Source organism: Electrophorus electricus, chromosome 2, assembly GCF_013358815.1.
Source record: "Electrophorus electricus isolate fEleEle1 chromosome 2, fEleEle1.pri, whole genome shotgun sequence".
Lineage (NCBI taxonomy): Eukaryota > Metazoa > Chordata > Actinopteri > Gymnotiformes > Gymnotidae > Electrophorus > Electrophorus electricus.
This window is the reverse complement of record NC_049536.1, coordinates 3,114,949-3,354,948: the sequence shown is the minus strand read 5'-3', so window position 1 is coordinate 3,354,948 and position 240,000 is coordinate 3,114,949. Positions and strand designations below refer to the sequence as shown.

General features: G+C 42.8%; 15 protein-coding genes, 2 long non-coding RNA genes and 1 other non-coding gene across 42 annotated transcripts in view; 12 read left to right on the top strand and 6 right to left on the bottom strand.

The window, feature by feature from the left end:
• Positions 1 to 32,468: 32,468 nt before the first annotated feature.
• Positions 32,469 to 68,524, bottom strand: banp (BTG3 associated nuclear protein). Of its 2 annotated transcripts, none has more exons than XM_027015209.2 (13): positions 68,382 to 68,521; positions 63,418 to 63,499; positions 63,060 to 63,145; positions 62,714 to 62,913; positions 62,441 to 62,545; positions 61,894 to 62,060; positions 59,977 to 60,216; positions 58,475 to 58,636; positions 56,295 to 56,422; positions 55,331 to 55,402; positions 52,060 to 52,104; positions 37,815 to 37,955; positions 32,469 to 34,236 (listed from the first exon to the last, which is right to left on the bottom strand). In XM_027015209.2, exons 2-13 carry the CDS (start codon positions 63,491 to 63,493, stop codon positions 34,114 to 34,116), a joined length of 1,545 nt encoding a protein of 514 aa, XP_026871010.1. In that variant the 5' UTR covers positions 63,494 to 63,499; positions 68,382 to 68,521; the 3' UTR covers positions 32,469 to 34,113. The 2 variants fall into 2 exon arrangements, with proteins under 2 accessions (XP_026871010.1, XP_026871011.1); XM_027015210.2 differs by lacking the exon at positions 32,469 to 34,236 and adding an exon at positions 34,243 to 36,078 and having other exon boundaries at positions 68,382 to 68,524.
• Positions 68,525 to 70,706: 2,182 nt separating this feature from the next.
• On the bottom strand, positions 70,707 to 74,023 carry pdcd2l (programmed cell death 2-like). 3 transcript variants are annotated; one of them, XM_027015163.2, is made up of 6 exons: positions 73,785 to 74,023; positions 72,832 to 72,995; positions 72,307 to 72,747; positions 71,821 to 71,934; positions 71,131 to 71,288; positions 70,707 to 70,872 (listed from the first exon to the last, which is right to left on the bottom strand). In XM_027015163.2, the coding sequence occupies exons 1-6, from the start codon at positions 73,890 to 73,892 to the stop codon at positions 70,742 to 70,744; spliced, it is 1,116 nt and encodes a 371-aa protein (XP_026870964.2). In that variant the 5' UTR covers positions 73,893 to 74,023; the 3' UTR covers positions 70,707 to 70,741. The 3 variants fall into 3 exon arrangements, with proteins under 3 accessions (XP_026870964.2, XP_026870966.2, XP_026870967.2); XM_027015165.2 differs by lacking the exon at positions 73,785 to 74,023 and adding an exon at positions 73,259 to 73,770; XM_027015166.2 differs by lacking the exon at positions 73,785 to 74,023 and adding an exon at positions 73,127 to 73,252.
• trnar-acg lies at positions 73,238 to 73,310 on the bottom strand. Its single transcript has one exon. It is a non-coding gene; the product is annotated as a tRNA-Arg (tRNA).
• Positions 74,024 to 76,391: 2,368 nt separating the features above from the next.
• On the top strand, positions 76,392 to 81,432 carry syt8 (synaptotagmin VIII). Its single transcript, XM_027015217.2, has 8 exons — positions 76,392 to 76,623; positions 76,924 to 77,093; positions 77,170 to 77,265; positions 77,533 to 77,700; positions 79,725 to 79,892; positions 80,303 to 80,420; positions 80,551 to 80,684; positions 80,842 to 81,432. Exons 1-8 carry the CDS (start codon positions 76,407 to 76,409, stop codon positions 81,079 to 81,081), a joined length of 1,311 nt encoding a protein of 436 aa, XP_026871018.2. The 5' UTR covers positions 76,392 to 76,406; the 3' UTR covers positions 81,082 to 81,432.
• Positions 81,433 to 82,868: 1,436 nt separating this feature from the next.
• On the top strand, positions 82,869 to 90,035 carry LOC113580573. 4 transcript variants are annotated; one of them, XM_027015223.2, is made up of 5 exons: positions 82,869 to 83,228; positions 84,116 to 84,204; positions 84,328 to 84,405; positions 85,928 to 86,112; positions 87,456 to 90,035. In XM_027015223.2, exons 1-5 carry the CDS (start codon positions 83,086 to 83,088, stop codon positions 88,314 to 88,316), a joined length of 1,356 nt encoding a protein of 451 aa, XP_026871024.2. In that variant the 5' UTR covers positions 82,869 to 83,085; the 3' UTR covers positions 88,317 to 90,035. The 4 variants fall into 4 exon arrangements, with proteins under 4 accessions (XP_026871024.2, XP_026871025.2, XP_026871026.2 ...); XM_027015224.2 differs by having other exon boundaries at positions 83,149 to 83,774; XM_027015225.2 differs by having other exon boundaries at positions 83,149 to 83,780.
• LOC113580574 lies at positions 85,768 to 90,905 on the bottom strand. Its single transcript, XR_003410980.2, has 2 exons — positions 90,452 to 90,905; positions 85,768 to 86,072 (listed from the first exon to the last, which is right to left on the bottom strand). It is a non-coding gene; the product is annotated as an uncharacterized LOC113580574 (long non-coding RNA).
• Positions 90,906 to 91,068: 163 nt separating this feature from the next.
• Positions 91,069 to 94,555, top strand: LOC113580555 (troponin I, fast skeletal muscle-like). 3 transcript variants are annotated; one of them, XM_027015183.2, is made up of 7 exons: positions 91,118 to 91,184; positions 92,846 to 92,878; positions 93,169 to 93,205; positions 93,308 to 93,436; positions 93,654 to 93,743; positions 93,843 to 94,019; positions 94,191 to 94,555. In XM_027015183.2, exons 2-7 carry the CDS (start codon positions 92,871 to 92,873, stop codon positions 94,284 to 94,286), a joined length of 537 nt encoding a protein of 178 aa, XP_026870984.2. In that variant the 5' UTR covers positions 91,118 to 91,184; positions 92,846 to 92,870; the 3' UTR covers positions 94,287 to 94,555. The 3 variants fall into 3 exon arrangements, with proteins under 3 accessions (XP_026870985.2, XP_026870983.2, XP_026870984.2); XM_027015182.2 differs by lacking the exon at positions 93,169 to 93,205 and having other exon boundaries at positions 91,071 to 91,184; XM_027015184.2 differs by lacking the exons at positions 93,169 to 93,205; positions 93,654 to 93,743 and having other exon boundaries at positions 91,069 to 91,184.
• A 101-nt stretch (positions 94,556 to 94,656) lies between these two features.
• On the top strand, positions 94,657 to 99,757 carry tnni2a.2 (troponin I type 2a (skeletal, fast), tandem duplicate 2). Of its 3 annotated transcripts, none has more exons than XM_027015187.2 (7): positions 94,657 to 95,487; positions 96,915 to 96,939; positions 97,365 to 97,401; positions 97,569 to 97,697; positions 98,702 to 98,791; positions 98,886 to 99,062; positions 99,433 to 99,757. In XM_027015187.2, the coding sequence occupies exons 2-7, from the start codon at positions 96,932 to 96,934 to the stop codon at positions 99,526 to 99,528; spliced, it is 537 nt and encodes a 178-aa protein (XP_026870988.2). In that variant the 5' UTR covers positions 94,657 to 95,487; positions 96,915 to 96,931; the 3' UTR covers positions 99,529 to 99,757. The 3 variants fall into 3 exon arrangements, with proteins under 3 accessions (XP_026870988.2, XP_026870987.2, XP_026870986.2); XM_027015186.2 differs by having other exon boundaries at positions 96,912 to 96,939; XM_027015185.2 differs by having other exon boundaries at positions 96,912 to 96,939; positions 97,297 to 97,401.
• Positions 99,758 to 100,598: 841 nt separating this feature from the next.
• LOC113580558 (troponin I, fast skeletal muscle-like) lies at positions 100,599 to 104,250 on the top strand. Of its 2 annotated transcripts, none has more exons than XM_027015190.2 (7): positions 100,599 to 100,669; positions 102,464 to 102,496; positions 102,905 to 102,941; positions 103,051 to 103,179; positions 103,362 to 103,451; positions 103,549 to 103,725; positions 103,975 to 104,250. In XM_027015190.2, the coding sequence occupies exons 2-7, from the start codon at positions 102,489 to 102,491 to the stop codon at positions 104,059 to 104,061; spliced, it is 528 nt and encodes a 175-aa protein (XP_026870991.1). In that variant the 5' UTR covers positions 100,599 to 100,669; positions 102,464 to 102,488; the 3' UTR covers positions 104,062 to 104,250. The 2 variants fall into 2 exon arrangements, with proteins under 2 accessions (XP_026870991.1, XP_026870992.1); XM_027015191.2 differs by having other exon boundaries at positions 100,629 to 100,958.
• A 3,940-nt stretch (positions 104,251 to 108,190) lies between these two features.
• On the top strand, positions 108,191 to 111,578 carry LOC113580559 (troponin I, fast skeletal muscle-like). The gene is made up of 6 exons (XM_035521519.1): positions 108,191 to 108,239; positions 108,410 to 108,447; positions 108,557 to 108,739; positions 110,868 to 110,957; positions 111,052 to 111,228; positions 111,445 to 111,578. The coding sequence occupies exons 3-6, from the start codon at positions 108,617 to 108,619 to the stop codon at positions 111,529 to 111,531; spliced, it is 477 nt and encodes a 158-aa protein (XP_035377412.1). The 5' UTR covers positions 108,191 to 108,239; positions 108,410 to 108,447; positions 108,557 to 108,616; the 3' UTR covers positions 111,532 to 111,578.
• Positions 111,579 to 112,470: 892 nt separating this feature from the next.
• LOC113580557 (troponin I, fast skeletal muscle-like) lies at positions 112,471 to 115,539 on the top strand. The gene is made up of 7 exons (XM_027015189.2): positions 112,471 to 112,547; positions 113,554 to 113,586; positions 113,930 to 113,966; positions 114,090 to 114,218; positions 114,830 to 114,919; positions 115,005 to 115,181; positions 115,299 to 115,539. The coding sequence occupies exons 2-7, from the start codon at positions 113,579 to 113,581 to the stop codon at positions 115,386 to 115,388; spliced, it is 531 nt and encodes a 176-aa protein (XP_026870990.1). The 5' UTR covers positions 112,471 to 112,547; positions 113,554 to 113,578; the 3' UTR covers positions 115,389 to 115,539.
• Positions 115,540 to 127,339: 11,800 nt separating this feature from the next.
• lsp1a (lymphocyte specific protein 1 a) lies at positions 127,340 to 148,632 on the top strand. 3 transcript variants are annotated; one of them, XM_027015169.2, is made up of 14 exons: positions 127,340 to 127,410; positions 133,242 to 133,388; positions 135,488 to 135,878; positions 135,961 to 136,103; positions 136,721 to 136,973; positions 137,148 to 137,288; positions 138,130 to 138,171; positions 138,690 to 138,733; positions 140,016 to 140,097; positions 140,501 to 140,641; positions 141,321 to 141,419; positions 141,951 to 142,043; positions 142,198 to 142,306; positions 147,643 to 148,632. In XM_027015169.2, exons 1-14 carry the CDS (start codon positions 127,352 to 127,354, stop codon positions 147,666 to 147,668), a joined length of 1,770 nt encoding a protein of 589 aa, XP_026870970.2. In that variant the 5' UTR covers positions 127,340 to 127,351; the 3' UTR covers positions 147,669 to 148,632. The 3 variants fall into 3 exon arrangements, with proteins under 3 accessions (XP_026870970.2, XP_026870969.2, XP_026870971.2); XM_027015168.2 differs by having other exon boundaries at positions 136,718 to 136,973; XM_027015170.2 differs by lacking the exons at positions 142,198 to 142,306; positions 147,643 to 148,632 and adding an exon at positions 141,631 to 141,679 and having other exon boundaries at positions 136,718 to 136,973.
• On the bottom strand, positions 142,892 to 150,216 carry prr33 (proline rich 33). The gene is made up of 3 exons (XM_027015167.2): positions 150,045 to 150,216; positions 149,602 to 149,651; positions 142,892 to 147,284 (listed from the first exon to the last, which is right to left on the bottom strand). The coding sequence occupies exon 3, from the start codon at positions 147,267 to 147,269 to the stop codon at positions 144,060 to 144,062; it is 3,210 nt and encodes a 1,069-aa protein (XP_026870968.2). The 5' UTR covers positions 147,270 to 147,284; positions 149,602 to 149,651; positions 150,045 to 150,216; the 3' UTR covers positions 142,892 to 144,059.
• Positions 150,217 to 151,077: 861 nt separating this feature from the next.
• On the top strand, positions 151,078 to 160,347 carry tnnt3a (troponin T type 3a (skeletal, fast)). 6 transcript variants are annotated; one of them, XM_027015194.2, is made up of 15 exons: positions 151,078 to 151,177; positions 153,246 to 153,285; positions 153,449 to 153,459; positions 154,152 to 154,163; positions 154,858 to 155,034; positions 156,511 to 156,528; positions 157,407 to 157,425; positions 157,582 to 157,627; positions 157,736 to 157,852; positions 157,951 to 158,028; positions 158,126 to 158,239; positions 158,362 to 158,474; positions 158,582 to 158,672; positions 159,431 to 159,471; positions 159,989 to 160,347. In XM_027015194.2, the coding sequence occupies exons 2-15, from the start codon at positions 153,266 to 153,268 to the stop codon at positions 160,023 to 160,025; spliced, it is 894 nt and encodes a 297-aa protein (XP_026870995.2). In that variant the 5' UTR covers positions 151,078 to 151,177; positions 153,246 to 153,265; the 3' UTR covers positions 160,026 to 160,347. The 6 variants fall into 6 exon arrangements, with proteins under 6 accessions (XP_026870995.2, XP_026870996.2, XP_026870997.2 ...); XM_027015195.2 differs by lacking the exon at positions 159,431 to 159,471 and adding an exon at positions 158,864 to 158,904; XM_027015196.2 differs by lacking the exon at positions 154,152 to 154,163.
• Positions 160,348 to 162,390: 2,043 nt separating this feature from the next.
• Positions 162,391 to 164,344, bottom strand: myod1 (myogenic differentiation 1). The gene is made up of 3 exons (XM_027015227.2): positions 163,654 to 164,344; positions 163,393 to 163,471; positions 162,391 to 163,235 (listed from the first exon to the last, which is right to left on the bottom strand). Exons 1-3 carry the CDS (start codon positions 164,161 to 164,163, stop codon positions 163,000 to 163,002), a joined length of 825 nt encoding a protein of 274 aa, XP_026871028.2. The 5' UTR covers positions 164,164 to 164,344; the 3' UTR covers positions 162,391 to 162,999.
• A 25,752-nt stretch (positions 164,345 to 190,096) lies between these two features.
• On the top strand, positions 190,097 to 191,844 carry LOC113580569. Its single transcript, XR_003410976.2, has 2 exons — positions 190,097 to 190,586; positions 191,159 to 191,844. It is a non-coding gene; the product is annotated as an uncharacterized LOC113580569 (long non-coding RNA).
• Positions 191,845 to 209,072: 17,228 nt separating this feature from the next.
• ush1c (Usher syndrome 1C) lies at positions 209,073 to 229,440 on the top strand. Of its 4 annotated transcripts, XM_027015219.2 has the most exons (21): positions 209,073 to 209,204; positions 212,076 to 212,143; positions 213,567 to 213,710; positions 214,479 to 214,617; positions 216,753 to 216,861; positions 216,994 to 217,018; positions 217,548 to 217,605; positions 217,696 to 217,799; positions 218,177 to 218,261; positions 218,387 to 218,446; positions 218,608 to 218,664; positions 219,229 to 219,371; positions 219,650 to 219,715; positions 219,803 to 219,924; positions 220,226 to 220,275; positions 225,848 to 225,889; positions 226,522 to 226,575; positions 227,078 to 227,177; positions 227,322 to 227,431; positions 227,955 to 228,010; positions 229,243 to 229,440. In XM_027015219.2, the coding sequence occupies exons 1-21, from the start codon at positions 209,169 to 209,171 to the stop codon at positions 229,253 to 229,255; spliced, it is 1,641 nt and encodes a 546-aa protein (XP_026871020.2). In that variant the 5' UTR covers positions 209,073 to 209,168; the 3' UTR covers positions 229,256 to 229,440. The 4 variants fall into 4 exon arrangements, 3 of the variants coding, with proteins under 3 accessions (XP_026871020.2, XP_026871022.2, XP_026871021.2); XR_003410979.2 differs by lacking the exons at positions 225,848 to 225,889; positions 226,522 to 226,575; positions 227,078 to 227,177; ... (1 more) ...; positions 227,955 to 228,010; positions 229,243 to 229,440 and adding exons at positions 220,552 to 220,601; positions 220,870 to 221,037; positions 221,276 to 221,763; XM_027015221.2 differs by lacking the exons at positions 225,848 to 225,889; positions 226,522 to 226,575; positions 227,078 to 227,177; ... (1 more) ...; positions 227,955 to 228,010; positions 229,243 to 229,440 and adding exons at positions 220,552 to 220,601; positions 220,870 to 221,763.
• A 600-nt stretch (positions 229,441 to 230,040) lies between these two features.
• The window catches only part of abcc8 (ATP-binding cassette, sub-family C (CFTR/MRP), member 8), a 38,671-nt gene continuing 28,711 nt past the window's right edge, over positions 230,041 to 240,000 (top strand). For 3 of the 4 annotated variants that reach the window (XM_027015180.2, XM_027015179.2, XM_027015177.2), the window contains exons 1-5: positions 230,041 to 230,375; positions 235,261 to 235,423; positions 236,632 to 236,773; positions 237,377 to 237,498; positions 238,377 to 238,543. In XM_027015180.2, coding sequence (XP_026870981.1) covers positions 230,355 to 230,375; positions 235,261 to 235,423; positions 236,632 to 236,773; positions 237,377 to 237,498; positions 238,377 to 238,543 — 615 coding nt within the window. In that variant the 5' untranslated portion in view covers positions 230,041 to 230,354. Of the gene's footprint in view, positions 230,376 to 235,260; positions 235,424 to 236,631; positions 236,774 to 237,376; positions 237,499 to 238,376; positions 238,544 to 240,000 lie in introns of those variants that run through there. The other variant, XM_027015181.2, reaches the window with a different exon arrangement.

The window sequence follows — 240,000 nt, the reverse complement described above, 5'->3', positions numbered from 1 at the left end:
CTGACTTTCAGATTTTCTTGCTTCTATCGTTTTGGCAGCACTGAACCAAACACAAATTTACCACTAAAAAAGACATGAAAACGGTGACGTTTGTAATCAGCGCCTGCTCTCACGTTGGTGTCTGGAGCGGCAGACTCGGCGCGTCAGTGGTGTTTGTCATGAGAGCAGGCGAGGCTGGGCTGTGGATGGCACACAGCAGAGCACAGCAGACATCTCTGTGATTAATGCCAAACGGGCTCAGTCACGGCACACGCGATCACGCCATCCCTCGGCACTGCCAGCGTCTGCTGCTGCTGGTACTGGCTGCGTTTTTCTCTCCCTACCCATCTTCCCTCTGAACACCACGTGGAAAACCACCTCGTGGCCTCTGGGCATTGAGCTTATCTCTTTTTTGTGTGTGTGTGTGTGTGTGTGTGCCATGTCATTGTAAGTTGGCATGTGTTCCTACATCAAAACAGCGTTCTGCGTTCTCTGGAACGTCGCAAGCGAGTTTAATTAACAGCCACAGTGGAAACCTGTCATAGGTCCAGCACCATCGACTCCTCCCGTGGGATGTCGCTTCCATAAAAAAGGGGATCTGTTGTCTAGAGCCCCAGCCATCCAGAAGATGCTGAGTTTAATCTCGGGGGCCTTATCCACAGGAAAGCACCACTGCCTCAAACCAAGTTTCCTCAAAATAACAACCATGGAAGCACACTGACAGCATTCAAAAGACGTATCCAGTATAAACACAAAGCGTGACTCAGCCCCAGCCAGCTACATATCAATCACACTGACAGAACTAGAATCCCCACCAAAAAGCCAAATTTCGTATGCTCCTCTGGTAAATCCAGAACACATCTCCTCCAGGATGCTGCCGCGCTGTGCATAAATCCAGATGGAAATGACACCACACTTTCCACACCTGAGAGTGGAACATATGCACATGTAAAATCAATCATAAATAATCCAAACAAACGGGTCTAGACAATGAAATCCCCTGCCCTGCTACTTTAAACGCAGACGTAAAAGGAAAATACAACCAAAAGTGCTTGTAGGCTACTGCTTACAGACAAAGGTCAATTTTGGGGGGGAAAGGGAGAAGAAACTCTATACTTGTGGTCCAAAATAAGCGGGTCTGTTCATTTGTGAAAGAGTGGGCGAATGCTTTGGGTTCCCGCTGGCACGCGTTTGTCCTGCGTCCTGCCTGGCCACGGGACGTTACTGAGCCTGTTCCGCCTGCTACGTTGGAAGACATGGTGGGGGGGGAGTCACCGAGGGGCTCTTTTTTTCATAAGAACTTAATCTGCCAAAGAAAGTGAAATTTATGAGGGAGTACGTCTACAATAACACATAAAATGCGGCTGTGCGGAGCAGGGCCAGCTCCTCGGCAGTCGATGTCGAAGGCCTCCCGGGAGAGGCGTGAGTGAAAACAGCAAAGTGTCCCACAATGCAGGAAGCACTGCCAGCCAGAGCTGTCCCACCTGTCCCAGACGTCCCCAACCGTCCCAGCATCCCACCTGTCCCAGACGTGCCCAACCGTCCCAGCATCCCACCTGTCCCAGACGTCCCCAACCGTCCCAGCATCCCACCTGTCCCAGACGTGCCCAACCGTCGCAGCATCCCACCTGTCCCAGACGTGCCCAACCGTCCCAGCATCCCACCTGTCCCAGACGTGCCCAACCGTCGCAGCATCCCACCTGTCCCAGACGTGCCCAACCGTCGCAGCATCCCACCTGTCCCAGACGTGCCCAACCGTCACAGCATCCCACCTGTCCCAGACGTGCCCAACCGTCGCAGCATCCCACCTGTCCCAGACGTGCCCAACGGTCCCAGCATCCCACCTGTCCCAGACGTGCCCAACCGTCACAGCATCCCACCTGTCCCAGACGTGCCCAACGGTCCCAGCATCCCACCTGTCCCAGACGTGCCCAATGGTCCCAGCATCCCACCTGTCCCAGACGTGCCCAACGGTCCCAGCATCCCACCTGTCCCAGACGTGCCCAACCATCGCAGCATCCCACCTGTCCCAGACGTGCCCAACCATCGCAGCATCCCACCTGTCCCAGACGTGCCCATCCATCCCAGCCGGCCCCAGCCATGACCTCACATAGAGTGCTCCAAACCCAAGCCACACAGAGAGTCTTTTCCATTTCTGTTTTCCAGTCATTCCAAATTTAACTAATTTTATGCACTTTAGCCAACAATAACAATTTCTTTTTTTTGACAAGGCCTATGACAGTGGTTTGTCCCACAGACACTGGATTTTGTAGTAGCTCTAAATGCAGTATCATGACTGAACTGAATTCGCTGAATGAACAGTTCGTTGTTTTGGAGTAGCACAGTCTTATATATCAGTGCTGCAGTGGAAATCTATACTACCACAATGACTGCCGTTATGAAAACGACTGAAATAGAACTGCTGGATTTGTCCACTGCCCCTTTGCCAGTGGATACTTGGGGAGAATTCCCTGTAATTTGCATGAAACTCTTTGGAGAACTGACAAGTGGGGAGTGGGGACCTGGTAGTGGGAGGAAGAAAACAGGTTTGAATTCCATGTTTATTTTTTAGCAAAAGCACCCAATAAATCTGTTTGAGACTGAGGTGAGTATACAGTGCTGCAACAACAAAGTTAAGTAGCAAGGAACACAGCCATGCAGAGCCAAAGCCTGAACACAGAGTTGCCCTCTCAATATCATGCCATTAGGCCCAAACCACAGAGGCCTTCTCGCTTCCAGCATTCCCTGGAACATCAGTACCACAGCAGGGAGATTCAGTGACACATCCTTCCAAAGTCCAAGAGAGAGATATTGTGACCACCGGAATTAAATAAAGTAAGTGTAAGTTTTTCACTTTGAGTGCATATTTACCTCGGAAGACCACAAAAGCTACAGACCCCAAACTGAGGGTGGATCAAAATATCATGCCAATACACTTCAGCTGCAACCTTCCATGACAGACCAACAGATACCAGATGGTATACGTCCTCTATTGATTCTGGAGTCAGAAGCATATAGTCACAGGCTTGTCCGGTATATCGTTTGCTCCATAACGGAGGTCTCCTCCTCTCTGCATTGGTGTGCTGTGACATCAGAGGGGTATCTAGAGGTTATGGGTCACCGACGCTGAGGACCTTTAGGTCTGGGCCCTTAGGAGCCCAGCCTGTCGGGCTGCTGTCACCCTGTGGGGTGTGAATGAGCTGAAGGGACAAAGAGGAGCCTGTCTTAGCCGAGGCAGGGACGGGCAGGCCGAGGCGCGACTGATAGGGTGGTGTTGAGAGATGGGGACGTCAGCCGAACAGACAGGCTTTCAGAGGCAGGGCAGAGCTGAGGTCCCACCGGGGGTCCGGAGGTGTGGGCCAGAGCCCCCCTTCATCACCACCCGGCGTTGGTGTGGCCGGCGGGAGTCCCCGAGTCGGCCCTGCCGTGGCTTTAAAATACAGGAGTGAGAGCTGATCCCTCCAAAAACACTTCAGCAGAGACCAACGTGTCCCATCGGTAGGATCTCCGCCGTATATTAGAGAAGTCCATGACAGGCACAACATTTCTGAGAGACACGGAAAACGAATTGGTTTTGCCTGAAGGAGAAAAGTCACGCAGATATAATTTAATGTTAGCGGTTGATGTCTTGTTCCTAATGAGACTTGCTTGTGGTGCCTGCTGTGGCCCCATAACACAGTGCAGAGGGATTTGATGTCATTATGACACACTGGGATTGAGAGGCGTACTGCAGAGGCCTGAAACATGACACGGCAGCCAATGCCGTCACTCAAAAAAAACAATAAAAGAACAAACATAAAACCCTGCTTCACTGAACACGTTGACTTGCTTTTGACACCTTCATCTTAAATGTACCAGATCTACTATAATATAGCTGCCATGTTACACGTAGGAACAGAGGTTCCATGGTCCTGGTCCTGGTTAAGGCTTCTGTGTGAGCTATTCTTCAGTCCCCACTCATCTATCCACCTGACCAATAGTGTGGACACATGGCATGACAGATGAATCAGCCTTTGTTTAGAACACACATGGCAAATACGTAGGGGACTCGGTAAGGGGAGACACCATCCTGACAATTCCCTCTGGGCATCTTAGGGGAAGAAATTTGAATCATGTTCAGATGAATTCTTTCCTGCCCACAATTTATCCTTATATACTTTTAAAAAAATATTAATTTTAGAAAGTTGAAAAGAAAGTCACTATATTGATTTCAGACTGTATGAAATGACAAACTTCACATGGTGGGCAGACAAACTGACATGAACTTCCCACAGAGATCAAACGGACAACAGCAGCGTAACAGCCCAGTTCGGTGGGCTTACGACGAGTTGGTCTGACCTCACTGTCGAGCTTGAAATGTTTGTACAGATCCTTAGCCAATACTAAATGATCGGTCCTGGTTGTGATAAGCCTACTTCAAGATAAACAGAACCCAAAACCTACTGTTACATCTGCTCCTGATAACAGAAAATAATCAACCGTATCAGATACAGCAGTACATGTGGAGTGGATCATAACACATTAGGCGTGTTCTGCCCCCCACAGGCCAGGAGGATAATAACACACCTCCGAATAATAACGCTACCAGACGGACACAGTTCACTTTCAAACAGGTCCCGCTGTATGCCAGAGCCTTTATTATACACATGATGGATCTAATAAAGTTTCTTTACATAGGCTGCAAAGTCACATGGTTTGATCAAAGACACGACGCTCACTCGCTCAGGAAAAGTAAGGAAAATCCTGTGCGGCTGCACAAAGTTACACACACTGACAGTACTGTTCCCTTTTCATGTACTCCCAATTTAAATTGTCAGCACCCGTTTCCGAGTACCTGGCTTAATGCAAAAACCTGCGTTGCGTTTGGGATGAGAACATGTAGATCTGGAATACAGCTCTCGTTTGAAACGACGCTTGTCTCCCTGTAAAACGTTGGTGATCGGGCAAGGGAACGCGTGCATCGGTCATGATTCACGGGGACAGCACATCCCGAATTTGTTTTATCTGGCTGCTCACGTCAGCCCAGAGCAGGAGCTTGTATCTCTCAGTCCCTGAAGTATAGACTGTAGGGAATGTCAAACATTTCGGAAAATGTTATGGACATCTCCATAAATTTAAAAAAAAACAAAACAAAACACAGGGAGCCTGTGTTATAGGAGACAGTTAAGTGAGAGTCTGATGATAAACATACCACCCACAATCCATTTTATTTTACTGACATCTCATCCATATTTGTAAAAGAAATTAGTATAAATACTGTTGTACATTTCCTTGTGTAACTGGCCCAGTTGTGACTGTCCGACTCGTAAATAAATCTCCCGACCAAAATTGCACAAAAAGCAGTCAGTTTTCCCACTTTTCTTTCCAAAAGGCAAAAGTAAAACTCAGACTTTACAAATATGAATACTGCACCTAAATTCAATTGCTTTATGGCTGATTGGATATGAAAGCATCGACGGGCATAACGGCTCAGAGAGTCCGTGGACCACTGCGGAGTGCGTGCTCGGGGGAGCGGTGTTGCACTGTGCTGGAGTGGAGAGGCTGGAGCAAGGCCATGAACTGAATTAAGCTGAGATATTGAAGCAGGCAGGGCAGACCTTACACACCACTGCTGGCGAAGCCAACGTGTTCTGAGACTCCAGTGTTTTTGGACAGAACCGGCCGGTTTGGAGGCATGTGTGAACTTGCACGAGAGGTGAAAGCTGCTCCGAGCCTCTCGCAGGGCCGCGTCTCCTGTGGTCCACTGCGAGAGTGACGGATGTGGGCAGTGAGGTCAGTTCGCGGGGCACGCAGAACCGAAGTCTGCAGGGGGAAATTCTGAGGCCAGATGTCATCCGCTGTTTCAAAGCTTTTTTAAAAAAAACCTAATATATGACAGCAGAGCAAATACCTGCCATGTAGTTACTACAGAGTCTAAATATGTGCACTTTCTTAAGAGACAAAGAGGATAGCAAACCTTCTGAGAATCAAGTATCATTGAAGGATGAAAATCGCTATAATGTGAAAGTGTATGTGCAGTGAATAGAAACATACACAAACTCTCAGTCAGTCTGCAGTATATAAGTGATAGAAGCAGGATACTGTATATAGTGGCTTAACAATCCAAGTAGAAGTTCCTCATGTATCACACATCAGTGTTCTTGAATCTCCCGCACGCATTCAACAGAACCTTGCGACATTTATGGAAACTGGAGCTTAGAACACAGTGACATCCTATTTCACATACGGAGCAAGTTAATACTAATGCGCATCATTTCTGGAGTCTTTTGTACCTCGAGACGCTGCACACTTGTGATCAGCACACGTGGCCAAGCGTTGGCATCTGTCTCGCACCGAACAGCCTGGCCATGTTTGCATGAGCGCTGATGGAGGCCAGACGCTTCCCCTCCCACCTACCTTTCCCACAACGGCTCAGCCTGTCTAATTGGATTGTGCTCAACGCTCCGTTCGGAAGACTGGCGTTCACACGGTAAGCGCACAAGAGCAGGGGGAAAGCAAACCAAGAGCTGAAGGACTTATTAGCTAAGTTATTAGACAGACTCCGTGGCAAGTTCCCGTAATTAAATATACCAATCAACTGGCGAACGGGCGGAAAATACGTTCCAAATCATCTGCTCAAGTTTCGGCTCGCTGACCCTTTGACCACCGCCTCCACCATAGCGGTAGGATCCTGCTCTTCTGGGCGCTGTGAGGGCCCCCCTGTGTCTGCTGGGGCAAGAGCTAATGGTGCTGGGTTAACGTATCCTCCTCCCGTAGGGGAGAGCACGGTGTTTGGGAAAACGAGGCACTTGGGCAAGGGGGTCTGATTCTGGAAAACACACCTCCCTCTGGGTGTAATCACTTCCATGTGTGCAACCCAGACTGAAAATCACAATAGTAAGGGAAAAAAGATACACGTGATTATATTACACATCTTCAAAGCCTTGATTTTTTTTTTTTTTTTTTTTTTTTGCGAGAGTGCTGTAAAACAGTTCCGTAGGATGGCCACTGAGTCATCTACTCTCAATGAGCCACATCTGCAATGAAAATAGCATCAGTGCTCAGGAACCCATCAATAACGATGACCGGCACACACGCCGGTCACATGGCACGCTGCGTGCCGGGTCACTGCACTCTAAGGTCAGCCTCTGTGCCTTTATTAGAATGAATCATAGCCTTATTACGACTGATGAGAACATTCAACCAGATGTATCAGGAACTGCAAAAATAGAATCAGTATATGCTATCCCTACCTTGCACTTTGGGCTATTTCTAATACGAGAGGTCTCCTCCCTGCTACTCAATAAAATCGCATTCAGCAGCAAAGACTCTAGCACATGCGTTTAGTGCCATATCTTTTCCAAATGCAGGCCTTACATACTCCTAACCTCCACACTGCTGATCTGGGCTAAGTCACTGAGGAGCCCTGTGGCCAGAAATTCAGTGATTTTGGAAATTCAGTTTACTGAAATCTATTTACAAAGGTTGAAGCTCAAGGAAATCTAATTTGCAATCAGACTTGCACGATAACACAGATAGAGCACACATTCACGCAAACGCTTAGAGCCTACAACAATTACTGACACTCTGGGGATGGTCTACTTGCCATATGACTCAGGCCTTGAAACCTGACTGTGCTGGATGCCGCCCCAGCACTGTCTACACGGAGGGAGAATTCAGAGGGAACAGCACGGACAGTATTGAGTGCCTAGTTATCTGGACCGTTAGGGTTTTTCTGTATTGTGTTTTTATGCAGCACTGGTGGAATTGTAAAGAGTTTGGCATGTGTGCCCCTGCAATAAACAGCATCCCATTTCTAACAGTCCATCCAATTACCTCTCAAATAATTAGGCACTCTGGCTGTTTTCAGAATACCTTTGAGCTATTGTAGAAAGCATAACAGCCAGACATTTTCAAAATCAGTATGAGGGGTAAAGTGCGGAACAGACCAAACGGAACGACGTCTCTTCAAACTCTTATCAGTGATTTACTTAGGAGACACACAGTAAATTGTTCTGTAAATCTTTCCTAGCTTTCTAATAGCTATGTTGAGTCGATGCACAGGGGAAAGCTCATCACTGCTGGGAAAAGTCTTTCAAAAGTCCTTCTAGAGCATGCCCTTCAAAGAGATAAGGACAAAGTCACGCTGTCTGATCTAGCTCTGATCTATTTGGTTGTGATACAGCTCCGGCTCTGCGTCTGACCCGCCAGAGACTGCAGCCAACCCGTTTTTCTTCAAACAATATGCCAGCTGAATACTGCTGAGTAAAAGGGAAATAATTATGTTCATATGGTGGTGGGTTCACACTGCTCCAAAACCCCCATGTGATGTGGCCACTGGACCAGAAACTTTATTTTTGTTTTGTCCTACTTTTATATGAATCTAATGTGGCATTAAAACCGTCAAATTTGTAGCAGCGAGTTGTGATCCAAGCGATTCGTTAGAGGAGAATTGCGCATCAAGAGCCGGCCGCGAAACGGCGACGGTGACACGCACTCCAAAACAGCCCACGACAACCCCGTTGCATATCTCCCACGATAAAGGCACAGTGCTACCCTTGATTCTGAATGCATCACGCAGGAACAGGCAACACGCAGAGGGGCATTTCATGTGGTTGAAGGCACAGACAGAAGCGCAGTGCGGAGGTGCAAAAGAACAAGGTGTGTATGTCATGACGAGACCCCAGTGCACACATCACATGAGATGACACAGAGCCCCGAGAACAATCCCACGTGAGGAGTTCTGCACAGCTGCGCATATGAGGAGAAGATGTCATGCTAATGAAGTGAGTCATTCAGAATAGCATGACTCCGAGGCAGACTGAGCGTGGTCTCTAACAGGCAGGACGTGGACCACGAGTATGGTTTCTAATAGGCAGGACGTGAAGAGATCTTTACAAAAGAGAGTTCTGAGCTAATTCCTACACCATCCCTTGGGCCATCTTCTTGGAGATTGAGGAACAGGAAAGAAAGCAGTCTTGCGCAGTCTTCACTGACTCTGGAAGCATTCAGAGGATCTGAAAAGCTGGCGAGTTTGGTTTTACAGCTGTATACTGTGTCAGTCAGGTTGTGCTGTTCTGGAGGGTTGTTTATCACCCGATCTGTAGGTTCATGTCTGAAGCAGATTCCTGCACTGAGCCATGTGGTGTTACAGTAAGTTCTCCCACCCAGCCCATGAGTTCTGCTTCAAGTACTTTATACACACAGCCTCTAATGATGTCACATGATGGGGGACCACTGACACTTGTTCTGTCCTAACATGCAGCCAATGGCAGGTAGCTTGCACACACACACAGACTCTGACAGCACTGTAAAATCAACATGACAGGATAAAGGCAAACCCCGTCCAGGACCAGAGCAGGGAAACAGAACTAATAACCCTGCAGATCACACAGGCTGGATTTAAGGAAACAAACGAACCATTGTGGAAGGCTGCTTTCGCGGGCAGCTGGATCCCTGCGTGCAGGAGTGTTGTGCTAACGCAACACTCTCCATGACAGGAGAGTTTGCAAATGTTTGCACCACCGAATCTCACGCCCTCCTATTCATCACCAAGAGTTCAGGCTGATGTCCCGCTAATCGATTGGCTGAAAAACTCCATTCTTTAGATCTCTCTTCCAATCTTGTCCTATTATTAAATGGCTAACGAGGGGTTAACCATTGAGCGAGTGCGAGTCCTGAGTTGCAGAGGATAGCGTAGCATTTGTACATGTAGTCATCTGTAGAGCAAGTGCGTGTAGGGACACTGTACTTTTGCCTTATCTGGAGATAAACGGCCTTGATGTGACGCAGTTTCCAAGGAATGAAAATGAGGTGGAAGTGTCCAGGTGTGAGGTGACCCAGTTAGCTTTCTGAGGAAACCCACATTGCTGTCGTTGTCTAGCACAGCCATGCAGTGCTCAATCTCACTTCAAGTTGTGCTTTGAGAAGAAAAAAGGAAGGGGGACACAGAAAGAGTGTTGTTCTTGCTTTCTCATTTCTCCGCTCTCTCATCCGCGTCCACCATGTCTGAAACAAAACAACTGGGAGTGGTTTAATTCTCACCAGTCGAGGCCAAACAACGCCCACCACGTTTCCCTGACCCTTCCGCCTGATGCAGACCAGAGCGGTTTAACACACAACAAGGCCTAAGTCAACCTCCACTGACCACTCCACCCAAGAGCCCCATCACACACACAGAGTCAGGGTCATCTGTACTGCTTCAGCTGGGATGGGTCTGCATAAAAAAAGGAGCCCAAGGAAAGATAACTTTGACCCTCCTTCCAAAAGCACACACAGCACCCTGTGTGTTTTCCTGACAGGTCGTAGGGCCCACTACATCAGGGTGCAGACGGTAACAGCAACGTTTCTGTATCTATCCGTGATAACTCTAAACTAGCGGCTTTATACGGGGGAGGGGTCGTAAGGAATGGAAAAGCTGAGTACACTGGCCCCTGGCCCCTGGCCCCTGGCCCAACACCTCTGACGTGAGGATCTGCAAGTCCTGAACCTCCTCAGTTGGGAAGCGGGAGTTCAGCAAGTTCGGCCAAAAGTGAAGACAGATTCCCTGCCTGACCTTATTAGAGAAAGCTCTGCAGCTAACTGCTGCAAACACAAACACACAAAACCAAATCCAAGTTTAAATATACTACGACACGTCTCGCAACAGCTAGAATAACATTCTTCCACAGCAGACAGAAGCATATCTTATAAACCAGGTTATCATTGTAGGGAACAAAGAGTGATTTAATATAAAGGAATTGTATATTAGTGCACTATATTAATTTTAAGACACTGTAACTCACTACCAGCTCTATGAAGCACCTTGAGTAAGCAAACTCTGACCTGTCACAGTGGTGCCACAGTTTCCATTGGGCTTTTCATTTCTCTCACTTGTCCTCATGCCCAGCTGTCTAGCACCTGAGCCTCACGCAAGCAGAGACGTTGAACGGTAACAGCACTGTTACCGTGGTCAGACGCACACTGGAGTCGCACCACCACTCTCCAACACACACTGGAGTTACAGCGCATCCCTCCAAAGCACAGTGGATTTACACCCAAACTCTGCGGAGCATGCAGGAACTACAGAGCATTGCTCCCAAGCATGCTGGAATTTGGTGCACCTGTCCAAAGCACAATGGAGTTACAACAAATCCCTCCAAATCCTGCAGGATGCGGATAATTCTATTTGCTCCGCCTTATTCTAAGGGACAGCGAGGCAGGAGTCATGAGGAAATTTACAGTGCGCAGCATCTGTGCTATGTTCAGCTCTTCTGTCTTCGTGGCAGGTCGTACATCACAAGAGCGCAGAGAGGGTCCTGATATAATGTTTTTTAATATATAAGGAGAGTCATAATCTCTAAGAGAGCATGAGGAGTCTGTCATCCAGTATTACTTTCAGGGGTTCCTTAGATAGAGAGCTTTACTTGGACAGCTCTCTTCAACGGTCCTACTGAAGCTGTGACAGCTACCCCATTTTCAAATGATAACTTCCAGATTAAAATACAGATCAACATCTGAATATGGGGAGATTTGGCAAAGGTTTTTTATTTAAAAAAAGGTGTGAGAGATTAAATTAAATATTTACTTTGGCTTCAGTTTACAATCTCATTAAATATTCACTCTGGCTGTGGTTTGCACATGTTGTATAAAAACTGTCATATTTACAGTAAGACAGTGGTGATGGAAAACTGATGATGACAGTAGATGGCTGGTTGGGCTGCAGACATAGCAGTCAGGTGTCTGATACTGAACTAGATTTGGACATAAAGCGATATCTGTTTTCTTTCATGTAGATGAAATACTGCATATGAACCTACAGTTCTCCCTCTTTTGCTATAAACACACACACACACAAACTTCCCGCACCCTCCCCATTCTTAGTAAAGGGAGCGGACCAGCTCTTTCTATACTGCAAAATCCATTCTCATATTGAGGGAGAAGAGTTCGAGCTGTCAATGCTCCCACAGACACAACACTCTTACACTGAAGAACCTTCATACGCTGCACCCATTTTAATGATGCACACGCTTTAGGTTGCCAGGTTCCATTGACAGCGACAAATAAAGTATGCTCTGCCAGTCAGGATCTCGGAGAATTAGAGCAGAGACGTTTACTGAAGGATTCATTCATTGCACATGACTACATTTATATGGGATTCAAAATGACTAACACCAATTCAGAATAAGGCTAAACGCTGATAGCTTGAATAAATAATTCACTCTAAAAAATGCATCCAACCAGCTAAATAGCCTTTCATACATTTCACCCTTCCAAACATGCTTATGGCCTCCCCCCTAGTGGCAGAAAATTATATTACTGGCCAAAAAACCTCCAGTCCTCTGAAGATGAATGTCGGGCAGAGATAAATGTAGCAACACTCAGGTTCTGAAGATAAGGCAATGATCTGTTGCAATCAAACCTCACACACCCGGCATGCTCCTTTCAACTTTTTAATATTCTCACACCTTGGGGCACATCATTCAAAACCTGCAAAAGTGAAATGTTTTGACTCTTCCTCCCCCTCGAAGCTAAATTAGGTAAGGGTTTGGAGCTCGATCAGGACATGCAGGTCCCTTCCAAACGAAACATCAGTATCAGACAGCTCACCTCAGCAAGATTAGTTTTCCTCTCTCTGTCGGGGCTGGTGTGTGGGTGTGTGTGTGTGTGTGCGTGTGTGCGAGTGTGTGTGTGTGTGTGTGCGCATGTGCGGGTGCGCATGTGTGTCTGCGTGACTGTTTACTATAAGTAAGTAATAGCTTTATCGTTTCTTAGACTTGGGTACCTACCATGATTTCACACGACAAAGATTGCATTGACAGGCAGATATTTATGGGATGCTCTTAACCTCCTTAGGTTGGGGTCAGGGGTTATAGTTGGAAACTGATGCTGAATCCTCACCGCTGTGCTCAAAGTGACTGCACAAGTTCTGAGGGGATTAGTAACTGAATGCAAAGAAGTGGTGAAAGGTGGGCTATTGGACATGAGGACAGGGTTAGTTGCTGATGGGGTTCCTTGCTAATGGGGCTATCTCTCGACTGATATCCAAAAGGACTGGCTGACATGGAGAAAACACTTACTACTCCCACTCTGAGAGAGTGATTTACTCTCCAGTACCACACTATGTTAACCCAAGCCTCCTTCTTGGCCTTCACTCTGAGACATCTACCTAACAGTGCCCAAGACACGCGCTAAGGGTTGAGTGTTAAATGCTATAAGATGTGTTACGTAAGACCCATGTCAGTCTGGAAACATGTGTGATGGTGGCTCAACTCACCACAACTCTGTACAGGACAAAAAGCACTTGATTTAAGCCATGGCCTGATTCTGAAGAGGACATTCTCTGCATAAAGACAAAAGATTTGGTACAAGAAAACAAGGAAGCATTTGCCAGGATCTACAGATTTGCATTAGAACTCACAGCAAGGATTATAGAACAGAACAACCTGTCAAAGCTGGAAGCAAGGCATAACTCTGCCAGTCTCGTCTGTATAACGAGAAAGGCCATTTTTCTGGAAGATTTACCAGAACTATGTGGGAAGAGAAGAAATGAAGGCAAACAATGGAAAATCCATGCTTCATCCAACCGTACCCAAACTATTGAACATTTATGAAAGTGACAAACTATGCAGAGTTCACGTCTAAGACCCAGCAAAAGAAACTGTGTGTGCGAGCGTGTGCGTTTAAGCAAAACAGTGTTTGATGGGGTTATTCACCCCACGTGTCTGGACCTTGTCTAAGTACAGACAAGCGAACAGCTTATGAACTATAAAACAGATCCATTACAGTAATGATGAATATTATGCTTGTATACTAATCATCAATTAGTCTTGCTGATGTCACACACACACACACAGATGTACACAAACAAACAAGCACACACGGGACCTTGGAATGCACTGATTTCAATCTGGATGCATTTTAGAGAAATTCAAAACAGAGTGGGGATCTTTGGGAGGGCTTTTCTTGTATGATTCATCATCATTCCATTGTGTTTTCACAGAGAAAAGTGAAAGCAGGACATTAGTTTCCAACCAGAAGCACCACGCTGACAAAAGCTTGTCTGAATGATCCAGAAATGAATCCCATCCCCATCTCACAGATACTGTTTTTGCTGTGACAGATGACACAGGCACCTCCTGACACTTCCGCATGATGTGTTGCCGTAGCCTAATTAGCTTAGGTTAGCTCACGCTTAGCACAATAGAACGACCGTGGCATTCTCATCAAAGCAGCCTACTGTAAATCACATCGCATTCATCTGCTCGAAGAATGAAAGTTTCTAGGCAAGATTAGCCAACACAACAAATGCATAGAGAAGTAAATAATTAAATCATGGAGCTAAGATAAATAATCTATCTGATGTTTGCTCCAATTTCTGAACATTTAGAAGGCGTCAAGGGTGGTTATGTATCAGAAACTAAATACAGATCTTGAACTCATACCAGATATCAGTATGGACATTATAAATAAGCGAGGGATTAAAATGTGGCTATGTTGTAATAAAAACCTTCAGCATGTCTGCTGCGTTTCCATGGGCACCCCAGCACAAAGATGCCTTCACAGCTCTATCTTACGCATGCCGTGATGAAGTCACGAGTGTTTGAATTGGCTTCATTAAAGTCACTTTTTAACCCTTCCCTGGGGATACTGGATGGTCTGTCACATCCACTTCTCCTCCCTCTCCCTCCAGAGAGAAATCGCTGATCCCAGGATAACTTGGAGAAATCAGAACCTGCAACATTGCTGTGATATTCAGTCATACCAAATTACTGCCCCGACCTCATCTAGCATTAGTTTCTTCAATCTAAACCCATTTCTTAGACATGACCACACTGATGTTATGTTAGTAACAGTAGTAACGAGCTGAGTGGGTACGATGGACGATACTTCTTCAAATGTCTCCAAACAATTATTGCTTGGTGTGATGGAACTGAACCTCGGAGGTACTCTGAGACTGATTCTGTTACCCTTACTGCCATCCGCGTTACTGCTGTTTGTAACAACTGTACTTACACCTTCTGGAAAACAGCTACTTCCTTTAAAGTGAGGACCACAAGATCTAATCAGAATTAATGACCCAATCGTTGTTGACCCACAGCACCACAAAATAACACAACCAATCGAGACTTTATACTTTTACATGCTACAGTGTGTGCCACTCACCACATACACCACTTAATTACCCACCGTGTAAAACAAAGAACCATCTCTCTCTGGTTAACCACATACGAACACAGAACTACCATTTAGGGTCATAAATAATTCACAAACGCCGCCCTAGCAAAAGTGATAGATTTAATGCCGCCCATGGCCAGATACCTTTAGTCAATCATTTAGAAGCCTTAGAACAGTAGGGGAATTTTCCGTGCACTATTAACGTTCCATCGTTTTCCCTTGGCCGTGATCCATTTTTAGACACATGCCTCCTAAAACATCTAGATTGCAACACTTATGTCTCTTTCAGCACTTCAGGACAAACTCTTGCATGGTTATCATTATACTGAAATAATGTATACATCTCGGATGGGAATAACTCTTAGGGGAAAAAAAAAGCTTGAAATAGCAAAAAATTGCAGCGCATGTATGTTTACTTTTACATATCAGCTGGTTGATGCTCGCTTGGGACTTGATTAACAAGAAGGTTAAATCGTACCTTTGGTATTTACATGGAAAGAAGCAGGAGGTATACTGTGGTCTTCTAGTGGGATTAAAATGTAGCTTTGTGTGGAAGGGAGGAAGTGTCAGAGAGTAAGTCCCAAACAGACATGCTACTTCTCTGCCACGGACTGACGGGGTCTGGCCTCACCGCCATCCTTCAGCCGTGGACCAGGGAGTGGAACAACTCAAGTCTCTGAGTGGTCAATGCATTTAGAAAGCAAACACAAACACACACACACCCCCCCACACACACACACAAAGACACATCCAGTACACAAATTCTGACACACAAAAGTGTTCATATGTACAATAAACATACTTTTATGTCAAGACAGGAGCGCCAATAACCATCTTCAAACTATATAAAAAAGCACAAAAGTTGACACCCACCACATTTACAAGAGGTGTAAACTTAAAGAAATACGTAAACATACAAACATTCTCCTATGAAGAATTTGCAGGAAACCCAGATGTTCATGAATGAACAAAACACAAATACAAACAAGCCTATAAATCCTAAATGCTTCCAGTGCTTCAAATAACAGCACTTTAGGTTTAGTGGTCCCAATTACACAGGGCAAAAGAAATCCACTCTCACACACTGGGAATATAGGCTGAGTGGCCACTTTATTACAGACACCAATCTGGTAGCCCATTGGACCTCTTTTGGCCTTCAGAACTAAAGCAATTCATCACGGCATAGATTCCACCAGGTGTTGAAATTGTAGTGCAGGAATCTTGGCCCATGGAGACAGGGGAGCTTCTCACAGTTGCTGCAAATTAGATGGAGGTACTGACATGCTCTGAGCAGCCTGTTCTACTTCGTCCCAGAGATGATCTACAGGAAGATGATCTGGGCACTGTGAAGGTGGAGGAGGCAAACAAAACTCGCTGTCATGTTCAAGCCTCGTGGCCTGGTGCACATGGAGCATCGCCCTGCTGAAAGTGGCCATGTGGGGTAAACAGCTGCCACAAAGGGATGAACGTGGTCGGCCACAGTGCTTAGGTAATCCCTACTGTCCAAACGTCCATCCACAGGCGTGCCAAAAAACATTCCCCAAACCATTATTCCAGCTCCATCATTTCCATACGGTGAAGCTCCAGTCATGAAAGGGCAAGTTTCTCTAATAAAGTGGCCATTTAGTGTATAGTAAAACAGTGAAATATCTGTATATATTTGTAAATATGTGTGTGTGTGTGTGTGTGTGTGTGTGTGTGTGCACGCATGCGTGCATGTGTGTGTGTGCCTTGATCCTGATGCTGGCACAGGTCCACATGGCTCCAGTAGAAAGCAGACCTGTCCAAGCTTCAGGAATGCAGAGCTCCACCCAAGATAAGCAGCCAAGAGCTGGGTGAGAGAGAGAGAAAGAGAGACAGAGAGAGAGAGAGAGAGAGAGAAAGAGAGAGAGAGAGAGAGAGAGAGAGAGAGACAGAGAGAGAGAGAGAGAGAGAGAGAGAGAGAGAGAGAGAGAGAGAGAGAGAGAGAGAGAGAGAGAGAGAGAGAAAGAGAGAGAGAGAGAGAGAGAGAGAGAGAGAGAAAGAGAGAGAGAGAGAGAGAGAGAGAGAGAGAGACAGAGAGAGAGAGAGAGAGAGAGAGACAGAGAGAGAGAGAGAGAGAGAGAGAGAGAGAAAGAGAGAGAGAGAGAGAGAGAGAGAGAGAGAGAGAGGGGATGCAGGCTCACTGGGTTCACGCTCAGTTCAGCTGCAATTCACAGCCATTCATAACCCCAGCAAATTAGATGCCAGCCAGTCGCGCAGCAGCAGCGGACACGCTGCCCGCCCAGAACGTTGACGCCCGGCTGCGCTTCAGCTGTTTTCTAACGCCATCTGTTCCGGCATCATCACGCAGATCCCAGATCAGTGCCACTAACTTCTTACTCCCTCATAGGCCGAGAGGAGTGGCCATAACCGTGGACAGGAATCGGTGAAACGTATCCGCCGAGATGATCCACACAGCAATAGCAACAATTCACAAACTAGCCCAAACAGTGTCCTGACCAATGGCACGAGAGGACGTGTGTCTGTGTGCGTGCACCGGGGGAAACTGTTTTTGCTCCCTTCCCCAGTAATGCACCTCATTAATCACTGTGTGTTTTAGGTAATGATGCATTGAGGAGAACACATGAAGCAGCACTTAGTGCAGAGGAGGCTTCCCGTGACCCACCTGACAGTAGAGATCCAGCTACGATCGCTCCAGCTGCCTGGTGGAGCATTCCGTCCCTGAAAGAATTTCCTCAGCTCTCAATTACTGCAACCGGCAAAGCTCTTGATGTGGGACACGCTAAATGAGGTGACTCTAAGTGGCTGGAGTTAGAAGGCGTTTTTTAGAGGGGGCCTTCAAGCAGTGTTATTACTCGGCATTAGTTGGAGTGCTGTCTTCGGGGTGGACGATCGTATCAAACAGCACGAGCGCATCATCACTTGGTGGAGAAATAGATGCAGCTCAACTAAAGTCCTTGATGTGAGATGAGCCGAAACAGGATGAGCAGCTGCTGGTGACATGAGAAAACGATGCAGAGTTGTAAGATGGGGTTTTGATCCAGAATCACTGGATATTATACTCTCATATTCCCATATTAAGTGCCTAATAAGGAGTAAGGTCCTTTGCCTTAAGGGGAGATTCAGACTTCTTGGAATGTTTCTCCGAATACAAGTCCTTAAGTGTGCAAAGTGGATGAGTTTCAAGAAAAGCCATCGACCTTTTAAGCGATGAATGAGGTGTAAATCCACCTCCCATAAAAGCTCAGCAGTGTTTATGTTTTGTGGCTTTGAGCAAAAGATCTCAGACAGATCAGACACCATCAATCCACTCTTGAATTCATGCAGCAGTGCGTGGGAGGGGATTCTATGAACATCATCAGGGAACGGTGAGCACCACCAGGTCCTCATGCTGCAGCAATATTCCTTAATTAATGTATGCCACAAAGAGCAATTACTGGTTCTAAACAGTCCCATATGTTGCCTGCCCATATAATTATGTATCTACTACCTGTCATGGTATGCCAGGAATCCCACCTAAGGGACATGCCCAATCACACTCACTCACTCACTCACACTCACTCACTCACTCACTCACTCACTCACTCACTCACTCACTCACTCACTCACACACACACACACACACACACACACACACTGCACCATCCTCATTCCCAGTGCCCTAATTTTGAATGCCTGTACCGGTCCCTCACAGGAGCGGTTGTCCAGTGCTGTATGTAGCTCCTGGCTGCTGTGTGTCCGGAACGTCCCGAGTGTTACTGCTACTCTGCTGCGTCTCTGTGCCTGCATCTTTACTGCCAGTACTGTTGCTTCTTATGTTGCATTTTGAAGCCAGCTCACTGCTGCGCTTCCTTGTTTATAGTACAATGGAGAATAAAGACACTCCAAACCTGCATTATGTATTTTTCCCTCCCTGCCGGAGTCACACTACTGTGTGTAATGGCTGGCTCTGGGCAGAGCCAATCTCCCTGGGGCCCTGCGCAAAGTTCTGCTAAGTTGTGAGTTCCACTTCACACACATGCATATGAACGAGTGCTCATGCGTGATGCAATTATCTTCTCTGAGCTACAGTAGATAAATACCTTTGCTTACTGGTATTTGTCAAACGTAATAAATAGCTGTGTTTCACTCTCACACTGTCACGCAACACTGGAAAGCATGCAAGACACAGACAGACCAAGAGATGCACTGGGCAGCCCTAATGCAAAGGAGGTTAGTGAGACAGAGAGATTAGAGAGATGTACAGCAAGTTAGCACATCAACTGTTATTATTTGCTGACATCAGTCTTGGAGATGAGAGAAGACCAGGTTTTCTGATTGTTGTTCCTGCAATTCCAACATTAGCTTTCTCCAACCATGAACACATTTGGTAATAGAAAGCGTGAATAATATGGTCATCAATTAATTTTTTTCTTCCCATTGCTTTGTGTTGTGCTCCTCACATCACAAAAGCATCTTCATGTATTTGTTTTGGTCTTGGCAGGCCATCTAGCACCCCTGCCATAAGGTAACAACATACAGCTTTTCCTGAAGGTGGACAGCATGTGTTGATTCCAGTATCTGCTGAGTTCTTCGCAATTCTGTCGGTAAACTTCCTGTGTCCACCTATTCATATTGTAAGCTTTGACTTGCCACTGTTGGGCCCCTGAGCAAGGCCCTTAACCCTCAATTGCTCAAGTTGTACACAGTCATAATTGTAAGTTGCTTTGGATAAAAGTGTCAGCTAAATGCCGTAAATTTGTTCCTCTTGATACATTAAACAATCTTGCCATTTTGGAGACTTATGCGCGTGTTACTACTACAGGCTTCTTTGGAAGTCTGTTGCTTTTTGAAATGCTGATTGTCAGACCTTCAGAATAGTCTTACACCCATCGGAATGAAGCAGCTTGGGCCCCACATGTGCCGCAATCTCTCTGTGTGCTGCTTTAATCAGCGTGCCTGAAGATATTGCACCATTCCCATAATCACGCTGTGCGTGCTAGGGAGTGAGCATCATTGCCGTCTGAAAGGGCAGAGGTCACTGCAAGGCTCTTCATGGCTTGCAGCTCACCGCTAAAGCTCCCTGAATCCAGTTCTTGGTACAAACTCAACGAATGCTCCGTGGAAGTAGCAGGCATGTCCCCCTGGCGGGAGCACAAAGCAGAGTATTGTTCCTCTCACTACTGATGCTAGGGCAACTGACCCTTTGTGTCCCAATCACTTCTCCCAATCACTTCTCCCAATCACTTATTGTGTTTTTCTCCTTTTTTGCTCCAGAACCCGAGTTTGCCAATGTTTGGTTGACTTCGGGTTACAGGATTACTTGGATACTACCTCACAAAGTGGATTATTAATCTATTTGGATTATTAGACCATTTTATTAATCCATCCTCTAACCGCTGTAAATGTAATAACATTTATTTAGTAGGCGAGGGAAAAGGGAGATCATTTCTAGCTGTTCCATTTAATGAATGGAACAAATCCTCCAGAGAGGCATTGACTCACCCGATGATTCAGCACTCAACTATTATCTGTATATCAGTAATGAAGTCTGTTATTTTGCCAGTGCTCCTCTGTGATTTGCCCTGACAGACGATGGAGTCCATTCACTCTCGTCATTTTCCTGCCAACGGTTACTCAAGAAGTGGATTCATTAGTACCTTACGTAACTGGGTTTTCGCTCCATGGCATGACTGCATTTCAAAACTCTATTAGAACTGATATTCCTCAGACATCAAGTTCAAAAGAGAACCTGTTCATCCTAATTGAGCTGCTAACAGCATATCTGCAAAATGGAACATTAAGCAACTCACAATACATTAGCAATGTAAAAACACAGGAAACAATCCAAAAATGTAGGCCAGCTCTAGGACTGGTACCCACACACATACTGAAATCTGATACAGAGATTATGCCACTGCCACATTAAAACAGAAAAAAAACCAATAGAAGACTAATTTAAGAATACCAGCAAAAGACTAGTTTGAATTTATGAAAATATGGATAAACCTTCGTGTCCTAGAATGTATGTACCTCTGAAATGCTTTCATAAAAACCTCCACAACATTTTCCAGGCATGGAACAGAAGGATGTGGCCCCTGGAGACCCCACACATACCTGTGTGTGAGAGTGGCTCGGCCCGGTCCGGGACCCTCCCTGCCGCTGCAGTCAGGCACGGCCCCTGCCAAACAAACACACATCAATCACCCAAACACATCAATGGACTTAGCGCCTCATTACTCTGCTCCAGTGCTGGGGGGGGGCTCGTTCTCATGCCGAACAGCTGGGCCCCACACCCGGGAGCTGGACCGGGCCCAGATACACAACTTTAGGGAAACTTACAGGAAATGCCCAATAAATACTTAGAAAGCCAATCAAGCACTGTTTGAAATGTCAAAAAAAACAAAAAAAAAACATGTAAGGATCTGTGTATGAGCGTCTGTCTATGAGCATGCCATCTGATGAGGTACTAACATACACAGAGTGAAAGTAGCATCAAGGCACCAATGAAGCACCTTTAAAGCAATTTAGTGGCCAAACAGAACCAAACACAAAGTTCTACTACCAGTCCACTTCACAATTAAAAAAAAAAAAAAACACAGCAAAACTAGGAATTAGCTGAATTAGATTTTGATTTGTGTTGAGACCAACAAATTTCCTTAACTTAAAAATTAGAACTTAAATGAGTGAGTGTTTTTTTTTCTGTAGTTTATCTACTTATTTGCTTAACAACCATGAGCCGGTAGGGCCATAAAGAGACATACAATATTAGATGCCAACATTTTACTGCCCTCTATAAATAGCAACATATTTGCAGAAAACAATTAGTCTAAATGAAGACACAGACATCTGAGAATTAAGCTAGACTTTCTCTCCCCAGTTGACGGACATCGGGAAATAGAGAAAACAAAAGGATGGAGACAGAGAAAGAATCTCTCTCTCAGTGCCGTGTGATGAAACGCGCTAATGGTCACTGGCAGCCATTTCAGGCAAAGTGGAAGCTGGACTTCCCTCTGAAAGCACGTCTACTGCTTCATTTCACTATGGCGCCAGACCAGCCCGGCTTGGCCGTTCTCGGCATGCAACACTGAGCTTGTGATCTGAGAATGGATAGGTGTAACATTCTACTGCACAAACAGGCTTGGGAGCATCGACCAGTGCATATGAAAGAAGAGTACGGAGAGAGAGAGAGAGAGAGAGAGAGAGAGAGAGAAGGACAGGGAGGATATGTCCAATCCACGTTTATCATGATGATAGATTGAGATGGAACTTCTCTCTATCTATTCTCAAATAGACCAGAGAGAAGCAAACTGTTAACAACCCCACTACACGCACAAGGCAGTTTAGAACACAGACAAAAGCTCCTCTTCTCTGTTGCTGCTGCTTCCCTTGTGAAACGTGCTCACAATACGAGACCCGTAACATATATCGGGTGGAGCCGTAATGCCAGCACTCGGACCGAGAACCAGAGGCAGAGGGAGGAGGTCTGGAGGCCCTGTGCTGCCGGTGCAACCAGGGCCGAGATGCAGCTTGCAGCGGAGGTCGAGAGCGCCAAAGCTGCATGCGGGAAACATTGCACTTGACTGCAGTGCAGTCGTTGGGCCCCGTACTCCGTCAGCGTGGCAGCAGCAGAGGAGAGCAGCTGCCAGTGTGGAGGTGTGGGTGGACGGGTGTTGTCTGCGCACACATGGAGCTGAATGTATGTCAGCATTTGGGAGACATTTGGCTCTGATTATACACAAACCGGCAGGCACACAAACCAGTGTGAGTGCACAGGCACACACACAAACAGACAAAGTGTCATGTGCAAAACAATGTGTAGAAGACAAGGACCATTCGGTAAGTAGTTAAACACTGGTCAAAAACAGGCAGTATTGACACTAAAGGTACTTGCAAACTGCATTCACTGCGTTTTCCTCTTGCTTCAAATCAGCATCCAGCAAGAGTGAAAAGATGCAACACTGGCAAACATGTTCTTTGTGCATGCAATTTTTGTGTTTACTGACAAGCCAGTATTATTGCCATAGCGTGCCTAAGACGGGCTTTGGTTTAACCATTGCTGGGAGAGTATAAACCATCTGTTGTGGCTACGTTCTGGGTCATATCAACTCTTAGGTCTAATGGGGAACGGTCTGTGTTCTGGTCATCTTAAAGGGGATGTGGTGGTTTGGTTCTGGCAAGATGAAATGGCACACATTTCACCGTTTAGATTTGAAGCTTTGCGATGACTCATTTAAGCATGGGAAAACAATTGCTAAAATGCTGACAAGGCTATTTAAAGTTTTATGTCATGTGTTTGACTACGTGTCTAAGCACATTGCTAATTCCATGATTTACTCTTCTGCACATAGTTTTATTTGTTTAGTTTAGGTTTTTTATTACAGCCAAACTGATCTTAAAACTGTCTATGATACGTGACTGCACGCAGGCTGCTAGAGCAGTTGGATTGTCTGGTCATCTTGTATTATTCATACTGGGAACTTCACTGGCCATCCCCATCTGCACATATTCATATCATCTGTGACTTAGGCTGCTTTTTCCCACAACCTGGGTGTGCTTATGTGTGCTTGTGTGTGTGTGTGTGTGTGTGTTTACCAGGCATCAAACAGTATGCTCCTAGCTAAGGCATCTGTCAGATGCACCTGTTTTGCATCAGTATAATTTGGCTGGGACTGCCAGTCCCAGGCCAGTGTGCTTATACTGCAGCAGGAAGCACAGTGCTGATGTGTTTCCTGTTTCCACTATTCAGCAGGAATTACTGCTCTGATGCATTTCCTGTTTCCACTATTCAGCAGGAAGCACAGCCCTGATGCGTTTCCTGTTTCCATGCCTATAGCAGGAAGCACAGTGCTGATGTGTTTTTGCCGGACCCTCTAGTCTCAATGACTGTTCACTAAACCAGTGAATTTTGATTATCTCTCAGGCAATCGGTGAGAAGGTGAAATCAATACAATGGCTGCCCCACTGGAACGACTACAGGAGAAGACTGGCAGACCATAGAACTGTTACTGATACACATATGTACAAAATTTTACCTTAAACACCATAATCATTTAATGACTATTTAATGGCTTTAGGTATGCCATTTATTCATGGCCTGAATGCTCTGAAAATCTTTTTTCTCTCATTCCTAATCAAATCTTCAGAATTTAGGCAAACTAAAGTCAAGGAATGTTGAAACCATATCAACTGCTGAAACCATATCAGCTGGATAATGCTTACATATTTTCCACTTAGTCAAGATTGAAAACAATAATAAGAAGAATGCATTTCTTCTAATTATTTAAAATTAGGTCAAATGTTTAATGTTTCACCCCAACACATGACGTAACCCCGTACACAGAGTGCACCCAGAGACACTGGCTAACCAGTGGGTACGTTTCAGGCGCAGCAGAAGTAGCCCACAGCCTGTCTGTGTCTTTGTGACACAAACGAAGACTCACTGTGAACCTCTCTGAGAAAAAGCCACCCTGCAGAGAGAAACGCTGGGGTAAATATTTTGATTTTTTGAAAACATCCCATCTGTGAGGGGAAAAAAAAGCCAGATATCAGACAACTATCCTACAATTCCTGCAGATCTGTTAAGTCTGTAGGCCACACAGAGAGAAACACAGGGATAGGAACACACACACACACACACACACACACACACACACACACACACACTCACACACATATCTGTTTGGGAAACAGTACCACCATACCAATAACAGTGCGTTCCTGTCTGCACCAGGCCCATGATAATGCCACAGGAAGTGATCTACGCTTGCATTTCTTTTCCCTCTCCATGACAGATGGATTTCCATGACTTTTGTGGAATAACATTGCTCAGCAGGGTCACTGTGGGGCAATTCAGGGAAGTGATCAAGGTGTGGAATATCTGTCAGGTTAAAGAGCATACATGGAATTTCAGTGAGCGTGTGTAGAACATCTGTGAAGCTGACCGTGAAAACAGTCTGTGAGGCTGGAATATCAAAGATCTACTGACTGTAAAGTTGAGCTTGTTAGCATGTATCTAACAACTCTCAGCCACACTGTGAGTGAAATGACATTTTTGAGGAAACAGCTGAAAACATGTTGGGTTGAGTTTTATGACAAGTGAATGGAAGCCAAAAACTTGATATAATGACTGCAGATGGAAAGACTGCAGCTTTGGAGTTTGTTTGTTTGTTTGTTTGTTTGTTTGTGTGTGTGTGTGTGTGTGTGTGTGTGTGTGTGTGTGTGTGTGTGTGTGTGTGTGCGCGCATATTCTATTCCCTGTTAGTTCACCCTCACTAATAATACAACAACTAAAACAGTAACACCAGATGTGTCTCATAAACACCTTTTTTTTAATCTCATTCACTCTTTTCTCTCTCTCTCTCTCTCTCTCTCTCTTTCTCTCTCTCTCTCTCAGAAGCATACATACACAAAAAATTTGCAAATTAGAAATTAGAAAATTAGGGGGAAAATGCAATGATTCAATTAATTAATTAATTAATTAGAACAAAAGAGATCTGGTGAAAACCTCAATCTTGTTTATATGTACATCAGAACTTTCAAAAGCTCATCAGGCCATTTCAGCTGACCTGGGTGTGATATGAAACTAAAACACAGATTAGCCCCGATAGTTGTGCACTGATTTCTGGGCAGATTGTGAGAACCGCAGAACAAGGCTAATCAGCTGTCTTTACCCCATCACACTGGAACCTTGGCTCACACCTGATCTGCTGTCTTATTTAAAATCAAGCATGCTGATTGGACCAGATTGGGCTTACAGCTGATCTAGCCAAGAGCCACATGGAAAAAAGTGCATACTGTGTATTTAAAGTGCTGAATGTGATTTACTTTAGTGCGCAAGACTTAATAGACCTTCTGCTTTCCATTGTCCTCGCTCACGTTTGGTTTTTTTCTTCCTCGCCACACACTCTGGAGAGCATTATGGGGAGATGAGCAGAACGCAGAGGCACTAGTGAGCTCGTCCACTCACTCACAACCAGCACGGAGTGAAGCAAGGGTTTATGAGCCCGATTCAAAGGACTAAACTACGGTTTCCTCATTCCACACTGACTGGAGGCACAAGCTCTCTTTGAAAGCGCTCCCTATTGACAGAACTCCTTCTCAAACGTTTATGAGTTGCATTCCTTACAGTCTATTTCAACAGCAAATCTAAGTCACAGTTGCTGCACAAGTCTTGGGTAAAAAAAAAAAAAAAAAAGGTTTTATAAATCTGCAAATTTGAAAAAGGACTTTCAGGGTCTGTTTTCTGCGAGGCCTTTTAAGGTAATCTATAGTCTTCTGGTGCTGAGAAGTTTCCGATGCTCAATAGTAATTGTAGCGATTAGGAGTATGGTTCAGAAAGAAGCCTGCACACATGTCAGGAGACATTGGGACCGGTCTGGAAGGAGCAATGTGTGCAGGCCTGAAGGGGAATAAGGTGAGGAAAGTGCAGAGGGCTAGCCTCCATGCCCCGCCTCCATGCCCCGCCCCCATGCCCCGCCCCCATGCCCCGCCTCCATGTTCATCCAGCACTTCTCTTCCACCAGCACTGATCAATAATGGCAAAATCGGAAGCCAACTGAAATCATCCTTACCTTCCTCACCTCATTACTAGAGGTACAGCTTGACAAGTCTTGGCTGATAACAGCACACATCACTGCCTTTAAGCTACTATGCCTAATCATGTTTTACTTCCTTACTTTGCCTAAACAGAACTGTAACTTTTCAGTGGCAGCTCAGTGGTTAAGGTTTTTGTCTTGTAATCAGAAGGCTGCTGGTTCAAGCCCCATCACTGCCAAGTTGCCACTGTTGGGCCCCTGATCAAGACCCTTAACCCTCAATTGCTCAAGTTGTATTCAGTCATAACTGTATCATTATTTATCATAACAGATAAATGTAAATGTAATTTTTCTATACACATAAAGAGGCTTCTCCAGTCCTGTTTTTTTTCCAACTTCGAAATATTAGTAAAGTTAGAAATGTTCTGCCTTTTACAGACATTGATAATTAACATGATGCATGCCCACCCATTGGACTACTGTAATGCGTGGACTACTGTAATTTACGTGTCTGAGTCTGCAGCAGCCTGTCGAGTCCATCACACCAGTACTGGCCTCTCTGCTGGTTACCTGGAAGCTACAGAAGCGAGATTAAAGTTTTTGTGCTTATATATCAAGCTTTTCATAATGATGCTCAAGCATACGTCTTCTTCTGAATATAAGAAATCTACGGCCTTCTGATAAGGGTTATTATCTGTCCCCCAAACTAAATTAAAATCAGAGGGGGTCCAGGCCTTACCCCAAAATATACTGATATCAGACACTCTGACTCCCTACTGATATCAGACACTCTGATTCCCTACTGATATCAGACACTCTGACTCCTTGCTGATATCAGACACTCTGAGTCGATTCATGTTCTTTAAAAAAGCATTTAAAGACATTTTTATTCTCTTGATTTTAATAGTTCTTAGTCTATGTGTATTCTCTGTCGGTGTGTACTTTAGTATTTTCTGCGTGTATTGTTTGTTGAATCTAGTATTTTATAGTCTTCTATAGTATAGTGTTTGTAGGCATTTTTGTAAAGCACTTTGACACTTGCTCTAGAAAAGTGCTACATAAATAAAGATTTACTTGCTTTCCTTACATTGCCAGTCGTGGTCTGGACAACCCGAATGCCTTTATTACCGAATGCTTCCCAATGACCTTCCTAGCAATGTAGCCAACCCCACGGCCCCTAACTGCTGTTTAATCTCCTGTACTGAGATGCATCAGATGCGAGGCTATACAAGAGGACGGCTAGGAAGAGGAGCCCTCTGCACTTTGGCACCGGACCCTGCACTTCCTTACACAGAGCGATCCATAGCGTCGGACGGGAACATGGAGGGAACGTGGCGTGCCAGTGATGCTCCTCGGCCTCTGCTTCCCGCACGCACCCCAGCCAGCCCAGCGTGGACAAAAATCCCAACAATGTGACCTAAAAACCTTTTGGGGAATAATGACTAAATCCTTGCCAGTTAATGAATACGGAAAGAATGGGGGCCACTGAACACCAACCTTTATAAGAAAGGTTTCTCAATCACTCGCACTGCTGAGACGACCTTTCAGCTCTTAAGTCTCTGGCAAAAGAGTCAAAAATTATCAAATGTTTTGGCTGAAACTTAAGTATTACAATTGCTACATCTGGCATAACCGTGTTTGCAACTATACCAAAAATATGTAGCGGGAACTCAAAGGCAGCCTTCCTAGGCTAGTCAAACAGCATCGCCAGGGGGGAAAATGGATTTATTTTCATCACGTGAAGGTTTTCTTGCATTAATAAACAAGAGCTCTTTCTCCCATGAAATAAGAACATGTTATTCCAAACAGACATCCAGAGTCTAGTCCTACTCACAAAACAAAAGACTATTGTCACATCTAATCTAAGTATTCACTCTAGTGCCACACTGAAATCAGATACAGTGAAGATTGGTTTAAGAGTAATTTGCATCTTTAAGCAATGTTATTCCTCAGTCTAGATATGTCAGATGTCTCGATCTATCCATCTGTGATAGCGCTTGGCTAATGTTTCATAAACATGAATTTTAAAGGGTTTTCCCATGACCAAAATCATTTAGGTCCATAAATTATTTCAGTAATCGTACCTTTCACCAAATGAACCAGTTCATATTTGGTTTCAGCGGCCCTGTCTTTTCACAAAGTGCCAGTTTTTCAAAGGTCAACAAACACATTTTGGACTTTCCTCAAATGATGTGGAATAGATAAATAAAAGCCAGTACTCACACATTTGACTGGGATAGCATGCTTTTGAGTAACGACCGTGACTGTTTAGAGGGCACTGTGTGGCCAACATCGCAAGTTCAATTCAAACATAATCAAAGAAGCAACCCTAAAATTAACCTAACATCATAAAATAATGTGAGCTGTTTGAAAACTGCATTCAGAAAATCTGTTTTGTTTTTAAAATCTAATGATTTGATTTGATGCACGTCCAGTCAAAATGAATGAGTATGAGAAATGACCGTGTTGAAATGCCAGTGACATCTTTGCCAGAGCTGTTATTGGGAGCCTTGGCTTGATGTCACAGTGCCAGTTTTGGAAGTTTTGGAAAAGTATTAATTTTGTCAAAGAGGCATGATCCCACATGCAGCATTTATAAGGCCCTCAAATTAGGCATATCTGGTCAAAACCACAGATTTGCAGTTATTTATTTCGATTTTCGGGAACATTCTGGGGGGGGGGGGGGGGGGGGGGGGGGGGGGGAAACAGCCGTGTGTAAGATTATAGTTGTTCGTAACTAAGATATTATTTATTTGATGACAACTTCGCAAAGTCATTAAGAGTGAGGTGAAAGTGAAGCAAACCAGTGAGTGGTTTGTCAGTGGAGCTTTGATTTGCAAACGAAATCTGGAATGGGCTGTTAAGGGGAAACTCTAAACACAAACCAGTGAAATAGCAGTATGACAAATGCACTAGTTGTTGGGTGGTGATCAGCCAAAAATGCAAAATACATGTATTTGGCAGTAGTCTGTAATCGGACTATTTTATTAATGCTTCTGGCAAGGTCTGTTTCTACAATAACTCTAATATAACCTCCTTTAAAGACGCTGATTAGACACGTTTGTGTAGACACTGATTAGATGGGCTGATCAGATACGTTTGTGTCTCAATATATTTCTTCTGGTGTGAAAAAAACACTAAAAACCAAGAGGCAAAATATGAGTAATAGAAAGGAGAATTCAAGTCAAATACTGCTTGGCACAGAAACAACTGTTTATAAGTTACACAAATACAGACATAAGTGAGATATGTTGAGGGGTCGTAACCTTTAAATGCGGCCAGCAACATCGTCTCAATTGTGTCTCAAACTCGGGGAGAGCTCTCGGCATCTCTCCTCCTCACTCTCATCACTTCCCACATCATCTCCTCCAGCTGGAAACATCAAAGCAAGTTATGCCGAGAAGCGCTGCTACCGCTCTATACGAGATTACTGTCGAGAAATGCACCATAGGCATGTTCAAGTTGATCCTAGAAAAGCATTAAAGTTAAACAAACTGAACATCGTATTCGCGCAGACAACTTGGTTATACAACATCCCAGATGAAGTGGTCCGTCGAAAATGGAATAGTAAAAATAGAGTGATTGCTTAAATTCATCAGAAGCCGCTAATGCTCCTAATGTCCCGTCAACTGTAAGCTATTTCCTAAACGTATGTTTATGGGCGAGAAAACCGTTATTAAAGCAACTTTCATTAGGTCGCTTAATGATACTAAACGAACACCATCCGACTGAACCTGTCAAAGTGGTTAAACTCTCATGCTGTCGCCTCCCAAGTTCACTCTAAGGACACGGCTTTCGTTGGCGTGGTCCGCTTCCCCTGCCGGTTACTCCGTCTAAGTATTGAGTATAGCAGCAGAGGAGAACTCACCCTCGGTGTGCACCTTAGGAACACGGGCTCAGGCAACCGTGCAGCTGTGGCGGACGAACGGCTCGGAAAAGCTCCTGCACAGACGCCGTGCGCTGCAGCCGCTGCGCATCCCGCTCCGGTCGCGCATGTGGGGGCTCCGCGCCTCCCCTCCGCCCGGCGCGGAGTTAACCTTTGCGCTACCGGCGCCGGGAGCACGGCCACTATCATATGTTCTCAGTCAAGTGTGCAGAATAGCTGTTCTAAAAAAGGAAAGGGCGAAATACATAGTGAAAAGACACACGCAACTCTGAAAAGGTCTGGCTCAGAACTTGGATATTCAAACTTATCCAAATTTGGATATGAACGGGGCTGTTAGGGATATGCATTTCGTCTGGTGTTAAACTTCTAGAAAGTAGGCGAACAATGCAGTTTTAACACGGACCTTTCGGAATGACGGAGAGGAAAGCGATGAACTAGAGCTCAGAGATGGACAGAGGAGTCAGCTTTGTGGAAAATACGTCCTCATTGCTACTGAGCTCTTTATCTCGTTAGCCTACACTGCCTCATCCATCCTTTCCTACCAATAACCACTAGAGACCTGTTTCCTATGTTTATGAATTATTCAATGATAAAAGATCTATTAGGCAATGTTGTGTGTGTGTGTGTGTGTGTGGGAGAGTGTGTAGCAGAGTGAGACTTAGTTACAAGAAACAAATGGTGTAATTTGCTGGATGTACTATAAATTCAAAGTCTGTCATCCTTATGTAAAGTGCTGAATTTATCACTTCTGCAAGGCACAGGAGTGATAAATTCAGTGATGAATTCAGTGCTTTACATAATATTTCTAGCATTTATTCTGGAAGGATAAACAGGTTTTGAATGTAGTACCGGTAGGTTGCTGGTTTTGTGTGCGTTTGCCTCTGTGGTTCTCGCTGTGTGGCGCTCAGAACTGGGCTGGACTGTACACTCCCTTAAGTCTGACAGCTGCACCTACCACATCAGAGGACATCACCGTAAGCCACGCCACAGCGCTGCATCATAAACGCTCCATGTTCCAGACTGGGGCTACTTTTTTTTGTTTTGTTTTCATCAGATTAATAAGTGTTGATTTATCATCCTTGAAACAAGCCACTGCAATATTTTCTAAATGTTTTTTATTTGGACTTTTCATGGTTTTTCTAAATAAAACAAAACGTTCACTAGTACTTAATGCATCCCTAGATCCCTAGCATCCAAAGCTCATAACTGCAGTGGCGGGTGAGGGACAGACAGACCAGCTGAGCCCAAAGGAGCGGGGCGGCGATCCAGTGCGAGACGGGTTGTGCTGCATCCTGACTCGGGACTTTGTAGTCCAGTCCTCAGGCCCTGATTATTAGTTAAGGTGTGTTTAAAAAATCAAAATGTGGACTTTCTCAGGGCTCCCCAGGGCTGCTTTGAAAATCCCTGACCTAGCTTCAGCTGAGCTGTGAGGAGTGAGAGTAGGTGGAGAAACGATACAACATTCTCCTCCCTTTTCCTATTTCTGTCTGTCCGTACTACAAACCTTTCATTCTTTTTCATTATCCCTATTATTTTGTTAAAAACCTTTTTCTAACAGGTTTCCAGCCCCCCACGAATCAATTTGTTGTCTTGACGACAGGGTCCCGCAAGACTGGATGTGAGATTGGGTGGTAAAAGTGAAAGGTACTAAGCCACTCCATAACCAATCCCCTCCACAAGGTCGAGAGGACACCCGGATCCCATCAGAGATAGGGGAGTGAGGCGAAGAACGGAGGGGCGTGGGGGTAAATGTGGAGTGGCCGACAGACTGGCGGGGAGAGAAAGGGAGTGTAGGAGGAAGAGAAGGAGACACAGACAGACCAAAAGGTTGAGATGGAAAGGCAGAATGAGTAAGAAAGTAACCTGAGAAAGAATGACGCTGTGAAAATCAGAGAAACAATGGGAGGACGCTAGAGGAGTGATAAAAAGACACACAGAGACCAAGTGCAAACAAAGGCAAACAGCAGAGATGGTTTTATCAACTTTTATATGAACTGTTTCTTGCAGCTATTCCAAAATACACCATTACATCACAGAGTGCGTGGGAACTTACACTGAAGCTCCAAAAGAGTCTCTTTATCTCTTTCTCTCTCTCTCTCTCTCCCAGCCGTTGCGATATGCAGCACCAGAGACCCACTTCTCTCTCTGGAGTACACAGACACACTCAGAGGAAGCATTACAGCAAGACTGGATGTTTAAGTGACTGGCCAGGTCATGATGTCTTGAGCTGGACTGAGCAAATGTGCGCTGACCAGACGGAAGTGCTCAATCCTTTTCAAACAATTTTTTTTTTTTTTTTTGCTTCATCGCACCCAGTCCCCAGGAATATAAAATTAAAAGGAAACAGACTACCCTTCTTAGCAACATTCAAACAGCCACAACACGCCCAGCCAGCAGAGCAGACCTTTAATATCCCCATATGCTCAATAACAGCGTCGCAACCTCCCTCACAAACAGCACCACACTCATAATTCAACCCATAATGCCATCGTCAGTCACAGTAAAGTGTGATTGATGCAAGCATTTCCTCCTATGGTATCCCCGTCTCCCAGTGAATCCAATCTGCCTGCTACTGTTCTGCTTGAGCTCAAGAACCAAGACCCATGCCAGCATGTTTTAACAACAGCCATTTATTCCTTCTGAGCCAGTCCTTCTCACACATGTGCACATGTAAAATGAAAAAGCGTTTTGTACCCTATATACACGGACACGGTCAAAGTTTCTTCCGAATGTGGATTCATCATCTTTTTTATCTACAGTATTCATTCACTGTCTCCTAAAAATAGCTTCACGGTTGTTTCTGGTTGTTTCAATAAGGTGTCAGAAAAGAATATACCAGTGTTGTGGATTGACCGTTCTGGGGTGGGGGTGGGGTGCTTGATGGAGAAAAAGAGAGAACTTCCTCAAATATGCCAAAAGAAAGACATACCATGAAAGAATTAAATTAGACACAGTTCATGAAACAAAGCATGTTCAGCAATCTCATGCTGGGTTAGCATCACTGATCTGTAACCCAAGAGTCCCATTTGCGAGCTTCACTTTTTGTTAAACTGAACAGTCCACAGAACAGTCTTTGTCCTAATTTGAAAGGGGATAGAGGAACATCTCCCAGCCAAACAGCCAGGCACGCTCCTGTGAGCTGTAGTGAAGTCAGCGCGTCCTGTGAGGCGGAGGTGCAGAAGTGATGGAACGCAGGCGCACAGGGGGGAAAACCCCTTTCCCTTGTGCAGTGCTCGGCCAGAGCCGGGGACACAGGCAGCTCCAACGAGCGGGAAACCTTCTGGGCTTTGCGAAGCTGACTGGCGGTTCTAACTGTTGTGGATTGTCATGAGGTCGCCAATGGACCAGTTAACACAAAAGGAATTGCAGTGTTTATTTAAACAAAGGCTTTGCCTGGTTTTAGCCTTTGGTGAGCAAAGTCGCCGATTCTGTTTGAGTTTGAGGACCCAACAGTCTGACTTCTGGCTTTCTCTCTCTCTCTCTCTCTCTCTCTCTCTCTCTCTCTCTCTCTCTCTCTCTCTCTCTCTCTCTCTCTCGCTCTCTGTCTCTCTCTCGCTCTCTGTCTCTCTCTCGCTCTCTCGGGCTGCTGCAGCCCAGGGCCCGGGCAGGTGGCTCTCAGGTGCCCACAGTGTTGACGGGCATCTGGATCTGGAGCACTTCTCCACTCTCCCCCTGCTGGATCTGAATGGCCTCCTTCACCTCCATCTCTGCCTGCAGCTCTGGGCCCAGCGCCTCTGCCTGAAAGATAGAGAGACACAAGAGAGATGGAAGAAGAGAGAGAGGGAGACAGAAAGATGGATGGAAATCGTGATCAAATCAGACAGGTCCGCATTTCCGGGCGTAGAGACATAATCAAAAAAGAAAAGACTACAAAACACAAAGACAGTACTGTGTACTTTGTTATATAAGAAAACTTGCTACTGTTAGTACAACATATTCCCCATTCATTCACTTTCATCACCGTTGCCATCATCATTCTTCAGCCATTCTGACACTTTTTCAATACTGGATTATCTGACAAGAACAACAGTAAAGTTCAGCTGTATTGAACAGAACTGCAGAGAGATCAGATTAAGGCTCTGCTTTATCACCATCAACCAAATCAAAATAGAGCGTGTGAGGTAGACCAAAAGGGACCAGGATGAGTCACATGTGAGAGTGCAGTGTGTCCAATGAGTCAGTCCTTCCTCACACTTGCCAGGGGACTCAACTACACACCTGCATAGCGCAGAGAGACAGCCTACACTGGAGAACATGGCCCAGACACCGCCTCCCACCAAGGCCTCTTAATGTCTCACTCTCTCTCTCATTCTCTCACATACACACACACACACACACACACACACACACACACACACACACACACACACACACACACAGCTGTGGCTGTAACACAGCACTGATCCAGCACTGCCTACACTTCAGTCCCCAAAGCCACACAGTCTTAAAACATAGATGTTTTGACATTATTCACACAATGGGTGTGATTTGTGTGCCAAGTCTTCTGTGCCAAATCCTGAATCCTGCTTGCTCCACAAGAGGGCGATGATGAAAACATCTTAAAGCACTAGACGTGGAATTAGTCTTGTGAATGATTTTGGTAGCGAGCCTACCTTCCTTTAGCTTTCTGTTTGTTTTTTTTAAATACATGAAAATTAGTCCTCAGATGCTCTGCGACTGGTGTGATGAGAAGACACTGTGCCTTGTTCTCCGTCTGGCACACACACGCACATCTCTGAACTGAGCTCCAGCGAGTTCCGGGCCAGCTGTCATGACCCGCTGCTGACCCGGCAGAAGGGCAGGGGAGTATCATTCAGCACCACTCTGTCTGTTACAGTTCATCGGCGCTGTATAGGGAACTGCACTTCCTGTCCGGAAACATTCTTTCTGTCCATTTTGTTCTTTTCTGACCCAGTGGGTGTTATGGAAACTATTTAAAAAAGTATATTAAAAAAAAAACATTAAAAAATGCCAGGGTAAATAAATAAAAAGAAATGAGCAATTTTTGGCTCATGTAAGCACTACCACATGTTTGGTGAGACAGATGAGAGTGATTCTCATAATTCTGCAATTTATACAGTGTGGAGACTGCATAGCTGTGGTGACCTCACGACCCCATGGAAACGGGCCAGTTAGGGCACAGCTGAAGTGCAAGGGTAAGTTCAAAGCTGCAGAGGTTCTACAACCTGGAATACCGGCCCACACACACAGACACACACAGACACACACAGACACACACAGACACACACACACACTTTCAAGACTGCTGTGATTCAAAGTTAAAACAAGCAACTGAAGAAACGTCGGTTATTGGTTGGACCTCAAAACAGAGCTGTAGAGTAGATATCCAGAATCACATGCACTTTCTACTCACAATAACTCATTAAGTGCGTTTCCAGCCACAGCCCAACAGGCTGAGCAGCGCGTCGTTCCCCGTATGGGGTAAGGCATGTTCGAGCTGTCTCTCCAGCATACCCATGTCTCCATCCAACACTGAACATGGGTTTCTCATGCGGAGACATTCGTTCCGGGAGGGCCAAGCTTGGAGGGAGGGAGGCCGTGTGGCTGGGGTCTGGGGATCTGTGGGGGAGCGGGGCCAGTCATGGAGTCGCACACGCTCTCTAGACTTGGCTCACTGCACTGGACGAAGCAGAGAGGTAAGCAGAAGGCCAACGTGTGTGTGTGTGTGTGTGTGTGTGTGTGTGTGTGACTGTGAGAGTGCGTAAGAGTTTGTCTATGTGATGAAATGAGAGAGAGAGAGAGAGAGAAACAGAGAGACAGACATGGACTGAAGGAACGAGAAAGAGAGCAATGGAATATAGGACACAAATACCTAGGCTTAGAATTTGGGCAACAGGCCGCAAAGAACATTACTACCACACGTCGATAGTCCATGCACTCCAGAAGAGGCTGTGTGTGTGTGTGTGTGTGTGTGTGTGTGTACTGAAGAACTGGACAGCTTTGTAGGGAAAACCGAAAGACAGAGAGGAGCGACAGAAGGAGAGATGAATGGGGAGACCAGTAAAAACAGGTATATAGGACAAGTATAGGCAATGATATAGGTAACGAAGATGTTCTACCAGTGAATGGCTGAAATAGTCCTAGTTGGTGTTCTACCAGTGAATTCCAGTTAAAAATAACCCCCATGATTCATCAGAGATGAAAAACTGTACATGTAGTTTTATAATCCCATTGCTTCATGAGAATGCCCCATGTTTCCAGCAGGAGGAGGGGATGAGTTCTCATGGTAAACAAAGGGCAAACAGGCCAAAACAATCAAACGAGTTAATACTAGTTAGACCACAGCACAGCCATGTCTACGGTCTGACTGTTGATTTGGGTTTTAGCAGGCTGGCCACTTTAAAGGATGCCACAGGGGAAGGGTGCGCCCCCTGCTTCTACCCACATGGCCTGCTTTGTCCTCTGCCCCACTACAACACCAAGCGGATTTGAAGCTCCTCTACTACTTATGTTTTTCTTTCTTCCAGCCTTCCATCTGTTGAATGCCCAGGCACCATTTCTTAATATTTACAGTGCAGGTAGTGGAGCTACCTCTTGTTTGTAAATGCAAAATATCAAATTAGCTTGTGTGTTTCAGAGCTGTGGACTCTTTGCACATAACAAGCGTCGAGGTAAAGCCACATCTTTCTTCATCTTTGAACTCGCACTGCAACTCTCACTAAACCCTTCAACTTTTATGTTTGTGTAAACGTCGCCCTAGCATCTTTGAAACATGATTACAGCATCATAAGGAAATGATTTGCGCTGTTCCACAGTTAACAAGGCAGGGTATGTGTAGAGGGAGTGAGAGAAGGAGAGAGGAGGGAGAAAGGGAGATAGAGAGAGGGGAGGAAGAGAGGAACTACAGGCTATTTTGTATTTCTTGAGAAAACAAACTGATGTGGAGTGCTGATTAGTAGAACAGGGTGCATGAGCAGCTCCAGAGCATATGCAGAACCAAGTGTTTCCAGATAAGGCGCGCGCACACACACACACAAACACACACACACAGTTTTCAGATCTGCCACCTGATGATGCAAATAATTATTAAATGTACACATTTCTTTGTAGTGATTGATTTGCAGTTATACAGATATAAACATACAGTCTATCTGAGCTGTACTGTAGCAAATCTGCTACAGTAAAGCATGTCATATGTCTAACAAACACTGAGATTAATTGGAGACGTTCAGTGGTGACACCTACAAAGAGATCTTTGGGATGTAAGGTTGTGTGTGTGTGTGTGTGTGTGTGTGTGTGTGTGTGTGTGTGTGTGTGTGTGAGTGTGAGTGTGAGTGTGTGTGTGTGCTCCCCACCTGCACAGCTCCTGTGTGGTCGGTGACAGGTCCCAACTGCACATACTGGACCTGGATGTCACTGCCCTGCAAAGGAGACGCTTCCACTGCCCCTGTCCCATCAGCAGAGGCTACTGCAATGAGCTGAGGCCCTCTCAAAACCTACACACACACACGCACACAGAGAGGGGAAGCAGAGTGGAAAAACATGTGAATGGAGACGACGAGACGAAGCACTCTGTATCACCACTACAGCAAAAATGGACGAAGCTGAATTTTGCAGTCACCTCTCATGAACAGCACAATAATGCTTTGGACACAGTGCTTATTGTTTGAAGGAACTCTCTCATCATAAGATAAAATCATATACGCCACATGGTGCATTAGCCTGCTGACGCCTGACGTGTGTGTGGAAGAGAAGCACACAAACTCTAAATTAGAACTTAGTGTCTTCATCTACTTAGCTCTCTAATTACCAGTAGTTCACGCACACAAACACACACACACGCGCCTTTACAACAAAGCTATCAGTCTGTACAATATGGTCCAAAAGACTGAGTGCACAACCAAGAACATTAAATGTTTGGCACTGAGAGTTTTTCAGCATTCAATTTGGCCTCATAGCACAGCAGTAAGCTCCTCTGACATTCTCCCAAACAGCTGGAAATATTTTTAACACAAGTATGATGTAGCAGTACTGATAAGACATAGAGTCATACTACATGAGTTAATATCAGACATTAGTTGATTAGAGATGACAACAGTTGTTGTCAGGAGCCGACAGGTATAATTTAAGTTAAAGATAGTGGTTTAAATGAATTTGCACAATATGAAAAATGAATGAGTAAATTATGTGCAAACATTTAGTTAAGTTTCTATTTATCAAACAGCTTTAAATGATGCATTGTTGGAAATAGTAAAATTTGCATTATTTTTTTTATTTTGCCCCCCCCCCCCCCCCCCCCCTTAAATAAGAAAATAACAACAGATGTTTTCTGCTGGCAACACCATCTCTCTTAATAATTTGATATTTTCCCATCTTTAATACATTTCCATCTTTCAGATTACTGGTTTGGAATATTGGTTTCTAAACACGCCGTGTCACTGCTGTGTCACATGTAATGTGCTTTGCCCAAAGCATGTGATCAGACCAGATCAGATCAGTGTGGAGGACACAACACAGGCAGGCACTGGCTGCCAGGTCAGAAAGCACATGTGGGGATCACTGTGGGCTCTTAATGTTTAACACCTGTCATAGGACTCATCTGCTATTAATGACAGCATGAAGAGCAGCTCGCTGTGCTCACAAGTACTGAGTTCTGAAGTTAGGAGAATTTCTTAAGGCTTTCCAAAGCAACTCTTCCTATTGTATGAGACCCTTTATGGACAGTAAACATAACAGCCTCTGAGCACTACTGATGAGGATGAGGTCATATTTGCCAAATTGTATTTTCAAATTCCTCAATAAATATTTGATCTTGTTTTTGGGCTTGTGTGACAAACAGATTTTCCGATGTAGCACATGCTGGATATTGGACAGTGCCCTCAGAACTGTGTGTGAGAGTGACAAACACACACACACAGACACTCAGATGCACACATCCTAAACACAAGTACTCACATACACACACAAATACAAAGAAGGAGAAGGTTTAGGCCATCATATTAACACTTCACTGTCGGCAGCATGGGTCCATGGCCTGAAAGGCTGTTCGTTAATCCAGAGGAAGAACTCGAGGTATGACAGTATCTGAGCACTGGAACTGATGGCTCAGAGTTGCCACTCCAGCAGGACCTCTGATGCTCTCATTTCCATCTGCCTTATAGAGTTCTTAAACGATCAAACCTCTTTGTCATCTGAGGACGTCAGGGCCCGAGCTCCAGGCCCCGGTACAAACGGCGTGATGCCTGTCTCCCACAGGAGCTATCCGTCCCCGGTTAGGAGGAGAGTCAGTCTCTCAGCACAGAATCCCGCACTAACCTCAATTAAAGATGCATTACATGCCCCGGCAGTTCCCCCTCCCCCGCTCACCACGACCTTGGCTTTGAAGCGGAGCCACCGGCATGTTTTGAAGTTATGCTGAGCCATCACCGTGCTCAGCGTGTCTCCAGCAGCAATGCCAGCTTCGCCACAGCGTCTCCTGCTCCTCGCCTGTACCGTGGCATTAGGGTAAAAACAAGCCATGCCGGCCAAAGCAGAACCCAAGCAGAGAGACACTGGCCAATCAGACTTGAAGATATTCAAATGAAAACATATGCAGGAAGTCTGGTCAGGATGGGGGACGCATTGAGGAGAACATCATTAGATACCCTGTGCTCTTTGTTAACATATGCTAATATTTTAATTAAATGAAACATGTAGCTATGACTACAAAACCATTGGCCAAGGTTGATGTAGTGTAGTGGGTAACAAAGCTGCCTCTCCTGTCAGGGACTGGAGTTCGGTCTCCAATCCAGGCAAGCGTACCATGCTATACTAATAAGTGTTCAGGGGTAAGACTCCTAATAGTACACTCACCTAGTTCTCTACCATGATTGAAACTGCAACTTTCTCTGGATCAGGGTGTCTGCCAAGTGCATAAATGTAATCCATGAAATTACCTTTTTAGTTATCCAGCAATCAGACGCACAAAGAAATAACATGTCGCAGCTGAATATCAGTTTGCCAGATTGAAATTGAAAAATTATCTGAAGTAATCTAACCCAGTGAGGGATTTCTACAGCTCAGTATGGCTATGGATGATGGCCACATACTGAAGTTTGCTTTTTTATGTAGGTAGTAAACTAAATATGTCACAGGTGTAATTGAGGGTAATGTCATTAAGCAATTGAGGATACAAATAAAGGTATTAAATCAAATGAAGATGTGCTTGGAAGTGGACAAAAGTCTATTTTTCGACCGTTTTTTGACTAATAGAAAATGAATGTTGTGTGTACACACACTTGCACCATCTCTCCCAAAATGCTCGGCTACCCTCTGAAAGCAGTGGAAAGAAACTTCCCAGGAACAAATATCACTATTTCATAAACTACAACAACTCAGCAGTAAGAACCTGACATGTATAATACAACTACTGCAAATACTCACATAGAATATATACACAATAAGCACTAGAAAATGGTCTGGACTGAGACATTCTACTATGCCAAGTCCTCAACACTCAACACTAAATCACTGTCACTTCAACGCAAGACACAGCACACACTTTACTGAAGCAGATCAATATACGTCCTGCCCACATAATGCGCCCAACTAATATGCCCACAGTGCTGTACTGTCTGGTTGGAGATGGCTAAACTACTGCCCCAATTTCTACAGCCCATCATCCTGTTAATCCAATTACTCACCTAGAATGTCTTTCAGATGTATATACATCTAACTTCAGAACTCAGTACTTGTGAGCACAGCGAGCTGCTCTTCATGCTGTCATTAATAGCAGATGAGTCCTATGACAGGTGTTAAACATTAAGAGCCCACAGTGATCCCCACATGTGCTTTCTGACCTGGCAGCCAGTGCCTGCCTGTGTTGTGTCCTCCACACTGATCTGATCTGGTCTGATCACATGCTTTGGGCAAAGCACATTACATGTGACACAGCAGTGACACGGCGTGTTTAGAAACCAATATTCCAAACCAGTAATCTGAAAGATGGAAATGTATTAAAGATTGGAAAATATCAAATTATTAAGAGAGATGGTGTTGCCAGCAGAAAACAGCTGTTTTTATTTCCTTATTTTTTATTTACACACACAAACACACAATCTGAAAAAGATTCCAAGTGAGCAACTGCAGTGTAGTTTGTTTGTTTGTTTATTTTTTGGTGTGTGTGTGTGTGTGTGTGTGTGTGTGTGTGTGTGTGTGTGTGTGTGTGTGTGTGTGTGGGTGTGTGTGGGTGTGTGTGGGTGTGTGTGTGTGCGCGCACGCATTCAGGTCTAGGTCTACATGCATGTGTTTTGTTTTTGTTGGTTTCCATGTTTGTGAAGCTTGACAACCGAAAGTGGCTAGTGCCACATTGTGTTTTGACTTACACTGATCTGTTCTGTCAAAAAATGTTAGTGGGCTTGCACATTGACTACACTAATGTTTTTAATATTGCAGCAAAATTGTGTGACTAGCCAACAGCACACATACATTTGGCAACCTTAAGACCTCCGATATAAGTAGATTTTTCAAACTCAAGACTGAGCTTCCTAAGCCAAGTCTTCACTTTAATTCCTGCATTTTGTTGACTTTTTATGTATGAAAACCACAAATTAACAGCAAATGTATTCTTAAGTTAAGGCTCTCAGCAAGGTGATGTTACTTACTGGCGGGGACACGGCAGTCTGCAGCTTTCACTTATTATTAAAGAAGCACCACATTAGTTAGCCCCAGGGCTTTCACAGTGACGTGTGTAGACAATGTATTGTGCTAACTGCAATACTGAATACGCAGTAATATTCTTCCGTTGAACAAACCGCATTTAGCTGGACGGTTACGAGAACGAAGATTTTAAATTTCATCCTAAACCAGGAGAATTTTGATCCTGAGAGAACAATGGATGAGAGCAAAGAATATCAAGAAAACTTTGTATATGTAAGTTATCAGGCATTTTCCTGTGTGTTTGTGTGTGCGTCCAACTCTAACTGTTAGGTGAGTTTTAGCTACATTAAACACAGAAACAAATAGCAAAGAATCATCAAATAGCAAAACCAAACCTGACTTCAGTTGGTCTCACAGCAAAAACCACTCATCAGATTTAAATAGAAACGACACCTTTGTGCTGACAAACCTTCAATGGTCCAGTGTGACAATAACAACGTCCTTATACAGCAGCTAGAGTGCCCTTCATAATTTAGATAAGTCAAGATGTTTGCTCTGTACTGCAGTCCAGGATTTTTCATGATACAAGAACAAAATAGTAAGAAAATTATATATCAAGTTTTTTTTTTTAAGTTTTTTTTTAAGGAGGTCATTGAAAAAAGGAGGAGGGGGTCAATTTAATAATAAATTATGAATCAATAAGTCACTCAAATGCACTATAGAGTAATAAACTCATATATATATATATATATCCACATAACGATATACTAAAATATATACATACATAAAGATATATTAAAATAGATAGCTAAAAATATCTAATACATTATATAAATCAATAGATTTATATATTTATGCTCTCCCATAAACAGCACATATCTGACTGGCTCTGTGGTTTCTGAACTCACTTTTGAACTAACTTTAAAGATATTATTAAACCATGATGGCATATAGGGCATTTTAAAAAGAAATTATTATAATTTTTTATTTTTTTTTTGCAGTTTTCTGTCTTAAAAATCTTGAACTCTGTTTAAGTAAGTAAGTCTGACGTGAACATTGTGTGTACACTGAAATTATATTCTCTTACTTGAATTTGAGAGGACAGCCTATTGAGTAGAGCACTCAAGGAGAAGGTGGGACTGCAATGCCTTTGTCCAACACAGCAGATATTAACACACACACACACACACACACACACACACACACACACACACACACACACACACACACACACACACACACTCTGACAGATTGTTTTTATATTTCCCATTTCAAATTCCACCACTAATCTGGTCCTCGGGGTTTCAGTGAGAAACAATGCATGAAAATCAATAACGGTGAGAAAGTAACAGGCACTCACACTCACACACACCCTGTGTGATCCAACTCAAACCCTACCCCTAAAACACTCTCGTTCCAGCCTCCACACACACATCATGTGTGCATCACATCCCGTGTATCTGTTCTAATCTAATATGCATGCATGTGTGCTGATTATTGTTCTGAGGGTTGACAGTCCAAGCAAGTGCAGCAGGAACTACGAATGTTCAGCTACAACACTTCAACATAGTGATGGTTTTAGACAACAGTGACATGCTTCCCACTTCTAAGTCATGAAAACTGCCCTTGTCAGGTGACGCCCGGACTGTTTTCGGGTCAGTTCCCGCTCCTCACTCTCTCCCCGTCACCAATCCAGAGAACACGAGGACACAGTTCCCACATTTTTAAAGGGAGGCTAATTCAAACCATGCAGCCCACTGAGATGCGCTCCTGCTCACAATGTCGTCCAACCAGCCCAACAAGCTTAAGCTCATCCATTTAAACAAATACAGATCCAGATACCCAAGCCCAGCAAATACCAATGACAACCACATATACACAGAACATATAATATAATGTATATAACAAAATATACAAAGCAAAATACGACCAAAGACATGCAATTTCCAGACTGCTTTGACACAGGATAATGAACATACCAGGTACATTTTTAAAAAGGAAAAAAAGACATGCATCACAGGATTCCCAGCTCAGGACTGGTAAGATTCATAATTACTCATACAGAAATATTCCTCCCTGCTTCCCCACCCTGGAGATTCCTATACTGAATGGCTCTGGAAATGAAAGCTGCTGGTACCCTCGCTCTACTACATCCTGTGACTAACTTGGTGCCAACTGTGTGAGCCTGCTGGAAGCAGAAGCCTAGAATTGGCCGGGATCAGGGACCTTAGTGTTTCGAACAGACTTCGAACAGACAGTTAAACTGCCTGGTCTGCTTTATCTGTTCAGCCTAGCCTCCGGGTACAGAAGGAGTCTCGCCCACCGAATAACCAAGTGAGCTGAAATCCCCAAGCTTTGTGCGCTGGTTGCTAAGGCTGAAAACAAACAAGAGAGAGCAGGGTTTGAATAAATCTTTCAGTTATGCAGTAATGCTTCCAGCAGTAACGCAGGACACCGAATTCATGAAGGAACTGGAGCAAAGATGATGGAGAACAAAACAACAGCAACTTAATGCAAAAAACATTCAGCTGGGGCCTTGCATCAAAACACAATAACCAACTATGCAAACAAGCCCTCTTCCCAAACTTCTCTTCTCTGTATGTGTCTTTGCTAAATATCAATCTTACTGAATGCAATTATGGAAAGATAAATAGAAGTGTGAGACACACCCAAAAATAATGAAAGGCAAAGCTGTGAAGTTGAACACTGCATGAACTCAAAGAACTAAACTTTCCTGCCCACACAACATCTTTATCATTGTGGAACCGGTAGACCTAGTCTCCCTCTGCCTGTGCAATACCAGAAACCAGAAAACAACTGCAAGCTATATCAACACTGCAAAGAGACTGACCGGGTCTCAACAGCATGTCACACTCATGCCATTTCTAGCCTGGATTCCTCCTAGAGGTTTCCAGAGTTCTCTCAGTTCTTACTGAGGAAAGGCGTACATCTCCCTCATCAGTTACAGCCCAGCACCTCCAGCTTACCAAAATCTAGAGCTTCCTCTCGGTTTCTATAGCTATCAGCAGTCAACAACATCTGCAACAGGCAGACCAGAGCCAGAACAGATGAGTGGGAGGATGGGACAGATGGAGACAGAGAGAGAGAGAGAGAGAGAGAGAGAGGGAGAGAGAGAGAGAGAGAGACAGAATGAAATAACAAATAAATTAATAAATAAATAAACAAGAAAAATGCAAAAACTAGCCCCCTTCCCCCCGAAACAATGGAAAAAGCAAAAGGCCCAGGCAGAAAGCAAGCAAACTCATCTGAAGGCCTTTAATCACCTCCACACAATCTGTTCCCCAGCTGATAAGGTCCAGAGCATGTCTGACAGCATGCTTTGCTGCAAAGGCCAAACACAGGTTAAGTGAGAACAGACTCATTTAGCTCTTACGCTGCAGTGTGACTGGGCCACCTGGAAGGATGGGAGAAAGAACCGTTATCTCTTTTACACTCAGACCTTATCACAACTTAAAATTTACTTGTTTCTCCAACGATGAACGGGAAACCAAATTGGAAAACGTAGCATTGTTTATGAGATCATTCGGAGAGCAGTGAATGAATTACTGCTCGACATAAACTCAAGCATCTGGCAAAACATTATCACCTGCATCTCAGTATCCTAAAAGTTTCTTACACGTGTACTGCTTAACGAAGGCGTCCTTCAGCTGGTAACAGTCCACACTTCCCTAAGCTTGCCCGTTCCTGATATGCCATAAGTCTATCAAAACAGAGTGCTCACGGTGCCATGCAAATCTCCTTCCCGATCCACACAGAGGCCCCTGTAAAGGCTCTCCAGTGGCCAGTTTGGTTTTTAAGTGCACTTTAGGTTCCAAGCTTGCAAATTCTGCCTAGTGCTGGATGACAGAGGAGGTAAAAGGAGCTCTTTTTAAGTAAATGTGCGACAGCTCTCTGGATAGCATCAAGCCAAAGGTTTTTCCTTTTGTCTTTTCAAGTATACGCCCAGCACAAATCTGCATAAATGGGCAATGCTTCAGTGTTTTCCATGATGCTGTTAGCCCACAAACAACTGTCCCAGGTCTGCTCGCGAAAGTCTTGCAGAAACTTCTGAAAGGTTAACGCAGTAGGTTTGCCCTTCCGCTCCTCTCCTACAGAGACTCCGGTATCAAGCGCACCTGTTATGATAAAGACAACGTCAGTTGAAGGGCAGTCAATCAATCGTCAGGCAAGGATCCAGCTGCCAAAATGAATGACCACAATTTACTGCAGATATAACAGCACGGCTCCGGCATGCGGTCTCGCACGCTCTTGGGACCAAAACAATCAAGCTTGATTGTGTGTTTATGTGAAAGTGTCTTTTATCATCGCTGAAACCTTTCTGTGCATACTGATGACTTCACGATGGTTCTAATGGTTCTAATTATCTTGTCCCAGATTATCTTCGATTTACATACACTTGTTTTAATGAGACAAAAGTTGTAGATGTGAAAAATGTGAGAATGTTCATTCTCCGGCGCTCTCACAGGCATGCTCAGCAGTCCGGAGATCTAATTGTAAATGGAGTATGTTATAGAGTGCCAGTACTGCATCGAAGGGGGTTATTTAGCCATGCAAGGCCAGATTCCATGAGTGGTCATTTGCTCAACATTTTCCTGACACGGTCCTTTACCTCCCAGTGCACCGGCATGCTGACGTATCTCATGGCAGATCAGGCGTGGTAACATGTATAAATAATAAGTCCCCTTTGTAATTTCAGTTGACAATTTTATGGCGTGCTCTTCAGTCCTTATCACCTCTCCAACTGGAAGCCAATCAAAAGACTGAGACAGTGTTTGTGTGTCTCACATAGACACCCATTAGTGTGTAGCTGCACGGCCAGCTGGTTGCTTGGCTCTGTATAGTAGATGCACACAAACACTTCCCAAGACATCTGGAGACCCTTACCATGCACGCCCCGGGGTCCAGTAACCAGGGACCGCTCACCTGGCCAGGGCAGTGTCGCCCAGCAGGGGCCTGAGGGTCTCTGACACAAGGGTACCTCTGTTTCAGTTATTCGGTTCCCTCACTCAACCACACAAATGTAAGGTTGACTGCACGCACAAACCCCAAAAAGCAAGCAAATCACATGCATGCGCACAAACCAAAGTCAGTGTCTTTATGAAACAACTGCGCACAGTCCCTGAGTGCTTACACATTCCACCAAGCAGACAAGCTGTCATGGGCTCCTCTCAGTGTGTCCCGGTAAACACCATTGATGCCATCAGTGTCCATGCTTTTAAAATAACGGCGCAGACCTGGAGCAGAACACCACAGCTTTGAAATATAAACTGTTCCATCAGGAGATCAACATCATATGTGCTCTATGTAGCAATGTGAGCCCTCTTGTTGCTGGTTGTTTTTCTGAAATCAGGGAAAAAAGCTTAACATGCCTCCTTGTTCTCATGACACCAAGAGGAAGATTGGAAAATTAATGTAGGGTCTGAAAGTTAATGTGCCAGAGGTTCTGTTACAGCATCCACTGGCTCACCATTTGAATCCTGGATCATTTAAGTTCTTAAGCAGATACTCAGTCTACTAAGACTGGAAGCATCTGGTTTTAATGTTTTCATAGCAGACACCTGAAGCTCTGGATTTCAAACATACACAAACACACAAGCAAACAACTCATTCATATACAAGCTTTTGCACAGCAGTAAGTATGATTGACATTAGCGCAACTGGACATGGACTCATGAAAACACACACACACACACACACACACACACACACACACACACACGCACACGCACACACACACGCACACGCACACACACACGCACACACACACACGCACAGAGATTCAACATGAATTGGAGGGAAATGCTGCCTCGTCCACCTGAAGTTTAGCCTCTCCTAGTTTATAATCCCAAGATATAAATTCCCCACTGAACCTGCAGTGAGGATAGCAGGATCTCTCTATATGAATTCAACCAGACTGCCAAGGCCAACATCCACAGAGCAGTTTTAAAGGCACTGGCCTGAGACACCAGCTGTGAGACCAGCAATTCTAAGTGCCAGTGCAATGCCCGGCTTTGACATCACACTTCCATGGCGATGGACATGGGCGACTGAGAGGAGAGATTTGTCTATTCTACAAACACCCCCCATCCTGCCACGGACTGGGTTCCGCCAGTTACATCAGACTGGGAGATGTGACCCTTAACAGCTGGATTCTCTGTAGCCTAATGCCGGACGCGTGGGAGACAGAAACATCTAGAGGCTCCTCAGACAGATCCCTTAGACAGATCCCTCGGCTTCGCTGAGCTAAGCAACGCCAGGGACGCCCGCGTTCGTTCCTTCCCTCCTCATCAGTCTTCCGCTCTTATCTCTCCGCCCGGACGCGTCCTGCGACTCGGCAGCAGAGGGATCAAAGAGCGGGAGCTGGACGCATCAGATAAGAGATCTCAGAGAACAGGGCTCTCCTTCTCCTCCGCAGCCCCACGCTCTCAGGCATGCGGGCCAGAGACACTGGAAAGGTACTGCAGACGCTAACCGCACACACTGGGCAGGCGAGTGACTGATGCTCAGAGCCACTACTGCCTGGCAGGGCTGTAAATCTCAGGAGCAGGACAATGTGGGACAATCCGCACGCTGGCCCTGTCCACCCCCCGGCACCTTCCAAACCTCCACCGCTCTTTTCCCTTGATGCTTTGAGGTTTCTGATTTATTCTCGAAAACGAGCACTGCTATGATTCTCACACCGACGAAGAGCCCCTGCCAGCCTGGAAGTCCTAACCAGAAATAAAGACGTCTGCAAACTCACAACACAGCCAACCGAATTTAGACGTGCAACTATTAAGCCAATATGGAGGATATCAGGATATCAAGAGTGTAAAAATTTGGTTGTTCATTTTTTTATACTTTAGATTTTACTGCAGCCCTAAAGGACACAATAATAATGCAATAACAAAACAAATACGCATACTGATTGGCAATGTAAATGTACAATAAGCAGGCTTTCTGATGTCCATGCCAAACACTGTTCCAATATGAAAGAAGCACGAGCTCCCAAACCCTCCTTCCCTGTGATGTCTGCCTCTTCAGTAGCACTTAACCCCTGCTGTCAGTGTTTACCTGACACCTGATCCAGACCTAGCTCAGAACCATGACTGTGGCCACGTCTGAACGAATGCGACTGTCAACAAAAACATAAACAGCAACAAACAAACATCGCTGATTCCCTAGATGCCACCATTCTACAAAGCTTAAGTTAACGTCTCTGCTGCTTTGCGCTGTCGCTCCTGACCGGCGGCCGCTGCAGTTCACCACTGGGCCGACATGGATCGCCACAGTCTGAGGGCTGTGAAAGAAAACCAACACGGGCGTGAAAACGTCAGCGGTAAGAAGGGCGCAGCAATCAGAGCTGTGCTCGACCCAACAGCAGGGAGAGAGAGCGGAGGCTTGGAGCAGCACCGGCGCTGGAGACAGACCCTAAGTGTAGCGTCCAGAGACCAAATGGAGGGACGAGGACAGAGAAGGGGCACAGAGAGGGCTTTGGCCAGGACCCATGGACCTGAGGCGGGGAGACGCCCCGTCTTCGTCGTGCTGTCACGACGCTGGTGCTGAGGCTAACCACTATTTCTGTAACTCTCCATGGCACGCTCTCTCGTAAAAGGGGGAAATGGCCCTGTAGTGTGTGTCTGTGTGAAAAGTCAGCCCTGGAACATGGGGTTAAAGGAATAAGTCACAGCGTGTTTGCATTGGCCTGGACATCACATCCCTTTCACGTTTCAGACACTAGTGAAACACAGTACAGTCTGTGAGGAATGAGATAGAATTTGCTGTGGGGTTTTTTTGCGACCTATTGGATTCAACATGAAACACCAGTAATAATGTTTAAATACAGAATGTTTAAGTTCAGAATTCAAACAATGACAACCTTTTTAAAAACCACTCACCCCTATTATTTCAGGGACGAAGCATAATGGCACAAATGAACAGTCTGAAATAAAATGACCTTGTGTGGTACTTGGCTGCACACCATTTGTAATCAGGTTAAGTACCGGGCATCTGCTTCCCAGGGACACCACCACATGCTGGCCATGCTCATGTGACACTCCGCCGGGCCTAAAACAACGATCTTTACTCCCTGCTTGCTTCGGGCTTTTCTAGTCTGTTCTTCAGGAACTGCATGTCCGTCAAATGACAAAGCTGTTCTGCTTGTCTGCCCTGTGAAAACTACAGTCGCTTTAGTAGTTCGCCTCACGTTTCTGCAAACTGGAGCACCACTGGATTTGCAGAGCTCTGGTTGTTGAAGTGTTTTGAAATATAAGCTGTCCTCCTGTTGCTGCTACCTATGCACGCCCTTTTATATCACACTTTCTTTACGGGACATGACACAATCTCATTTTATCTCTTTCTGTTATGTCTTGAACCCAGGAATTTTTTTATTCATGTATTTTTTTAGACTTACTAGAGCTTTGCATCTTGTGGTCCACTTTTTCGGGTCATGCTTAAATCATTTAATTAACTGCAGTTGTCGTCACATTCTTGTCTTTATCCCAGCTAGAGCTTTCAATAGCTCATTCTTCATGAGGTTGTTGCCTCTTACTATGATCACCAGTGCACCGTGTTCCATAACGCAACTAACTGTGGATGCGAACACACCTCATGTTTTGGCTGCGACTCTGGATCATTTATTTAAATTTTTCATATTGTAACTAATCAAAATTTATGATGGCTTGCTTTATGAGAGCTGACACCTCACTGGTCCTCGTGCATGGGCTCCAGATGCGAACGCAACACCCAGAGTCAGCTCTTCAGCGTTTGTTAGCTAGCCTGTGCATGAACTAATGATGTAAGTACACAGCTGGTCAAGAAAAAAAAAACAAAAAACCTTATGTTCCCCTGGAGAGACGCTGTGTGAAAAGGCTGTGATGACTTTATAGTTCAAAACATACCAAAAATCCTTCAAATTAATTCTGACTCTGCACTTTTAAAACACAATGTGATAACATAGAAATCCAAAACAACAACAAAAAAAAATGTGTTGCTGTCCAGCTCTTTACAGACTACACCAGAAGAGAGAGAAAAACCTGTGCGTGGTGCGGCGTGGAGCGTAAAAGCTGGAGCCGCAGCCTCAGACTGGCAGCAGCCCCTGGTTCTCGCACAGAAAGCTCGTGGAGAACTCAACATTAAACTCAATAGTGTGTCTACTTTGTCAAGCACAGATAAATACACACCAGCCCACACGTGCTGTAAGAGCATGCAGAGGGTGTGTTTACTACACTGTGGCTTGTCTACAGTGATAATAAACAACTTGGAAGCACCACTCAGGAAATCTCACACAGGAGAAAGGCACTGTTCACTGAAATAAGTGTAATGTGAATTTGAAAAGTGAAGCTAAAAAAATGACTCCTCTCTGAACCCAAACTGATGAAGGGATAAAAAGATCCTGTCAGGTTAGAACATATGCTGGCAAAAACAGATATGGTTGGATCCAAAATGACAATGGGAAGTAGAAAACGAGCTATTAATTCCATACAAACCATCAGAATATCGATGTGTGTTAATTTACACAATAAAAACATAATAACAGAATGGGACACGGCTTTCAACATACTCACATGTTGTCCAGTCAGAAATGTAAGATCACAGAGAGGTTGATATTACTTTTACATAATCTTCCCTTTCTTTTACACATACACATTGTGTGATGTGAACAGGAATCTTAGCTCTGTGTGTGTGTGTGTGTGTGTGTGTGTGTGTGTGTGTGTGTGTGTGTGCCTGAGAGAGGACATTCGATTTTCACACAGACGTCCACTGTTAGGACGTCTCTTTGATGTGAATAAAACATCGGAAGGGCACTGTGTCCAAAAGATCTTTGTCTTATAATCCCCGGGAAGAGAAGAAGGAAAAGGTGATAGAGTGAGAGAAAGAAAGAAGAAGAGAAACTGAGTGACAGAGAGAAAGAGAGGAAAAGAAAGTGGGGGATGATGGCCCAAGTGGGTCAGTGGGTCTTACCTGTCCATCCTGCCCGACATGAACCTGGTGGATCTGCAGATTCCCCTACACAGGACACATAAAGGTACTTCTGGTGACACGCACGGAAACACACACACAGTACATTACAATACAAACTATACGTTTAGGATGCACTCACATACCAACAGGGTACACAACCCTTTACTGATTTGCACACTGATTCTCCTGTGTTGTATATGAACTAAAGAGCATTTGAAGAGAAGTCATGTGTGCTTCTTTCTGTCCGTGAACAAGGCTATTTGCAACCTTTTGGTTTTCATTGGATACTAAGGATAAGACCCTTGCTATTTTCCATGTGGGTCTTTTATTGGTCTTCCTACTCAACTCCACACTAAATTAGACTAACCCTCTGTTCATGCTATTTACTTCGGTTGTGTGCGGTGCCAAACCACCAATGATGATGCGTCCTTGGTTCCAATAAATAAAAATAGTGCAAGCGTGGGCCGGTTGTTCGTTTACAAGCAAAGTTGTCAGAAGCGCGGACAGGAGTGGAACCTGTTCCTCGTTGGTGGAAAAGGGCCAACAGGGCCTCCCTCCAATTCTCATCCTTTATATTAATATGTTTTATGTATCCCCAATCAACCAACGCCCTCGCTCCCACACACACACTCACACACATTATTATTATTATTATTATTATTATTATTATTATTATTATTGTTGTTGTTGTTGCTCAGGCACACACATCACAACGATTGTTGTGTAAGAACAAGACCATGTAACTTCAAAGTCTGTTATTTCGGGACTAGACTGATAGACCTACTGGGGGATCCTTTCTATTCTCTAAACTGAATGTTGGCAGGTGTGGATCACACATGCACACACACCCACACACACACACACACACACACACACACAAAAGCACATACTCACTAGACACACATACTCTCTATACACACAGACTTCCTTTCTCAGACAGCTGAGACGTGGGCAGTGGGGAATAACCTTAGAATAGCATATTTCCTTCTCAAGCTCCCTTAAACAAATGGCTTTGATGAGACTGGCCTAGATTCTAATGAAAACACTCTTTGTGAGTGGCAGTTGGAAGAAGAGGGATTTTGTTGCTAAGCTTTGAACTCCAACAACAAACAATATCGCTGGAGTTTAAAGAGGGAGCTCTCTAGGATGAGTCGTGCGGACTTGCTCGTCTCTCTCTGCGTGTCATTAGGAAGACGTCTGCTGAAATAGCACTACTGACACTCATGTTTACATTTGCATGCATCTAGAGTACTTTGAAAACTTTCTTTTGGTTCCACGCATTAGTATAGCTATACGGAAGACTTTAAAATTTCTATAAGAACCACTGTAGAGTCTCTATAATCTGTGGGCCGCCAGTACCATTAAGACTACTCATCAGCAGGAGTCACCATGAACAGTAATCATTCATAAACAGATTCCAAGGAATTAGCAATCTGACACTGAGTAGAAAAGCCATGTGTGCACAGCCTCAATGAGTCAATCAGGCCTTTCAGACTTCAGTCTTTGCTTTGGTGGGAAAATCAAAACTAAAATGCTGATGCTAAAAGTAATGAAAGTCTCCACTGGGAGCCAAATTATTGTACAAACTGCTTTTCTGCTCACCCAGAAATAAGCCATCTGGTTACTGAACGGAAACAAAAACACCTCCTGGAGAGGTTGAACATGTACAGCTCCTAATGCACCAGCCTTTGTTCAGGTCACCGTGTTAATTAGGACATAATGGAGCAAAGCCCATCTTACATCAATGATTTGGTAAACTGCTACGAATAATAGGAATTATTATTATTATTATTATTATTAGTAGTAGTAGTAGTAGTAGTAGTAGTAGTAGTAGTAGTAGTAGTAGTAGTAGTAGTAGTAGTAAAGCTATAATTAGGCAAAGCAGTGGAAATAAAGAGCAACAGAGCATTGAACAAGGAGTGGAACGGAATGTAGAGAACAGGACTGCAGGAAGTACAGGACAGCAAATGGAAGACAGGAAAGCAGAGGAGAGGAAGAGGACACCGCAGAGGCGATAGGAGGTGTGAAGATAAAAGGAGAACGCAGAGGAGGAAGAGGAAACAGGGAGATAAAAGAGGTGGGCGCGGCCAGTGAGAGTCTCATATCTGTCCAATCAGAGCACTCAAACACACAGGAAACTACCCATCTCCCTTACGCTTTTTGTTAAGTAAATCACATCATTTACTAACACATCACTGGCTGTGTTTATATGCAAAAATGTCCTGAATGAATTTGGAATTTTAAAATTAACCAGCATGACCTGAATATTTGGAAGAAAACCGTTTGTATGTACCCGAGACGCCGCGATACTCTGAATGCATTACATGTACAACATAAGTTTCTGCTACCCTAACCACAAAACCATAACAAAGCAGAGAGAATACATAAGGCTCCTGTGAGTTCTGTCAACATGCTCCATGTGGAAGCAGGCAGGTTTTTAAACACTTCTTAACCTACTAAACCGCCAGAACCTATTAAAACTTATTCTTCAGTTGCTAATCTGAAGCCCTATGATTCAGTAACATCTATTAAGTATGAACATTGAATTTATTATGAAATGTATGTAATTACAGGAGAGAGCTACAGAACCATCTGGAACCATCCACAGTTCATTTGAGCGTAAGATGCTGAAATACAGAAGGCTGAGCAAACTGCTCTCTTTAAATACTTGCTGACATTTCAAGGTGAGAATAAGAAATATCGCCCCCCCCATACCACTGTTTCCAAAAATCAGACGGTGGTGCCCTTTGCAGGACCAGATATCTCTGTTTAAAATTATGCATCACACTGTTGGAAAAGAGTCGTGCTGCAGGAGTCTATAAATACAGAATCACACATAACTCATTAGACTATGACTGATGTTTAATATTGGTAACTGATATTTAAAGGGAAAAGCCACAGTGATGTATGATTACATGTTAATATAGTTCAGGTGTTTGGGCACACTGGAGTTTTGGTTACTGTGAGCAAAAAAGCGCTCATGTATCTGTCGTCATGATGTGTGTGCTGAGAAGTAACTCTAAAATGAGAAACAGCGCTCAAATTTCTCAACGTCCTCTTGACAAGCCAAGAAGAACAGGATGCCATTGTTTAAAACTGGGAATTGAGAAATAAACTTGGAACTGTTAAATGGGTGTGCCACATTTAGAAGTTCTGAAATCACCAACATGTATAGTATAGAGAAATCATAATGTGAGAAGAGGGAAAGAGATAGAGTGAGAGTAGGAAAGAACTTGGAGGAAATGAGAAATGGAGAGGCTGTGATGCTTACCTCACTGTCCTGTGTGATCTGTACCTGCTCTCCCTGTGGCACCTGAGCTATGTGGAGGTGCCCCTGTGGAATCTGGAGAGAATAAAGAGAGGGAAATTGTGTGTGTGTGTGTGTGTGTGTGTGTGTGTGTGTGTGTGTGTCTGTGTCTGTGTGTGTGTGTGAAAGCAGAATTGTGCTCTTTTCTCTGGTGTCCTGCGGAGAGCACTTGTGTACTGGCCCGGAGAGGCATGGCCCTGCCAGTGTGTGCGCGCTATGCACTTCCCACGGGGGTTTTAAGAGCCCTTGTAAACTTCAAGCTGCTTCCACTAATGTGCTCTATAATACCAGGGATGAAAACAGTGCTAAACAGTAGACTCTACCCGTGTCCCTGTGTGACCAATCCCTCTTCACCTGTCATCTAAGAAGGACAGATCCATAGCATTCTTTAACAATGAATACATCGAGCGATGAACACCCTCTTTCTCTAGAGCGGCCCTGTACCTGTGGTACAGTTAAAATGCCAAGTGTGAACGTGTGGACAGACAATAACAAGTGTGGGCAGTATTTTCTTCAAGACAATGGTGAGGAAACGTGCTCAGTGCACATGAGTGCGTATGGAGGGGTGTGTGTGTGTGTGTGTGTGTGTGTGTGTGTGTGTGTGTGTGTGTGTGTGTGTGTGAGGAGACGAGCAGACACAGCTGCACAGTCCGGGGGTCATGAACAGGCTTTCATGAAAGAGACTATAGGAGCACACAGGAAGCTTTCAGCTGACAGAGCTCAGCTTGATAAAATACTAACACACACACACACACACACACACACACACAGCTGTGGAGGAGTACATATGACCGTGCATACTCAACTGCTTAAGAATGAGAAAGAAACGTCCTGTATAAATGTTTAGATGTGTTTGAAATAGCAACCCAGGGATCTGACAAGGCTCGGAGTGGGGTGTGTGTCCACGTGGGGGTGAGCGTGTACTCACTACTTGCACCTGTCCATCTTCTCCTATGCGATGGATCTGGACCTGCTGGGCTGCCCCAGCCAGAGCGTACTGCAATGCCTGCTGGGTAGAGCTGTCTATAGATGCTGCCTCTGTTACAGAGACTCCCTCTGCACAAACAAATACATTCATACACACACACACACACACACACACACACACACACACACACACACACACACCACAGATTTTTGCAGGAAAGCTATGCAAGTTTTAACGGAGACCTCTGTCAGGTGGCAGTGTCACTATAAAAATTAATATGGCTGAGAAGGGGAGAAGTACAAGCTGGCATGTACCAATGGCTGAAGATGTGCAGTGTGTTTATTCTCCTACAAACACACACTCGCTAAGACTTAAGTATAGGATACATATTGCTGAATGTATTTGGACATGGGCAAACATATATACATACATGTATATAGGCCACACACACTGCAAATGCACATTATAGCAAACATACAAGCATACACACTTCAAACTTGAGGAAACTCCTATCCTGCAGTTCTGGCACACTTGGATAAGGTCCAGATTACGGCATGTTTACACAGCATAAACCACCTCCAAAAACACAACAGAGCCTCTCCAGTGAGCAGTCCAAACACACTCGTTTCCCTGCAGCCAAAAGTAAACGCAGACCCATAGTCTAAACACACACTATCACTAGGGCAGTGAGCAGCAGTCACACCCAGCCCAAGGTTATACACACTGCTGACCAACCCCCAAAACACCAGTGCAACACTGACTGCACCACACCTATTACACAAAACACACCACGCACACACACCCACAAACACACAAACACACACACACACACACACACAAACACAAACACACACAAACACACAGAGAATCCACCCATGATCCTTTCCCAGTAGGTAGTGGGACTGCGTGGTTGATGAGGCTCGGGATGTTTGATGAACACAAAACTGCTGATCTTGTAACTGCAACACAGGGACCAAACAATTGGTCAGTCAGAGATGGCACAAAACGGAGGACCATTTCAATTTGGACGCTGCCACCGCTACAGATACGAACTCTCCAGGCGGTTTATTAGAAGGCCCTTCTAGGTTTGCACGTAAAAGTCTACAGGCCATCCGTTGCTGCTGGCTATCCTCCCATGGTTTTCCCATCCTCTCCACCGAGTAGTAGCCCTGATGTAAAGTCCGGCTGTGCCCCTGTACCTCAGCTCTCCCAGCTCAATGCCCACAGCTTCGCCACCACTATGTCCACGATAATGCTGTGATCTTCTGCCACTCTGGTAATACCCAGTCAGCGGCTCTCCTGCCAGCAGGAAGTGATCTCTGAGGAGCAGGGCAGACAGCTGCTGTCAGCTGCACAGTGCGTGGTAAAAGGACAGTCGCACACTTACCAAATGCACCGTTGTGCACTTGACAAAACAGCAATGTGTTTCTAAAGGCTCAGCATGGAGACCCTCACAGTAACTGTATGCTGTTCCACTTACCAGGAACAGTGTGAATGAACCTACTCGAACTCACTGCGCCTCCATAGTGCACCAATTTCCTGTCCCATGTTTTCCATTAGGCATTTTTCCTTTCATGTAATAATTTAAACGGTTCCACACTGCTGCGTTAAAGCATTGTGGAAGCACAGATTGTACGCACAGTATCAATCATATTCCGCATTCTTCATTCAAAAATCATGATGGCAAGACTGTACAAAAACAGCCTCAGTGACGCGGGCTGTCGTGCTGAGCGGGACTTGCTCTAAAGAAGCACTCTTCACGTCTGACGGATGCTGGGTGGCTTACAGAGGCCAACGCTTAGACCTTCCTTGGCCAAATGACAGCTTAAACTAATGGCCTGAAAGCTCCGTTTCCGCTGGACCGGTGGAGCTCATAGAGGCAGTACTCCAGGGTGTGTGTGTGTGCCATGCCGTGCTGCAGGATGTGTGTCGCAGCGCTTCAGTGCCTGTGTGTTTACAGGACGCTGCGGTGGGCCTATACAGGCGATTTGGCTTCATGCCAGTGGGTCAGAGGTGGTGGCCCACAGATCTCAGAGAGGAAGGCGTGGGACAGGAGGCGTTGTGCCGAGATTACAACCATCTGCTGCATGTGGGTCGAGAGGCCCGATCTGTACGGCGCACAGCAGCTGGGTCCGACGCATGTCCGTACCAGACAGCGGGGCTGAAGCTGGGTCAGGTACCTGAGCTAGTGCGGGCAGCAGGCGCTCTGCGGGAGAAGCTCTTGACGGCGAGGCTTTGGCCCCGTTGCTTCCGTCGCCACGCCGTGCGGCACTTGGAGTCGATGCTCTGCTTGATGCGGTACCAATCCGACTCAGTGATGCCAAACTTGTGGAACAGATGACCTACACACACACACACACACACACACACACACACACACACACACACACACACACACACACACACACAGACACAGGATACACACACACACACACACACACACACACACACACACACACACACACACACACACACACACACACACACACACACACACACACGAGTTGAAAAGTACAGTGCAATCTCACTTTACACTGGCTGGGTAAAGACTGTAATCACATATTTATAAATATTCCAGGTTTCTAAATATTTTTTGTAATTAAGATCCTAACTGCTCCAGTCAGTCCAATCAGGGGCAAACAGCAAGCCTTGGCCCTAGCGATAAAGGAGTGTGAGTCACTGTAGGCTGGGTCGTGTTTGTTTAGAGTGGTTTAGCGTAGACAGAGGGTGGGCGGGGCTGGGTGTGGGACAGATTTAATCTATACAGATTTAATCGGGCAACTGAGACGAAACCTGCACTGCCGTGAATGCGTGCGCATGTGTTCACATACAACAGGTGCCCTATTTACAGCTTAGGGTCCATACAATCAGGTTCTCTTGAATACAAAGGATGTAAATACATTACAATGTTCACAGGAACACTTGGTCCTGTGGTGTATATGAGCTTAAAATGCTACCTCAATGCTGGTCTCCCACACCTAAAGCATCATGGTCTTTTACTGTTTAAAATGATTCCACACAATGGAATTTGGGCACAGTTATCGCTAAATAGCAAATTTCCTTAAGTGAACAGCACGACTCTGAAGCAAAGTCCCTGAAAGGACACAGATTAGTGTTCCAATACCCCTCTCATCAGTCATCGCAGGGATCCAGGCTAAATCATTAGCACATTAGCTACAGCATGACACATGAACTTCATGACCTGCACGCATGCCATTTACAATTTCCCTTGGATTTCAGTCTGCTCCATATCATTGTGGGAAATGAGTAATGAAGCAGGACAGGAGTTGTATTAAACTACCCTGAGAAAATAAAGACATTAGGTAGCTCCGAAGTTTACCGTAACGTGAGGCAGAATGGGTCCGTTCCCCTCTTACACAGATCCCTGGGATCTGACTTTTCTATTACTACAGACTAGAGCTAGAGGTGGGAGACAGCAGAACAGACCAGGATAAGAATAAAAGCCTTCTAGATATGACAAGCAAGCACATTTTTGAAGAACTGTAGTCTGTGACTCAGATTTCTTTTCTTTGTTCTTCAAATCGCACACGCCCAACCTGTGCAATGGTTCCCGTTCAGTATGACGTGTAATATTTCTCTGACAAATTCGTGGCTTTATCTAGTTGTGTTTCTATAGGAGCTGCTCTGGCGTACTTCGCCGCATTGGGGCGGTGCCACTCACAGCGAATGCCGTAGATCATGAGCGGGTCCAGCTGCTTCTTGCCATGCTTGCCCTGGCCTGACAGGTTGGAGACGGCCTGCACCTCGCGGTGGAACAAGTAGTCGAGTAACGTGAGCGCCATCTTCTCTGGCGTGCGGCAGTTGCTGCTGATGTGCAACATGTCGGCCGGGGACACGGGGCAGCGCACACGCATCTCCGCGTTATTCTCATCGCCCAGCCACGTTCCCGCCGGGTAATCCTCTGAGGCGACACACACACACACACAGAGGCAGGAGGAGGGTGAATGACTTTAGTCCGTTATGTACCGCACATTTTGAGTCAGTTTTAACCTTTTCGAGTGACATAGCATTATTTTAACTAGTTCTGCATTTTCTTAATCTGCAAGTGCAGTAGTTGGTGAGTGACAGACACCATCACTCAGGAAAGTGAGTGTGTGTTCTAGCTGCTGTGCCAGAAATCTGGTCAGGGCACACATTTCCTAGCTGGAAAATCTACGTGCAAGCCTGGGTGTGGTCGCTGTCCTCAGCTAGTGCTACATGGTACTAAAGACGGAGGTAAGGCTGTCCATTTAGCACAGCAGAAGGGAAATACTGGAGAGGTCTGGTCTAGGAACCAAGAGATGAAATGTGCATCTTTGAAGGAACAAGCCTAACTGAGCAAGAACAGAGTTGGACCCAAATGCCCCAAGCCACTACAGAGACAGCAATTGTTTTAAGATCCATAAAGTGTACCACTTCTGAAAGCAGGTGGGTAGAAACTATCCCCACCCCTGCAGTCTGTTTGCATTTTCATACAGCTTAAGGAGTTGATACAAAACTGACCCCTGGTGGTCACTGTTATTACCTATATCACCTACAGAGGAAATAAAAAAAAAAAGCTCAAGCCAACTTTTCCACTCACGATGATTTGACAGGTATGATGCATATGGTGAGGAGGATAAAGGTATTACTATCTTTCTGAGTTCAAATGATTGTTTGATTAAAGATTAAAACTCAAAGGCTCCAAGTAATATTCTTCAACTACATTGTCAATCAGAACTTTGAAACTTGGGTTAGCAGTTCCCAAACCATATAATACAGGTGTTGAGTAGAATTATAATAAGAGGAGATGTGGTATCAGGGAAAAAAATAGATGCCTGATTGATGGGGAAAAACAGGTGCCGCTGACAGAAGATAATGCAAGAAGACAGGATTGATGGACATGCTGACAGAAGGAACTGAACGTAGAAAAGAAAATCACCCGGTCAATAGGCGGAGATTTAAGATGGAACGGAAAAAGACAAAAAGTGAAAACAAGACAGACATGTGGAATCGAGAAAACAATAAAGGATGCCTTTAAGAACCACATGGTGCCCTGTGGCAATTTGCTGACTAACACACACTGTTATGGACATTTGCAGTGCCAAATAAGTAAATATATGCAGAGGAAAGGCTATGAAGTACAGGAGGCCACTCCCAGAAACCTCAACTCTGACAACAAATACTAAAAGAAAAGGCAGAAACTTTCAATAAGAACCAGCCTTTATACATCCAGCCCTGGCCAGACTTTGGAGAAGGTCCATGGATCAGAAACAGCCTCAAACTGCCTTCCAACCAGCACACAAAGCAAACCCTCTTTCTCCGTCATCCATGCTGTCTGGGGCAGATGGTTCAGCAATTTAAACTCATTTGGAGGTGAAACAATGAGCAAATGTTCTCCTTATGATTGCTTTTCATTATTTTGTCAACAAATACCACACGTCACACATATTTATGTAACTATTTTCCATGCATTCCACTTCTTATTTTGATACCATCTTGGACCACATTCATATGCTCGGCAGTCATTTTAGCAAACAATCCTACTGCCAGCTGTGTGTCTCAACACATGAATCTGATCGAGTAGAGACGACGAGTGTTCAGTGCAGCCTCCACTCACCTTCTGAGTTGAGGGTAATGAGTGTGACGTTGTTGTTCTGCACCGAGGCCTGGCCGCTGTTGGACACGGAGTCGCTGGCCTCTGAACCACTATCATGGTCGTCCTGGCTCTCCTCTGGACCCGGGACCTTCAGTACGATGGTTTTCTGTCTCCCCCTCCCAACCGTACTAGCAGCCAAACAGTCTATTTTTAATATCTCAGTCATTTTACATAGCGCATTCTGGTCCCAAAACCTAAATAGAATTTATACATGAAAAACATTCTTGCTCTAGATACATTGGCATGTTAGAAACACATATTTTATCGCAAAAAAAATTAGAACATGAAACCATAAAATGTAAACTAATGCATTAGTTTTAATGCTTGTAATCAGGCTTGAAAAGTATGTCTATCCTGTATGGTTATAGTTACAAAGTAAAATAATTACAACTATCCAACTGCCCATTATGGAATGGTTCACGCAGAAGATTTCATTAAGATTTCATTAATGGTGGAGATTACTGTTTGACTGAAACCATCTGCAGAACTAGACATGTGAACTGCTCACTTGCTAAGTAGGTTCTCCAGAGATTCTGTTGCGCGGGGCAGAGGTTCTTCCTGGCCTGTCTTCGATCGCTCGCCACTCACTACCACATTGGTCTGGGGCACCACACTGAGAACATGCAACAACCAACAATTAGTTAGTTGGTGATTCAGTTACTTGGTGTCCAAGTTTAGCTCTGATTGGCTAAAAGGAGCTGAAGAACGTGGCTAAGTGAAGCATCAGAGGACATGCATAAGAAATGACCGGCCTTACAAGGCCTATTGTTGTTCCACTCACCAGCGAACTTTGTCACAGGTCTGTGTGGCACCGAAAGGGGATCCAGCCACCATAGGGACCTGTATGGGCCCCGGGCTTTTCCCCATTACCGTGTCGAGTTTCTCCTCCAGGGCTCGACATGTGGCCTCCAGCACCTGGAGTTTGGACTCCATGTTGTCCAGCCTCTGGCAGATGGCCTGGCTGATGGACACCAACATCGACTAGAGAGAGACAGTGCCAAACAGATAACTATGCATGATAATGATCAGTGCTGGCAGCACTTAAGCCTCACTTCAAACTTTAACTCCCCTACAGTTTAAGTAGGTGCACTATAAGTTTAGCATTAAAGTGATAAACTTGTTCTTACTTTGAGGGTCGTGTCCTGATTGCTGCTGTCCAACCTTGCACGCTTCCTCTCGGGCTTCTCTCCCTCCTCATGGTTCTCCAGTGTGTCTGCACCAATCCCAAACACAAATGTACAAAAGGCCCAAAAAAAAAAAAAATCAGGTGTTTACCACTTCTGGAGCATTAAAAAAAGTTAAAGAATATATACATTGAGTATCATCATTTAGTGAATTTTAGTGAATGCATATTATACACCGATACATACATACAATTTTATATATATATATATATATATATATATATATATATATATATATGCACATTCACTAATGATGTGGACAGTTTCTAGAGATGTTGGTAAAGCCCAGAGATGCTCTTACCTGCGTCATGGTCTTCATGATTCAGGTCTCCCACAGCTATCTGAACTATCTCCACCAGATCCTGCTCTGACATCATTCAAGTCTGAGAAGCAGGGACATGACATGTTATATTATGTTTTTCACTTTATCATTATGTATTAACATTAAACTTGCAAACTGCAGTAATTATACTGAAATGTTGCACCACAGTGTAATTGCCTACACAGCGACCGTCCCAACCTTACTTCACTATTTACATTTTATTATCCTACTACCAAGGTGTAGGTGTGACAAGAAAATATTAAACGTGTAATTAAATTATTTGATACATACATACACAAATATGCAGTTGGTGCAAGTAAATCTACAAACTCAACATACATGATGGCTTAGAGCAGTGTGTAATAGTCTGTTGTGGGGTCTGTTATGGCTTAGAGAAGTGTGCAATGGTCTGGTTTGGGGTCAGTTATGGCTAAGAGAAGTGTGTAATGGTCTGTTGTGTGGACTGTTATGGCTTGCAGAAGTGTGTAATGGTCTATTATGGGGTCAGTTATGGCTTGCAGAAGTGTGTAATGGTCTGCTGTGTGGTCTGTTATGGCAAGTGTGTAATGGTCTGTTATGGGGTCGGTTATAGCTAAGAGAAGTGTATAATGGTCTGTTGTGAGGTCTGTTATGGATTAGAGAAGTAATGGTCAGTTGAGGGGTCTATTATGACTTAGAGAAGTGTGTAATGGTGTGTTTTGGGTTCTCCAATGGCTTAGAGAAGTGTTGTGTGGTCTGTTATGTCTTAGACAAGTGTAAAGGTCTTTTGCGTGGTCTGTTATGGCTAACAGAAGTGTGTAATGGTCTGTTGTGTGGTCTGTTATGGCTTAGAGAAGTGTGTAATGGTCTGATTGGGGGTCTGTTATGGCTTAGAGAAGTAATAGTCTGTTGTGGGGTCTGTTTTGGCTTAGAGAAGTGTGTAATTGTCTATTGCGGGGTCTGTCATGGCTTAGAGAAGTAATGGTCTGTTGTGGGGTCTATTAGGGCTTAGAGGAGTTTGTAATGGTCTGTTGTGGGGTCTGTAATGGCTTAGAGAAGTGTGTAATGGTCTATTGTGGGGTCTCTTAAGGCTTATAGAAGTGTGTAATGGTCTGTTGTGGGGTCTGTCATGGCTTAGATAAGTAATGGTCTGTTGTGGGGTCTATTAGGGCTTAGAGAAGTGTGTATTGGTCTGTGGTGGGGTCTCTTATGGCTTAGAGAAGTGTGTAATGGTCTTTTGCGTGGTCTGTTATGGCTTAGAGAAGTGTGTAATGGTCTGTTACAGGGTCGGTTATGGCTAAGAGAAGTGTGTAATGGTCTGTTGTGAGGTTTCTTATGGCTTAGAGAAGTGTGTAATGGTCTGTTGTGTGGTCTATTATGGCAAGAAAAGTGTGTAATGGTATGTTGCGTGGTCTGCTATGGCTTAGAGAAGTAATGGTCTGTTGAGGGGTCTGTTATGACTTGCAGAAGTAATGGTCTGTTGTGGGGTCTGTTATGGCACAGAGAAGTGTGTAATGGTCTGTTGTGTGGTCTATTATGGCAAGAAAAGTGTGTATGGTCTGTTGTGAGGTCTAATATTTGGCTAAGAGAAGTGTGTAATGGTCTATTGTGGGGTCTGTTATGGCTTGCAGAAGTAATGGTCTGTCGAGGGGTCTGTTATGGCTTAGAGAAGTGTGTGATGGTCTGTTATAGGGTCGGTTATGGCTAAGAAGTTTGTAATGGTCTGTTGTGTGGTCTATGATGGCTTAGAGAAGTGTGTATTGGTCTGTGGTGGGGTCTGTTATGGCTTAGAGAAGTGTGTAATGGTCTATTGTGGGGTCTCTTAAGGCTTATAGAAGTGTGTAATGGTCTGTTGTGTGGTCTATGATGGCTTAGAGAAGTGTGTAATGGACTCTTGTTGGGTCTTTTATGGCTTAGAGAGGTAATGGTCTGTTATAGGGCCGGTTATGGCTTAGAGAAGTGTGTAATGGTCTGTTGTGGGGTTTGTCATGGCTTAGAGAAGTAATGGTCTGTTGTGGGGTCTATTAGGGCTTAGAGAAGTTTGTAATGGTCTGTTGTGGGGTCTGTTATAGCTTAGAGAAGTGTGTAATGGTCTACTGTGGGGTCTGTAATGGCTTAGAGAAGTATGTAATAGTCTGTTCAGGGGTCTCTTATGGCTTAGAGAAGTAATAGTCTGTTGTGGGGTCTGTTATGGCTTAGAGAAGTGTGTAATGGTCTGTTGTGAGGTCTACTATGGCTTAGAGAAGTGTGTAATGGTCTGTTGTGGGGTCTGTTATGGCTTAGAGAAATAATGGTCTGTTGTGGGGTCTATTAGCGCTTAGAGAAGTTTGTAATGGTCTGTTCAGGGGTCTCATGGCTTAGAGAAGTAATAGTCTGTTGTGGGGTCTGTTATGGCTTAGAGAAGTGTGTAATGGTCTGTTGTGAGGTCTACTATGGCTTAGAGAAGTGTGTAATGGTCTACTGCGGGGTCTCTTATGGTTTATGGAAGTGTGTGATGGTATGTTGTGGGGTCTGTTATGGCTTAGAGAAGTAATGGTCTTTTGTGGGGTCTATTAGGGCTTAGACAAGTTTGTAATGGTCTGTTGTGGGGTCTGTAATGGCTTAGAGAAGTGTGTAATGGTCTGTTCGGGGTCGCTTATGGCTTAGAGAACTAATAGTCTGTTGTGGGGTCTGTTATGGCTAAGAGAAGTGTGTAATGGTCTGTTGTGAGGTCTATTATTTGGCTCAGAGAAGTGTGTAATGGTCTGTTGTGTGGTCTCTTATGGCTTAGAGAAGTGTGTGATGGTCTGTTATAGGGTCAGTTATGGCTAAGAAGTGTGTAATGGTCTGTTGTGAGGTTTGTTATGGCTTGCAGAAGTAATGGTCTGTTGAGGGGTCTGTTATGGCTTAGAGAAGTGTGTGATGGTCTGTTGTGGGGTCTGTTATGGCACAGAGAAGTGTGTAATGGTCTGTTGTGTGGTCTATTATGGCAAGAAAAGTGTGTATGGTCTGTTATGGATTAGAGAAGTGTGTAATGGTCTGTTGTGTGGTCTATGATGGCTTAGAGAAGTGTGTAATGGTCTGTTGTTGGGTTTGTTATGGCTTAGAGAGGTAATGGTCTGTTATAGGGCCGGTTATGGTTAAGAGAAGTGTGTAACGGTCTGTTTTGAGGTCTATTATTTGGCTAAGAGAAGTGTGTAATGGTCTGTTGTGTGGTCTATTATGGCAAGAAAAGTATGTAATGGTATGTTGCGTGGTCTGTTATGGATTAGAGAAGTAATGGTCTGTTGAGGGGTCTGCTATGGCTTAGAGAGGTAATGGTCTGTTGAGGGGCCTGTTATGGTTTAGAGAAGTGTGTAATGGTCTGCTGTGGGGTCTGTAATGGCTTAGAGAGGTAATAGTCTGTTATGGGGTCGGTTATGGCTTAGAGAAGTGTGTAATGGTCTGTTGTGGGGTCAGTTATGGCTTAGAAGACTGTAAAATGGTCTGTTGTGTGATCTATTTTGGCAAGAAAACTGTGTAATGGTCTGTTGCGTGGTCTGTTATGGCTTAGAGAAGTGTGTAATGGTCTATTGCGGGGTCTCATGGCTTATGGAAGTGTGTAATGGTCTGCTGTGGGGTCGGTTATGGCTTAGAGAAGTGTCTAATGGTCTGTTGTGGGGTCTGTTGTGGCTTAGAGAAGTGTGTAATGGTCTTTTGCGTGGTCTGTTTTGGCCAAGAGAAGTGTGTAACCGTCTGTTGTGTGGTCTGTTACGGCTTAGAGAAGTGTGTAATGGTCTGTTCGGAGGTCCGTTATGGCTTAGAGAACTGCATAATGGTCCGTTATGGATTAGACAAGTGTGTAATGGTCTGTTGTCTGGTCTGTTATGACTTACAGAAATGTGCAATGGTCTGTTGTGGGGTTTGTCATGGCATAGAGAGATGTGTAATGGTCTGTTGTGCGGTCTGTTATGGATAAGAGAGGTGGGTAATGGTCTGTTGTGGGGTGCGGAAGCTAGCGAGGTCTTATTTTTAGTTGCTATGCGTGACAGACTTCTTGGACCATAGTTGGGGGCGGGGGGGAGGCAACGGCAAACTTTTTGACCAATGCAATTTATTTTAATTTGAATGCCCAATTAGTCTTCTGTAATAGCTGGATGACATCTTATATTTCTATTTATATTTCTTACTGTATATATTCCATTTTATTGAAATTATGGGGTAATACTCTGGATGACAGTAGTGTAACGCTAGAATATGTCTATTCTTACAGCGAGGACAAGGATCCTACTACACGAGTTTGCAGGTAAATATGCAACGGCCACTAATCTGGTGTGATATAAAAAACACAAATTAACTATTTTATTTAGATAATTCATTTAAGTTATTCTTGCATGTCGTCCATACACAAGGACAGTAAACAACTTGCTGTCGAGAGGAAGGATATCCAGCGATAGTAGCCAGCTATCTTAGCTGCTCCAGTGTGTGTGTAGCTGAATGACATATCTTAGCTACCTGAGCTACACGCAGCCGCGGTGACGTGAGAGGCATTTTGTTGCCGCCGCGGGAGAACGAGCTAGTCAGCTCAGCTAGCTCACCTCACGACGAAGCTAACTTCGCCAAGTTGGCTAACCAGCTAAACGAGCCGCAGCACTCTCCTCTCAAACCCGCGTCAGAGTAGGCTGGCGAGCTTTCCGTTTACACTGCAAGCCCCCAAAATACGGTTTCCACAACCGCACAGTCCCGAAGGCGAGTCCCCCGCCGTCTATGCCCCGCTAACCGCGCTAGCTGCAGCCGCCTAGCCGCCCGCTAACCTCCGTCACTACGCAACTGTCGCGAAAGGCGAGCAAACGGCTCCGGGCCTGCCAGCTCTCCCGTTAACGGGCACGGGCACGGCGAGCAGCGACGACGAACGTTTGCTTTAATGAAAATAGTTAGGTTTGCGGGCAACGCGAAGGCGTCCGTGGCGCTGAGGTGTGTGTCGTGCTGGGATGGGGTTATATTACCGTGTGAATGATGAATTCTCGTGTTGTTTGTAGGGATGGCGATAATGGCGTCCTTCCTCGCGAGAGAAGAGCTTGCGCTTGAGTCCGGCTTTTCCTCTGTGCGCTCAACTGCACCTCCCCACCGCGGTCAGGCGGTGGTCGGTATTGCAGCATTTCCTATCAACTTTCACAAGTGTCTGTGCAATAGCATCATGTTTATTCAACTTTTCATTTTAATTAACTTTTACAGTAACCTCACCATTTACAGTGGAAAAGCAACGGTTCACTTGGGAAAGCCATGCGAACTACTCAATACCTCGCTCATGGTTTAACTGGATTCTGCCTTTGCAATTAGTCACAACTATACGTTTCTATAGCTGTTACTGACATATTAAGGTGACCTTTGGCTTGATTTAAACCCAGTGAATGAATGTGAAATGTATTCAGTAGTTACACCACAACTCCCCTCTAAAGATAAAAAAATAAATTTTATTAAGTTTCTCCTGAACTAATTTGAATTGATACAACTGCAGTTGACCAATATTCGGTACATAAATAATATTGACATATGAAGGCAATAAAAATAAGAACCATAAAGAAAGTAAGAAAGAAAGTAAACTAGATAATTAATCATAAGCAATATTATTACTACTATACTACTACTACTACTATTACTGCTATATTACTACACTACTACTACTACATTACTACTACTACTACTATTACTACTATACTACTATATTATTACTATTACTGCTATATTACTATTACTATATTACTACTACTACCATACATTACTACTATTACTGTTATATTACTACTACCACACTACTACTATATTACTACTATTACCACCATATTACTACTTTACTATTACTATACTACTAGTATTACAACATTACTATATAACTACGACTACTGCTATACTATTACTACTACTATACTACTACTACTACTACTATACTATATTACTACTACTACTATTATATTATATTACTACTACTATTATATTATTACTACTACACTACTACTACTACTACTACTACTACTACTACTACTAATAATAATAATAATAATAATAATAATAATGTATAGAATGAGTAATGATGACATTTCAAAAATAAAATACTTTTTAAGTATAAAAAATGTTAGCGGGTGAGGAACTTTTAATTAGTAGAGGGAGGCTGTTCCAGTTTTGCTGCAGGTCCAAAAATATGCTCCCCCTCCAGCTTTAAACGAAACCAAGGAACAGCAAGAAGTAGCTAAACTGAAGATCCTGGAGACTTAGATACCATGTAAAGGTGAAGCAAGCCAGTTATGTATGCAGGGTCTATCCCAATGAGAGCTTTAGAAACAAAAGAACCTTAAAACGCATCCTATCAAAACAGGAAGGTGGAAAAAAGCTAGAACTGGGGCGTTGTGGTCTCCTTCCTTGTACCCAAAAGCTGCTCGCAGTTGTATTTGGGACTAACTGAAGGCAAGATATTTATTTATTCCAACAATCCAGATATGTTGGAACAATTGCATAATTAACGTTTTCCATATATTTGCAGTCTTGAAAAGAAGATAATGTACTTTACTAATCCCCATGGGGAAATGGGTCTGAGTCTATAGTAGTGAACACACATACACCCAGGGCAATGGGCGGCCACCTCAGCCTTGGGTTAGGTGCTGTGCTCGGGCGCAATTCCAGCTCGGACACTTGGAGAGGAGAGGACACTATTCCTTCACTCCCCATTTTCCTGCCAGTCCAAAGAATCAACTGCCCTGCAACATTTATGAGCCGAATCAACACAAACAAGACACAAACCAAGAGGAAATTATGTAGGTCAAAGATAAAGCAAACATAGAAATTTTAAATATCAAACATAACCTATGAATTTTTTTCTGAAATGTTCAAAAAAGCATACATGAATTAAGAATAAGGGTAAACACGGAATACTTCAGTAGTTTGAGAATGAGTTTGTGTTCCATATGAAGTGTGACGTCTTAAGGTGCGAGATGAGTTTGAACAAATGAATAGACACTCAAAAAACAGTGCATATATTAATATTTGAGGGTTATTTGACTAGTAATCAGAAGTTCAAGTCCCACCAATGCCGAGTTGCCACTGTTTGGCCCCTGAGAAAGCCCCTTAACCCTCAATTGCTCAAGTTGCATTCATTCATAATTCTAAATCACTCTGGATAAAAGCGTCAGCTAAATCCTGTAAATATAAATGTAAATTTGTGTGCAGCTTGTAATTGGCAGCATTGCTTAATTAACTTTGTGAAGTATGTGACATTTACAGTATATACACTAAAATTTGGTTATTGTGATGATAAAAAAGAACAAAGGAGAACCATGTTATACTAATTTACTCTTTATTGTTGTTTAAATTATTATTTAAACAGCTTTTGATCAGGATCAGCTTGCACAAAGAGAAATTCCTCAACAGGAACATTGGATCCAGACATCCAGCAACTTTCTCTGCAGGTGTAGACCAAAACTGTACCAAACTCCAACACAAGCTCTGGAGAAGGGTCAAATATGGCAAATATGTATACTTTTCTGTGGTATTTCATATTTTTAATATTTAATAGTTTTAATTTTTAATATTTAATATTTTTGTTTTGTATTTTAATTTCTAACAGTTCTGAGAAGGGGTTACCAAAGTTAAGTACAACTAAACCCTCATCACGTCTGCTAGGAAAAACCTATTGTGGTTGCCAGCATGAACATTTTTTTAAGAAAGGTGAAAAATAAATACCATAATCTGAAACAGACAAACCTGAGCTTGGGTCTGTATTATGGAGTAAGCTGACCAGTGCTGGCATGAGCTGAAATTCAAACACTCTAGGACTGCCACAGTGTGCACAGGCTGGCACTACCTGAGTTATGTTTGAAGGAGGCTCCGTTAAGAATAACGGTGACCCACTCCAACTGTATCTGCAAAAATGACACATACAACCAAAACATAACATATACAGTAGTAAATTATTAGTGAAAGAAAATTTTTAAAAACGATGCTGTGTTGTGTGTTATCCAAATTCCTCAGCATCAATTCCTCAACTGAATACGGTCCTTCACTGCTCTCGACACTCATTAGGTTTTCTTTAATTGCAATAATGCTACAAATGTTAAACATACAAAAGAAAACAACAACAAAAAAACTATTACAGACTTCATAATGTCTGGTGAGATAGTTGTATCTGATGTAGTTCGGATTTTCAGGTGTTGTTTATATATAAAAAGGTTGGTTTGTATCCTTTACGTGCACATCTGAAACTACATACACACAAAATTGGTAAGAGTCAGAGTTATAAGACTATGTATGATCTGGTGATCCAACTCATATACAGGACATTAGCTCGGCTGTACTATATCAAGTCTTCTCAAGTTGCCACAAACATAAAAGCTGAACATACAAGTTTCATTTTTATTAAAAATATGATATATGAGGCCTGTGTAGCCAACTTACCGAAGCACCTGTTGTGGACAGAGGGAGATTCTTTTCATGAAACTGGAGAAGACTGCATCTCCATGTTTGGCTTCCGCCTTTTCATACTTCTCGTGAACTCCTTCAGCTTCAGAACTAAACATAATTTCAGAAGGTCATGTCCAAGATACTGAATGACCTCTCCTTTTTTAGGAATTAATAATGTATACTGGTACAACACGACATTATAAAACTAATTTGTCTACACAACAATATTATGCATCAAACCAGTTTAGCATTCATGAATATTCAGCACATTTTTGTATGCATATTTAAAATATTGACATATTTTAAGAAATCATTCTACAGACCATCATGCAAGAGTTGATATTCATTCTCTATTGTTTAAGTATTTACTCAGTATTTCATATTAACTTTGTCTGTGTACAATTATGATATAATCACTCATCCCTAACTGTATACAAAACCTAAATATACGCAGATCGTTAAGTTCAAGACTGTCCCCACCTCCCATTGCCTCTGACAGCCACTCCCTCTCTCGCCTCATACTCCTTAAGCAGTCTGTTAGCGTGCTCCAAGTCCTTACACGCCACGAGGTCCGTCTCCTCCATCACACTGATGTAGAAGGGCTGAAAGGCAGGCACCGCCTGATGGACGCTACCCGTGGCTTCCTTGCCCCCTGGGCCACTTATACAAAGGCCCACAAGTCTGTCACTGGCATCCAGTGCAGCCTGAGCAGTGTCTGCCACTGGCTGGGATGCAGCTGCCGGAGTCCGTGCACAGCTCTGAGGTTTGTCGTTCTCGGGCTCCATCCCCCAGTCGTCAGCTTCATCACACCATTCCGTAGTGGACATTGGGACTTGCTTAACCTGCAGATTACTGACGTGCTGACGCTCTAATAGCTGTTTCACGTCAGACTCCGAACACTGTGAGCGCAGCGCCTTCCAGCTAGGCACAGGAGAAACCAAACAGAATAAATCAAACAGTGTAATATTTACTGATGTGTCAGTTCATTTGCACGTGGTTGCTTACCTCTCTGGTTTGCCATAACATTGTGGATTAACGCATGCAAATACATTCATGGTGCGGTGATATGGAGATTCCCCAAGAGGGCAGTAGATTTGAACAACATGGCTGAGCGTCCCATCACACAGAATGCATTGATTACACTGATCATGTATGCCAGGAACCAGGTCCTACAAAAATAAAAAGTATACATATGAAGAAGAAGAAGAAAAAAATCTGAAAACAGTACTGTCTCTGTTAACACCATTTTGTCACTAACTGTAGCGCCGTGAAAATACTCAAACAAATATACTTAACTTACTTTGTAGCATTCTTGTTTTACATATTGCTATCACGCGCATACCGTACTAACATATTTTCAGAACTATATGTATACTATTTATATTTATATTACATTAAAAATAAAAACATTCGAGCCAGCCAGGAGTCGAACCTAGAATCTTCTGATCCGTAGTCAGACGCGTTATCCATTGCGCCACTGGCCCATGTATATATTTACCAAGTGACATTTTTAAGTGGTCAAAGAAATTATAATCACCACAGAAAACAACGATGTATTACTAGCCAGCTAACTAACTGTTTGGACAGCCTGGCTTGATTAAATGTTTTTCGTTTAGTTGCTAGCTGTTGGTAGGCAAGCCAAGTTAGCTACCCACCTGCCTAGCTAGCTAGCTAGCTTGAGACTAGTAAACCAGCTAGCTAGCTAACTGGCTAAGCTGGGTAGCCAGGTTTGTAATAACTTGTATCAGGCTAACACGATTAAAGTGTCATTTTCGATACCAAGATAAACTTCGTACGAATAATACAATTTAGCTAGCTAGCTAAACCCATAAATAAAATGGAAAAAATGATGCTACATGCGAGCTAGCAAATTCAGCTGGTAATGTTCCGACAAGACAAACAGCTTGCCTTAGCTAACCTAGCTGATTTAGTGACACTAAGTACGACTTCTTCCTTACCGGATTGCCTCCAACTTTATTTGTGTAATAAAATGTGTCCCCTTTCCTCCCACCGATAGGGCCATCGCACATTCCTATGAGCGCTGACTCTGGCATTGCTGCTTGCATGCGAACTGAGCTAGACGGCTAATGTTGGATCCACGTGTTACCAGCCATAAGTGCATGGCTGATCATTTAATTTCATTATTTTATTTTATTTTCAAGTGTTTGCTGGACGCTGTTACACAGAGTGACTGGTATGGCTAGCATAAATGGCTAGGTAGTTATTAGTATTATAATTCATTAGCTATTTAGCAATATTGTTTCCACGTACTAATGAAGATAAATAGAAAGTTTCTCTCTCATATGAGCTTAACACGCTAAACGTGATATGTAACTAGCTAGCTAAAGGGAATAGAATGTGACAGTGTGCGCACTGTCTGGGATTCGAACCCGAACGTTGCTACTGGCACCTTGTTCTCCAGGAGCTTCCAGATAACACGTATAGTTAAACACACTAACAAATGGATGCTCCTGACACTTCTTTAGGTAGTACCCATAAAGTCGATTCATAATCTAATGAAAAAAACAGTAATTGAAGCGCAGCAAATGTTGCAAACGATATAGCATCAAAAAATGATCAGCAACAGGATGGAGCAAGGTGTCTTCACGTACAGGCCCAGGAGAATTACACAAAAGTATATCTTATAAAAGATGTAGTCTTGCTTGAAGCTCAACCCCAGCAAGAATGAGATAATGATTCTTACCATGACCTCACTGGTCCTGCCATTTAAAGCTGAACATAAAAAAAAAAATAAAAAAATTGCAGATCAGTTTTGAGAAATTGTTGTGTCCTGAATCAAAATATTTTGTTGAACACTGCAACCTTTGTTCTTCAAATGATTGCTTAATAATTTAATTGTTTATACACTTTTAGTCTGAGTCAGATCAAGGCCCAGAAAGCTAAGAGTTATATGGCGTCATTCCTAATGTACAATATTTACACAGAACTGGTTTCTGTCATTATTTCCACCTCAAATGCAAATACATATATGTTTCTTTTCAACACATTGATGTGCTGACAAAGTGATGTTTCGGATATTATTCTTAGGTTGAAGGCTACATTATTCTGACCTATCTATTTTAGCTTCACACTTCTTCCTAAGTGTGAATGTTTCTAGCTACATTATTTGTCATCTTATCTGTGCTGCTTTTTTCTTCCCTAAAAGATTCAACACATCATACATACTTTGGCCTACCTCTGTTCCTTTGGGCACACACTGTGTGCAGATGAGGTGTGGCAGGTAGCTCCATGTTAGGCACATTCAGACGAGCACTAACTCCATGGCTTGCTTGATAATTGTGTCCCCAATGGAATCAAAGAAATGAAAAAGGAAATATAGATCTACTTAAAAGGTATGTTTTGTGTCTTTATTTTATTATGACATGTCTTCTGAAAAAAACAACAACAACAAAACTTTACTATAAAATACTAGTCAGTTTTATGGCATTAAAATTATTGATTGTATTACCAGTAGCATATATTATCAATTTATAAATGGTTAAAATATTTTTCCAAGAGTAAACAAAATCAAGGCTATTTTGCATATCCTAAAGTTACACTGGAATATGCTATTGCAAGAAACCTAAGGAAAATGCTCCCAGCTCTGAGCAAAAAAGCTTCTTCTTCTTCTTTGAGTGGCTAGGCATTTGCCATTAGAAGTCACTTCCTTCCTTTCTCCATTAGCTGTTGTGGAAGTGTAAATTCCATGGAACACAATAATAAACATCACAGTCTTTTAATGTGGGGGTGATCATCACAACTAAAGATCACAGCTACAGTTGCTGAGATTCTGCAGCAGTGAGTGTTGGAATATTAAGTACCAATGTCGCTTTATTGTGTTTTTAATTTCCATAACTGCTTTGTAGGCTTCATCGTTGTTTGTCTGGTATTTTTTGCTGTGGTAGAACACCAGTGATCTGAGGGGCTGTTAAAACTGTAGGCTTTAGTTTGTTAGACCACACTTATTCTGATATGAAATGGCACAAGAAACATATATCTATCTACTGCCTGATAATATGTACTGTCTACTGCTTAATAGTATGTACTATCTTCTGCCTAACAGTATACACTAAGTTTGATGTTTCTTTGCTGTTCATGTGTAAATGTGCATTATTTACAGTGAGTGTTCATACCCTGTCACCATAGTGTTGCTCAATTTAGTAAGGCTTTGTTTCATATGAAAAGAATGTTATCTCTGCTCTTTGAAGCACACCCAGTTTAATGGATTGTTGCTCCAGTTGTCAACATTCCTTGCAGCTGTTTAGCTATGGTGGTGGCTAAATGTTGGCTTTGTTAAAGCAGGTTATTGTAAAATATTTATGTGTGTTTGGTTAGTTTGGGGAGTGGGAAAGCATGAGTTTCTTTCTTCCTTCCAGTAAATTATATTACATAGATTTTATATTTCATTCAATATTTGAAAGTACTGCTTCAAAGGAATTCAAGGAAGCTTGTATTTATTCAAAGACATGCAGTTACCATTCTCACCAACAGCGAGCAATATTGAGCAACATTTATTCCAGCAGCTGAAGAATCCACTGCATGCCTTCTATCTGTGTATTCACAGTGAGCCTCCGACCACCATGGCCACCAGAAGTACCAAGGCTTCCACTTCTACATTAAATGGCACAAGCAGTGATTCTCCAACCATTGCAAACCTAACTTCCATTAGCATGGCTTCAAGCTTTATAATTGCGACATCAGCCACCATTGCTCCGACTTCACTCCCAGTCAGAGCCACTAGCAACTCCACCACTGCGCCCCCTGGGTTTCTATCTTCTCTACTGAACAAGATCCCATGTGAGTATTCCCCAGCAGACGTCCCTCCAGTGCCCCAGCTCTCCTTCCTTACTCGCTCTCCCAGGATGGAGAATTGCCGAGGCACCTGTTCCATCCGGCATATCCAATTCCACCACCAGTGCACATTTCTTACCTCTCACTTTTCACTTGTTACAAGTATATCTCCCTTTAATCCTGCTGGCTGCGCTCTTGCCCAATGCTCCGGATGCGTGTCATAGTGCTGGCTACCGCTACGCCAGCCTTGCTGTTTTGTTTGTACAGGATTGGGGGCAGACTTGTCTTTTTAACTCCTTCCCGCAGTGCCAAGATGGGCTATCTATGCTATCATCGCCCTTGTCCTCCTGGTGCTTGTCATCTGTGTGCTGTGCTGCTGTGTGAAGTGCTGTTGGAAAGGGAAGAAGAAGAAGAAAAAGAGTCCACATCAGAAGATCAGCCTGAAGGGGATTAACGGGACTACTACCACAGCACTGGTGGGAGAGTGCAAACGCACACTGGCCAGTTTAGAGCTGTGGACTTCACTGACTGGATGGCTGCTTTGATTGACAGGTGCAACCTGAGGCAGAGGATGCGGAGTATGGATCAGTTGGTCAGAGAAGAGGAAAGATGCTCTACTCCCTGGAGTACAATGCAACATGCTCAGAGGTTCCCTAAATCCACTTATTTATGAATGAATATGCTTCATTTTAACCTAGAACTGTGAAAGTATGACTTGTCGGGCCCAGCCTACATACGAATGATCAAAGTTTACTTGACGAATATTGTTGAATTAATTTATTCTTGTTCAGACACACTTGTCCCTTATGAGGTTCTTGATAGTCAGTGCAAATTTCAACCTGTATCTAATAATTGGCAATTTATCAGTGATACACCTTTACTGCATCTGAGTGCTGTGACTGTACCTTCTTTTAGATGAGTGTTGGAGTGAAGGAGGCTGCAGAGTTAAAGGTTATGGACAGCACAGGAACATCAGATCCTTATGTCAAAGTTTACATCCTCCCCAACAAGTCCAAAACCTTTGAGACCAAAGTGTTCAGAAAAACCCTGAATCCAGTGTTCAATGAGCAATTTAAATATCGGGTAAGTTGATGATGTCATTCAACTCATGACATCCTGGCAAGCAAAACTGCATTATGCTTTAATATATTATATTATTATTTCCAGTTTGATATTTTACAAGTTTGATATTAGTCAACATTCAAGAAACACAACCTCTAGTGGATATGTAGGCACACACAACTTTTGTTACTCTTGGATCCGTCCTTTAATCCTGCCCATGAACACGAAGCACGCCTCTAAGATGTACGGTGTCCAGCATAGTACAATTACAGTTTTATAGCGTTACCAAAGTTGTCATGACTTCACCTTCAAGCTCTGACGTAAGCTGTTAATAATACTTTGTTATTTAAAGCTGCAGTCTGTAGAGCTGAGGAGAGGGTGGAAATAGTTTGAAGATTCGAATGAGCACACTTCCGGCTCTGTCCCCCTCCCTCCAAGCCACACCCCAGCCCAGCAGTCAAAGGCCTGGCCCGCAGAGGAGCCTGCCATGAACGCAGAAGTAAACGTTTAAGAAATGAAAAGTAGTCTACATCCAAAGCTATTCGATAAGAGAACTAGCACAGCTATATCGGAACATAGTCGCTTGCTTGGTGACAGAAACATGAATGGTAATAATGAAGAAGTAAACTTATGAGAACATTTAATCTACCATAGCTGTGAGACCACAGTCACACATAAATATCAAGACAAACGCCGGACTGATCCGACTACATGGACCCTTCACAAAAACGTTTTCAGCAATTTTCAGTTAAAACAAGGCTAACCAGTTTTAGCATATGACATACACTGTGTTATCTTGACTGCTAACCTATATCACAGTAAAATGAGAAATGCGCTACTGATTGTTACTGCAATCTTTATTCTGGGTTTGTGGGTTATATTTATTTATTTATTTATTTATTTTCAAAAATCTAAAATAAATCAAGCAGGGCTAATTAGCTGTTAAGTTTATATTTGTTTTGGGTTTGGACTGTCTTACTTTTAACTTGCCTTTTTTTGCTTGTCTTAGTCGTGTAAACCTAACGACACATGGGCACTATTTCATTGATGCCTTTTGCGGCTATTGTTAAAGCTCCTGACCGAGTGACAGCATGCACGTGCACGAGCAGTGATTGACAATCCGTCAGATCCTCCCCTCAGCTCTGATTGGTTGTTTTGATTCGGAGCGGTGGATTCTTGCCGATGGTAATAGATTGCTATAGATTTTGTATAGATTTTCACGGATTATCTATCTAATGTAGCTACTGCTGTCAGGACAGAGCCATGCACATAGCTCTGTGTCAAGATGTGATAGCAAATATGACAAAAAGTTGTGTTATACAGGTTACCTACTGCAGCTTTAACCAGTTGTTAGCAAAAGTGAACCGCATTGTAGCTTGCTATTATCTCAGGTGGGAGGCTTGTAGTCAGAAGCGTATATAAAAGATAAGCTTCAGTATAGTACTACAATGCTTCTCTCCCTCGGCAAAGAACTGAATTATTCTAATTGTCAAATTGCTATGACATACCATTATGTGAACTAATGTTTCCCATGTACAATTATTCTTGGTATAGCACTGACGTTTGACCAGATAAAACTCCCATGTCTGGGGGGCATGCTGGTGCTAGCATTTACCCTGATATGTGGTGTTGCCCACTAGTAAATGTAGCTACTTGATATTAAAATTAGAAACATTTAACAGTTAGAATTCCGCTAATGAAAAACAAATAGTTTGTATTCTGCCATGTTTCCAAGCCAAACACACTAATTTTGATGTATGGGTCACTGAGTGTCTCGTAAAGTGACGGACAGGACGTCAGTGTGAAACACAAAGCAATATAACTTCTGGAAAGCTGTTTTTCAAGCGAGTTTTCAAAGGCACCTGCTATAATAATTATTTTCATTATACTCTATATATTTCACAATTAATTTGAATTAGTAAGGAAAGGGCGAACATTAACTAATGCACCTTTAAATCCTTGAATGTTTCAATTTAATTTGACCTGAGATTTTTGTTATATGCTGCATCATCATTTTGCCAGTGCGTGTGTGTGTGTGTGTTTAGATTCCTCAGAAGGAGCTCAGCGAGTCCACCCTGGTGATGCAGGTGTACGACTTCAACAGGTTCTCCAAACACGATGTGATTGGGGAGCTGAGGTTGGAGCTCTCCTCTGTGGACTGGAATCACGTGATTGAGGAGTGGCGAGACTTGAGCGAGCCCTCAAAATATGAGGTGTAGTGGCCGCTCAGCACGACAGGCAACGTCTACTGTTCTTCTTTACATTTGCCTAACCTTTTTCCCCATTAGCACGGGGTTATAAAGAATAAATATAATATTATTACAGAAGGCCCTTAACACAACAGTCACGTGTCACATAGCAGTATTCTAGCATTAGCTCAAAGTTCATCAAAGCAATACCGTATCCTCCAGTGAGGATTACTGCAATCTCACAGATTTAAACACTAGCCTATGGATGGTAATGATATAACAAGCAATTGTTATTAAGCATAGCACTTTTTTTTTCAGATTTTCCTAATATATTAGTTGGAAGGGAAAATAACTTGGCTAATGTTAAACTTATTGTTTGAGATCACTGGCAGCATGACAGAGCCAAAGTGAATGCTAATTGTACACATTCACAGCAAGAAAATTTGGGGGATATCTGCTTCTCTCTGCGTTATGTACCTACTGCAAGTAAGCTCACTGTGGTCATCCTAGAGGCTAAGAACCTAAAGAAAATGGACGATGGAGGATCTTCTGGTTAGTTATATCTTTTTTATCTTACTACGTGGCCACTTGACCGAGTCTTAATAGTCATAATTCAGTTTAATGATTTTGAAGTTACCGCACATATATGACCCTTTTTTCAATGATATTAAACAAACTGTAGATCCATATGTTAAAGTCCAGTTAATTCTGGACAAGAAGAAGTGGAAGAAAAAAAAGACCTCTGTGAAGAAGGAAACTCTGAATCCCTACTTCAATGAATCCTTTACTTTTGAAGTGTCTTTCGATCAAATCCAGGTAAATCATATGGTGACTAAATTGACTATTTATTTTGTTTTCTTGTTCATTTAAGATATATTTCCCATGATAAGATATATTTTCTTTGATATAAAAAGTCTGCTGTGTCTGTACATGTAGTTATAACCGCGCTATACCATATGTCCTGTCTGTACAGAGAGTACAGCTGGTCATTTCCGTGTGGGATCATGACAAAATGAGCAGGAATAATGCCATTGGGAAGATTTTCCTGGGCTGTGATGCCTCGGGGAACCAGCTGCGGCACTGGGCAGACATGCTTTCAACCCCACGCAGGCCAGTAGCCCAGTGGCACACACTCCTCTCAGCTGAACAGGTGGACTCAACTCTGGCCTTGAAACGCACACTGAGAATTCCTTTCACCAATATGACTTTCTGAAGATTCGGGTCTTTCATCTTGGTCCATATTGCTTTTTTTGTTATGATTGTGCAATGTATTTATTAGATATGTCAAAAGGAAGAAATTTGTTGCCTAGTTTAAATGTTCAATAGCAATTAAATCTAATGTTAACAAAGGACCAATATGGTTGGATATCACAGTAGATGGACTTTTAGAATTTCAAAATTGTTTTATAAATTAGTATATGTCCTGAAATATTTTAATTTCATGAATATCATCATTAACATGAAATGTAAGCATTTGCACAAGTGTTATAATCTTCAGGTTCTAGACTTTATATAGTATTGTTTATACCTTGCTATGAATATTCCAAATATTATTTTACACTGTTTTATCACCTATATAAATATAGATGATGTAATTTTGGTAAAAAAAAAAAAAATCACTAATCCTGCTCACATGTACAACCTCTCCCTCTCTGCTACCATCCACGCACGCACACACACACACACACACACACACACACACACACACACACACAGAAACTCATATCTCTGGTGACAATAATAGATAAGCCATGTATGCACAATGTCAGCACACATCTGGCTTAATTGATCCGCTTTAATTAAATTTCAGGTGTTCTGTGCTCAGATGCCATGCTACAGAGATGTGTTACTGAGAAATATGTAGTTACATCAGATCTTTGCCATTTTTCTTACACATAAGTGAGCATACATAAAGACTTTCTTAATTTAATAGTGTATTAAAGTAATTTTATTGCCCTTTTTACATCAGAACAATAAAAATGACTTATTTTCCAGTTGATGGGTACATTTTTCTGCATAGAAATTTTCACCTTTTCATACAGAATATTAACCATTAGATCTAGTTTTATGGCCATAGATAAGGCAGAGTCCTGGATTATATCTTAGGTAACCATTAATTAACCATTATTGACCACCCAAAACTGGCTGATTCTGCGTATAACTGCTCTGAAGGAATCCAAAGACCACACAAAACAGTGTTGTCTCAGCTGTAAAGGGCAGTGTGTAGTACCAGCAGGCATGACCTTTACCCTTCCCCAGGTCCTGGTGTGAAGACAGCGCAGTTGTGATCCTCACAGAGTGACATTACTGATAGGTGGTCTTGGCTCAGAGAGACGGGATAGCTGACAGGAGCCCAGCTGGGCTGTTTACAGGCTCAGATGAGCCATGTAGCAACATGTCCTCCTGCACAGAGTCTAAGGCTGAAGGCTGTTTGACTTCAGTATAAGCAGTCAAAAGAAGGACATATAATACTTAGTCACTGGCTTCAATTATCTCCTGAATTTAGTTAATTGCCTAAATTGGTAATATGATTGGCCAGTGGTATATTGATTAAGGGGAAACGTTCATCAATACTGCTTTGCACATTTTATTTTACTTTTTACTTTTTTCCCCTTTCATAAGAAACACCCACAATTGTTTTAGCATTTATGTAGCAATTCTACCTATTTGCATGCAGGTAATCTCATGAAACATGAAATAATGCGTGTGCACGCGTGTGTGTATGTGTGTGTGTGTGTGTGTGCTTTGAGGCCTATGAGCAGTATTCTTAAGAGTTTCATATCTTGTCTGCAGTTGATGGCAGGGAGCAAGTACCAGCTCTTTGAAATGTTAATCTGAAGCATTATACCACCCACTGGTGTTAGGCTGTGTCTTCATCTTCATAACACATCTGTAAGGGTTCATTAACACCATTCATTTTTATTTATAAATCACATTCACATTTCAATATAACATTATTATTTATTTTTTATTTTTCCATGTTAAAAAGCAAAAAAATGAATGCTAAAATCATAGATGAAATATTTGATCAGATCCATTGATTTGGTTTCACAATAAGATATTCACATAGTTTGTCTTACTCTGTGTAACCTACCAATGACTATTTCAGGCAATAAATAAATTTACGCAGGACTGTGGTCATAAGATGTGCAGGTTATTGTTGTCGCAGAGCAGAACATGACATCACTGTCAGCCAGGGTTTCCTGGAAACTCTGAGATGGTAGAAGCAGTCCAATTACACAGTGATAGGAGATACAGCATCACAGAGTGGTTGCACCGATTGACCTGGCCACTGATAACGAGCTGCGCTCGTTCAGCCGTCGGAAAGAATTGCTCTAGAGCGTCAGCAAGTAGCAGGAGGTAAGTGAAAATTTGTAAAATAGCCCTTGCTAATTCTCATTTTCTTTTCTTTTCTTTTCCCATTCTTAATGGAAAAAAAGTAGTAGACTATGGAAAGAAATTGGCCACTTTACTGAGATCTTGAATTTACAGCTGTCTACTAATCGTTTCAGTACTGCAGTACCGCTCCCTCTAAATGTTAGTTTCCACCTCAAATGAGTAAAATAACGGTCAGTATCTGATGTGATACGCTGTTTAATACGCAAAACAGCATTCTGGCAGTCCACGTTCTCCATCCCCGTGTGGACTACATTTACCGTGTGGACTACATTTACCGTGTGGACTACATTTACCGGTGTCGTGTGCGTCGCTCGTGTGAGGTCAGCTGTACTCGCTCCGTTCAGCTGGGTGAAGGGCTCTCGGTTTTGGGCTCTAAAATCCTTGCTTCAGTGTCACATCTAGAAACGGATGTGTCGGAGCTTTTCCTTAACGTGGTGGTTTCGCTGCGTTTGCTGGAGTATTTTCGCATGCAGCGTTGAGGGAAGGATGGCAGATGCCGAGCCCTTGGTAAAGGTGCTGTACACACACCTCCGCTGTGGATCATTTCATTCAGATAATGTATCACGATTTGCGCCCCGTACGCAGTCAGTTCTTGCTTAACGGTTACTAGTAGCTCGACGAGTACTGGGAGCGTCTAGGGGATGTTTCTGCGTCCACTTTCGCGTTTGTCTGAGCCGGGGGTTTTCGGTATTGCGGGGGTGTTTGCCCCTTTCTGGCAGGCAGGCTGTTGTGAATGCAGCGAGAGAGAGAGAGAGAGAGAGCGCTTTTCTCCCTCACGATGCCTTCAGATGCATGCGGTACGTGTGCAAGAAACGGGCAAATTGTAACTCCTGCGGTGTCTTCAACAGGAGGCAGAAGATGGAAAACGTGGGAAAATGGACCGAAGGTTTTATTGCAGTTAATCTGTTGGATAAGAAGTTCTTCTCCGAACAAAATGGTAAGATGGTTGTGAATGATTGATTAAATCATGACCAGGAAGTATGTGCGTGTGCTGAATATGGACTGCTGATACCTAATTTCTGAGGATCTTCGGTGCTTAATTCTCCTGTTTGCTTTCTAGGCATGATTGCAAAGGACCTCCTCAATATTCTCAACTACTTACAGCTCCAACCAATTTCTCATTCAGCATGTGCCACTGGTAAGGAGTAGTACCTAGGACAGTAGTGATGTGGTGAGAGCTCCTACTCCATGTCAGCTGTGCAGTGCACAACTGTCCCAGACTTTCTAAAGCAGAAAGGCAAAAATAGTCTGTGGAGTGTCCTTTTGAAAAAAGGAAGCTGATTTTTTCCTAAGTGAAGAGTGCTAGGCTTTCTCCGCTCTAGCCTTATCTTATTAATAAAGGTCAGTGATGGTTACCAAACATAGACACACAATCTTTCATGTGTCTCTGTGCTTGCCTGGCAAGCCTGTCCTTTCTAGATTTGTAATAATGTCTTGTGTGTGCCAAATGCTGTGTTAGAAGTTCATTTTCCATTTCCATTTTGACAATATGATTTGGTTTTAAAGGCCCCATACTGTACATTTTCTTTTATTGTATATTTTTCCTTGATGTCCACTTATACTATTTGTGGCTTCATGATCAAAAAACAGTGGAAAATGTTTTAGTACACAAGCATTTTCCAACCTCTTTTTATCCCTTAGCATTAAGTACATTGTTTCTTTTACTACACATTTAAGTTTGTCATTTGCAAAGAAAGTCAGTGACAGTTGTGCATTGAAATGCTCGTGTGAGGCTGAAGTACTCTATAGCCGTGTGGAATACCAAATACGATTAGCAAAATATACGATATATGCATAAGACGTGGAGGGGGAAGGAGAAGACGCCGAGGTACCTGCAATACAGTTTTACACATATACAAGAAAATACAGAAACATATAGATTACATCAGACGTGTATTGTGCCTCATTCAGAAAGAACCTGGGGCTGAAACACATCTCAGAACTGCAGTGTTATTGGATGGCAATACATTGCTGTAGGCTGAATAGGCAGAGACATGTAAATAAGTTATTGTGGCATCAGGGAAAACGGCGTTTCTGAAAGTTTGTGATTTCAATCATTTTCCCCTGCCCCCCACGGGCAGATGTTTCGTATGTTTTGCTGTATAGCACCAGCTAATGTGCGTGTCCACTCTTACTATACAAATGCCTTGTGCTACTACTGCCATTTGAAATTGCACTCCGTTATCAAATGTGCTTGTCAGTCAGCTGAACAGCACTGTTTGAGCAGAAAGTCTGGAGGGAGACACGTGGGAGTATTAATGCCTTTGTCATGTTGCTGTGGATCAAAAAGGCCATTCAGCTCCCGTAATGTCTCCTCCTAGAATCGGCCATGCACGTGGGGTTTACCAGGCTGTCCTACCCAGCATTTCTACACACATACACACACACACGGACGGACGGACGGCAGCTCATGTTGGCCACATGAGATGCTAGACCCAAACACTCAGGGAGGAATGCAGTTTGATTTTAGTTGTATTATGTTTAAATACAATTCATGTCTTTTTTTTTTTTTTTTTTTTTTTTTTTTTTTGTAAATTGTGCAATTTGTTCTGTGATATGTAATTCCTGCAGTTATGGGCTTGCCTCGATGAAAGAGAGAGATGTTGCACACCTTCTGCTAAACCTCCTCACTGGTGCTTTCTTGTCGCTGTCTGCCTCAGGCTCCTGTCCCGATCTGATCATGAGTAGGAAGGAGCAGCCTGACCCCCGGCCGGCGCCCTTGGCTCTGACCCCACAGCTGCCCCCCAGAGCCCACCGGCCCCTCTGCCTCTCCGTGTCTTCAGACAGTAATGGCCGCTTCAGAGCCTTGGAAACACAGGAGTGGAAGAACAACCTCAAAGCTCAGGTAGTCTGTCAAGGTTCATCGTCAGTGCACTCGTACAACATGTTGGTGAAATTTAAAGAGTTTGTTTGCAAAGACAGATGTCTCCCTTTTTATGATTTTTCATAAATCAAACTGTAGTTGGGTTGTTCTGATTAAGCAAAAATAATTAAACAAAATGCAGGTAACTTACAAAATTAAACTTATTTAAAATTTTTGCTTCAAGTTTGTTTTTGACAAAAACAGATACCTCCGTCTCTCATGATTCAGAAATAAACAAGCCCAAGTTTATTTGTGCAATATTTGATAGTTAGTATTTTGGTAAAGTGGTGAAAAATTGCAACAAAAACTGCCCATTAGTGGTTAATATTAAGCATTTATAAGAAAATCCCAGCTAGTCTAAAAAACCCCTGAGAGTGAACTTAACCTTCGCTGTGATTGCATTGCCAAAGAGCCAGGCTTTTGAAACACACTGAGATGTGTGATGGACCCCAGAGATGGGTGAAGCACTAGCGTGTGGGGTGTGCTGTCACCACGGTTGAGCTCTGACTGCCATACCAACGAGTGTAATCGGAACACTCCTACAAAAGGCAATATAGTATCTAATTATACTGAGTGCAGAACCTGGTGTGTTGCTAATTGAGCATTGTCAAGGGAACATGTGAAGTAAATTGCTGCGATTGTTTCCGTAGCTAAGCTAACTGTAATGTACAATAAGAAGCGATAAAACAGGATTTTTCAATACTAAACGTTAGCTCGACTAGCCAACACCTTGGAATGCCATCCACAAAAACTCACTTAAACTTAGTCACCTCAGTGTCTAACCTTTCACCATGAATGGCTGGTTCACAAAATGATTTATGGTCTAATAATAAAACACATTTCACACACAATTCCTCCATATGCTGCAAGATTTTACTTTGTACTTTTCAGTTTAATTGAAATTATCAATATTAAAAGTGAGGCCACGGTTACTCTTAAACTCCTGTTAGGCAGTATCTTAAAAACAATTCACGGCAGTGTTGCGCCACCTGATATGAACTGTTTGGCTCAAGAACAGTACTAACGTCTGTCATTTTCTGCTGTAAAACAAACTTGCTATGTCTTGGCCACAGGCAATAACTGCTTTTGTACCAACGTGTTTAAGTGCAGAATGTGCTGTGTTGAGAATAACAACAGTTGGGTTGTTTTTTTTATTTTTATTTTTTATTTTTTATTTTTTTAAATTATTTATTTGAAAGTATGGCGTTTATTGGTTTTTGCAAATGAACTGTTCATTTCCTGCACAAGGAACTGATTGAGAGTGCTCTAATCTGAAGAGGTGTGTATGCGGGTGTTCGTGTCTGTGTGTGTTGCATTTTCTGCAGATGGAGCAGGCCCACAGTGCTGGGGCAGCTAGCAGTACAGGTTCTTTGGAGAGAGCCTCTCTCTTCTGTGCTTCTGGTTCCACCGCCACCTCCAGCTCTGGCCTGTCCAGCCCAGTGGAGCTGCTCGTCAAAAGCAAGTCCTCCAGCCGCTTCTCCCTCTTCTCCCCACCGTGGAACAGCAGTTCCGAGTCTGATTCCAACCCCCCATCCCGCTCAGGCTCCAGGAAGCTGCGCCACTGCAGCCGCAGAGCAGGCCACGGCGGGTCCAGGATGGGCCCCGAGACCCCAGAGCCCAGGCCTGGCGGCTTGGAACACTTCCAGTACTCCGAGCCTGTCATCTCCAAGGTGACAGACTACATCTACGTGGGCAACCTCAATGCAGCCTACAGCGGCCGCACGCTGTGCCGCAACAACATCGACAGCATCATCGACATGAGCAGCCTGCCCGGCGAGACGTGCCTCAGCCTGATTCCATGCACATGCTCCCGTGGCACCAGGCACACCTGGTCGCGCCTCAAGGTGGACATCGGTGAGCTGCCGGAGGCCGGCGCGGTGCGCCACCGCTGCTTCGAGGACATCAACGAGTGCATCGACGCGTCCACAGAAAAGAGGAAGCGCGTGCTGGTGCACTGCCGCGACGGCTTCTCCCTGGCGCCCACCTGCGTCATCCAGTACCTCATGATCAAGCAGAACATGAGGCTGATCGCCGCCTATGAGCTGCTGAGGGCCAAGCACCCCGTCAACATCCGAGAGTGCCACCAGAACGTGCTGGTGAACCTGGAGAGGGGGTTGCGGCCTGGGGGCAACATGGACCCCGAGTGCTTCAAGCAGGCCATCTCCCGCAAGGTGGCGTGGACCTAACGGCCCCTCCGGGCGCGGCACCTTTTTGCTCGCCCCTGCTCCTTACGGCATTTGTGTGAGACCTTCCCGTCCCTTTGTGATTGGTAAAAGGCGGCTCTTTCGTTTTCACCAAGGAGCGCTCAGCTAGAAGGCTGGAGATGTCTAAAAGTCCTTGAAATAGTTCATAACTCTGTTCTCTTCCAGACTAAATCTGAGACCAAAAAAAAAAAAAACCCCACAACCAGGAGATTTATGTTCTGTATAGCTGCTAAACAGGGGGACCTTTCGGCGAATATGTCCCCCTGGTTTCTGATCACACTCTGGGTTTGGTGCTGCAGCCCTTCATGTGGATGTGTAGTAGGCGGGGTTGCAGCAATAGTATTCTGATAAAATTTTGTTCCAGGAGAATGTGGAGGGAAATCTCAGGAGACCCAATGATGTCAAACATGGCTACATGGCAGCACCAAGGGACCAGATTGGGGGCGAGCACTCTGCGGAAGCATTCTACTTAGACTATCGGACTAACCACTCCGTTCATCAAGTTTCAATCTGGTGTTGAGTTTTAGGTCAGCTGCCATCGTAAAGACAAACAACTTTCGCTGCAGTTTATAAAACGTTACCCAAGAGTTGTCCTCTGTGAGGAATCCAGTCACTTACTAAGTGTGTTTTCCCAATCACATGAAACTTACCATCTTTCGAAGATTAGCTTTGGTGCTTGGGACATGTGGAGTATCTGTATGCATGCGTGTGTGTATGCGGGTGTGTGTGTGCGTGCGTGCGTGCAGTATATTTGGGCCTGACCAGTCTTGTGTTTTTGACAGATTGTCAGCGTTATTATGGATTGGACTGAATTGTGAAGCAGTGTCCCACTGACCAGCCTTTGTATTGCACTATCTACAGGTTGTAAAAAAAACTGCACATGGGAAATGTTCGTTGGCTGGCATCCCACTTTATTTGGTTTCTCATTGCTCTACACAGATAAATATTCATTGTTTTTGGAATAATATGGTGCATATGGTTCCTGTGTATTGATTGATTATATTGATAATATTACTATTGTATTTTCCATAGTAATTTAGGAAGCTCCAACAACCTTCTTAGAAATATGTGGTATTGCTTATGCTTGTTTGCAGTAATTATTATATTTTGATATTTAGTGAGCAGTGTGGTGGGATGAAAATCCCCTGAGGTTTCCGTGCCTTTGTTTGAACTTGCCCGTGACATTCACACACTATGTATGCAGTTGTCGGGCACTGACAAACAAAGTGTGTTGTTTTTTTTGTTTGTTTGTTTTTTCATTCTGAAATGTTCCTTATAAATGCTACCCTTTGTTTTCCTGCGAGTTGTGATGTACGGCGGAGCACGGTTCTGTTTGGTTCAGTCTGATGAAGGGTTCATTGCAGTGGTCGTGTTGTGAGCAGTGGCACTGTGTTCAGTCAGTGTGGTGGTGACTAGTATATCTCAGTCTGGGGTGTTTTGCCCCTGCTGGTCTGCTGTTCACTAACAAGGTTATCACAATTTTAAACTATATTTAGCTGAGCTCGAATGCTTTCCGTTGCTGTATATTTCTATTGGTTGCTACTTTTAAGGTCTAACTTGATCTCAGGTGAACTTTACTGGCCTAGACTATAATGCTCTGTTTGTTGGATACCAGAATAATGTGACGGTTCATTTTCTGTATCATGTTTTTAAAGTCTTATGCATTTGAATATGTAGGTATTAAAGAAAACAGTTAATTAATATTTGACTAGACATTCTTCATTTTCTGATTGGAAATAAGTTCTCAACACCTCAAATCTGTGTTTACTAGCTTTGGTGTGGAAACTGTTTTTTTTTGTTTTTTGTTTTTTTATTGTTTGCACTTGCTATCATGGTTATCAGTTATTTTTGATCAACTTGATCCTATTTGGTGAAGCAGCTAACAACTGTTTTGTGGATATCAGGTTTATTCTCTTACACTTAGGCACTTAAGATATCAACACTTATTCATTTATTCTTAAGTGCTTGACTCTCTCTAAGGAAACATCTAAAGTGTCTCTGTAGAGCGGCATCGTTCAGCAGTTTAAACCTCTAGCCAATCAAACCAAATATTTTTGTGTGGCCATGACGCACGCACTGTGTGGATGTGTGGGCGGGTGAGGTATGTGTGTACATACTCGTAATAAATCCCATTCCTTCAAAGTCCCGTAGACGTCCTGCTGAGTCTGCCATATCCACGGTTCTCTCCCTTCCCTGGCCATTTAACACAGAGAGGATGACGACGATTTAACAACCTCCTCATCTTCTTCATCTGAATGAGCCGAGCAGTAATGGCTGAAGCAGTGCAGGCCCTCGCGTTGCCTGTGGTTGCGGACGTGCTCTCTGCCGGGCGGCTCTGGGCCGGATGCCCGCCTCATTTCCGCTCCCGTGCGCCGCTGGCTTTTCGCGTCCTGTTGCGACGTCTCTGCGGCCGTTCCCATCGTCAGTCCTCTGGTCGTGTCCAGCCAGCGCAGCTCACCTCTAACCTTATCTTACGGGACCAATATGCCAGTCATGGTACTGAAACCTCTCCAGCTGCCCCGGGCAGGGAGGTCTGAGGCTGGTCCCGCCCCCTCTGTAACGGGAGGTGTAGTTTGGTACCGAACAATTAAAATAAGAATTACAATCTTGAAGGAAGGGTTATTTATAATGATGGGGAGAAGGGAGGAGTTTGTGCTTAGATATAATGTTTCAGTTTCTTGCCAGCCCATTGGCCTCAGAGTGGAACTACTTCCATAAAGAGAAAGAAGGGATTTCCATGTCTGTAGGGGAATGCAATATATACCTTCACACAATGCTAGTGTGCCACGTCGTTTCCAGCCTCCCCACCCAATTCTGTCAGCCGTGCTTTTCTCCAAATCTCCTGCTCAGGTAAGAGCTTCCGTTCTCCTGTTCTCTCTCTTCTTTCTCCCTTTCCTCCCAACTTTTCTTTCCAATGTCCTCTGTCTGTCTGTTCTGTTGCTGTTGCCAGTGGGCTCAGGTCCTTGTGCTGCATCTGACCTTTTGGATTAGCGCCTTGGCGCATAGGACTGCACCGTCTGATCTAATTGTCTGATCGAATGTGCACAGGACGTGTTAAGGATTTAACCCAAGGAGTAAACATTGCGTGGCGTTTTCTTTTTAAAAAAAGTTTGTGTAAATAGACTTTTAAGAGCCTACTTCAATTTTTTTTATTGTACCTCACAAATCTGATGACCACGTTTAGTGTTACGTTTTTTGAAACATATCAAGATGATTTATTTATTATATTTGCTTAAAGATGCTGTTTGTTATGCTTCCTTTTCTGGGAAGTGAAATTTGTGCAGAAGGCTGTTTGTGTACACACCTGCAGCGTGATGTATAGTGTGTTGAGCCGACAGAAACTGAATTCCTTGCAGTGCTCTATGTGCTCTGTAAAGTGATGTGGTGGTTATCTTGTTGTCACTTCAAAATTCGGACATGTAAATATGGGGATCGGATGGCATTTCCGATCTCTGTGGAATGTGACGAGGACTCTAATACATAGCTGGTAGATGTGTATGGTGAGGGCTTAGTGTGACCTACAAAGAAGTTTCTAAAAGATGAACCCACATTATTGCCATAATACTCAAAGTAAACACTTATGCCATGCCATGCCACTGTCATGTGGTGGGTAGGCACATTGTGGCACAGAGAGGTGATGATTTTTGTTTACTGGTGATTAACTTGTTATGAATCCAAATTAGTATTTAAAAGGCCCACAAAGTGTTACTCAAGTTTTTTACATTGTCCTATATTATTCAGTTTTGCTTTATATGTGACTTTGCTTCAGATTTCATTTAATTCATTGGACGTCACGTGCCAGTTCCTAGGTTTGACAAGATTAATACATTCAATCACTAAGGTCTTAGATGGAGCCACCTTTTAAGCTGGTTTAATGCATTAGACATCTTTGGATTGTTCTAGAAGGATAAGTGGGCTCAGACTTGAGCAGTATCATGTTTTCTGATAATCGTCCAGAGCCAAACCTGCCAAAATGGAGCCTCCCAAACCTACCAGCTGAACAATTTCATGTCACCCAAATATAGTCACTGATTCACTTAAGTTGATTTACACAGCCCACATACCTCAGCCCTGCGCCCGCCCCTCCTGCACTCGTCCGCCCCCACGCTGTGGTTGTAACCACAATGCTGTATTTTCAAAAATCCAATCAGTTTGTTTAGTCCCCCCCACTATGCTGCCTGTATGGTTTCACAGTGTTTAAGGGAATATGTGAGGTTTCTTTTATTTGTCTTTGAATTGTGGATGTATTTCCAGAATGGATGCTGCATCAAAGGCTTTAGTAGAATGTTTTATCTTTTAGTTAAATGGTTTCTCAACAAATTGTTTGGCTCTAAATAATTGAGTTTTGAGTGGCTTACTTTACTGATTTAAAAATAGTTATTTCACCTTATTGCACCCTATTGATAATTTGTGTTATACCAGTATTTAGTATTATTAGTATAATATTTGATGTATATTTTCTTAAATATCATTAGTACTCTAAATCATGGTACCTCCCTTTTATATTACAGGGTGTGAGAACAAAACCAAGCCAAGATGTCAGAGTAAGTACCCTGCAATCTTTATCCTGTTCTAACTATATATTGATTCTACATAATTCATATAAATATGTAGTGGTTGCATGTGTTTGAAGATAATTTCACACCAGTGGGTGTGTGTGTGGTTAGTACTGGAAGTTGACTGGTGAGGCATTAGCTCCAAACATATGAGAAACAGACAATTGTTTTATAATGATGGAGACCAGATTTATGAATCGACATTTTACATGTGAAAATCATGATTTATTGGCTGTACTTTCATCGCAAACCTCATCTTTCTAATACAAATTCTTAAGGAAAAAGTTGTCATCAAGTCGCAAGCATCACCTGAAGGTACATTTATTTATGTGGGGTTTTTTGCTCCACTTGTTTTATTTATGGATGGACTGATTGAGCCACAGCATTGGACTCAATAGCACTGCCTGTGTCCTGCAGAGCTTGATGCTGTCCATTGCTAAAGGACTACTGGAGACGGAAACAAAAGAGAAAGAGGAGGAGAGGAAGCGATACATGACGGACACCTGCCCTCCTTTATCCTTGCCAGGAGGCCTACAAGCCCTACAGGTACTGACCTAAATGCACCTAAACAGCAATCTCAGGAAAACCACAATGCACTTTTGCTCTCATTTTCATTGTTACAAAGTTATTTGTAATTCTTAGGATTTGCGCTTAGAATGGAATCTTGGCTTGTGTTCAAGGGCATTGGGTTCATCATTTCATTACCAGAAGGTCTATGACCTAGAATGTCAAACATGTGGCATCGTGTCTTACCTGTCCACAGGAGCTGTGCAGGGAGTTTCATCATAAGATTGATGTAATTGATGAGGAGAGATATGATTTGGAGAGCAAAGTCAGCAAAAGTTCTAAGGAGGTACCAACTGATCCTCCTACCGGGCCACAACCGCTCATCTCATTTACATCCATCTATACGCCAACTCATTTATGTGACTTGTCTTCTGGGCCACTTTAGATCGAGGACCTGAAGATTAAAGTTCAAGACCTGAAGGGCAAGTTCAAGAAGCCAGCTTTACGTAAAGTGCGCATGTCTGCTGATCAGATGCTTCAGGCTCTGCTGGGCTCCAAGCACAAGGTGTCTCTGGATCTGAGGGCCAACCTGAAACAAGTGAAGAAGGAGGTCAAAGAGGAGGTGGGTTCTGATGTGAGATATAAAGAACTAGACAATATTTGTATGTTTACGGAGCATCGCTATAAGGGTTCCGTAAAGTTTTTATATTGGCAGTGCCTGAAATGGCAAGCCAAATAGCTTTATATCTTTGTTTACTGGGTTTGAGTTGATATGCATGTTTCTTTGGCACAGGATAAGGAATTGCGCGATGTTGGGGACTGGCGTAAGAACGTTGAAGACAAAGCTGGCATGGATGGCAGGAAGAAGATGTTTGAGTCTGAGGCTTAAATTTCCAAATGTACTCTGCTCATCCATGTTTCGGTGGATTCATGGTTGTGACCTGCTGCTAGTTAACTGGAATGAGCAAATCTTGTTTGAGTTGCAAAGGACAAAACCGTTCACAAAAAAACTTACAAGCACTAATGAATGATGTTCTGTAAAAGGCTAAACATTCTAAACCTTTATTTGTATTTTGTCTAGTTTTAAAGCTCATAACACATCATTTGTTGTAGATACGTCTGTTTTTTTTCCAGTTTATGAATAAATGATTGAAAGTGTGTTCGTTATTTGTCATAATTTGCATGTTTGTTGGATAAGAACACAGTAGCTGTCCCTTGTCGATTTTTTTAAAAATCCTTTTCATAAGTTTTTGTTTTTCTTTTCTTGGAGAAGAACTACAATATTTTAAGTATGACAGGTTGCTAATTCTTCTCTTTTTTGTATAAAATATGGTACTTATCCACTCCAAAACTGAGGGAGTTATTTGTTTGAAACACTGATGTGTGGATAATAAGTCTGAGAGAATTCTTTATGGCCTGTTTCCCCAAAACACTTTTCTTGAAGTGAACTTGCTGAACTAAAACGTGCCGAGTAAGACTGAGAATGTTCAGATTTATACAAATTTTTGTATATCTTGATATGTGCTTGTGTGATGTCTCTGTCATTTTTCTGACTTCTAATGAGGGTAAGACTTTTACAGCAGTATTCTTTGTTGGTGTGTCACTGTGTTAGGACGTGTGAAACTGTAATTAACCACTTCATAGCCTTACACGATGACTTGCTGTGGATTAACAAACATGACAGTTCTGGCCATGTCATCCCACTTCCAGTCAGGCTTCCACTACTCAAGGTAAAACAAATCCATAACCATCATGTATTTATTTACTTTTGGGGTACTGCCACTGTTGGGCCATTTATGAGCTCATTCCTAAGACCCTTGCCAGCATCGGCGAAACAACAATAATAAAATCTGAATAACTATTTTGAAGGAAGGAGGTTATTTATAATGGAGGACTAGGGAATGAAGTGCTGTATTTCATGACCTTGTCAGCCTATTGGTTTGGTTGGTAATCCATTTCCATAATGAGACAGGCAGGTTTTACGCAGTGGCCATACAATGCGATATATAACCTTCTTTAAACTTCAGTGTCCCTGCCTGACAGTTGCTCATCTTCAGGAGTGTCGTGCGCTTCTCTCATCTATCGGGAAGGTGAGAGCTATTCTTACATTTGCTTGACCTTTAGTGTTATATTTATTTAGATTTTATTTCATACGATTAATCTCTGTGAAAATTCTCTTTTTGAGATTGAGGCATTGTTGATAACAGCATTAAGATTAAAAAAAAAATGTTTTAATCAATTTGTCGACACACCACTGACGTACGTGTATAATTCGGCTGACGTTTAACCAACTTAATTCATTTTAAGATGACAACTGCGTCTGGTTTGGTTTTGGTGAACAATGGTCGGGAAGGGTCAGTGCATTTTCTATGTATTTCATGTATATGTACAAATAGATGATGAGAGACTTTGAAGTGTCAAACCTCCTTAAGCTTTACGTTTTGAAAATGATACTCTGATGCTTTACTTCTTGTCATCACCCACATTCATGCAAAATGTAACAAAATGTTTACAATAATGTTTATCCCCCAAAATAGCCTTTACTTTCCATTTAAACTGATTCACAAAATATTGAGATGGTGTGTGTGTGTGTGTGTGTGTGTGTGTGTGTGTGTGTGTGTGTGTGTGTGTGTGTGTGTGTGTGTGGAATATGGCGACTGAATTTAATTACACCTGTTGGCTGTAGAAAAATAAAGCAGTAACTTTGAAAAGAAAAGTCATTTTACAATGGATTTTCTTAAAGTCCATCAGGCTAACGGCTCCTAAGAACAGGCCATACATTTCTGTGAAAGTAACAGAAGGGTTTATATAACAACTGTCTACACAACTTTCTAAGTATGCAGTTAAGGATCAAGGTGACCGTTTGAGGGCAGTTAATTAGCAACTCTGCCATCAGTTACCCTGTGCGAGGTCCATTACTCTGAGTAGGATAAATAAAGACTGAGAATGGAGTCAGTTGTGAGAGGAATAAAGGACACCGTTATTTCAGAACTGTGCTCTAATGTCTTGGCAATCTCAGAGATGTTTCCCTTGGCTGGGTTGTATCTTGGGCTTGTTGACCAGTTGTAGTGTCATATTGCAGTGACCTCTTTGAGAAAAGTGTATGATAACAGATAACAGGAGGGATTTGGGACCACATAACCTATTCAAATATAGATTCACTTTTGGACATGGCCATGTGCAACCTAAAGGTCCCAACAGATTTAATTGAATTAAGTAAAATTGAATGTTCTGCACAGTACATTATGTTTCTCAAATTCCATTTGAGATTGTTGTTTTTACATTTTGGAGTTGAGCTTTAGAGATTTTGTCAGCGTCCTCAAGCAAATTATTCTGCTAACAACGCTTGGCAGTCTCCTTGTGTGCAAGAAAAAACTCAAGATGCAGTTGATTTCATCACTTAAGAAATGGTGTTAATTTGATGATCAGATTTTTCCTGGCACAATCTTCCTTAAAACCTTGGACAATTTCAGGGAATATAGCTAAATGATTTCTTTTGTGTTTTTGTTATCAGTAGGTAAAGACACAGACACCATGACTGAGTAAGTAGTGTTTTGATCTAACATATATTATTAGAATTGGTACATTTGTGTTTTCAGCCATGACATTTGGCAGAGTGACTTGCATATCTATCGTTAGTGCTGGTGAACTTATGATTAAATAATTAAAAGCATGAAAAGTAGATATAACCTGCTTGTAGTCAATTAATGAAACAAATCAACCAACCCCAATGTAATTTGCTACCAGTGTTCAGTTTATACTCTCAACAGCACAGGCCATCTGCTGATTCATGTGTGACCATTAAAAACCATTTGGAAACAATGATTCTAACGCTGTCCTGTGTTGTGATGTGTTTTTTGGAATCATCTTAAAGTTCTTTCTCACATGCTTGGCTGCAGATTCATTATCCTCTTTCAGCTTATAAACAAACAAACAAACAAACAGTGCGCATCTTTATGTCTTTAAGCAAAAGGATGTCCATGAGTCGGAAGCACAACCTGAAGGTAAAGAAAACCTGTTTATTATATGTTTGGCTAAGATACATTTCAAATCAATAATAAAAAAGTATTCAGTAATCCAGCAGTGATGTGCACCTTATAATGTAGGCCATTCCTAGCCAGCCATGGATAAACAAATTGATCGTTTATTGATCGATAAATATTTCCTCCAGAGCTTAATGCTGCAGGTAGCTAAAGAGCTGCTAGATGCTGAGGAGGTTGAGAAAGTGAATGAAAGAAAGCGGTACATGCAGGAGCACTGCCCACCTCTTTCTTTGCCACACAGCAAGGAGGAATTGCAGGTAAATCCAGGAATGTCAGGACGTCTCTGTCCTGGTTTCATGTTAAATGCATAGAAGGTAAATAAAGTCAAAGTTGCCACATTACTAACAGGTCTGTGCAGAACTGCAGTACTTGTTGGCCCAAGTGACGCATGTCTCTGTGTGCTGTTCATTGTCTGTGCAAGTCTGGTTCTCCAGGTATTGAGACAATGCTCAATAGTTGGTTGCATTACCAAACTTTTCATTAGAGGGAGGGATTTGTGCATAAACAGTCCTGTGCTTTGGCTTTAATGGTTCTTTAAACTTTTTTTATGCTTTACTGATGGTTTTAATGATATTTTTAGCTTCTCATCAAAGAGGTCGCCATATGGTTTGTCAATAATTGGCTATCTGTCTGTCTGTTGAGCTATAATTTTAGTTATGATGTTTTCTAGCTAGCTAGTTTGTTTGCTAGTTCAGTGGACCTCGTTCCCTAGACAGATTAAATTACTCAACTCTCAAATTGTTTGTATGTAGCAAATTTAATTCTGAATTTATTTTATTTCCTACTTGAATTCCAATAATTATCCATTAAACATTAATGACGGTCTTAAAAAAGGCCAATAATGATATGGACCAGTGTATTTCAGGGTGGTCTTATCAAGATTCTGCTAGGTGGGAATGGGTTGGATTTTTTTCTTGTAGTTAACAAGATTCACATCTCACGTTTTCTGTTTATTATTTATTTATGTATTGTGGTCAAACAGCTCTCTCATGTGCTTTAACATTGCTTTGTACCCAAGTTTTAACTGGGGCTGAAATTCATGTTGCATGGGTAGATTCCTACATATATACACACACTGTCAGCAAGACTCGCATTCAGAATTAAATGTATGTCAAGCTGCCACATTTTAAACACTGGTTATAGTATACAATTCTGCTCGGTGTACGGTAGCTAAGTGGACAGACCTTCCGGCCATTTCTCAACCTGAACCGTACCTTTGGTGATATTTAAAAGCATTCACTGTACCTTTTTGTATCCTCAGGTGCTATGCAAAGAACTAAATGAAAAGATTAATGTGATTGATGACGAGAGATACAATCTTGAATACAAGGTCAAATTAGTTGTTGACGAGGTACATTTTCAAATTTTTCTTACTAGAGATTTTTCTCAGTATTCCATTGACACAGCTGTTCTTCTGGCTCTTAGTGATTTTTCTCTATCTCCAGGTCAAGGACATGAACATAAAGATTGTAGACCTTAAAGGCAAGTTCAAGAAACCTCCTCTGAAGAAAGTGCGTATGTCCGCTGATGCTATGCTTCAGGCTCTGCTCGGCTCCAAGCACAAGGTAAACATGGATCTGAGGGCCAACCTGAAACAAGTGAAGAAGGAAGTGAAAGAAGAGGTTGGTGTTTATGTTCTTGATCCTTTTTCAAACTCAGATCTACCTCTGAAGTGTTGCTAAACTCTGAGGTTCATTCTGAGCAGACTTCTCAATGGTTTTATATGGCTGTGTGTGTGCATCTGTGTGTACATGTGACTATGTGGGTTATTTTAATCCCTGAGTGACACCACAACATTTCACTATTATATGGCAAATGGCTTTATGTCCATGGGTTTAGTTTAAGTAATTGCTTTCTGATCCCCATAAAGCAAAAAGGTACCATTGCAGTCTAGCAGCTAGTGGATTTTTAAAATCATTTGAGCATCAACATTTTGTAAGGTCCCATTGGTCATGAATGGCAAAATAATTCTCCGTCGCATGTCTTCTTCAGGATAAAGAGCTGCGTGATGTTGGGGACTGGCGTAAGAGCATCGAGGACAAGGCCGGCATGGGTGGGAGAAAGAAGATGTTCGAGGCAGAGTCCTGAACAGATGACTCAGCTGGTGTGACTGACGTCAGCAAAAAAGCAGCTCCTATTCAGTCTAGTTTCCTGCCGTTACTGTTCACAGATCAGCACGCTCGTCGACTTCATTTTTCTTTTATGAAATTAACATCTATTAATTAACATCTGAATGTTTTTCACAACACTCTTTAAAAATGAGCTCAAATATGCTTGTTTGCTTTCTTACCAAAATAAATATATAAATACACTTCTATTTGAGTGAAAAATCTGTTTCACAAATGAATATTTTGCCAACATACTATGTATACAACAGACTTTCTAAGAATCTCTCGGCATCTGTTTGCTTGGTGATGGTGAGTTTTGTCAGAAAGGTAAGTTATTCATGCACTTTTGTTTTTGTGTCACCGCATGCGAGCCATTCAGAATAAGTGGCTGAAATGTACCGTTTTACTTTATGCAGTGTGTTGCACTTGCTTAAAAAGGGTTTATCATATACAGATATGGTCACTTCAGGAGACTTCATTAATTCCTGCACTTTAGCACCATTTGCAGTGAAGCTGAGATGAGTAGTAATGCATCAGTGGTTTAACTTAGACTCTGAAGCTCCAAGCATAATAAACCCAGCTTCTACCACACAATCTTCAGTCCTACAGCATTGAAGTAACTCTTACTGGGTTTATATGTGTCACACAGCATTTTGCTGTGTACCTGGTGCTAATTTTCAGACGCCCTTGAAAGGCTTATCATGCCTAGGCATAGGATAGGGTTGGAACTAGACTCTGCAAGAAGACAGGAGCTTCAGTGCGCTTCAAGTTCCGACGCTTAAGTAAGATGTCTTGTCCTCCTTTTGACTGACTGGGAAACGTGTGTACAAGGAGTCGTGACTGTAAATTGCCTTGTATAAGGAACAAATGACTAGATAAATAAGCAATAAACCAAGAAAAACAATCTAGCAGGCGGGTTATTTATACAGAAGTTGTAGGGAGGGGTTGGAGCTAAAGTTTCAGATGCATGCTGATCTGTTGGTCTGAGCAGCACTCCAATTCCATAAAGAGAAATGCAGTGTTCTGCTGAGCCATCAGAGAATGTCATTAAAACCCTCATTGCATTTCAGTAGCCCATGACAGTCTCAGTGCTGGATCCTGCTTGCCACCTGCTCTCCTAGGTGAGAACCTCTGCACTAGCTCTTCTCAATCCAGCTTGTCTTGCTTATAGCAACAGGAGGGATTTTAAGGATTTAAATTTTTGATTATTTTTTTTTTGGAACCAACGTCAAGTGCCTTCTCTCAGGATCTTTTTTGAAAGCAAAGGCAGATTTTTTTTAAAACTTGATCTGCTATAAGAGAAGAAAAGAAATTGTACCTTGTTTTAAAAAGGGCTTTGGGCTACCGCTCCTGATATTTTGTCATATTCCAGTTCAGATATTTCACCAGTAGTGACGTGGTAACTATAAGGTGATCAGTGCAATAATAAAGATTCAAAGACTTTATTATTGCCTTTATTACAAATTAATTTACAAGAATATTCTTGTAAAAATTCGTATAAAGATATTCCAACTTTATACGAATGAGTTTGAAATTAATATTTTTAAGATGCTAATCATTTCTGGTTTAATGTAGACTTGGTCATACTAATCACTAAATGTTAAAATTCTGAGATGTCCATTGTTTTATAGTCCCAAATCAGAAGAGCTATAGATGTGCACAGATACTACTTATAACTGTTGCTTATTAGGGTTTTGCCTGTAACCAAAAAAATCTATAAATAACAACTTCATATTAAGAGTACATGCTTTATATATAGTCTTAATGAGGTGCTGTGAAGTATAATCATTTCCGTCATGTAATAAGCTTGCCTTCATAAGTGATGCCAGTTCTGTGCTGTAGCTTGTGAAGACTTTGCATTCCATGATTCATGAAGAGATGATTTGACATTCTGAAACCTTATTCCTGTCTGAGCAGGTCACTGGCAAGCATTCTTACTTGGTTGGATTCATTTCATATGATGGACTTTATAAAACGTAATTTTCCAGTTAATAATTCATTTCAGTCCCTACTGGATACTTCACAAAGAGGGTGAAAAGGGTGAGGTCACAGTGGGAGGAGAAAATAATGCCTCGGATCATCTGACTTTTATCTACATGTTATACAGGAGCAGAGTTTCTGCACCTTTTACACTTGAGCAGAATAGAAACAGTCCATCCCTACAATGTACTTGGGCTTGTTGAGGCTTCTTCTAGTTTGTCTCCTGCAAGTCTCATGAAGTTAATGAATCTCGAATGGCAAGATTGGTCTCACATACCATGGTGTTGGGTTATAAATGTGTCCTCGAGGGCAAGCGTACCCCCATAAGAGAGATCTCAAGTGTACCGCCGGCTGCTAACACATACTGTCCTGCCTTAATTTAGAAGTGATTTTTCTTCTGTCTGCTGGAAGACTGTCCTCAAGTGTACCGTGTATCATGTTGCCCAGGACATCAGCAGTTGTTCAGTTAGACCACTCTTATTCCTGTGTCTCAGAACCTGCCCAGGCAAGCAGGTCAAACTCTTGTGCGGACATCTTTGTTCTCCTCAGCTTGAGCTAATGGATGGATAATATTAGATAGCTGTGACTGAAAAAAAAGAAAAACCTGTTAATATATAATTGTACAGAGTGGCTTCTGTCCTACTAATCCCCCAAGAGACCAGTGTGATTTGACCGAACAAAGGAAAAAATCGAAATATTCACTTTATAGCTATGACGTGCATGCTAACACGGAATTGCCCTGGATATGAAGGTGTTGTCCAGTTATCATTTTCGATTAAAAGATATGTGTTGTCTATTGGTCTATGTCAACATAATTTGTCCAATATCATATTTAAAAATCTGGGATAAAAATCTGACAATTAAAACAGGATTTGTTAGTTAACTTGGTTGATTTAATTTTCTTGAGTTCTAACAAATGCAACACCTTTTTACAGGACCCGAGGCAAACAAGAAGCCAAGATGTCTGAGTAAGTTCTCTCTCTGCTCTGCACTACTGAACGTTAGGCAATCAAACAATGTATTATAAGACTGTGAGTGCATCTGCAGTGTGTTCTGGAATCGGTTTTGATGTTTAGATGAAAACTTCATTAACATCTTTTGCCATTTTAACTGCATTATGTGGCAACAGAGCACTCACAAGTGCCAGATGTTTCTGCTCTGTAAGCGTTTTGATGAATCACAATCATTCACACATTCTGAAAAATGTAATGCCATTTTCTTTCAAAATGATGCAGGTAAAATAATTTATTTCTGTCAGTCTTACTACGTTGCCACATTTTGCTGTGCACTCTTCTGCACCTTTGGTGTCTGTATTTTCTCCAGTGCACTATGCCTTTTTCTAAGGTTATTTTCTATTTATTTTACACATCAAAAAGGAAAAAAATGTCATCGAGTCGGAGGCATCAGCTAAAGGTAATTTTTTTTTCGTTTGCATTGTTATAACATTATTTTCTTACACTGATGACTTCAATGCCACTGTGTATGCCTCATTATAACTGAATGTCCGCTATTTGTTTGCCAGAGCTTGATGCTCTCCATTGCGAAGAGTCGGCTGGAAGCTGAGGTAATAGCAATTGAAGGAGCGAAGAAGACTTATATGGAGGAAAACTGCCCAGGCCCGGACCTCTCAGGCTCTATGGCTGACCTTCAGGTGCTCTTGCAGGACTTTTATTATCTAAACACACTGTCCGACTCCTCTTCTGGTTTAAATCACACTCGTGTGCCACGCATGATGTATTTGCATGGAGTAAGCATTGCTTTAGGTGTTGTCAAAGGCAGGCTGATCTGCACCCAATTGACAAACTTGTCATTTTCATAAATAATGGATTGCAGGAGCTATGCAAGAAGCTCCATGCAAAGATTGACAAAATTGATGAGGAACGATATGACATGGAAACCAAAGTGAGCAAGGCCAACAAGGAGGTATGATTTTTAACTGGTTTTAATTATTTATTTTTTTAGCCCTTACAGTACATTAGTGTTTCTTTAGTATCTTCTGTGATCTGTTTGCGTGGAACAGATCGAGGACCTGAAGATCAAAGTTCAGGACCTGCAGGGCAAGTTCAAGAAGCCAGCTCTGAAGAAAGTTCGTCTGTCTGCCGACCAGATGCTTCAGGCTCTGCTGGGCTCCAAGCACAAGGTGAACCTGGACCTAAGAGCCAACTTGAAACAAGTGAAGAAGGAGGTCAAAGAGGAGGTGGGTACCCACCACTGAGCACAAGACATTACAGAAATGTTATTTTGGTATTCTAGATGAAACTTCAATTTGAGCAGATTTTTATCCCATTCTCCACATGTACAACGTGTACAGTTTGACATGTCTACTAGGTGTGAGACAAGATTATGGCATTATAATCAATTATGACCCAAGGTAGAAATTCTCTGGTCATTTATGGACTTTGTTTGCAATTTATTAATTTTTTTCTCTGTCCTTGGTTCTTTGTAGGACAAGGAACCTGTGGGGGACTGGCGTAAGAATATTGACGAAAAGGCAGGCATGGATGGCAGGAAGAAGATGTTTGAGACCTCCTAAATGACCTTCCTTACTGCTCTATTTATAATCTATGACTGTTTTGTATATGACCATCAATTATCTGACTATAGCCAGTATATTTAAAAACAAATTGGCAATTTGTATTATTTCTGTCTTTGAACAGCAAATATTGTACAAGCATGACTGAAGTTAAGACATCTAAAATAAATATCAAAAGTATCTTAATGATTCTTGTAGTTCTTCTCAATTTGTGCAGTCGATTTGAATGTGCTCTGGGCATTTCATGGCCAGTTAAAAAGATGTAGAGTTGTCGGGCAGCAGTTTCTCAGCCCAGTGCTAGGGACACGCAGCGGCCTCGTGTATTCTAATACCCTGGTTCAACTTAGCGATAAGCTCTTCATGAGCTGAGCAGGGTGTGTTCCACTCTGCAGAGTGGAATGTACTAAATGAATGTACTAAAATGGAATTCTTAGGTCTGTTCCTTGTGTTATTAAAAAGCTGCTGAAAGCACACTGATGGTAATAAATTCAGTATTGAAGGACCTCAGAGAATAACTGCGTTAATCGGGATTTTAGCAGGTATCAGGTAAGCTTGTCTTGACTATGTCTCAGCACGTATCTCCTCTCTCTCTCTCTGTCTCTCTCTCACACTACTTTCTCCCTGTCTTCACCTGATCGGCAAAATGTCTGTTCTTTATTGATTACATGATGCTGTACTGAAGTGTTTGCTCAGATGTCACTGTAGATCAATCAAATGTTTTCTTGGGGCTCTTTCATTTGTTCCCCATTTAGATGCTATCCATAAAAGCATCTAATCCATGTAGGTCCGATAAGGCACATGTTAAGCAAATGTATAATTGCAGGATCTATTTGGTTTTAAAAGTCTTGTATATGCATTTTTATATACTGCTACACAGAAGATTTTGACAGAAGACAGAAGATAGAAGACAGGACATGATGCCATGATGGTGCTTGAAGGACTGACGCTATTTGAAGAAACTCTGACATCTGTTGGTATGCTCTGCTACTACAGGTATGATATGTTACATTCTTCTTTCCCACTTATGGTCACAGCTTGATTTTTTTTTTATTGCTGCACCTCACTAAAGAAAAAAAAAAAGTTTTGTGAGTTGAAAGTATTTGTCATGGAGAGAATTTCTTTAGCTAAACCACATCCAAATCTATGGATCTTGGACATTTCTAACAAGCAAAAATGCAGCAAGTTTTAAGAGACTTGCTTCTAGTTTGTTGCCACTTTTCTCTACATCTAAACGAGCATCACAAGCACGCAATCACTCCACATTGCTTGTCATACACCATGCTATTGTGTTTGAATAAAAGAAGAAATGTTATTTCAAATGCAGAGAACATAGCCAATATGGTCCAAAGTGCTAGTACTGAAGCTTACTAAACTAGTCTTCCCACATAAAATACTAAATCCTAGTGGCATGTTTTGCTTTGGCATTGTGGGTAGTCAAGAGTTTGGTGACATTTCCCTTCATCTCTTCTGTGTTGCAACCATCTCAACTTACATTTCTTGTCACTTGCACACTAAAGCTTATTACATACTTCTACCTATTACGTTCTCAGCTTTTAAGAGGGAGAAACAATTTCGTTTGATAAATGCATTCAAAATCTGTCAAGCAGAGCACACAGTGATTAAGCTTCCACTGCTTTCACTCACGGTCGCCCCACTTCTTCTGCCTCCTCACTGAGAGAACTCAGGAACCTTTCCAGAGTGGGGATGAGGACGTGCCAACGTCTAGTTGGCTGGAGCCAATCCTGTTTCTCTTCTGTTGGGTGTAACACCGCAGAGAATTCCCCTGGTGCGCTCTGTAGTTGAACAGTGTTAAACCATATGGTCAGGAGGCAGTGGGAGGATCCCCTGACCCACACGCTGCACCAGGCATCAGTCATCTGCTCCTCTTATTCTGTCTGTTTAATCAGACTGGGTCTCCGGAGTTTATTTTTAGAGTGCCGTTTTTTCCCCCCTTCGAGCATCACGTTTAGATCGCATTAAAGATGCTCATCTCAGGTATTACTTCATATACACATATCCGTGACTGAGGCTCTAAAGACAGGGTTGGTGTCTTACCAAATACATTTAAAGCAGAATACTAAAAGCTGCAGAGGTATGTTGGCAAGGTACAAATCAACACTGTTTAAGAAACAAACCAAAATTTAAAAAAAACAAACAAGCAAACTAAAATGTTGTCCATACAATGGTAAGTTGTCTAAATTTTCAAATAATTTATCAATGTGAAAATTGTAAGTGAAAATTGTAATTGTAAAAAGGAGAAAAGATGTCTTACCAAATGCAAAATCTTTAATGCAAAATACTAAAGGAGGCAGACTTTAAAATTATAACAACAAGGCAGTCAGGCCAAACTGATTTCTGCACTGTTTAAAACAAACAACTAAACTAACCAACTAATAAAATAAAAAACACTGAATATTAGCCACTTTTACAATACTAAATAAAAAAATGGTAAAATAACAAGAACACAAGCAAACAAAAACCACTAAAATAAACAAACCAATAAAAATTATCTTCCTTACAATGTTAGATTTACATAATTCACTGAGAATTGAGTCATTTTCTGTTTTCACATTATCAAGTGCATTTTCTTTTAAATAGTCATCTGGAACTTTGCTCTTCCCTGTCTTGGCTATTTAAAGTATGGCAATTGGAACAGATGGGATGGAGTGGATGTGATATTTCGGGGACCTGGCATACTAATGTCTTTGGTTCCACTACCATAAGTGGGGGAGCGGGGTGGCACTCTGTGTTGGTGGTCCATGCCAGCCGTATATGCTGTTAGAAGTCGGTGTTTGTGTGTCAGTGGCGCCCCTCCCTGAACCGTTCCTCGCGCAGGTTCCTACCACTGCCACCACTCTCAGATAGGGGAGATAAAGGGTCAGCTCCCTCGCTCCGCTCTTTGGCTGCTTTGCTTTGGAAGTCTGAGTGTCCGTGTTCTGTTGTGGACCCGTTGTCTGGTGATACAGGACACCACCTGAAGATGAGACAGCGTCCAATACCAGTCTAGGCTTCATTGTAGATCCAGGCCTCTCAACCTTCTTCTAGTTTTCTGGATACTTTTCTCTTTCTGTAATAACTATGAATTATTCTTTGAGAGCAATAGAAAGTTCAGAAATAATCAATGTCTGGGTCTTTTGTCACCCTGATAAAATACTAGAAAAATTGAGAAAATATAATAATTTTGTTTTCAATGTTTAGGTGCATATTCCATATTCAAAACATAAATTAATTAATCTTAAATTAATTAGTCTAATTAGATTTTCATAGTAAGAACCCAGTACAGGACTATGATGACCTAATCTGCTATTAATAACTATCGCTATTTTGTTTCATAGCTGAGCAGGCATGCAATGCTTGAGTAATGACAATAGCTAGCATGACTATTTAGCATGGCATGGATTGGCTCAGAATTAGCTATTGGGTTGTTACCAGAAATATATCAGGAGAAATGTAGAAAACTGCATATGCCAATGTAATTTGTTGTCAGAGTGTTGTCAAAACTACAAAAGAATTTGCATATTTTGCATGTGCTGTTCAGTATGGCTTTGCCCCTGTGGATAGCACACAGATATTCGCTGGAGTGAAAGACCTAGAGAAATTGTGAGGAATATGATTGGCAGTAATTTGATTAATATTAGCCTAAAATGATAAAGTTGGAGTTGGTGGTGAGAGTATTGGGCTGGGGTGTAACACTTTCACTGCTGTAGCCATCTCCAGAGATCTGATGGCAAATATTTTCTAGAGATCAGATCTCAGGGTGAAGCATGTATTTGCTTGCGGGAAGATGGCATGATTATGTATACTTAGATCTGTTTCTCTGAGCTTAGGTAAGGCCAGGGCACCTTACGTATTTAACAGTTACATTTCTGATCTGCTGAACGTTGCTGGCTGTGAACGATGCTTGTGAGGATACAAGTGCACACATTCACAAAGCATGTGATCAAAGGTGGTTTCTACATCAATACAAGTAGCCACACTGTAGCCACTGTTATCGATTGCACAGATAAAGGTGAAAAGTGGACCACAGGGAGGACACGCTCTGATTGCATTGAGCTACTCAGTCCACTATCCTGGAAGATGAGTGAAAGGACCAAGATCCAGTAAATTAAAATGTAATTTAAAATTTACATTTTCTTGTATATAAGGAGGGTCTAAAAAGATACCGCCAAGATGTCTGAGTATGTATTTTATTTTTTCTTTGATGCTTAATTTGCTTATAAACTCACATTTGTCCTTCCACACCCTCCCCCACAAATATATATAATGTGAATATAATGTGTGTGTGTGTGTGTGTGTGTGTGTGTGTGTGTGTGTGTGTGTGTGTGTGTGTGTGTGTGTGTGTGTGTAGAAAAAAAGATGACTTCAAGCCGAAGGCATGCTCTCAAGGTAATGAAAAAAATCTATGATTCTTTAAGAATTGAAGAAAATATATTTATAATTCGCAAAAACAAAAAATGTAACGTGATCATTTTTTTTGTGATCTTTGAATGATTAGATGGTATCAGGGTAGCTCAGCACTGAGGGAGAAATAAAGCACTGGAGGCCTCTTCTCTTGATGCTGAGCATAGCTGAGGCCCTGCTGCAGAAGGAAGCGTCCCAGTCTGTGGCTGACGAGGCTGCCTACATGTCTGAGCACTGCTCAGATCTGCCTTTTCCGCACTCCGTCCAGGAGCTGCAGGTATGCCGCACGGGCTCCTAGCACAGTGCCAGCAGTCCTCTGCGTGCGCGTAGCGGGGAATCACGCAGGCATTTAAAACTGCGTGGTGAGGAGCCACAGCACGGATTATCCTCTCGCTGGGCGTCATTTTACCTTCGCTCAAAGGTAAACATTTTCATGAAAGCAGCTGTGTGAATGTAAGATTGCAGTGTTTGAAAAGGCTTAGAACAAATTGTTTTATCAATTCGGTTTAAAGAGCAATTTTGGCTTGAAATGCGTTTTTAAAGTAATTTGTTTGACCATGCCTGTGGCATGGTTAACCTAAGAGCTCTCGGACACTCTCTTCACAACATACAGAGTGGAACAATAAATGTTCTAACCCAATAGTCCTTAACATTTCACATTTTACAGGGTCTTGAAAAAGTATTCATACCCCTTGAACTTTTCCACATTTTTTTATATTGTTCTTGTTGTACCTACAAACTTAAATGTATTTTATTGGGGTTTTATGTGATAAACAAACACAAAGTAGCTAGTAATTGTGTAGTGAAAAGAAAATGATACATGTTTTTCAAATTTTTTAATAAATAAAAATCTGGAAAGTGCATTTATATTCAGCCCCCTGACTAAATACTTTGTGGGACCACCTTTCGCTGCAGTTATAGCTGCAAGTCTTTTGGGGTACGCCTCTACCAGCTTTGCACATCTACAGGCTGAACGTTTTGCCTATTATTCTTTGCAAAATGGCTCAAGTTCAGTCAGATTGGATGGAGAGCATCTGTGAACAGTAATTTTCCAAGTCTTGCCACAGATTCTCAATGGGATTTATGTCTGGACTTTGACTGGGCCATTCTAACACATGAATGTGCTTTGATCTAAACCATTCCATCGTAGCTCTGGCTGTATGTTTAGGGTCGTTGTCCTGCTGGAAGATGAACCTCCGCCCCAGTATCAAGTCTTTTGCAGCCTCTAACAGGTTTTCCTCCAGGATCCTGTATTTAGCTCCATCCATCTTCCCATCAACTCTGACCAGCTTCTGTCCCTGCTGAAGAAAAGCATCCCCACAGCATGATGCTGCCACCACCATGTTTAAAGGTGGGGATGGTGTTAGTTTTCTGCCACACACAGTGTTTTGCATTTAGGCCAAAAAGATTAACTTTGGTCTCATCTGACCAGAGCACCTTCTTCCACATGTTTGCTGTGTCCCCTACATGGCTTGTGGCAAAGTGTAAACAAGACTTCTTATGGCTTGGTTTTAAAATTGGCTTTTTTCTTGCCACTCTTCCATAAAGGCCAGATTTGTGGAGTACATAGCTAATACTTGACCTGAGGACAGATTGTCCCACCTGTGGATCAGCTCCTCCAGAGTGACCATGGGCCTCTTGGCTGCTTCTCTAAGTAGTGCTCTCTTTACCTGGGCTGTCAGTTTAGGTGGATGGCCATATCTTGGTAGGTTTGCGGTTGTGCCATACTCCTTCCATTTTCGGATGATGGATTGAACAGTGCTCCGTGAGATGTTCATAGCTTGGGATATTTTTTTTTTTACAGCCTAACCCTGCTTTACATTTCTCAACAACTTTATCCATGACCTGTCTGGTGTGTTCCTTGGTTTTAATGATGATGTCATTAATGTTCTCTAATAAACCTCTGAGGTCTTCACAAAACAGCTGTCGTTATACTCAGAATAAATTACACACAGGTGGACTCTATTTGCTAATTTGGTGACCTTTGAAGGCAATTGGTCACACTGGATGTTATTTAGGGGTATCAGAGTACAGGGGGCTGAATACAAAATGCATACCACACTTTTATTTATTAAAAAATTTAAAAGCCATGCATAATTTTCTTTTCACTTCACAATTACTTGCTACTTTGTGTTTGTTTATCATATAAAAAAAAAAGGTTTGTAGGTGTAACATAAAAAAATGAATGAATACTTTTTCAAGGCCCTGTATTAGGTGTTTCTCATGGCTGTAGTTTATAAACTATGTGGAATTATTATTATTAATATGCTGAAATTCTTCCTAAACAAACATGTTTTTTGTTTCAAAAACAAAAAAATCTATTTTCAGTGACACTCCATTAGAATGATGCAGTTTTACAGCACATTTTTACAATGCAGTGAATATATCATTCAACATGTGGCTAGGAACTGTGCAAAAAGCTGCGTCATGACATCGACAAGATTGATGAGGAAAGATGCGACTTGGAGGCCAAAGTGAAGAAGGGAGAAAAAGAGGTATTTCGATCAGTCAACATGTGTACTAGACGCAGAAACAGTAGCTGGGCATAGCCATTCGGGATGGTCTGACTACGGGTTTGTGCATCTACAGATTGAGGACCTGAAGATTAAGGTGATTGACCTGAAGGGCAAGTTCAAGAAGCCAGCTTTACGTAAAATGCGCATGTCTGCTGATCAGATGCTTCAGGCTCTGCTGGGCTCCAAGCACAAGGTGTCTCTGGATCTGAGGGCCAACCTGAAACAAGTGAAGAAGGAGGTCAAAGAGGAGGTGAGCTTACATTCATTGTGGAAATAAAAGCCTATATTTACTGAATCCATCTCTGCCTTCTGAGTACATCAGTTACCAAGACAGAGGTAGTGAGCATTAATGTTGGTAATTCCAACTCCGGGCAGTGTTTTCAGTGTGCTTGGTTTTTTATGATGTGTTATTATCTTTTTCATGCAGCTATGTACCATCCACACACTGTTGTTTGTTTCTTCACAGCCAGAAGTGGGCAATTGGCCGAAGACCATTGAGGATAAGGCCAGCATGTATGGGAGGAAGAAGATGTTTGAGGGTGGCGAGGCCTAATTTTCAGACATTTCTTTATTTGTTTACTCTAAATCCTCTCCAGGGCTGTGCAGTGTGTCATATTTTGCAAATAGTTTTACTGTGCATGTTGGTACCAGTGCTAGCAGCTGCAGTTGTTTTATATAGTATAGGTGTTCTGAAGGAGAAATGTATATCATTGACGAGACACTATAATTAAACGAGCTATTTTGAAGAAAACCTTTACCATCATGTTTGTTCTGTATGAGTATTTTAGATTTTATTTGCCTACATTTTGCTGCCTTTTAGGTTCATGTGATATTTTTTTGTATTTTGGAGGAGCAGTCTTTACTCTTATTAACTCTCTCCTGACCACTGGAGGTCGCTAGAGGTCACCCCCCCCCCCCCCCCCCCACCCATTACTGATGCACCACATTAAAACCAGGCATTCTTCATTGACTTCTTCAAGACGACTTCTCATCTTAACTCTTGTTTCTCACTATACATTTTTGTGTAATCACTCCAACATTCCTTTTAATAAAACTGGAAACAGTGAAAGGAGCTTTTTTTAGGTTCAGTGAGGTGGCCTTGACACACGGAAGGGTCAGCATCTTATAACCCTACTCAGTTATAGAGAAATGTCTTACCTGAAATTGAAATGAACCTGAATTGGTTATTAATTCAATGCATACTCTTACACAAGCACACAGAATCAATTGTATGGAATTTGATGCAATGGTCAGTGGTTTTGATGCATCCAAGTCTATTGAACTTTGCCTCTCTCTGACTGTGTAGGCTAAGAAGAAGCCAGCCCTCATCTGAGAGGTCTTCAAGTGAGGGAAATTTATGAGGTCTGCCGAGGTTGGGCTGCAAGTATTTCAGGCTCACTGGCCTATTGGTGTGGGCTGGAATCCATTTCCATAAACAGGACTTCTGGGATGTGCTGAGCCATCAGAGGTTCCCATATATATCCTATTTGATTTTTTTTCTCTCACTGGGGCTTGCCGGTCTTTTCTGTCCTTTCGCCAACTGCGTTCTGCCCTTGTTCTCGTGCATAGGTGAGCATCTTCTCTGAGACAGACAAGGACACTTAGCAAACACTTATCACACTATCACTGCAAGTATTTGAGTTTGAAGGAGCAATGCAAAGGTATGTAAAAATGAATTCTATAAATAAAACATGAAAGCACTGATGGTAAGTGGCTTTCCTGCAGCACAGAGTATGCAATATCATATTCTGAGAGAGTAGAGGTGAAATTTGAATTGCCATAAAGTATGGGGTCACATTCATTCACTGGATGTGTTTTATTACTGAGCCTTCTTAAGCCTTGTAGTTGCAGTTTTGGGCACTTGTCCACAGTCAGTCTCAGCTGTTTCTCATTCACTCTCCTGACCTAGAATAGCTCATTGATTGCATGCATTCAATATGTGAGTTATTTTTCCAGGAAGATCAAAGCTGATTATTTATCATTAAAAAATAAATAAATAAAAATTTGCAGTGTAGCAGTACAGCGAATGTCCTTACAGCTCTGGACACATGCCTTGAATTAAGAATTCTTGCTAGAGTTTTGGCAGCAAGTTAAATAAATGATTGTGTTTGGGACTATAGCATTGTTGCTGTTATTTTCCATTTTAATTAGAAAGTCTTTTTTTTTCAAAGAAACATGCTGATCAAATATGTCAGGTTATTCAGTATCTTCTATCAATGTGTTCATATGACCAACTCTTTTTTACATCATTTACATTTCTGACAAGACTATTTTGTATACTCTGATCAAGCAATATTTCATAATATCTTTAATAATAAAGATTAATAGTTTTGGAACTTGTATACCTTTGCAACGAGCAGGCTACATGTTACAGAAGAGGGTACGTTACGCTGCTTGCCTAAATTTAACTTTCTCAGATATATGTTAAGGCTTGTACAGTACAAGCTTATGGCTTCACCCTACGACACTCCTGACAACAGCAAGCATTTGAGTGAACCTGTGTAATATTAAGTACGCAGTTTAGACAGTGTGGAGCGAAACTGATGGCCCTGATGACCCTTAATTCTTTTAACAGGGTGTGAACATATGCAACTGTCAAGATGTCAGAGTAAGTGCACCCAGTTATATGGCGTGTTTCATACAAATTACACACCTCAAAGTGCATTGCAATTTTAATAATAAAAAAAACCCCTGAAAAATAATAAATACATCAATTGTAGCTTAAACAACAATGACAACTGTAATAATAATGTAATAATAAGCATAATAAATAATTAGATATAATATTTTATATTTTTTATGTGTGTATATGAGAAGAAAAGATGAAGTAGGAAACATTTAGCTGACTCTAATTACACATATGGCTTTTTTTTTTTTTTTTGCCAAAAACGACTAAATTGTCAGTTGACATTTTTATTACATATTTTTTGTTACATGTTTTTTATTGACAGGAAAAAGATGACATCCAGTCGCAGGTATCACCTGAAGGTAAAAACAGAGCAAAACTATAATAGCCAACAGAAATTCTGTTCAACTTTGTAGTTCCAGCAAGAAGTACAGCCACATACAGTTTTCTTATGTCCTACCCATCCAAGTTTCTCCCTCCCTCAGAGCCTTTTGCTGTCCATCGCTGCTGGCCTGCTGGAGGCTGAAGCCAAGCAGCTTGCGACTGATAAGGAGAACTACATGAACGAGCACTGCCCATCCTTGTCCCTGCCTGGATCCCTGCAGGAGCTGCAAGTAAATTCTAGTCCGAACAAGCATACGGACTTGGCTGAGTAGCAAATACCATGGACTGGCCATTGTGATTAATAGGGCTTTGCAGTAACCAGAACAGGGGAGAAAGAGCATATCTATAACTCCTTGCTACTAGCTAATATGTTGTCTGTTTCCCTGCTTCTTTGTGATGAGTTTTTGCAACCCTCCGATGCCTCATGTCCGCTCCGTGTTCTTCTGCATAACTAACACTTCTCTACTGAGACCTCAGTAACCCCCAGAGCTCCAGGTCTCTGTACGCTTTCCCCATTCATTAAAACTTTCACTCCTTAGCATGCAACTCATGAAGTGAAGGCGTAGGATGATTCGTTGGTCTGCACTTACTTTTATACATTTGCATTGAAACAAGGCCGCGATACTTGGTGATTTGTCATACGTTTAAAACCGATTTGAAAATGCTAAATAATTAAATTTCTTCCCGTTCGGTGTCACATTATGAATTGCTCCAAGTAATTAAGCTTACCTGTTCTACTTTTACATGCTAGACAACGTTCGTGATCTTAAATTATTGTGGCATGTGCTCGCTCATCTTATAAATCCATTCTTATGGATCTAAATGTTTATTCTTACCCTAGGAGCTGTGCAAGAAGCTCAATCAGACCATCGACAAGGTTGATGAGGAAAGGTATGACATGGAAACCAAGGTTGCCAAGACAGACAAGGAGGTGAAGACCATGAAACACGTAAACGATCAATGTACATCATATATGGGGTTTAAACCATGGCCTCTCACTCAGCATCTCCCTACAGATCGAGGACCTGAAGATTAAGGTGGTTGACCTGAAAGGAAAGTTCAAGAAGCCTGTGCTAAGGAAAGTGCGCATGTCTGCTGATCAGATGCTTCAGGCTCTGCTGGGCTCCAAGCACAAGGTGTCTCTGGATCTGAGGGCCAACCTGAAACAAGTGAAGAAGGAGGTCAAAGAGGAGGTGGGTATAAAGGCGCATTTTGACAACATGTGAAAGTTTGTGTCTTTTTGACAGTTTTTTACTCTGTTAGGCCTTTTTGCTGTATTTATGGTGTGTATCAAATGTTTTGTTTCTCAGTCTGCTGAACAGGTTGGGGACTGGCGTAAGAACATCGAGGACAAAGCCGGCATGGATGGGAGAAAGAAGATGTTCGAGTCTGAGGCTTAAGATGGATAGCAGTGGTTTTTTGAAAAGTCGTCATTTTTCTCTGGCAGTTTTTCTGTAACCCCTCACCCTTTGCTTCAATAAAGATGGTTTTCCAGGACATTTTTCACATTTTATTATGTCGTGATGTATGGAATTAAATGATTAGTGTGTACAAGTGTATGTGCCTTTCTTTTTTTGCTCATGCTCAAATATGGCTCAAAGTAAATACATTTTATACAGAAAAGCCAATTACACCATGATGAGCTGTAGTGTTAATGTGTGTTGGTAAATAATGTTAAGATGAATTGAATATTATTACAACTAGTTTAGGGGATTTACTGAATATCAATTTACGGAAAAGCTGTACAGGACAAACAAAGCCAATAACAACACCAGACATATAGATATTTTACTAAGTGGTTGGACTACCATTACTTTTGGGAATATGCGTTTATAAAGACTTTTTTTAAAAACATGATTTATATATTAAATGTTTAGGAAATTTGACTAGATGAAAAGATTCCTAACAATGAGATTCAGGCTTCATGCCCTGTTTCTCCTCTCTGCCTGACGCATCTTAGTCTTTGAAATCAATCACTGAACAAGTCTGCATTCTTGGATTCTTCTTTATTTTATTTAGTTCTTAAGCAAATCTTAAAAATAATGACGTCTGTTACTTTAGCACAAACTGCAGCTAATCGGTTACATTACAAGTCTAACTGGGGCAGTGATAATCTAGTGAATAGTGCTTTGTACTATTAATCTGAAGGTTGTTGGTTCGAATCATAGATCTTCCATGTGGCCACTGTTGGGCCCTTGAGCAAGGCCCTTAACCCTCTTGGATCTAGGGGTGCTGTACAACAGCTGACTCTGCGCACACACACAGACACACACACACACGACAAATAAATTCAATGTGGTTTAGATCTTCTAGTTGTGTTATCTGTTTTGGGGTTCTTCTGCTGGTTCCAGTATTGAAACCTTTTTAATGCCAAGTAGATCTGTGGCTATGAAATCAGAAATGCATTTCAAATACAATCCAGTCATCTGATTCTGAATCATATAACCCACAGTATCCAAACAAGGTGGGATTTGCTGTCTTTTCCTTGCATTAATTTCATTGTACAGGGATGAGATAGCGCTATTTATAGAAGCTGTGAAAAGTCCAGTTGAAGGGAAGTTCTGCCTGAAGGTATAGGTGAACTGTAAATGTATCAGATGTGTCCTAAACTTTATCTACTCAGTCCATTCTCATTTTACCACAGATTGGACATGTGACTTATGCAATGTGTGAAGTGGTAATTGTAACCTGTAGGGTCATGTGTAATTGTGTTAGCTGGTATAGAATAGTATCTATGAAGCTATGTGACCTGTGACTGCTTATTCATGACTGAGTGAGGTGTGTGTTGATGCTTAATTCTTAGTGCTAAACTCATGTTTTCTTCATGGCCAAAGATTAAAAGCTATTTTTGGCTTCATCTTATATTACACAGTTCCTACTTTTAGTCGTTTCCCTCCATCCTATAATAATCTGTTTCAATGATTCACTTTCCTTTGCAAAAAGAAGCTGTTTGAACCCAGTGCCAGAAACAGCCAACCCTTCTACCGCCAGGACATGTAAACCCTTGCAGACATGCTCTCAGGCCTCATCATGGCAAGGCTCTCTTGATTGGACTCAGACACCTGGTGCCTCCATTTATGGTGAGGCTTGCCTGGAGTTAATGGCGTCTCCCATGTCTAACTTGCTCCATATCTGCTACTCTTAGGTTACCTCCAGGAGCTTGAACGTGAGACCAAGATGACTGACCTGCTAAGTATAACTCCTGACCCTGAAGCACTGAAATGCAAGAAGATACCAAGCTATGTTAGGAGCCCCGGTCTTACTGAGATGTGCTACACCTTAAAATATGGAGACAGATGAGCTACCATTTTTTAACTATATTCATTTAAAGTGTATCTTGTCCATTTAGTTGGAAATTGAAATGTGAATTTGATATTTCTGGATTCCTTTAGAAAATGGTCATATCATATATGCATTTATTACATCTACCAGCTGGACAAAACCTCTTTTTTTGTGAATTTGCCCTCAGGTGTCCACGTTTTAGACTGAAGCAAACGGCATTCTACTGATGCACTGTTTTCTAGAAGTAAAACATGCACTAGTAAATCTGCTTTTGGCTGTGCCTGGCAGATCTGACAATGCCTACACGTTATTACGCCGGTGTATGTCAGGAACCTGCTGCAATAACCGGCCTTATTCAGGATGTGAGAAAATAGGCCCCAGAAAACCAAAACAACTGTTCTGACTCAAGACAGTCCAGCACACACACACACACACACACACATACACACACACACACACACACACACACACACACACATATGAATATGCCACACACACCATGTAGCTTATACACTTCAGAAAGCAGAAACCTTATGAACATTTATCAATTTAATTCAAGTTCAAGTTCAGTTCAAGTTTGGTTTATTTGTCACATACATAGTCATACACAATATAACTTGCAGTGAAATGGTTTGAGATTCTTAGTTAATGTTATTCAATACATTCAAGTATGCAAAGGGTTTGGACTTGACCTATTTCACATGCAAATCTTATATTAAAGAATACATTCAAATTAGTTTGCTTGTAACTGTGGTATTGGCTTGTGGTGTTTAATGGGTGGCCTCTGTGGACTAATACATTGCTCACTAACGCACTGCGAAGGTCAATTCTACCACCATCTGGTGAACTGTAGCACAGAGAAAAGCTTAATGTCATACATTATGTCATCTTGACACAATTGCAGTGTTATTACTGATTACAATATATTACAATTACCAAAGGGTCCTAAGCACTTATTTTAACAACCCACCTGGAACTATCAGAAACAGACAAACAGTTCAAATATGAATACATTAAATGGAATGATAAAAACAATTAGTTGGTTCCAAAAAGGTTTTATAAATCTATTTGCCACAACAGTAATGTGTCATGTTTTCTGACAAAAAAGCCGATTAATGTTCCATCAAACACATCATGTAATGTTTTACATGAGTTTAATATTTAACCAAAGTAATATGGGGCTCCTTAAGGGAAACTGGCATGTTTCTAATGTCTGTTTAGCATGCAGTTTGGTCCTATCAGCGCTAATGAAGCACGCAGTACAGGATGTGTGGAAGTGACCCGCATCAGCCATACACAAACACACCCCCATTTCCCAGACTGCACAAGATCATGGCATTTGTCAGCAGTCTCCGTGTGGGACAGGCGAAGGTAAATTTACCCAGTTTAGGATTTTTTTTTTAGTGGGTTTTGTGATCTGGGGCCCGAGAGGGTTGGTTGTGTTCCACTTTTGCTTGAGGACATAATCTTTGCCAGGCTGAAGGAATTATTTTTTCCCCCAGTGAAATTTGGGGTTAGCAAGTATTGAATGTTCCACTGACTCATATAGTTTATTAACGCCACGTTCTTAATTTGGCCACTAGAGGGAGCATTAACTCAGGTTATTTGATCTGGTTCAGCATTCCCTGGACTAGCTCTCAGTTGATTGCGCTTCTAAATAGTTTCAAGATGGCACTGATATCGACATAATAACTTCTGTGAAAAACATATTAAGAAACAATAGCATTATGCAGGAAACATTGTTTAAACCTCCCACATTGTTTCGATGTCTCTGCTTTCTTTCATTGGGATTGTGTATCACCTCAGGCAGCAGCAATGGGGAACGTTCATATCTTCTCTTGCATTATCACTGCCCTCTGTAAAGTTAGAAGTCTACATTTCTGACAGGCTCCCACAAACATGTGACACTGGAGAAAAGGAAACAGTCCTCTGGCACTTAGCAGCAAATATCTAAGCCTATAAATACGTGTTGAGGTTTATGCAGGGGGCATTAAAGGAAAATAATGTTGGAGAAAAATTTGTGACGGTTTTTTGAGAAAAAGGCAAACATTGAGATTACAGTGAATTTCTTGTTCCTAGAGTTCCTAGGGTCTCCCTAGGGTCTGATCTTCGTGTGAATGGTCCTTTCTTTCTGGAGGGCCTCGACCCAATGTTTAGGAACCCAAACAAATTGTCATTTGATCTTTTGGTTTGAGGTGTTCAAATTCTTGTTTTAGCTTGTATACAAAACTTCAGTAAGGACAAAATCAAGTTGGCTTATACTGTGTGATACGTTGATACTCCCTTACCATCTTATAAGTATGAAACAGACGACAAACAATTGATTTTTGTCAGCAATATGACTGGTATTCAGGCTGATCTGAATAGATGACATTGGCAGTACTTTTGTGTAAGTGGCCAAACACAAGCAAAGGAACAGATGAGGGTTCTGTGGCTGTTGAAATTCACTGGGCTGCTCCATCTCTTCAAACAATAGGCCTGTTTTCTGTGATGTTTTGCCTTCGAAAAGACACTGGTGATTACAAACCAGAGGAAAAGAGAGAAAACATATTTTCTGTGTTAGTATTTTCCTCAGATTTGGATACATATAAAGCTGTTTCTCATTCAATGTATCTGTAGTCAACACAAAAACATTTATGTTTCTCATCAACGCTCGAAGTATGTGTCAGTAAACATGTCTAGCTCTTAAATTTCGCTTACTCACTCCTTTTTGTGTGTGAAACCAAATGTGGTCGTGAAAGGCACACACACTCATGATGCAGGCCTTTCAGGGAGCCGCACACCTCGTACACGTGGGATCTGCCCTTGGGCCTGGAGCAGCGAAACCTCCCCCCCGCGAGCAACCACCCCGCGCCAGGTGAGCATCGCCTCGCGCGGTTATCTCGGCTGCGCGGAATTCGCCTGCACAAAAAACAACTCTGGATCTGCCAAAAAAAAGGTGAAACCGAGTGGGCAGCTGCAGCTGGTGCTGGACGGAGAACCGGCCCACCTAGTTATGTTCCGCTGCATGGATCAGGTGGCAGGGAAGCTGCTGTAAGAAGGGGCCAGATATTGCATTGCAGGGTCAAATGTAAATCATCACTAGGCAGAGTTTCAGTTCAAGTTGAATTTATGTCCAGTAATTTGGGTCAAATTCTAAAAAAGCGCCAGATTTTCGGATATGGACTGTGTGCTTGACAGGGCATGGAGTGCTGCCCATTTTCCTCGTTAGCAATCACAGTAGGTTTGCATTTCCAGAAGAACACCGCTCCTGTCCGACAGTAAGATGTTGATGTGCACTGGATGATCTCTTCTCTAATAACGTTTAACAGTGTTTGTCACAAATTCTGAACACGCGCCCATTTAGCTTAATGGACAGATTCGTTTTAAATGCACATATTTGGTCAGTTTGGAGGGAGTACATGATGAGGAAGATCAATTTTCTTCTCTGCTTTCATTTAGAAGTACAAGTTCCCGCATTCCATTTCTCTGCAAGTGGTCATTTTCAGTGTACCACTGGTTTGACGACTGGGGTTATTCAACCGCTTGGCGTCGGCCTTCAATGTATGGTCTCATTCACATGTAGATTTTGATTGGCTCCCACCTAAGGCAAAAGTGGATCCAGCACAGGGCAAACTGACACCAGTGCACTAATTATCATCACGGAAAAGGTATAAATAAGAATTAAATAACGTGTCACACGTTTTGCTTGGCGTGCCACGGTTACTGTCAAATTTTATGAGTCTGCCCGTTTGCCTTCTCTCCGAACACATGGTACTGTTGGAAATGCTCCCAGACAGAATGAGAAGTGATCATTTTACCTGGCTATTTACACTGTTTAGTCCAAGGTCTCTTGTTAACTATTGAGACAAAACAGAGTAGCAATACTCTGTGTAATTGTGTAATATTGAGACCCTCTAGCATGGCCAAGGCTATTTCTGATGACATGGTTTCTGGTTTTCTCTCTAGTGTGTGGCCCATAAAGACATGGAGAGCCGTGGAAAGAGTGAGAGTTTGTGGAATGTGGCATTCAAGTGGCTTGCGAGTTCTCCCAGTGAAATGCCAGTTGCTCAGGGCTCTAAGCACTGAGCTTGTCCCCAATATGTCCAGAATCCTTCTGCTTTGTTCGAAAACAAACTTTCAGCTGTTACAGTTGATTTTACTGATGTACATGAATTTCATAATTATAATTACAATCTACTGCTTTAGTGTAGCTTTTTATTTGCGTCAAAAATGTTGATCATATTTCCTAATTGCTATACTGATCATTCTGATTATAAGCAATAGTATACCATATGATTTAGTAATTGTACAGTAGTTCAGTCTTTCATTTTGTAGTTGTTGACTAACGAGCAAAATTATTCTTTCTTTCCTGAAATACAAAGTGTCCCTCAAAGCACTGCTGTGTGAAAGAAGCTGCACTCAGCTATAGTTTGTTGAATTTTCTAGAAATAGATGCGTTGGAGTTTGTCACATTGTATTATGATGATTCAGTCTTGTTTTAAGGTTGCTTTCCTTTTTCCTCTTCCAAGCAACCCCCCCCACCCAACCTCCCGCTTGTAGCAACAGCCTTGAAGTTTAAATGGGGAATGTTTTTGAAGCTTTTTTCCCAAGGACTTGTTGGAAGTCCCTATATCAGGAGATGCAACATTAGCTCACTCTCCTGTGCAATACTGTCTCCTCTAGGACATGCTAAGGTCTGAGCTCATTTTTGTCAAGTGTTTGTTTTGGTGAAGCTTTGGTGAAATGTGGAGGTGGAAAGTGATTAGTATGAGTGTATGCACGTGTGCCTGAGAGTTGGTGAGTGAGTGGACTAATGCTAGTATTTAGGTACTGGACTTGTAATCAGAAGGTTGCTGGTTCAAGCCCCATCACTGCCAAGTTGCCACTGTTGGGCCCCTGAGCAAGACCCTTAACCCTCAATTGCTCAAGCTGTACTCAGTCATAATTGTAAGTGTCAGCTAAATGTTGTAAGTGTATGATACTAGGGAGTGGTCTGGTCATGTGTGTGAGGAAGACAAGACTTTGTGTGTTGTCTGTGAAATAGTGAAGACCTGTGCATTCCTCACATTGAGCCATGGGTCAACCTTTAGTCTTGTGAGATGACTGGATTTATTTTCTATGACTAACAGAAATTTCTGTTTCGTGCCTGCACTGAAACCAGGGGGAGGACAGGGTCAGGGGTTGGTCTCTTGTCCAGAGGACCCAGCACCCAACCATGGCAACACAAGTCTTCCAGAAACATCCTTTATTTTAAAACATAAATTTAATCTGTTTTGAAGTTATTTATAGATGTTCATTGATTGAGATCATGGGGTGCTTGCTTTACAATGGAAAAATCTATTATGTCTTATAAAGGCCGTATATAAGTACATAACCCTTGTGTCCATATGATCACCTTTGTTTGCAAATTAATTAATAACAGTTATATTCATATGGTATGAATGAACACCAACAAAACCTTTAACATTTTCATCAGCAAAATTGACTTCTTAACCATGACTAATTGATATGCGGTTAACTGCGGGTATTGATTCATTCTCGGGCCCAAATTAAGCCCAGTTTAAAAAGACTAATTTCAGTGGAGATTGTAAATATAAAAGCTTGCTTAGTCTTGCATAATGCTTCATGTTGGTTTGAGAAAGCAAGGCCATAATATTGGCCTGTGGTGGGCGGCGAGATCTCCCCCAGAGAGAGGTCCTTTGCTCTAGGCAGGGCTTTGCTGATTCCTCCCTGTCTGTACAGGAGCATCGGAGGGTTGATGACATTCCCAGCAGGCTCAGCAGGTGTGAGATGGGTGGGAATGCAGGGGTTGGCTGTATGAGGGGGTTTGTTTATGTCAGAGAGCTTGCCACGGCTGTGCGGGACCTAAACCGTGGCTCTGGGAGCAGAGCGCCGTGGGTCAGGATGGGAAGAGAATGTGAAGATGATTCAGCAAATTATGCAGCTGTGATTCTCATTTTTATATAAATGTCACCAAAGCATGGAGAAGTAAATCATCATATTGACTGGTTGAAAGTGATTTTAATAACTGGAACAAATCAAGTGAACAGTGGTAGCAAAACAACCAAAGCAGCTGGTTCCCCAAGGTTGGACTGCAGACATCCTGTTACCTTTGACCCAATGATCTTATTTGCACTGTTTCATACTTTGAGATCAATATCAACAACATACAAGGCTTTTGTTTATCTGTGTGAGTGTGTTTGTGTTTTGAATAACATGGTTCATTACTTTCTAATGGTTCGTTAGTTTTATTTTTCAGGCTGTCAGTAATGCTTGGTTTTCCCAAATTCCAGGCAACACAATCGCATTCATCACCGTACCTACTATTTATACAATCCCAGGGGCTTTGGCTTTCCAGCCAAGCATTTTTACTCTGCCAGTGATGTGGCAATGATTTCAAAAAAAGCACTCTCAGGGAAATCTTCCAAAAATATACTTCTTTTATGTTGCACGACAACTTTCTTTGGCGTGTACCAGTGCATAAAATGCACATTCAAAAAAACCCAAAAAAAACTATTGCCCACATTGCTCATCTGCTGCCAGAAAACTGTAAGAACTGTTGTGAGATTTAGTGATGTGGTACCTGGACTGTGTTCACACATACCCACATGCAACTTAGAGAAACTGTAGCTTGACCTTCAGATGAAGGGTGTCAAGTATAATGGAATGTTGGGTCCATTAGTCTTAAACTGCAAGACAAATACTGAACATGTGCATTGCATTGTATTGACGTAGCTTCACATAAGCTATTTTTCTCATACGCCACTACCATTGTTTAAATTGTTTGCACAAGGTGTAGTACTGTAAACATGTTTTGTCTATTGTTCATTAAATGAGTTTTTATTACATTATATTTCAGGAGCCATTCATGTAGAAATCCAGATAATTTGAAATTCATGTTGATAATTCACAACCTTTTTTCTCACCATGGTAATAGACAGGACACACAGTGTGATTGAAGTTTGATTATGCAATAAGGTGAGGAATAGAGGTGCCATGAGGTAAGGGTATTGTCTGTCATGGAAACAGGACTGAGGTGATATGTCACAGTCCAGTGAGTGCACGAGTGCACATGGAGGTCAGCAGCTTCCCAAGGGCACAAACCATTCCCGGGTCAGGCGTCATGGACATGCTGCTACTTCCCAAATGGCAGGGGAACAGACGCTTGCTGTGTTGTGCAGGGAATCTGATGATGGCGTTGTACTGTTCTACTGTTGAACTGCATATTGCTTCAGTTCACCGCATCACTCTGTGTGTCCTGATTTGCCCTCTGGACGGCAGACAGCTACAGTTAGAGCTTAATTACATCTGCACGTATAATCGAGTTTCTTGGCTGAGGAGGCCGGCATGCTGCAGCTGTGGTGGTGAGAGCCAATTCGAAGAGATTTCGTAAATAATAGCCTTCTGTAAGAAAGCCAGTTTCAGTGAAGATGTCTGCTGGCTTATAGCTGGAGCAAAATGTGTTGTGCACATTCGCTACAGTTTTCTGATTTGCAGTAAGTTCTACCCACCACCCCCAAGGTCTTTGATTGTGTACATGGAGTGATGTCATTTCCCCTCAAATGTGCTGTCTCCTGAGTTCGGTAGGAAGGGTGAGGTAACTCTTCCTGTTCATACACGTTTGCCAGGATTGGACAAGTTTCCCCGACGTTTGTGCAAGACACATGTGGCATACATGAAGGGACTTGCCACCTGTTATACCACTCTTGTGCTTTCTTGTGACTCTTTCTTTGTAACTCCACCACTCTCTCTTTTTTTTTCTCTTGTGCACGCACACACACACATGCAGGCGCGCACACACACATGCAGGCGCACACACACACATGCAGGCGCGCACACACACATGCAGGCGCACACACACACATGCAGGCGCACACACACACATGCAGGCGCGCACACACACATGCAGGCGCGCACACACACATGCAGGCGCACACACACACACATGCAGGCGCGCACACACACATGCAGGCGCGCACACACACATGCAGGCGCGCACACACACATGCAGGCGCACACACACACAAGTGCAGGCGCGCACACACACATGCAGGCGCGCACACACACATGCAGGCGCGCACACACACATGCAGGCGCGCACACACACATGCAGGCGCACACACACACATGCAGGCGCACACACACACATGCAGGCGCACACACACACATGCAGGCGCGCACACACACACAGCTATAAAGAGCACGATGAGCCGCCTCCTGTGTTTTAATAATGCCCTTACTCTGGGCTCTCTGCCACGACCTGGACCTTCGTGTCAGAGGAGTACGTGCATACTGGATCCTGTATATCCAGCTCTGTAGCAGAAAAGCCTAGCTTTCAGCTCAGACTGCACTGGATCCGTTACACACCAAACATGACACCACACTCGCTTTCTCAGCATAGTTTCCTGAGAAAATCTTGTGATCCACAGTCTCCTCCTCAGATGCACATAACCTCTGATCTGTTTCATCATACCATGAAGATTTAGGTTTAGTGTGGCACTCTCAACACAGGGGTAATAAGAAAGGGGTTGGTGCTCCTCTTGTTCTTAAAGTCTATGGGCACTCCTCCGCTCTGTGTGTGGCTGAGTTGTGTTAAAAGGAGGGATGGACTTGTTTATCTAGGCTGGACATTGAAGCCTGTCTCTATTGTGCAGCATGTCATTGTCAAGAGCCTAACAGCACTTCAGGCCTGAATGGTGTGTTGTTTGCCATGGTAACAGCAATAATAATCTTGTTTGTGAGTAGGCGCACTGGAGGGCAAGAAGAGATAAGCTGTGGAGTTTGAGTGTGCTCTTGTGGTCTACGGTTGAAATATATAAACACAAAAGACAATGTGCTTACTGAACTAGTTGCTGCTGGAGTTGATGTCAGCAAAACAACCTTCTGATAGAATGTCTCAAAACTGTAGCTAGTTAATAATGAAGAAACTGCTAAGAACTTGTGTGTGCAATTGCCACAATATATCCACTATCATTTCTCAGAGGTGAATACGCTATCTTGTGCTTTGTTGGCCTTAGGGCTCTGAGCAGGACCTGCTGAAGCAATGCTCCTTTAGCACAGATCTCACCCTGGGTTCACCTACAGCCTGTTTACTTCCAAGGTAAACAGACATAATGTACAGTTTAGTGTGGGCGCTGATGTTTGAACATTTCTGTCACGGTATTTAAAAACTGGCCTGTCAGTCACAGCAATTGCTAATTTTGGCTTTAACAAGTATGAGATACAGGGTGCTTAGATGTGTATTCCAGTTTGACAGTTGCTTTTATCAAGGACGCTATCTTTTGGTATTACAATCCAGAACATTTGGAACACTCCCCCATCTAACACCAAGGTTTGGTATATTGGAGTACCATAAAAATGCACAGACTTCTTGTGCTTTTTATTGGCTATTCTATGCCAAATATTCAACTGAAAATATATATTGCTATAGAACACTATAGAAATTTCACTATCAGTGTATTCTTTAGAATTTAAAGTGGAAAGATTGTTATGTAATGACATATCATTCTTGTAGTTAACTTAGAATTTGTTGAACAGTGACACGTTTCTTGTTAAAAGCAAAACAAAAGCCATAGTTCATGCTCTACATTTTGCTTTGGAGTGTTTTCAGTAGTGCCTGTTGGTCCCCTGCCTCTGTAACACGAGAGGGAGAGAAAGACGAAGTGAGATTGAGTTCCTCCGAGGGGGCTCAGGGTGGAGGAGTGGCACAGGGTGGAGGGTATCATCTTACATTTCCCCCCAGGGCCAGCCACATGACCTCACAGAGCTGAGAAAGGGAGGGGAAAAAGATGTTGAACTACGGTCTGAGCTCCCTCAATGAGAACCACATGCAGGGAGAGAGAGAGGAAAGGAGAAGGGGCCGTGCCTAAATCCTGTCTGCGCGAGAAGAGTGAGAGCCGTGCAGGTCGTGCTCAATATTTTCACCAGGCGGTGTGGAGAAGAGGACCTGAACAGAAGCACCTCGCTGCTCGTAGGAAAAGAGGCAAACCTGCGAAAGACACAAAGGAACCAGAAACACTGCCAAACACAAAGAGCTACTGTTTCAGCCGTGCGAGTCCAGCGAAGTGACGGCACTGTCATACAGTGGGAATCAAGAGACATGTCAAGTGCAATCCTGAGACGAAACTCCAGCAAGCAAGGCTTGCAGAATCTCCTAAGGTGAGTCTTTGAGTCTTTGAGTCCATGTAGTTTAAGCGTACAGTGAGGGTTCATGTCAGCAGATAGCTGTGTCTCTAAAACTCTTATGTTATTCTCTCTCTTCATTAGTCTCTGTTCTGGAGGCAGGGTAAAGGTTAATAATTAAAGCATTGTCTTGACCTGGGGATCATGAGCTGTTTGTTGCAATATGCCTATAGCAACTAATTATTTCAAACCTACTCATATTTCATATAGTACTTGTTTTATGGGGATACCATAGTATCTTTTGTGGTAAGAAATGGTTAACTGACACTCATCAAAAGAATCAGTTATACCTTCCACAATAGTTTGTTTGCCTTGTCTTACAAAATACCCTTGTTCTTGACTTTTGCATTCGTCTCAAGAGACGTTGCTCTTTGCTGGATGCTCATTTGTGAGTATCAGGTCTTCAGGTCTGTCCATCTGTGGTTGTTGAGAGAGAATATTGATTCATCAGGAGATGCTGCAATGTTTTTTTTGTTTGTTTGTTTTTGTTTTTTTTGGTTTTTTTTGGGGGGGTGCAAAGGCTTCTTGATTAAAAGTTGAGAGAGCTTACCCCATGCTCCACCTCTGGGGTGCAGACACTTAGCAAAATTGACTCCAGGGTTTGCTTTAAGCTGACTCTAAAATTAATTTATTTGAACAGGAGTACAACCAGACCCACACATTTTTAGATTCTTCATTAAATAGCAAACTAAATGTTATAAATCTTATGTATTCATCTCAGCTAATCAGACTTGTAAACACAATAATTGAATGGATCAGGTGTGGTAAACTACAGGAGGAAATCAACTACAGGATGTTAGGACTCCACACTGTTTTAGTCACATGCAATAAGTTCTCTTTCCTAGAAGAGAATGGCACAAGTCAAAGGATGTACTGTAAACAACATGGATTTAGGTGAATCATAACTTGACTGTATGACTACTATATTAATATAACTAATAACAGGAAACCTTGTAATAGCATCCGCAGAGACAGGACTTCAGGTGGATCCGATGTGCTTTGTCGAATGCACTTGGACATCTACACACAAGTTACGTTGTACAGGACAGATCCATCGTTCAGGGCAATTCAGAGCTTCAGAAACCGTTCTTTCTCACAGTTGACAAGGTGGCTTTGCACTCAGATGACCTTGTTTTACTTCTGTAGAAGTTGCACAGACATGCACTGGAAATGTCACTAATGGTGATCTGTATGTGCTTGCGAACAACAAGCCTTTTGAGAACCCTTCACTTTCCCCTCCTAAGAATGTAAACAGGAAAACAGGAAAGGCGGCAATTCACAACTGAACAGTGCGAAGCCGGTTGTCTGTGACATTGGCACAAGAGGCCATTATCCGGCACATTCGCTAAATGCTTAACTGTATCATCTCCTATGTATCTTACAGAATGTCAGTCTCATGCTTTGCAAATGGAAGGCACTAGATATAAGTGAGATGAGGATACTAGTTTGATAACATGCAGGAACGTCTGGTCATGCAAGCTTATCAGCTGGTACTACTGACTGTAAGAGAGATGGATTGTTTTGGCCTCTGGGACACTCATAGGAGGGAATTCCTCTCACTTAAAGGAAAGCAGTTGCAACCATTAGTAAAGCTCTTCTGAACAGTTTTAAAATTTGTGGACTCTGTCATGTTTATTACCACCACAGCTGTGGAACCTAGGAAGTGAATCGTAAAATAAAGCAGATAAGGAACAAACAGAGTGAAACTGGGGTTGAAAGACAGATAAAACATGTCTGTAAACTGAAGGACCATCAAATCATGAGCAGCTAGGGCATTTGCCTGAGGGGGCATATGATATATCACAGTGGTCTGGACTGAATCAGCCTGTATCAGGCCCCTCTGTCTGCCTTAGCTTAGATCATAGCATGATCTCAGATATGAAGCATGCAGGTGAGAGCTGTTGTAATCAATGAACATCTAATATGTCCACAGAAACTGGTCTGAGACCAGTTTTGCACTTCAATTTTTTAACGGGCAGACAAACTTCCGTATTAATGCACAGACCGAAACCTCTGTCTGGAGCATCTCCTACTGCTCGGAGGCTAGTGAAATAAAATCTCTCTTTGTGCATAGAGCCATGACCTGCCTGATCCCTGGGTCTTGCGCTGCCCTCTCTTCTGTTTACGATACTCTGATAAGACCAGCAGGAATGTGGGGGTGGGTGGGTGGACTTAGCCATCTGAGTGAAAAGGCCAATAAACTCTCTGCCATCCCCATGGCATAGTGTTTTTCTGAACGTTGCAGAGCACCAGGAGCTGGGAAAGGTCAATGCTTTGGAACTCTTCTAGCCAGGGCTTTATTTACCTATGCATGATTTGAACCATCTTTCCCAAATCTCTGCACTCCGGTTCATGTTTTCATATCCTGAAATGTAACTAAAAAGAACACAGCAGAGTGTTCTAAATATGCAAATACTGAAATGCTAAATTGGCTCGGTACAAGGCGCTGGTGGGAACCCTACTCCCAGCCCACCGCGGAGGTTCAGGACTGCACACAAGAGAAATAGGCTGCGCAGTTTGTTCCCTGTTCTGATCTGCACACTGAGACATAATATGGTGACTGGTGTCTTCTGATGTCCAGACAACAGAGCCCTCACTATTTACTTCTATGACCTTAGCTATCTGCATTAACATCAAAGCAGTTGGAGTCATTCATTGTTAGTGGATAATGAGTAAATAAAGACAGATACAACTGTCTTTGGCGAGTGGCCATTTATCTGTGTGCAGAGGCATAGTTTGTCATAACTCTTTTTTTCCACTGGTTGAATTACAATCTTGTAGATGCAATAATTATCCTGACTTATTGCAGAGGGAGGTTCTGTATGCTTAAAACAGTGTTCTGAACTCCGCAAGCTTCTGTGGATACACTGAGTGACTTGTATGACTTTGTTGAGTCTCCTCTGTACACACTCAGCGGGGAGACATTGAGTTTTACTCTGCGAATGTGACTCACTGCAATGACATCACTGCGTAAATGCTTCGTGCTCAAAACCTCAGACGGCTCTGCACGTACGAACAGAGAAAAAGTAAGAATACTGTGGTCAGCTTTCAGAAAGGGGATATTCTCTCTTTTTCTTTCTGTTTTGTCCCAAAATCAAAGGCCAAAGACAAAAGAGCGCATTAAGACATTTTCAATGCACGGTGTGTACCCTGGAAGAAAGAGGAAAAAAACCTACAGCAGCAAGGCAATCCACCTGGGCTTCTAGAAGACGGGAGAACTTTTTAAATTTGGTTAAAATATTGCTTTTTGTTACTTGTTTCTGAAGTAGGCCTACTGATGTTGTCACATCTCAATGCTGCTTGAATAGAAATTTTTCACCAAGTTATTAATTATGTGATTTAATCTTGGGTTTGATTCAGATTTTCTTTCTGATCACCCCTTGTTTTATTTATTTATGGAAGTCAAGCCCTACTACTAAGCAACATATGGCAATTCAGGTGTGCTGAAGGAGAATAGTAATTGACTTTTTTATTCCCGATGGACAAATATGAAATCTGAATTTACGACCTTCAGAAATGTTACTGTACTATACTTTCACTGGGTTTGTCTTTCACATTCTGTTAAACCATAAATCAAAGAAAAGTGGCCTACACAGTTCTTAAATGCCGGTGGTTATGGTACTGCAATGTGAGTTTTAGAAAGGTTCTGTACCTCTTCTCTCCTGTTTAGCAGACAGATCTTTCGTATTTTTGGACATGGTACCTTTCTGGACTTGAGCATTGCTGCTCTGACTGGCACAGTAGTGTGAAGTACATTCAGGCACATTTACTGCTACTACAGTATAGCTTTGTGGTACTCTGTGGCTTTGTGACTGTATTGAACATTAATTAGTGTAGGACACTAACTACACTAAAAACATCATTCCACACTTTTAGCACTCAGACCACATAAGCAATGAATCATTTGCCCATTATTCTAGTTCTAGCTGTCATGCAGGACAGTTTGTAATGGTATTGCACACATAAAGGTACAAAATCTTTGTTTTGTGATGACAATTTTCACACAGTATGCTTTCAGCAGTCCACTTTATCTGGCTGACTCACGTAAGACTGACCAGTCTGGCTTTGCAGCTACAGACTAACTATCTCCCATTATGTACTCGTGCTTGCTCGGCACTGAATTAGCAAAGCATAACATCTAAAATCCATAATCCACAATAATCCAAAAATCCATAATAATCCAAAAATCCTACAGTGAATGCTCAACTCCCCCTTCCAGAAGCATAGTCACCAGTGTTGGGAAAGGTGATACATGTAGAACACAAGACAGATTCTTTGTCTACGCCACCAGGTATTAAAACTATGTGACAAAAATTAAGTTAGTAGTCTGTTTTGTGACGGTAAAGGCAGAGTGTGTGATCTGTACTGTTAATGCCCGTGAGGACAAAAGATGGCTTCGGTTTATTGAAATTGAGAGAGACTGTGTTCAGGCATGAATGAAAGAAAAGAACGATTTGTGAGACCGTGGCTGTTAGACAGATCACAGCCAAATGGATGACCTCATCCCTGTCATTGACGTCAGATTTGGTGAGTGCCAGGAATGAAATAAACCTCTTAGATCAGTACGGTGGAATTAAGTAATGAGTCCACAAACTCGTTAGTCGAAACAGTTGATCTCACTCCAAGCCTTTGCTAAGTAAGTCAAGCTTTAAATCTGATTTCCTTTAAATGGCAGGGTGCTCTTTCAGGCTTGGAACGAAGTGCTGAGGCACTGACCTAAATCTGGACAGCCTTTTCTCAGTTGCAACTTATGAATGTGACTGCAAAAAATTATTTATATATATATACCAACGAAGAGTGGAAGAGAAAGGGTCAGCAGTTGGAAGTAGGAAACAGTTGGAGGAGCTGGGAGTGCTGACGCACTGCTCCAGCTGGCCCATGACCTTTCACCCATGGCCCTCACTTCCCCTGTTACGTTCCCTTCCTGTCAGAATGCCCGAGGACAAGGCTCATATTCGAGGGAGTGTAAAAGAAAGAACGATAGTGGGCAGGGTTGCATATCCCTTAACTGCAAACTAGTAAATTTCCCCACCTGTGATTATGACAAAATTTTTGTTCTTAGGGCAAACCATAAAGCCACTGAAGCAAACTGTAGTGGCAAGCGCAGGTCTGGTGTGTGTTAGGGACCATTAGTGACCTGGGTGTGCCCTTTATTGATCCAGAAGCCAGATTAATGTTTACTGTAATATGACACTCAGGCCCCCAGATGGAATCGATCGGCAAGCCTCTCAGTAATGATGCGAAGCTGATCGGGACAGCCCTCGGTTAGGGAGTGTTTGGCAAGTGACTGGCGACTTTTAAATGTAGCAAATGTCGCTTCTGCCTCAAAATGTGGAGAGCTGCTCAAAGAATCAACACATTATGGTGAGATACACAAGGCTTTTTGGATTAGTGTAAACATACTTCTCTCCAATACAACCACAATGAATGTACACACACATGCTTGCACATGCCCAGGCATGAGGTGCTGAGTGTGGATATGTGTGACTGTGTGTGTGTATGTGTGTGTGTTTACTACTTAAATAAATACAGAGATGCATCACTGTCTCTAGCATGCATATGTATGGGATATCATCTCTGTCGTGGCTGTTGGACCTTGAGACAGATGTTCTCTTGGCTCTCTGTCTTGTCCTGCGGGCTTAACGAACAGTTGTTTACAGATTGCTGTAGAGACGCCGTGGACAAGTGAATCACAGGGAGAAGCACTTCTGTGGGTTTGAGAGTTGTCTCTCCTTCTGGCCGCATGAGAACAGAAAGGTTGTCATCAAGTGCAACACTGAGTGTCTGTTCTTTGGCCTCCCCTGCAGAGTGACAGCTCAGCGCAGCGTCGAAGACGCGGAGGAGATCGAGAGAGAACGCAGGCGACGAGCCCGAGAGGTACTCCGGAAGGAACACAGCTTCACCGGATCTGCCGGGTCCCCTCAGGACGGCGCAGGACCGAGTGAGGAGTGCCTGTAAGGTTCCCGACGGCCTTGCTGTGATACGTGAACGTGGAGAGTTGGATTTGTTGTGTTTGTGGCAAGCTATACTCCCTCTCACTCCCACTCTCCTTCTATTATCTGTGAAGGCACAGCTGTATTATTACCTAAGCAGTAAAGAATTAGGCCTTAAAAACAGCTTCCCCTGCTCTATGACAGAGAAGCGTAATCATAGACTGTCTGGTCCACACCTCTTGTGGAGAGAGATGGATCTTTCACAGACCAGTGAGTCAACTGTTTAGAGTGGAGGACAAGTTGTTTAAAAGCACTCTGTAATTATGTTTTTAAGCATAAGTATGTTACGAGCATTTTAGTCATTTCTGAGCTCACAAGAATCGCTTGGTGGGTCATCCTACCTCTGCATCCAGGGCAAAGATTTAAGCAACTTTAATCTTGTATATTGGCATATTTTATTTCATTAGTAATTAATCAACATTCAGATTAGCCAAATTATGTCTCATGTCCTGGCATTGCATTACTTTGTTTTTATTATTTTTGGATGGAAATAAGATTAACTCTGCCCTAGAACGTGCTCTGCATTCCGTTCAAGCAGAAACTCCTGGGATGATGAAGTACATTTTCATTTCAGGACTGTTTTAATAATTTGGTCAGAGGATGTGGTTTTCCCCGTTAAAAATACCATGTGTCGATATCCCCCTTTTCAATAATGACGTCTTGTTGAGGCCTGACCTCATTCTGGGGTGTGCTTCTGTGAGAAGCACCAGAAGTGAAGCACAAAAAAGGACTTAAAGCCTTCTTGACTTAAATAGTATATGTCTATTCATTCCTCTTTCGAATAGCTTATTAGCATTTACAAGGCTGTGTATCAAATCTATTTAACCTTTGATGGTGCTTGGCTGGAACACTGGGTCGCCACATGCCAATCATCGTCAGATGCTTTCACTTTGAACCTAAGATTTCTCATGCATGTGACTCTTTTCAGTCCGTAGCTCTGAAGGCTTGTAGGCTTTGATCATTGCAGGAATCATGAGCGTGGTCTTCGTTTGCCAGTGTGGGATCTCTGTGCTGTACAACATGAGCTGTATTTGGAGCTGCTCTGATGGTGGTCTCTGCTGTTTCTATCATATCAGGTGTTGCCTTCTTCACTGTCAGTGTAGTATCAGGATCTGGTTGCCTGTGGCAAAAGAACAAGAACAACACTACCAAAAAAAACCTCCCCAAAACCTCAAACACGCCTCAAACATCTGCTTCTTCGGATCACGTTTTACGCTGAACGCTGGTGTAAATAGATGAAGTGCAGGACTTTAGCACGTAGTTTCATCCCCGTGTGTTTGTATAGCCGCAGGTGTATGGCCTCCACATGCTGTTTTCTCTGAAGGGTTCTTGTCATGTTTCACTGGATGTTAACTTGCCCACATTTCTCCTGAAATGATTGTATTGGACAGCAGTCCTGACCGTCCTCTCGTTCTGGCTGTAAAACAGTACACACACACACACACACACACACACACACACACACACACACACACACACACACACACACACATACACACACACATACACACACACTCACACACACACACTCACACACACACACACACACACACACACACACACTCACACTCACACACACACACACACACACACACACACACACACACACCCCTCCAGTCCACCCACAACCCACGGAGAACTGCTTCTGCTTTCCATTACCAATTTTTATTGGCTCTCCAGTGCGTTACCTTTTGATGTGATTCTACAATGTCTTTGGCCCCTCATTCTCATTGTCACTCTGCCTCTCATTCTCAATCTTCTCATCACAGTCTAATAATTGCAAGATGTGGTCATGCCACGTACATTTTGGTCAAGGCACAGCGGTCTGTGGCACCATGAATGTTGTTGACATAATTTGCGCATTGCTGGCTCTGGATGACAGAGCACGAGTATGCTCTGTGAAATTTGAGATTTCTGTCTAACACCTGCAAAATAATACTCTCACCTCTTTTCTTTCACTCCATCTAACAATTGGCCAAAATCAGAAAAATTCACATTGTGCAACACATCTGAAACCAATGCGCATAAGTGAAGCAAGGCTTTGGTTCATGCGTGTGCAGCTACAAGAGAGACCTGAAACCCGGCAACACTGGCCTGCTGGACGAAGATGAAGGCTTCAGTGACTGGACCCACCGAGCCCCAGACAAGGGCGTACGCGCGTGTCAGGACAGTCCCAGAGAGGCGGACGTGCAGGCGGAAAGGGCCGTGAATGGAGCAGACAGAAGAGGGGAGAAGATCACCTCCACCGCACCAAATTGGCAACATAAGGAATCGCACACAGTCGAGGACGTGGAGGACCACTGGCAGGGGAGGAAGAGCAGTGAGAAAAGGATGGAGTTTGGGAAGAGGACAAGCGGCCTTAGGGACAGAGAGGCAGAGGAATGGAAGGCAGAGGTGACGAGGGTCAACAAGACACGCGAAGAGGAACCTGCACCAAATACTGACGACAAGGTAAAAGCTGAACATTTTTAGTTTCCTAAAGCATAGAGTTTTAGATTTGTGCATCTAACAGTGAAATGCCTATCATTTGCAGGTGAAGGAAAAGAGGAAGGACATTAGGGTCTCATATACATCTAAAGTTGTCCTGCAGCAAGACAGAGTGCCTGGTGCCTACAACAAGGGACCCGCTGGTGAGGAAGTGACATCACAGCTGTTCAAAACCAGAGTGACAACAAGGTAAATTGTAAGCTACTGAAAATGTGTTATTATCTGGAATGACATTCTACTCTGTCTGCACAGTACATAAAAGAAACTCCAGTCCATTTTCTGATTTCATGGGACGCTTTCACTTGACTTTGGGGGGGAACCCCTTTCCGGTGTTAGAATTTTCGCACGGGCGTTTTATCCATTATTAAAAGGCTTTTGAAACGCAAGGAAGTTGGACCATTTATGTCATAACTGCAACATGTCTAATTCAGCACAAGATGAGAATACGTGGCATGGATTCGAACCTCTCTTTTGCACCACACTTTAATGCTGTTAAGCTATCTGTTATGTCAAACAGCAGAACTGTTTAAACTGTTTAACTGTTTACTGCCATCATTGCTATGTTGCTCTGGTTCAACGGACCAGAAAAGGCACCAGATAATCTTAAGCCATCAAATTCATGCCTAAATGATGAGGAACCACACAAACCTATCAAGAACCCCTTGAGAAGCTTTAAAGATGGAAGCCATTCCTGTCCATTAAGTAGTTATAATATATATAGAAAGTGTGTCTCAGTCAGGCATGAATTCTTACCAGCAAACTCCTCTTCCTCTGCATCTCCTCTTCCTCGCTCTTCCTTCCAGCAGGATTGTGGGTCAGGCCCCAGAGCCAAGGGAGCAGGCGGAGGCTGGTCTGGAGACAGAACAGCGCCTGGAAAAGATCCGTCGTATTCACCAGGAGAGGGAGAGCCAGGAGCTGGAGCAGCTCCGTCAGCGGCAGGTGGAGGCAGAGGTGGAGCTGGAGGAGCTCAAGAGGAGAAGGGAGGAGCGGCGGAGGTTCCGTGAGGAAGAGGAACGCAAGAGGGAGGAGGAGGAGCAGCACAGGATGGCTAAGGAGGAGGTGCAGCACCAGAAAAACAAACACAAAGAATGCACACGCCGCGTCCACGTGAACACAGCCCCTCCGCTATTTACGTTCCTGACGCCTAACGCGCTGCTCCCTGTCAGATCAATCAAACCCTCGTAGAGTTTACTGTGTGGTGGCTGATAATAACCTGTGTTTGATGAACGACAGGAGGAACGGAGGCAGATGAAAGAAGACATCGAGAGGAGAAGGATGGAAGCTGCTGAAAGGAGACTGAAGACCCTGTCCACGTCCAGTCCGGACGGGGACGAAACTTTTAACCCTCTCAGTCCAAAAAGCTCCACTTTCAAGGTAAACAATGCTGCCTTTTATTCTATTCAACTGCAGAAGTCCTCCATAACATTATCAGTAACTGGTATTAGGAATGTCATTATTGAAATTACATTTGCTGTTCTGATTTAATTGTAAGCTGGAAACGTTTGTCATTTAATCATGTTTCAAAACAATTATTTATCTGGGTTGTTTTTCCAGATGATATGTTCGATGTAAACTTGTAAGTTGCATGTGTGTGCTCCAGAGGAGTGATGTGTGCTTTTTAAAAATATTTTTCCCTGAGTGTTTGCTCCGTTTTTCACATATTAGTGGATACACATGCATGTATGTACACAACATGAAGGACAAGTAACTGTGGTAACTATGGCATGAGAAACTCTTTTATGCACATTTGAATTGATGTCCACAGTTATTTACTCTGTTTTCAGTGTGCTTTTTTTTTTCTGTTCTCCCTTTAATGATGTCACCAGATTAAGTCATAGTTCACTTCAAAGTATGTGATTTTTTTTTTGTTTGTTTGTTTTACCAGCAAACAAAACATTCCTTTACCTGCTAACAGCTAATCTTATTTAACATCAGACTTGATGTGTTTGGTTGTGGGTTTAATTATCAGTGTCCTACTGCATCATATGGATATCACCGACGCAACAATTTCAAATGTACCCTGATAACTGCGTTCTCTCTAAAGGATTTTTCAAACTGAACTGCCTTATTCGGTTTTAAATCCAGATTCTCCTCAGCTGTATGAGGAATATGCATGCTGGCGCTGTGCTCGTTTGGCACCTCTCTTGGTTTGCCGGTGTTTCCAAGGCTGTATCTGTAGTCCTGAGCTACCTTCTGCTTGCATGTGTAATTTCAGACAGAGCATGAGGAGAGACTGACAGCTGAAAATACATGCTCGGTGAGTCGGGGACCAAAAAGCCAGCCTGCTCGACGGCCACACAAGGGGTCCTTTTGTGGGGTTGAAATCAGAGCCACTCAGCATGCGCCGTACTTGCCTGCTTTGATGCACAGAGGAAGGGACACAACTGTCTGGGGTCCGGATCGTTTTTCCACTTGTCCACATTATTCATACACTTATGAGCCAAACTTCTCACTTGCTCACAGCTGACATGTTCTTTTAGTCATTGAGAAGATGCCATTATGTGGGATTAGCACTGGAAAAGTTCATGAATAGATTAAAGAGAGCTAATACCTTCTTTATGCAAGCCAAGGTAGGGAGCTTCACATGTAGGACAGCTACCGAGTGTCTTCTGTGTGATTTCAATTACTTCCTATTACAAGAAACCACAACCGTAGAATTTGATATGGCAATGGAACAGTCCCAACCTCAGCTCTGGGTAATGACTGTCCTCAGAATGCTGCATTTTAAGTATTTTCATTTCATGTTTCATGGTTTACTCTTTTTTTTTTTTTTAGATCACAGAGCGAACAGAGTCCTTGAATCGCTCCTTAAAGAAAAGGTGAGTTTATTTAATCTTGTCAGTCACCTGCCCGTCAGCCTGCCTGCATGTTGGCATGCTGATGATGGCTCCTGGTACCTAAAGTCAGTCTGAACGTGACTATAAATAGCACCACTGTTTAGGCCTAAACTAAAGGAACTCCAGCTAAATGGTTGGTGTCTTAAAGTCAACATGGACAGAGGTGCCTCAGGTCACCTCAATATGCTGTTACTTTTCACCTTTGTCAGTCGTGACTTATGAGCCAGCTAACGTGGTCCAGATGTGGAGTGCACGGGCCTTTTCCCTGGTGGTGTGTGAACTATTGCGGTTCCCCCAGACCAGGCTCCACGCAGTCTGATGCAGTGACGTTTCGGCCCGTGCATGCACAGCTCTCAAACACGTAAAGGTTTGCGGCACAGGGTGATTAAGCGCTTGGGTGCTTTGAAAATGTCACCCAAAAGAAGCCTCGGAGGGGTGGTAGGCTCTAAGTGATGATAAGCTACTGGCCTGTGAAGTGTTTCACTGATGACATCAAAATGAGCAACAGGTCGGTACGTGCGGCTGATGTGAGCGGTGTTATCTGTTTGTCAGACTGTGATAGGTGGAATTACTATACCAGCAAAAGGTGCCTGTAATAATAAACACTTTTTACAGAACACAATCTATCAGCTGGAGCAATGACATCACTTACTATAACTGTCTCGGCTTCTCTTTAAAACAGCTCTGAGTTAAGGTTTATAGGCTGCATTTGTCATAGGAAAGTATTGCGTCATCGGCAAAGAAGCTAGTTAATCACCCCCATATCACTAATCACTAACACATGCCTCCCCTATACTCACTGATTTAATATCTTACACATATGAAGTGACTTGCCTATAAATAAGGTCAGAGTTTCCAACCAGACTTAAATGTTCACTTTTTTTGTTGCCAAGTGTCGGGATTGTTCAAACTCAATGTAGTCTTGCACAACATAAATAGATCATGGTTCAAGATCTTGAAACACATGGATGCATATGTGAACGCACACACGCGCGCACGCACACACACACACACACACACACATGCAGGCACACACACACACACACACACACACACACACACACACACACACACACACACACACTAGATATTTTGTTGTCAAGGAGTGACCTAATTCACACTTCAGTCAACAGAAATCACTTGGCTTAGCTCATCTACGTGGACATTTTGATGAGGAAACGACAGCTAAAACAGGCCAGGTCTGGCACTTTATATCTGGCCTTGTCTGTGTGTCTTCACATGTATGCTTTTGTTTTGGAAACAGCAACAGTTTCAAGAAGACTCAGCCACCTGTACTCCTTTCAAAGATTGATGACAAACTGGAGCAGTACACTCATGCTGTGGAGGTGAGTCCTCATTCTCTAATGGTTCGCGCACTGACTGTGGGTTGCCAAGTATTGACAAAGTCCTGAAGAGATCTAATCTTAGATTAGTAGGGATTGATTTAGTGGTGGCTGCACAAGAGCTCGGTCATCACACCCCCGTAGATCCTCTCAAATCAGCACCTTGCACTTTTTAAGACCTACCTAAATCCTTCACAAATGTTTAGTCTGCATTTGTCTGCCAGGTGAGAGGCTTTGTCTTCAGCATCTGCCATAGCATGCCACTTGAAGACAAACAACCCAAAGATATTCCATGAATTTCTGTCAGGGTGGTGGTGCGGCTTAATTCAAAAGGTAGACCTCCAGCCATAATACCTCCTAAAGAACCGTCCATATCATTTTATTGGTTTTGCGTTGTATTCTACAGAGCTCCTCAAAAGAACCAAAGGCTACGAAGTCAGGGACGGCGGACGTGCCCAGCGTCCCTGAACTTGTGTCCGCCAAAAAGAACCTGTTTGAGGCAGGAGAGGCGTGGACGCTGAACGCAGCCAGATGCACCCCAACAAAGGTCTGAGAGCATCCGCACCACACATTCGGGATGCTACTAAATACGGAGTGTAAACAGTGATAAAGTAAAAAGCAGAAGAGGAAGAGGAAGAGTTATAGGGAGGATAGAATCACACTTCTGTCATTACTCTGGAGAATAGTGACAGTTTCCTCCAGCAGCAGTGCCTCTTGTCCAGTAGGAATGAGAGGCTAAGAACCGTTGGCCTGGATTTTTAATGTAACTCATATAATGGCATCACACTCGAACATGCATTTGTTTTTTACAGTTGCGATTCTCTTACCCAATCTTTTAACGTGTCACAGTTAGAGATAAAAAAGTGTGCTTCTTAAAAATTGTTTCTTAACATTTGTGTGACCATGCAAAAATGACAAGAACAAGCAAAGGCACTACAAAAGAATTTTTGAATATTTTTTGTTAAAAAAAACAGCCAAAAATGTTGCATAAATAGGCCATATGTATCATAATTGGAATAGAAAAACTACATTTCCAGTTATAGTTGACAGTACTTGATGCTGAAGACTAAACACATTCAGTTCTGGGGCACAAGGAAACATACAGTCTGAGATTTGATACTTTGTTTTGTAGTTGTTCTCCTGCAGTAATCCCTCAGAGTATATATATGTGTGTGTGTGTGTGTGTGTGTGTGTGTGTGTGTGTGTGTGTGTGTGTGTGTGTTTAGGAAACTGATGGTCTAAAGGTGGGCGTGGCTGACCTGATCACTCAGTGGGTGAAAGGGAGTCCAGAAGGTGCCAACAGAAACATGCCTGCCAAACCCTCCGTGAGTGTGAATCGTCTTCTGGTCCAGTTTACTCCAGTGCCCATCGTCTGTGCCATTTCTCAGTAGTGTATCATTTGCTTGTGAGCAACATGTACATTGAAGATTGTGTTTATCACAGAGACCATTTAAAACACATCTGTGACAATCTGTGGCATTGACTTGCCTCTGCAAGAAAAAACAAAGCTTTTTTGTCTTTTCTGTGTACTTCCAGTTTCTATTCTATACTTCTTTCATCTGCCTCCCTATCTTTTCCTCCCAAGGTAAAATAGATGAAACTTTAATCTTTCTCTTACTTCCATCTTTTTTTTTTTTTTTTTTTTTTTTTTTTGCAAATATCTAAATGTACTAAAGTATTTACGAATGTCATATGAGTCAAGCAGTCCATGTATTATAGGTAGACCTGTTTATCAAGGCTTGTCAAAGCAGGTGTCGGTGTTTACACCGCCCCCTGGTGTGGAACTGATCATTAACTGGAGCTTTGGCTCCCGTAGCCGATAACTTAGGGAGGCTGTTCTTCTTACTCATTCTCAGGATGTTAAGGCAGGAGACGTTCTTCAAAAGAAGAACATGTGGGAGATCATCGGAGAGGCATCTGCCGCCGGCTGTACCAGCCCAGCAGGGAAGGTGATTATTTATGTGAATTACTGCAGCCAGTAGTAACAGCATCAACGGAAGAATAGAAGAGTCCTTTGTTTCTCTCTCTCCCACCTGCTTCGTTTTGGTCCTTGTTTTGTGGTCCATGAATGTCACCTGCCTAACAATTTATTTTATTTTTTAGGGTACATCTTCCAGCAAACGGTACAAGTTTGTTGTGACTGGCCATGGCAAATATGAGAAGATTTCCATTGACGATGACCATTACAGTGACTATTCAAATGGAAAATCAGGTAGGACTGTCTATGATGTCAGTTATCCCTAACCCAAAGGTCTTTAACAGCTGTTGGGAAATATCACTGTACTGTAACAATGCAAATGACTTTGTCAGTCTTGATCCTGACATAAGGTCAGCTTGCCCTATAGGTCACTGAGCAGTGCTTATGGAAGGCCTGCTTGTTATGACATAGTATTATATTGGCTTGAGCAATTTTAGACAAAGCTCTGCTAAAATACCTAAGCTATGGCAGGATTGAATTCTATGGTGTGCTGAAAGGATTCCAACCCCTGGCAACGTCCTTAAATAAAGACATTCCGGCCTGGCAGGCTGGGCATCTCTGGGCTTCCTGACATCCAGTTAGAGCTGAACAGCTAAATATCTGCCCTAAGCTATGAGGATGGATTTATCTGATTGTCCCCAATACGCATTTTCTTCTCGAAATCTCTGCAAAAAAATAATTTAAAAATCTAAAAATAATTATTATATTTTCCACAAATTTGTAGATTTTCTACAAACGATCTTGAACAACTTTTAAAATATTCTGATATACGAAATAAATGTTATACTACACTATACTTATGTTGAAAAATGACCCAACTCCAAGTCAAATCTTTTTATTAAAAAATATATATAAAACAAAATTGAATCTAGTACAGTGCACCATAAGATCCAAAGCATACTGTCCACAGGGAAAACATGAGGCTTGTCTGACTTTTGAAGACACACATGCAAGAAAACGTCATGCATAAAAAGTATGGCATAAATAATTACTGTTTGACTTTAACTGTAGCCTGCACCTTAATTGAATAATTTACTATGAATAACACTTGACAGTCAGTCCCCCACTGCATTATTTATTCTCCCAAACTATTCATCCAATCAGACACAACCGTGTGGGGTTTTTGCCACATGTAAGTGCAGTCAGTGCATACTGCTTCTTAACACCACCAGCCTGAAGCTCTATGGTGACAGGCTCTGGTCAGCAGGACAACTCATGCAACACATTGCCAGTATTCTCAGATTCAGAAGCTGTTAGAACTTTCTATGCCTTTCTATCTCTTTCCTCCACATTTTTCCTCGGAATTCCAAGTCTTGCCTATTTCACAGGCACTCCGTCCAACTATCCACCCACTTACTTCTCTGCAGAACCTGTTCCTTCGCTCAACGCACATTCAGCGCTTTGTGCTTTACTACCCTTTTCTGGCATCATCTTCAAAAGCAGAAATGATAATAACAGGAGAAAGAAAGAAAAAGGCCATGTTTGATAATATGACCTTCTTTTCATAAGCACCATGTTGAATATTAAGTATTAAGCGGAGTATTAAACTAGATAGTGCAATTATATTTTGCTTGTTCCTCTATTCCAAGACCTTCAGTTTTCTAGAGTAAATTACAGCAGGCATAAGCATTACATTCCTTATTAAAAGTGCTATGCAAGCAAATATTTTTCTGACACTTGGCAAAGTACAGTATGATTAATAAAAGAAGATAATATGATTAATAAAAGAAGCTTTCAATCTGTAATCAGTGCTTTCTTTAATCACTGAGGGATAACTAAGTTAAATGTCCATGCCTTGAATGTCAGAGAGACTGGCAGTGAAGTCAAACAATATTGCACTAATAATTCAGTGTCTTTCATGCAAAGAACATATTTTTATTATTTTGCATTTTATTTTTAATTTTGATATAACTGAATTGCAATAAATAAAACTGTACACTATTATTGAAAAAATACAACATCCTTGGCCATTTAATTATTGCTATATCTAATCTCCACTGGATGTTTTAACAGTGAAACCTTTAGCTGTTCTGTTAAAGTCTTTTGGCTCCTCGTCTTTACTCTTGCGGCCTATGAGACCCATCTCAAATACTGCTGCGATCTTCGTCACTGGTCGTGAAGCTGCCTCTTTCAGTCTTCTGGCATCAAATCGAGGGCTGTAAAGTAGAACAGGAAGGCGATGGGCAAAAGTTGGAATTTCTTTTGGTTTATTCAGTTTAGCGTCTTCTGTCTTTTCCTCCTCAGTTTTGTTGGCTTCGAGCTGTTGCATGATACTCTCTTTGGTAGAGAACATTTGGAAGAGGATAGCATCCCACATTTTTGCAGCCCTGGGGGTGTCTTTACTCTCCTCGCTTTGAAAAAAATCACTAATCTCATTGGTTTCTTTGCTTGGGCTTTTCTCGATGCTTTTTTCATGAGGGGTGCCATTAGGGGCATCTTTCATCATCTCTGGCTCAGCCTCAGGAAACTTGGGCTCCTCTACCTCCACCACCATGTGTTTCTTGAGGCGAGACCAGCCACTGAGTTTTGACTTCATGCCTTTCGGCTTCGGAATGACCTTCAGGAGAGGTTTGGCAGCTGGGAGGGAGGCGTCTTGCTTTTCCACTGCGGACTCGGTCTCCTGTAGGTTGCTCACTTTTGCCCCTGCTGAATCTTCCTTTCCAGTTTTCTCTTTGTCCACCTGGTCATCCTGTGGCTTAACCAGAGGTTTGTCCTCTGTCTTTGCAGTGGCAGCTATTTCAGAAGCCTTTGCTGGAGAGACCGATGAAGACTTTTGCTGTTTAATCCTCTCCAGTAAAGACATCTGAGGCTCTGATGGCTTATTTGACACCTTGTTTATTTTTGTACTAATTGTAGTTTCTTTTGAGAGTGTAGGTCGTTCTGCCTTTTGGTCAGGTGCTTTCACAGATGTTTCTGATTTAGTAGTTTCTATCACGGAGTCAGGAGGTGGTGTCTTTGTTTTAAGAGGGCTGTATGTAGGAGTTTGACTGGTTCGTTTTGTCTCAGGAATTGTGATCTCTGTCTTTGGCGATTTTGATGGTGGAGTGTCAGCTTTAGAGACAACAATGGTTGGAATTTTAACTTCGGGAACTCCAGCAACCTTTTTCTTTTTTTCCTTTACATCTGATGTAGGCTCCCTAGATGCCTCTTGTGCAAGTTTTAGCTTTGGCTCAGCAATTGGTGTTGTCAACTTTGAGACCTCAAAAGTAGGTACAACTACGGGCATTCCATTTTCGATAGAAGCAGTTATTTCACCAGCCGGGGCTCTTGGCCTTGCTGTTGGCTTTTTCTCATGCCCATCTACCTCTGTGGAAGTAGGCTTTTCTGTTGCTTCACTCTGAGTATTTTGTGTAGCACCTTGTGCTTCTTGGTCTAGAGGCTTAGATTCCACAGACACTGCTGATGTGGATCTAGATATGCCAAAAGCAGGAGTGTGAGCTTGTATTCCACCATGAGCAACATACTCAGCAGGTGTTAGTCCATAATATGACCATTTGGATTTTGATGTTGGTGTTCTAGGTCTTTGACCAGCAAATGGAGGTACTTTTGGTCTTTGATACCCTGGCAAAGATACTTCAGGTTTAGTAACGTCATGGTTTGGTGTTTTGGGTCTTTGATACCCAGATGTAGGAGTTATTGGCTTAGGACTTTCACATACAGGGGTGTGTGGTGTAAGTAACTCAGGTTCTCTGTATTCAGGCATTGTAGCTTCTGAAATTTCAGATGATTTGATGTGAACCTCACCATTTTGTATGGCTTCTGGAAGATTATTTTCCTTCAGTTTCTCAGTTTCTTTTGGAATTTCATCATTTGATCCAACTAAACCTGAGGTTGGTGTTTTGGATCTTCTGCCCTCCATATGCACAGGGGAGACAGCAAATAAAAGTGGGTTGGCTCTTGAAATTTCTATGATGGGTATCCTAACAGGTGACACGTGATATGAAGGTGTTTTTGGTCGTCCTGAGAGAGTTTTTGATGTTGAAGCCTCCGACGTTGATGTCCTCCCTCTCGTCGGCGTTCTGCCTCTCTTTGTCTCAGTCAAAACTAAGAAATCCCTTTTTATCTCAGATGTTTCAGTAGTAGCGCTCTTCAGTTCAAAACCTGGCAATGTCCCTCTTGTTGCTTCTGAGATTGGTGTTGTGCCCTTTTTTATTTCGGGTGTGTAGGTTTCCTCCCCTTTGATTTCAGAGGTAGGTGTAGCACCCCTTTTCAGTTCAGAAGTAGGAGTCACACCCCTTTTGATCTCAGAGGTAGGAGTCACACCTCTTTTGACTTCAAATGTAGGTGTTGTGCTCTTTATGATTTCTCTGGTTGGTGTTTTATCTCTCTTTAGTTCTGATGTTGGTGTCACAATCCTCCTGACCTCAAATGTTGGTGTCGGTCCTCGCATCAGCTCAGAAAGAGGTGTTCTACTCCTTGGCATTGTCGGAGATGATGCAAAATATATGTTTGCAGTACTACAAGTGTAATTTGTAATTTGCGGAACATCAAAAATGGGTTTTGAGGGTTTGATGCTATCAAAAATAGTTGGCTGAGGGCTTGCTCTTTTAGAGGAAAGTACAATGGGTGTAAGACTTGAATTGGCATCCATTTTTGTAGCTAGCACATTATTTGTGTGCTTAACTACCACAGAAGCCTGCCCTGCCCCTGATTTCGTGGCAGTGGGTCTGATTATCTGAGTTGTGGTGATTACAGATGTAACTGTAACAGATGTTGCTGCATAGGAAGGAACTGGTGATCCGCCCGCAGGACGAGGGGAAGTTGGGTATGGGAATAATACCGCCATGTGGTGTGGTGCAGTGGAGCCTGGGGTAACACAGGGCTGTGGGGAGACCCTTGATGGCTGGCCATAGGTCATGCCTCGCTGGTGAGGGTAAGGGGATGGTGAATGGTGATACAGCGGCCTGACGTTGAAACGTGGGTGCAGTATACTTCCGTAAACGAGTGACTCTGGTGTTTTGGGTGGAGTTGAGTGGTCACTGTGCTCCAGGTCAGGACTGGCTTCGTTTACTGGGGAGAGGCTTGAACGGAAGGAGACAGCTGTCTGGGAGGCTTGGGAGGCAGCTTTTTTCTTGGCAGTTCTCTTAAGGATTTTCCGGAGCCGAACATTTTCCTTTCCAGGTTTAGGAAACAGAGGTGGTGGGTAGTGATGGGACAGCAGGCCTACTTGGGCAACACTCTCTATATTTACAGCCATGAAAATGTTGGCCCCCTAAAACCAAGACATATAGAACAGTCATCATATAAACACAATGCTACTTAAAGATGTTTCGTAATGCACCATCCAAGTCTGAAATGACCAATGTATATATTAGAATAACTTATAATATTCTTCCTTAAACTTTTATATTATATGGATATTATAAATCTCCTTTTCTCAGATGTTTCTCAGAGACTGTATCTTGTGTATGTGTGTCTGTTTGTATATGTGTGTGGCTGTCCACACACATATAAATAATAATCCAGAAAAAACATACATGTGATTTTACTAGAGTGAAATGCTTCATTAGAAACCTTTTGTTTCTCTGTCAACTAAATTCCCTTAATACTTACTTTTTGTTCTTTTTTAGGGGATCTGTGCCAGAGCGACCTGTAGGGTCTGTTGCATGCTACTGTGGTCTGGTTATTTGGATAACTTGCAAGAATGTTTTCTTTATTCCACATATCACAATTGCATGCATAAATGCCACATGCAAACAATGTCTATCAACAGATGAAAAGCAACATGTTGGTTAAGGAGGGGCCAAAACCTTCATAATTTTATACTATTCATCACTTATGTAATTGTATTTGTATGTCATTTACCACATGCTGTTTACTTCACGTTTTCTTACTTGTTCTTGCTTGTCCTTGGACTTTTTTTTTCAGACCACTACATCATATTCTAAAGAGTCTTTGATGATTGATTGGTTTGTCTTGTATTATTTGTTTAATCTTGTCTTCATTATGCACCATATGTAATGTTAATCAAAGCTGAAAGTATTGTTGCAAGGCCATTGTTACAGTGATGTAAATATGAGGCTAAAAATGAAAAGATCATTGTAATATTTTGTAGTTGCAACAAACACCAAAGGAACCAAGGTTTGGAGTGCATAGCCAGCATATTTCCAAAAGCATTCTTATTCCATTTCAGGAGCAAAAGTAAACTTTTTGGAGTAAGAATTATATATGACTGTGTTTTTTAAAAATAAAAAAGTGTGTACAAAAGCAGAATCTTGTGATTTCCTGCAAGCTGACTTTTCACTAGCATTTGCTAACAGTGTATTTAATGGTTCATGTGATCTTATATTTTACACTGAAAATATGTCTGTTAACAGTCTGGTTGTTTCAGATGTTCAAAATTTGAGCTAGCAGTTTACATAAGGTAGAGAACAGAGCAACATTTTTATACACATGTACCTGTGCGCACACACACACACACACACACACACACACACTGACAGACACAAGTGTGTGTGTGTGTGCTAGAGATTTAAGATCAAAACCCTTTTATATTGTATTCTTTGTTTTTTGTTAAATAAACTGGAAAATATTTTTAATTATTAAACCCCTTATTGTTATTTCCTTGCCGAGTTTTTCTTGCCAATGCATATTGAGGTCTCGGAGCTAGGTTTGGAATTCATTTCAACCTCAAGTCAACCTCGTGGCATTGATGGTGATTATGAGCAGCAGCTGTCTTGTGTAATAGTAGTTGGGTTAAACGAAACGAGTCCGGCACAGTTCATGGCTCGCGGCTCTCTCTCTGCCCCGAGGTGCCAGCATCCTGGCCATTCTACTGCCGAATAACTCGGCCTAATTTTAGGCTGAAAGCAAAAGCGAGACTTTAGTCACCTGCTCCTAGTCAGGCAGCTTGGGGCCCCACTTTCACCCTAGTGGTAGTGTGGAGCAGATACAGATCACCACACAGGTTAGTTTGAACCTGAGACTTTTCACATTATATTAAGAATAAATGTATTGCAATTAATAATTTTCAGAACTGTTCACACAAATCCACTCTACATCAGTTATGTGGTTTGGAGATAATTGATATTGTAAAACAAACCTGACTTATTTAGTAATTAAGTGTATGTAAATAGGCTATACTTTATTCTTTTCTTAATGGAAAACTGGAAATTGTTTAACTGTGGAAGAATGGAAGCTTCTGGGTTTTCCTCCAGAAAATGAACCTGTTGCCTGATATATGACACATGAGAAGGGGTCATCCATTTAAGGCTCTGGGCAGTTAGGAATTTTTGAAGTATCTCCAACACATGCTCGAAAGAGGCAACCTTAAGTATAGCCAGGCAGTAGAATTAGGCCCTGCACCATAATGGCATGTTTGCATACACCTATATGCAAAACCATTTACATCACACACACCCCAGCAAAACAGGCCTTATCTACTTAATACACAAAAGATACTGTTCAAAAATAGAAAGGCACGCGTACACAAACACACACACACACACACACACACACACACACACACACACACACACACACACACACACACACACACACACACGGACGCGCACACAAAATCAACTTACCGGGAGATTATTTTAACAGATGACAGATGGCTTACTTCAGACAGAGTCCCCTTCAAATATAAACAAACTTAATCAAAGACAAACACAATGCGCATAATTTCCAAACACTACATTTATAGCAGGAACTATTAGTCACTTATAAGAATGCCAGTAATGACAGCTCATCTCTGCTTCACATATATCCAATAATCCTGAGTTCTATTTTTATGCATTGTGGATTAAAGCTGGAACCTCCAAAAATATCACTACCTTCCAAAGACATGTCAAAGCAGCCTGGTGCAATATAGTTGAATACAGTAACTAGAGGTGCTGGCCACAACACTCACAACACCAGTTCCAAGAGTACAGGATCACTTCACAGCAGGGTCTTCAACACACTCACAGGCACTCATCTAGACAGCAAAAAAAAAAAAGAAACTGAAATTGAGTTGGGTTCATTTTACCTGTTTCTGCTGCTTGGGGGGCAACCGACTGCTGCCTGCTTCGCCAAGCCTGGAGTGTCAGAACAAGCAACTCATGTTAAGATCCACTATACTCCCTTCCTCCAAATGGAAGGTGTGGACTCCATAGCAGTCCAAAAATAAAACCAGAGGCCTTTACTTAGAACGTGCACCAAGTGATGATGGCGCAACGAGGCAGCAGAAGGTGCCCTGAGCACTTTACGTAGCCTCCATGGCCCCACCCACCTCAGCTCACCAGATCCCAGATCACAAACCCAGACCACGATAAGAACACTGTCCCCTGCAGGTCAGAGCTGGTCGCTGCATTCCTAGTCTGCTACCATGACAACATTTAATGTGATTCTGCAGACAGGCTGTGAAAAGACTGTAATATCATGGAACAGCTTTACTGACTTCACCAACATCTTTTCTTTGTACACTAAAAAGCTCAAAAGATTAATTTGTGCAGTCGTGTTATTAACTCTATTCTTTCAATGAACCTATTTCCAGTAAGCTGGAATTATATTTTTGTTTCTATGATTCACCTGATTAAAATGATTGAAATATATTATAGCTAATGAATAATTGAATTAAACAGAGACCTTTCTTTCTGAGGTGGCTAAATTTCTAAATTAATGTAATAATCACTAGTTGATTTTTTTTTTTCATGGTTCATAACAGATGACAACGCAGTAATCCATATGAGTTCATGTACATGGTATGACTGTAGATACCTCTCTCATGTCCTGAAGCATCTATCCCACCTGTCGGTCAGGAAGCGCATGGCAGTGCTAAGCCTGCCACTATCCTGCTGAGGCTTCCATGTTTCCAAGCTTTCAGGCATTGGCGTCATTTTGCTTGCCTAATGCAATAGCAAATATAGCGATACTGTCTTCACTGTCCCATTCCAAACTTGTGCCTCCCCCACATTCTCTCAGACCTTCCATCTCCTTATTGAGTGCCAGGACCAGGACATGGTCCCCTAGGCCCCACCCACCACACAGTCCCAGCCAATGGGGCGTCCCCGCAGATCAAATATCACTATAACAGAAGGACTTAATCGGCCCTGGATGTTTGCAGAACTTTACAGCCGGTCCCCTGCCACAAGGGAGCTCACGTCTTTCAGCTTTTCTGAGGTAAGACAGTGAAAATAGGCAGAGTGAGAGAGAGAGAGAGAGAGAGAGAGAGAGAGAGAGAGAGAGAGAGAGAGAGAGAGAGAGAGCGAGCATGTGTGAGACAGAGAACATGACGGTTTGTGTGAGAGGCACTGAGAGAATACAGTAAATGGAGAACAGGACCCTGTCTGTCTATCAGTGGAATATACATGTGCAAAAAGCATTGTCAAGGTGCTGGACCACTCACGCTTGAGAGTAGAGGATAGTCCACAGTGATGCGCGTGCACCTGAAATCAAGGCAAAAAACACATCTGCAGGGACTGATCTGCTACTGACAGGATCTACAGCAGCTTCTGGTCAATATTTGATGGAGAGTTAGCATGTTTGTTAGGTGTTGCAGTGTTGTGTGCATGCTGGAAAAGGAGACTGTTCAATAAGATAAATACTATCCTGTGAGTTATTAAAATGCACTCTCTGCTGTCAGATGTTAATTCATAAACCTAAAGAAAGCTTCTGGTACCCTAAGTTCACTGACTTTTGCCCTAAGGTCACAGACTAATTTGGAAGGGGTACATGTGAGTGTCTGTAAGTATGCATGTGTTACTTTGACGTGTCAGTGCGCTGTCTGCAAGCGCAGCAGCTAGCAGTGCTGATTGAGTAAGGTATGGAAATGACTTTAGTGTAACATTAGTCATGCCACTGGGGCAGGAGGCTATTGTTATTCTTCTTAAAGCTTACTGTATCACTTCAGATTGCTATATGATGCTAACAGCTGTATACACCAGAGACTTCACAATGCCAGTGACAATCTAGACTTGATTAATAGTGATTGCCTACTTTACTGCAAAGAGCCCAAGCTTGTGGCACTTGTCGGAAGTGTGTCTGAGAGTGACAGGTTCTACAGGAGCAATTGAAACATTGTTTTGTTTTGTTTTTTCAAAGAACAGAATAGCAGTACTTCAGTGAGCACACCGCAAACTTTCTTAAAACAGAAAAAATTAATATGCTGAGAATTTATGCCTTACCAGTTCAGACTCTGCATAAATCATCTGGATTTTTTTAAAGAAACACACAGAAATGTTTACAGAAACTTTCAGTTAGCTTTTCTTTTTCTTTTTTTTGTATAGTTGGAAATGATTCTGTAGATAGTGTTTTATTTTGCAACTTGTTTTGCAAATCTAAATTAGAAAATTAGAAATGATATATAAAACTCTGTTCAAATTCTACTTAGAAAATTTCCAAAAATGTCTCTGCATATGCTGTGACCACATAAGGGAGTAGTCAGAGTGTTATGGAGACTATTTCAAGAGAAAGAACTTGATCTTGAAGCCAGAAACTAGATCCTGAATAATGTCAGCAGCAGATCTGCAGCTGTCTAAGATGGAATACTTACACACCACGAACTCAAATGGATGTCTTGCATCTACATTACTGCTCACTCAGTCCTCAGGAATATTTGTAATCTACTTTTATCAAAATTCACCATATATCAAAATGTGAGACTTTGATGTAGATTAGCTAAAATATGAATATAGAGGAAATGTCTCAAATATAGCAAAACTTTTGGTTTATTTAATCAAAACAGTCCATTTAATTGATTTAATTAAATGCACAGTACTGATATAGAGCGCTTGATCTTTATCTTTTAATGGAACTGATGTGTTGACAGACTCATTAATCTCTCAGACCAAGTAAAAAAAACCCAACATCACAAAACTCCACGTAAGACCTTCTCACTTACTGCTCAGTGAGAGCTTGAGTTTCAGGAGGCTTTTATAGACGTTTGTCTAGTGACTTTCTGAGCTAATATTAGAGCTCAGAACTAAACCACTTGAAAAAGGGTTGCAAATTAAGGAAAATGCTGGATGCCCAGTGGTCTTCCCAATCCCCTATAGGTCCTATATGGTACATGTTCTGGCATAGAAGGAAGTCCAGGCTAGGGTCAATGAGAAAGGGCCGAATCTACTTGGTAAGGGAGGAAACCTATTTATTGCTCCAAGCACTCCTACAAGGAATCTATATTTAGCCTACATAAAGAATCATCGAGGATTAGGTGGATGTGTAACTCATTTTCCTTTTTCCCTTTCAGTACCAAAGTCCACAATCATCATGTCTGACACAGAGGAAGTGTAAGTTTCCTGCATATCTTTCACCTTACAAAATCCCCTTCTCCGTCGATTACATAAACAGACCCAACCAAGAGTGGATTATGTTTCTAACATATAAATTCAAATACATTATCTTAAACAATCAGACACTGATAGTTCTTTTCTTGCTTTTATGGTTTTACAGTGATCAGCAGGGTGAGTATTGCCATTTTTAATTTTAGAATAATTAATGATTCTGATTCCCTTTTAAAGTTTTTAATAACGATCATTTTAGTCCCAGTGCTATAGATGCTCCACAGTGAAGTGAGTGCAGGTTTTAAGTCTGTCAACAGAAACCTTTGCAGGTTCAAATTAAAGGCAGCTATTAAAGTTCTTGAGGAATGTCAGAGGTTAATTTTGCGGTAATGTTCTGTTGTTGGATGAAGGGTGCTTCTTCAGTCTCAGCTGAATCTGGAATGAACTCTTATGCATGCTTGCAGGTACCACTGCTGCTGTCAGAATCTTTAGGTCCAGATTTAGAATAATTCAGTTTACACTTTCTAAACCATAAACTACACCGAATCATTGAATGCAAAATATGAATTAATCTGTTTGCAATGCATTTCTCCAGCTTTCTACTGAAAAGTACAAGCTAGATAAGATAGCCCATACTCCACAGCTAGATACAATTATGAAATATGATGAAATAGAGTCAGCCTGATGTTATGACGTACCAACAACAAAAGGATTTAAATTTGAATCAGACCACTCTATCAGCTGTGGAGGAATGTACAGTGTGTGCTTGGCATGACTCCAAGCTGTACACAGATCACTGATCTGGGTACAGTCGGGCACTTTGAAAACTCTGCTGATCTACTGCTTTCTTTTTCCAAAACTTAAAAACGAAGTCGGCGACGAAGGTAAAATACATACCTTATAAATTACATATCAGAAAGATATCAGTACTAATTTTCTAATTTTGCAGTTTCGTCCGTGCAGTGACTTAAGTCTCTTTTACCATGCAGATGCTGTATCAATGTCCGTGCATGTCTTAACCTTGTCACCTTTTCTATGTCTTCTACTTCTACTCCATCATCTTCTCTTTACGGATTTGCCCATGAATCATGTGCCGTGTCCTTCATCGTGTTACTCATCCTATCGTTATCATTAGCTCTCTTTCTCCTTAATTCAAATACAATAATAAAATAATAAAACAGTAATCCTACTTGACTGTCCACACAAAGTGAAAAAAATATGTTTAGCTCACAGTATTACATAAATAATTTAATTATTGTTATATGATTATCTTTGGCTCACACTGCATAACATAAATCTTTTCTTAGGTCCCTATTTATGTATCATACATTATCTAATGCATTCTCTGCTGTTCTTTCTGCGTGTGCAACCAGTACAACTTTCCTTACTTCTGCACCATGTACTGCATTTCCGGGGACGGCGCCTCCTGGTGGCCTCCATGTTCCCTGCATTCCATGACCACCAGTCTGTGGACCATTAACCTGATTCTTCTTCTTCTCTGGCTACCCTTCCTTCTTCCACTAACCTCTTTGGGCTTAACCCTCCTCTCCCTAACCCCACTCCTCTGCGCGTGCATAGTCGTAGAAGAGGTAACAGACGTAGAGGTGGCGCCTGAGGCGGCCCCGCAGCCAGAACCAGAACCCGAGCCAGAACCCGAGCCTGTGGCTGAACCAGAGCCAGAGCCAGAGCCAGTAGCCCCAGAGCCAGAACCGCAACCAGAACCAGAACCCGAACCCGAGCCCGAGGTGGTGGAAGGTATGTCGCATGGAATATTCTCTCATCCTCACCCATAAAGTGGCAGTGCGCTCCTCTGTAGTAGAGACTCCAGTTACAACGGACTAACCCCCACCCCCCAACTCCCACAACCAGGACCCTAATAAGCAAACATAACCTCCTCTTCTTACCCGTCTCTGTTACAACTAGACATGTACTTATGCCTACAAGTGACTTCCCGACTGCTGTACTCTCTCTGCTTACACTGCACAGTGTGTAACACAGCTGCCAGACTCTGACTGTCTCTTCATTGCCCTAGTGGCATACTAAGCTTCTAGATGCTTTAGTTGAATAGATACAGAGCTTGTAAAGGAGCAGCAAAAATAACTTGTTACAGGGGGAGTGTCCCTGGGTGTTCCTGTCATGCACTGGTTCAGCTGCCATGTCAACTGAGAAAATGATTGTGGATGACAACCTCATGAAGTTAAACGGAGCTCTTATCTGTTCTTATTTACCCAGATGATGGCACGGCTGATGGACGTTTGCCTCAGTCCAATGGTGTCGCCATGTTAATTGCATAGTTATTGTTTTATTTTCAAAGTATTTCTTATGAATTGTGATTTGATGATGAAATGAGATAATTATTCACTCTATTTTGGGTGATAGAAGTTATTTAGTGCTGTAGTCTAATATATTTTCTTGTCACACCAGTTAATGATTTATATGTCCATATCCGTGCATATAATTATGGCAAAAACACTTTGATAAACGAGAAAAATGCACTTTAAGGAGCAGTAAGTGATTTTTACCACTGAAAAGTACTACACGACATTTATGAAAGTGATTAATTAGAGTTTTAATTTTTTGTAAGCATTGCAGCTCACATGAGATGAAGAATCAAATAGCTTTCAATAGTCAATAGTCGTCAAATGAATCAATCGTCCTCAATAGTCCTGAAGTAGTTTCTGATCCACAGAGCAGCTCCCCCACATGGAGGCGGCTATGTTTCAAATAGATTTAATGCAGAATGTTTGAGCCATCCAGGCCACTACATGTAAGTGTGCTGACTGTTTCATAATGAGAAGAAAAATCATTGGGAAAATGACTCATTGCTCCTTTAGGAACGGGTGGATTCACCTTAGAAGGAGATCTCCTGTCATCAAAGTAGGATTTCTAATTCCATTCTAGAAAATGAATACACTGTAAAAAGAAAAATGAGGTTGAAGCGCCTAAGCCGTTGAACTGAGGCCTCATGTTATCACAAATGATTCTTGTAAAGATTATGTACATCAAAGTAATGCTAATATGTGATTATCTCCATAAGACATCTTAAAGTGTATGTTTTTATTCACTGAACAGAAGAGCCACTTAACTGGCTAATCCAGGTTTTCCTTTTCAGTGTATGGCATTGCATGTTTTGATATCTAAAGTTTAAATGCCATCTGATGAATATACAGATGTATTGCACTTGCTAATATTGTGTATTCTGCTTTTGCTTTCATCGCTCGCTGCATGCAGAGGTCTTTGAAGAGGAAGGTATGTTGATTACGGACACGTGCCACTTTTCTTTGCTGTCGGCAGGTCTTCATTATCCCTTGTCTCAGCTGTCGTTAGTATCCCTCTGTTGGAGTATGTATGCACTGCGGTTCCTCCCAGTCAAACATGATGTTTTGGAGCAAGGAGCACTGCTACCATTGGCCATGCCCCAAAAAGAGACGAACGCAAAGTCGAATCCTAAATGTTAAAATGGTGTGTTCTAAAATTAAGAACAAAGGGTGAAAGAATATTAAATGCTGGCGACCACTAACCAATGGGTAGCAATATACTGCTATGCCACTCATTTTCTGCATGGCATGCACAACTGACTCTCCTTTCAAGAGGGAGGACCAGATACTAACTCAGCCACCAGGCAAGGGTTTCATTTTGGATGAATCCAAAATGTACACACGTAGACTGGTGTAGGGCTTTAGCAGAAAGTGTAATCTGGCTCATTTGATACTAGAGGCAAACTCCAGCTTGCGTACTTGAAGAATAACCTTTGTGTGGATTTCTAAGTACTATAATAACTTAGAGATGTGTTACAGGTAGAATGGACTTTCTGTGAACAAGTTAACTCAAGATAACATTTTTCTCTGACTTTCAAAATGTTCAATGCATTTTATGTAATGTTTGTTTATTAATTAGTGCTTGGAAGATTCTGATTTCATTCCTTTAATTCGAAATAAGGATTTATCTTTTTTCCTAATATTTTTACAATCGTACTACTCATTCTGTAAAATATTTACCCAATCATTAAGCTGTTTACTACCAACATTGGAATTTTGGTTTGAACTACTAGTTTGCTTCATGTACTACCATGAGTGGATTTCTAACCCAGTAATGTGTGCTTGTCCCCCTTCACTCTTAATCCACAGAGGAGAAGCCGAAGTTCAAGTGAGTAGTTATCCTCACACTCAGTTTAACTGAGAATGCTGATGCGAAAATATTTCTGAACTATGCTCTCGAAATTACACAGGGACTTGCATGTTTATGAACAAATAATCTGATTTAATTTTGGTTAAGATCCTTCTTTTTATCTTTTCACTAAAGGCCAACAGCTCCCAGGATCCCTGAGGGCGACAAAGTGGACTTTGATGTGAGGGATCTTATTGGTTGTTTTTGTATGAATGGAACACTCGCACAGGTGGCATTGGGAGTGACCAGGGAGTGATGTAGTAAAGTTCTGTGTTTCCGCGCCTCACAGGACATCCAGAAGAAACGCCAGAACAAGGACCTCATTGAGCTGCAGGGCCTGATTGATGCCCACTTCGAGCATAGGAAGAAGGAGGAGGAGGAGCTCATCGCTCTCAAGGAGAGAATTGTGAGTGAGCGTGGCTGAGGAATAGGGTGGAGGCGGTGGGGGGCCGTGCGGGGCTGGCGCGTGGTAACTGCGGCTGTGCCCTGTGCGCTCCTCCGCAGGAGAAGCGCAGGGCTGAGAGGGCTGAGCAGCAGAGGATCATAGCTGAGAAGGAGAAGGAGCGCCAGACGAGACGCGAGGTGTGTGTCAGCTTATATACACGCGCGTGAACGCGTACACATACGTATACACTCTTACCTCCCATACCTTGAGACCGCGTCCTGCTCGCTTGAACAGGAAGAGAGGCTGAGGAGGGAAGAAGCTGATGCTAAGAAGAAAGCAGATGAGGAAGCCAAGAAGAAATCTGCCCTGAGCAGCATGGGCTCTCAGTACAGCAGCTACCTGCAAAAGGTGATTCCGCTTTCTCCTTTCCCCATCACACACAGCGCCACTGAGCGCCTGTGCCTTCAAAGCACCAGCGCTGGTGCTAGAACAGCATGACTTCAGCTTTGGGTTTAACCATGCCATTCCAGGCTGACTCTAAGAGAGGTGGCAAGAAACAGACTGAGAGAGAGAAGAAGAAGAAGATCCTGGCTGAGAGGCGCAAGGCCCTTAACATCGATCATCTCAATGAAGACAAGCTGAGGTAAGGGGTCGTCTGTACACTGGGAGGCCAAGCCACCACATCGGGGCAGGGGTCTGTTGTTGAGGGCTGTGACCTGTCACTGACCCGTGTCTGTTCCTGGATCTCAGGGATAAGATCAAGGAACTGCACGAATGGATGAAGACTCTGGAGTCTGAGAAGTTTGATCACATGGAGAGACTGAAGAAACAGAAGTATGAGGTAGGCAGTCCAAACACACAAAACAAAAGGACAATTATACAGTAGCTTTTCATATCATGGTGTCCTGAATGTGAGGGAAACATTTATAAACCTCAGTCAAAAACAGATTTTTTTTTTTAAGGCCTCTTTTACAAGGTTTATCTTCGAGATTCGTGAGAGACATTAAAAAATACAACTTGAATCTTGTCCAGGTTACAACACTGCGTAAGAGAGTGGAGGAACTGAGTAAATAGTAAGTCACAGGTTTAGCAGGAGGCAGGGCGCCCCCTGCTGTGCATGTTCTGTGACTGCCTGCGGATGAGTGCATCTAAAGGACAGTACACCGGAGCAGAACGGGTGATTCACACACAAGAACATCATTTCTCTTTCTCTTTTTTTCTAAAACATAGTAGCATGTGAATCACGTGCATTTTTGAAGGTTTTTTGTCGGAAATCTGCTGGAATCATAATTAGGTCACTGAAATTCAGGCTCAACCTCCGGTCTAAGTACAGCAGAACTAACAGGTAACAGACAGAACACCAGTGAAGGTATGGACAGTTGTTAAAATTCTGTTAGAGTGTATTTCTGAAACGGTCACTGATTACAAATCAAGATTAAAATAATTATTGAAAGACTGTAAGAGTTCATTAGCTTGTAGCATTGGGTCGTCCTAGTCCACCAGGCCGTGTCCAGAGAGCTGCTCTTCCCCAGGTGAGGCCGGGTCATGCCCAGATAATGCCTCCATGCATGTTAAAAGGTGCCGATGTGTTGTTTACAGGTGCTCACTTTCAGACATCGCATTGATGAGCTGCAGAAACAGTAAGTTCACTAATCTGATATTCCGATTCTCCATTATCTTGATCCATCGTACTCCGTTGTACTCTAATCGGTAAACTGCCTGTGAAAGTGATTTTTGAGGCACGTTTTACCTCTTAAACTCTTAAATCTGTGACTTCCAAATCATGAACTCTTCATGATGGTGAGATACGCGTGCTATAAGTACTACTTTCTCTCTCCTTTATACATTAAACATATATAGTAGCGTTTTAGTCATACCAAATAGTTCAGCAAAAATTGCATTTCTGCCAGAAATTGTTTTGTGATAGCCAGTAGTTAGACTTACCTCACTGACTCCTTAACTTTATATAAATGTACAAAGGTAAGTGACGCATGCTGTGCATGTGGCATGTAGTTGGATCTGAGTGCAAACATTGAGTAGACGCAGACGTGTTCTGCGTACTCCGGTTTAACGCCCCAGTCTTTATGGGAAGCTAAGTCGGAAGGCTGTGGAGCTGGACTGCCTCATTCGGTTCTCCCGATTACTGTCACATTACAGCAGCAAGAAGGGCGCCGCCACTCGCCGCAGAAAGTAAGCGCCTCGTGCCACAGCGCGAGGCAGAGACCGACCGCCACCGCGCGCGGAACACGCGGAGTCTCAGCGACGCATCTTAAGGCGCAGCCCACAGCGCAGAGACGAAGCAACAGTACTGCAGTTAGCGCTTTACTGGCCGCAGACCTACTAAATACTCTACAAGACTCTGTGATTACTGTTTGTCAAAGATCCACACTCACGCTTTCTCGCCTTGGACTGTTGTTTGGTTCTCATTTTTTCATGTAAATAAAACTTTACTCTTAATCCTTTGTCAGTAGATCTGTTGTCGTTTATCTTAAACAGCAATAAAGTCCATGTTTATAGCCCTGTCATTCACGATTGTTTTTTAAACAATTCACAAAAAAAGAAATCCGTACTAGTATCATTTTAAAGTATCCCGAGACAGGAAGCCTGCAAAGAAGAAACACCCCCGACCTCAAAACTGACAAGACAACGCCGCTCCTGAGCGAAACCGTCCCTGAGAAATGTCAAAGTAAACTACATTTCTGGTCAGAATTAAGCATATTTCTTGTCCTATAAGTCACGTCAAATGCATAAAATAAACGGTATGGATAACAAATTAATCGATAATCAAAAGTATTGGAGTCTCAACTATTACGACACTGTCTAGGCGGTGAGGTCGCAACAGCACTGTGAAAATACTTGGTAGCAGGATGGTATGTGGAATGATTAATCACTGGGCTGAACTGGCAGGAGAGTTGAAATATATATATTTCAGTCCCAAATCCCGAACTGGACTACCCACTACAGCAGTCCAGGAGTGTAACACAACAGAAATTATTGTGTGATTATATTGTACACACCTCTATGCAAACCTCCCTATGTCTAAGAGATCTTCAATGTGGTTTAATCTGCCTAAAATGACAAGTACAAAATGCGTATTAGTTTTCCAGTGTAGGGTAACTTGAGATGTGTTTAGCGTTGGTGTTGGTGGAATGTCCCTGCTACCATCTTTCGCGACAGAGCAACCGGGTTTTTGATTAAATGATCAGATACGTATAGTCTTTATAACGCGCCGTGTCAGTGACCTCCTTGTTGTCCACAGTGCTCTTGTTTACGGAGTCTTTAACGTTCACAGAAATCCGACGGTTTTCATGTGTCACGTTAACACGTGCACAGTGACAACAGCTGAAATTAGACTATAAAATGTGCAATTCAAATGAGCAGAACTTCACTGCAGATTGTTGATAGATTGTTAAGCTTTTATAATAGTATTTATTAAAATGCAGCAATACAACTTAGTTAAAGATATTTACATTGCGTTTTAATTATAAAAATAATAAGTAAAAGATCAAGAGGCTGCACATGTGAGTATTTTTGTCTAGTTAAGAAAGTTTCACAAAGGATTTTGCGCATTATTATGCGCTTACACAAGATGGCGCTGTTGCTGTTTCTTGTTTTCCACAATATGCGTCGGCACTGGAATTGGTTCCTCTCGAGGTTTCTTCCTCGCCAATTGGCTTGCTCACTGGGGCTTGGACTCGGACATTTGTAAAGCTGCTTTGTGACAACAACTGCTGTATATATAGATAAATTTGAATTTGACTTTGATTCGTATGAAACAGAAATTATTATTATTATTATTATTAGTAGTAGTAGTAGTAGTAGTAGTAGTAGTAGTAGTAGCAGTAGTAGTAGTAGTAGTAGTAGTAGTAGTAGTAGTAGTATAATTTCGAAATTATTGTTGCCGTCTTATCTGATATCTAATCGTCATTACCTAACAATAATAATCTTAAGTAAGCAGAAGTAACCTGAAATCTTGAAAATTTTAAATGAACACAGATTCGATATAATACGACAGCGTTTATACGTAGGCGATATGACCAAATTTATTTATTTGATTTATACATTTACACCTTAGGCACAGGTCGATGAAGTACCACTGCATTGTGCGGCTATACGGAAACTGTGTTTTGACATGGATTTGGAGGCCCTAACCATTTAACTGATAGTAGTAATGCTAATTCAACGTTAAATCGCATTGAAGAATTAATTAAGAACAACATCGTTACCTCGTTGTTTTACACCGTTAGGGTGTGATATTATCAAGCCACACTGCAAAAGCAGTCTGGTGAATCGCAAAATAAACGAGCACTTAAAGCAAGAAAAAACACTAAAATAACCACTTGATTTAGTGATCTAAAATTTACACAGGTCCTTGACACATAGTCTAGGCAAGGATTTTTGTTTAGTTAAAAAAATTCACATTGTTTCGATTAGTTTCTTATTTTAAACGGTTTAACTGAATTAAAAACTAGGTGTTAGTAGTCATAAATCAACCGACTAAACTAAAATGTATTAAGTGCCATATTATTCGGAGAACAGAAAAGACTTGCATGAGAAAATGTCCTTGCGTGTATAAATAAGTCATATCTTTATTCGACATTCACTCACTGAAGATGTATAAATATAAAGTATAACGCGGGACACAACAAACCTCTCAAACAGGCAGCATTAAATACACAATGTTTGCTTTTTTCTCAATTTTTAACAAAACAACTCTTATATACACATATACAAAAATGGTCCTCTAATTCTCATATCTGAAATGATTATTCTCTCGCGAATAATTAGGAAATAGTAAAAGATAAAGATGACAGAAATATTTTCAAAAAAAAAAAGGGAAAAATATGGTCACATACTGAAAGCTGACAAATTATATAAATAAGAGTATTTAAGAAACTGACTTCAGAGCCAAAATTACAATGGAATTTGACATTTTCTACAGAAAGAAAGAAAGAAAGAAAGAAAGAAAGAAAGAAAGAAAGAAAGAAAGAAAGAAAGAAAGAAAGAAAGAAAAAGAAAGATTGAGAAGCTAGCGTTTCTGTTCTCTTCTCCAGCGTCTTGTGAAACAGGTCGTTGCCTTTTTTCTCTTTATGACAGGAATAGTAGTCCGCATGGAAGCTGATTGTTTATCCCTCCCGTTGGCTGAAACGCGCATGTTGTCCGCTCTTCTACAGCACTTGGTAGATGGGGTCCTGAGCCGACTGGGGGCACTTAGTCGGAGAGGGCGTGGGCGCCGCCGGCTCGCTCAGGGTAGATCCGTCCTGCGGGGAGCACGGGCTGCCGTCAGAGGCCTCGTGCACTGACAGCACCGGACACGCGGGAGTCTCCGTTGAGATTCTTTCCACGATACTGGACAGACAATCCAAGCTCGAGACGACTGTATTCTTGTTATTCCGCACGTCCCCTGTAAAATAATAATAATAATAATAATAATAATAATAATAATAATAATAATAATAATAATAATAATAATAATAATAATACATTAAATTATGTTTCTCCAAAACTGTTTTAACTGAGTTTTTGGCAGAATGTCACTCATGATTGTCACGCGGACCTACCATTTTGAGTCTCGTTGAAGTAGGAGTTGTCATAACTGTTTCGCCTTCCAGACGGGCACGGGGGGGCATTAAAATCCATCTGGAATAAAAATGCACAATTATTTTTTTTTACTAGAGATAGATAAACATAACGATAAAAATATACAGTCATTCCATGAATTAACCTAATTTTATTTTTGAAATAGTTTGACATTGACACCTCAGACAAGTCAGTCTAACAGTTTTCTCATAAGTCAGTGTGTCGCCGATCCGATTTCTTACCATGCCGTCCGAACAGTTGGACCTGGGACTGGATGCGTCTGAGTCGCCGCTGTATTGTTCCAGAACCGGGTAATAGTTGTCTTCTTGACTTCTGAGCAAAGCCTGCAGGGACTCGATATAACTGATGGCGTTCCGCAGTATCTCCACCTTGGGAAGCCTCTGGTTGGGATTGGTGGACGTGCATCTCTTCAGGGTTTCGAAGGCGTCGTTGACCTTGCTCAGACGTCTCCTTTCTCTCATGGTCGCAGCTTTACGCCGATCCGCGTTAGTGGTTTTCCTTTTGCAGGCTTTGCATGCCCACAGGAGACACCTGCCCGCCTGATGGTGGCCGCTCGGCGCCCGAATGTGCTCGTCCTCGATGTGACTATGTTCGTCCGGTTTGAGTAAGCTCACGTGGACGAGTCTGGGGTCCAGGTCCTCGAAGAAGTGCATGTCGTTTGTGTTGAAGCAAGGGTCGTCGTAGAAATCGTCAGCAGAGGTGATGTTGAACGGAATATCCGACAGCTCCATCTTTTCTGTGCGTAAAAAGTGTAGCCCAAGAGTATCGCGTTCCTCCTTTTTGAATTTTTTTTGCAGCTGTTAGACTAATATATCTTTTCAAGCGCAGATGCTTGGCTAAAGCTTCTTGAAACAAATGAATGTTCTAGACAATAAGCTTGGGTCACTTCAACACACTGTCCTGCGTGCACCCTGGAGGCACTTGTTGCTGAGGAGGCTCACGCCCAGTTTATATCCAACCTGAGCCAACTCGAGGCGTGTCGGGCGTGTCACTCTCTGACCAATAGGCGCGTGTTCAGCCGCCGTGGGAGGGATTTCAGTTTCTCAGGCCGAAAAGATAATGATGGTGGCAACAATAAAGGTTAGGATTAGAAATGCGTCTATAAGTCAGAGTCACTAAATTATCGATAACTCCAAACGGAACAGTTGAGTTAGTATTGAGCATTACGTTACTTCTGCAGTAAAACAGGCGGGAACTGTTTTACAGATTTTTTTTTTTTTTTTAATGAAAAATTCGATTTGTAAATAAACGAAAAAGTAAATATCAGATGAATAAAAGAAATATGTTAATATTGTTTGCTTTAAATGCTGTACTGGATATATTATACTAATTTCTATGTAGTTCATACTTTTATCCTTACAGGTTATCCACACAGATTCATAAAATATTAATAATACGTTAAGTGCGTAACACGTTGAATACACTGACACATTTTATTAGTGCCCAGTGGTAATATGGAATAGTCAAATGACAAAATGCACGCTTTAATCGAGATCTCAAGTGGACTGCGGTCATGAAGACATACAGTACGTAGTTAAACCTGTGCCTCTTTGACCTGTACTGTCAACCAAAAATACTTCAAATAGCCTACATTTAAACATCCCCTGACCTCAAGTGAGCTTATAGCAAATATCGTTAAATACTGAACTATACCTGCATTAGATTAGTCGTATGAAAGTGTGAAAATAAATGTATGCATTTTTTTCAGTTTCTTTGTTAAGTACAACTTCAGTGCATTTATAGTAATTTCTGTAGTAATATTTGTTAATCTATCGGTCTAAAACTGATGCGACACAGACAAAACATTATTAATCAGCCTTCCTCCTATTGAATAATTGAACAATTCAATTTATGATAGCGTGCACTAATTTTAAGAGCTCATTCGGTTCATTTAGGCTACTTAAAACCTTTACTCTCGAAAATAGCCAACAACTGTATCAGGCCTACACCAACAGATGGCAGAAAGGAGCCAACGTGCCAACAGAGAAGGTATGGACTGCCTTTTCTCAAAATGCAGCAACTGCAACATCTATTTCTTTAAATAAAAATGTATAATCATTAAAAAAAATTGTCTTACAACCATCCAGACCATATAAGAGACAATGTATCTCCATCATATTCCTAAGTTAAAAATGGACCACTACAAGACGTTAATTTTTATATAAACTTTACTTATATATGGCTTAATCAAACATATATGAATACACACATGCACACAAAAACACACACAAAAGTGCAGGAGAGAACTTAGATTTGACTCATACAGTAACAATTTATATGTAGTTTGAGCACAAAAGCTTTGGCAATACACATGGATAGACATGAACTCAGCCACTTCCTTAAGTATAAGGGTCCCTAAATATAATATAATGTGTTTCCGGGAAACATCCCAAAACCAATGAAAATGCATTCTTTCACCAATAATGATTCTGTTTTCCTCTTTAAAAACAGAATGATTATCTCTTTTAAACAGTATGTTGTTATCAGAAAAAGTCCTGCAGCTTTTGACACAGAAAGGTCATATGCCTAGAATGGAGAGAGTCTTTATTTCTCTTATTTAAAATACAGTGCTGACATAATGAAACTTCAGCCGCAATGTGATTCTGACATTTATCAAACTTTAGCCGTGGGTCTATGTTTCTGCTAACAAAAAAGAATGCCTCCTAAACAAGCTACAATCCCTTCATCTCATAGCGCCTTCCCATGCAGCTCGTGAGATGGCTCTGAAAGTAATGTAGTGCAGTTCAGAAGAAGCCTTTTTCTAAGAAAGAATTGCACACTTTGTAATGCACCAGTAGGAGGCTAAGAAGGAGGAAGTTCAAGCACTGGTCAGCTGCTTCTACAGCTGCTCTCTCTCTCTGACTCCTTCAGCACCATGGCTCCTGCAGCCTGCTCCTGCAGTACTGGTCAGGAGGTCAGCCACGAGCTGGATTTCTGGGGTAAGGGGCTGGGAGAAACAACTCTGAAGCATGCTGGCCTTGTGAGGGTGGCCACGATCGCTTAGCAACTGACACAGCTCCTGCCAGACGGTCGTCTTCTCCTTCTACTGGGCATGCGGGTGCTCCAGACCAAGAATAAGCACACACATTCACTCTATGCCAGGTGTTCGTGCACACATACACACATTCACTCTGTGCAGGCATATACACACAGTCACTCTGTGCAGGCATATACACACAGTCACTCTGTGCAGGCATATACACACAGTCACTCTGTGCAGGCATATACACACAGTCATTCTGGGCCAAGCCTCTGTGCATCCATACACACACATTCATTCTGTGCCAGGTCGCTGTGCACACATGCAAACATATTCACTCTCTGCCAGCTCCCTGTGCACCCATACACACACATTCACTCTGTGCCAAGTTTCTGTGCACCCATTCACACATAATCACTCCGTGCCAGATCTCTGTGCAGCTGTACACACACATTACCTCTGTGCCAGATCTCTATGTACCCATTTACACACAATCACTCAGTACTACGTCTCTATGCTTAGCATCACATATGCAACATTTACATTCAAATAAATTAATTAATGTGCATTAATATAATTGACACGGCTTCCTATTAAGTTCCATGATGACTGCAAACTCCTGCTTATGACATTTAAATGGTCCTTAATGGTCAAGCACTGACATATCTTGCTGATCTGAAGCATTACAGCAGATCCGGAGTACTTCGCCTGGCTGCACTGTGCCTGCTGCTAATCCCTAGGATCACTTGCATCTGAGCTGGTGGAAGGTTTTTAGTTTAGATTTTTTTTTTTTAAATAGCTTCTAAATTCTGGAACAATGGCCCAGACAATTTCTGGAATACAAACTCTACAGTACCGGAATTTCTATGTTCCTGATTAGAAACATACTAGGACATTTAGTTTGGTGAGCCTTTACTCAACCAGTGATTCTTTTCCCAAAAGGACAATTTACATTTCATTCATATAATTCTATATTTCATGCAGACAACTAAAAACAAAATTAAAATGTACAATATTTTTACAATTAAAACACTTGAAAATGTACTAGTGTCAGTCTGCTCTGTAAGACAAACCTCTCACATATTCAGTACTGGACATGTAATGTCAAAGCAAACAAGCATACCTCTGTTATCATCAAATACAGCTACTGGCACTCACACTATTCTGAATGTTATTACCAAGTTCAAAAATAAGGATGAAAAACAATTAAAGGTATCATTTTGTAGAAGCAGCATTTACCTAGCTGTATACATACTTCACTAATCTTAAAAGTTTACAATTAAGCAGCTTGTGCTGGCCAACTCTAAACACACATGTCTTGTTCTGCATGCATCAGCGGATAACAAGGTGTTCCAAATGGCTGCTGATAGATCTTCACCAGCCAGACTCTACATCAATTTTACATGAGTCGTAAAACTGGGGAAGAGGAGGAGGTTTAGAGAGAGAGAGAGAGAGAGAGAGAGAGAGAGAGAGAGGAGCATGGTTGAAGTAGCAGCAGTGCCAGTACCACAGCATACATCTGGAACTACAATTAATGCACTATCCTTCCGCTTTCACATTAATCTCCCCAATTTTCCGGAACTCAGGGGAAACGTATACCCTGACAGACATTAGAGAAGAGATCCCCGCAAAGCCCACAGGGGTTTAGCCCTCCCTCTCTCTCTGTGACCCCTTCCCCCAGAAAAATAGAGAAAGCGAGAGAGATTTTAAAGGTATAGAAGGGTATGGATGTCTGGGTAATATGACGAGGATATCATTTTTGCAAATGCTGCAGGCACTAAAATAGCTGCAAAACTGAAAACTGTTTTCTTACCGGCAAAAGGGCAGAAAGTGCCTAAGTAGAGTAACGGCAGTGAGAACATGACGCAATGAAAACCAGAGGGCTTCCTCCTCACTGAAAATGAGTTTTATCAGGAAGACTTGCCCTAAACTCTCCATCGTTAGCCCAGCACGTCAGTGCAGCATCTGAGCAGACTGTAGCCAGTCAGACCTCAGCTCACCTCTGCTGCGGACCGCCACGCCGGGGCCTCCAAGAGCACGGCCTGAGATGACACATCACACACGATCCTCCATCCCAGTACAGCCAGAAGAACTGCAAAGCACAGGACTGAGAGACTGCACTGATTACACCAGTCAACGATGGTTCTGCTTCTTGCAAAAATACGTATTTATTATGTATTTTTAGATGCTGAATTCAAACAGGTTTACAGAATTCCTATATCAGTCAGTTTTTTTTTTCTGTTTTTTTTTGGGGGGGGGTTGTTCTAGTATATTTATACGGCATTCAGAATTCAGATTATTATTATTCAGGCAAAACTCATACATTGTACATTTTAGAAGTATTGTTTGTGCATATTTTAATTGTAATAACAGCTGTATTGTTTGTGCATATTTTACGTGTAATAATAGCCTTATTTATAAATAATATATACTTAATATATATTAATAAACTTAAATGTTACCCTACAATTTAAAAATCATATATGATAGAAAAATGTTAAAAACAGGAATTTAGCATAAAACTACCATAAGGTCAATCAATGTTATTTTGTAGAACAAAATTCGTATTTCGCTGCCCAGTTTTATCTGAACCTGTTTTGTTAATGTGAAATTATTTTGTGTGCCATTCCTCCGCTATTCTCAAGCAATTACCAATGCTAGTTCAGCCGACAGCCGTTTCAGTTAGTGTTGCTGCATTATCACACTGTAATCTATTTTTTACCTTGCTTTTATATCACGTTTTACAAACAAACTGTATTTTATTATATCAGTTTCCATATTTAAAAAAAAAAAGGATAATTAAATACGCTGGATGTCATTCCGACTCTTCGCTGTCTAAATGTAAAAAAAAATCATTAAACCCCACATTTCGTTCCCTGCTATAATACCTATTTTGCTCATATAATTCCAGGTTGTTTCGCAGTTTTTCTCTATTAGTTTTAGCTTTAATTACAAGTAGTTTTAACACTTATACCAGTAACAGAAAACACCTCCTTCTAAAGTTAATGAACACGGTCAAGTTCTGTTGTTTTATTTTTATGGCACGGTGTAATGTCCTTTAGGCGCGGACAACTCTGCTTAAATATCTGCCTGCTTCTACCAGCTATTTAGTTTTTTTACTCTACTTTCATATTGTCAGATTAGCTAAATATGTTCCCATTTTTATAACTGATAGATATAAAATGTGGGCACACAACAGTTAATCAATTTACATCCTTATTAATTTAAAAACCAAAGAAAGAAAAAAAAATATTGTTTTATTATAATCCCTTACAAAGGAAATATCTAGACACCTATAATAAATATATAATATATTTAAATATATAATAAATATGATTTAAATGTTCTCTTTCGGTGATGATGTTTACGTTTTAAGCGACGTTGCTTTTTACAAATGGGAAGATTTGTTTTCAGCCTTTTCCCACTCGGTCCGCCGTCCTTGACATGAACAAGCGGTTGAAACGCACCTCACGGTCTCCTGCTGAGCTTTCTGAATTTTTTCTCATTCTTACGCCTTGCGGCGACAATATTTTGGAAAGCAGACCGATAGCCCATTGTGAAATAAATAGCATTTCTTTTACGCCACTGTCTACATCAATGCGGGATTAATTTGGATTCGATGACAACGTGAAATGATTACCGTCCATGCGGTCCAAGTGGAGGCCGGAACGCTGGAATTTAATGAGCGCCATTTTGCGCCAAAGTGTATGAAGGACAAGTGTATTCGAAGCACCTGCAGACCTTTTCCCAGTCTGTGAAAATTAAATATTTAAACCTATAATATTTATTGGTTTTGTCGAAAATTAAACATTATTATCATTGGAAAACTGTTTAGATTATGAATTTTGTTTAGTTTTAATAGCACTTTAATTTATGAGGTGTTCTTCATTTATCCATCACTGTCTCTGTTCATCTCATTAGCACCAATTATCAGTGACTGACTGGTTATTATGACTCACTGACACTTTATAGCCAGTTGCTGTCAGCACTCAGCCTTCACAGAAAAAAAGTGTCCTAAGTGTCCCCATCACAGAGCTGCAGACTAATTTCAGATAAATGATGAAACAGTGCCCCTCTTCACCCATGTTACTTAAGATAATATAGCTCTGTAACACTTGCCCTAAGTCGCTGTCTGTGGGCTCCATCCCCCATCCACTATCCAGAGGGGTCCCTCTTCTGTTTCAGCCATGGCCCACGTTGCTGCTCTCTCCTTGGGTTGGATGACTGACACCAGGGACTGGCCAGTCCCTGGGGACCCACTGGGCCTGAGGGAAAGAAAGGAGAACACCCAGCTTATGGTCAGTCCTGGGTCACCAGAACTGGCACCCTTGACTTGACCTCTGCTCCTTAGGACACATACATAATCACCTTGCCCGGATTTACGGAAGTGTAACAAATTACAGCGGCCAGGGAACAGCCCCGATAACTTGATGAGTAAAAACATAGCAGGGATTAAAATGGATGAGATCAGGTGTCTTATCCTATGGTTTCTTATCCTAAGAATTATTATGCACAGTGAGGATTGTGTGTGTGTGTGTGTGTGTGTGTGTGTGTGTGTGTGTGTGTGTGGTATGCAGAACTCTGTTTTTCCTGCAAAATTATGTGACAAGGTTTGTCATACTTTTGGTGAGCTGGTCACAGACCTCCCTGTAGAACACCACCTGCCCTTTGTCTCTGTTTTCTCTTTGGCTGAGCTGAAGAAGTGTGTCTCTGGGTGCAGCTGTCGAAAAATTCCCCACATTTTTAACCAGTCTCTTCTACAATCACTTTGGTTTCGTACAGCAGGATCTTTCATTTTTGATCTTATGAGCATATTTCTTTTTCAATAACGCCATATGCTGAGAAACAGGAAATCTTGCATACCATCAAGCATGTCATTCTTCTATTCTTCCTGTTCCTTTTGGTCATCCACCATCCCACCATCTACACTAGTGCAAGCACATGTGCAAAGAGAAATGTTCCTGATGATAATACACTGGATTTAGGTGTTAGAGGGGTAATTGGTTCACATATGATAAACCCAAAATAACAGAGTCAGACCAGCACTGACTTCAGATGAGCCCGGAGGCTGCCTGCTAATCTTTGAGTCATTGGAGTACCCACGTCCATTTACCGTGGTCATACGTTATGAGCGAAGCGTGTCTCCTCACACCTGCTCTGGGCTGTAGAGGTGGTGACCTTCCTTGATGTGCCATTATGACTACAAGCCCAGCACTGTGCTGGGGCAGCCCTGCCTCTAGATTACATTACCAGCAGATTACACTCGGCATAATCGTGAGAAGGGCACGAGGGATTTACTGGCTCTGGCCCCGACTCATGGCTATGCCATGTGGGAGTCGATCAGAGACGCTGTTGGACTTCTTCTGCACTGAAGGCTTGCAATGCCAACGCCTCCGGTAGCCATGTCTGGTCCATGTCTCCATGGTAGCCCTGTCATGAGACTGTCTTGACTTATTAGTGGTCTGGCATGGCTCATAGTCACGAGACACCTATCCTCTTAATTCTACCCAAACACGAGCAAGTTAGACAGACAGGCTTAGCTGCTTCTCCCTGTGGGATATCATTTTCTGTCCAATCAGAGAAGACTGCTGTCAGCTCGTAATGAATTCGGCCTGCTTCTTTTTCAGTATAGTCATTAGACTAAATGATTTTATATGTGCATACAAATTCTGTTAGATTTTGTACTGCCTCAATGAGAAATACTCCATCTCCAACAATAAAAAAATACTTCTAACTGTGACCAGCCACATGTGGAAGTGAGAATGCCACCAAGGAATGATTTAAGTGATGGGAGAATAAAAGATTGGAACATTAAAGGACACAAAACTCTATGTAAGGATATTACCTGACATAGGAAGAGTACTGTGGGGTAGACTCCCACTTCTGACCATTACAATAAAGGGTTTGCTCCCATCCAGCCATTTCTCACTGATGCATTTGTCCAAAATGACTTACTGAATACAACGTGAAGGATAAGGGCCTTGATTAGGGGCCCAACAGCAGCACTGGTGGGACTTGAACCACCACTCATCTGATTATAAGTCCTGTACCTTAACCACTGAGCTACCAGGACCCCTAGCATGCTGCCTGTCTGTCTTCTTGTGCTTTATTCTGTCATTTGCAGTGCTATTTTTGCTCTGTTGGTCGAGGGCTTCAGGGAGTGTTTGTCTGTTCTCGGTATGCTAGTGTTACAGTGAGGCCTTTTCATTGTGAAGCACATCTCTTATCACGAGACCCAGAAAACCACATGAAGCTCATGCACAGCAAAGACATTCAAATGTCTTTATTACTGGTTAAAGGTGAACAGAAGTGATGGAGGTTTTCTGATACAGGTTTGAATCAAACACTATGTTAGAACCATATCTCATGCAAAATTACTCTCTGGGTGGTGGTTCTCTGCTGAAAAAAAAAGCATTTTTATTCAATGAGAATAGAAAGCTCACCCTGAGTTAGAAACAATTAGATAAAAAAAAAATTCTTCACTAAAAATATTTTTTTAGTAATCTCACCATAGTTGATGATTGCACCAGTAGGGCACCTCTTTACGAAGCCACTTTAATAAGTCTACAGATGACTGAGTCATTAAAATATAAAAGTAGAATTGGGGAAAAAACCTAAGGATAGGTTGTCAGAAGAATTTCAGTCCATTACAAGACTATGAGCTCCATTTCTCAATTAGAATAACCTTCTTTAGAATGAAAATATGGAGGATAACTCTCAGACTTCAAACACACCATAACACATGAATCTTTTCATGCATTTTTAATACAGATTCTCACAGACTGAGCTCATATAGAGCCAGATCTAGTTCATGATGCCACCTACAGCTTTCAGGCACAGCTGGTAGATACATCAGTGGGCCTTGCTTTTACCAGGGCCAGCAGCTGTCTGTCTGCTCACAGTGTTCGGTGTTCGGCAACGTCACGAGCACAGCTTCAGCCAGCCCACTGGCCTGCTGACTGTCACCCAAACAGGGCAGCGAGTCAGGCAAAGCAAAATCTAAGGGTGATCACAACAGACGAAAGCTGGAAAGCTGTTCCCTGTGTCAAGCCTCTGTTTCATGGCTAGCACATGACACCTTCCTAGAAACATCTTTACTGGTGTATAAGGGGATTTGGAGTGGGCACTTCAAAGTCTTTATTTGGCTTTTGTAGTTCTGGTAAAGTTGTTGTTAAAGTGTCTGGACTGAGATGCATGCCACCTTGTTGATGACCAGGATGTGTTAAGGGGTGTGTGTGTGTGTGTGTGTGTGTGTGTGTGTGTGTGTGTGTGTGTGTGTGTGTGTGTGTGTGTGTGTGTGTGTGAGTGTGTGTGTGTGTGTGTGTGTGTGTTTATGTGTGTATACTCTGGCCCGGGTACATTTCTCCTAGTGCACTGCAATTAGGCAGAAAGCCCCTGGAATTCTGCCTGCTCATTAAATAGATAAATATAGCATGTGTGTTAGTGTGCATGTGTGTGCATGCCTGCATGTGTGTGCGAGCGCATGTGCATGTGTTTGTATGTATGTGATTGTGTTTATGTCTGTGTGTGTGTGTGTGTGAGTGTGTGTGTCTGTGTGTGTGTGTGTGTGTGTGTGTGTGTGAGTGTGTGTGTGTGTGTGTGTGTGTGAGTGTGTGTGTGTGTGTGTGTGTGTGTGAGTGTGTGTGTGTGTGTGTGTGTGTGTGTGTGTGTGTGTGTGTGTGTGTGTGTGTGAGTGTGTGTGTGTGTGTGTGTGTGTGTGTAAAATAATACTTTTTTTATGCAATATGAGTTTAATGATTAATGATGATTGTGTTGTTGTTGCTCATAATGACAGTAATGTGGTAACTGAACTGAGCTAAGTCGTGGCTGAACAAGCTGCAGTTTGAAACTTTTTCAGTTTCAGTTTTCCGGAGCATCAGTAGATGAACTAAAAATCCATCCAAATCCAATAATAAGAAAAAAATGTCCAACACGAGAGTCTCTGATTCCTTCAGTCTGTCAGATCAGGGCAACACTGTTCACCTGCAAAAAGCCTTAGGAGAAAAGAAGGCCGCAAAGCTTTAACCTGTCAGATTCTAGAGGCATGCGCAGTGACTTGGAGCCTAGGTTGCTTTCATATACAGTACACTTGCTCTACAGCTTGTTTGTCCTGGAATCTTTGCATCTGTATTCTGCAGTGCACCATAAGTTGCTGCATTAGTGTTTACCATGCGGCACGTTGTCGGCGATCTGGCTGTAAAAGTAGTCACGGGGTTCCGCCAGCGCTCTGACGTATGTTCATGGCTCCAGAGGCGGCAGAGCATGGTGATGAGTTGCCTGGCTTGGGTGTAGATGTTTGGGACGCAGCACTGAGGCTGGGCTGCCCGGCTCGGGTTTCAGCTCGCGCTCCAATCCCATGAAGAGTAATGACGTGCCTGACACCACGCAAAAACCTCATGGTCCCCGTAATGTCTTCTGGAGCTTTCAGGAGCTTTCTAGAGTGTTTCGTTGATAACATTGCGCTAGTATAAGTTAGCTGTCTACTAGTAAAATCCAGTTCAGTTTGTAGATTGACTTCATAGTAACTCAGTTTTGGATCCCAATGCTTAGTGTCAACTGACACATTGATCTTGTTATTAATTAAGTTGCTATTTATATCTTAGTCCGAGTAAAACAAGTCATGTGGGCTGAGCCAAAAGCTGAATGGCTTTGATTTTTAAATGTTGAAAATATGTATGAAAATATTGTAGGCAGTCGTAGTACTCATTTATATTCCATAAACCTAAAGAATTTAAATTGTGTGATGAAGCTGATATGATGGTTAAAGTGACCTTTTGCAATAAGACTTGCAAGTATTAAAAGAAATTTGGCACCTAAGATGACAGATGAGTATGTGAAGATTAGCTGGTGTATAAAGTGTCTGTGTTTGGATGTGTGTTTTTCAGATGGCCGGGACATGTCTCTGAGAGGGGTTGGGTGAGGTGAAGAGGCATCTAGTCGCAATTTAAAGGGCAGTGTAATTCTATGAGATATAGGGCTGAAACTTAACACTGTTAAAGCGCCAGGCTCTGGGCAGTGGGAGGCTGGGTGTGTAGACTGAGACTCAAGGGGTGGGGGCCATGATGGGGTTCTTCTGCTTGCTCTCCTTCAGTCTTTCATAGTAGAGGGCCAGCAACTGACCACGTACGTGTGTGTGTTTCTGTGTGTGTGTGAGAGAGAGAGAGAGAGAGAGAGAGAGAGAGAGAGAGAGAGAGAGAGAGAGAGAGAGAGAGAGAGCATTTGGATGTTGTGGTGAGGCTCCCCTGTAAACATTTCTTTGAAGACGAGCTCTTTAAAACAACAGGAGCCGTTATTAAAACACACCTTCGCCCTGGCCCACCCAGGGTCGAGCCCCACTGCATGATGCTTGCTTGCTATTGTAGTACGGAAATGTCGCCTCATCCCCAAATACCCACTCATTCATACGAATGTGTGATGGGAATATCCTCAAAAACGATCGTGAGCTAAATTGGGAGCACATAGTCATGTATCCCACCCCTCTTCAGCTAGGACAGCCTGAGAGATCATTCAGAAAATAAACCTCATAATACGAAAGCATGGAGTTGCATTTAGGAGACGCCCCCAGTTTCTCTCTGACCCTGAAGAGCACTTTTAAAATAAATGCGAGAAATTCTAATGATACTCATATTACACTGCTGGATAGGAACAAGGTCAGACAAAAGTGAGTGTGTATGTATGTGTGTGTGTGTGCATGTGTGTGCATGTGTGTGTGTGTATATATGAGTGTGTGTGTATGTGTTTGAGGCTGGGGGTACTCTCTGTGTGGTCTGTTTAACTCTCATCGGCCCCAGAGCCATGGGACCTCCAACACGCTTTGTACCAGCTCGTCACTAAAGCCCAAATGGAGAAATATATTACCACACATTTTTACCAATTATACCTACATTATCTGCATGCTGGACAGAGAAACTGCAGCTGCTGCTGTGAATATAATTCAGTTGGAGAATTTGACATTCAAAAGTCAAATTGCCATTCAGTTTAACCTACTACTGGTTCCTTTTCACTTACCATCAGCCCATTTTAAGATTATTTTATGCTCATTTTCCTGTGGTCGTTGAGAATGAGTTGAGTATCTTGATATATACTGCTCGTTGCTGGGTCATTTCTCTGGCCCTGTAGTGCCATGGGAGCCCTTGATCGGGCATCACTGAGGCTTCAACACCCAGGACAGAATCACAGCTTCACAACGTTATGATAGGCTCCTGACTTTGATCTCCTTGTGTTGGCTCATGTCCTGGGGTAGGAGTTTCAGGGGAACACACACACAAATGCAGTCGTGCGACAACAGGACATTGAGACGTTAGCCCAAGGTTTGGGAACATTATGATGACGGGGGAAGCAGGTGTGAAAGCCAAGCCTAAGACAAACCGACCTTCCAAATTTAGCCGAGAATTAACAGCACAGGGCAGTGAACAGGGGGTCTGCTGCCACCACACCTACCTTGTTGATTTTGTCTTGGTGGTCCATTGTGCTACATTTTTGCCACATACAAATGGCCAGGGGGGTTGAAGTGGCCCAAACTGCAGCATACCCTCAGTGGATGTAAGGAAGGCATAAGGAAGGCTTAAGGAAGGTGTAAGGAAGACACAAGGAATGTGTAAGGAAGGTGTAAGGAAGACACAAGGAATGTGTAAGGAAGGTGTAAGGAAGGCACAAGGAATGTGTAAGGAAGGCACAAGGAATGTGTAAGGAAGGTGTAAGGAATGTGCTCTGCCAGTAATACAATATATTTGTGTTGCGGTCATACTTCTGAGAACCTGCTGCTTATCAGGGCATAATATGTAAAAAGTAAGAAATACATTATATCAAGAATGTGGCTGCATTTTATAAATAGTGTATAGTGTATGGCATTAGACAGAAGTTTATGTTAACACACTATTAAGAATATACACTATTTAGGTTATAATGCACTATTTTATGAATTGTACATCCTAAATTGTGTAAGCATCCATCTCATTCTCTTCTTGGACTTCACATCTCATGTAACAGTGTAGAGCATTAGCACATTAAAGCGGACGGCTCGCAGCATGTGGTCTTGGCCTGGTGTGAAACAGAAGGTGCTGTTTGCTAATTACTCTCATTTGCAGTAATTAGTGAGGATGGCACATGCCCCGTTTTTTTTTCGTCTGTCATCAGGCGAAGCAGAAGACCTACGGAGGCGTTTGCTAGCAGACATCCTTCAAAGACACAGATAGGGTTGAGCATTGTAAAAGCCCAGGGACTGAGAGGCCTCAGACTCTTTCTGTAGTTTGTGTTGTTATGTACGTTTATAACCTTCAGCACATTGTGTTTCATTGTTGTGCTATGGCACATTTGTTTTTTTCATGGTATACATTTTGTATCTTAATATTGATTTATTCTTCCAAACCTGGAAAAACAGTCAGAACTTAGTGTCCAGCCTGGGACACCTAAATCATGTCCATGTTATCTCTTAATTCCTTGAGTTCCTGCTTTTGGCCTTTCTGCTTCCATTTGGCTAAATTACTACCCAAATATCATAATGCTAATGTGAAGCATGGCTGTGACCAAAGTGCTGGAATGTGCTCTCTGTGGACAGCCAGGAGCTTACCTTGGTGTTTATAGTCGGAGTGATGCAGTCCTGCTCCTAATGGGAGGTGCCAGGACCCCTGTAACACTGCGGGATAGAGTTACACCAACGTGCAGGGCAAGCTTCACAATGGTCAGTGTTCATGAGTCTATCCGTGTGTGCTGTATTGTACCAGAAGGTGTGATTTGAAATAGTTATTGGCCATGTTACAATCATTTTTTAGATGTCTCTTGCTGTTAGCATATGTCCAGACTTTTTGTGTGTTGTAGTAGGTGAAAGTCTGCATTGTAGCCGCATTGCTCTGTGTCCTGCAATAGATTTGAATGCTACTGTAGGACTCTGCTGAAAGATGGAGTGCATATGGAAACCTGACCTCCTTCATGTCTGTGACGTCTGGTGCCTCTGGCTAACTCTGATCTTCAGCATCCTCTCATATTTGCCTCTGCATTCGAGCTGCCATTACAGAAAGCTTTGGCATGCGTGGACAGCGTTATGGAGTATGTCCTATCAGCACCTGTGCCATCTGCCAAGTCTCCCCTGCCGGCCGGGCGTTTTAAAGTAGCGCTGCTCCGAGGTCCGCATTACTGCATTAAAGCAAAACCCTCAAACTCTAGAAGCACTGGTGGGGCTCAGAGAGGTGAAATAGGAACCTTTGTTTTTTCAAAACAAAATTATCTAGGAAGAGAAAAAAAAGAGCGAATTGGAAATGACGTTATTAACATGTTGTGCCGGAGAGCAGGAGAACATGCGACCATGAGGTAGGTGGAGGGGTGGGTTTCTGTGTGAGGGGCTCTCGGCTTTTGGCCGCAAAGCATGATGGGGGCTTTGGCAGAACTATTGTGTTCTCGATGACACCACCATTTGGCTTGTATCGTGCTTCCTCCATTTCTCATAAAATTCCATGCAGAGTAACTAATCGTACGGGTCTCCCAGCAGTTCCAGTGATCAACGTTCCCCCCCCCCCCCCCCCCCCCCCCCAACCCCCAATACAGGTCTTTTTTTTAAATGATAATTTCTGACACTGTTAAAAAATGTAAACATACTCCAGGGCTTTTAATTAGATCAGATGTCTTGCAGAACCGAAAAAGTTTTAGGTTCCTTTGTTTTTATTGGTCATTTCATGCCCGTGGCAAGTGTGGGTACAGCTCTGGCTCTGGAGCTGCTCTCGAGTGCCGGGTCTCATGATAAGCCAAGCCCTGGTGTCCTGGGATCAAAACCCACACACTGATCGCTTCCTGCGCCGCGGTCTTTAAAGAACCGGGCTGAGTAATCCCAGCTCCCACAGCTTTGTGAAACATTAAATGTTGTTGGAAGCAGCCGAGGCGCCACACTGCCCGTCCTGCACTTAACACGGGCATGGTGCCAGCCTCCAGAGTGGGGGGTCCTAACCGCTGGCGCTCCACTTGGAAAATAGGAGCAAGTTGCGCACAGAGGGGAAGGAGCATGAACGCGAGGGGTGATCAGGCCCGATTGATGAGAGATGGTGAGAGGCTGTGCGAAGCCCTACACCCGGCCCTCAACTCCACGACCCCTCCCTCCTCGGATCAGTGATTTGTGCTAGAAACCCAAAGTACAAATGAGTTACAGGGATAAAGATATAGCTGGTCACGTAACAGTGTTAATATTCACACTTGTTCAGAGACCTTAACAAATACTTTACATACGGTACCACCTCACCTTTTCATTAATGCTAGGTCTAGTTTAATTTAATTTAATTAAGTAATAATTTCATTTGATGGATACTGGTAGGACTGTCTTGCTGATGTCATGAAACCTCTCTTGTTGCCATAGTGAGGAGAGGCACTGTGTTGACAGTGGGAGACTCATCATGCCTCTCCACCACGCTGTGTTCACACTGTCCACTAGCATGTGTGACCATCACTGCCTTTCTCCTGCCTCCTGTGCTGGAAGCACAGGCGCCTCTGACACCTACAACCGGCTACTGTGGAGAGCTCGCCACAGAGTGTCTGTCACACTGATACTGTGCTTTTCCAAGCACGTATTTACCTGGACTGTTATTCAGCCCCACTCTGATAATAACTGCTCATACTAGAAGTACATTTGTTATGATTGAGGCAGAGGAGAGAAAACTTCAAATGTAAGTTGAAAATCATGTTGAACTGAGAGAAGAGGCAAATTCAACAATAAGACTATATTTCAAGTTATAGCACATAAGCCTAGTGGTTCAATATTTCAGCTCAGTAAGTATCGATGAGACTGTAATCACCCTGACGAGTTGATCTGAAATATTACCTCTGCTCTAAACCAGTATGTAACAGAATAAATTTGACCATTCTCACAGTCACATGCCTGATAATGACACTGTGCAGTTTAGCCTCGATGGATTTTACAGTTTAGAATTGTTTGGCTGGGTGAACTCCAGCGGGTATCAGATTTAACATCAACCTGTATCTATGCAAGTCCCGTGTTTCTAAAGAGCATGGAAAAGCAGCTTTTCCCTTTACACCAGAGGAACTGGAGAGAGTGTGAATAATCACACCGTATCCAGGTATATTTAGTCAGGGCGGTAGACAGGCTTGTAAACTGGTTGGTCTAGGCACTATAAGATATGTAATGCTGTGCTAGGACCCATATAAAATTTTGGACCAAATATCCAGATGTTGAACCCTAAGTCTGGGAAAAGGTTTGTGTCATGTTCAATATGCTAGCTTTTGTCATTGTTTTAATTTAATTTGTTAGGTTTTCATATTTTCTATATTTTTCTATAATATTTTTCTGTAATATTTTCTATAATAATTGAAAAATACACATAAAAACACACATATAAACACACACACACACACACACACACATATATATGTGTGTGTGTGTGTGTGTGTGTGTGTGTGTGTGTGTGTGTCATATGTGTGTGTGTGTGTGTGTGTGTGTGTGTGTCTGTGTTTATATGTGTGTTTTTTCAAAATATGTTATTTTCAATGCTTCAGAACTAGTCAACAAAAGAAGCATTTTCACCAAGCTGCTGCACTCATTGAGTTGTCTTTATTGCACCAAAACACTTGCTTTTATTTATATTACTCATAATATTTGCATTGCCCTACAGCAAAATAACTTACTATACAATTGTTTCACAAATAACATTTTTAAAAATGCAGTAGTCAAAACCTCGTCACTGTGTGTGATATTTAATCATCCTATGTTCATGCCATCAGGTGGATGTTCAGGAACTGGTATTAGCCTGTGCAGTCTTTGTCTGTTGCATGGCCATATTTCATCTAAATATGCTCATTCATTGCAAATGTGCAGGGCAAAAATATAAAATACATCATAAAAAAACAAATAGATCAGGTCTTTTTTGTAATAAATATAAAACTATGCAATTTATTTTTTACAATGTTGAGGAAAAGTTACTACTTCAGTATATTACGTGTCCTTGTGTTACTTTCTACTGCTGGTATGAACAGCAGAAACTATGATTATCTTGTCAGGACAGATTTATGTTACGTTGACATGCCTACATTCGTCTACTGAAGGTTGACCTGTGTTTGACATTTATCAGAATTCACTCGATTCTACTTAATTTGTTATTAATACTAAGGAAGTTATAACTGTAGAATAAACGTTTTACTGAATGTTTTATATCTACAGTATGTGTAGGCTTTTGATCTCCCTTTAACATTTGTTTACAGGCAAACGTAATAACATTTAAAAACTTGTTTTGAGAAGTTGCTCTAATGACCTCCTGTTTTAAGATCCCACACTCATTTCTGCTCCTCCATTGCTTTCTCATGAAGCTCAGCTGAAGTGGTCTACCACATTGAGCTCTCTCCAAACAAATTCGTAGGACACCCTCAGTAGCCTCCCCCGTGGGAGTTTATGTTCCTAGCCCTTCCCAATTCCAGCACTTCTGAACGAACAGGGCTCCGGGAGAACTGCCCCTGAATGCTGTTCCGAGATCAGCTTCATTTTGTCCCTTATTAAGGTTCTAGTTAAGATTTGGGATGGTGGGCTGATCCTGGATTAGCATTTAACAGCAGTGGAAGGTTGCTTCAGGAAGGACATGTACCGACATGCTGTTCCCGCCTGGGTGTTAATCACGCTGGACTGTCCCCACCCTGCCCAACCTCCACAGGGGGTAGCAGTAGGGCACTAAGGGGTTGGGTGGTGGGGTTCAATGAGGGGGAATTAGATGTGCTTTCCAGATGAGCTAGGGGATTTTCCCCACTGTCCTTCGTGTTGTAATTCATGCCAAGCCATAATCATGACAGAAAGACAAACAGCGATTGTTACTGGGGAAGGTATTGCCTACCCAATAACTCATTTTCTCCGCTGAGCATTGGCAACCTATTGGAGTTGGGGGTATGTAATGCCTCTGTCATGACCTGCGTGTTTAGAGGGCGTTCACCTCACCCTTGACCTGAGGAGTATTGTACTGGGTTGGCCACTTCAAGGCCCACTGACCTTCCTAGACAGGTTATCCTGAAACAGGAAAACAGAGCAGGTGGTCTGACCACTGACATGCCATCTGCAAAACACATACTAGTTGGGCACAATCCAGGGCCAGGCAGAGGTGAAGATATAATCCACAATTAGTCCTTATTAGTTAGTCTTACTGCTTCATATCATTCTGTATTTTTTACACTCTGTATAATAGTGTATTTTGTAGCACGATGGGATTTTATAATCTTTTCTTTTTTCTATACATTTAAAAAAAATTATAATAGCTTTGGTTTATCATAATTAGGATTATGGCAGAAAATATTTGAAACTAATATTAGACTTTTACTAATCATCATATTCCCAAAGGGAATATCCTCAGACATATGATGTAATACTGTTTAGCTGAATTAGGTCTACACTACTCATATGAATGTGTTCAAAGTATAGGTAAAGCTTCTCACAAGAGTTTTGAATAACCTAATTGCATCAGGGAGAACATTAATTAGTTCTCCAGTTTCATTGCAGTTGCTACGCTCATTATTGACTCCCATTATGAAACAGCAAAACCTTTGAGGGCTAAGGTCTAACAAAAAGATATAATCTATAGTATAAGATCTGAACAAAGTTTGTTTCAGACTGCACACTGGTCCTTAACCTCATTAATCTCAATATAAACGGTGAGCAATGTCATGTGTCATGAGTGGAGAAAATTCATCTTTATCAATTATGTATTGATTGTGTTTAGTCTTTGCCCATTGCAGGTCCTCTCAACAGGTGGACGGTGAGGGAGAGGGGGAGCAGAAATTGGCACTCTTTGCCTCTAAATTACGCTTCTGCTTCCTGTGTCTCGACCCCCAGGTCCCTGACCCACAACTGCAATGTATTTTGTGTGACTAACAGCTGTAATTCCCCAATTATCACGCTGTGTTGTCCAACTGCGTCACAGGTTCAGTTACCAAGAGGCTGCAGCCAAAAGCAGGACCTCAGGCCTGGCTCTTGTTCCTACATGAGCTGGGCTTCTCCATGGAGCTTGGCTCCTCTCCTCCTCGGGTGTGAGCTACCATCTGCCCTAAACACATTTTTGAACCAGAAAATGTCCAGGCAGCACGTCGGCTTACCTGGCTCTCACTAGCTTTCACTTATTACTGACTCTATTGCTGTTATTGTCAAGTATTCCTTTAAGCAAAAGATACTGGATTATAATATATGGGTTTCTTTATTCACTTGTGCAAAAAATCTAAAAGCCCTTTGGTTAATGAAATTTCGGTCGCTGTCCATGGCTTCAACACGTAGAGTACAGTGCTCCGTTCGGTATTCTGCAGATTTACTCAGCTTCTCCCTTGACTGATCACTGTTGTATAACATGTCACCGTCTGGAATAAGATCTTTATGTACAACCTTAACCAACATAGCTGATATATACCTCTGACACCATTAAAGGGTTATGAATGTGAATGCTCAAGATAGTTAGCATTCTTACAATGAAATGGTAAACCCATGTGGGAACAATATGATCATCTGTATCGCAATGAGGTACTGAAAGGATGCTTAGGGACAACGCTTGTTGACCAACACATAATGACACATTATTATCTATAAAATATGACATAATTGAATAGATACAATTTATATATTGCCCTTTTTGATTACTAGATGTGAAATGAAATGATTACATTTTGAGCTACTAGTGAAAAATGTGAAAATGTAACATTTAGTTATCATGTTGGTTTTATACTGTACATGTCTTTGTACCAAGATTTTCAAAAGAACAAAACCCCAAAGTACAACCCCACACCTTCCTTCAACTGTGGACGCTGCACTCCCAGTTCTCCCCTGAGTGCGCCGAAAACCGTGACATTACACAGCCTTCTCTCTAATTAACCCGCGACTTTCTCCGGGACATCAATCTGGGCTGGTCCAGCTCAAAACAAAGGAGCCAAAGATCCTAGTAACTGTCAACAGCAAGGCTGCCCTTGGCCCCGCGTGGCCAGACTCCAGAGGACAGGACGCAACAGAACCTGCTGAAAACATCGTTTGCACTGCCAGCCTGCTACATATGGCTCCTCCGTTTTTAAGCTGAGCTCTTTTAACACTTGGCAGGAAGGTGTGAAAGAAAAGTTACCTTCGGAGGTGCAGGACACACTATAAATAAGTCCCAGGGGTCTGTTTCGGCGCGATGTGATCCGAACACATATGGCTTTGGGGTGGGACTTTAGAACAGCTACGTTCGGCTAGTGAGCTGCAGGAAGCAAGCTGGCTGAAATGGATGGACATTGCTATTAAACTCAAGCATCACTGAATCACGGAACATATCAAACTCCACTGAAGTGAATAACAGTTGGCAAAACAAAATATCTTAATATACAAACTACCAACCAGTTCATATTAATATTTTATGTGGCCAAAATATTAAATGACAGTTTATTCTGGCCACGGACCCCACAAAATGTCAAAGAAGAAATGTTCATAGCCACTGCATTGGCAAATTACTTAAAATAGCCTGATCAAAACTTGGAAGAACAATGTTATTTTTCTGGTTTGCAATTTGTGGTTTATTTCCAGGTCTGTGCATTTAAAGTTGGCTTACAAAGGAGGGGTTAAATGAACCTAGGTTCATGTTACCTAGACAGGCCATTAAGCATTAAGATCAAGTCAACCCATGATATCCAAGAGCTTGATGAATAGTGATGCACTAAAAAAACACCAGAGTGCACCAGTACTCACATAACCCAGATAGGAGAGGCTAAGGAGGCCAGTTCAGGTGGCGTGGATGAAGAGAGGGGTCACTCGTCTCGCTGGGCCTCGGACAGGCAGAACAATCCCCGTGATCCCGCTAGCAAATAGCTCAGCATGGATGGGGCCCAAGTCCAAGGTCAGGCAAAGAAAGCTTGGGAGAGCCAGACAGAGGGAGTAGGGTTTACCGGTACTTCGGTAAGATGTCTCATTCGTGGTTAAACTGTTTATTTTTTTTATTGTTCTGCTATCTGGGTTGTCAAGCATGCTGTTGAAGTGCTTGTGCACTGATAATGAGCGCTACTTAAAACATGACACCCGCTCCCCTACAGGAGGGGGGCGTGACACCTGAGTGTCTGGGCTCTGCCACACTCTTTCTCTCCCTCTCTCTTCCGAATGTTTATCTTTAGGTAAGCGCAGTCGTTCCATGTCTTAGTCCTGAAAGTGGATATGCCTGGATGATCGCGGTCACTATTTACTCAACTGCTGCGCCATAACCCTAATGCCTGTGGCCAGGTCTTCACATGATCCATGTTAATGCTGACAAATGAACCTCTGAGCAGGAAGTTAGAGAAACGCTCAAGCAGGGATGCTTCGCACACCACCATGGCCATCATGGACCATAAAAGTGCTACACCAGCTCTAGTTCCTGGAAGCATATTGAGCACGTTCTCAAAGTCAAAGATGTATACTACATGTTTCAGGTTATCAATGCGATAATGTTTTCTGTCTTGAATCATCTAATTAACAAGCATTTCCTGACTTGAAACGACCATGTCAGAGCAAGGGAAACACAAAGGCCTGAAGTGCAGCAGTACTTTAGGACTGAGACTGCGAAACACTGATCTACAGTTCTACTGCACTCATATATATAACGATGGAACTCACATGATATCATTGACACTGATGCTGCTGTTTCAGCCGTCATTGTAGCATATGGGAATCCTGCTAGACCTGAATTTCCAATTCCCAATGTCCCTATTAATCGGAAAATAAATGGGAAAGTCATTTATCGATTGCAGCTCAATATGGGGCTGTTAGGAGTTGTCCCTGATTTTTAAGGATAAAGCTGTAGCTACCTTGATTTGTTCTGCTTTTCATTGAGATCCACCAGATTTACTGGCTGCCAGCATAATGTGGACTATCTAATGTATCCCATCTGTTCCAATGTGGACCCTGGGTCCAATTCAGCACTGCTATGAAGGAATTCTTTACCTTAAAAAGTTTGTATGGCAAACCATAAGTGAAAGTTAGTGGTGTCCTATTAATATGATCTCATTTGCTGTATTAGCTATGTTTTTCTCCCTAATTACTTAGGAATCACGTAACTGACAACCTAGGGAAAAAAATTGTTGTATAAGATAGGGTACAGAGTGGAGAACAGGTAAATCAATCACACAGCTTCACCGTTTGTGTGCACACTGTGTTTATAGATCTTGTGATTTTTAAACACAGCTAGTGAACATGCATGGGCAGACCTAAGGCTACTAAATCAAGTTTGGGAAATGGCAGCAGGACTGGACAACTTTAGCATGTTATATGTAATGTCTCTCCATGCAAATAGCCATCGACTGCTGTCCCGTAAATCCGCAGCACTAAATGGCGTGAAGAAGGATGCCTACTCTGGCATGGCTTCGGGCATATCGGCTGTAACCTTCAAAGTACCTTGAGGACAACCGAGGACAGTAATATTTACAGGAAAAGGGCAAATTTGTAATCCCTGAAATCGTATGGTGTTATAGGGACGATTAAACGGAAGAAAACTCTTACTCGTGCTGCTTTTACTAAAGGAAAAGTATCCCTTAAAATTCCAGGTAGCATATATACATGCTGTATATGTGCTTGGTGATTCCAACTATGAAATGAGACCTCTTTCTACTTTTTCCTTTTGTTTATCATTTGTTGGGCATAACTGGGCATGTTGGCCCTGATCCCTTCATGGGCCCTCTCTTCCTGAATCATTAGTGTCAGGTTTCCCAGTTCCCAGTCCTTAATGGAGACCCAATTTTGTCCAGTGTGCCGTGTGATGTCGGAAAAGGACCAGATGGAATGTTTAAACCACACTCGGGCATGTCCCTGTACCCTAAAACCTCCATATTCAACTCATAGTGACAGACTCTGTCACAGGCTGTCATCGCTGACAGTGGTTTAATTGCACACATCATCAGACACACATACAAAGAGCAGGGGGACGCTGTGACCTCCCACAAATGGAACCAGGGTTTGTCCTCCAAAATGTATCAACAAATTCGTTGTCGTAATGCAGACGGATACATTTGTAGCGTTTTCAAGACATATCCTTTACAGTTTGTCTACATCTCAAGCAATTGATATTCTAGTCAGTGTTTAGAAAGAATTTTATTGTTTTATCCCATTTTATCATTAATCTTGAAAAAATTTGCCAACTGTCAGTTTTTTTTTGGGTTTTTTTGGTCAAACAACAGCAATTTTAAAATACTGCTGCAAATAAAATCAGTGACTCTGTTGGTGCAACAAAGTTCAAATATATCTTGTCTGTTTACTGCATAAGATGTAGGATAATGTTTAATATTTTCCTGTAGATGTTCCCTCAAAATGAAAGTGCCATCAACAGATCTACAAAGATCAAAAGCCTTCCCATCCACACAGATCATCGTTGCCTATTTCTCCCTCAAAGGGGCTTGTCGTGTTGCTGAGTAAGAGGTGGCAGGTCACTTCCTCCTGAGGTAAATGGGGACAAATGTCACACTCCCTGGTTCCTGTCCTATTGGCCAGTCGCTTGTCTTCACTACTCTGTCTTAGTGTGCTCCTGCTCTCTTCTGCTAAGTGCCGCTCGCTGGCGTCATTAAGGAGACTCCACCTGATTCTGACATTAGCAGACGTTTCCCACACATCCCCCCTAATCTGCCTGGAAATAACACCAATTAGTCATTTAGTGTCTGTGAAAAAGGCCTTTGACAATTAGATCATCACTGAGAGATGAATTTTGCTTGGTGGCTTGATTGGGGAAATCTCATAACTCTGGGGGAAAAGTTCATCTACAACATATGTTTTATTAGTAACTCATCACACTTACAATGTCTTAAAATGAGTCATACAAATGTATAGTACCATTATGACGTACTAGAAATGCTAATTTTTTTGTCACATTTACACCTGCAGAACAGTTGGCTCAGCTGGCCCAGCTTTATTCGAGTTTGCTCTCTGTGATGTCCGGAGGCCTGCTAGTAGGCTTGAGACTGATATTAAAGTAAAAATGAGCATCTTCTCAAATCTACTAAACGATATCCTTTCCCCCTTCCACTGAGGTCGCGTACTTTGCTGCGGCTGATGTTCCTTCTACTTTTTGCTTTCAGGGTATGGTCCAAAGCTGACTGGGTGAGAGGCTCAGGAGTGGGAAGATTTATAGAGCTTTTAGCAGTAGAGGGCTAAAGTCCAGCTGCTGCTATAGTCACGGGAATCAGAAGGAGCAGTGCACTCTTCTGCTTTAAACAATGGACCAGTGAGTGCCAAGGAGGGAGGGAGCGAGCGAGAGAGAGAGAGGGAGCGAGCGAGAGAGAGAGAGAGAGAGAGAGGTTGGGGGGTGCTGGGATGGTAGTGGTGCAGTAAAGGAAGAGTCACAGGTTCGGCAGCGTCTGTGGAGTAGATTAGACCATCTCAGGGCGGGAGATCTCTGCCCTTATCGTTTAGGCAGGTGCGAGGTGTGTTTGTAATGGTTATGGTTTCAGATTGTGTCCTCGGTGTTGCACTCAAACCTTTTAAGTAGTTTACTGGATGTGGTTCTTTTTAGTTTGTTTATTTCCTTTTCTGATGCTAAATTGTGAAGGCGTTGCTTGATTATGTTCAGTGATGCGATCTCATGCTAACGTTTCTTTACTGAGAGTATACTGTAATTTTCACTGAATATTTACAAATATGTAAATACAAGCTTACATTCTCCACATGACTGCATGTAGTGACGCCGGTGAGAAGACGCCGACAGACGTGTGTGGAATCGTGTAAACTGGGATAACCCTTTCTCCAGCATTTTCTGGGCCTCTCCCAGTTGCTGTTGGAAATGCGTAAGTTTTTGGCAGTGAAGAGTCTATTCTGTTCAAAGGTGAGATGCTCTTTTCAACTGACCGCCTAGTTTTGCTTTCCCATAGCTCCACTGTTAAAATGTTTAATCCTTCATTCACGCTTTTTAATACAACGGTTTTAAGAATGTTCTGTGTGCCCATGTCAACCTTCAGTGAGGCGAAAGATAGAGAGATGCACTGCACAGCAAGAAACAGACAACAGGCAGCCGGCGCACTTCCTGCCGACGAGGTGAGGATGGGTGTGGCTCCCACAACACGCGCAGGAAGTGGGTCTGGAGGAAGTGTGGGGTCTACATGAGCAGCGCGCGGGGGGCCGTGCTCCAGCCAGTCCTGCTGCATCTCCTGGAATGGTGTTTACTGTGCAAAGCCAACTGGCCCTTCCAGCTCTGCGCCACTTGATCGTGCTAAGGCCCCGGCAAGCTCCCCCCTCTTTCAGCGCAGCGCTGCTCCTCATTGGCCACTTGTGTCGTCACGGAGACAACAGCTGTCTCCGGGATGAAGAAGCTACTTTTGGGGTGCCAGCCAGTCTGACTGCCTGCAATTGGAGAGTCCCAAAGTCCCTCATGGCCTTCAAAACATACATTCACATGAGACCAGCAGGCATGTAGAAAGAACAGTGCCCTCTAGAGGCCTGTTGAATACCTTCGCCCTGCACAACTGCACATACACTGTCAAAGATTTTAACACCTATAGATAAAAACTTTATGAATTGGAAATATGGATATTTTTTTAAATATGAGGAGTATATACACACATGTAGCATTATTAAAATCCTAACATTCCCTATTCTGAAAGAATAATACCTTTATACATTTATGATAATCTAGATGCATTTCTGTACATCTGCATGCCGGTATACTGTATGTAAGTCCTAAATGTGTTTGTCTCTGTCTGGGTCTGTCTCTCTGTGGATTTGTACTGTGGCAGTATGTGTGTGTGCGTGTGTGTGTGTGTGTGTGTGTGTGTGTGTGTGTCCATTCAGCGAGACAGTTGCGCTTCCCCTCATACCCAGCGCAGGAGAAGGCCCTTCCCTAAGCTGCACCTGCTGTTTGCACGGCTCACCAGCCCAGCCGCCCGGCCCGGCGGCACGCTATAAGAGCCAGAGTGGGCACAGCCAGGCCACTGGCCCCATGGCACCCTGGGGAACACGAGCCATGGCCTGCAGTGTGCAGGAGGACGCCTGCTGCCACAAGCCCTTCACAAACATACGCCGATGAACGCAAGGATAGAGCATGGATGATTACACTTGCAATAGAAGGAGGGGGACGTGGAAGGGCCAGAGAACCTGTGCCTGCCTCGGACATCAGGACGCCTCGGACCAGTGGTTTAGTTTGGACCGTGCTTCGTTTCGGAGGGACTTTCCAATGAAGGAAGTGATTGAGACTGTGTGAACTACATGCGAGCGGTTCAAAATGTCATTGGCTGTTGGTTTGAATAGTATGTTTAGTTTGATGATGTAGTTAGCAATGTGGTCATGTCACGGTCTAGTTTGTTTGCTTTTTTTTTTTTTTATTGTTTTCACCTTATCAAATGTTGATTATATCAGGTGCAGCTAAAGACCTCTGATAGCTGCTTTTCTCAACACTAAGGTTCATCTGAGTCATGAATGATATACATACTTACTAGTCACCTTATTTTTTATTTCAATCTCCATCATCGCAGAGGACCAACAATGACACCACTATAAAATCAACCGGTGATATGTAAATATGAACGTATTAACGTAATTCATGTTAAAACATATGCTTTCTGTGTACTGCTAATATATCAGCAACAAGACCAGGCAGCACAAGCTGTAAAAATAGATGAAGGGTTTAGTTTTCACTTCAGTAAATCAAGAGACAGGTCATTAGTCAGGCTCTCCAGTAAAGATACCCATTGCAAAGGAGATATAGGCCAGGCTGAAACATCCCTGCAGGCCTGAAGAGTGCTATGACAGTGTTCTTTAGTCTCCTCATCTCAGAAGAAACATTCTGATAGAAACTCTCTCTCTCTCTGCTGATTGACAGGCGGGGCAGGTGTGGGAAGTCCTCGGCTGTTCCAGAAGTCCCTGAATGGCCCACCTGTTCTCTGCACGCTCCCTTCGGTTCTTGACCTGATGACCAACTTTTTATCCACCCCCCACCACCCCAGAGCCATTCTAGAGGCAAACCCCCCGTTGCCTACAGCAACTGTGGCCCAGGGGCCGGCTGGCCTTCATAAATAATGGTTCGTCCCAACAGACCCTACCTGACACGGACACTCCTTGTGAGCTGCTCGGTGTTGTTTATTCATGTAGACCCTACTCATGACCCTCAACCCCTGCCCTGACAGAACATTTTTGGGGATAAGCATAGCCGTGTAAACACCAGGATTCATTTACGTAGATATTCCTTATACCTTACTACATTCTTATATTTACTGTACATTTATTTTCCATTTTATTATACAAGCTACATGTAATATTAACGAGCAAAAAATAGATAATTTTTGTTTCATTTAAGTAAATGTGCTTGCATTATGAACCGCTTTTATCTGACCCATAAATTTTCAACATTTTGGCCAATTTAGCAATTTAGCAGGTGAGGTAGACAGTTGAGATCTTACGATAAGCAGAAGGAGAACCAGTAAGACAGCCTCCAGTGATATGTGCTAGTCACACAATGTTCATTGAGATACAGCTACTGTTTTTGAAAGTAAATCATTTGAACCTTTACACTTTGACTCCAACCATTCTCATTGATCAATATTACTAAATAATACAATAGATAAATATTTACTGAATAATAACACTAAACCTAAACAGATGAGCGTGAATGCTCAAAGTGTATGTCATCAGATGAATGATTGGAATGTATTGCTTCTCTATATAGTGACTAATAACACTGTTATTTTCAGTGATAGTATTTTAACTTCTTACATTTGACTTCACATTCAAGCACATGAAATGCACCCAGTGACTGCAAGGGGATGAATATGCTTTCCCTGAATGAACGACAAAAAACTACAAAAGAAGACCTTTGTCGGGAGAATTGTTCCATTTGGAGACATACCCGGTGCTCCCTTCTGAGGGCGGGCTCACTGCAGTTTGAGGACTAAAGTAGAAAGAATGTCTCTGTTGAACAAGCCAGTTTCCTCACCGCGCAAAATCGAGTGAGGTAATCCGTGCTTTAACAAGCAGTGATACTATGCACAGAGTATGAGACCAGTCACATCCAGTGTGGATGACAGACGAGTAGGACTTTTCCCTGCAGCGTACACACAGCGCAATTCACACATTTTATTTAATGGGCATAGTGATGCTACCAGCACATACAAGAGCATTTATTTCCACATGTGAGGTTATTTATTTCAGCTGAATCAGAGTTATGGAAGTGGGCTGTAAATTTAGGAGGTGAGTTGCTCATGGACTGTTCTGGAAGGTGCCAGGAGAGTGCTCTCTCCCATCTCCCGCTCTCTGAGCTCAGCGTCTGAGTCAAGGCTCAGTCACGCTGGCACGCCGTATGGCGCTACAACATGGCATTCTCTCATAATGAAACTAAGGGCAGTAGTTTTGTAGTGTTGCAGCTTCATTAGATTATAGACTTTCACTGAGACATTGTGCGGATTGTACCTAATACATGGTAGACACTTAAAGTCTGTCAGTTCTAAATGAGATATTGCCACCTGGATGTTCACTGGCAACGAGATCCTTTTTATTGAGCATAGTATGAGTATCTTACAAGTAGGCCCACATACTTCATGGACAGTTAAACTGGCTTAAACTTTCAACCTGTTACCTGCAGAATTGCCGGATTCTGGTCTTTTATTTATAGTGCGGAGACGTGCATTCCTGCGTTTTAGTGGAACGCGAGCTGAGACTGGGGCCTGAGTCAGCCATGCTGGCATTCCGCTGTTCCGCCATCCCACAAGCGCTCGCCGCACAGGGATTATCCGGCCACTCTGAAAAAGATGTGTGAAATTGTGATGAGCACGGAAATAACACAGGAAAGCGTGTGTGCGTAGGCGAGCGCTGGTGGGTGCGAGTGTGCGCACATGTGTAATGTATGCCTGGAGTGGCATGCTAGCATGTAAGCTGATATGTGAGTGTGTGAGCATGTGTGTGTGTGGCAGTGTCATAGGTGCAGTGGCAATACTTTAACATCATGTTCCTATGACTTACCAGGTTTTATTGAAAGATAAGTCAATGTGGAAATATGACTGATTGGTCCTAGTTGTTTGCTTGGAGTAAAACTTCATCAAACGTCAAATGTCTAGTGTTTAGTAGTAGGGACAATCTCACTCTGACACAGTGATCGGAGATAAGAGTTAATGGTGTGTTACCCCTCTGCATACACTCGGATGAAGGTGATTATTTGTATATATATACATATAATCACCTTTCTAATCACCTTCACTCTACTGCTTACAAAGGCAATGTGTAAATGACTTCATTTAATATATGGACACTTTTACAGTACCTTCCTGATACTGTATTTGTATAGATTTTGTCTTACCACTTACATATATGAACAACAAAATAAAAACCTTCAACTTAGTAGCAATAGCAATTGCCCTGTATGGTCTTCATATTCAGCCAGATGATCGTCATTAAAATGTGTTTTTGTAGAATAAGAGACATTTCCGTGTGTACCAACACTGTGCTGCTGACAGACAAGCCCTTCATTAAAGGAAGGCTTGTGAGATTCTGCACATTACTGCATGTCTAACACAGACCTTCCAGTACACATAGCCTCACTCTTATAGCTCCCAGTACACATAGCCTCACTCTTACAGCTCCCCGTACACATAGCCTCACTCTTACAGCTCCCCGTACACATAGCCTCACTCTTACAGCTCCCAGTACACATAGCCTCACTCTTATAGCTCCCAGTACACATAGCCTCACTCTTACAGCTCCCAGTACACATAGCCTCACTCTTACAGCTCCCAGTACACATAGCCTCACTCTTACAGCTTCCAGTACACATAGCCTCACTCTTACAGCTCCCAGTACACATAGCCTCACTCTTATAGCTCCCAGTACACATAGCCTCACGCTTACAGCTTCCAGTACACATAGCCTCACTCTTACAGCTCCCAGTACACATAGCCTCACTCTTACAGCTCCCAGTACACATAGCCTCACTCTTATAGCTCCCAGTACACATAGCCTCACTCTTATAGCTCCCAGTACACATAGCCTCACGCTTACAGCTCCCAGTACAAATAGCCTCACTCTTACAGCTCCCAGTACACATAGCCTCACCCTTACAGCTCCCAGTACACATAGCCTCACTCTTACAGCTCCCAGTACACATAGCCTCACTCTTACAGCTCCCAGTACACATAGCCTCATTCTTATAGCTCCCAGTACACATAGCCTCACTCTTATAGCTCCCAGTACACATAGCCTCACGCTTACAGCTTCCAGTACACATAGCCTCACTCTTACAGCTCCCAGTACACATAGCCTCACTCTTATAGCTCCCAGTACACATAGCCTCACTCTTATAGCTCCCAGTACACATAGCCTCACGCTTACAGCTTCCAGTACACATAGCCTCACTCTTACAGCTCCCAGTACACATAGCCTCACTCTTACAGCTCCCAGTGCACATAGCCTCACGCTTACAGCTCCCAGTACACATAGCCTCATGCTTACAGCTTCCAGTACACATAGCCTCACTCTTACAGCTCCCAGTACACATAGCCTCACTCTTACAGCTCCCCGTACACATAGCCTCGCTCTTACAGCTCCCAGTGCACATAGCCTCACTCTTACAGCTCCCAGTGCACATAGCCTCACTCTTACAGCTCCCAGTGCACATAGCCTCACTCTTACAGCTCCCAGTACAAATAGCCTCACTCTTACAGCTCCCAGTACACATAGCCTCACTCTTACAGCTCCCAGTACACATAGCCTCACTCTTACAGCTCCCAGTGCACATAGCCTCACTCTTACAGCTCCCAGTACACATAGCCTCACTCTTATAGCTCCCAGTACACATAGCCTCACTCTTACAGCTCCCCGTACACATAGCCTCACTCTTACAGCTCCCAGTGCACATAGCCTCACTCTTACAGCTCCCAGTGCACATAGCCTCACTCTTACAGCTCCCAGTACAAATAGCCTCACTCTTACAGCTCCCAGTGCACATAGCCTCACTCTTACAGCTCCCAGTACAAATAGCTGTACCCTTTCATCTTAGCACAGGACGATCTGAAGGCAGCTGTGAATAGACTGCAAGTGGCTTGTTGGATTACTATGTGTAAAATCCTTTGGTGAATTTTACAAATTACATTTTCAGTTTAACTTCTCATTACAAATCAAATTCAAGTGAATCATCTTAATACTAAATGACACTCAAACTGGTTGTGCTTAGTATTAGAGTTTTCTTTGTGGTAGTTTTATAGTTGGGTCAGTTTCCCTTAATTGGTTACTGGATCATTTGAACTATACTGTGATAGAATGACATATAATAGATAAAACAGAGATTATTTTATGGATTTGTTGGCTTGGTGAACTTGTCACCAGCATTGTTTTGAGAGTCAGAGAGTCAGATTAAAGGATTGCAGTGGAATGTAAACCCTGATAGGCACAACATTGGGGCTCAGGAGACCATGGAGGGTGTAGCAGTCTCTGGGCAGAAACTGACTAGCACTGTGCTGTATCATGATGGAGTCATGTCAGTGCTGTCACTGATACTGATCAGACTACTGAAAACCGGGAATTTATGATCGCTAATCTTTGAATACTTGGAATTTATGGAATACTTAAAAAATATATTTAAATTGAAAATGATAATATTCTAATTTCAAATAGCTTTTTTGCTCTATATGTATTGTGTGAATGCAAGTGTGTGCATGTCCATGCACACTCTAACACACACCCTGTAACCCTGAGTAAATCTCACAAGCTGTCTTGTTTCAAAGAACTGTCAGCAGCCACTAGGCAATGCAGTTAAACATCTGCACCTTCTCAAACATAGCTGTGCTTTTTTTTCTTGGTCAGTAAGACTCTTTCTCTCTCTCACTCGCCTGCTTTCTGCCGCTCTATCTCTCTCTCACTCTCTCTCACTCACTCATGTTCTCTCTCTCTCTCTCTCTCTCTCTCTCTCTCTCTCTCTCTCTCTCTCTCTCTCTCTCTCTCCACAGTGCAATTCTGATGGGCCAACACGGCTTTCATTTCAAAAAGCCGATGAAAATGGTCCCAGGGTCTACAGCTGGTCATGAGGATTTCACTTTGAAATCAGAGCTGGCTTTTCAAGATGTTTGCATACCGCATGCGAGCCGTGTGCTGGTTGGAGGGACTACATTAATTAACAGATAGAACTGTACTAGTCTCCTACTTCACCTTGTCTGTTCATGCCAACTGCCATACAGCACAAGAGTTAAACGAAAGACTAAGAAGGCTTCCACAAAATAATAGAAAAGAAAAGGAAAAATCGCATTGTTTAATGCTAACCATCAGAACATTCCAAATATAACATTTCTGACCCATCTACAGAAACATTTGGTATATTGTTACTTGTGTCTTTCAAGTTGTTGCTAAGCTTAACCTTGTCAGAAATGGCAAGGTTCCACGGTTAGGCCGGCCCAGTGAGCTGTGGTTGTCACTGTGGTCCTACCACAGCTCCACTGTGCTCCCACCCAGCCCCTGATCCAATGCTGCCACCAATACAGCTTCAGCCCTGTGAGTCAGGTGTGAATCCTGTTTCCACTCCTAGCCACACTCCAGAGTGCCAGTTCCTTGCTCAAATGGTGCTTTCCCCTTAACCACATAACACCAAGTCATTAGCATCCAACTGAGAGCCCTTCACACTCTGACTTCGCTGTTCTTTACTTCTGAATGCCAGTGGGTTATTTACAATCTATAGCAACCATATTTACACACACAAAAGACCTAATTTACCAGTGTCGGTAGAATTAGAGGTCTCACTCTAATGTGACGAGTGTCACATGCAGCAATTTGTCTTCTCACTCATTCTCACAGACAGAAGCTTAAACAGCCAAAGTGTCCCACTCCCCGGGCCTCTCTCATTATCCCATACAGATGTTAACCCTTCGGCCAGTGTCTGGATTACGTGGCCTCAGATCTAATCAATATCAAAACCCCATTAAGAACGGAGGAGAGACACTGAGCCCTGCGCTAGCGTCAGGTTTCACCTGCTTGTAAAAGTCTGGACTTTTTTCTCTTTCGTCTTCTCTCTCAAAATCCACTGCTGCACGGATCACACGCTGTCCCCACTACAAAGGCGACCGGCATCCGAGGGCTTCCCTTCTGTGGCCCTCCGACGGTCCCAGTTCCACCTCTCCTGCGAGCGTTGGCATCCCATAGAATCAGCCTGGTGTGTGTCTGGAGCGCATGATCAACGAATCGCGCTTCAGCTCTCATCTCGCCGTAGAGTGGCCTTTGGTTTAGACGCCCAGAACATGACCAATAGCAAAAACCTGCAAGCAAACAATGGGCCTCGCATTGAAAAGTGATCCTGGGATAATATCACAAAGATGAAGTGAGAGAGAAATTGAAAGATTAAGTGAAGGATATGGCTGTGATGACTTTAAAGGTGGTTAATCCTGCCCATCTGGGTCTGGCAGTGGTTCGGTATTTACGGCTGATCGTGAGATTTAAGACATTTGTTGTTCTTTAAGAACGTAATCCGACTGGGGGGGGCGTGAGGACTTTAGTTGTTGTGTAGGCCCTTCATTGTTCACACTTTGACGCCGGGCTCATGGTCTTCTCTGTTTTGGTTTTTTCCTTCCTTGCCTTTTTTCCTGTTCGACTAAAAGCTATCCAGCATTGACAAAGAACAGCTGATATCTGCATGAGAGATTTTGCAGTGATACGTCTGTGCTGCTCCCATTGTAAGACATCCTGTTATAACGCAAAGCTGTGGCAGATTAAGCAGCTCTACATGTTTCAAACCTGCCAGACCCAGAATGGTATCATTATAATTGACCTTTCTCTATCAAGTTCGTGGCTGTATTCATCATTCATGGCATCTACTGGGCCTACACCGTAGTCTACATAGCATTCTTAAGACTTTTTCCTCTATGACTCTTGATGTCAGGATATTGGATTGAGTGCGTCACTGCTTGTCTCCTGTGACTTGGAGCGCCACCTTTACCCTGCTTATGTGATGGATGCCTTTATGACTCTATTCTGGTCTTCAGCGTCATTGGGAACCCAACCATTCAAAGCAGAGTATGTGACCTTTCCCTCTCTCTCTCTCCCTCTCTCTCTCTCTCTCTCCCTCCCTCTCTCTCTCTCCCTCCCTCTCTCTCTCTCCCTCTCGTCTCTCTCTCTCTCTCCCTCTCTCTCTCTCTCTCCTCCCTCTTCTCTCTCTCTCTCTCCTCTCATCTCTCTCTCTCTCTCTCATCTCTCTGCCCTCCTCTCTGTGTACCTTTCTCTGTTATATGTTTTTGATTCATATATTGTCTAAGATGACAGAGGTATATTCAGTATCTTATAGTCAGTAGTTTGAGCTGATTACTTTTATATTGTAACAAATCATGTTGGCTTGTTGACAACAAGACATGAGGCTTGTGTTTTCCACAATGGGTGGTAGGCAGTGGCCTGACTTTCTACATGCAGAGAACGTCAAAGCCGTCTGTAAAACACGAGAGAGGAATTGAAAATGACCACCAGAGGGCAGTCTTCAGCATCACGAGCTTACTGTAATTAAGTACATGCCATATCCTGTGTTCTGTGTACATGAAATATTAAATAAACAAAATAATAATAGCATTAGGCTACACAAACTGAAAGGAATGCTGCCAGCAAAATCTGCCTTCACTGCTTGTTTATGGCATTATTGTTCATTGTGTATCAAGGCTGTGGGGTAGAGAAAGGTCAAAGGTGATGTAGTTACATGTGGCAGTGGATGCTCTGTTGCTGGGTGTGCCAGGGATCTTTCACCAGGCCCTGCCCCATTCAAGGTCTCCACGGCTCCTCTGACACTCGCTTCACAGAATAAACATTAAAAAAAAAATAACTGAAGCGAGAGGTCTGCTGTTTACGTTGGGTAGCATAGCTGTGGCATTCCTAACACAGTTTGATCAAGGTTAGATCAACATTTTCACTCTGATATGCTTGATTAATTTGTCTTCTAATGTCTTCATGGCAATTTTGGACTTTTGGCATTATATCTCATGGTTCTTAGTACTGCTCCAAATCGCAACAAAACAACACACAGAAAACATTCAGTTTAAACTCATTTCTGGTTTATTGTTATTAAATGTACACGCAAAGGTGCAGTGCATCTCTTTCTTTGCCTCTTTTTGGTTACATTTATTTTGAAACACAGAGCTTCTTCTGAATTTATATACGTTGACCTGCTGTTGCCCCTTACGACCACCTGATTCTGCAACAGTGCCTGAAGGTTCCCTCTCTCCAGCACCCCAAAGCCGGGGCCATGTGTCCTGAATGGCTGGCAGAGGAAGAAGTCTGGCAGGCGCATGGTGCGTGCCAACGCGCATCCGTCACTGACCCTCCGATGCCTTTGTCTGCCATAAAATCTCAGAGAGCCCAGATCTTCATGGTGAGCTTCACCCCCTCAGCCTGGCCCTCTCTGCCCCTGCCAGGCAACAAAACGCCACTCAGTGCCTCTCTCTGAAGAGCGGGGGTCTGCCCAGCAACAGGCGGGTGCAGCAGACACACTCGATCGCCAGTCAGGGAGACATGCCACCTGGCTGCACACGCAAAATTCCTCGACGGCAAACAGACGAGGAGCAACACAAGCGAACACACAGATAACGGTATATGGAGGGGTGGTGGTGAAATCACATGTCTAGTGGAATATGTATAGTCATGTGCGTGAAAGCGTATAGTTCTAAAAAAGACTGAACTAAACAGGAAAATTGCATGACTGAATGAGGTCATACAATTCGGGTGAATTAGTAATGTTACAGAACGTCTTTTCCTGGTATGAGGGGGTGTTTGTTATGTTGTGTGTGTATAAGGTAATTCATTCCTTTAAAGCTGAGCTATCAGTAGGGTCTTTCCAGGGCTAGTGTTGTGATGATGCATAGCCTTGCAGTGGGGTGCCAAGATCATTGTCTGCATTAGATCCTCCACTCCTCTGGCACCTGTAGTGATGAGCTGTCCCTGGTTGGATGGCCAATTAGAAATGCTGTTTAATCATGGCGTCTCCAGAGACGTCCGCGGCCTTCTTTTTGTGTGTGGAGCAGTGCAGCGCCTCTTGTTAAGCTAGCAGCACTGTCCGCCCCTGGCACAATGCCTCTGCTTGCCAGTAATCCTTCACAGTTAAGGCAATGTAGGCGATGCACGCGAAACCCTCAATACGCTGTGCCAACTGCCTTTAACAGGTCTGGCCTACAATCATGACAGACACTCATGAAAGCATGGACACATATGTGGTCATGAACGGGCACACACACACACACACACACACACACACACATCACCCCATACACATGCGGGCCTTGTGTGGAGGATTTCTCTTCATCTCTCTTTTTTTCCTTTTCATGGGGGCATCTTGTTTTTTTCATTTCCACCGTGACATTTGCTTTTCAGCTGAACATGTGCAGCACAATTTCTCGATTCTTCCAGGGGCAGACAGCTGCGGTGCAAATTACACTAAAGCCGTTTGCTTTGCGAGGATTAGGGCCGTACAGTGTGCGTGGAGTGGAGGCAGGGGGTTCAGGCTACCCCATGGGTCACATTAACCCCATCCAGCCAAAGAGGCTCACACTCTCCCTGCACCCTCTCTGGAGTGTCGCCCAGGGAGCTGGACTCTGGCACGGGGCACGAGCCTCCTGACCCTTGGGAAGAGGAGGCAGAGACGTGAAGAGGAGAAATCACTAGGGCACATCCGAAGTATGAAATTAAGTACAACAAATACAGTGACCGAACTGATTTACCGTAGCCAGACATCCAGACGCGTACGCTCGGATGCCTCTTTATGTGTTTGTATGTAACGGCGTTGAACTTGCAGTGATACGTGAATGCGTGATGTTCCTGGTCTAAGGGGAGGGCTGTAGGTAACAGAGAGTTTCATGGGGCCCGAGATGGGCCCTTGGACGTGTAGTCTCTCAGCCACGACAGCGGGCAGCGCTCACTCTGCTCCAACCTTGAACATGAATTATCTTTGAGCAGAACATATATTGCTTTTCCGAGGAAAGAAGCTCCTGAACCCCTGGAAATTTGCCCCGGTAACGTGACCCGTTGCAGCAGAAGGGTGGGGATTTGTGTTGTACTGAGAAGCTCTTGTGTGCAGGCACCCTTCAGTTTCTTTGAATCCAAGAACCACATCAACTTAGAAATCCTTTATCACTGCTTCTCTCCATTGATGTTAGGCCACGAGCCTATCACTACAGGCCAAACGTGTGAGCCATTGTTTTGCTCAGATATTACAGATATTACTTAAAGCTTTACTAAAGGATAAAAGAGTTATTGTTCCATGACACAATGTTTTATATTTTAACTATTCCCTGCACTATTTGTTAGCTGAAGCACCTGTCATTTACATTGTCATTTAAGAGCTTTCTTATCATTTTCTTATTTTTTATTAACGAAAAAAGATGACAAGATTACACAATTCTTACAAAGAAGCATGTCATTGCATATTTACTCTCATTTGGCTTCTCTTTCTGCCTCTAAGGAAGCCTGAAGGAATTTGGTTTTCATTTATTGTACAATCAAATCCATGAGTTCTGGGCTTGGATATTCTCTCCCAGGTTTGACCTTGAAAGAGCAGATTAACAAAATGACAGACATTGCCTGTGGTCAGTTGTCACGAGTTCCAGCAGATGAGGCTCTGAAAAGGCCTCAGAGATTCCGACCGTTTTAAATTAAGTATGCTTAAGTGTTCTTCCTTGTTTCTCCTGAGCAGGTTGCACCAACAGCTCCCCTCCCGTGCGGCCTGTCTTAAGGAGTTAGCCCACTCCTCTATTAGAGCCGAGCTGATGAGTCACCATGAAGCAGTGGCGTTAAAGAGGCTCCCTGAAGATACATATAAAGACAGCACTTGACCTGGCTCAAACAGGTCGAAACTCTACACCCCCTCTCTGGGTACTTAAAGATGAAACCTAACCTGTTAGTACCTCACATCTGGGTTATGACAAGTGTACATGGTATGCGTGCTCGACGTGTGTGCAGGGGTCCATGCGTGTGTGCTGGACCTGTATCACCTTGGTGATTAGAAAGCCATCTGGGGGTGTCTAGTGGTTGTTATCTCTTTGTGGGATTACGCACAAGGTAACCGGGTTTTTTTATTGCACCTTATATTTATGTGGCGAGCGGCAGCTCCCGGGCTGACACGCGAGTGTCTTTACGGCCGCCCACACATGCAGCTCGCTCACTCACGCGTCTGTGGTGCCCGGTCACAGAAATGCTTCCATGTGTTTGCCTCTTTCATGGTTGGTGTCTGGGTTGACGCAGTTGGAGCAACACTGCATTTAAAGTACCGGGCCATTCGCAGTCTTAACGACAAGCTAAACCCTGCATCACTGGCTGTGGTCGGAGATGAGACCCTTTTTAGCAAAAATGGAACATAGATCTAAAACACAATGCATTTACCCTGTTACACTAGAGCAAACTCACATAGCACGAAGCTACTGAAGTCATCAAGTGCGCCGTACTTGGTTAGCTGGTCAGAGTCCTAAACTCTGAATGAAAAAAGGAATCCTGGTGAATACTGTTTACCCACCAACTGTGTGATACACTCCCAGTGCACTGCCAATCGCAATCTCCCACCACATCGGCATGGACTAGATGGAAAGTTTCGAACCGAACCCACGCACACTCTTCTGTTAGAAGTGAGATTTTTTTAGTGAGGCAAGGACATTGCCGTTGACCTCTACTGATGGGTGTCAGATGCATGTTTCAGGAGCGAGACACCGCGACAGAGGGAAGCCAAACATTTCCTAACAAAGCTGCTGCACTGGGGAATTCAGCCTGGAGAGCAGCTGCAGAAACAAGAGCTCTACCTGCAGATGCACTGAACTCAATCGAGGAAAGAGTTAGCTCCTAATCCCCAAGTGTTCCTCAGAGAATTGTCAACACACTTCAAACAGCACTGTGAAAACTGAGGCAGAGATTTTATATGTAGAGACCTCAGACTGTTGCCAAGTTTGTTCAGGGACATGCAGATGTTTATGTATCAAGGAATGCACAATGTGTTAATATTCCACCAGACACTCAGAATCATTGGCTTATTTTTGTTTTGTTTGTTTGTGTTATGAGGTCACCATGATAATAGGTTACAACTGTGCTACTACTGTCACTACTGTGTTTTTATGTGACATCTCAGAAGTACATAGCAGTTTGCTTTTCAGTTACAGCACCTCTCTGTATAATAAACAACAGGCTATGTCCATTAATGTCTGATACTTTCCATCCAGTATCTTCAAAATGGAACACACCAGACCACATAGAAAAAACGTACTATGCACGGAGTCTCTCTTAGGCTAATGTTAACCTACATGGGTATGTTTGACCTCCAGGGGCAGCTAGTCTTAATGAAGGGTACAGCCTCTTCCATGGGGCCCCCTGCTCTGTAGGGGGAGGGGTGCTCACAGGGGCAGTGGTGGTGGAGGTACAGGGGGGTGGAGCGTGCCATAGACAGGGGCGCAGTCGCTGCAGCGACTGCAGAAATGACAGCTGCAGGTGTTGCCACGGGGCCGGGAAAGGAGCCGGAGGGCACGACGGCAACTGCTGGCCTAATGCCGCTGGGATAAATAATAAAACAACTGTCGGATAAGCACTCCTATTCACGCAAAAAGGCAAGGAAAGAGAAGGCCAGCGCATAAGTCGTGGCAGATCCCAGCGCCCGCAGTCCGGCATGACACACAACAGCCAGAGGTTTCATTAAGCAGATGTTAGGATGAATATTTCAACTTCGGTGAAACAGGATAGTGGCGCAAGGTGATGTAATTTACGGAGGGATCAGTAAATAAGGCCCAGAGCACGCGTGGGTAGGCTGTGGAAACTGTGGCCGTGTCATGCTGCTCTGTGACCCCTCTGTGCATGTGTGGTTTGGTTCAAAATGATCTTGTTGACATAAACAGCTTTTGCACTAAAACAGGAATTTTAGCTAGTGTATAGTACAGACCCATTTGCATATCAATGACCCTAACACCGTATCTACCAGAAGGAGATATTCTTTTTTCACTCTACTATAATAGTTCAGTCCTAACTAATTCCTAATACTTTTGTAAATGAGGTGCAATAACAGTCACTATGTTTTCAATTATGTATTATCTTTGATTACAAATGTGTAATTTTCGTGAATTGAGAAAATTAGTTCCTGGATCCTCAAATCCCTGTGCACTATCCTGCGTAATACACAGCCTGGGCTAGACTGTAGACACGTGTAGACTAAAATCAAATTCCCTATCCAAGGCCCAGTGCACACCCACTATCGCCCTCTCCTGGACAATGTGTTAAAATAGACACTGTTGTCCTCAACTATGCTTTTTAAACAGTGAAAGCTGAACTTGAACGTCTTATATGAAACAATAGCATCTCCTCAGATGTAATAAGAAATAACGAAAAGAAACTAATGATGATTGTGAATATACAATTGTTGCTGTAGTTGCTGTTATGTATTAGAGACTTATTTTTCAAAGGTGTTTGGGTTGATTGATAATCTGGAATAGAACATATCCAAGAATCATTATGCTAAGGCAGAGAGTGTCATGACCATGAAGAAATTTACAATCAATTTTAAAAATCTTAAAATAAGTCCTTAAAGATACAAGGAACCAGTGGAGTTATTCAGGACTCAGTGTTATGAGATCCCTCATTCTGGTGCATGTCAGTGTTCTGGCAGTAGCATTCTGAACTCGTAAATGTGTAATAGATCTCTTGGGTGGGCCAGATAAGAGGGTAGTAGCTCAGCCTAGTGCAGTGAAACCTGCTTGTGCTCATGAACTTGAAAGTATTTTTTTAAAAACACTGGGGGTAAATGAATTGCCCTCACATTATGTTTAATTGAGTCAAACGTAATTTACAAACACAGTGTAGGAATTGATTTCACACTGGTGCTAAACCAGCCAGAGTTATGGGAAGGCTGATGCTTCAGTTTAGCTCACATTTACCAAAGGTTTCTGAAGCGGACACACACTATACCTCGTAGTGAGAAATGACTTGCTCCCTAAGTCAGCGCTCCGAGTACTAATGTGCTTCTCATAACGCTTGTGCAAAACGATTCTTGCTATGTGGCCATGATGACACTGGATGGTGCAGCCTCGGAGTGGTGATAGTGCACTGTGGGCCATGGGTTGTCTATCTCTCCCTGTGTTGGGTGCTATCCCCACCACCCCTGGGCTCTCTTCTCCGGCCCATTATGCCTGGCATCTAGCACGGTCAGCAGAGAAACTCTATCTACTTTTCGCCTGCGGACTCTGGCCCCTGGGGTTGCTTTCCCATTAACTAAAACAAATGCAGCCATATTTTTAGCCTCTGTAATTACCCTGTCTCAGCATCCTGGCTCTCGGAATAAGAACATATATACTCTGCCCCCACCACCCCTCCCTGCCATGGCTCAGACCCCCACATCCCCCTACGCCCCCCCAGCTGAGACAGGACCAGTAATGTGAGGTGGGGAGTGATGCCCATGGTTTTGTGATGTGAGCTGCAATACAGAGGCGTGATTTTTCCACTTGGATCTTGTGAACATTTTTCAGTCCTGATGATTACACATATTTGTGCTTTTTCAAGTTTGCGGTTATATTTGGATGCTGTGTGCTCGCGGAGTGTGAAAATCATGTGTAACCACCATTTAGCATTGTGATCCAAATTATTAACTTGCTATTAAAATAGAGAAAACGTCATAATGAACACACAATACAATTATAGACACAACAAAGTCCACCAATATTCCAGTTGTTGTTGACCTTTACAACCATTTCTAAGCGACCTTCACTATGATGAACAACAGTTTCTTTCCTTCATCATCCCTCATAAGCCAAACAAGAGACACCATTTGACACCTGCTTTTCCTGAGCTTTAACACCATAACTCCTGCGTCAGAGAAGGGAGCCAAACAAATAGCACCGCCATTGCGCAACAGGTTACTTTTAGCTGCCTCTGTGCGGCGGCGGCCGTGTCGTGCCGTGCTCACACTTCTCCGCGTCCCCGAGATTAAAGGCCTCCTCCTTCCCTCAGCAGCCCCTTGGCATTGACAAGAGCTGTCATTCCCCTGTGAGGTCGGAGTGTGCCAGCCAACAGCTGCAGCGCTCCATCCTGTGCAGCAGCTCTGCCGATCGCTCATTAGCCCAATCCCACCACCCGCCGGGGCGCTGGGCGGCTGGCGCGGGGAAGCCCGGGCCTGCGGGGCCCGAGCTGCCAGGGGCCCGCGCCTCTCAATGCCGCCATTGTTTGCTGACGGTCCGCCCGGCTTCTGCCGGACAATCGCGGAGAGCGTTGAGGTGCGGCACATGGTGTGAGATTCATTTCACGGTCTTATCAAAAGCAATGGAAGCTCAGGCCAGAGTGCTTAACATAAGGCGATATCTAATTACATAGAGTCAGCAAAGCCTAGATGACAAAATCACAACTGATTGGTGCAAGCTGTTCAAATCACTTATTACAGTATATCAAATGAGTAATTTAAGAACCATATCAAAATAATATCCTGCCTGCTTTTGTAAGAACATCTTTAGGGTGTTTTTCATAAACTATGAAGGACACCTGGCTAGCCTTAACTAACACTGTCATGCCATTGACTCGAATGCCTTTAAATGCCACTGAGTTGAAGGTCTGTTGACCCCTGACCTGACACTGTCACGTGTGCAGTAGTCCATCAGAACTTCTTTGGCCTTGTTATTGTGACTCTTCTTTAACCCTCTGGGTCCCAGGGTTATGTTGCAGTGGTGTTTTTAACATATAGTTCCCTGCATGTATGTACCATTCTAATTAATATAGTATTCAGAGGGCTGAAAGACCAAAAATGTATTAGCAGTAGCAACACTGAGTGTGGTAATCAAATGAAGATGAAAGTCTGATTTAATTGGTCAGGAAGTCGAGGAGCCTGTTTCTATCACAGCATTACTGAAAACCTGAACTGCTCTTAGGAACGCTAAAACATTCCTGGTGAAGAACTGTTCCTGAGTAGTGAAGGACTTTTTTGTCAGTCACCCACAGTGGAGCTGATTCAGTGTCTTTGTATTCCTACCCGACTGAGTAGCTGCAAAGACAGCAGAACTGAGGGCCTCCGATGATTTACTTTGTCAAGCGGTGAGCTGGAGAAGTTCTGGGGTTTGGACGGCCACAGAGGGAAACCTGATACCCACACCACCATGAACTGCTCTGGGTGTGTTACTGTACCACATGGATCTCTGCCAAACTACCAGGACACACACCTCCATCTCTTTCTGCCAGGCACAGAGCTCTGACCTCAGAGATAGCAAGAAAATGCTTAATCAAATGTCTAAAGATAACGTGGTATGGAAAACAGATCTCAGCCTTGTAATTTCAATTTCCCATTACTTGTCACTTACTATTTACATTTAAAATGAAGACACAAGCATCTTGTGGAGAATAACCAATCACCCATCACCCATATCAATTATTATAAAGACTAGTTTTTTGTTTGTTTGCTTGCTTTGCTGTGTAACTGTATATACAGGCTTTTTAAGAAATGTAACAATTGCGTATGAGTTATTATCCCCCCGCTGTTTTATTTTACTGCATTCAGAAATGTGGTAACTACAAACACAACACACAGAAAGAACACCAACAAACTCTAGCGTAATAAATACATAAGAAAGAGAAAGAAAGAACGAGGGCAGTTGGGACCCGCACACGCTTACTGACACCTAGTGGAAAACTGCGACTGTGCAATCACGTTCAAGCTGCTATTGCACTGAATTTCCCCCTGCATGGAAACTGAGGAAAGTCGGCTTTACTGTTATTAAATATCAGGCAAAATATTATCCTGTATACTGAGTACAGAGAGAATGAATTACATGTACATATCATGAAACGTGAAAGAGAGGTGGTGAAATTTGACAAGTCTGCTCACGATATCTTTATAAAAACTTACGATCCAACAGAGCAAACTTAACTACCCGAGGACATTATTGTCATGGCATATTTATACCTATTCGAAAAATATGTTGAATGAATTTGAATGGAAATGTTCTTTTCTCCCAGAGTTAATGTGTATTGGGAGTTGATGGGATAGCATAACAGACCATAATCTCTCCCCCCCAACGCACTACAACGCCAACAGCTGAACCAGCAGAGGCAATCCTTACTGCTTCCCATGCAAAATGAGCACTTTATGTACACACACACACACACACACACACACACACACACACACACACACACACACACACACACACACACACAATGTATGCTTAAACTACAGTTTTGTACATGTATGGCAGGTACTATACATACTGAGTTGAAAACTGAAACTCAGCTCACTACTGTAAGTCATTCGTCAGCAAACCATGACAAACACAGGCACTCATATTATTTGTGATGGGAAGGTGTGGGTGGTCGTGGGCATTTGGATTTGTTACGGTGAAAAAACTGCAATAATTACAATATCTAAAGAGCAGGGATATACCATTTAGAATATATGGCAGCGGAACGTATATATTCTCAAAATACAGCTCAAAAAATGCAAGTAAAAAAATAAAATAAATCTTAGCCAAACCACATTATGTGTAATATTCTTTTTTGACCCCTTACTTCACCGCTGTAAATATCGTTGCAGACGATACTGTAACGTAATTTATAGGACCACTAACCTTTGCAAATATAGTCTATTTTCACATAGCTCAGGCTCATGGATATATACTTCTCAAACCAAACTTAATATATTCTAAATATCAGCTCGTATGATAAGTTTCTCCTTCCTAATTCACGTCATGCTGCCGCAGCAACAGGCCGAACGAATCTGCAGCGTTGCAAGCCCTCGAGCGGCCGACCTCTGACCAGCAGGCTGTTTGCGCTCGTGAGCGTGCACGAGCGTGCGTCCGACACCTCGCGGCTTCCACGAACGCGGGCGCCTAGAGAGAGAGAGAGAGAGAGAGAGAGAGAGAGAAAGAGAGAAAGAGAGAGATAAGCCCCTTTAAAACATGGAGCGGAAGGTAGCCCGAGAGTTCCGGCACAAGGTAAGACAGATACGCGTGTTGTACTGGCCCGGACAAATATGTAGCAGCAAATACTGTAGCAAATGTTCAAAGCAAACTGTGATAGTTTGTTCTGATATGAAATACCGACGCAGACACGACTCATCTGATACTTAAACGCGTCTTCACTCACTCGCGGTGAGGATGGCTGAACTGACCCAACGCGTTTAGATATGGGAGCTAAAGCAGGGTGTTTACTGCGGGTGGGCGGCTGCCGTCGGCGACACGGACGCCGGTGTACCTGTAGTTGGGCTAAAAGGCGTTTAAAAGCGGAGTAGCGAGGACTACAGAGTTTCATCTCCCACTGTTATGGCGGTCCTGTGTGCGCTCAGGGGCGGTTGACTGGCACAGGTGAAACATGAAGGATGTTCCATAGTTCTTAAAAAATACAGTCGCGCTTATTTACTTTATTTAACTGAGGATATTTGTGAATATACGTTGTCTAACTGGAGCAGAGTACTGAAATAGACACCAAAGCTTACCAATGTGAACTATTTGTAATGATGTACCGTGAACCATCTGCTGCGTAAGAGGGGGTGGAGAACACAAAGGGCTGTTCTTCAGCCTTCTGGGTGGATGAAGTGTCGGAGGAGTGCAGTCAGGCAGGGAGGATTGCTTCATTTACTGCCGTGCGTGGAGGCCTAGGACAAGCAATAAAAGCCTTATCCTGTTGTAATGTTTGGATGGAGATCCCTTTTTGTCAGCTGTTGCAAATTCGTCATCATTTCCATTGGTTAAATCCTCAACGATATTTTGTCCATTCACGACACAAGAACAAAGGTGATTCATGCTGTGGATATCGGCTTTATTGGTTTATGATGCTAAAGTCCACACTCTATGAAGCAAGTGGGTTTGTATCATACATATTACACCATTTATATTTGCCACCACCTCTGTGCTATTCTATTCTATTCTATTCTATTCTATGTTAAGTTTGTCCCTAAATACAATAAAACACAATATGGTAGCATCAGCATGGAAGAAAACCAGAGAATGCCATTTTCTCTAAAGCAACACACACTTGTGTTAAATGAGCGCAAACAACAACAGTAAAAGAGGGAATGTAACTAAACACACAACAAGAACAGTTACTACAGTTACTAGCGCATAAGTGGCTGCAAAAATAGACAATAACTAAAACCAAACACATTCATACAGCTTAATTATCTAAACGACGATAATTAAACGGGGGGGGGGCGCGTGGCATCCTGGCAGTCCCCACCATGCGCCTCTGCACCTCTGCTCTCTTCCCGCCGGTCCGACTACCAGAGTCAGGTGGCAGACGCCACACAGCCACCCCTCCTTGGTCAGCGCCGGTACCGCAGTGTGCCCGCTCCTCAGCAGCCATCAGCCACAACTCCCAGCTTGTCATGGTTTCTGTGGAGCTCCGCAAGCACTCTAAGGCAGTGGAAGAACTCCGTAACTAGCCGCTCCACTGTCATGGTCACACTGTGGTCCAGGACTGCATGTACCTTGAGCCACAGCAGTGCACGTATAGTTTCACCTTTGTGTGGCAACCTGGCCGGTATAATCTCTGGCCTACACTGAAGTGTCTCGTCCCAGAAGACCCATGCACTGCGCTTGGTGCCACCTTCCTCAACTTATGCGTTGCCAACAGCTGCCCCACACGCAGCTCGGGCGCCGGCTTTTCCCACGAACAGCAAGCCGTCCTGCAGTCACGGGCTGACCCAGCCAGCCTGAAGCGCTTTAGCTGTGGCATCACGTCTGCCCAGCCTGGTTTCCACCCCGCTTGGGGCTCTTTGTCCTCTTTCCGGGTGCAGCGACACCCCTCACAGCTCACGGCGTGGAGTCCAGCAGCGATCAGTGACAGCAGTAACAGTAGCAGCAGGGATCGTCTCAGTCACCTCCTTTCCTCGGCGTGTGCGCGCTGTCAACACTAACCCGGCCAGCGCTGCCTCCTCATCATGCTCAGCTCCGCCGAGCTGTTTTCCATGCCATCTTTCCCAGATGGCTGCCTTGTTCCTGCCATCGTGCTCCGGGCTCCGTCCTGTTCGCTGCCCGCCTTGGAGTTTGTAGACGCGCCACTTGATTTCCGGCAGCAGAATCCCACTTCTGATACCAGTGTAGATTCCGTGGGGAAGAAGACCCAGAGAACGCCATCTTCTCCGTCGCTATTAAATGACCAAACAAAGCTGTGGAGAGACGCGCCGCATCCTTTGACTGTTCGCTGTTGTCCTCTACACTCTCTGCCCCTGCTCCAAGAGTCCGGTGATTTTGAGGAAGAGAAACGTATTTTCCACTGCAGATTTATTTAGAAAGCATTTATAAAGTCTTCTACATATATGATTAGAAATGTAAGTCTTAAAATATAGATTATAAATGTAAATCCCCCCCCCCCCATGAAATTCACATATACATATCTTTTTAAATACTATTTTAAACAAACGTCCTTTTTCATAGCTGACTTCACCAAGGGGATATTATCCATTTCTACTGTCACATGTAAACCTTTGCAGAGACACTGAATAATGCTGTAAAACGAGCCTGCTGTGTATTAGAGCGCTGAGTGCAGGGCCATGAGCAGGTGTAGTGGAGCAGAGCAGGACCCAGCCAGCTCCGCTTGACCCCACCCCCCCTCACAAACACACCTCCCACATACATCCACACACACTCCTACTCTCGCTCTCTCAACCTCCCTTTTTCCTCTCTTGCCGTATACCTCTTAATGTGAGCGATGTGCTATATCATTGAGTGGCCCAAACGCTTTCTTAAAATATTCCTGCAGCAGTACAGCCAATACCAGGTGAGCAGGATGCTTCGGGCAGAGTCTTGCTGTGAGCAGTGCTTATCGCAGTGGGTTTGGGAGATTTGATGTGCTGCTGTTGTTTGCAGGTTGAGCTGCTGATTGACAATGAGGCAGAGAAGGATTACCTGTATGATGTTCTGCGCATGTATCATCAGTAAGTTCAGTCCCCATGTGACTGTGATTTGATTATTTTGTTTCACTCTCATTCAGTGATGGTATTAGTAGAAATGGTCTAAAAACAATGAAAACACTGCCATGACATGAAACCTTTGGTCACCTGGAAAAGGGCTAAAAGCATTAGTTTTCATCTGTAAATGCCAGATGGACTGCATGCTAGTTAAATATTTAAACGCATTTACATGTACATTTATATTTATATTTATATTTATGGCATTTAGCAGATGCTCTTATCCAGAGCAACTTACAAAAGTGTTTTGTCATTTACTCATAGAATACATACTAGCCAAAATGTATGTACAATTTTTATATTTTACATTTATGGCGTTTAGGAGAAGCTCGTATCCAGAGTGACTATATATATAGTGTTTTCTTATTGTTCTATAAACAAGTTTTTATAATGACCCAATAATATGTGTTGTGTGTGTGTGTGTGTGTATATATATATATATATATATATATATATATATATATATATATATATATATATATATATATATATATATATATAGAGAGAGAGAGAGAGAGAGAGAGAGAGAGAGAGAGAGAGAGAGAGAGAGAGAGAGAGAGAGAGAGAGAGAGAGAGAGAGAGAGAGAGAGAGAGCAATAGAAAACACTGAGACCTTAATCAGGCCTATTCAATTTCTATTCATCAAGCGGAAACATACATGCAGGTTTTTCTACCTGATCTTTGTTTGGTGGCCCCATTGGACAGGGAGCTCAGGGCTATTGGATGGAGATCGGATAGTTTCCACTCTCCTCCGCTCCTTTGCAGGCACTCATCCACTAAAGTCCCTTTGCCACTGATATTTGAGTCAGGAATGAAATACCAGACATAAATGATTCATAGGCAAGGTCATACAGAGATATTACTAAGGACGTTACTTTTTAAATAGAATTATTTGTCCATTCAGTATGAGTGTGAGTAGTGTATCTTATATATCTTATATTTTTATATCTTATATAAAAATCTTTATCGGTGACCAAGTTCAAAGGCTTAACTCACAGTGTGCTCATTATAGTTTTATAAAGATAGCTTTATATACGGTTATAATTGGGGTGTGTCTGCAATAATAGCTGAAATCAAAAGTAGGTCTCAGAAAGTTTCTCATTTTAGATTTGTGACTGCTCGTGAGAACGCTACTTAAGTAGTCATGCAGGATAAAAACGCTTTTAATATGTTCATGGACCAGGGTAGGACACTTTTGAAGCGAACTGCAATGCATTAGGAATGTGCCTTCTGATATATACGACACAGCGGCTATTTTGCAACGAGCTGCTCAAGTTGCTCAAATCAAGTTTACGCTCTAGACGACTTGACTGCGTGTGCCCTGACGTACTACAGCCCTTTGAAGCAGATCCAAGCTTTGCCACCATGCTGCACCACTGTTGCCTTGTAGGTCCATGGAGCTGCCTGTTCTGGTGGGGGACCTGAAGCTGGTGATCAACGAGCCGAACCGGCTGCCCCTGTTTGATGCTATCCGGCCCCTCATACCTCTGAAACACCAGGTGGAGTATGACCAGCTCACACCCAAGAGATCCAGGTGAGTGCTAACGATCCAATGAGATATATATATATATATATATATATATATATATATATATATATATATATATATATATATATATATATATATATATATATATATATATATATATATATATAAAAAGGTATACACATAGATAGATAGATAGATAGATAGATAGATAGATAGATAGATAGATAGATAGATAGATAGATAGATAGATAGACAGAAAGGGACTTGACATCCCCCTGTTTACTGGAGTGGTGTAAATGCTCCCCCTCATGTTCAGTGAAGCATGGCAGATGAGTGCTCTTTATAAGCGCCCAGGCCACAGCTGTGTAACACGCACAGCTCTAATGGTGCAGAACCAGACAGCTCTGCTCAGCCAGCCCACGCGTCACATACACGGTCCACACTCAGAGGAGCTGAAGCTTTCAAGGGAAATTTTTCACCTCTTGCGATTGGCATTTTGTGTGTGTGTCTGTGGTCACTGTACTTTTGAGGTATTATTAATCGTTAAAAACAAAGACATAGGCATAACAACAACAAAAAAAGAAAGAAAAATGTCCAGGAAAAACAGTGATCGCATCTTTAACAAATGTTACTGAGGTCTTGCTGAATGTATGGTCACCTATTGCCATAACTCCTTGAATAGTTTGGTGATCCTGAATAAAGGTCGCCGCATGTGGGTTTTTGCAGCAGGTTTTATAGTCTAGTTTGATGGAATGTGTTGTGAATACAGTACCACACCAGCAGCTCTTTAGTTAACTCGCTGTGCGTAAGCAGGAAGCTGAAGGAGGTGCGACTGGACCGGGCTCACCCTGAAGGACTGGGACTGAGCGTACGCGGGGGGCTGGAGTTCTCCTGCGGCCTCTTCATCTCACAGATCGTCAAGGATGGACAGGCTGGGAATGTGGGCCTGCAGGTGAGAAAGTCAGAGAGATGTATAGACAGGGACACAGCGAGACAGGACCGTAGCTCCGATCTAAAGGCTGCAGTATAACATTATAATAAAGATTTCATTCATTCCGTTATTGAACAAAACAAAAATGCTTGTCAGTTGCAATTGGAAACCCATTCTTCCATCTACTGTCATGAGATTCAAATTTTTTTATAGCAAGTATGTTTTCTTGGGGTTATACACTACATGGCCAAAAGACGAGATTAATGGGATTGTTATCCCATTCCAAAACTGCACATTAATATAGCTCCCCTTTGGAGAAATAACAGCCTGCACTCTTCTGGGAAATATTTCCACAAGATGTTGGAGGGTGTCTTTGAGAATTTGGGCCCATACTGACTAAAGAGCATTTGTGTGGTCAGGCACTAGTGTTGGATGAGAAAGCCTGGCTCATACTCAACATTGCAAGTCATCCCAAAGATATTCAGCAGGGCTGAGGCCAAAATTCTGTACTGGCTTCCACACCAATCTTGTCCAACCGTGTCTCTATGGACCTGGCTCTGTGCTCAGGGGCACAGTCTTGCAGGAACAGGAAAGAGCCTTTCCCCAAACTGTTCACAGAGTGTTAGAAGCATATAATCATGTAATATGTCTATGTATGGTGTAGCGTTAACATTACCCTTCACTAAGAACTAAAAGGGCCTAGTCCAAACGCCGAAAAATGACGCTAGGCTTGTGTGCGGATGATCAGCTCGCAGACCCTTTCCAGGAGACTCCTGATGCGCAGTTCTTGTGCCGATGTCTGGAACTCTGTAGTGAGTGTTGCGGGATGGGAGGGTTTCCATGTTCCACACCTCTGCACTGAGCAGTCCGTCCGTCAGCTTGCCTGCTGTGCCACTTTGTGGCTGAGCTATTTTTTGCTTCTACAAGATGGCATCCTATGACAGTGTCACATTTAAAGTCACTCAGTTCTTCGGTACAACCCAGTCCACTGCCGGTGTCACTCTGTGGAGATTGCATGACTATGTGCTTGAGTTTATACACCTGTTAGAAAAGGACGTGAGTAAAATACCACAGTAATTAGGAGGGATGTAGTGTAAATATTTCAGTTTGTGGTACAGATCTGTTAAAGTGCAGATTGTCAATTTTACTCTACCAGTGACCCTAAATATACAGCTAAAGCAGCTGTGAGGTTTTTCAGGTCCAGTTAACTACAGTGTTCTTTACCAGCCAGGTCTTGTTTGAGCTGCTTTAGACGTCATGCAGGATTTGCCACCAAGTAGTTAACATTCATTTATAATTATACACATAAAAACCAAAGCAAATATGACATTCAGCAAGTGAAGCTTGTTTTTATTATTTAATTTTAAGTCCAGTGTACTAGATACAGAGCCAAACAGTACCAGCAAAACACAGTTCAAATATTCAGAGACTCCATAATATACTGATACCTGACCTTATTGTGTTGATGTTAGTGCAGTCTTGTACCACTAGGTGGGGTGAAGAGCTGTGCTTCTAGTCAAACTTGAACTGCATTCTGCATCACATTCTTCAGATTTTAATGAACAGTACTCAGACTTTCTAAGGAAGACTACATTTAGTCATGCAAACGAGTACAGACAAAGAGAGAAAATGACATTTGTATGCTGTTCATATTTCCTGAATGCCAAATGGTTAATGAGATGATGAAAGTGACCTTTATTAAAATGATAATTAATACAGAAGCTGGAACGATGTGATATACAGATACGATACAAATAATTTTGCTTTAAATAAATCCTCTTATTTCAGTAGGTTTACAGCAGAACACAAGTTATGGCAAAATATTAATATAATGCAATACAGAAAAGCATGGTACTAAATTAACAATGTTTACAAACATCCATTTTCTCAGTTACACATGTATGCCTATCTCATATTCATTTCTTTTTTCAATTTTGACCAGATGGAACTCAGTTGATCTACTGTCCATCCAAAATTAATTGCCTGGACAGAATGACTTTCACTAGACATCTATATGAATTTAGTAAAAGATCCTACAATAACCCAATGCATCCGGGACCTAATAGCTAGACGGCAGAGATGAGGCTCTCTGTTTCATTAGTGCTTTTTGGGTTTAATCTGTGGATGTAATCTGGCTGCGTAACCTCTCATAACAGGTGGGGGATGAGATTGTGCGTATCAATGGTTACTCCATCTCTTCCTGCACCCATGAAGAGGTCATCAACCTTATCAAGACTAAGAAGATCGTGTCTCTTAAAGTCAGACGTAAGTCTGGATGTCCAACTATAGCAGTGCACTCGAGGAAAGATAAATGTGCCTTTTTCTCAAAATATTGGATTTGAGGGCCGTGTAATGGCTAAAGGGCTGATTGCCAATTTGTCTTTGATTTTTCCTCAGATGTAGGAATGATTCCAGTAAAAAGGTAACTGAAGATCGTCATCTGCTACTCTACTCCTGTGCTAGAACTATCTGGCAGAACTTACAGTGCAGCCTGTACATAATTGGACAGTGAAATAATTATTGTTGTTTTGGCTTTGTACTGTGTACCATGTTGGTACATAGAGGAATTGTATTCCTTTTTTGGGAATCAAAAGCAAGATCAAGTCATTGACTTGGTCAGTTAAGAACATTTTCAGGCCCTAAATACTCATAATTGCTTTATGACTATAATTCAAATATTTGGCTCAAGGTACAGGGTCATCCAGCAAACTCTGAAATAAACCAATCAGACTGGCAGCCATAAATTATTGCCATAGCTGCCATAATTCATTTCAGTGGCAGCTATAAACTAATTTCATTGGCAGCCTTGTTTCAATGTAAATCCATTATTCTACCATACAGAGCCAAACAATATCACTGCATTGTTGTCTAAATATGTGTGCACTTCACTGTGAAAATATAAGACATCTTTGTTCAGGAATGAAATCAGTAATTATTATTTTCTCCACTAGTTCCTCTGATGAGCCTCTTAAGTGGCAGTTTGTTGATCAGTTTGTGTCTGAATCAGGGGTAAGTTCCAGAAGCCTTTTCAGCTGCATGTGCTCATCGTGTGTAATAAAGTCATACACAGTTACTGTTAATGTTGCCTAAACCTGTCAGGAGAAGAAGAGCAGCATTGCTGGCCTGGCGTCTATTGGAGAAAAGGAGATCAAGGAGAAAAAGGTGTTCCTCAGTCTGGTTGGCACCAAAGGCATGGGCATCAGGTGAAGTGAGGGGCATCAGGTGAAGTGGGGGGCATCAGGTGACGTGAAGTGGGGGGGCATCAGGTAACGTGAAGTGGGGGGGCATCAGGTGACGTGAAGTGGGGGGGCATCAGGTGAAGTGAAGTGGGGGGCATCAGGTGAAGTGAAGTGGGGGGCATCAGGAGAAGTGAAGTGGGGGGGGGGCACTGTATCCTAGTGTGTATTTGACTTGAGGGGTGGGTCACCATGATATTCCAGTTCTTTGCTCAAATGTATGGCCAATAAGCAGATTGAAACAAATTATTACTAAAATGAGTGGAATTTAGGAATGGAGAAAGATGTCTGTAGTGCTGTCCTTGCTGACACTGTGTGTGCTTTGATCTTGCTCTGTGTTGCAGCATCTCGAGTGGCCCCACTCAGAAACCAGGCATCTACATTAGCAATGTGAAGCCTGGCTCTCTGTCAGCAGAAGTGGGCTTGCAGGTACTGTCCAGCCCAGCAGTCTCTATTAGCCCCCAGACTGCCATAGCATTGAAGCATCTCTAACAGATCACAAATATTCCACTATATATACAGACACTAATGTGCTTTCTGGGGGGTGAATTTAGGTAGGCGACCAGATTGTTGAGGTCAATGGGGTGGATTTCACTGGAGTGGACCACAAAGAAGTAAGCCCAATTACCATGGCAACACTGTACACTGCCCAGAATTATCTCACACATCTCCCATGTTGTGTTCTAATTATATTGTTGCTAGGTGCAGAGGCTGCAGCCTCATTAGAATGGGGACTTGACCTGGAAGTAATGCAGTGTGGTGTTTGTTTTTCTAGGCAGTTCGAGTGCTGAAGAGCAGCAGGAGTCTAACGATCACTGTCCTCACAGGAGCTGTGAGTACCGCGGCACTGCGGTGACACATGGGGCACCCCAGCGCTCCGCTGGGCCTCATTAAAGCCTATTTGGACCTTTCGTTCACAGAGGAGTCTGTTACACGCAGACAACTCTTCCTCTCAGACGTTTCGCAAGGACAGGAAATTTAAGTCGTGTTTCTGATAAAACATTTTCCATTTTGAGACTTAATGTTTGACAATGTGACAATGAAATCTGATCAACTTTTTTCCTTAGAGTCTGAGATGAGAATGATAAATTGTGAAAAGTAATAAGGTTATATAAGTACAGAATGACACCATGGTTTTTGACATGGTTTCCATTGTTTCTTGGTCATTTAAGATGTAATGTTAAAATGTAAATGTTTAAAACCAGTAATTTAACAAAGTGAGATTGAGTGTGTGTCAGGTATGTATGTAGGGATTGTGTATGCATGTTTGTGCCTGCGTGCTGCATGTGTACACTCATACGCTGGTCCACACACACATATGTGCACACTGTGTGTGTGTGTGTGTGTAAACTCTCAGAAGTGTGCTACATGGCTCCACATGTGTGCGTTATTTCAGGGCAGTGAGTTGTTTATGACGGATGAGGAGAAGATTGCACTGGAAGCTCGGCGAGAACTGGATCGCCAGGAGCTCATGCACCAGAAGAAAATGGCCTTGGAGACCAACAAGATCATCAAAGACCAGCAGGAGAAAGAGCGCCTGTCAGTGAAACAGCAGTCGTTACACATGCAAACCAATACAGTCCATACCACTGGCTCTGCACTAATTATTCAGCACCCACTGGTAACATAAGAGCCTCACTGGGTGTAGCTTGATTCATTCTGACACAACAACAACAGTAATGTTGTTGCTTTTGAAGCTCACGTATTCTCACTTTGATAGGTGCAGTCTTCAGGGTGTGTTTGGATGTCCAGTCCCTTGTTACTGGCTACATCAAGTTGGGATGATTTTTATTGATTTGTCATATATTTTCTCATAGGAGAAAACTGGAGATGTCCCAAAAGACTGCAGAGGAAGAGGAACGGTATAGACAGGAGATAGAAAAGTATGTTTGCTATACAATCAGTTTAAAAAGAGAAGCCCATTTTACAGCTGTGCTAATTTGCTCCTTGTTCTTTTTTCTTTGTGTCAGGCTCGAGGCCGCCGAGAAAAAGCACAACCGAGAATGGGAGGAAGACTGGGGTTCTACGGAGAAGCCTAAAACCCCGTCTCCTGCTCCGTCACCTCCGCCCCCAGCCAAGCCCCGAAACTCAGGTGGGTTACAACACAGGCTGACTGTGTCACTCCTAAGCCTCTCTTCCCTTGCCAGAGTCGAGAGACATCTCGCTAACACCTTCCTGTTCTCTACCGCTGGTGACCCCAGGGTAAACGAGTTAACCGCGTTCAGAAGTTTCTCATGTTTTGAGACCCACTTTCTCACTTAACATTTTTTAGTGCTCTTCTGTGCATGAGCGGATGTGCATTCCGTCTTTGTGAATGCAAATCTCTTTGTTCTCTCTCTCTCTCTCTCTCTCTCTCTCTGGCATGCTGTGGCTTGCACCCCTGTCCCATACAGCTGGTGAGAGTGACGCTGGTGTTGAAGGAGCGGAAATAGAGGGTGGAGAAGTGAGTGTTAGAGCTTGACTGTTAGACAGAGAAATGTGATGTTTCACACTCTGCAGACACAAAGATTTCCTTTGACAACCCCTTCTTTCAGTTTTTCCTCTAATTCTATGCTATTGCACGCAATATAAGGCCATAAAATGCACGTCCTTTTACCATCTTTCCACTGGTTGGGTCATTTCGCGGCAGCTGTTGTGTTTTCATTTGCCAGTTTCATTAGTACATTTGCCTTTTGATCATTGGCTCTTTTTTTAACCTTTTGATCTCTTGCTTCCATAGCTCTCAGTTGGTTTTACCGCTATGAAGGAAAGTTTCCCTCAATCCGAAAGGTATTGTGTGTGTTGGAATGCAGTGCAGTTTGGTGGATGTAGACCCCAGAATTCCTTCTGTGACATCTGCAGAAAGAGCTTGGCTCTTTCTAAGATGTAATTAGAAGCATTAAATAAACATATTTGTTGTGTCTGTTGTGTCGTTGTGACAACCTACTAAATATCTGTTGAGTTCAGTCAGGCGTTAGCTGGTGTTGTTTTCATTGTAAGTACTGTATGTGGCGTGTAATACAACTCTGCAATATAAAAACTGCCTATTAATACTCAGAAATCAAAAGAGGCAAAAAAGAAGAAGAAGAAGATGTCAAAGACAGACACGCTCCCAACAGAGCGAAAAAGTAAGAAAGAGATGGAGTTTGAGCTGAAGCTGGCCAAAGAGAAGGAGGAAATACTTGAGCGAGAAAAACAGATGAAAATCAGTCGACTCCTGCAAGAGGTACAGCCTTCAACTGTCTGCCACTGCAGTGTTTGCCTCCATTTTAATGACGTGCTTCCGTTGCCGATGGTGTGAAGTTTCCTCTAAGCCTCCGATGGGAGCCATTTTGGTTCAAAGCACATTGGCCAGTCTGCTGGCTTTTGTTGCACAAGAGAGAAGCGAGTGGGGAGCACACAGATTAGTTTAAGGCCCTTGTGATGTTTCCGCGTGTTCATCACGGCTCTGCTGGTGTGGGCAGGTGTCTGAGACAGAGCGAGAGGACCTGGAAGAGTCTGAGAAGGTGCAGCACTGGGTAGAGAGGCTATGCCAGACTAGACTGGAGCAGATCTCTTCAGTGGAGAACGATGCTCCCGAGGTAAACGTACCGGGCCTCCTCACAGAGCCCAGGCTGGATGCGGACCGACATCCAGTTAGTCTGGCGACCTCATCTGTCTGCTGATGTGCTACAGTGATCGCCTGATTATCACACAAATTTTGGAGAAGTGTGTGTGTGTGTGTGTGTGTGAGACTGATGTAAATGTATAGTGTTTTGGTGGTTTATATTGACTGCCTCGTGAACTTGTGGCGGGGTGGAGCTACAGTGGCCTTTGTGGTGTGCTGCATGGTGACGTGGAGGCCTGAGGCAGCGTCGGCCTTTTAAGCAGATGAAGTGTTTCTGCAGATGTCTCCGGCCCGTTCTCCTGCATCCACTGGGCCACATGTGAGAAGGTTTGCTAGAGGCCTGCAGCTCGCCACCACTGACTTGGATGACATCAACCTGGATGACGTCGACCAGAGTCTGAGGCAGCCTTTGAAAAGACTGGCTCCTACTCCACCCGCCTCGACCCAACCCCCACCACCGCGGCCTCTTGCCCCAGCCTCATCACGCTTTCACCACACGCCCGTCCGTCCCCCTCCATCCCCGAGGCCCTCCCTTACCCCCTCTCACGCTGCTCCCCCTTCACCCAGACTAGCCGCTCAGCACTCACCTTCTCCGCCCACGTCCTGGGTGCCTCCGTCGTCGATGAGTCACGGACGGCCAGCCCCCATGCCGCCCGCACCCTCCTTCCGAACCTGGGCTCCGTCGTCCTCCCACCCCCCGCCTCCGCCCCCTGCACCTCCCCCACCACCACCACCTCCTCCTCCACCGCCTCCTCCCCCTCAGCAGGAAGAGGACACATATCACACTGCCCCTCCCAGCTACCACCAGCCCATCAGCCCCTTTGAGCATGGGAGTGGCTGGAACGGCAACAGCTACAGGCGGCGAAGGGGATACCGTGTGAACTCACCCTGCAGCCTCTCCCATGCTGGCAGTCAGAAGGTAGCGCCACATCAGTTTACATCCATCACGCGTGAGAAAGAGCTCTCAAAGAGCCATTCTTTTCCGAAATGGTTTGAATGGACTGTGTTTGATTTGCATATTGCTGTAGTGTTAGCTTGCATGATTTGCATGGTGTGGTGGAAACACTGACCTGTAGGTGACGGTATTTCTCATGACAGAAACGTTGTTTGTACAAGGTTGCTTGTGAGTGGCGGGACAAACAAGATTGATGTGTTTTAGTGGAGATTTCTACGTACTCTTGTATTGTGGTCTTATCTGAGTTGTCGGGATTCAGATTTTCTGGATTTGACATGTTGTTGATGTGGCACAGGTTATGAGAAACACTTCTCATGCTAGCAGGATATCAACATCCAGCCACCCACTGGTGAGCATTACCTCCCTCTTCTCTGAGCTGGGACTGACACAAGACTGTTTGTCTGTCTTAGAGACTCTTCGACAGAAACTGTAACTCAAACTGTATCCTGTGTTCAGCTATCTATCTACCCCAGAGCACAGGGTCATTGTGTATGTGTGGTTTGAATGAACAGAAATCACTTGCTAGAGGTGTCATTCAAATTGTGATTCCCACTAATCCCCCGTGCCTCATTCTGGCCACTGTCTAGCAAATAGCTCCTAGTCCTCCTAACCAGAGGCGACAGATCAAGCCCGTCATGGCAAAGCCAGTCATGCTGCCCCAGTCTCAGACCTCACACAGACCAGTATTACGACCAGAGCCCATGGTAAGTGCGAGAAATATACAGCCACTGGCTACACTGTTACTGGGCCCAGTAAAAGAGTGGTGAGGATAGGATATTATTGTGACAAACCTGCCATTGACTGCACTGATTTATAAGTCCAGCGTTTCCTCCTCAGGGAAAAAGAAGCGGTGCGAGAAGCAGATCACATACTTAGTTACTGTGTTGACACATAAAGGCTGTGATTAATAGACTGTAAAGCTTCAATCCAGTTGCCTGATCCATTTCTAGCTGTTATTTTCTTTTATTAAATCACAGAAATAGGCACAATTCATCCTTAGATGGTGTCCGTCCTATCGATGTGGTTATTGCAGAAGAAAACAGGAGGCAAAAATGACGAGTCAAGCAAATACCCTTCTATCTGACTGCTGCTGTTGTATTTAAGTCCTGATAATGGCCAAGCTGTTCAGGTCACACATACAAACAATCTATGATATCAGCACTGAGAAGGCCAATATTGCAAAAACAATACAAAGTGCAAAAAAATAAATAAATAAATAAATAATTGCAAAAAGTATACATAGCTACTGCTAACATTTTAATTATTCATTCTTTTTGAATAATGTCTTTCCCACAGTAATGTAGCCCCAAGGTTAACAAGAAATGGGCTTGAGTGTTGTCTTACAGTCATTCAGTTCCCATAGGCAACTAACTTGTGTTTTTTTGTAACTTAATTGCCAGCATTACCTAGTGGAGATACAGATGTATTTCTTTGTGTGTGTGTGTGTGTGTGTGTGTGTGTGTGTGTGTGTGTGTGTGTGTGAGCGAGACAGACAGAGAGAGAGAGAGAGAGAGAGAGAGAGAGAGAGAGAGAGCTGTGCGCTTTGTAATACTGACCTGCATCTGATTCTGTGTTGTAGTCACCACAGATGCTCAAGCGGATGGTGATGTACAACACTTCCTTTAAGGCCAACCAGAAACAAGTAATCCCAGGCCTTCTGAGTGGTGCTGCCTCTGCCCCTTTGAGTCTTTCCTGTTTATAGTTATCGGTGTCTGGGGGCGTGCCTGTTATATTGCATGTGCTATGAAGTGCTTTCAGTCTTTATTTGCAAAGTATATACACAAAGTATATATGGCCTTTTGTACTAATTTGAGGCTGATGCTACAATTGCATGTTTATCGAAAAGGTGGAGTGTGATGTCTGAATATGGCTGAGGAATCTGCTTCAGGATCAGCACAAAAGGCCGTCCTGCGCAGTGTGCTGTGGAGCGCATCCTGCCCCCGTTTCCTTATTTCCTTTTCATTTTATTTCACGTTTGACCTCGCGTGAACCTCTACTCCATCTCTAGTGGTAATGTTTACCGTGCTTAGTGATGGGCGGCATTTGCACAGTGAGACGACATTTGGCCGGCGTGCCCTGCTTGTTTACTCTGCACCTAGGTCTGTAGCTAGAGCAGCTGATAAATCACTGCACTGGAGCCTACACTGGATCAGACCATTAAGAAACTGTTAACTCTTTCAAAATAGCTCTTTAAGGCTGATAGTGCTTGCCAGCGTTCATCAGGAATATATTACGCAGCATTGCGGTTTTGCGGCTACGTGTTGACACCGATTATGTTGCTATTTGAGTAAGAGTTATTATAAACAGCATCTGTGATGAGGAAGGCACACACAATTCTACGTGTTTGTTAGGACTGAATTTTCAGAAACCTGATATTAATTTGTTGTTGGTAGGTTATAATGAAAATTAAATGAGCATTCTTTAGTGTCAATGTTAAATCAGCCTCTTACATCTATAACTCATTCAAACAGCTATTATCCTTGACAAGACACACCAAGGGATGTGTGTTATTCATATGTGTTGAAATACAGACATGAGATCAATGGTATCATTATGAAATGCATCATTATGTGTGTGTGTGTGTGTGTGTGTGTGTGTGTGTGTGTGTGTGTGTGTGTGTGTGTGTGTGTGTGTGTGTGTGTGTGTGTGTGTGTGTGTGTGTGTGTGTGTGTGTGTGTATGCATACACCCTTAGCAGCTTTTCTGCCTTATTCAGGCTGAATCAACTGCAGCTCAGTCACACCAATCACGTTTGAAATGGAGGGGGGGTGACGTGTGTGACATAAAAGAGAGTGTAATCCTTCACTATGACAACGGCTAAATGCTGCAGATTGCAGTGTGGCATTCTTTGTTTGAAGCCACTCAACATTTGTCACTACCCATTTGAGCCACACATCAAGGGAGACAACTGGCTTTGGATTCCCTCTTTGAATTCATCGACCACGAAGCTGCCAGTGATCCAACCAACCAAATTCTCCTTGACTCATGTCATATATTCATCACGCATGTATACAGTGCTTGATACAGGCCCCTAGCTGGACGTTGGGATAATGTGCAACCCCAGTTACTTATTATACATGTATTTTAACAGTAAATAAAGATGTATTCAGTTTATATTAATATGCAATTTGAAAGAAAAGGGGTTGTCAGTTGTTCTGAATATTCCTTCCATATTTTCATTCATATGTGTGTGTTCCATATATACAGCCATCTGTATTCATCTGTATTCACAAAAGGTTGAGAAATTGACTTCTATTGAGTTTTTTTTGTTTGTTTGTGTAATTTAGACTAATACATTTTTGGGAATTGGGGTGCTAATGAATACTTATTGACTTGGAGACAGATTTGTAATGTAATGGAAACTCCATCCATACATGTCTCTATGCTCCCTCAGTGAGCGCTCTTCCACTGTTTTCACCCTGCTGTCAGCCTTCGTCCCAGAACAAACCACCTCTTCTCTTATTTATTTGTCCAGGGATTCCAGAAATATGTGGATGACTTTGACCCCTATTCCATGGTAACGTATAGCTTGTGGGAAATATGGGAGGGCTGCACTCTGACCAACACCGAGCTGTTGTTACCTCCAGAATATGCCACTCAGCTTGCATACTCCTTCTCTTTTTGGAGTTTGGAGACTGAGATTGACTTGCAAGCAACATTTTAACTTGAAAACAGTACAGAAATGACTACAGATATTGTCCAATAGTTTGCTAAACAAATCACCTCACTGAGTTAAACCTTTATTTCATATGTTAATAGGAAGCAACAACTAAGAGATGATAGTTCTAAACAGGTAGCAAACCTTTAGTGCTTTTTGGCATCCCTTAAGGATTTTGGATGCAGAACCATAGCAAATTCCTCCCCTCTCAAAACATCATTATACTCGTAGAAGACCTGGTTGTCTTTGGAGAAGTGAAAATTCCTGAAATCAAGTCTATTGGATTTGTCTTATATGTCCAGTATAATAAACAGACTGCAGTACATTGAAATGTAACCAAATCTCGTGTGCTTTTTCACTAAACATGAACTTGACAGCCATACCCATGCAGCACATCTCTGGCCCATGTGGCCAGTACTCTGTGCTGCGCTGTGAGTGTTTTGGTGCTGGTCCTTTCTCGTTCTGTATCATGTGTTTGTCTCCATTATCAGTTCACTCCAGAGCAGATATCAGCAAAAGATGTACGGCTGCTGAGAATTAAAAAGGTAATCACTTTACATTGCTTTGTAGATTAGGCTTGACATTAGCATTTGTTTATTGAAACAAGCCTTAAGAATATGTTGTTTAGTCTAGTGTTTTGTTCAGAAAGTTTTAAACATTAAATACACCCATCAGAAGTGAGGAATAAGGGCACATCTTAGTTGGTATAGAGTTTAACAGATGTGCTGTCACTTCCCTGTGAGGATGACTCCTCTGTTGGATCGGTTATCAGGCAAACATGTTGTTTGAATGTGCAGAATCTGATTAGCAGAAATATTTTCCTAGCCAGAATAAACATTTAAGCTTTCCAGCAGGGGTGGCCATCTCAAGTCCTAGAAGACCACAGCATATCAGGGCTTTTCCAGGATTTAACACTCCTGATATGTATTAGAAAATCAAGAGAGTGTTTATGATCATTAGGAGATGAGTTGGATCGTGTGTTCTGGAGCAGGGATGTCAGTAACCTGGGAAGTGCTGCAGTCCAGCCTTACTGTGTGTGTTCTGCAGGAGGGCCCACTGGACATAGCAGTAGAAGGTGGGATAGACTCGCCGCTAGGAAAACTTGTGGTTTCCGCCATCTATGAAGGAGGTTCAGCTGACATGCATGGTGAGAGTAGTAAAACATCATTGTTCTTACTTTAATCACTGAATTATAATTGGAATTATTGTTTGAAGATGATCAGATCTAGAAACCTTGTTGCATATATTTGAACCTAACTGAGTGTTGTAGCTAACTTTGTGTTTCTGTCAGGTGGGGTGGTGTCAGGTGATGAGATCATGGCAGTCAACGGAAAGATTTTGACAGATGTGACCCTGACTGAAGGGCAGAACTCTTTAGCTTGGGCCTGGAACACTGGAGGGGTGAGATGGCTTTGGGGTTGGGGGCTGTGTGTGTGGGTGTTTTGGCTCTGGTGTTTACTGCCATCAGTGTGTGTTGGGGAATCCCTGTCTAATATTTGAGTGACATGCCCTGATTTTAAAGGTTTCCTTATTCCAAATGAATATGTTTTAACATATACAAACATGCGAAGGATTTATTCAGTTAAAGGTTTTATGGATGCCTAATTTGAGTGGACTATAAGTTTTGTTTTACTGTGGTTTTGGGGTTCCATAAAATCTGAGGGAGGAGGATAAAATTGTTTTCATTATGGAAATAGATTTGATATGAAATTGCATTAATTATTCATTGTATTATCAAACTGGATTGTACTACTAGACATTGCGCTGCAATATGTTACAAAAAAAATGATGTATGTCGGTATGAGTGGAAGGATGATGGGATAAATGAGAGATGCAGAGGGAGGTAATGATAAACAATTTGATTAATGGGTATTAAGTGTGTGTGTGTGTGTGTGTGTGTGTGTGTGTGTGTGTGTGTCCTCAGGACTGGATTGACCTGGTGATAGCAGTGTCACCTCCAAAGGAATATGAAGATGAAGTGTATGTACATTGTCAAAGTTTTCATGCTTTCTGCCAGTCCTCTAAAATGTTTGGTTTATCACATCACATTCTCTTAATTTACTCAGTGAAGCTTAACCAAAATATTGAAAACTGAAGCAGTTAATCTTCATTGAGCTAATTTAAGTGTTATGGTCTTTTCCTTTTTGCTATATAATCAGAAAATCTTTGCATAATCATGTCTGTGAAAACAATGTGACCCTTCCTCTCTACCCCCTCATGTACTTAATCCCAGAATGTTATATATGCATGTAGTTAATGTGAAAGGAGCAGCTCTTGGCATGTACATCTATGTGCTGAATGTGTGCCTCCTGTACACTACATGTCCAGCCCTAAAGCAGCATCAGTCAGTTCTGCCCCAAACCGAAAGGTTTTCCAGAGCAGTGCCTCTGTGTACAGGCAGGGCTATGTGCTACAGATGAAAGCCCCACACCCCACGGCCTGATCCGCTGCCAGTCCTGGGTAACCCCTTTGACCCCGTACAAATTAGAGTGAGCGTATGCCTCATGAACATGTGACTGTCTCTCTGTCAATCAAGAAGCCCAGCTGTGCTGTCCAAGTGATTTTCAGCATGTGGCGTTTTTTTTTGGTTTTTTTTGGTTTGGTTTGGTTTAGGTTTTTTTTTTTTTTTTTGTTTTGGTCTGTTTATGAAGCGTTTTTTTCCTGTAGCTTTTAGTGGGTAGTAGCTTTAAACAGTGAGTCTACCTTGTATCTTGTAGATATTTTCATGTATACATTTTCAGAAAAAAAAGTGGCCATCTGAAATGTGTCCAAAATGAAATACTTGTGCATCCAGGCCAGGGCCTTTAGCAGTCATTCTGATTGATGTTGTTCAAAGGGACGGTCACATGTCATGACTCATACTGAAACATTTGATTTGGTTGGTTTCATCTCACCACCTGCTAATGCATGTTGCTATTAATGTTCTGTAGAACTAGTTGGGTCATGTTGCGGTCAGATGTTTAAGGGTAGTGTTGAAATGAGCCACATTTATTGAGCCATCAATGTATTTCTTATATGAAATGGGTCAGAAGATTCAGCAGTAGTCTCATTTAGCAACATGCTCTGCAGTGTGTTTCTGTCTGTGAATCTAGTGTAGTCTAGCTGTGTGTTCTAATCTCTTTGTGTGAAGGCGTGAGACATAATGAAGATATCCTCCTCATTTATAATCTATAATCTATTTATAATTTTTTATTTGCTTTTCTTTTTTGTAGGACATTCTTCTAAGGCATCCTTCTAGGCTGTGCACAGAAGAGGAACACAGTGTGAAATTGTTCTTTCTTCTATTTATTTGTAATTTTACAGACCTTGTGTATTCAGTATGTAAAAGGAAGGCTGAATATTCATGCAGATAAATGAATTAATAAATACAATAAAATGGATTACACACTATAGTTCACAGATTATGGAAAGATATGGCTTCAGTGGATCTGTATCTGTTTCCCAAAACACACTCCAAACAGGCTCAAGAGATTTGTGACTCAAATAAAGGTGTATTTCCTGTGGAGGGTGGGTGCGGTTAATGGGTGTGGTGGTCTGTTCATGTACGTCCTCATGTACAATAAAAACGAGCTCCTATCTGAGATCGACGGTGCTATTCCGTTTATCTACTGTAGGGGGCAATAGCAGGCTTTGCGACTGGTTGAGATCTCCGGCTGACGTTTACAGTCCAGTTAAACTAAATCACTGAATAGCCCTCTACTTTCAGCGACCTATTTTTCCCATTTAACCTAAAAGAACGTACTGTCGCCCATTTCGACGCATATAAGACCAACCTACATATTACTTAGCCTTCCATGGTAATATCACCATGGCCAGATAGCATATGATTGATCTGTAATGTTTTTAAATATGTGGACCTAAAACCGCACAGTCCTATTCTTTGCATCGCTATGAAAAACCAGTAAGCATTCCCAGTAACGCTGTAATCATCCCCGTATGTCTTGTAGGCAGGTTGGAGGACATGGCCTGCGATTGACGCGTATGGCTCAGTATCGTATTGGCTTATTCAGCACAGGCTGCCGGTGCAGACTACATGTGTGCCTAACAGTCTGAGTCTGGGAGCGCACGGCACTGCCAGACTTCGTCCCTCATCCCGGCCGATTCCGATGAGGAATTTTAACACCTGATTTCAGCACCATGGTCAGCGCCACCGAGCGCGGAATGTGAGCGCACGCCGCGGTAGCTCAGTCTCATCGATCGGCAGAATTCATGGAGCCAAACGACGCGTTTCTTCAGATTTAGTGCTGGAGGTGTTTTAAATCGATCCGTTGGGGGTGATTCGCACGAGATTTGCTTTGGGAAGAAGCGGGATTTTGATATCAGGATGATTTCACGCTACAGACCGGTATGCACATTGTTCTTTTGTTAAAACGGTAGAGAATGCGGGCGCCATTTATGACACTTGTAGTTATTTTGAGACATACACGAGAATGCAGAATTTAATGTTTAAGGTCAGGTTTGTTTTAAATTCACTGTTTATTATTCATGTTTATCTGACAATAAAATTAGCCGAGATAACGGTTTGCTTTTGGAAGTCCAAAACTTTTCCCTCAAAGAGCACATTGTGACTGTCCTCCGGTGGCATTTTCACCCACTTGGCGTTTAATGATCACTTTAATGTTTATGGCAAAATAATAACGAATTCTCAAGTGTCTTTGGTTATTCGGATGTATTAATTCGGATGTTTAATCGATCGACCCACCATGCTCGAGTTAGAAGTTATCGGTTCTCAATCTTTGGTAATAATGTCTCCCAATACTGATGCGACCAGTAAAGCACTGACCTGAGATAAGACAAGCTCATTAATTTACTTCTGTTTGCACATTACTGCTTTCCTGGTCGTACTTGCGTTACAGGTTTGTGTGCATGCATCTGTGTGAAATAGTGAGAGAGAATCTCACAGCTCCAGGATTCTCCAGATGCTAGGTTTATAAATGACGCATGTTCATCCTTGACCCCTGACCCTTAATTCCCTATGCAGTATATCCCCTGAGCAAAGATCACGTCCAAAATCTCTAATTCTGACATCTTTCTCTTTCGTTCAGAGGAGAAATGTCATACGCCAGAATGAGAGGTTTTAGGCCTATGACATACAGGAAGTCTACTGTTGCTTTCAAGACATTTTTACAACATTTAAAAAGAATTTAAAGCCATAGGCATCTTTTATACATCAGTTGAAGACTTCTTTCAGACCATATAGCCTACTCCAGTGGCATAACTTTATAACAAACGATAAGCATAATTTCTGTATGTACCACCAAAGAAGTAGCCTACAAAGTGTTCCAGTTTTCTCCTGAAAAATGTCTTTATTAAATGTAAGAAGGGTGAAAGTGTTTAAAAAGGTGAACATTTCCAACCAGCTTGTTGGTAAATCATGTGCGTGGTGGTTCGCTTTCCACTGTCCAAAACCGTACGTGATGCTTCACTATTGAACGTGCTGCTAATGTTGGCATGTCTTTGGCATACTTTGGTATATCATATATATCGTCGCTTTGTTGTCAAGATCATTAGAGCCAAATCCTAATCAAGACTTGTTTGCTGGTGGCCGAAGTAAAATTTGAAGCTTACAAAATCTTACATGCAGTCAAACGCTTAGCTAGCTATATGACTAGCAACACACGGACTATAAAATACAGCGTTAAAGAAAATATATGAAGAACCGCGGCAGAAATGTGGTGGTCTGCTGACAGGAACCTTCTACCTTTCTACATCACACAGTGCTTATAGCGGGTGGGCTTTTAGTTTATCGAAGATAACCAGCTTACATGGCTTGGTGAAAAGTACGCGTTTCTGTTTTTCTTTGTCTGTTCGTTTTGTTTAATCGATGATGTTGAACATGGCCAAACATATTTATAAAAGATAAAATAAATGTAAGAAAAATAAAAATGCATCTAACTTGATGTGAAGATCCCACTAGCTAGTTAACATTAAGGTATGCTAACCCACAATCGCGCCCGTCTTCATGTGAATATTATTCTAACTGCCACGTGAGCCAACATAAATGTAAAAAATATTACAAGGCTAGGAATGCATTGATTAATATAGCTTAATTAGAGCATAAAAAGGTAGAAAGGAAAAGGAGACCATGTTGTCAACTTTGCCAGCCTAACTGTCCCTTCCCCGTGCACCTCGAATCGTACAGACATAAAGTTTACATAAGACATAAAGTTTACATCTGCTGCACAGACATAAAGTTGACATAAGCAAAGTTTACACTTAAAGTTGACATTAAAGTAGACATAAAGTTGACGCAAGCAGTAAAGTTTACATCCGCTGTACAGACATAAAGTTGACACAAGCAGTAAAGTTTACATCTGTTGTACAGGCATAAAGTGCAAGTCCTCTGTTGCTGTGTAGGCTGGCACATTTGGCTGTATTCCCCAGTCACAGATTAATGGAAAGTAATGCACTTCTCTGTTGATAAAGTGATTTGGTGAGGATGTTTTGGAAGCCAACATAGTGAAGAGGAATCCACAGATGTCCAAAATTAGTCCTATTTAGACGTTCAGATAGGAAAGCTGTATTGTACCTCTGAGTAATAAAAAAAGGGCCTGGACCATCCATGTATGATCTGTAAGTCTCTCCAATGTTGTGTATTTGCTGTAGAACTCCAGATTCTTGGTTTTTGTTCACCTCAGACATGCTCTCTTTTAGAGCTGTTTGTCTGCCTGATTTAGACCTGTTTTACTGCAGTTCATAAGTATCTGGACAGTTTTTTTTTTATTTTATTTTATTTTATTTTTTTGTTATTTTGGCTTTGTGCTCCACTGTTGTGGGATTGAAGTGAATAATTGCTGTTATGTTGAACTGTCAAACTTTCATTTGAGGCTAGGTACACTCAATATGTGTCACCATGTAGGAACCATGTAGCCCATCCTTTAGAGGTCCATAAATATTTGGACAATTGCAAGCCCAGTTTCTTTGCCGACTGTGTGTTAGTATAATAATTAACAGTCCGTAATAAGCATTGATTTTGGATGTGCAACTACACTTTCTTTGCTGTAGTGAGTACCAAACAACTGTTAAATACAGAAAAGCAAGACATCATGGAGAAGATAAATCAATAAATGAATCAATTACAGAAATTGGTGTGTCAACTGTTTTATATATATATCAGAATCGAATGATTGGTAAATTTTTAAGCAATAAGACTTCAGTGCTGATTTTAGCAAAGGTGACAACATAGAGAATATACCAAGAGCACTAACCGAGATGTAGGTATAGACCTATGCAAGAATTGTGCACTATTGCAATTTAGTTGGTTTACTACCAGATGCAAACCACTACTAAAAATCTCAAGAAAGAGAAGTACATCACAAATGTTGCAGAGTTCTGGACAAGGTCCTGTGGGCAGACGATGAAGCCTAGCTGCCAGTGTCAACTGCAGGGGGAGTTCCCACGCCATCCCAGTACTGCCAAAGCAAATGGAGCTTCAGAGACCCAGAGAGTGATATCTGACCAGGTGATTTCTCTTAGTGATGACGAAATGACTGAACTACAGGCCTGGCAGAGCGTCACCAGGGAAGCATTAGCTTTGCATCCATGACAAATCTGTTTAAAATTGCATCCATTTTTGTCCAGTTACTTTTGGAAACATGGGAAACAGGAGGTGAGTCCTGTATGGTTCACCTAATATATACATTTAAATTCCCTGAAATGTACCACAAATTGTGTTTATTCTTATACACAAGTTGTATAACTTCTCAGCCTGTTTTAAAATCCAGAAGGCTAAAGTATCCAGTCTAAAAAACAAAAATGGACAAAACAAAAAGTGTGTCGATTTGCAAACTGTTTATGGACAGTGTGTCCTGGGGACCAGTGTGTACTTTTCACAAGACAGACCTGATATCAAAATAACAAAGTAGGTCCCCTTATAAAGTAGGTTGGTGCAAAAAGCAAGTTTCAGATTACTAAATTATGTTGGACAATCTCACTGGTGAAAGCATTGTAGTTGCATATTATAGTTGTGCACAAATTCTGTTCTGTTTGCACACTTCACTGTGTTAGTGCAGGCAAGCAGACTTTTTGAAGGAGATGTTATTCAACCACTTAAATAAATGTCCCTTATGTCCCCATATGCACCAGACTATGTTTGTGTGTGTGTGTGTGTGTGTGTGTGTGTGTGTGTGTGTGTGTGATACTGTTCTGTGTGTCTGTGAGTTATGGGTGTTTTATGACACACTTTAGCACTGTGACTGTGTAGAGAAGAAGGGGTGATATTTAAGTGCCGGACAAGAAGTGAAAGGGAGAATCAAAAATCAAAAATGTATTTGTACAGCACTTTTTACAACAGTTGTTGTCACAAAGCAGCTTTACAAATGTCCCCAGTGAGCAAGCCAAGGGTGACAGTCCTATTTTTCTATCTGACAGGGAGTTCTGAAATTGATGATTGCTGTGACATTATCTCTACATTACTATAAGCATGACCTCATCTTCAAAAATATTCTGAAAGGCTAAATAAATGTCTATGATCATTTGTTTGATTAAGATATTGGAAATATACCTGTCTTTGTGTCAGAGCCTTTTTTGGCTCTGTTGTTTTGATGTGCTGTCTCCTGCATGTCCTAGTTACAAAGCTAATGTATTCAGCTAGCTGCTTGCTTCATGAGCAGAAAAAGACAGCTTTGGAAGATTTTCCACTCAAACCAGTAGTCATGCGTGATCTGTCATGTCAGACACGTATCTCACCATGATGAAAAGCTTTCTGATGCTGCTGCGTTTTTTTTACCCTCCTCCCCCATCTCTCTCTCTCTCTCTCTCTCTCTCTCTCTCTCTCTCCCACACACCAGTCCTCCCTGTGATGCAAACACGCACAGTTAACACCCACACTGTGACGTGCAGATCTTCTCTCCCAAGGTCAGCCCTGAGCTCTCAGTTCACCGGAGCAGAGATTGCTGCTTGCGTTAGCCGGCGACCTCTTCTGCATGCGCGTGCATTTGCGTGTCAGCGTGCATGCTTTCCCGGAGCCGAGATGCTTCAATTTTTTCCCTTTCCTTCTGGCGCTGAGCTGAGGTGGCTATTAACAGGATGCCTCTGAGCCACAGCAGTGGTGGTGGACTCCGACGCAGGAATCCCTCAGCGAGCCAGCAGCAGCGTAGCGGACAGGACCGCGGGCAGGACGGGACCCGCCGCCATCTGACTCGTCTCCACCTGCAGCGAGGATGTGACTGTGCTGCGCGTTGACGGCCTCTCTTCTGGTTTCTCCCCTCTGTCCTGCACCATTCCTGCAGACCCTGAGCTCCACCATGTCCCTGTCCTTCTGCGGCAGCGAAAACAACTCGGCTGCCTACAACGTGGACAGCGGCGTGCTGAACAACGGCTGCTTCCTGGATGCCCTCACCGTGGTGCCCCACGTTTTCCTGCTCTTCATCACCTTCCCCATCCTCTTCATCGGTGAGTGTCTGGGACAGGTGAGCGCCAGGGGAAACATGGCAGCTCACTGTATCACATCGTCATGGGAGAAGGCTTGCGGTTATACTGTTATGCATCACGAAACAGCTGACTGCAGTCACTGCGTGTAGTCTGCTGCTGTCCCAGATACCTGATTAGTGGAAGTTTGCCTTGATAATGCATGGTGCTTTTACTGATGTCAGAGAAGACGCAGGACATGCTGCAGTCATGATTTCTCTGAAGGTAGAATTGCATACAGGCCTGGCGAGGATCCTCTTGGCTGAAGGTTTAGGATTGCGAGCACAAAAGTGATTTTGTAGGGATGGAAGTAAGCAGAGGCATATTCTGCATTCTGAGAGCACAAACGTGACCTTAGCAGGGGAATGGAGCTGGAGGCATGCATCTGTTGGGGAGGGGGCGTGAGTTACAGTCCGAGTCACAGCATAGGGGCAGACACTGTGTGCCCCAGTATCGGTCTGTCTCAAACTCCAGGCTTCTGATTTACTTATTAATGTCAGGGCACCTTATTTAGTAATCACTGTGAATTACTGCACTCACAAAATATGAATGGGACATAGTTACAAAGGTAAGGAATGAAAATCTGTATCCACAGGTTACTCTTTGGAGTGTAAGAGGTTAATAAATAATTAGGATTGGCCATGAAATCTTTACCTTGATGATAAACAAAACAAAACATAGCCAGCCATTTCAGCTATCCAGACTAGATTTGAAGTGACGAGGGACTGTATATATGACTGAGGTTAGCGGGAGCTCTTGGGGCCACTAAGCCATTAGTCCACATGAGAGCAGGAAGAGTTGGAGTTGCACAGATGGATGGATTGTACACATGGAGCTGGAGGCGGTGAATTGTTTTCTCAGATGAAACTCCTCCCCTCACCGGGAAGTGCTCCAGGTTTTCCCATTAGCATAATGTGATTGGCAAATAAGTGGCCTTGGCTGCAAAGCAAAGCATCGCCGAATTGGACAGCGGCCGACGTGGAGCGGCTCTCCTCCCTTCTGGGAGCACCGCCGGCCCGCCGCTAGCGAAATCTGCAGCGCGAAGCACAGGTCAGGAACCCAGTACAAACGTTTGATACAGATCTGACGCAGCTGTTCTAGAGTCAGCCCAACATTTCTGCACCTGTGAGGAGCTCCAGCCTGTGGTGGTGAGAAAGAAGGGCGTTAGTCATGCGCTGTGCTTCTGTTTGCAGGATGGGGCAGCCAGAGCTCCAAGGTTCACATCCATCACAGCACCTGGCTGCATTTCCCTGGACACAACCTTCGATGGGTCCTTACCTTCATCCTCCTCTTTGTGCTGGTGTGTGAGATTGCCGAGGGCATCGTGTCTGATGGGTGGGTTGTGGCCCTCTTTACTGTGAAGGAAAGATTAAGTCTCAGGCTGTGCTTTAAGCTCCAAATATCCCATAGAATGCAGCCCCCATGCACACTTTTCAAATGAGTTATTTAACTTAAAACTCAGCATCGCTTAGTGTTTCATTGAAGTGGCAAGAATCAGGCTAGTCAGTGGGTCTAAATTCTGTAGACCTGTGACAGCAGTTTGTCTGACACACTGACTAAGTCCTGATTTATTGCTGAGTGTTCATTATGACCTAAAGCCATGCTGTAGGGTTTTTGTTTGCTTGTTTGTTTTCGTTGTGTTTTCGTTTATTACATTTTCCAAAAGAAGAATGTATGGCATTGGTATCTTAGTAGTTAAGCTACTTGACTTGTAATCAGAAGGTTGCTGGTTCAAGCCCCACAGCTGCCAACTTTCCACTGTTGGGGCCCCTGAGCAAGGCCCTTAACCCTCAATCTGTACTCAGTCATAATTTTAAGTTGCTTTGGATAAAAGTGTCAGCTAGTTTTCCTTTGGGCATTTACAGTATGTTCTAACCACAACATCGCCTCTCGTTCTCCCTCTTTCCTTCTCTATCTTACACACTCTCTCTTTTACAGGTTCACTCAGTCTCTGCATCTACACCTGTACATGCCTGCATGCCTGGCGTTCATGGCCGCCATCACGTCCATCGTCTACTACCATAACATAGAGACGTCCAACTTTCCCAAGCTCCTGCTGAGTATGTGCAGATCCTTCAGGCCAGTCACACACATCATCCACACAACCACACACTACTGGGCAAGCAAAACTGCAGGCCGCTAGTCCTCTTTTCAGACACTCAAACGTTTGGAAAGACTTTTCATTGTCACCTTTGGTACTGATTTCATTGACTAATATAATTTTGGTTTTAATGACATTTAAGGGGAACCTTTGGGTAGGGCTCAGCAATAGAACAGTTCAATTCCTGGCAGCTGTGGGCTATCCATATGGCAATGATACTTCAAACAGCTGCAAGTCAAATAAATATATCCAAACACTGTAATTACCTGGGGTTTATGCAATTAAAAGGGATATTATCAGCAGTCCAAAGGTCTCCATGGTAGCAGGTCTTGCTCATGCTTTTGGTTCCATGGCCATCTGACATGACACAACTACAGCTGCAGTATCTCCAATAGGCCATGGAAGATACACTGTTTTGGTGTGCAAAAAACTGCATTGCAGTATGTAAGATTAACAGTTACTCTGTTGTTCTACAGTGTTTTTCCATTTTACATATTCTTCACTTGACATAATGACATAATGCTTTGTCATCCTTATTACCTGTGTAAATCTTCTTCAATCGCTATAGGTCAAAGGTCGTGAAAGAAAAAAAATGAAAGCGTTTTAAGTTTTTTTTGACTGGAGGTTGTTAGCGTGTGTCTGGGGCAGCATAATAACATGTGTTACTACTGTTCCCCTCTAATTAGAGGAGAACACAACATCTGAATTATTGCTGTTACAGAGAGTTTTAATAACACAGCTGGCTCATTGCTCTCTGTTGTTACTTTTTTTCAAAGATAACATGGATTTCCTAATATGAAGAACTGCAGTAATCTTTGTTTATGGTCTGTCCCACAGCATTGCTCATTTACTGGATCTTGGCATTTATCACAAAGACCATCAAGTTTGCCAAGTACACAGAGCATGGCATTGGCCCGAGACAGCTGCGCTTCTGTCTGACGGGCCTCCTGGTCGCGCTCTACGGCCTGCTCCTGGCACTGGAGATCAACGTGATCCTGGGGAGGGTAAGATCCGTGCCAGGTCTGTGCGGCCCTGTGCGGGCTGTCCCTCAACAAAACATCTGCTACGTTCATTGCTATGTTGTGGTTTGTATAGTTACCTTGGAAGGCAGCAGAAGTGAAAATGATTGCTTGTACTTTTCTGTAGAAATATAATATTGGTTTACTACAATTATATAAATAATAAATCAGTCTTGATTGATTATACCGTCTGTTTTAATTGCAGTTCATAGGCAGAGTCACAGTCAAAACATTATTACTGTGAACAGGAAGCCCAAAACATGTGCTTCTCTGCCTAAACCTGGACTTTGCTTTTATTGGTTCAAGCTGGTAGGATCGATTCCCTCCTGCTCCTTTGCTGTAGTCTGCGTTCAGCTCGAAATGGTGGCCGCACTCATTCAGAGACCCGTGAAGACTAGAAGATGTTATTCTGCAGCTCTGAGAGGCGTGTAAAGTGTCTTTGATTCCAGCTTAGTGCTTTTTTTTTTCAATGCCGACCTTCTGTGGGAATTACGACCTTTTTTCCGTTGATGAGACATTCTACATCCTGTCCTTGTCTCTACCACAGCTCTAGTACAGGGGTCATATATCAGTGAGAAAGTTTGTGCTGGTGCTGCACGTTCAATCGTGGGGTCACACCCCCACCCGCCCACCCTCACATGCCTCAGGGCTTAGCAACACGCCGCAGGCCGCTCCTATGTCTCGCCTGGGCTGAAGCGGCTTTGTCTCAGCGCGCGACTCGTGTAATCAGGGCAAAGCGCTCTATTACATTTGGGACGTGGTTGTTGATGGTGACAGTGATGAGGCAGAGGCCAACACCGTGAGGCTTCGATTGGTGTTTTGATCTCAGTGTAAAAGAAAAAAATAAGATGCAAAGATTGTCATGGTTGGATGATACTTCTGTTATTATTGCAGCAGGTTGCCAGTGATATGCAGAAACAATGTTAACACTGGGGTCTTATCTGGAGTGTGAGTGTGTGTGTGTTTGTATGTGGGTGGGTGTGTGTGTATACTTGCGTGTGTTTGTTCATAGAAATTCCTTTGATCCTTCCCCAGAGTGTCTTTCAAAGCGCCAGTCTGGTTCCAGTTGGGCGGACACACTGTGTGTGTTTACACTGAACGCTCAGTCCTTGCGCATCTGTGTGCTCTCGAAGAGCAATCAGGCCTCTCTGCTTTTCATCAACATCTTTTTGGTTTTTCCACATCGGCTCCCTCATTGCCCCAATACTTTTCCTGATTGCTCATTGCACTGATGAGTACAGGCCACTTCTGAAGAGTTTTCCCCAACACAGACTCTATTCAAATCTTGATATTTGTCACTGATGATGCATTAACACACCAGACACCCTTTCAGGAATCCCTCTATTGAACACGTCATTATAGGATTTTGCAATCACAATAGCAGGCAACTAATTACAGTGGATAAGGTGGAGAGTAAAGAATCAGTGGTGTAGGTGCAATGT

Bases quoted from the DNA above. Each gene is read 5' to 3' on its own strand.
- LOC113580557 (XM_027015189.2), top strand. The intron at 114,920-115,004 runs GTGAAGACCATG...ATCTCCCTACAG, and splicing joins TTGCCAAGACAGACAAGGAG to ATCGAGGACCTGAAGATTAA. The intron at 115,182-115,298 runs GTGGGTATAAAG...TTTGTTTCTCAG, and splicing joins AGAAGGAGGTCAAAGAGGAG to TCTGCTGAACAGGTTGGGGA.
- prr33 (XM_027015167.2), bottom strand. From the start codon at position 147,269: ATGGCTGTAAATATAGAGAGTGTTGCCCAAGTAGGCCTGCTGTCCCAT.
- pdcd2l (XM_027015163.2), bottom strand. From the start codon at position 73,892: ATGCAAGCAGCAATGCCAGAGTCAGCGCTCATAGGAATGTGCGATGGC. The intron at 71,935-72,306 runs GTGGGGACAGTC...AATTATGTTTAG, and splicing joins GCTGTCAGAGGCAATGGGAG to TTCTGAAGCTGAAGGAGTTC. The intron at 70,873-71,130 runs GTTTGTCTGTTT...ACCCTTCTCCAG, and splicing joins TAATACAGACCCAAGCTCAG to AGCTTGTGTTGGAGTTTGGT.
- banp (XM_027015209.2), bottom strand. From the start codon at position 63,493: ATGATGTCAGAGCAGGATCTGGTGGAGATAGTTCAGATAGCTGTGGGA. The intron at 60,217-61,893 runs GTGAGTGGAGGC...GTGTCGCCTCAG, and splicing joins CATTACCCTCAACTCAGAAG to AGGATTACCCGGCGGGAACG. The intron at 37,956-52,059 runs GTAAGACCCACT...GTGTGTGTGTAG, and splicing joins ATGTCGGGCAGGATGGACAG to GTTTTGAGAGGGCCTCAGCT.
- syt8 (XM_027015217.2), top strand. From the start codon at position 76,407: ATGGCCACCAGAAGTACCAAGGCTTCCACTTCTACATTAAATGGCACA. The intron at 77,094-77,169 runs GTGGGAGAGTGC...TTTGATTGACAG, and splicing joins GGACTACTACCACAGCACTG to GTGCAACCTGAGGCAGAGGA. The intron at 77,701-79,724 runs GTAAGTTGATGA...GTGTGTGTTTAG, and splicing joins ATGAGCAATTTAAATATCGG to ATTCCTCAGAAGGAGCTCAG.
- LOC113580558 (XM_027015190.2), top strand. The intron at 102,942-103,050 runs GTAATTTTTTTT...TTTGTTTGCCAG, and splicing joins GTCGGAGGCATCAGCTAAAG to AGCTTGATGCTCTCCATTGC. The intron at 103,452-103,548 runs GTATGATTTTTA...TGCGTGGAACAG, and splicing joins TGAGCAAGGCCAACAAGGAG to ATCGAGGACCTGAAGATCAA.
- tnnt3a (XM_027015194.2), top strand. From the start codon at position 153,266: ATGTCTGACACAGAGGAAGT. The intron at 157,853-157,950 runs GTGAGTGAGCGT...GCTCCTCCGCAG, and splicing joins TCGCTCTCAAGGAGAGAATT to GAGAAGCGCAGGGCTGAGAG. The intron at 158,029-158,125 runs GTGTGTGTCAGC...TCGCTTGAACAG, and splicing joins AGCGCCAGACGAGACGCGAG to GAAGAGAGGCTGAGGAGGGA.
- LOC113580573 (XM_027015223.2), top strand. From the start codon at position 83,086: ATGGTAGAAGCAGTCCAATTACACAGTGATAGGAGATACAGCATCACA. The intron at 83,229-84,115 runs GTAAGTGAAAAT...TGTCTTCAACAG, and splicing joins GCGTCAGCAAGTAGCAGGAG to GAGGCAGAAGATGGAAAACG. The intron at 84,406-85,927 runs GTAAGGAGTAGT...TGTCTGCCTCAG, and splicing joins TCATTCAGCATGTGCCACTG to GCTCCTGTCCCGATCTGATC.
- lsp1a (XM_027015168.2), top strand. From the start codon at position 127,352: ATGTCAAGTGCAATCCTGAGACGAAACTCCAGCAAGCAAGGCTTGCAG. The intron at 138,734-140,015 runs GTGAGTTTATTT...TTTTGGAAACAG, and splicing joins AATCGCTCCTTAAAGAAAAG to CAACAGTTTCAAGAAGACTC. The intron at 142,044-142,197 runs GTGATTATTTAT...TTTATTTTTTAG, and splicing joins GTACCAGCCCAGCAGGGAAG to GGTACATCTTCCAGCAAACG.
- ush1c (XM_027015219.2), top strand. From the start codon at position 209,169: ATGGAGCGGAAGGTAGCCCGAGAGTTCCGGCACAAG. The intron at 217,800-218,176 runs GTGAAGTGAGGG...TCTGTGTTGCAG, and splicing joins ACCAAAGGCATGGGCATCAG to CATCTCGAGTGGCCCCACTC. The intron at 220,276-225,847 runs GTGAGTGTTAGA...TTATTTGTCCAG, and splicing joins CGGAAATAGAGGGTGGAGAA to GGATTCCAGAAATATGTGGA.
- LOC113580559 (XM_035521519.1), top strand. From the start codon at position 108,617: ATGCTGAGCATAGCTGAGGCCCTGCTGCAGAAGGAAGCGTCCCAGTCT. The intron at 110,958-111,051 runs GTATTTCGATCA...GTGCATCTACAG, and splicing joins TGAAGAAGGGAGAAAAAGAG to ATTGAGGACCTGAAGATTAA. The intron at 111,229-111,444 runs GTGAGCTTACAT...GTTTCTTCACAG, and splicing joins AGAAGGAGGTCAAAGAGGAG to CCAGAAGTGGGCAATTGGCC.
- LOC113580555 (XM_027015182.2), top strand. From the start codon at position 91,086: ATGCAATATATACCTTCACACAATGCTAGTGTGCCACGTCGTTTCCAG. The intron at 93,437-93,653 runs GTACTGACCTAA...ACCTGTCCACAG, and splicing joins GAGGCCTACAAGCCCTACAG to GAGCTGTGCAGGGAGTTTCA. The intron at 94,020-94,190 runs GTGGGTTCTGAT...TCTTTGGCACAG, and splicing joins AGAAGGAGGTCAAAGAGGAG to GATAAGGAATTGCGCGATGT.
- tnni2a.2 (XM_027015185.2), top strand. From the start codon at position 97,354: ATGTCTTTAAGCAAAAGGATGTCCATGAGTCGGAAGCACAACCTGAAG. The intron at 97,698-98,701 runs GTAAATCCAGGA...TTGTATCCTCAG, and splicing joins ACAGCAAGGAGGAATTGCAG to GTGCTATGCAAAGAACTAAA. The intron at 99,063-99,432 runs GTTGGTGTTTAT...TGTCTTCTTCAG, and splicing joins AGAAGGAAGTGAAAGAAGAG to GATAAAGAGCTGCGTGATGT.
- myod1 (XM_027015227.2), bottom strand. From the start codon at position 164,163: ATGGAGCTGTCGGATATTCCGTTCAACATCACCTCTGCTGACGATTTC. The intron at 163,472-163,653 runs GTAAGAAATCGG...TTTTTATTCCAG, and splicing joins CCAACTGTTCGGACGGCATG to ATGGATTTTAATGCCCCCCC. The intron at 163,236-163,392 runs GTAGGTCCGCGT...ATTATTTTACAG, and splicing joins CTTCAACGAGACTCAAAATG to GGGACGTGCGGAATAACAAG.